The sequence below is a fragment of the Lepus europaeus genome, chromosome 14 (assembly GCF_033115175.1).
Source record: "Lepus europaeus isolate LE1 chromosome 14, mLepTim1.pri, whole genome shotgun sequence".
Taxonomy (NCBI): Eukaryota; Metazoa; Chordata; class Mammalia; order Lagomorpha; family Leporidae; genus Lepus; species Lepus europaeus.
In genome coordinates, this window is record NC_084840.1 from 60,408,491 (window position 1) to 60,696,848 (window position 288,358).

Sequence of the window (288,358 nt, forward strand, 5' to 3'; positions counted from 1 at the left end):
AGACCTGGTTAATGCCACTCTTAGGATCATTGGTTACTATCTTCACCCTGTCTTTTATGAACTTGTCTTAATATGATCAGAGTCGGCGAACTTGGAAGGCTTCCATAGCCTTGGCAACTCATGACGAGAGCCTAGGGTGGTTACTGGTGCCATAAACTAGAGTATCAATTTGTTGGGTCAACAACAGGAGTCACTGTGAACTTGCTCCTCATGTGGGATCTCTGTCCTTAATGTGCTGTACATTTTGATTTAATGCTATAACTAGTACTCAAACAGTATGTTTCACTTTGTGTTTCTATGTGGGTGCAAACTGTTGAAATCTTTACTTAATTTATACTAAATTGATCTTCTGTATATAAAGAGAATTGACAATGAATCTTGATGTGAATGGAAGGGGAGAGGGTGCGGGAGAGGGGAGAGTTGCGGGAGGGAGGGAAGTTATGGGAGGGGGAAGCCATTGTAATCCATAAGCTGTACTTTGGAAATTTATGTTCATTAAATAAAAGTTAAAAAAAAAAAAGAACAAAAAATTTAGAGTCTCATCCTTTGAGAGTTCCATGGATCCGATGGAAGCCCCAAAGTTGGAAGACTCAGTAGAAATGTCAGAGAGTCAAACTGTTTTAGCCAAAAATTAGTACATTTAACCTTAGCATTTTAACCAAGGCTGTGGGCCAGATCTGACAAGTTAGGTAATCACTCAAACATTAAAAACAGACAAATAACGTAAACAACTTCACATTGCAGTTTTCCCAATCAAGACTCTCCACTGGCAATAGAAAAATGCAAAACCTTCAAGACACATGAAAGCTCTCATCAGATAAGTTAGCTACAATAGCACAGAAAAGAGCAGATCATCAGCGTATGAGCCCATGGCTTAGGTTTCCATTAACTGCAAGAGAAAAGCCCATCCATCAGGTTGGAAAGGGTTAATGGATTAAGGTTCTTGCACCCTTTGGTAAGACTAGCAGTAGTCAAAGGCATTTCCCCTGCCCCCCTCCTAGTGAGGAGCGGTATTGAATTGGAAATGGAGAGAAAAAAAAGCAGCCCTGGGGAGATGTTTCCCAAGAGATATCTGGCTATGCCTGCGTGGGTGCGGCAGGCCACACTGACTGGAATAGAGTGCAGAGAAAGACCTTGGTCCCCCATTCACAGGGAAGACTGCACATGCCAGGAACCTAGCAGGACTGGCCGTGGGGTTGGGTATCGGCAGGATCGATTATCCTCGCCATCACTGCTTCTGGCTTCCTCAATTTTCTCATGTAGGACGTCAAGAGCTCCTTTTAGCAAGGTTTCGTCTCTTTGTTGGGTCAAAATATCCTTTACTAACGACCATAAGGAGAAAGTTAACAAGGGTAGTGAATCAGGTCCATGTTTTTGTAAGTAAGAATTAAGTTCGTTGTCAAGTTCCTCCCAATGTGCCTCATCTACAAGGCCTTCTTCAATAAATCAAGGACATGCAATTTCTATGGTTTCTATAAATTGCTCTATTGCTTTCTTTTTTAACCCTATTCCTTGCATCTGTAATAATGCCTTAACTGCCTTTACTATTGATGGTTTTCCTAATGCTTGTCCCATATTGCCTGCTCAAAAAAAACTCTACAATTTTGGTGTCGGGTACTCACCACAAATTATACATATCTATAGTCACGACTCCATGAATCTCAGGTTCCTCACTGCTTCTCTAATTCTCAGGTCCCTGTTCCCGTGCCACTTGTGCCAGCCTGCAGCACAAAGAACCGGGTTTCCTGAAACAGAGAGTGGGAATGGGGACTAGGACACAAAGGATGGAGCCAAGACAAATCCTGATCAAGGCTTGTTTATTCTAAGTTTCCAGCAGCATTTATACATAACTGGATGAGGTAGAAGTGCAAAAGATAACATAGGTAAAGGACTCATTGGGGTCACAGAGAGTTCTCGACAGGGTGTCTCTACTTAATAGGTCATAAAAGGCTTCTAACTACCAGATCATAAATTAGTAGTTACAAGGATATAATAAAACACCTAAAGGATAAATGCAGGTTTCAAGTGTGATTGATCATCTATATCTGTTTCTTGTAAGAAGCATTAACAGTGAGATAAGGTTCTTCCTGCTTTCTCTTGGAGCCCCGTTAATCTTTTGCCCCCACTGTGATGTCTCCCTCCATATGTTCAAACATAAACAAAAGGCGATCGTTTTCCAGCTGCCTACAAAGGCTCACTCCTATTCAGATTCTAAGATTTCAAGCTTTTCTTCCACATCATCAAATTGGGATTAACTTTAACTTTCCCTTTTGCTGTTCAATTTAAAATTCTCTAAATCAGAGCAGCAGATCTCTTTCCCTCCATAGGAATAGTGTTTTCAAAGGCCAGCTCTTAAAATAGCTACCTACACATCTCCTGGGAGATTCTTTAAATTGCTACTTCCAAAGCTTTGCTCTTGAATGATCCAGGAAGCCTGAGACAGAACTCAGGCAATCTATATAATAAAGACTCCACTGATGATACTGACTTTTAGAATGACTGCTCTAAATTCAAATCAAATCTTCTCTAATATAACCTCCTGGCTATTTGCTCATTTGTCTGGTTTTCCTTTCTAGACCTGATCATAAGAACAGTGCAAATGTCTAGATAGTGTGGTTTGTGCCCACACAGCCTGTCTGCATTTCAGCCCCTGACATCCTTCCTTTAGTCCTGGCCTCCATCATTTGCAGCATAGCAACAGCACACCCCATTCTATGTCTCTTTGTCTAGGCAGTAGCATAAGGTTGCAAAGATATTTAAGGATCTCTGGAATGATTCTGTTCAATAAGTAGAATGAACAGATATACTCTAAGCCCCCAGTGGAGAGATCAGTTTATATGTATTTTTTCAGATATAACAGAGGATCTCCCCAGGCAGGGAAGCAGCCTATGCATCAGTGCTACTGTGCTTTTGTTCTTTAGACATCTTTTCATATCAACATTCTCTCATCTCTTGGCACTCAAAAATGAAGGGAACCCCCCAAATGCCTCAATCTGGGCAATGAAACACGCTTATCTTTCTCCCCACCTGCTGCTCAGCAGCTGTGTATTACAAGTCTGTAAACTGACCCCACAGAAGAACTGAACAGAACCATCTGTTTAACATTTCACAAAGCTTTCCTGCACAGGGACATGGAGGGTAGTATTTCACAATAAGTTCCCTCGTTCAGAGTGACAACAGGAGTGCCAGGGTGAAGAGCTGGGCCAGCCCTGAGGAATAGGGACATTCTCTAATTGACATAGGCTGCTCTGATTTTCACTACATTTTATTCATTTCTAACTTCAGTTCCTCTCTACCCATTGCTTTGCCTCTTGCGATCTTGCTGCTTCTTCTAGTCCAATAAGCTATACTAATGCTTTGTAAAACTAGACACAGCATCTCAGGAAATAGCTGGAGGTGATGTCATTTGAAAAGGAACTCTTCTAAATCTACATTTAGATGTAGCCTCATACATGTGAGACTTGCCCTGCTCAGCCAGTTACCCAGACTTCAGGACCCATGAGGAACTGAGAAACTTGTAGGGGAGACAAGAGCAGTTTCATCATGGAGGAGGAGGCACAGTGAAGACAGATGTTATTTCCAAGGGAACTATATCCTATATTGGAGAGGAGAGTGAAGCCTGGATGCAAAAGAAATTTGAGGCATATTCTAGATAAATAAGATACAGTTGTTCCGGGACACATTATAGCATAAAAGTAGTCACCAGGCCAGGAGTGTCTAAACTCCTAAACAAAATTGAGTTGTAAAGCCCAGTTCAGTCGTCCCCAAAGACCACCAAGGAGCCGATACTGCTATAAAGCACACGAGAGTTTTATTACAGGTTTGGCCTGGTCTCTCAATCAACACCGACACAGCGGGTCTGAATTCAGAGCCCCAACTCTTCTGTTAACAGGGTTTTTATAGGGTTTTCAGAGACATTCTATACATCATGGTACCATTTAGCAAATCATCTCATCCTGCGGGAAATTCAAAGGACATCTCCTAGAATTGATTAGTGCATCCAGTGGCGGGAACGGACCTACTAAATGTGGTTGGATAGCTTTGGGGTTGATGCCTTTTGAATTGATTGGCAGAAGCATAGGGTCCAAACTGCTGGGGTGTACATGCCAAACTGTAGGGTCTCAGGTAGCTATCAATCACCTTATCTGCCCTGAGAAGACACCAGGGACTCTAGGTAGTTCTCTGTTATCTGTTAATAGGCTGTTGCTAGGAGAGTTTATTGCAAGATGAGCTCATTTATTTACTTCTGGCTTAGGGTTCAGGGCCTGGTCAGGCCCAAGTTACAAGATGGAGGCCTAATTTAAAATAGTTACACCTTGATTCAGGCTCAGGTCTCACAAAGTGTCTCTAACAGGCAAGGCCGTTGAGTTTAGGGCTGAGGAAACAGTCATAAGATATGACCCTTCACATAAAGGGGAAAAGGTAGTATAACAAGATAAAATACAGAGTTGTATAGTGGAAATAAATGCCACATGACACATATGGATGTAAACACCATGGGAGTTCATAGAGCAAAAGTTTACCAAGACCTAGAAAAGTAAAAGATGGGACTGAAGCAAGCAGAAAATGTTCACTTATATCCACTAAGTCAGTATTCTTAAGTATAAATATCATGTGAGCTACATACATTATTTGAAATGTTCTAGTAGCCACATTTAAAAAGTAAAACTATGATAAAATTAATTTTAGTAACATATTTTACTTCATCCAACTATTACAGACTGAATCTTTAAGTCTCCTGCAGATGCATATGTTGAAAGCAGGACCCTCAATGTGACAGTATGTGTAGTAGGGTGTTTATGAGGTGATGAGGCCACGAAGGAGAAGTTCTTGTGAATGGGATGAGTGCCCTTATAAGATGCCAGAGAGGTAGTTCACTCTCTGCCAGGTGAAGACACAAGAAGTTGGCAGACTGCAGTGTAGCAGGTAGCCCTCATCAGAACCCAACTATACTGCTACCCTGATCTCAAACTTCCAGCATCCAGAACAATGAAAACTGAATTTCTACTGTTTATGGTACTTAGTTACAGCATCCTGAACTAATACACTAATATTTTCAAAATACTATATTACCATTTCAATCTGCATTCAATATAAAATATTTTATATTTTTTCTCATAGTAAGTCTCTGAAACTTACTATTTTACTTTTACTTCTTAATGTAGATTCAATACACATCAAATGCTCAAGAGACATGTGACTAGCAGTTACCATGTTGGATAGTGCAGCACCCAAAACTGTAATTGGTTAGGAAGAGATGTTATAAGGATACCTTTTAAGCATTATTATAGTTAAAAATGAGAAAGAATCCAATATCCACCCAAAGGAAGAAATGGGTAAATAAACCGTAACCTATAGTGATGGTCATGCCTATGGTGACCTCTTGGAAGAATATATGGACTGGAAAGAGGAAATGCATAGTTGTAAATTTTCTGTAGTATTTTATTTCTTTAAAGATAGATTAAAACATTTGTTGGAATATTTGTTCATTTTGGGTGGTTGATACATGGGCACTTTTGTAATTATCCTTTGTACTTTTCTGTATTTAAAAACTTCTAAATAATTTACAAAACTTAAAAAAAGTCGTTGAGAATATAGAGGTAGTGAGTAATTTAAGACTGGCTTTTTAAAGAAAGACTAGAAAGAGGCAGTCACAGTCAAGGGATAATTGGGGATGGTGGCTAGTCTGTCAACTGATAGGACTGACCCAGGAAGAGATAAGACCGTGAATGAGGGATGATTGCTAAAGAAGCTTAATTCTTGCACATCAGTATGATAGCGTGAGTTAGATTTTGCAATTTCACAATGGATGAGTGTGGATGAAACAAAGGGCTTTACAGAATGAGGAAGCAATGCTTTGGAAGTGGCAGTGATACTCAAGGTGTCACCTTCTCTAGTACCTCATCCTGGGGGTTATGGGGTGCTAGGATAAAGTTGGAAAGGTGGGAAATCAGGATCCTTGGTGGAAGCCAGGATAAATTTTACGTAAGAGGGTAGGAGAAATGTTCAGAGATCTTAAAGACAGAGGGCAGGCTCCAGAGGGCACACAGTGGGAGCTCAGGATTGGACCAGATTAAGAAATATATTGGTCTGTAAACAGATGTGTCTAATCATGGCAACTGGAGAGGCTCCGCTTCTGCAAGGACTGACCTCAGCCTCTGAGGGAGGATGGGATAGCTTCTGATCATCTGTGGGGGAGCAAACAGTGTTTCCAGCATCTGGATCCTGAATGATTTGCATTCTAATGTTGCCATGAAGACAGCCCATTTAACATAGCAATCAAGGACACTGAGTTGAAGTTTCATATTCTCCATTTTTGTGTGTGCCCAGACCATAGCAGAGAGCTGGATCAGAAGTGGAGCAGCCAGGACTCGAACCAGTGCCTACATGGGATGCTAACACTGCAAGTGGCTGCTTTACCTGTTATGCCACAGCGCCGGCCCCTAGAATTTTAGAGTACATTTGTTTTTCAACAACAAAAAGTCCCATAAATGAAAATCTGTGATTAAAGTGGATTGATGTCGTTGAAAAGAAAAGGGAGTTGATTTAAGCTCAAACCTGAAACAAAACAAACTCTTTATTCTCATATGTAAGTCAAGAACTTCCTTATGTTTAATTATTAGTTCTTGCTGTTACCCTATGACTTTTTACATTTGTTGCTGAATATATATTTAAATAGATGCTGAGCAACTGTTTAGTATTAATAAAAGCCATTGTTGACTGGCAAGGGGTGGTGGAGGAAGGGGGTATTTACACAGAACACCAAAGACAACCATTCCTATCAACAGTGACCCTTTGAAGAGGGACTTATGGGTGTAGAATACTTGAGGCACAAGTGGGGAACATAAAAAGAAGCAGATTCCTTACGAATATGGACATTTTAATGTAGTATACAAACCTTGGCACTACTGACATTTGGAGCTGGATAATTCTGTGGCAAGGGGTTATCTTGTGTATTACAGGATTCTGAACAGCACTCCTTCCCTTTACCGACTGTAGTACACTCGCCTTGATATGATTACCTAATTCTTGGAATTTTGTTCAAGTTGCCATAAATCTCCAGCAGTCTGGGAAAGCAGGAGAAGATGGCCCAAGTCCTTGGGCACGTGCACCTGCATGGGAGACCCAGAGGAAGCTTCTGGTTCCTGCCTTCTGATCGGTGTAGCTCTGGCTGTTGCAGCCATTTGGGGATGAACCATTGGATGGAAAATTTCTCTTTCTCTCTACCTCTCTTTCTTTCAAATAAAAATAAATAAATCTTTAAAAAAATTTCTAGAAGCCACCACTTTTAAAATAGTGATTTATATATATTTGATTATTTGCAACAAATCACTATTTTGAAATGGTGGCAAAGTAGACAGTAAAAGGTCAATTCTTATTGATGGAACTGAATACTAACTAGGAGTTCAGGCAAATCACTTAATTTCAGGTCTTATACATAGAGTTAAGTACAAACACTTGCCCTTTCTTACCTGGAATAGTTGTCCTGAGGATCACATTAAGAAAATGCAGTTTTCAGGAGAAAAATCATTCCGACAAATGCCACAGCACAATCGCTGCCATAATAGCCATGTTACAGTCACATTCTTTCAGTTGAATCACTCACCTTCTGTATTGTTCATGCCTTACAGAAAGCTGAAGGTTCTGTGCCCCTGCTTTCAAAATGTGAATACATTTGGTTGTTGGTAAAATGGAACTATACTGGACACAACTGTCTCCTTTAAATGAAGATAAAAATGATGGAGTGAAAACTTAGGAAGTAGCTACTTCAATGCCGATAGGAGCATGACTTCCACCTGACCCAACAAGAAGGTAAATAAAACATCCTAATCAGAATTTCTTGGTCTTAACACTGATTTATTCTCATTTTGATTTCTTTACATTTCTTATTCTGTTGCACTTCAATGACTTGTGCTTCTGGACCTAATCTTTTGTACCTTCTCTTGAACCCTTCCCCAGGCAACAGGGAAAGCGACTGATGATCAGAAACTTAATTAACTGAATGTTGCAGAAATAGATTTCAAAGAAGCCCAGTTTTTAATCTTTCAGCCACTTCTTTTCAACTGTGTAATAAAATATTTTGGCAGCCCGCGCCATGGCTTACTTGCCTAATCCTCTGCCTGCGGCGCCAGCACCCGGGGTTCTAGTCCCGGTTGCTCCTCTTCCAGTCCAGCTCTCTACTGTGACCCAGGAGAGCAGTGGAGGATGGCCCAAGTGCTTGGGTCCCTGCACCCCGCATGGGAGACCGGGAGGAAGCACCCGGCTCCTGGCTTTGGATCGGCGCAGCGCCGGCCATGGCGGCCATTTGGGGGGTGAACCAATGGAAGGAAGACCTTTCTGTCTGTCTCTCACTGTCTATAACTCTCTCTCTGTCTCTCTCACTAACTCTGCCTGGCAAAAAATTAAAAAAAAAAAAAAAAAAGATTTTGGCATCCTTTACAAGGAAAGCCATGCAATAATAAGAGATTGCTCTTCTTTCTTTTGCAGGGACAGGGTACTGGTAGTTACTGAAATGTCTTAAACACTAAAGGTAAAAGGAACCTTAGCATAAACTGAATGTTCCTCAGATAGTGAGGATTTGCCCTTTTCTTTAAATTTCTAGCCCCTAGCATAGTCCCAATTCATAACCCACAGTTGTTATTTGACATTTATTGACTTAAATCACCCTGACTTGGATCTCAAGCTGACTGGATGAAAGGGTCTGTGTGCATCTTCATAATCTGAGATCTATCCTTACCACAAGTTTCCCTGCACATCACCCTCAGGCCACAACTTACCCCTTTTTCAAGTCCAATCTTCATCTTCCCTGGGTTCCAACACTCCTGAATGCAGTATATGTTCTGGGATTGAGGGCCATACTTTAGATGTCATGTCTTCCTGCTGATGGCCTGGAATGTATCATTTCTCTATTATTATCCATAATGCCTGACAACTGAGAAAAGAAACAAAGTCCATTTCACCAATAATTTCTTCCCATTCAGACCTGTAAAACTTTCTGCCACATATGTTTGGAAATAGTTTTTTTGATTAATATTTAGAAATGTTTTCTATTTAATTTAAAAGAGAATTTCATAAGTATTCAAAAAATCAGTAATTTTCTCACCAATTTAGTAAAAACACTTCACCATTCACCAGTTAATCTTTTTTTATTGCACACATCAACATTTTACAGAAAAAAAGATAGAGCCCCTTAATGTTACATGCAATTACTTGTTTTGTGATTCAACAGGGAGACCTAAGTTTTCACACAAATATAATCAGTAAACATAATTTATGTTCTGATGAACATTTTGAGTCTTGTTTAAACATTTCTTTACATACATTACATATTACTAATTTTAAAGGCTATGTAACAGTTTATGATGCCAACTAATACATCAAAATTATTTATCCATTTTTCAGTTGATGGATTTAAAAGAAAAAAATGCTTGTATGGAAAGCTAAAGCATTTATGTACATTTTTCTTTTAAATATTCTTCTAGGCATATGTTACTCAAAGTGAATCAGTATGTCAGATGGTGGATCAGGAGCTGGAATTTGGCCTTGTGGTTAAGATGTCCATATTCCTTATCACAGTGCCTGGGTTCTATCCCAAGTCTGGTTCCCTACTCCAGTTTCCTACTAAATGAACCTTGGGAGAATCACTGAGAGGCAGCAGTGATGGCTCAAGTAGTTGGATTCCTGCCACCCAGACAGAAGACTTGATTGAGTTTCCAGCTCCTATCATCCACCTTAGCCAGTTATAGGCATCTGGTGTGTGAGTGGGGGTGGGGTGTTTGAACCAGCAGATGGGAGCTCTATCTGCCTCTCATGTTGGAAAAAAAAAAAGTTACAGAGCTCTTGTTATAGGCTTCTAAATATTTATTTAAGTAATTCTTTATAAGGGCACATGCAAAATTTGTTTTTGACTAATCTAATGGCATGAATTAATTGATCTACCTTGTCAATAACTGTTTTTATTGCCATGAGATTCCTTTGTGCCAGTACTGTGATGAAAACTGTTGTCTTTTTATTTTTACCTAACATTTTAATTCATCTGGAATAAACTTCATTATCATACATGAAGTGGATCATTTAATAGCTTTCCCCATAATGACATTCAGCTAATCTTTTCACCAACAATTTTAAGTATTTCTTTCTAATTGGCTTATTAGTCTTAAACTTTCTACTCAGTACTACAGGATACTTAGCAAGGTTGCTTAATACCATGTTTATGCTCCCATTTTGCCCAGTTTTTTTTTTTTTTTAAACTTTGCTCACTCTTCTAAGATCATTTGCCACAAATCCATCAAATTACATAGAGCATCTAATTGGAATATTAAATGGAATTGCTAAGTCCACATATTAACACATGCTGGCACTCCTTTGGATGTCATTTCATTTACATTATCTAACTTAATCCTCACAATTTTGTGCAGTATTATTTCCATTTTATAGATGATAAAATGGAACTAAGAGTGACTCTCCCAAGATCAGATTACTGGTAGCAATGCAGCAAGACTCCCCATTTATCATTTTTCTTTACACCAGGATGTCTCTTATGGAAGTATGATCACATTTTAAATTTAGTTTCTTCAACTGGCTTCTATTTAAATATCTTACCTAATTTATCCCAACATAGCAGTACCATTTTCTTTAAAAGGCTCACATATTTTAATACCCGAGCACTTTTTAAATTGCCATCACTACTGGAATCTAGAAACAATATTAATTTAAAAATTGTATCTCCTGCAACTTCTTGAATTGGTCTTTTATTATTAGTATATTTACAAGATACTATAGGTTTAGCTAATTATAAAGCCATGTTAATAGAAAATAATATTTATGCTTTATCTTTGTTTTATATATTTTATTGCAGTGACAGGCTTAATAAATAATAATAATAATAATAATAATATATAAATGAAAATGGTGCCACCATTAATTTCTATTTGAGAAATGTTTCTTATATATATTTTCCCAATAGATATAATGATAGTTAAGTAATTGTCACATTGTGAGAAACCTAAAAAATCAATGATAGTGAAAAACTTTTCAGTAGGTCTGGATTATTTTCATCTCCATTGTAATATCTTAAATCTCTTTAATTTAATTACTATTTTGTAAGTCATTTCAGGCATCTCACTTGTTTTGATAGGTTTAAACTTTAGGATCCACCCAATCATACCTCTTTACTATATTCAAGGAAACCAGTATTGATACCAATCAATGACTTTTCTACTTAACAATAAGCTGTCCACTATTTAAGTCTGTCTTATTTCCCTCATATTAGAAAAGAAACAAAAGACTATTTAGAGTATATTTTGGCCAATTAGTAGTTGTTTGATATAACACAATCTTCAGACCAACAGATATGTCCTGAAGAGCATTATTCTGTTAAAACTTAGCCAAATTCTGCTTCTATGAGATTCGTAGCTTTAACATATATTTACTTTTAATTAATCTTCATCTTCATATTTCTCTGATTCAATAGTCAACTGCAAGACTGACGTCTGTCCACTTTTCCCCCCAGCAATAGTAGATTCTGGTTTTCATGGGCACCTTTTCCTTCTAATACAGTATGTATACTATTGTAACCATGAACAATAGAAAAAAGGGCTTTGTAATCCTTATGGGCTCCAGTGATGGCTCTTGTACACAGTGCACTGAGAAAATTATAAATAACTGTTTCCATCATCTCTTTTTTAAAGTGTATGGCGTAATACCTGCTTCACACTGTTACTGAGAAGCTGTAGTGAGAAAGCACGATAGTAAATGCCTGGCACACAGTGAATGCTCTGTTCGAGAAAGGGCTTGCCTCCTATAGGACCACCATTCTGTGCCTGAAGAACAGATACGAGACTAAATGAGGAACCTCTCCTGATAGCTCCACTGAAGTAGAGTCAGTTTTGTGCCTTCTGGTGGTTCTGCGAAGTTTTTGTTCTCCGGAACACAGCCAAGAGGCAGACGTGATTACGAAGACTGTTATCTATTTGTGGGGTGGGATAAAAGCAAAGAGCATGATAAATCCTCCTGACTTATTCCTATTAATTGCAGTCAACGCTGCTAACTAAGGTGGTAGAACCAACAAGTCAGAGTTAGACAGTGACAGAGAGACAGAGAGAAAGGTCTTCCTTCCGTTGGTTCACCCCTCCAAGTGGCCACTACAGTCGGCGCGTTGCAGCGATCCAAAGCCAGGACTCAGGTGCCAGGTGCTTCCTCCTGGTCTCCCATGCGGGTGCAGGGTCCAAGCACTTGGACCATCCTCCACTGCCCTCCTGGGCCACAGCAGAGAGCTGGACTGGAAGAGGAGCAACTGGGACTAGAACCCGGGGTGCCGGCACTGCAGGCGGAGGATTAGCCTAGTGAGCCAAGGCGCCGGCCCCTTACAGAGGGTTTTTAAAACCGGCCGTAATCTCAAATTTTAAAGTGACTCATCCTGTTTCTCCATAGGACTTCCTTTTCAGGAATTTCAAACAGCCATTCTGAACCATCTTTTCCTGAGGTGATTTATTTTTCCTTTGGGCCTGAGTTATTCGTTGGAAGTCCTTTTCTGTCATGTGCTAGAGCAGGAGTCTGCAGGAATTTTCTGAGCTCTTCAGTTAAGTGAACTCAGATTATTTTCATAAAGTAGAAAGCAATGCTATATGGCTTCACTGCCCCATCAGTTATAAGGGTCAAGTAGGTGAAATAAATGGCAAAATGTAAAATTCTTCACAAAGAATAAAGAATCACGCACAGCTAATCTTTTAACAAATATAAACAAATGTCTTTTATCATATTGGCACTTGTATTGATATTCCTACTACAAACTCTGCGTTTTTATATTATATACAAAGACCCACATAATTTTCTATTTGTGTATTTCACTGTTCAAACAGATGTGATAGCAACACAACAGCTGCCAAAGTAACTAAAATATTCCTAAGATCCTATTTATTGTCCTGTAGAAAATGACAGTCTGAAGACCGATAGTATATACAATATTATCTTTAAGTAAAGTTGCTAACGTGGAACTCAATACATACAATATTAAAACAAAGGTATCCCTGTTTAAAGATTCTGATCACAGAGCAGATTCTGAAACAAAGACTCCAACAACTGACAAGTCAATTAGTGACAGGTTAATAAAAACCACCTGAACCTGAATACCCTAAGCAGAGTCAAAGACAAGATCTGCAGAGCATTCACCATATAACCACTTCCAATTATTCATATGGAAACATGGCCTTTAGATGAGAACATTCTGATGCCAAGATGAAGAGGATCTCCACTTCTTTTTTCTTCTAATTTTGAAGCTGCTTCCCTGGACTTTCTAAGTTTTTGCTGTCCTCAGAGGATTCTTGTTTGGCCATTGTTGTATCACTGGTTCCAGAAGCCTCCAGTAGCCTGTCATCACCATCATAGATAATGTCTTCTGGATTTGGAGGTGGAGGGCAGAATTCTTCACCTGGAAAGATCTCCTGAAAAAGTGTTTCGGCTTGCTTGACTGCATGCTCATTTCCCAGGCCACAGTCAGGCCCAGAGCAGACAAAAACATTGGAAGGTAAGCCATTATAGGAGCTTCTGCTGATTCCTGAGGAATCTCTCATGTTAAAATAAAGAGCCCACAAGAGTCTTGGTTTTGTGGACCTTTCCTTTTCCATTTCTGTTTCAGCATAAGGAGTGAATAATTTCTGCGTCACCGGTTCTAGGTCTTCTCGTGCCGTTTTTGAAGATGAACACGTTAGATGTACCAGATACGTGTCTTTCATGCATGTCATAGTTGAAGAACATAATTCTGTGACCCGAACAGAACAAGATTGTGCTTCTACTGGAGGCACTATCAAAATGGAAATCTGATCTGAATTTGTCTTTAGTAGAGACTGATCTGTGATGAGCACTGCCCTTGAGATCTGCTTATACTGCACAGTTGAGCATGTTTCCTCAGAAAGGTAACTATCCTCCATGATAAAATACTTAGCATTTATTCTTTGACCAAAGTGATCTATAATGGCTTTACATCTTCCAGATTCTTTGTCAACTACAAGACATTGTACTTTGTAATGAAGACAATAGATTCCACCAAAAACTGCACACATTCTGCAGAAACACTGGGGGATTTCCCTTGGCCATACACAGGACATAAAAAGGGAGTGTTGCCAAACCGTCCAAGACACTGAAGAAAATTTTTTGTTGCTTTAAGACCATCTAATGTAGTGCATGAGGTTTCTGATGTCATTGCAATTGAATGTAGCACAAAATGTTGGAGGTTGGGGGTTAGTTTTTTAGTTTTCAAGTACTCTGAAAATGAACATTGTTTGAAATCTTGGTATTCATCAGGATGCTGCTCATAGTCTAGACAGAATGTAAGAAATATCATTAGCATCCTCTTTTCAACCATGGTGAGTTCTTTGCTATTAAAGACATCTGCTCTAGAACAAGGAACCTGTTCCACCTTCCCTTCCCGAAATGCAAGGATCCTGGTGACATTTTTAAATTCTGCATAACGACTAACATTTGATTTGATTAAAAGATTAAGGATCCTTGAGAATACAGCAACTTTGACACCAAATCAATATTAAATCTCCTCTCTTCTTTAATTATTTGAGATTAAGTAATCTTATTTCTTTTTTGTTGGTCAGTATTGTCTTCTTTAGGGTTGTTTTCATCTTTATCTCCATCTGAAACTGTGTGTGCAGAAGTTTTGTCTCCACAATACTTTTCTTTCTCCAGTGATTCTTCTATATCAGTTACTTCAAGTGAAATCTGTTTCATTTTTTTGAGTGTGTTTAGCAGACGTTTTGTAGTGAGCAAAGTCTGATGAGTGCCTTTCTTTGGGGAAGGTTGTAGAAATCAGAGGTTCTGTGAGGGTACTAGATGTCGCTGAGGAAGGAATTTTTGGCACAGCACCAACACTGTCCTCCATATCTTGCCTGGTATAACAAAAAACTTCTGTATGTTGGATGCTTTTATCCTTCTTGCAAAGAGGGATGGCTTCTTCTGTTTCATGGATTGAGTCTTGCCATGTAGCAATACTTTCTTCCCCAATGCCACTGTTTTGCTGATACTCATTCAGCCAGGATAGTAATCCAGAAAAGCTGAAACTAGCCCAGTTTCCTCCATAATAACTTCTTGAATCAATATGCAGAACCCTCTGACCACTTCTTGCACATGCAGCTGCAAGGATAGATTCTGGCAAACCTGTCCCTATTACAACCACATCAAACTCTGTGGGGAGACTGTCCACCATCCTAGGAGGAAAACCGTCTGCTGACAACTGCCGATGGAGGAAATGCATGTGAATATGGGCTGAGGGGCTCAGCTGAGATGTGATCGTGCTGAAATGAAGTCTCTCCTTGTGATGTTCCAGCTCATCTCAGAAGCACTGAAGCTGCAGGTCCTAGCTGTTTAACGGTTACCCTTTTAAAGTATTTTTTTTATAAGTCAGCAGCATAAAAACATGATAAAGTACATTTATTCACATCTGAGAATACTAAAATGGATGTGTAGTTTTCATTTCTGCATTTCACCTTAGCAGTAAATGTCAAAATGCATCACATATGCATTTGTGACTGGAACTCTTCTCTGAAAGAAGAAAATTCAAGAAAAAAAAAGAGCATACAATTGAAAACAATCTAAAAGTAATTTCATGCAATAGCAACTATACCATTGGAGCCTGACTTCTTACTTGGATATAAACTTCTACTAAAGCAAGTAATTAAATTCTTTCTCATGTTTTTTAGTCCCTTGAAAATGAACAATGGAGGCCAGTGCCACGGCTCACTTGGCTAATCCTCTGCCTGTGGCATCGGCACCCCGAGTTCTAGTCCCAGTTGGGGCACTGGATTCTGTCCCGGTTGCTCCTCTTCCAGTCCAGCTCTCTGCTGTGGCCAGGGAAGGCAGTGGAGGATGGCCCAGGTGCTTGGGCCCTGCACCTGCATGGGAGACCAGGAGGAAGCACCTGGCTTTGAATCGGCGCAGCGCACCCACCACAGCAGCCATTTGGGGGGTGAACCAATGGAAAGGAAGACCTTTCTCTCTGTCTCTCACTGTCTAACTTTGGCTGTCAAAAAAAAAAAAAAAAAGAAAAGAAAAGAAAATGAACAATGGAGATATAACCCCCCAAATCAGGCAATATAATATAAAGAATGGTCATAATGTTTCACAATAAAGAATAATTAACATAATACAATTTCATAGCTTTTAGAAAATATTTGAATAAAACTATACACAGCTGTAAGCTCAGGCTAAAAGAAATGTGTGCATCCCCTGTATTTATGGGAACAAACAATATACTATGCACAACATCATGATTAGGAATATTTCTGTGACCAGGATAGTTTGTGAGTGATTCCTGAACAGCTAAATAGAAGACCTTTCCATACCCCAACTACCCTTAGGATCTCATGGTAGCAGTTAACAAGTCAGATTATTACAAAAAGGATTATTGATTCAGTTAAATGACTAGCATTTGAAAACATTTAGGTGTGTACAAGAACAGGCATACTGATGGGGAAAATATCTAAAAAATGTGAATCTCCACATGCATGTATGTTTTGTAAGTGTAAAGTATAAAGGAAAGTTGGTTACTGGCTTTGTATATCAAGCATCTTATTATAAGTAACACTTCTAACATTTGAACAGGGTAGCGTTTGCATTTTGCCAGACTGCCTCTGCAATCCCTAATCTCTGTATCCGAAGAAAAAGGTCTTAAGTATCTCCTGCCGAGATGACCCATGTTGTTTGCTATACTTACTTTTCAAAGGGTAGTGAACAAAGGCATAATGCTGGCTAAATGCCACATGCAGAAAAAAGGTGTATGTGATTCCAGGGAATAGCCAGGGGGAAAACAATGAAGAAACTGAAGGGCATAGCCACCTGGAAGTCTTTAACATAAAGCACTACGCACACCACATTGCTAACCTTTCTATCATTCATCAATGCACAGTATCAGTGAGGGTTCTCTGACCTGATTTTTGCTGTCACCAAATCTACTGAAATCTAGATCAATACAAGCTGCATCTTGCTGATGCTAAGATGACTAATTACTCTGAATACTGATAAAATAAGTCATTCTATGGGAACTTATATTAAATTGATTAGGTCACTAACCTCACTGGTCAGTTTAAATGAAATTGATAATCCTCATAGTCCGGTCTAGTCAAGGCCTCTGACTAAAAGATTATTTTCAGCATTCCCTGAGAAGCCATGATCTGAGCACAAAATGCCAGTTGCCTGGTCTACTCATGTAAATACGTTAGTGTGTCTGAATTACTTCTTTGGCCTTCCTCAGTAGGGTGTGAAGATGGAGATAGAACCTATGATGTTACCTGAAAAAGTGTGACCATCTTCTTGGCTTAGAAGGGGACAGAGCTGAGGGTGGGATAAAGCAGGGAAAATACAGATCACAACCACTAATATTAGGCACTTTCTAGCCTACGTATATCAAAAGTCTTATCAAAATACAAAGGAAGTGGGATGGCCTTAAAGAACAAGGAGCTCAAGTACCCCATAACAGAGAAAACCAATGCTGTAGAGATTAACTCAAGTCAATGATCTTCCTATTAAAGAGGGCAGCCTCTCCAAAAGCCTCTGCAGCATTTTTTTTATTTCTACCACACCTTCAGTACTCCATAGCTAGTTGCTTGGTTGGTTGGTTCTTGCTCAGAGATAACTGGGGAAGTGAAGCACCTTTCCTTTCTTCATCCTTAACCCTAATCTAGAAGCACAATCCTTGGAATTCACTCCAGGCAAAGAAATTTTTTATCTTTGCTAAGAACATGTTAAGCTCCACAAAAACCTCATTACTGACCTGTCTTAAATAAGACTCTGATCCTCTTAGCCAGGGTTTTTAACCTCTAATTTAAAAACAGAGGATAAAGTAGAAGCACTAGCTAAATGCCCCCAAGAAACAGAGCAACCTTTAGGTGAAATACCATGTGCTAGTTTCTAGCAGTCTTAGAAAATCATTTCTGATTGGGATGGGGCCCCAGCAAGGATGACAAGGGAGAAGAGACAGGAGGGTGGGGTCTGCAGAGGAAACGTGTGAAGAAGAGGGTGGGTGGCAATGCTTATTAAAAACTCAATACAGTCTTGCTTTCAAACTCTGAGGCACAGATACACAATTTCCCATCATAGAAAAGGTGCTTCACAGAAACAAGAACTTTCATGTCTATGAAAAAAACAACTGTTATCCTCCAAAAGGAGCATCCCCCATACTTTAGACACAGGCTTAAAACAGGTTCTTTAAAGCTTGGCCCTGCCTAAAAAGTTGCCTGGTATTTTTTAATGAAAATAAAAAGTGTAATCACACAGCCATCTACATTACTGCCTACATACAGTGACAGCTATCTCCCCAGGTTTCAAATCTTTGTACAAATGAAATACTCAGACTCATGCTCATTGGAGAGGAAAAGAAAATATTGGAATAAATGTAATCATAGTATCTATGAGATTTCCTTCAAAAAGCAAAAATTAAATCATTATGAATATTTGAGTCTTAAAGGCTTGGAGGCTGATGAGTAAGAAAACTATTTTTGATAATGCTATCAAGACTTTGTGCTCCAAAACCTGCCAAGACAAAAGTCCTAAATTACCAATGGATTTCACGATCAAAACCCCAAATACTAATACCGGATATTCTTTCAAATTTTTCTACAAATGAAACACCTGGAGCACATACACAAAAATAATTGCTTACAAAATCACATCTCTAGGCCGGCACTGCGGCTCACTTGGCTAATCCTCTGCCTGCGGGGCCGGCACCCCGGGTTCCAGTCCCAGTTGGGGCACCGGATTCTGTCCCGGTTGCTCCTCTTCCAGTCCAGCTCTCTGCTGTGGCCTGGGAAGGCAGTGGAGGATGGCCCAGGTGCTTGGGCCCTGCACCTGCATGGGAGACCAGGAGGAAGCACCTGGCTCCTGGCTTCGGATCGGCCGTAGCGGCCATTTGGGGGGTGAACCAACGAAAAAAGGAAGACTTTTCTGTCTGTCTCTCTCTCTCTCTCACTAACTTCTGTCTGTCTCTCTCTCTCTCTCACTAACTCTGCCTATCAAAAAAAAAAAAAAAATCACATCTTCAGTATTCTGCAGGGCTGGTCCTCCTTCAAAACGTCATATCTGAGAGAGATGCAAATCTTCCGTAATGACTAAATTGTAAAAATAAATCTTCGACGAACAATCAAGTTCTACTTTAATGAAATCTCTTGGCTGCACAGCTAAGTCTGTGTGCCCTGGAGCTGGGATTCTCTGAGCCATTCATTTGTAATCTCATCTTAGGTTTTGTGTCCCATAAGGAACAAGCAGTTAAGAGCAACTCAGAGGGCACATGTCCATTTGCATTCTGAATGAAAACCTCACTGCCTAGGAAGCATTCAAAGGTTTGCAACTGCTAATAAGCCAAAAGTAAACCATTCACACAGCGCTGCTACTTCAGTTGTCTGCCTCTCTCCGTGGGAAAACAAATAAAATTATGAATTAAAGCTCTTCTCGTCTCCTCTACAACTTTCCTGAGTTAATCACTTTTTCTTCACTCTCTCGACTCCGCAGGCCCTCGTTCTCTCCCCACAGTGTGCACCCTGCTGAATTCCATCAGGAGATGGAAACAGAAATAGCGGGCAGACGGGCTTGCCCGCGGCCGAAGGCTTACTTACCCATGGGCTGCAGCCGAAAGCGGGGCAGGGGTCCCGGTCAGCGTGGGGAGTGGGGGTGGGGGGGGGTGGGCCGGGCAGCCGAGGCCACAGGGAGCGAGCGGAGGGAAGAGCCCAGGAGAGGGGAGGCGAGCCGTGCAGCAGGGGCCGGGGCAGGGGCACTGAGGCCGGCGGAACCCGGCGGCGGGGCAAGGCGAGGAGCGGGAAGCAGCAACTCACCGCAGAGGCTGCTGCTCAACCCGTCCCACGCGCAGCCCACGGTGTCCCACACCCAGCCGTTCCTGAGGCAGGACACGAAGGTGAAGGTGACTCCGAAGACGGACCCCAGCAGGTCGCTGAGGCTGATGTTGACCAGGAAGAGATGCGTGGGCGTGCGGAGCCGCTGGAACCTGTAGTAGAGGACCAGCACCAGCAGGTTGCTGCCGACGCCCAGCAGCCCGATGGAGCCGAGCAGCAGCGCCAGGCGCTCGTAGGCGCTCGGACTGAAGAGCGGCGCGGGGCTCAGCGCACCGGCCGGCGCCGGCCCCTCAGCGCCCGCGGCCCCGCGGCCCCGCCGCCCGCCCAGTAGCCCTGTTCGCCGCTGCGGTTCCCCGAGTACATGGCCCGGCGCCGGCTCGCTCGGCAGGTGGCGCGCTCCGCACCGGGTGGGGCTTCGCCTGCCCGCTCGCTCCGGCCACCGCACTGGGAGCGGCGTCCGCCCCGCGCGCGCCGGCGCCGCCCTCCCCCCGCCCCTTCCGCTCAGCGCAGCCCGCAGCCACGCCCCCAGGCGCGCGCGCTCGCAGGCTGCCCGCTCTTATGAGAGAATGTGTCGCAGTGGCCAGGCGAAGGAAGCCTGGCACCTCTGAAAGTTTCAGGAGAAGCAAGGAACTGGCATTAGAGTGGCATGGAGGTTGAGCCCCTGACTGGACACCAAGACCGGCAGCTTTCTCCTTTCTGCCCCGGTCTGAGTGGCGGTAGATCTGCCCTGTTCTCATGGCCTGTGGAAGCCCTTCACCGGCAGTGACTACGTGGGCTGTGCATCAACCTAAGTCTAGCAGGTATGAAATCGGACAAGACCCCCTAAAATTTATACAAAAATGTGGGATGCCACATATGCGACCGGAATTTGGGGTGCCATACGATTTCACCACGTGCTTATTAATAGAGCCCCAATATTAACAAGCCTGAGAGGTTCTTGTTAGCCGTCACAAAACACACCGAACACCGGAGTAAGGGAAAGAGTTTATTGGAGAAAACCCAGCAGGCTGGAGGGAAGGGGCCAAGAGGGAAAAGGAGAGTAGGAGACTGTAAGAGAGACAGAGAGGAGAGAGAAGAGAGACGAGAGGAGGAGAGGAGCCAAGAGAGAGAGCCAAGAGAAAAAAGAGAAGCCAAGAGAGGAGAGCGAGCAGGAAAGAAGAATCAAGAGAGAAGAAAGAAGCCAAGAGAGCAGGAGAGAAGCCAAGAGGGAAGGACCAAGAGAGCACGTGTTCAGGAACAGGCCCTTTTAAAACCTTGCCCGAGGGCGGGCAGGGAAGCAGGAGCAGCGAATCCTATCAGGTTGGGGGTAGAGCTTGGCACAAGTAGTTTGGGCCATGTGGCTCCTGGCTTTCAGCAATGGCAGTGGGGGCTAGAGCTTGGGATGTAAATCAGGGTATAGATCATGCCATAGATAAAACTGCGCCAGTTTCCTAGCAGTTCTTGCCTAATATTTAGAGAATTCTAAATACTGGCACAGATAAACGAGGCAGCATGGAACATTTGAAGTCTTTATTTAGTGACAAAGATGCATAGGAGAGTGAGAGCTTTATTGAGAGAGGTAAATCTGGGTTCATACTGAGCACCAGGAACCAGCCACGTGGAGAAGCATCTAGGCCAGGAAGCCTGGAGGCGCGGGGCTACAGTAAGCCCCCTCCTGGCAAGAGGCCAGGGAAGAAGAGAAGGGCAGGACATACCATGTCCCAGGCTTTTAACCCACTTCCAAAGGGGAGTGGTTAATTAACTGATTGGCTGGTGGGTACCCCGGTGTGGCCAGGTAGAGGCATGAAATCACACAGGGGTGTGGTGAAGGTATCAGGTAGGGCATGAGGTCACACATGGGCATGGCGAAGGTGTGGTCTTCCAGGTCACAAACCTAATCGATTTTAACCTATATGCCTGCCTACTTCAGGTATAGGGCAGTAGGTGCTATATTTAGAACACACATTTTCTGCTAGGCTTTTGCCCCAGTAGTGATGAAAATATAGTACAAATCAAATATAGATTGTGAACGTGATCACATTCTGCAAGGGCTGCTTTTGTCTTTGTGACTGCACGGTCCATACCAAGGCCTCACAGGAGGATAGCAATCCTGAGTCACACTGCAGGCTGTCCTGGGCACCTGTGACTGGCACAGAGTGGAAGCTGAAGGAGTTGCTCTCCGTGAGGGTGTTTACACCTCACACCTCTGTTCAAAAGATCAATAAAGTGTGACTGGGGTTTTAATGAATCCCCTTCCCACATTCCCAGGGGATGGATGGGCTAGCCAGTCAATTCTTCATCCTTGCATTGGGCAACAGCTGAAGGGCGATGTGCTATGCCTGCAAAACTTTGATTTTCTTTTGACACTTCTAATCTGGACTTGCTATCTATGAGACTGTCTAGCCTGCCCATATATATATATATATATATATATATATATATATCTTTTAGATTTATGCAACCATTTCACAAGTTCTATATGTTTAAGGTCCACTGTATTTTCAGCATAGTGCCTAGACTATAGGAAATTCTCAATAAATATTTTCTGAAGGAATGAATAAAGGACTCACTATATTTCTTTCTAGAGTATTCATTTCATCTTTGGTGCTGAGTCCCTGCCCTCATAAAGCTTACATTCTGGTGGTGTTAGCTGGGCAGACAATAATCAAATGAGTACATACAAAGGGTATCAGATGCTGATAAGTTCCACAAAGAAACAGAAGGCAGTAAGGACTGTACTGTGTATTGCAGGCACAGCATACATGTACGGAGAGGACTGTATTTAGCACACCTTGGAGGAACAAGGAAGCCTGCGTGTTTGGGGCAGAATAGGAATTAGGAAGTGAGGTCAGATGTGCTTGAGTGGGGATTAGCCAACCATGCAGGGCCTAGCCCATTTTCATAAAAGGACTTTGGCTTGTCCTCTATCACAGTGAAGTCCAGGGCAGTGCCCATGCAAGGGCAATAACAGAACTGAAGGAAAAGGAGTAAGAGGCTCTTGGCAAATGTTAAGAATTTTGATACAGTTATTTTTACAATACTGTGTTAAAGATATTTATTAAATGCCATTTATTAAATGGGAAAAATAGGCAATGATACCACATACATGATTTCCTTTTTTAATAGTGAAGTATGTTTCACTTCAGTTTCATAATTTTACAAGGATAGGATAATGGCAAAATACAACAAGTAGAAAAGCCAGTGAAGTACTGGCATGAGGAACACCATGCAGACCAATGGAATAGAACAGACAGTCATTATATAAGCCCTCACATTTGGTTAATTGATTTTCAACAAGCATGCCAAGACCATTCAGTGCAGATAAGACAGGCTTCCACAAATGCTGGGAAACTGTATATCCACCTAACAAAGCATGAAGTTGGATCCTCAAAATAGATGACAGACCTAAGTGCAGGAACTAAATGTATAAGATCATAAATTATATGAGCACAGACAACAAGAGAAAATATATAGACCTGATCAAAATTAAAACCTGCTGTGCATCAAAGAACACTTTCAAAAAAGTGAAAAGATAACCCACAAAACAGGAGAAATATTTGCAAATCTTTTATCTTATAAAGGCCTAATATCCACAATATATATAAAAAAAAAAACTCCTACTAAACAACAACAAAAATCTCCATAACCTAATTCAAAAGTGGGCAAAAGATTTGAGCAGACAGTTCCCCAAAGATATGCAAATGGTCAGTAAGCACTTGAGGGACCATCATTGTGGTCCAGCAAGTTAAGACACCTCTTGTGAGGCTGGCATACCATGTCAGGGTGCCAGTTCCTGTCCCAGCTCCTCTACTTCTGATCTAGATTCCTGCTAATGTGCCTTGGAAGAGAGCAGATGGTGGCTCAATGCTTGGGACCCTGAAACTCATGTGAGACCTGGATGTGGTTCCTGGCTCCTACTTTAGCCTGGCCCCACCCTGGCTATTGCAGCCATTTGAGAAGTGAATCAGGAGATGGAAGATTTTTCTCCATCTTCCCCTCCCCCCCTGTTGTTCTTGCCATTCACAAAAATAAATCTTTTAAAAAAATAAGCACCTGAAAAAAAGTTCAACATCATCAGCCAGCAGGACAGTGAAAATCAAAACCAAAAGAAATACTGTTTCATACCTACTAGAATGGCCAGGAAAACAAATGGCACAGAAAATAAGTGTGGACAAAGAAATTTAAACACTGGGAAACTGCTGGTAGGAATGTAAAATGGTACAGCTACTGTGGAAAACAGTTTGACAGTTCTGGAAAATGTTAAATGTAATTACCATATGATCCAGCAATTTCATTCCCAACTACATACCCCAAAGAAGTAGACATAGGGACCTAGACTGTATACCAATGTTCATAGCAGCATTATTCACAATAACTGAAAGTTGGAGATAACTCAAATGTCCATCAACAAGTGAATGGTATATGCACATGATGAACTATTTTTAGCAACAGCAAGGAATTAAATTCTGGAACATGTTACAGCATGGATGAACTTTGAAAACATTAGCCTAAGTGAAATAAATGACACAAATACCAAATATTTATAATTCCACTTATAAGTGATATGTAGAGTAGCCAAATTTATAAAGATGGGAAGTAGGATGCCGGTTACCAGAGGCTGGAGGAAGAGGCAATGAGGAGTTAGTGTTTAATGAGTACAGAGTTTCTGCTAGGATGATGAAAAAGTCCTGGAAATGGATAGTAGTGATAGTTGCACAACATTGTGTGTGTCTTAATGCCTCTGAATTGTGCACTTAAAATTCATTCAAATGGTAAATTTTGTTACAGATGTGTTATCACAATTTAAAAAAACAAGAAAAGGAAGGAGTGGAGGAGAAAGCATGTGGAAATTGTGTTTGTGCCTCACACTCTCAGAGTAGAAGGAAACTAATGTAATCACTTATTGAGCAAGTTAGACTCAGTATAGTACAAGCAAAAAGTAAGTTTGCTTTCTCCCACTACTCATTTCAGATGTCTTTTTTTAATTTGTTTATTTTTTTGACAGGCAGAGCTAGACAATGAGAGACAGAGAGAAAGGTCTTCCTTTTTCCATTGGTTCACCCCCCAGATGGCCCCTATGGCCGGCCGATCCGAAGCCAGGAGCCAGGTGCTTCCTCCTGGTCGCCGATGCGGGTGCAGGGCCCAAGCACTTGGGCCATCCTCCACTGCCTTCCCAGGCCACAGCAGAGAGCTGGACTGGAAGAGGAGCAACCGGGACAAAATCCAGCGTCCCAACCAGGACTAGAAGCCAGGGTGCTGGTGCTGTAGGCAGAGGATTAGCCAAGTGAGCCATGGTGCTGGCCTCAGATGTCTTATTTCTATTTGTTCTTTCCTGTCCTTTGATTAAACTTTGACAAGTCCCAAAGCTTTTCTGATCACTATCAGTTAAGTTCAGAATGTTGTCATATGAAATATTAAAACCCATGTAAAACTCATTTGTTCACCCTCCAAAATCGGATCTGCTTCAGGCCTAGAGAATTTCTGTAGGATGCAAGTGAGGAAGACAAGTTACTTCTCCCATTTCCTTGATCCACTACTTGCAAATACTGCTATTGCTCCTCCAGATTTGAAGGAAAAATCCTTCCCTCATTGGTAAAATTGTCCTCTGATGTTTGTGCTTTCTGATTGTATTGAATTTTAAATGTTGCTTGTCTCTTTTATGGTGATTTGTGCATTCTTTAGAAAACCTGTGTTCCCTGAAACCTTTCTTGCAGGCCTCCCTAGATAGGGTTAATGACTTCATCAACTGGCTCTTTGGTGCTCCCTTTCAGACCCTGCTTAGGGCTGCTAACAACAGGGCCAACCTTCATCCATCCAAGTATTAACCAGGGCCGACCCTGCTTACAAGATCAGATGAGATCAGGGGCATTTAGGGTGGTATGGCCATAGACAGAGGATGTCTTCTCAGCAGGACCCTTCCCAAAATGATGTAGTATGTCTCTTCTACACAGTCCAGTATGTGATACACTAGAAATTCCTTGCTCCACCAAATTCAGCAAGTGGTTTTCTATAGACAGCTGGCCAGCCTCATTTTCTCCCCCTCAGTGTCCTTGGGTAGAAAAAGTGGAGAGAAGTCATGGTTCCTCCACTACTCTGATAACTCTAAGGAAGAACTGATCCAGGGTCTTCCCAAGTGCCTGATGAATTCCTTGCCTTCTCCTAAGCAGTTTGGAGGTGAGGATAGGCCAAACTATGCAGAGCAGGCTTCCAGTTCCTCCTGTGAGTGCTACCCAGCACTGCCCTTTAAGGTAGGGGAATTCTTCAAATCTTTTGTATTGTAAGGCCACTCCCAAAGCAGAAAGAGGGTCATTGTAATAACAAAACTCTTCAAAAAGTCCACAGAAAAATGCATATTCTGATGCATATTCTGGAAAAACTATGCAGAAATTTCATTTTTTTTGCAAATGAAGTTTATGGTTTAATTCAATTTTTTTCCATAAACTTTTTGAAGTATCCTCATATCCTTCTACATTGGAGCAGAAAATCATTATCATTTCTATGTTTCAAGAAAGTTCTTTGCAAAGCTTGAGGGAAGAAATAATGCAGGTGGGTATTATCTGACATTCTTGTTTGGAATAATTGGTAACCCCTAGCCTTCTGTGTCCTCCATGTGTCAGTGGAGAGGGAATATCAACCTTTACTCAATCAAATAATCTTCTTTCTAGGACTAGGAAGACATCCTTCCCTGGCCTCTCCACCCTTGGTCCCTGGTGACAAGCAGAAAAGCCTTTCCAGAAAATCCTTCCAAACATAGCTGCACCTTTTCTTGCCTTAGGAAATGTAATTCAGTGAATGTAATTGAACTGAAAAGAGAAAAGACAGTCTAACATGCCTTCATGTTCCGAATGGGGATCAGCTTCATGTGTAAACAGTGTACTTGTCCACATTTCCTCTCCCTGCCACTCTCCCTCAAATACATACATTTGTTTTGAAAGTGAAATCTCATTTGTACCTTGCCATTAAAAATACAGTTTAGGTGACCAAGGGGTTAAGAAAGAGTGGATATTCAGTTGCTTAAAGAAACTGGTTAGTGAATTTATGGCTAATTTAAATATATATATGTGTATATACATATATATATGTGTGTGTGTATATATATATATAATGGGGCCCACCTTGTGGTACAGCTGGTTAAACCACTGTTTGCTATACTGGCATCACATAACAGATGATCTCATGAGCCAGGCTCAAGTCTCAGATGATCCACTATCTGGTACAGCTCCTTGCTATTGTGCCTAGGGAAGCAGCAGAAGATGGCCAAGCATTTGGGTTACTGACATCCATGTGGAACACCAGGATGAAGTTCCTGGTTTTGTTGTACTTGAGCAAGTGCAAACAAAGGAACTCCACACATTGATAAAATTTGATGGTCCTTTATTGCCGGCGGTGGAGAGTGGGCTCATGCCCTAAAGAACTCTCAACCCTGAAGCCCAATGCAACAGGGTTTATAAAGGCAAAAACCACAAAATCGGGAGGGGAATTCATGGTTGCTAGGAACAGGGGTCAAGCTGACCTAAAACCTATGCGAACCTAGTATCATTATAATCTTGACAATACCAGTTACAATCTTAAAAATTCCAATTATAATCTTGACATTATCCAGATATTGGTTTTAATCATATGTAGGACATAGAATAATTACATTTTTATCATTAACCCAGGTGTAGCCTATCCACTTCCAAGCTTGAGTGATCATGCTAGGGGGTTTCTATGCTCTGCCAAGTGTGATGTAGTGGACTGCTATTGTTCAACTGTTTTAGATCATAGTTTCAGACCAGAGTCTCATGGTGTGTGTGTGGGGGGGGGCACCTTCCCAGAATGGAGTCTCAAGTACTCCAAAATGGAGTCCCTACTGTCAAGGTGTTACTTCAGTTTCAGTCTGGCCCAGCTCTTGCCATAGTAGCCATTTGTGTAGTGTGGTAGTGTGTTAGTCTCTCTCCCCCTCTCATGTCTCCCTCTGTCACTCTTTCAAATAAAAAAATCACATTTATATCTCATATAGATATATGTATAAATGTATATATCTATATCTATATCTGTCTATACCAACACGCACGATAGTGATAGTTTGGTACACTGGGGACAAACAGAACATATATATTTACTGAGGGGGGGAAATTTAAAAAAAATTTTTAATGAAGGATCAGGAGTTAGCATAGCTTATTGTCAGCCACAAAAGCTAATCAAATAGAACCCTTGTAACATCAAGACTAGAAGCAAAAGGACAATAAGATATCTTAAAGATATTGAAGGAAAACATTTTCCAAACTATGATTCTACACAATTAAATATTGAACAAATACAGAAAAAGATCAGGATATTTTCAGACCTGCAACCATCAAAAATTTTTTTCCCAGGCACTATTTCTGGATGTGAGCCACCAAAATTAGGGAATGGACCATGGAAAAGAAGGTCATAGCATATAGTCTTGAAGTGAAAGGAATTCCCAAAATGAAGGCAAAGGGAGATGGTTTCAGTCAAGACTGTATGAATATGACTCAAGACAGACATGTGGATCAATGTTGTTACCAAGATGCCTTCTGCTCACATATCTTTTTATCTTAAAGAATGCCTGAGTGAGGCTGGCCCAGATTTTTAGCAGGACTTTGTCATCCAAGGCCATATATTTTTGAAGCTCTCACCCATCTCTCTGTGCCCTGCCACATGCATCAGCTGAGAATATGCATTTTATTCCAGAGGAATTTTGTATTGACTTATCCTTAGAATTTGAGTTGGCCATGTTGGACTCAAAAACAGAAGATACATGGTAACATATTGGCCCAACAGGATTTCTACCTGGTGACTGATAGCTGACTTATATGATGAACTAGCTGAGGACCCAACCATGAGCCTTGTGTTATAGTCTAGCCTGCTGACATCCACATATGGGCTTGCATATTATTCATTGAACCTAAAGCCAAACTAGCTCAGAGAAACCATGCTACCTATTTCTTCCTAGAGTCTTCCTCTGACAGCCAGTGTGTTTCCTTGTCACCATTCACAACCATTTACATGTAACAAGTAATTAACAAAAATAAAATATTTGAGAAAAATGATGGAAAATATGAAAGAAAAAAATAATTCTTATGAGGTATATTAGAAACATAAGGACAAGTTTATTAAAATTTAAATAATGTGCATGGTTCTACTGAAACTGCAAAATTATCAAAGTATGTGACCTGAGTTTAAAAGGCAATTTTCTGAAATTAATATTTATTAAAGATTCACTTATTTTTATTTGAAGGGCAGAGTTACAAAGAGGCAGAGGCATGGAGAGAGAAAGAGGCAGAGAGAAGTCAGTCTTCCATCCACTAGTTCACTCCCCAGATGGCCACAATGGCCAGAGCTGGGCCAATCTAGAGCCAGGAGCCAGGAGTTCTTCCAGGTCTCCCATGTGGGTCCAGGGGACGAAAGACTTGGACCATCTTACCACTGCTTTCCCAGGCCAGAGCAGAGAGCCAGATCAGAAGTGGAGCAGCTGGGACTCAAAACGGTGTCCATATGGATGCCAGCATTGCAGGTGGTGGCTTTACCTGTTATACCTCAGTACCAGCCCCAAAATTAATATTTTTAAGATTTTGAGAACACAGGTAATTTCTTTTTGTTCTTTAAATTTGCAGCCATTGGGGGCAGTGTTGTGTATTAAACCACAGCTTGCGACACCAACATCCATTTCAAGAGCGTCAGTTCAAATTCCAGCTAATCTGCTTCCGACCCAGCCATCCTGCTAGTGTGCTTCAGAAGGCAGCAGGAGATGGCCCAATTGCCTGGGCCCATGGCATCCATTTGGGATCCCAGGATGGAGTTCCTTGACTCCTGGCTTCAGCCTATGCAGACCTGACTTTTGTGGCCATTTGAGGAGTGAACCAGGAAATAGAGGATCTCTCTCTTTCAAGTAAATAAATCTTTAAAAATTTTTGTGCATGTATAAGTTTTGCAATTGAGAAAATATAAGTACAGATGCATCCTATAGCTTTATAGATGGCCATAGGAGCTTCGAATTACTCCAGAATGCATTTTTAAGATGTTTCCAAAAGCTGTTATGATAACATGTGCTTATACCTACCCCCCATTCTCTTTTTCTCTCTTTAAATGCTTATTTATTTATGTCTACTTGAAAGGCAGGACAACAGAGAGAGAGAAAGGGATGGAGAGAGACCTGGTTCACTCCCCAAATGCCCTCAACAAGCAGGGCTGGGTCAAGCCAAAGCCAGGAGCCAGGAACTCTATCTGGGTCTCCATGTGGGTGGCAGGGACCCAAGCACTTGAGACATTGCCTGTGACATCCCAGGATGCGTTTTCAGGAAGTTGAATTGGAAGCAGCAAAGCCAGGACTCTAACTGGCACTCCAAAATGGGATATAGGCATCCTAAGCGGAGGCTTAACTAGTGCAACTCAATGCCTACCTCCTCTTACCCTTTCTTTACCTCACCATTCCACCAATAGCTTTCCTCAAGGTATCTATTATCATTCCAATCATTAATTTTCAAGTCCTCACTTATGTAGACTATCAGCAGCAGTATTTGGCATAGTTGACTGCTCCTTCTGCTACTTTAATGCTAATCTGTAAACTTTTCAGAAGGTAGCTCCAAAATACAATATCTCGTTAATACCAATTTTATAATATGAATGCTTGTATCCCACTGCAGATTCATATTTTGAAACCTAATTCCCAAGATGATGGTATTAAGTGATGGAACCTTTGGAAAGTAATTAGGTCATGAGGGTTCCACCTCATGAATGGGATTAGTGTCCTTACAGTAGAAGCTTAGAAGCTTGAGGGATACTCTTTTTAAAGATTTATTTATTTATTTGAAAGGCAGAGTTACAGAGAGGCAGAGGCAGAGGCAGAGGCAGAGAGAGAGAGAGAGAGAGAGAGAGAGGTCTTCCAGGTATCTGCTGGTTCATTCCCCAGATGGCCACAATGGCCAGAGTTGTGCTGATCCAAATCCAGGAGCCATGAGCTTTTTGTGAGTCTCCCACCCCAGTGCAGGGACCCAAGCACTTGGACCACCTTCTACTGCTTTTCCAGGTCATAGCAGAGAGCTGGATTGGAAGTGGAGTAGCCAGGATATGAACTTATACCCATGTGGGATGCCAGCACTGCAGGTGGAGGCTTTACCTGATACACCACAGTGCCGGTCTCTGGGGAATACTCTTTACCCCTTTCCCCATGTGAGGACACTTGAAGACATCATCTATGAGGAATGAGCCCTCACCAGATGCTGAATCTGCTACAGCCTCTATGTTGGACTTCTTATCCTCCAGAAATAGAGAAGGTATTTTGTTCACTGCTTTATCCTTAGTGCCTAAAACAACTCCTAGTATGAATTTGGTGTTCAATAAATATTTGTAGAATGGGTGAGTGAACAAAAGAATGCATGCATTAGAATTGGGAATGGTGGTCTTTCAGATGTCCACATCGCTTTGGGTTTCTGCCCAGGTGTTTTCCTATTGATGTGAAGGAATTCACCTTTCCTGGGCCCCCCACAACATACACAGTTTTATATTCTTTCTTCAGAATGTTTGCAACCTTTGGATATATTAGTTGCTTTTTCATTTGTTTGTCTTCTCCATTAAGATTATAAGTTCAGATATCAATGCACAGTACTTTCTAATGATTCAAAGGAAAAAGAGAAGGAAAAAATGGGGTTAGGAGATTTTCTGTCTATAAAATGTTAAATGGGGAGTTGCTTTCTAACTCCATAGCTTGCCAGAGGTAGGTGCAAAGGAGACTGGGACGGGAGGTGCCCACTTGCCATCTATTTCACCTCTCCATGCCAGGCCTTACAGGATGTTTTAAAAGACGGACTACCATGGAGTAGAATTTTTATCTGGGCTGGCATTGTGGCACAATGGGTTAAGCCACTACTTGTGATACCAGCAACCCATATGAGTAGCTGGTTTGGATCCTGGCTGTTCCACTTCCAAACCAATTCTCTGCTAGTGTGCCAGGCAAGGCAGTGGTAGATGGCCCTATGTGGTAGTAGGCCACCACATAGGAGGCCTAGATGGAATGCCTGGCTCCTGGCTTTGACCTGGTCCATCCCCCATCATTGTGGTCATTTGGGGAATGAACCAGCACAAGGAAGATCTCTCTCACTCCTTCTCTCTAATTCTGCCTTTCAAAAAAACCCCTTTTTTATTTAAAAAACAAACAAACCCGTTTTCCAACTAACCTAAACCACAAGAAGTTAACTTAATGCTAATAAAGCCCATCAGAAGTTGAAGATTGGAAAATCTGAGTCAACAGCAATTGGACTAAATGGGACCAGAGATTGCAATTAGAGAGATACAGAAAGACTTCTTGTTCAGCCAACACCTTCAATTACAAAACTTTCCCTTCAATCAGGAACTACTCCTTCTTTATCCTTTGCTCCATTATTTTAACTGAAGGACAATGCATAAAGAGCATTTGTATTCTCTATGACCTTAAAAAATGTCTTCATTTATGCTTGAAATGACAGGTGCTGAAAAACATGTTTTTTTAAAAAAGATTTATTTCTTTGAAAGTCAGAGTTACACACACGGGGGGGGGGGTCTTCCATCTGATGGTTCACTCGCCAGGTCTTGAACTGTCGCCCATGTGGGATACCAGCGCTTCAGGCCAGGGCGTTAACCCACTGCGCCACAGCGCCAGCCCCAGACATGTTCATTTTTGGAAGTTAGTTTGCACATCCAGTACAGCTATAAGAATGGGTGTGAGCTCTACTCTGTAGAATCTTGAGGGGCAAAAACGCTTGAGGTGAGAAAAGATATGGGAGGGAGAAAGTAGTGCTCAATTTCCCATCTTGGTCTTTATTCACCCCTCACCCTTGTTAAGAAATGCACACACAAAACAATCTGTGGGGAAACCTCAGTTTCCTTGTGAACAAAAGTCAGCTGTACAGAGCCATTATGATGCAACGAGGAACACTAGGATTCTTCCTGCCGTGTTTGCCTTTATGACATGTGTTAGAACCAAGTCCCTTTTAACATTCTGGTGGCCAAAACTAAGACAGCCTGGAGGCAATGTAACAACTGGAAGTTTTTCCATGTTGGCAAATTTGCAGTGCTTTGTGCAGAAATAAGATTCTCTTTATCTCAATGGATATAAGGGAAGAAAAGTATTACAGTGCTACACCTCATAGTAGCAATTTCAAAACAGCCTTGAATGAATTTGAAAAATTGATTGAGCAGACAGCAATCCAGAAAAGAGAAGAAAGAGCAGGCTTATTTATTCAAAAAGAAGGTAAGTTTAGTGAAGTCCAGCTGGGTTTGAAGATTAGAACTAGGGAGCATTTTAAATCATTTTAAATTTTAATTTTTTTTAAAAAGCAATATAGCTTAGCAGCAAAGAAGCTGCATAGCGGGTCTTTAGAACTCAATTTCTGTCTCTTAAATAGTCAAATAGACTGAAGAAGCTTTATTCACTTCTCTAAACTACACTTGCCTCCATTGTACAATTGGAGGATTGCATTAAATGACATCTCAGAGTTCTGTGAACTCTACCATTTGGTTCCAGTTAATTTGGCCTCTCAATGGAGTATAGTTGGCATTGGCAAGCCACGTGTACCATCTGCCACTTCTTTACCTAAGGGCATCATGAGATTGTACAGTCTTTCCTAAGTAGCACAAAGTGACCTGCTTCACCATGACTCCACTGTCTGGGCCACTCCTCATGTCTCTAAGCAGGAATGACTGGAATGTGCCAAGGTAAGGGGAATGGTGTGGATGGTGGTCTACCAAGAATAAGAGCAACAGAGAATCTGATGTAGAGCTTAAAGTGTGGCACCATGGCCAGCATTCAAGGGGAGTTTTGCAGTGAGTGGCTTTTGAGAATAACAGGTGAACAGCAGAGTAAAAGACTAACAGAAGTCTTTCTGCTTCAATAAAAGGAGAATTGCCCATCTAACTGCTAACGGGATGCTATGGCCAGTTTATTGAAGTGCCTGGTATTATTTTAATAGTCTTTAATAATTTCTAAGGCATTTTTGTAAATATAAGTCAATTTACATGATAGTTTGAATAGACAAAAATTTGTATTGCTATTGTGTCCATTTTACTTGTGAAAAGATAGGACGGGGCAGGCGCTGTGGCACAGTAGGTTAATCCTCCACCTGCGACACTGGCATCCCATATGGACACCAGTTCTAGTCCAGGCTGCTCCTCCTCCGATCAGCTCTCTGCTGTGGCCTGGGAAAGCAATAGAAGATGGCCCAAGTGCTTGGGCCCCTGCACCTATGAGGGAGACCTGGAAGAAATTCCTAGCTCCTGGCTTCGGATAGGCTAAACTCCGGCCATTGTGGCCATTTCGGGAGTGAACCAGTGGATGGAAGGCCTTTCTCTCTGTCCCTTCCTCTCACTGCCTGTAAATCTACCTCTCAAATAAATAAAATAAAATCATTTAAAAAAGGAAAGAAAAGATAGGAGATACAGTCATCTGCTTGAGTCACTCAGTTTTGAAGTGTTAGAGCTAAGACTTAGACCTTTGAGATGTACGCTCTTAGGTGAGTTTCAGCTTGGCTGGGCTACTCAACAAAAATTTCACTGTCAACTTGTTTTTACCTCTCTCAGCTAATCTTTCTACTTCACAAGAGAAAGCAAGACCAAGACACGGAATTTTCTCAAACTGTCCTTCCTCCACCTCTAATTCTCCATCATCAAGAACACCTGTCTTTGTTTTCTTCTCTCACCCTTCCAATGCTACACTATCACTTTGCTGCAATCTCCTTTTATGCTGCCTTTGTCTCCTTAATCTAAAAATACACTCAAGTGTTCTTGACTTTCTTTTCCATTCAAGTCATGACCGTGTCTCTGCTTTTGCACTGAATTTCTCCACATAGCATCACCACCTAATTGTCAATGTACTTTAGTCTGGTTTCCCTAATCTTTTTTGCTGAGAATGCTTTTACCCAGGTATTTGATAACTTAATATGGTTGCCAAATTCAATGAATTGTTTTCACTTTTCCATCTTACTTTGGCCATTGTTACTGCATTAGCACTGTAAGCTGCTTCTCATTTAAAAACAAAAACAAAAAACACCTCTTCTTCCTGCATCTGCTCTCGTATTTTTCCCTGTTCTTATTCTTTCTTTATTTGTCACTTTTTCTCTTTGAGCTTTGTCCCTTGTGTCCTTTCTCAGTTTATGAACACCATCTACCTTGTTTCCAACACCAGTTATGTTATGTTATTGTGTCTCCCTCTGTTATACTACAACCTTTTCACATAGTACTCTTCTGGCCAAGAGTTTTTTCTTTCTCTATACTTCTGTTGAAAGACTTCATTTGCTATATTCCTGGCATACTAGCTCACCTCTAAAACTCATATATGCTAACTTGGTACTCAAGCCATTCAAAATCATCTTAGCCTGAATCTTCTGTCATAATCTGCACTTTTCAGTATTATCAAACTGATTTTACATACATCATTCCCCTAACATGGAGTTCATTTCTTCCAGTGTGTGTATACTCCTGTAAATATCTGTTCTCTTGCTCATCATACAATACTCAAACCAAATGTAAACTCTTTGTAAAATCTTCCCAATTCCCCTTAAGCAAACTCATACTCAGCACTGCCCATGTACTTTATTACCATCTTAAGGAGTTACTTGCTGCATTTCACCTGCTGAAATTGACATATAATTGGACATGATCATTCCTGCCCCTTCTCCCAGACCATTCATCTGTGAATGCTTGAAACATTAGGACTTTGCAATTCTATGTCCCACCATGTCTCACTATTTACACTCCATCTCTAGGATTCTTACATCACTTACCATCCAACTGGGGACATTTTCATGTATCACTTATCACTCAAAAGAGGTTGTTCATTTGGGAAATGGGCATAAATGAGACTTTCTGATTGCAGCCCAGCATATATGATTGCCCTAGGTATCACCCTTACCCAAACCTCTAATGTAATAGCTCCTCTCAGCAGCAGTGTGCTTTAGCAAAAAACAAACAAAAACAAACAAACAAAAAAACAAAAAACAAAGTCAGATTGTGTCATTTCCTTTCACAAAAGCTTCCAGTGAAAGCTTTCCATCACCTTTATAGTAAAATCTCAACTTCTGACTCCATTTCAGCACTCCTTCATCTCTGGTCTCACCTTACAGCAATTTCCCCAGTCTCTGCTATATTCACCCCCAGTCTCTGCTATATTCCATCCTCACTGAGCTTCCCAGAACACGTTCACCTCTTTCCAGAGGTCTGTGTTTGCCAGCCTCTGCCCAAATGCTCTGATGAGATTTCTACATGGCTCCTTTTTGCTATTATATGTCAGTTTAATTTTTATACCCACCTCCTTAGAGATGTCTTCCCAGAAGCCCACCGCCATCCACCTCCACTCTCATAGCTCTTCATTGGTTTCCTTCCTTGCAGTTATCTCATTCTATAATGACATGTATTTTTACTTTGTTGCTGACATATGACATACATACAGAAAAGCTGTAAAGTGACCTAATATTAAGTATGTAGCTTCATAAATTTGAATATTGGTGAGCACAGTTGTAGCCATGAATGAAATAGGGAACATTTTTAGGATCCCAGAAAGTTGCCACACGTTCTTTTGCCCAATATTCCTTTTTTGCTTTATACTTAGATAACCAGTGATTTAATGTCAGTGTTTATTAATCCACTTTAAATGTCACAATCTGTAAGTAATTTGTTTGCTCTCTTGTTAATTTTCTGATTTTTCCCACTAGAATATAAACTTTCTGAGGGCAACTATCTTACTTATCTAGTTTTCCAAGTCCAAGGTCTAGCTCGGTTCTGACACATAGCACATGCTCAGTAAATTTTTGTTAAAGAGTCTAATCTTATCTATACAATTTGAGTGATCCCTTTTTATTCTTTTTTTAAAAAGATTTATTTATTTATTTGAAAGTCAGAGTTACACAGAGATAGAAGGAGAGGCAGAGAGAGAGGTCTTCAATCCATTGGTTCACTCCCCAAATGCCGCAATGGCCGGAGCTGTGCCGATCCGAAGCCAGGAGCCAGCGACTTCTTCCAGGTCTCCCATGCAGGTACAGGGGCCCAAGGACTTGGGCCATCTTCCACTGCTTTCCCAGGCCATAGCAGAGAGCTTGATTGGAAGTGGAGCAGATGGGGCTCGAACTGGTGCCCACATGCGATGCCGGCACTGCAGGTGGTGGCTTTACCCGCTACTCCACAGTGCTGTGCCCCACCCCTTTTATTCTCAGTTTCAATAATTTTTCTTCAGGGAATGATCAAACTCAGTAAAATAAAAATTCAAGGATTGAATACTCATGTTTAGTAGTGTCAAAAAATCAATAAGAACCAATCATGAAATTTTCTTTGCACACTTTTATCTTCTACTTAAGATGTATTCTAGCAAGCTCTTGTGAGACTTTTACAATAGGAAAGAAGTAAATTAACTCTCTTTGCATTCTTGAACAAAACTACTAAATGCACTAAAACAAAAGCTTTAGAAAAAGCATGAAACACCAAAATAAAAGATTTTCCCCTGATTTAGTAATATTTTAGCCAAAAGTCTAGTTTTATTTCCAAAGACAGGATCTTTGAAATTCAGAGAAATCTTGTTGCAAAAAATAAAGAAATAGAATGATATGAAATTGAAAAAACAGCTGAGGTACAGGCATTGTGGTGTAGCAGGATAAGTTTGTGATGTCAGCATCCCATGTGGATGCTGGTTCATATCCCAGCAGTTCCACTTCAGATCCAGCTTCTTGATAATGCACCTGGGAAAACAGCAGAAAATAGCTCAAGTGCTTGGGCCTCTGCCACCATTGTGGGAGATCTGGATGGTGTCTCCTGGTTTCAGTCTGGTCCAGCCCTGGTGCTGTGGCCATTTGGGGAGTGAACCAGCAGATGGAAATTCTCGCTTTGTCTCTCCTTCTTTCTCTTGTAACTCTGCCTTTCAAATAAATAAATTAAACTTAATAAAAAGCAGCTGAAATACTAAATATAGTCCTTGGAATTTGATGAGCATGTTCTTGTGCTTTTTCCAATGCAGCTATAATTGATTATGACAAGTTTTATGCATCAGTCCAGGAACTCTTTGGTCCAGAAGTGAAGAATCAAGATGTGAAGTGCTTTTACAGGAAACTCTGCAAAAACCCTGATGCACCTATAGACTGGTGTGAGGTAGTCATTTTCATGTTTATAAAAAATCCAAGTATTATTTTTCTTTGTTCCGCATAAATTATCAAATCATATCATTTCCAGAAGGTTTAAATCCACAATTTGTGACGTGACACATTGTAATGCTACACCTTAAGATGTGGTCACTGTCCAGGTTGCTGTTTAACTGCACTATTATTAAGCAACTTTTACACACTTCTAGTTAAGCTGCCTACTGGCCTGAAGCACTGCATCCCCTATGGGTGCCGGATCTAGTCCTGGCTGCTCCTCTTCCAATCTCGCTCTCTGCTATGGTCTGGGAAAGCACTAGAAGATGGTCCAAGTCCTTGAGCCCCTGCACCTGCATGGGAGACCTGGAAGAAGCTCCTGGCTCCTGGTTTTGGATCGGCGCAGCTCTGGCCATTGCGGCCAACTGGGGAGTGATCCAACGGATGGAAGACCTCTGTCTCTCTCTCTTTCTCTTTCTGTGTAACTCTGACTCTCAAGTAAAAAAAAAAAATCTTAAAAAAAAAAAAAAACCACAACAGATAACATGTAGCCATAAGATGAATTCAAAGTGGCAATTTCAGGAGGTAGGAACATTTGGAGAAGGCAGCCTGTGGAAAGTAAGAAAAGGCCTCAGGATTACTATTTTGAGTTTGGAAGCTTTATTGTATTTTTGTTTTTGAGATGGGAGAGATGTGAACATGTCTGAACCCTGAAAGGAAAAGGCAGTAAAATGGGAAAGAGAAAGGAGGCAAACTCTGGAGCAGAGTCAGTTGAGAGTGGCCAAATTCTGTGTCCAGGTTCTTATCTGGGGCCCTGCCTTGTGCAGGCTGATTTGATTTTCAAATACGTGCCGGTTCCTGAACTGATCTGTCAGCTTGAGAAAGCACATCAACCTGGTACATCGATTCTTCTATTTGAAAGAAAAGTCAGCGACCACTCACATCGAATGTTCCATCAGTATTCATTTTGTTGGATATATTAAACTGCCTCCTTTTAGTATGAGGAATATCCTATATTTATGAAGCAAAGTGTAGGTAGTTAATCCAAATTTGACTTTAAATTTAGTCTATATAAACTCTTATTTTACAGCCCATTTCAACATAAAATGTCATGTTAATGTGTGTTGTTTGGGATTTCAGATCTTTGGATATTTCTCCAATGAAAAAGATGCTCTTTCTTCAAAGATGGATGAAGAAAATTTTATTTTCCTGGTATCCAGAAAACAACGAATTAAAATTGCAGGTGACAAATTTCCCTTCCAAATTAGTGTGTGCTACTGTATTTTTGTCTCAAAAATAAATATTGTGAACATAGTGTTTCCATAGAATCACTTTTCATTTTATTTACTTGCTCAATACTTTACAGTATGAGGAGTAAAGTGACAGTTCTAGCTGAAGTATCAGAAGAAACTGCACCTGCTGTTGAAGCTGAAATATTATCATTTCTCTGAAGGATACTAACTAGGAGGTATGAGGAGACAAATTCATATTTTCCTGAAAGGCTCAGAACTCAAACTTCTAGGCGGCAGTATTTTAATTATCCTCCAATATAAAATAAAAGCATGTTTAAATGTCTTAAAGTATTCTTAATTTAAGTTTTCACTAGTTAGGCCTCCTCCTAATGTGCTCATCTGCCTTTGATTATATTAGTGTAAAGGTTTGCCTTACATCCCTAAAGCTGTGAGTCTGGGCCAGTCATGGAAGTGTGTTCTCTCCTGTTAGGAAGGCTCCAGTTCACAGTCATTTACTGTCAAAGTGGAGCTTAGGATCTTGGAACTCACATAACTCTCTGCTGTTGACACTTTAGATTTCCTTCCTTTTCTCTTTCATGCAGGGTGGGAGAAGTTTGGGAAGAAAATAGGCAAACTCTTGAATCCTTTCCAATCTTGCAGCATTTAAGTCCTTTATGAACTAAGTCCAGTTTTATCCTGCCCTTTCTTTGGCCCAATCATAGGCATCATCAGTGCCCAGTTTTTGGTTATGAGAACTATGACCCAAAAACAAACACAGCTGGTTGTACTGATGTCACCACTGCTGAGCTGAGGAAGGACTAGTGAGTGAGAGAGAGATGCTGCCAACATCCTAAATTAGAACCTTGGGAGTGTTTTTCTAGATGGTAGTTAGGTTTTATCATTCATTTAGCACGTAACAAATATTTGTTATGGTCTACAATGTGGGGCAGGGAACAGACATAAATTCCTCACTTCATGGAGTTCACATTCCTTTTTAAAATTTTATCTTTCTATCTATCTATCTATCTATCTATCTATCTATCTATCTATGAGAGAGAAATACATTCCTATCCCTTTGTCTACTCCCTAAATGACTGTAATGGTTGGTGTTGGACCTGGGTCAAAGCCAGGAGACAGGAGACAGAAATGCAATCCAGATCTCCCACAGGGATAGCAGGAACCCAGTGACTTGAGCCATGACCACTGCCTTCCAGCATCTGCATTAGCAGGAAACTGGAGTCAGGAGCCAGAGCTAGAATGCAAACTCAGGTACATCTTAACTGCTAGGCCAAACACCTACTCCCAAGAGTTAAATTGTGTGGTAATCTAACTATTCTTTATTCTTTTCTGAATTCTTTAAAGTATTTTCAAATAAAAAGATAAAATAGAAACATAATGAAAGAGTTTGTGTTCTAACGAGGAGAGACAGAGACAACAAAAACAAAACAAAACAAAAATCAGACAAAATATGCAGGATACCAGATGGTCATAAATGCTGTAGGAAATAAAAATAAAGTAAGCAGGTTGTGGAGAAAAATAAAGCAGGCATGTGGGAAGGAGCAGTTGATTTGGGGGATGGGAACGTGGTGTCATGTACAGTGGCCGGGGAAGATGCCACTGAGAAAGCGATGCAAGCCCTGGAAGATGTGGAAGAGCACACCACAAGGAGGAGCAGAACAAATGGGGGCTGAACCTAGAAGGTGAGGCTGGCGAGGCAGCAGTGGGCAGGAGGACGTTGCCTAGGACCCTGTGAATGAGACAGAAAGCCACAAAAGGGCTATGGGTAGAGGAGAGGCATGATAGGAGTTACACATTAAATGTGATTCTGCTTTGAAAAGTCTATTCTGAGGAAGAAGCAGAAGCAGAGAGAATGATGGCAACTTGGAATACGACCATGTGTCTCAACCATTTCTTCATTCTGACCAGTGAGGAGCCTTCTTAGACCATTTTTACCTATTCATTTTCCTCTCCTCTACTCCACCCTGCTCCAGGACATTGTAATATGGCAGACATTAATTATTAAGTGTATCTGATGACGTTCTATATATCCACCTGGGATTTGTGCAAGAAAAGAGTAAGAATTACTCATGCTCCTAATCCCCAAAACAAATCTGTACCCTTTGGATGGCAATATCTTCTCTGTTGAGATGCCTGAGGGTGGAAACACTAGAATAAGAGATTTGTTCACTTGATTTCCCTAAGAGTTTACAGCTATAAAAATCAAGTCACCCCAGAAGTCCAATAAATATATATGGCTCAGGACTGGCGCTGTGGTGTAGCAGGTAAGGCCGCTGCCTGCAGTACTGGCATCCCATATGGGTGCTGGTTCGAGACCTGGCTGCTCCACTTCTGATCCAGCTCTCTGCTATGGCCTGGGAAAGCAGTAGAAAATGGCCCACGTCCTTGGGCTCCTGCACCCGCATGGGAGACCTGGAAGAAGCTCCTGGCTTTGGAGCAGTGCAGCCCTGGCCGTTGCGGCCAATTGGAGAGTGAACCAGTGGATAGACGACTTCTCTCTCTCTGCCTCTCTTTCTCTTTCTGTGTAACTCTGACTTTCAAATAAATAAATAAATCTTAAAAAAATGTATATATATGGCTTTATCCTTCAGTACATCTGCATAGAAACATGCAAGTATCTAGTGTTTCAAAAGGCACAAAGTTCAAACAAAGCCTTTTAAAAAAATTTTTTTTTTATTTGAAAGGTAGAGTTCCACAGAGAGATGGGGTGACATCTTCTACCTGCTGGTTCACACCCCAGACCATCGTAATGGCTGGGTCTGGCCAGCCCGAAGCCAGGAGCCAGGAGCCAGGAGCCAGGAATTTCTTCTGGGTCTCAGACATGTGGGTGCATGGGCCCAAGCACTTGGGCCATCCTCTGCTGCTTTCCCAGGCACATTAGCAGGGAGCAGAATTGGAAGTGGAGTAGCTGGGGCTCAAACCAGTGCCCGTATGGGATGCTGGCCTCACAGGTGCCACAATGTTGTGCCCCCAAACACAGCCTTAATAATAGTATTGAAGTGTTTTCATTGTTTTATACTGGAAAGCCTGAGAGAATATTGGATTTTTATTCTGTGTAAGCCATAATGGTGCCAGTTTGAAGAAAGGATTCTTAAGACATGCTAAAATTTTTACTGTGATGTAAATTAAAATACATTATCTCAAAAACTAAAAAAAGGTAGAAAAAAAGATAAAAGTAGGAGGGTGAGAGGGAGGGAGGAAGGGAGTATCATTATGTTCTTAGACTTGTATCTATAAATCATATTGAATCTGTTAAAATGAGTTAAAATTAATAAAAAATAAACAACTAAAAATGGTAAAAAGAGACACATTCCAAACCATATTTAGAAAATCCATTCTCTGTGAAATGCGCACATGTGCATGTGTGGGGAAGGTATGAATATCTTAGATTTTCTCTGGGAATTCATGCATTGGAAAGCTCTATACTCATATTCAGGTTAGTATCTCTGGGGATCATTAAAAAGCAAGAGTTACTGGTTTAGTCTTCAATTTTTAAGTAACTTGGAAGCTTTTAGCAAAAAGTTGTTTTTCTTTTTAAGCAACTTAACCATTGAGTTTTAGGGTCTTCACTGCTGGAAGTTAAAATGAATATTGTTATTGACAGGTAGTAGAAGACGGGACGAGATCAAGTGCATTGTCAAGATTCCTCAACTGGATTTACTAGTGACAGCTTCTCAGAAAGGATTAATCACTGTCTTTAATAGCCAGGTAATTTGAAATCTTGGATCCCACCCTCCTTCCCTCCACACATCCCTTGGTACCCTCCTACCTTCCTTTTCCCCCCTCTCCCTCTTTTGTCTAAGTATTATGCGTATGTATCAGGTATAGCAGAGACCACAAACCACATTTCAGAGTTATTTCCCAAAATAAAACCAGTTACTTAGTACAGAGGAGACTGCTGAGCAGATTTGTGATTGCACTTCCCATTTTTCCTCAGGATGTCATATTGAACCTTGTGGCTTCAGTACAGTGAAAGAGTGATCCTGGACAATTTCTCAGATTAAAATAAAAAACACTCGAGAACCTTGGATTTGGAGTAAAAATATGGTTCAAATTCTAGCCTCTGTATTTGACTAGCTATGATGTTAAGTATGGAACTTAGTGAGCTATTTAAATCTTTTTATAACTCTTTTTTGCACTGTAGAATTAAAATAATAGGACCAGTCCCTTCTCCCTCAGTGAATGGTACTGAAGGTCAAACGAGACAATATAAGTAGAGATAAACAATAAATCCCTATATGAACATAAGGCATCGCTATTATCAATGTCACTTTTTATAAATTTATAAATTTTTATTTTCATTTCCATTTAAAATATAAGTGATTTTAAGAGAATATATAATGATATACAATATATAATATTTCACTGTTTACAAATAAATCTTTAAAAAACTATTACAAAAAGACAAAAGATGGATGTTTGATGATGAACATAGAAACATGTAATTATTAGCTTATTTCCAACGAGAGGCAAGGATAACAGAAGTAAAATATATTCCCAATAATCATCATATGATTAAAATTTCCAGGAATTTTCAGCCCTTCAGTAATGTCCAGCACAGAGACAAGTTGGAGTCACAGCCAACCAGGTTCTGTCAAGGAGAGGCCTGGCTTTGACCAGACATGGTCCAGTGAAGGATCTGAAGGGTGGGTGTGGAGCCTGGGTCCATCCTAGCACTAATACCTACAGCTATGCATAGTACCTAATATCCCCATGCCCTGGATCCTCATCCACAACCATAGACCTTCTCTCCCAAGGGAGTCATACCATTTAAATGAGTTAATAAACATGAAGTATTCAGCATTACTGTAAGCACTCAGTAAATGGAGGCAATTAATATTAATGACATCATGTGAAGACCATCTCAGTCTCTTTTTCTTTCAGTATGTTTGTCTTCTACTCATTTTTTACTTTTATTTTCATAAAAACAGAAATAAGATGGTATCTACTCATTTTTACTTTTGTTTTCATAAAAACAGAAATAAGATGGTATCTAAATGCAAAAAGGAATGTCCAGTCAAATGTAAACAATGATCTGCCTAATAAAATTGTTCAGAATTATGTGACCTAATGAGGTAGCATTGTATTTCTAGAGATGCTTCGTACACACACACACACACACATATGCACTTACATGTACATACATGTATACTCACAAATGCAGACACACATATGTTTCTTATAATTGAAAATGAAATATTACTAAAGATTTAAGATTTGACACATATGTAATAAATAGTATTTTGAATATTAAATGCCTTATAAATGATATACTGTAAGAAAAAAGTAATTTGGAAGTACAGGTCACAGGAATAATTTATTCTAAAGTATTCATTAATAACTCAAAATATATTATTATTTTAATCCATAATTTAGACTCTGTCTGATGAAGAATAAATAAATACAGTTGGGGATTTTCCTGGTAATATAGATGCTAAGTGTCATAATAAAAATTTTTAAAAATAAAAGCTAGATTTTCAAAATTCAGAAGACATCTATACGAATTATGAAACTTATAAAGACGGTAAGAGTAACTTAATAGGTGACTTCCACAAAACAAAAGGTGGATGTAGACAGATAGAAAAGGAAACCATCTGTTTTGCTGCTCACCAATTTCCTTACAGAACTTTCTTTTCCCACCTAGAAAAAAGGCCCTGGTTGGAAGACACTTTCTGAACTCTTCCAATGAAAAGACCATCTGCAGGAGGTCACGACTAAGAGTTTTAGTGATCTCCTTGATCCACTTTTTCTTATTTCACATAATCCATTCCTTCTGGGAAGTCATTTCCTATATATTCCCCAAGACTACCTGAGACCAAAAGAAACCAGGTCATGGAGCTATGTCAACTACTTGCCTTTATCTTGGGGGCAATTAGTATGCCTTTAGGGTATGAGAGGCTGCTCAAATATGCACCAGTTCTCTGCAGGAGCCAAACCTCTGATTCTCAACAAGTACAATACTCAGGGCATGATGCACTCAGCACATACTTGTTGAACAGAAGATGAGGCCCATTGGTTAGAATGTTCTGTGTCTTTCAACAACTTGGAAAGATAACTATTTCTACTTCACTGTATATTCCTATTGACTTATTTAGCATTCTTTTTTTTTTTAAATGGAAGTCCTTCCTTCCTTCCTTCCTTCCTTCCTTCCTTCCTTCCTTCCTTTCTTTCTTTTTCACAGATAGAGTTAGACAGTGAGAGAGACAGAGAGAAAGGTCTTCCTTTCATTGGTTCACCCCCCAAGTGGCCGCTACAGCCGGAGCTATGCCAATCCGAAGCCAGGAGCCAGGTGCTTCCTCCTGGTCTCCCACGAGGGTGCAGGCACCCAAGCACTTGGACCATCCTCCGCTGCCCTCCTGGGCGTCAGCAGATAGCTGGACCAGAAGAGGAGCAGCTGTGACTAGAACCTGGTGCCCATACGGGATGCCGGTGCTGCAGGTGGAGGATTAGCCAAGTGAGCCATGATGCCGGCCCCTATTTAGCATTCTTTTAACCTCTCCTGTCACTGCTGTTCTTATTATTTTGCATTCCAATTTTCTATATAAAATATTGCTCTGAATAATAAAAAATATGAGGTAGCTTGCAGATAGAAGAAACATAACACATATTCAAATGTAGACTCTTCAGAGTAGAGACACCAGGTTTAAACAGGAGCCCTTACAGGTAAGTTTAAATGCCTTGCCCTAAGTAAACCATGCATATTATTCCACAGATAGAGATGTTTCAGAGGAAGGATAAACAGGGTAGAGATTCATGAAGCTGGAATAACATGTAGTATTAAACTGAGGACATACTGTTTTATTTTAGAGTCAGCATTCTCATCTTTAATTGTAGTGCCAACTAAGTTTCATTTTTCTCTTCTGCTCTCCATAGATGAAAGTTCAGACCAGCATCAATGTTACAGTAAGTACATTTGCTACTTTAGGGCCATGGTAATGGTTCTACTGTAATTAATAATAATGGTTCTACTGTAATTATAACAATCTCAACATAACTGCTTGCATATGGCTTTGAGTAAAAGATATTTTGTGGAATGTAAATTCATTTTTATGTACTAGGATCAAAGGTAAGTCTTGAGCAACAGCGAAGAGCCAGGTCTTGCTTTCTGGAGTTAAATAGACTGCAGAGGATTGATTGGAAATGGATTACTTCTGGGAAGCTTCAGTTTAAAAGCTTCTAAGTTTTCCTAAGCACCCACTACTGAGGACACAACCCAGGTGTGAGAACAAGGAGGTACCTATGAAAACAACCGGAAAGCATTTTATTTTAAACTTGAAATTGAGTACAAATTTGCACTTCAGTCAGTGCATACCACTGTCACTCATAGGAATAGTAATCTTGGGACAGATGTTGTAAAGTCACAATGACTTGCTTGTAGAACCCCAACACAGGTTTATGAGAGATGCGAAAATGCCTGAACTTCTCACCTTCCTTGCATGAGTACACCAAACTACAAAGCAGTGCTAAGGAGTCTGGATTCGCTTAAAATGTCTGAGCCTCTATTTCTTAAGCTGAAAAAAAATCTGTTAGATCCTAACAGATGTTACAGAAGTGTCAAGGGCCCGAGACACATGTAGCAGTGTCTGGCACACTGGATATTAAAAAAATGGGAAGTATCATTTTTCTTCCACAGTGTGTTGTTGATATTATAGATCCCAGCTATGCTGGCTTGGTAACATAGGACACAAAACAAACTCATTGGTCTCAACTTGTCACTGACCAAATAATCAGTAAAATCTTCCAGCTATAAAATTTTACTATGGGGACAGGGCCAGACAACCTGCTTTACTGAGTACCCTAAATCTAGTCTCCTTGTGCCCATGTGAAGAAACAGGAGTCACTGTGCACTTACTCCTCATGTAGGATCTCTGTCCTAAATGTGCTGTACATTGTGAGTTAATGCTATAACTAGACTCCAACAGTATTTTTCACTTTGTGTTTCTGTGTGGGTGCAAACTGTTGAAATCTTTACTTAATATATACTAAATTGATCTTCTGTATATAAAGAGAATTGAAAATGAATCTTGATGTGAATGGAAGGGGAGAGGGAACAGGAGAGGGGAGAGTTGTGGGTGGGAGGGAGGTTATGGGGGGAAAAAGCCGTTGTAATCCATAAGCTGTACTTTGGAAATTTATATTCATTAAATAAAAGTAAAAAAAAAAAAAAAGGTGAATGGTGTTGAAAGATGGCTGATCTGCCAGCTGCCGTGTGCCTCCAGAGACTGCCTCTGGCATTAGCTGATCATGCTGCAGCTGATGGCACTGAGAAATCAGGGTCACAGTGAAAGGGGGAAAGATGGGAGCCTCTCCTCAAGATACTCAAAGGATGCTGTGCAAGGTTCTTCCCTAAATAAAGTCACAAAATGGGCTCATCATGTAACTATGTAACTAAGCTAGTCTTTAGTAACCACTACTATGTCAAAAGAGGAAACACATTGTATCCCCCAATTCTGTGTGTTCCTATTAGGGTACCTCCTGGATTACAGGATGTGATTACCTCTTACAGCTGAAACGAATTGTTGCCACTACAGAAAGGAGCATCATTATCTGGGATTATAAAGCTCAAGAGAACAGCCAGGTACTGTGCTAAGAGACATACGCAAAGAAATGGGGTAGCCTGAGTGGTTGGCCTGGATATGATCAAACCCAATATTAATATCCTGTAGTTAAAAGGGGTGTTTTTTTCTATTTAATGTATGTGTATTTAATTCTGGGTTTTCTGTTTTATTTTGGTTTTGAGAGGGAGAGGCTAATTCCTTTCTTTTTTAGTACCCTTCTCTGAATCCAAGTAATATTTTTCTGGTTATGCTTATGTTATCAAGTTCAAAGCTTCTTTCTTTAGGTAAGAAAATGGCTAAAATAAAATGTTTAACTCTGACCAAAAAAAAAAAAAAGTCTAATGAGGCAGCCCATCCATGACTGACATGTTGCCATGCCAGGAATAATCTTTGGCACATAGCAGATGCTCAATAAATATTTTTTGATGGATTGAACTAATTTATACAGACCGAATTCCAGAAGAGCAATAGCTGTAGAGCTTAATGAACCATTCAGTAGTAATAATTGGCTTGAGAAATGTTTGCTGAGTATTTCTAGATAACTTCAATGTTAGAATATTTTTACTCCTGTTAAGTCTCTGTAAAATAATTGAGACTGATACTTGAGTCTCTTGATTGCCACCTAGTTTTATGTCAATGATATGATAACACCTGGATCTTTTTAGGCTTCTTGTGAATATTTTCTGACAAATTCAATAGACAGCAATATATCAGAAAATCATTAACTATTGAGCCAGAGGTAGGTCCTCTACCCACTTTTCCATAAAGCACCCAAAAGCATTATGTTGGGCACACAGTGTTTCCTAACCTTTATTCGGTAAATTTTGTCTTTTTAAAGTTCCTTTATCCAGCCATCCCATGCCTGGGAATTTACCCAAGTTCGGAAATGAAATCAGCAAATAAAAGAGTTATCTGCATCCCCATGTTTATTGCGGCTCAATTCACAATAGCTAAGACATGGAATCAACCTAAATGCCCATCAACTGAAGTCTGTATAAATTATGGGATATGTACTCTATGAAGTACTACACAGTGGTAAAAAAATGAAATCCAGTCATTTGCAACAAAATGGATGAATCTGGAAACATCATACTTAGTGAAATAAGCCAGTCCCAAAGGGGCAAATACCATATATTCTCCCTGACCTGTGATAACTAATAGAGCGCCTAAAAAGAAATCTGTAGAAATGAGATTGACACTTTGAGAAGCAATGACTTGAATATCCCTTGTCTTGACTGTCAGGGACAGTTTTGTTGTTGTTTTTTCTTAATGGAGAATGGGACTGGGAATGGTAGAGGGAGGAGGAGGTAGGGGTGGAGTAGGGGTGGGAAGGCAGATATGATGGGAAGAATCACTATATTCCTAAAGTTGTACTTATGAAATTTGTACTCATTAAATAAACAGTTTCTTTGGGAAAAATTTTAAAAAATAAAGTTACTTTATCACTTTGGAAAGATCTAAAATGAGAAATATGAGAAAGTAAAAATTTTATCAAATAATAGGGGTGATAAACATTAAATAGAATAACGGGGCTGGTGCAGTTGCTCACTTGGTTAATCCTCTGCCTGCGGTGCTGGCATTCCATATGGGCCCCAGGTTCTAGTCCCGATTGCTCCTCTTCTAGTCCAGCTCTCTACTGTGTCCCGGGAGGGCAGTGGAGGATGGCCCAAGTGTCTCACACTGTCTGCAACTCTACCTGTCAAATAAAATAAATAATAAATAAATAAACATTAAATAGAGTAAGACAATAGCTCATTTGAAGTGTTCTTCTGTTTCTAGGAAAACTACTTTGTTATTGAGCCCATGGACCCCCGCCTCCTGTGTGTGTGTGTGGTGCCTATGCCTGAACAGCTCTACAGAGATGACATCCTCTTTGGGGATGACAGTGGTTTTGTGAGCAGATTCACCATAAATAGTGTTGACTTTCGACTAAAGCAGACAAAATCCAAAAGGAACTGTCAAAATCAGGTCTTAGATTCAAAGAACTTTAAAAGGTAAAGATATTATATGAGTGGTCCTGTTGTTTTAATAATTACAGTCATTGCTCATATGTAGAGAGGTCCCAGATTTTATGGTAGAGGTCTCAGATACGAAACTGAATGAGGCTTCTTGCCTCAATGAACTTCTATAGGGCAGGCAGACAGAAAAATTAGCAACTGAAATTCCTTTTTAAAATATATTTGGCAACTTCAACCTGCAAGTCCTTGAATGAGTTGAAGAGTTAAATGAAAAAGTTTAAATCATGAAAATGCTATAATATTTATATATATATGATTACTTACTACCATATGAATGTGGAAGATGATTCTAACTATAAAAACAATGGATACAGAATACAAAGAAAACGTTTGAGAGATCTGTCTATATTCAAAATAAAACCATCTGGACAGCTAACATTTGAAAAGTAAATATCAAATGAATAAATATTTGTGACAAATATGATAGACAATGAATTGATGCTCTTTAAAAGGTCTTGGAATTCAATTTAAAAAATTAGGCCCCAAGAGAAAACTGAACAAAGGCCATGGACAGATAATTCACACACATGCACACATAAGTACAAATGATCAATAAGCATTTTAAAGGGATTACCAGACAAAAATGCTAACAGTTATCACCACGTGATGAGATTTTGGGTTATTATTGGCTTTCTTGTAATTGAAATGTCTTCTAAGTTTTTAGAGTGAGGTGTATATTACTTTTAAAAGCAGAAAAATATAATTTGTATTATATGTATCTTCCTCATTAGTCAAATTACAACTTAAAATCAGATACAATGTTTCACTTATAATATTAGTGTGGGAGGCCAAGACTGAGTTTCCAGCTCCTGGCCTCTGAATGGCCCAGGCCAGCCTAGCCCTGACTGTTGCAACATTTATGAATCATGGAACTCTATCTCTGTATCTCTGCCCCTCAAATAAGTAAATAAGAACTCAGTAAAACTATAACTACATAGAATTAAGATTACCTCCATTACTTGAACACTGAGATTGACACAGTGGTTGACTGGGTACATTTTCTATCCTCCACATAAGAGCAGTACTTAGTCCAAACAAAGTACTTGTCGCTAGACCTGAGGGAGGATTTTTCCTATATATGATATGCTCCTCTATCTATCAGGAAGCATCTCATTCTAATTATGCTAGGCTATTAGAATAAATGCTGACACACGAATCTTCTTTTGACTGAGATATATGCCACCTGTCAGAAAATTCCATGGATTTTTTTCAGTCCATGTTCCCATTAGATAGATATGTGAGACATGATATTTGGGTATCTCAGGAATTTGAGGAATCTTAGTGCAGTTAAAATGAATGCTAATTCACATTGGTTCTTGTAAGAGATTAGTTACATGTAGATGATTTAATCATGTGGTTCATGATCAGGGAGATGATACAATGCTCTCAAGACTGAGGTGTTAAATAGGCTGAATATAGAGCTATTATCTTACCAAGAGATTCTTGTTCAACAAAAAGAAAGTATTAAGGCCAAAGGATTAATTAAATTCTGGAGTCATCATAAAGGTTTGTTTGCAGTTGATATTCACAGATATGTGGAGTGGGTGGAGTTGGGATTCAAACACTGAAACATGTTCCATTGGGATTATCAGATTTTTTTCAGTAAAGTAAGCACAATAGTGCTAATAACAGACTGAGATTTCTCTACATTATTCCTTTTGTTCTGAATTTATACCTCAGTATTTTACAATAATCTTATAAGGTCATCTTTTCATCTTAAATAGGCTAGATTTGGAAATCTAGTTACCTATTTCAAAGTGGCATTATGCATAGGATTGTTATACATGACGCAATTAGCAGAGCATACAGTTGAAACTCAGTTAAAGTGTTTTCAAATGCTCAGTTAACGTGTTTTCAAATGCTCAGCACAGCATAATGTGTCTGTGTGTGTCTGAAAGTAACCTTTCCTCTCTTTAAATCCCCAGTGTTAAAAGGAAGCTGCATAATGACTGGGTTATGAAAATTAGATATATTCCAGCCCTAAATTGCTTTGGATCCTGCTCCTTAGACAGTGTCCATTCATTTGTTTTGGGATCATTGAGGAGACTTGAGGATAATTTGTAAGTACAACAGTTCATATATGTGAACATTCTGTGACTTTCATAATTTATACAATGATAGTCCCATGGCTGCCTTGGAATTTTAAAACTGGTTTTCATGGAAATCAGATGCTAACATTTTCATTTGTTTAACAAAGTTCATTGGATTTTTCAGAAGAGAATTGAAGTCACTCAGCAGATCTGGATAGGATGTGTCCTAACAGGAATTTTGCTCATTGGTTGTTTATTGTTTGAACTCACTGGAATAATAAATACAGATGTATCTATAACTACAGTTTCTAAGTATCGCTCTGATGATAAACTTCATTCTTTTAAAATCATTCTTTTGGCTAGCCAGTCTCCTGTGAATGTGATCTATAGCACAATCATTATATTTCCTATGTGATATAGAGGATGGTGTTCTTACAGAGAGATGATTTTAAGGAATGTTCCATCTTTCAATTTGGCTAAATATTTATTCAAAGCTAGAAAACAGCTACTGCATTTTAATTTTGCTTAATAAATTTACTAGATACATGATAAACTTTATTTTTTATTTTTTAAGTTTTTATTTAATGAATGCATTTTTTCATAGATACAACTTGAGGAATATAGTGGTTCTTTCCCCCATACCCACCCCCCCATCATCGATAAACTTTAAAAACACTGTGCTAAGTGGCAGAAACTTGAAAAAAATATTGCATATTGTATGAATTCATTTATATAAAATGCCCAAAAAGGCCAATTTCTAAAGATGGATAGCAGATCAGTGGTTGTTCAGGGCTGGTGGTGGGAGCAGAGATCTCAAATGGACACAAGGGAATTTTTGGGAGTGATGAGACTTATTGTTCTAAGACATATTGCGGTGATTGCTATTCAACTCTATAAATTTACTAAGAACCATTGAATTGTACACTTAGAATGAGTGAATACTGTGGTATGTAAATTATACCTCAATAAACATGTCTTAGAAAAATAGATAAATTAGCAGGATACAAATGCCTTAAGGGCTGATTCTGAGGTCAGAATGCTGTTTAGGACATCTGCTATTCTATGAGTCTGCTGTGTATCCTGCTTCCCATGTTGGATTGTTCTCTCCTTTTTAATTCTATCAGTTAGTATTAGCAGACACTAGTCTTGTTTATGTGATCCCTTTGACTCTTAATCCTATCATTATGATCAATTATGAACTGAAACTGATCACTTTGACTAGTGAGATGGCATTGGTACATGCCACCTTGATGACATGAGAGTATTTCAGGTATGGAAAGCCAAGACACTGTGGCAAAAAAAATGACCTAAAGAAAGATCTCTGTGAGATCCCAGTGGAAAGAACAGGCCATCAAAGAAGGAGGTGCCTTTCTCTGAAGGGAGGAGAGAACTTCCACTTTGTCTATGACCTTGTCTAAATAAGATCAGAGTTGGTGAACTCAAAAGGCTTCCATAGCCTTGGCAACTCATGAGAAGAGCTTCGGGTGATTACTGACACCATAAATAAGAGTGTCAATTGTTAAATCAACAATGGGAGTCACTGTGCACTTACTCCCCATGTAGGATCTCTGTCCTTAATGTGTTGTACTATGTGAATTAATGGTATAACTAGTACTCAAACAGTACTTTACACTTTGTGTTTCTGTGTGGGTGCACACTGTTGAAATCTTTACTTAATATATACTAAATTGATCTTCTGTATATAAAGAGAATTGAAAATAAATCTTGATGTGAATGGGATGGAAGAGGGAACGGGAGATGGAATGGTTGTGGGTGGGAGGGAGGTTATGGGGGGAAAAAGCCACTGTAATCCAAAAGCTGTACTTTGGAAATTTATATTTACTAAATAAAAGTTAATAAAAAAAGAAAAATAGACTACTGGATTCCAGTATGGCACCTAGGACCTTGGAAGTTGTCACTCCATCATAACAATCAGAAAACTGAAAGGCAATATCTCTTCACAAATTGGTCAGAAAAGTGAGGTCACAGGGAAACTTTGATGCCCCGCACTGGGGAGACAGACACGGAATAGGAGGATCACAATTTACCAGAGCAGAAATCCACAAGCAGATTACCTCCGAGTAACAAGTACCGGGGAGGGAAAACCTAAACTGCAACTCACAACTTTATGGGGACTCAACATGGACACCTTTGATAGTAACAACTTCAGGGATCCCAGCCACAGTAAACCATCACACTTTAATAAGTTTTACTACCAGAAGCTCAACTAGGTTCTCACGGTGAACACTGGGGAAAGCCCCAGTGCTTTTAGTAGGGGGAGGGGAAAAGGAGCTATTTTTTTTTAAAAACATACCAAACATTGTTTTGACTGCTGTATTCTATAGAGTACATGTCCCATAATTTATCCAGTCTACTGTTGATGGGCATTTGGGTTGGTTCCAGGTCTTAGCTATTGTGAATTGAGCTGCAATAAACATTAATGTGCAGACGGCTTTTTTGTTTGCCAATTTAATTTCCTTTGGGTAAATTCCAAGGAGTGGGATGGCTGGGTTGTATGGTAGGGTTATACAGCAGTCAAAAACAGTGAAATCCGGTCATTTGCAACAAGATGGAGGAATCTGGAAAACATCATGCTGAGTGAATTAAGCCAGTCCCAAAGAGACAAATATCATTTGTTTTCCCTGATCAACGACAACTAACTGAGCACCAAAGGGGAAACCCGTTGAAGTGAAATGGACACTATGAGAAATAGTGACTTGGTCAGCTCTTGTCCTGACTGTTGATGTACAATGTAATACTTTATCCATTTTAGTATTTTTTTTGTTCTAGTACTAGTGGTTGAACTCTGTAATTAACACACAATTATTCTTAGGTGTTTAAATTTTAACTGAAAAGTGATCCCTGTTAAATTTCAGAGTGGGAAAAAGAGAGGGAGGAGATGTACAATTTGGGACATGCTCAATTGGACTTGCCCTAAATGGTGGAGTTAGAAACGTGCCAGGGGATTCCAATATAATCCCATCAAGGTAGCATGTACCAATGCCATCTCACTAGTCCAAGTGATCATCTTCAGTTCACAATTGATCACACTGATAGGTCTTAAGAGTCAAAGGGATCACACAAACAAAACTAGTGTCTGCTAATACTGATAGAATCAAAAAGGGAGAGAATGATCCAACATGGGAAGCAGGATACACAGCAGACTCATAGAATAGCAAATGTCCTAAATAGCACTCTGGCCTCAGAATCAGCCCTTAAGGCATTCGGATCTGGCTGAAGAGCCCATGAGAGTATTTTAGACATGGAAAGCCAAGACACTCTGGGAAAAACAAACAAACAAACAAACAAACACACACCTAAATGAAAGATCTCTGTGAGTGAGATCCCAGTGGAAAGAACAGGTCATCAAAGAAGAGGTACCTTTCTCTGAAGGGAGGAGAGAACTTCCACTTTGACTATGACCCTGTTGGAATAAGATCGAAGTCGGCAAACTCAAAAGGCTTCCACAGCCCTGGCAACTCATGACTAGAGCCTAGGGAGATTATTGATGCCATAAACAAGAGTGTCAAATTGTTAAATCAATAACAGGAGTCACTGTGTACTTACTCCTCATGTGGGATCTGTCCTTAATGTGTTGTCCAATGTGAAGTAATGCTATAACTAGTACTGAAACAGTATTTTTACACTTTGTGTTTCTGTGTGGGTGCAAACTGATGAAATCCTTACTTAGTATATACTGAATCGATCTTCCGTATATAAAGATAATTGAAAATAAAAAAAAACCTGGTTTTAAATTGGAAATTGCATAGAAAATTAATCACTTTTTATAATATATCATGTAGGATCTCTGTCCTTAATGTGCTGTACATTGTGATTTAATGCTATAACTAGTACTCCAACAGTATTTTTTCACTTTGTGTTGCTATGTGGGGGCAAACTGGTGAAATCTTTACTTAATATATACTAAACTGATCTTCTGTGTATAAAGAGAATTGAAAATGAATTGATGTGAATGGAAGGGGAGAGGGAGTGGGAAAGGGGAGGGTTGCAGGTGGGAGGGAAGTTATGGGGGGGGGGAGAAGTCATTGTAATCCATAAGCTGTACTTTGGAAATTTATATTCATTAAATAAAAGTTAAAAAAAAGATAAAAAAAACATACCAAACAAAGCATTCTGTTGTAATCAAGGTGTACCCACAAGATAAACCATTTCACCAGAGCCTAAGCTACTGAGGTTTTACTAGATAATAACTGACCCGGGAGAAGGGAACTACATAATCTCAACCCACTCTATCCACCTGGTTCCAACTAAAGGCAAAACTAGGATGTGCTCCTGAGGTTCCCAGTGCAGATGCACAGGCTGACTAAAAGACTGAAATCTGATGACAACAGGAATGGCATAGTAGCACCTTCTTCACACCTCACCACCACATTATGAAAGGCCTATTTATAGCAGTTCCTTTTATCCATGTTTGAGTATCAAGCAAAAAATTAAAAGGCATCCTAAAAGGGAGAAGAGATGGACAAGCACCAGCATCAGTTGCAGATATGAGAGGACTGTTAAATATTTATGTGTAAGTAAAATAAGGGACAGAAATAACATAAGGGGTAGAGGAAAGAACTAGGATTATTAAATGATCATAAGGTACTTGTGTTACTAGTAAAGTTGAATAATATTATTTCAAAGTGAACTTAGGAGCAGATGTTTAGTTTAGTCATTAAAAGACTCTGCTCTGAACATTCATATCCCATCACAATGTTCCTGAGTTTCCGTCCTAGCTAAATTTCCCCTGATTCCATCTTCTTGCCAATTCACACTCTGGGAGACAGCAGGTGATCCCACTTGAGTACTTGGGTCCCTGACACTCATATGGGAAACACAGATTGAGTTCCTGGCTCCTGGCTTTGGCATGACCCAGCACCAACTGTTGTGGGAATGAACCAGCATATGGGATATCCCTGCCAGGACAGATCTCTCTCTCAATAAATAAATAAAAATTTTTCACCATATGGGTGCCAGTTCTAGTCCCAATTGCTCCTCTTCCAGTCCAGCTCTCTGCTATGGCCCAGGAGTGCAGTGAAGGATGGCCCAAGTCCTTGGGCCCTGCACCCGCATGGGAGACCAGGAGAAGCACCTGGCTCCTGGCTGCGGATCAGCGAGATGCGCCAGCCGCAGTGGCCATTGGAGGGTGAACCAACGGCAAAAAGGAAGACCTTTTGCTCTCTCTCTCTCTCTCTTGCTATCCACTCTGCCTGTCCAAAAAAAAAAAAAAAAAAAAAGAGAGAGAGAGAGAGAGAGAGAGAGAGAGAAATTTACCATGGCAAACCTGGGTGTGTCACCTTAGGCATGCCCTTAACCTTGGAGAAGTGAACAGAGCTCTCTGAACATGAATTTGAGATATTAAAGATAAATCAAAATGAAATGAAGAGATCAATAGAGCAAATAAAAATGCAATGGAGAGCCTTAAAAATGGAACCAGTGGGGGCTGGCGCTGTGGTGCAGTGGTTTAATGCCCTGGCCTGAAGTACCGGCACCCCACATGGGCACCAGTTCTAGTCCTGGCTGCTCCTCTTCCTATCCAGCTCTCTGCTACTGCCTGGGAAAGCAGTAGAAGATAGCCCATGTCCTTGGGCTCCTGCACCCATGTGGGAGACCCGGAAGAGCTCCTGGATCCTGGCTTCGGATCAGTGCATCTCTGGCCGTTGCGGCCAATTGGGAGTGAACCAGTGGATGGAAGACCTCTCTCTCTCTCTCTCTCCCCACCCCCACTGTGCAACTCTGACTTTCCAATAAATAAATAAATCTTTTTTAAAAGAAGAGTGCAATTGGTGGATCATATTGTAAGGTTATGTTTAGCTTTAAAAGAAACTGCCAGACTCCTTTAAAGAGGCTGTATCATATTGCATTCCCACCAACAAGGAATGAGAGTTCTTGTTCTCAGAATTTGGTGGTGGTAGGATTTTGAACTGTGACCACTCTCATAGTGATATCTCATTGTTCTAGTTTGTAATTCCCTAACATTTATGACATGGGTAATATTTTCACAGGCTGGTATATATCTTCTACTTTGTTGTGGTGTTTTCAGATATTCTATGTTTCTGTCATCCATTTGTTTTGTTTTAAGAGTTCTTTGTATATTTTGGATGACAATCCTTTGCAAATATATCTTTCAGAAGTACTTTCTCTCAGCCTGTGGTTCAAGTCCAGCTTATCAATTATTTCTTTCATGGGTTTTGTCTTTGGTGTTTTATCTAAAATAGTTGCCATATCCTAGGTTACCTAGATTTTCTCCAATTATTTATCTTCTAGGAGTTTTATATTTTTTCATTTTTTATTTAGGTCTATCCTTTTTAGAGTTTATTTTTGTGAAAAGTATGAGGTCTCTGTGTAGATTCTTCCTCTTTTTTTTTTTTTTGGTATGTGGATGCACAGTTGTTTCAGTATCATTTATTGAAAAGAACTGCTTTGTTCTATTGTATTGTTTTTGCTCCTTTGTCAAAATTGGTTGACTATATTTACATAGGTCTATTTCTGAATTCTATTCTGTTCCATTGATCTCTCTCACCATGCTTTTGCCAACACCATATTGTATTGAGTGTCGTAACTTTCGTGTAAGTTTTGAAGTCAGGTAATGTCCTCTGATTTTGTTCTTCCCTTCAATGTTGTCATTTATTCTAGGCCTTTTGCCTCTTTACATAAATTTTAGAATCAATATCTTGAGATCTGCAAATTAGCTTACTGATATTTTGATTCTGATAGCATTAAATCTATAGGACAGGGTGAAAATTGACATGTTGACATGTTGTATTCTTATCAATAAACAAGGAATATATCTCCATTTATTTGGTTCTTGATTTCTTTCATAAGAGTGTTATAGCTTTCCTTTATAGATATTACTTACATTATTAGATTGATACTGATATATTTTATTATTTTCTGTGCTAATTTAGATCATATTATATTTTTAATTTCAAATTCCACTTGTTTATTGCTGTAATATAGGAAAGCAATTGACTTTTATATACTTGATTTTCCTTGTATTGTGCAAACTTGCTATAATTACTTACTAGTTCTCAGTGGTTTTTTAAATCAATTTTTGGACTTTCTACATAGAAAACTGTATCATCTGTAAACAAAGACAGTTTTATTTCTTCCTTTCAAATAAGTAACCATTTTATTTCATTTTTGTCCTTTTGCAATAAGTAGGAGGTACACATGATGCTGAAAAGAAGTGGTGAGTGGGACATCCTTGACTTATTCTTTGAACTTAGTGAGAAATCCTCTAGTTTCTCACTATTGAGTAAGTTGTTAGCTCTGTTTTATAGATGTCATTTATAAAATTAAGACTTTGTTATTCCTACTTTGCTAAATGATTCTGTTGGATTTTTTCAAATACTTTTTCTGCATCTATTGATAAGATCATGTGATTTTTCTTCTTTAGCATGTTGACATGATGGATTACATTAACTGATTTTTTTTAAAGTAAATTTTTTAACTTTGAAAATCTAGAATAAATCCCACTGGATTATTGAATAAATCTGCTTAGGCTTATGTAACAAATATTATGGATAAGGTGACTTCAGCAACAAACTTATTTCTCACAGTTTTTGGAGAAAAATCATGGAGCCAACATACCAACATTTTCAAGTCTTAGGGGTGGCCTTCTTTCCAGGCTGTAGGTGGCTGTGTTCTCCCTTTATAGTCTCCTGACAGAAAGAGGACTAGAGGGTTATGTACTTTATTTTATAAGCTTACTGTGATAGGTTTTCATTACTTTAGGTAAAATATCTGAAAGGAGCTTCTTGGGAAAGAGTATATTTATTCTGGCTTACATTTTAAAGGTTCACTGTTCAAAATTGGGCAGCTCTATTAGTCTGGAATCTGGTGGATATGCACAATGGTGAGCCTGACGGCAGAGGAGGAAACTAAGCCAAATGTGGCTTCAATAAACAACATTCTCTTAAGAACTATCTTATGAGAGCAAGCCCCCAGTGATCCAAATACTTCCCAGTGGCTCCATCTTTCAGACACTTGAACTAGATAAAGTGTCTATCCTAACACATCAACAACTAATATAAGACTTTGAGATTTAAACTTCTGCATAAGTTTCAGGAGCCAAGTCCTGTTCATGACACTAATACATGGGAGCTGTATCCTTATGACCTAAATTAGACTCCAAAGGCATCACCTCTTAATATCATCATACTACGTAGAATTTCAACACTGAATTTGTGGTGGACACAAACAATCTATTAAAGCCATTGAATATAATTCTTTCTATACCTTGTTGGATTGTACTTGGTTTTTTGCTGAAGATTTTCCCATGTATGTTTATGAAATACTTGTCTGTAGTTTTCTTGTACTATCTTTGTCTTATTTTGTATTAGGGTAACATTGGCCTTATAGAATGAATTAGGAAATATTCCTTCTTATTCAATCCTCTAAAAGAGATTATAGAGGATAGGTATAATTTATCTCTTAAGTGTTTTGTGGGGGTGGCGCAGTAGGTTAATCTTCTGCATGAAGTGCTGGAATTGCATATGGGCACCGATTCTAGTCCCGGCAGCTCTTCTTCCCATCCAGCTCTCTGCTGTGGCCTGGGAGAGTAGTAGAAGATGGCCCAAGTCCTTGGGCCCCTGCACCCACATGGGAGACCAGGAGGAAGCACCTGGATCCTGGCTCCGGATGGGCGCAGTTCTGGCCATGGCAGCCATTTGGGGGAGTGAACCAACAGAGGGAAAATCTTTCTCTTTGTCTCTCCCCCTAACTTTCTGTAACTCTACCTGTCAAATAAATAAATAAAATCTTTTTAAAAAAAGTGTTTTGTAGAATTCACCAGTGACCCCCACCTGGGCCTGGCATTTTCTGTCATTAATTATTGATTTAATAGCTTTAGTAGATGTAGGCTTTTTCAATTTATTTCTTCTTGAAGGAGTTTTGACAGATTGTCTGTGTATACAAATGCTGTTGATTTTTGTGTATTGATTTTATATCCTGCTACTTTACCAAACTCTTCTGTGAGTTCCAATAGTCTCTTAGTAGAGTTCTTTGGATCCCCTAAATAAAGAATCACATCGTCTGCAAATAGCGATAGTTTGATTTCCTCATTCCCAATTTGAATCGTTTTGATTTCTTTTATTGCCTAATAACTCTGGCTAAAACTTCCAGTACTATATTGAATAACAATGATGAGAGTGGGCATCTCTGTATGGTACCAGATCTCAGTGGAAATGCTTCCAACTTTCCTCATTCAATAGGATGCTAGCTGTGGGTTTGTCATAAATTGCCTTGATTGTGTTGAGGAATGTTCTTTCTATACTCAATTTTCTTAGAGTTTTCATCATGAAAGAGTGTTGTATTTTATCAAATGCTTTCTCTGCATCTATTGAGATAATTATTGAGATAATCATATGGTTTTTCTTCTGCTGTTTGTTAATGTGATGTATCACATTGATTGATTTGTGAATGTTGAACCATCCCTGCATACCAGGGTTAAATCTCACTTGGTCTGGGTGGATGATCTTTCTGATGTGTTGTTGGAATCTATTGGCCAGAATTTTATTGAGGATTTTTGCGTCTAATGTTCATCAGGGAAATTGGTCTGTAATTCTCTTTCTCTGCTGCATCTTTTTCAGGTTTAATTTTTTATTTTATTTTTTTAAATTTTAAAATTATTTTTAAATTTTTTTGTTTTTATTTATTTATTTATTTTATTTTTTAATTAAACTTTTATTTAATGAATATAAATTTCCAAAGTACAGCTTATGGGTTACAATGGCTTCCCCCTCCCAAAACTTCCCTCCCACCAACTACCCTCCCCTTTCCCGCTCCCTCTCCCCTTCCAATCACATCATGATTCATTTTCAATTCTCTTTATATACAAAAGATCAGTTTAGTATATATTAGGTAACGATTTCAACAGTTTGCCCCCATATAGCAACACAAAGTGAAAGAAAAATACTGTTGGAGTACTAGTTATAGCATTAAATAAGAGTGTACAGCACATTAAAGACAGAGATCCTACATAATATTTTTTTTAAAAATTAATTAATTTTCTATGCCATTTCCAATTTAACATCAGGCTTTTTTTTTCATTTCCAGTTATCTTTATATACAGATCGATTCAGTATATAATTAGTAAAGATCTCATCAGTTTGTACCCACGCAGAAACACAAAGTGTAAAAATACTGTTTCAGTACTAGTTATAGCATCACTGCACATTAGACAACACATTAAGGACAGTTCCCACATGGGATGTAAGTACACAGTGACTTCTGTTGCTGACTTAACAATTTGACACTCCTGTTCATGGCGTCAGTAATCTCCCTAGGCTCTAGTCATGAATTGCCAGGGCTATGGAAGCCTTTAGAGTAAGCTGACTTTGATCTTATTCCGATAGGGTCATAGTCAAAGTGGAAGTTCTCTCCTCCCTTCAGAGAAAGGTACCTCCTTCTTTGATGGCCCCATTCTTTCCACTGGGATCTCACTCACAGAGATCTTTCATTTAGGTCTTCTTTTTTTTTTCTTTTCAGTGGTATCTTGGCTTTCCATGCCTAAAATACTCTCATGGGCTCTTCAGCCAGATCCGACTGCCTTAAGGGCTGATTCTGAGGCCAGAGTGTTGTTTAGGACGTCTGCCATTCTATGAGTCTGCTGTGTATCCCACTTCCCATGTTGGATCTTTCTCTCCCTTTTTGATTCTATCAGTTAGTATTAGCAGACACTTGTCTTGTTTGTGTGATCCCTTTGATTCTTAGACTTATCCGAGCCATCGAATGTGAACTGAAGATGATCACTTGGACTAGTGAGATGGCATTGTTACATGCCACCTTGATGGGATTGTATTGGAATCCCCTGGTACATTTCTAACTCCATCATTTGGAGCAAGTCTGATTGTGCATGTCCCAAATTGTACATCTCCTCCCTCTCTTTTTCCCACTCTGAGATTTAACAGGGATCACCTTTCAGTTAAAATTTAAACACCTAAGAATAATTGTGTGTTAATTACAGAGTTCAACCACTAGTACTAGAACAACAACAACAACAACAAATACTAAAAAGGATAAAGTATTACATTGTACATCTAGAGTCAGGACAAGAGCTGATCAGGTCATTGTTTCTTATAGTGTCCATTTCACTTCAACAGGTTTCCCCTTTGGTGCTCAGTTGTCGCCGATCAGGGAAAACAAATGATATTTGTCTCTTTGGGACTGGCTTAATTCACTCAGCATGATGTTTTCCAGATTCCTCCATCTTGTTGCAAATGACTGGGTTTCCTTGTTCCTTACTGCTGTATAGTATTCTATGGAGTACATGTCCCATAATTTCTTTATCCAGTCTACTGTTGATGGGCATTTGGGTTGGTTCCAGGTCTTAGCTATTGTGAATTGAGCTGCAATAAACATTAAGGTGCAGATGGCTTTTTTATTTGCCAACTTAATTTCCTTTGGGTAAATTCCAAGGAGTGGGATGGCTGGGTTGTATGGTAGGGTTATGTTCAGGTTTCTGAGGAATCTCCAGACTGACTTCCATAGTGGCTTAACCAGTTTGTATTCCCACCAACAGTGGGTTAGTGTCCCTTTTCCCCCACATCCTCTCCAGCATCTATTGTTGGTAGATTTCTGAATGTGAGCCATTCTCACCAGGGTGAGGTGAAACCTCATTGTGGTTTTGATTTGCATTTCTCTGATTGCTAGTGATCTTGAACATTTTTTTCATGTGTCTGTTGGCCATTTGGATTTCCTCTTTTGAAAAATGTCTATTGAGGTCCTTGGCCCATCTCTTAAGTGGGTTGTTTGTTCTGTTGTTGTGGAGTTTCTTGATTTCTTTGTAGATTCTGGTTATCAACCCTTTATCTGTAGTATAGTTTGCAAATATTTTTTCCCATTCTGTCGGTTGCCTCTTCACTTTCCTGACTGTTTCTTTTGAAGTACAGAAACTTCTCAATTTGATGCAATCCCAAATGTTAATTTTGGTTTTGACTGCCTGTGCTCCTGGGGTCTTTTCCAAGAAGTCTTTGCCTGTACCTATATCTTGCAGGGTTTCTCCAATGCTCTCTAATAATTTGATGGTTTCGGGTCGTAGATTTAAGTCTTTAATCCACGTTGAGTGAATTTTTGTGTAAGGTGAAAGGTATGGGTCTTGCTTCGAGCTTCTGCACGTAGAAATCCAATTTTCCCAGCACCATTTATTGAATAGACTGTCCTTATTCCAGGGATTAGTTTTGGATCTTTGATCAAATATAAGTTGGCTGTAGATGTTTGGATTGATTTCTGGTGTTTCTATTCTGTTCCATTGGTCTATCCATCTGTTTCTGTACCAGTACCATGCTGTTTTGATACCAACTGCCCTGTAGTATGTCCTGAAATCTGGTATTGTGATGCCTCCGGCTTTGTTTTTGTTGTACAAGATTGCTTTGGCTATTCGAGGTCTTCTGTGTCTCCATATGAATTTCAGCATCATTTTTTCCAGATCTGAGAAGAAGGTCTTTGGTATCTTGATTGGTATTGCATTGAATGTATAAATTGCTTTTGGGAGAATAGACATTTTGATGATATTGATTCTTCCAGTCCATGAGCATGGAAGATTTCTCCATTTTTTGGTATCCTCTTCTATTTCTTTCTTTAAGGTTTTGTAGTTTTCATCGTAGAGATCTTTAACGTCCTTGGTTAAGTTTATTCCAAGGTATTTGATTGTTTTTGTAGCTATTGTGAATGGGATTGATTTTAGAAGTTCTTCCTCAGCCGTGGCATTGCCTGTGTATACAAAGGCTGTTGATTTTTGTGGATTGATTTTATATCCTGCTACTTTGCCAAACTCTTCGATGAGTTTCAGTAGTCTCTTAGTAGAGTTCTTTGGGTCCCCTAAATAAAGAATCATATCATCTGCAAAGAGGGATAGTTTGAGTTCTTCCTTCCCAATTTGTATCCCTTTAATTTCTTTTTCTTGCCTAATAGCTCTGTTAAAACTTCCAGAACTATATTGAATAGCAGTGGTGAGAGTGGGCATCCCTGTCTGGTACCAGATCTCAGCGGAAATGCTTCCAACTTTTCCCCATTCAATAGGATGTTGACTGTGGGCTTTTCATATATTGCTTTGATTGTATTGAGGAATGTTCCTTCCATACCCAGTTTTCTTAGAGTTTTCATCATGAAAGGGTGTTGTATTTTATCAAATGCTTTCTCTGCATCTATTGAGAGAATCATATGGTTTTTCTTCTGCAGTCTGTTAATGTAGTGTATTACGTTGATTGTTTTGCAAACGTTGAACCATCCCTGCATACCAGGGATAAATCCCACTTGGTCTGGGTGGATGATCTTTCTGATGTGTTGTTGGAATCTATTGGCCAGAATTTTATTGAGTATTTTTGTATCTATGTTCATCAGGGATATTGGTCTGTTATTCTCTTTCAATGCTGCATCTTTTTCCGGCTTAGGAATTAAGGTGATGGTGGCTTCATAGAAAGAATTTGGGAGGATTCCCTCTTTTTCGATTGTTCTGAATAGTTTGAGAAGAATTGGAGTTAGTTCTTCTCTAAATGTCTGGTAGAACTCAGCAGTGAATCCATCTGGTCCTGGGCTTTTCTTTGTTGGGAGGGCCTTTATTACTGTTTCAATTTCTGTGTCAGTTATGGGTCTGTTTAGGTTTTCTATGTCTTCCTGGCTCAATTTAGGGAGGTTGTATGTGTCCAAGAATCTATCCATTTCTGATAGATTTCCCTGTTTGCTGGCATACAAGTCCTTGTAGTAATTTCTGATGATTCTTTTTATTTCTGTGGTGTCTGTTGTTACGTTTCCCATTTCATCTCTGATCCTATTGATTTGGGTCTTTTCTCTTCTTTTTTTAGTTAGTTGGGCCAATGGGGTGTCAATTTTGTTTATTTTTTCAAAAAACCAGCTCCTCGTTTGGCTGATTTTTTGTAATTTTTTTTTGACTCAATCCTGTTGATTTCTTCTTTGATTTTAATTATTTCTCTTCTCCTACTGGGTTTGGGTTTGGTTTGCTGCAGATTTTCTAGATCCTTGAGATGACTTGAAAGCTCATCTATTTGGTGCCTCTCCAATTTCTTGATGTAGGCACCTATTGATATAAACTTTCCTCTTAACACTGCTTTTGTTGTATCCCATAGGTTTTGGTATGTTGTGCTGTTATCCTCATTTACTTCCAGAAAATTTTTGATTTCTCTTTTAATTTCTTCTATGACCCATTGTTCATTCAGGAGCATGTTGTTCAATCTCCATGTGTTTGCACGTGCTCTGGGGATTCCTGAGTTGCTAATTTCCAAATTCATTCCTTTGTGGTCTGAGAAGCTGCATGGTATGATTCTAATTCTTTTGAATTTGCTGAGACTTGCTTTATGGCCTAGTATGTGGTCAATCCTAGAGAAGGTTCCATGTACTGCTGAGAAGAATGTAAAGTCCTTAGATGTAGGATAAAATGTTCTGTAGATATCTGTTAGATCCATTTGGGCTATAGTGTCATTTAAATCTGCTGTCTCCTTGTTGATCTTCTGTCCTGTTGATCTGTCTATCTCTGAGAGTGGAGTATTGAAGTCCCCCAGTACTATTGTATTGGGGTCTAAGTCTCCCTTTAAGTCCCTTAACAAGTCTTTTAAATAAGCTGGTGCCCTGTAATTAGGTGCATATACATTGATAATCGTTATATCTTCCTGTTGAATGGATCCCTTAATCATTAAATAGTGCCCCTCTTTGTCTCTCCTGACAGTTTTTGTGGTAAAGTTTATGTTGTCCGATATTAAGATGGCTACGCCCGCTCTTTTTTCATTTCTGTTGGCATGGTATATCTTTTTCCAGCCTTTCACTTTCAGCCTGTATGGATCATTGTTGGAAAGATGAGTTTCTTGTAAGCAGCAAAAAGATGGGTTTTGTTCCTTAACCCAATCAGCCAGTCGGTGTCTTTTAACTGGACAGTTCAAGCCATTAACATTCAATGTGACTATTGAGAAGGAGTAACTTTGCCCTGCCATTTGCCAAAGATATTTTCTAATATCTGGTTTGAGATTCCTGTGATCTTTTGCTCTGAGGTTTCCTTCCTTTACCTTCTTTCATATTGGTTACCGTGTTTCTGTGTTTCTGTATGTAACACATCTTTAAGCATCTTTTGCAGGGCTGGACGAGTGGCGACAAATTCTTTCAATTTCTGTTTCATATGAAAGGTCTTTATTTCACCTTCATTCACAAGTGAGAGCTTTGCAGGATATAATATTCTGGGCTGGCAGTTTTTCTCTCTTAGTACCTGGGCTATATCTTGCCATTCTCTCCTAGCTTGTAGGGTTTCTGATGAGAAGTCAGCTGTAAGTCTAATTGGAGATCCTCTGAGAGTAATCTGGCGTTTCTCTCTTGCACATTTTAGGATCTTTTCTTTGTGTTTCACTGTGGTGAGTTTGATTACGACGTGTCGTGGTGAGGATCTCTTTTGATCATGTTTATTAGGGGTTCTATGAGCTTCCTGTACTAGGATGTCTCTGTCCTTCTCCAAACCTGGGAAATTTTCTGCTAGTATGTCACTAAAAATGCCTTCCAATCCTTTCTCCCTCTCCATGCCTTCAGGAACTCCTAGAACCCGAATGTTGGGTTTTTTAATAGTATCCTGTAGATTCCTGACAGTATTTTTTAGATTTCTGATTTCTTCTTCTTTTCTTTGATTTGATTGTTTCCTTTCCTGTTCTCTGTCTTCTAAGTCTGATATTCTCTCTTCTGCTTCGCCCATTCTGTTTTTAAGGCTCTCTAATGTGTTTGTCATTTGATCTATTGAATTCTTCATTTCATTATGATTTCTCGTCACTATCAGAGTTTCTTGTTCCACTAGTTGTTTCATTTCATTTTGATTCCTCCTTAATATTTCATTTTCACGGGAGAGATTTTCTATCTTGTCCATTAAGGATTTCTGTAGTTCAAGAATTTGTTTTTGAGAACTTCTTAATGTTCTTATCAATTTTTTGAGATCCGCTTCTTGCATTTCCTCTATCTCTTCATCTTCATAATCTTGCATTGGGGTGTCTTGTTCATTTGGGGGCGTCATAGTGTCTTCCTTGCTCTTGTTACCTCGGCTTCTATGTTTGTTGTTTGGCATGTTGGAGATAATTTATGGTTTTTTCGTTTGTTTGTTTTTTTTGATGTGGTGTTTTTTTTCTCGTTATACTATGCCTCTAAGTGGGCTGTCTGCTTTGTTGGATCCTTCGAGGCTGTGATGGGTGTGGCCAGAGAGCTATGCTTGTTTCTTCAGGTTTAAGGCTGTGCAAAGAGCGACTCTCCCAGATTGTTCACTCCCTTGCTCCTTGCTGGATCGCTCTCTCTCTCTCTCTCTTTTTTTTTTTGACTCAGTTCGGAGTGGAATTGAGGTTAGTTGTAATCTGGCCTCTGTGAGTATTCGTTTGATCTACCCCTGGAACCACACAAAGAGTTTATGCAGCCCTCAATGTGTTCTCGAGTTTCTCCAAAGTTACTGAGTTTGGCTGCGCTTTACATATGTAAAATGGCGGTGCTCATTGTTTTGCTTGGTGAGTGAAGGGAGAGGCCTCTGTTCCCCCCCCAATGTCTCTGGTTTCTGAGGTCTTTGTCTTACCTCCCGTTGGTTCCCGCGCTGGCAAGATTCTGTGGCTCGTCTCCCACGGCTTGGCTCGTCTCCCGTGGTTGAGTTTCCACGCGGTGGGCTCCCTGTAGGTCCTCTGTGTCACATCCACTAGATCCGGAAGTGTTTCCTCTGCAGTTTTTTTCTTGAGTCTTTTCCTGAGGCTACAGTAATTCCACTTTGATGAAACTTTATTTTCCCAAACTAAGGCGCACGTCCTCACTATCCGCCATCTTGGCTCCTATTTTTTTTTTTTTTTTTTGACAGGCAGAGTGGACAGTGAGAGAGAGAGAGACAGAGAGAAAGGTCTTCCCTTGCCGTTGTTTCACCCTCCAATGGCTGCTGTGGTTGGCACGCTGTGACCAGCCACTGAGCTGATCCGATGACAGGAACCAGGTGCTTATCCTGGTCTCCCATGGGGTGCAGGGCCATCCTTCACTGCACTCCTGGGCCACAGCAGAGAGCTGGCCTGGAAGAGGGGCAACCGGGACAGAATCCGGTGCCCCGACCGGGACTAGAACCCGGTGTACTGGTGCTGCAAGGCGGAGGATTAGCCTAGTGAGCTGCGGCGCCGGCCATCTTTTTCAGGTTTAAGAATTAAGGTGATGCTTGCTTCGTAAAAAGATTTGGAAGGGTTCCTTCTCTTTCAGTTGTTTTGAGTAACTTGAGAAGAATTGGAGTTAGTTCTTCTTTAAATGTCTGGTAGAATTCAGCAGTGAATCCATCCAGTCCTGGGCTTTTCTTTGTTGGGAGAGCCTTTATTACTGATTCAATTTCTGTCTTGGTTTGGGTCTGTTTATGTTTTCTATGTCTTCTTGGTTCAATTTAGGTAGATTGTATGTGTCCAAGAATCTATCCATTTCTGATATATTTCCCAGTTTGTTAGCTTACAACTCTTTGTAGTAATTTCTGATGACTCTTTTTATTCTGTGGTGCCTGTTGTTAGATTTCCTTTTTCATCACTAATTTTATTGATTTGGGTCTTTGTCTTCTTTTTTTGGTTAGTTGGGCCAATGGTGTTTCAATTTTTATTTATTTTTTCAAAAAATCAGCTCTTTTACTGATCTTTTGTATCTTTTTTGTTTAAATTTTGTTGACTTTTTTTCTAATTTTAATTACTTCTTTTCTCCTACTAATTTGGACTAGATTTGCTGTAGTTTTCTAGATCATTGAGATGTATTGATAGCTCATTTATTTGGTGCCTTTCCAATTTCTTGATGTAGGCACCTATTGCTATAAACTTTCTTTCTTTCTTTCTTCCTTTCTTTCTTTCTTTCTTTCTTTCTTTCTTTCTTTCTTTCTTTCTTTCTTTCTTTCTTTTGACAGGCAGAGTGGACAGTGAGAGAGAGAGACAGAGAGAAAGGTCTTCCTTTACCATTGGTTCACCCTCCAATGGCTGCTACAGCCAGTGCAGCGCACTGATCCGAAGCCAGGAGCCAGGTGCTTCTCCTGGTCTCCCATGGGGTGCAGAGCCTAAGCACTTGGGCCATCCTCCACTGCACTCCCTGGCCACAGCAGAGAGCTGGACTAGAAGAGGAGCAACCGGGACAGAATCCGGTGCCTTGACTGGCATTAGAACCCGATGTGCCAGCGCCACAAGGTGGAGGATTAGCCTATTGAGCCGTGGCGCCGGCTAGCTATAAACTTCCCTCTTCTCACCGCTTTTGCTGTATTCCATAAGTTTTGATATGTTGTATTGTCATCTTAATTTGTTTCCAGAATTTTTTTGATTTCTCTTTTGATTTCCTCTACAACACACTGTTCATTTGGGGGCATGTTGTTCAGTCTCCATGTGCTTGCATATGCTCTAGGGATTCCTGAGTTGCTAATTTCCAGCTTCATTCTGTGGTCTGAGAAAATGTATGGTGTGTTTTTTGATTTTTTTTTTGAATTTTTTGAGACTTGTTTTATGGCTCACTATTTGATCAATCCTGGAGAAGGTTCCATGTACTGCTAAGAATGTGTATTCTTCAACTGTAGGATGAAAAGTTCTGTTGATATCTGTTAGGTTCATTTGGTCTATAGTGTCGATAAAATCTTCTGTTTCCTTGTTGATTTTCTGTCTGGTTGATATGTCCATTGCTGAAAGTGGAGTATTGAAGTCCTACAGTACTATTGTATTGGAGTCTAAGTCTCCCTTTAAATCCTTTAACCTTTCTTTTAAATATCCAGGTGCCCTGTAATTAGGTGCATATGAGTTTATAACAGTCACATCTTCCTGTTGAATTGATCCCTTAATCATTATATAGTGCACTTCTTTGTCCATTTTAACAGTTTTTGTGCTAATGTTTATTTTGTCTGACACTAAGATGGCTACGCCAGCTCTTTTTTGGTTTCTGTTGGCATGGAATATCTTTTTCTAACCTTTCATTTGAAGTCTGCATGCATCTTTGTTGGAAAGATGTGTTTCTTGTAAGCAGCAAATAGATGGGTTTTGTTTTTAATCCATTCAGCTAGTCTGTGTCTTTTAACTGGAGAGTTGAGGTCATTTGCATTCAATGTGACTATTGATAAGTAATGACTTTGCCCTGCCATTTTTCCAAAGATATTCCTAATTTATACTTTGAGCTTCTTTGATCTTTTACTGAGAGAATTTCTTCCTTAACCTTCTTTCATATTGATGATCGTGTTTCTCTGTTTCTGTGCTTAACACCTCTTTAAGCATCTTTTGCAGGGCTGGATGAGTGGTGACAAATTCTTTCAATGTCTGTTATGAAAGGTCTTTACTTCACCTTCATTTTCAAATGAGAGCTTTGCAGGGTATAATATTTTGGGATGACATTTTTTTTCTCTTAGTACCTGGGCTATATCTCGCCATTCCCTTCTAGCTTGTAGGGTTTCTGATGAGAAGTCTGCTGTGAGTCTAATTGGAGATCCTCTGAGAGTAATCTGACGTTCCTCTCTTGCATATTTTAGAATCTTTTCTTTGTGTTTCACTGTGGTGAGTTTGATTACAATGTGTCCTGGTGAAGAACTTTTCTGGTCATGTCTATTGGGAGTTCTGTGTGCTTCCTCTACTTGGAAGTCTCTTTCCTTCTTCATACCCAGGAAGTTTTCTTCTAGTATTTCACTAAAAAGGCCTAATAATTCTTTCTCTCTCTCTCCATGCCTTGAGGAACTCCTAGAACCTGAATGTTGTTTTTTTTTATAGTATCCTGTAGATTCCCAACAGTGATTTTTAGATTTAAAATTTCCTCTTCTTGTCTTTGGTTTGATGGTATACTTTCCTATGCTCTGTTTTCTAAGTCCAATATTCTCTCTTCTACCTCACTGATTCCATTCTTTAAAAAGATTTATTTTATTTATTTGAAAGACAGAGTTATATAGAGAGGTAGGAATAGAGAGAGGTCTTCTATCTGCTGGTTCACTCCCTAGATGGCCACAATTAAATTGTGGTAATTCAGATAATAAGCTTTTCCTCTAAAGGAAAAAAAATGAACTTTCAAGTCATAAAGACATAGAAGAAACTTAAATGTATATTACTAAGTCAAAGAAGGCAATCTGAAAAGTATATATATTATATGATTCTACTACATGACATTCTGTAAAGGCAAAACTATGGAGACAATAAAAATAAGAATCAGTCATCTCTAGCACTGGTGTGTGGTAGAAATGAGAAGGAAGAACAGAGCATAGATGTTTTTGGGCAGTGAAATTATTCAGCAATGATACTATAATGGTGTATATGTCATTGTACATTTGAAAACTCACTGAATACAGAACACCAAGAGTGTACTCAATATAACTATGGAGTTTGGATGACAGTAATTTTCCAATATAAGCTCATAAGTCATAATGATTGTAGCACTATAGTGCACAATTTTGATTATGGGTGAAACTGTATCTGTGGGAACAAGGAAGAATATATGGAAAATCTCTGTACCTTCCATTAAATTCTGCTACAAACCTAAAACCATATATATATATATATATATATATATATATATATATATATAAAATGTGCTGAGCTACAAAGAATTTAACTTGTAGTTACAATAAGAGGTAACGGGAGTCATACTGTTCAAACTTTGTTGTTTTTTAAATTTATTTTTATTTATTTGAAAAGGGAGTGAGATCAACAGAGTGCCAGTCCTATCTTCCATCTGCTGGTTCACTCCCTAAATGCCCATAACAACCACAGCTAGTCTAGGCTAAAGCTGGAGCAAGGAATTCTATCTTGGTCTCCCAAGTGGGAGGCAGGGACCCAAGTTCTTAGGCCATCATCTGCTACTTCTAGAAAGATGGATGGGAAGCAATCCTAGGCACCTCAGTATAGCATGTAGATGCCCCAAGCAGTGATTTAACCCATTATGTCACAATGCCCAACCCAATCTTTGATTCAAGAATGAGCCTTACCCTATCTAAACTACTTTTGGATAAAACATACAACTGCAAAGTCTTTCTGTGGTGATGTAGTGCCATTCTTAAAACTTATTTTTTAAATACTAAGAAATATTTCTGAATTTCAGTTTTTCTATATAAAAATGAATAAACTGAAATGAGATTAAATCTTAGCTAGTAAAAATTGAGTATGCAAAATCTTCAGCAAGGTCAAAAGTGCCTGCCTGCTCACTCCCTGAAAGCATCCAATCTTTTTTTTTTTTTAGTTCCAATAGTCTCTTTTTAATATTTTTAAATTTATATTAGTGAACAAATTTCATGTATTTCATATTACAAATTTAAGAGCACAGTGATACTTCCCACCCCTCCATCCTTCCCTCCCATACTCCCACCCTCTACCCTCCTTCCTTTCTTATTCATTCTTTTAATTTTTATGACATGCTTTCTTTTTTCCTTGTTTTCTTTTTTAGAAAACTTTTATTTAATAAATATAAATTTCAAAAGTACAACTTTTGGATTATACTAGTTCTTCCCCCCATAACCACCCTCCCACCCACAGATCATACCATCTCCTACTCCCTCTCCCATCCCATTGTTCAACAATGACATACTTTCAGTTTATTTTATAATCATAAGAGTAACCCTCCACTAAGTAAAGAATGCAACAAATAATAATAAGAAACAAACACTGTTCCTCACCAGTGGAGACAAGGGATGTAAATAATAATCAATTCTCAAAATGTCGATTTTTCCCCTATACATTGAATCATGTTATCTACAAACTGGTAATTTGACTTCTTCTTTTCCAATTTGTATTCCTTTGATTTCTTTTTCTCACCTAATGATTCTGGCTAAAACAACTCAGAGCATATTGAATACAAGTGGTGAGAGTGGGAGTCCTTGTTTGGTTCCAGATTTTAGTGGAAACACTTTTTCCCCGATTCAATGCAATGCTGACTGTGGGTTTGTCATATATTGCCTTGATTGTGTTTACATATGTTTCTTGTAAACCTAATTTTTAAAGGTCCTTATCATTAAAGGATGCTGTGTCTTATAAATTGCTTTCTCTGCATCTATTGAGATAACCATATGGTTTTTATTCTTCACTTTGTTGATGTGATATATCACATTTATTGATTTATATCCCTGGGATAAATCCCACTTGTTCATGGTGGATGATATTTTTGATGTGTTGTTGGACTTGATTTACTTGTATTTTGTTAAAGTTTTTACATCTCTGTTCATTAGAGATTTTTTTCTTCAAAGAAATAATTTAATGAGTACAAATTTAATCAGTACAACTTTAAGAATGTAGTAATTCTTCCCATCATACCTGCCCTCCCATCCCCACTCCCACTCTACCTCCTCATCCCTCTACCATTCCCAGTCCCATTCTCTGTTAAAAAACTGTTCCTCAACAGTCAAGATAAGGGTTGTTCAAGTCATTGCTTCTCAAAGTGTCAATTTCACTTTTACAGATTTCCTTTTAGGTGCTCATAGATAAAGGATAATATATGATATTTGTTCCTTTGGGACTGGTTTATTTCACTAAGTTTGATGTTTTCCAGATTCACACATTTTGTTGCAAATGGCTGGATTTCATTTTTATTTTGCTGCTGTGTAGTTTTCCACATACATATCCCATAATGCCTTTATCCAGTCTTCAGTTGATGGGCATTTAGGCTGATTCCCTGTATTAGTTATTGTGAATTGAACTGCAATAAACATGGGGGTGTAGATAACTCCTTTATTTGCTGATTTCATTTCCGTTGGGTAAACTCCCAGGAGTGTGATGGCTGGATCATATATTCAGATTTCTGAGGTATCTCCAAACTGATTTCCATAGTGGCTTTACCTGTTGATTTGGGTACCTTTTTCCCCACATTCTTGCCAGAATTTGCTGTTTGTTGATTTCTGTATGAAAGCCATTCAGCTGGGGTGAGGTGAAACCTCATTGTGGTTTTGATTTGCATTTCCCTGATGGCTAGCGATCCTGAACATATTTTCATGTGTCTGTTGATCTTTTGGAATTTCTCTTTTGAAAAGTATCTGTTTAAGTCCTTAGCCCATTTCTTAACTGAGTTGTTTGTTTTGTTGTTGTGGAGTTCCTTGGTCTCTTTATATATTTGGGTTATTAATCCTTTATCTGTTGCATAGTTTGCAAATAATTTCTCCCATTCTGTCGGTTGTCTCTTCACTTTCCATTTTCTTTTGCAGTACAGAAGTTTTTCAACTTGATGTAATCCCTTCTGTTGATTTTGGCTTTTATTGCCTGTGACTCTGGGGTCTTTCCCAAGAACTCTTTGCCTGTGCCAAAGTCTGGCAGGGTTTCCCCAGTGTTCCCAGGTAATTTGATGGTATCAGGTCATAAATTTAGATCTTTAATCCATTTTGAATAGATTTTTGTGGAAGGTGTAAGGCAGAGGTCCTGCTTCAGTTTTTTGGTCTTTGCTCCAAAGATTGATTTTAGTTGCCATGTCAAAGATAAGCTGGTTGTAGATGCATGGATTGATTTCTAGAGTTTCTGTTCCACTGCTATCCATCTGTTTTTAGCCAGTACCAGGCTGTTTTGATTGTAACTGCCCCATAGTATGTCTTGAAATCTGGTATTGTGATGCCTCCAGCTTTTTTTTTTTTTTTTTGTATAAGATTGCTTTAGCCATTTAAGGCCTCCTGTATTACGATATGAATTTCAGCATCATTTTTTCTAGACCTGAGAAGAATGTTTTTGATATTTTGATTGGTATCACACTGAATCTGTAGATTGCCTTTGGGAGAATGGACATTTTGATGATATTGATTCCTCCAATCCATGAACATGGAAAAATTTTCCATTTTTTTGTATCTTCTATTTCTTTCTTTAGTTTTATAATTCTCATTGTAGAGATCTGTGACATCCTTGGTTAAGTTTATTTCAAGGTATTTGATTTTTTTGTAGCTATTGTGAATGAGATCAATCTTAGAAGTTCTTTTTCAGCCATGGCATTGTCTGTGTATACAAAGACTGTTGATTTTTGTGTATTCATTTTACATCCTGCTACTTTACCAAACTCTTCTATGAGTTCCAATAATCTCTTGTTGTGGAGTCTTTAGGACCCCCTTTTTATAGAATCATGTAATCTGTAAATAGTGATAGTTTGATTTCCTCATTCCCAATTTGAATCCTTTTGATTTCTTTTTATTGCCTAACGGCTCTGGTTAAAACTTCCAGGAATATATTGAATAACAATGGTGAGAGTGGACATCCCTGTCTGGTACCAGATCTCAGTGGGAATGCTTCCAACTTTTCCCAATTCAATAGGACACTGGCCATGGGTTTGTCATAAATTGCCTTGATTGTGTTGAGGAATGTTCCTTCTATACCCAGTTTGCTTAGAGTTTCCATCATGAAAGAGTGTTGTATTTTATCAAATGCTTTCTCTGCGTCTATTAAGATAATCGTATGGTTTTTCTTCTGCTGTTTGTTAATGTGATGTATCACACTGATTGATTTGTGAATGTTGGATCACCCTTGCATACCATGGATAAATGCTACTTGGTCTGGGTGAATGATCTTTCTGATGTGTTGTTTGATTCAATTGGCCAGAATTTTGTTGAGGATTTTTGTGTCTACATTCATCAGGGAAATTGATCTGCAGTTCTCTTTTCTCTGTTGCATTTTTTTCAGGTTTTCAGGTAATGCTGGTTTCATAGAAAGAATTTGAGATCATTTCCTTTCTTTCAATTGTTTTGAGTAACTTGAGAAGAAATGGAGTTAGTTCTTTAAATATCTGGTAGAGGCCGGCACCGCAGCTCACTAGGCTAATCCTCTGCCTGCAGTGCTGGTGCCCTGGATTCTGGTCCCGGTTGGGGTGCCTGATTCTGTCCTGGTTGCTCCTCTTCCAGTCCAGCTCTCTGGTGTGGCCCGGGAAGGTGGTGGAGGATGACCTAGGTCCTTGTGCCCTGTGCCTGCATGTGAGACCGGGAGGAGGTACCTGACTCCTGGCTTTGGATCAGCACAGCATGCTGGCTGTAGCGGCCATTTGAGGGGTGAACCAATGGAAGGAAGACATTTCTCTCTGTCTCTCTCTCACTAACTCTGCCTGTCAAAAAAACATATCTGGTAGAATTCATCAGTGAAGCCATCAATGGTCCTGGGCTTTTCTTTGCTGGGAGGGTGTTTATTACTAATTCAATTTCCATCTTGTTAGTGGGTCTGTTTATGTTTTCTATGTCTTCATGGCTCAATTTAGGTAGGTTGTATGTGTCCAGGAATCTCCACTTCTTCTAGGTGTCCCAGTTTGTTGGCATACAGCTCTTTGTAGTAATTTCTGCTGATTCTTTTTATTTCTGTGGTGTCTGTTGTTACATTTCCTTTTTCATCTCTAATTTTATTGATTTGGGTCTTCTGTCTTCTTCTTTTTTTGGTTAGTTAGGCCAATGCTGTGTCACTTTTTAAAAATTTTTCAAAAAACCAACTCTTTATTTTGCTATCTTTTGTATTTTTTTGGTTGTAATTTGTTGACTTTTTCTCTAATTTTAATTATTTCTTTTCTTCTACTAGTTTTGGGTTTGTTTTGCTGTTGTTTCTCTAGATCCTTGAGATACACTGATAGCTCATTTATTTGACATCTTTCCAATTTCTTGATGTAGGTACCCATTGCTACAAACTTTCCTGTTAACACTGCTTTTGCTGTATTCCAAAAGTTTGATATATTGTACTGTCATCTTAATTTGTTTCCAAAATGTTTTATTTCTCTTTTGATTTCTTTTATGACCTACTGTTCATTCAGGAGCATTATGTTCAGTCTCTATATGTTTGCATATGTTCTAGAGATTCCTGAATTGCTGATTTATAGCTTCTTTACGTTGCAGTCCGAGAAGATACATGGTATGGTTTCAATTTTTTTGAATTTGCTGAAACTTGTTTTATGGCCTAGCATGTGGTCAATCCTAGAGAAAGTTCCATGCACTGCTGAGAAGAATATGTATTCTGCAACTGTAGGATGGAAAGTTCTGTAGATATCTGTTAGGTCCATTTGGTCCATAGTGTTGATTAACTCTGCCGTTTCCTTGTTGATTTTCTGTCTGGTTGATCTGTCCATTGCTGAAAGTGGGGTATTGAAACCCCCATTACTATCATATTGGATTCTATGTCTACCTTTAGATCCCTTAACATTTCTTTAAAATAGCAAGGTGCCCTGAAATTAGGTGATATATGTTTATAATAGTCACGTCTTCCTGTTGAATTGATCCTTTAATTATTACATAGTGTCCTTCTTTGTCTCTTTTTATAGTTTTGGTGTTAAAGTCTATTTTGTCTGATATAAGCATGGCTACACCAACTCTTTCTTGGTTTCTGTTAGCTTAAAGTATCTTTTTCCATTCTTTCACTTTCAGTGTGCATGCAGCTTTGTTGGTGATATGTATTTCTTGTAGGCAGCACATAGATTTTTTTTAACTTTTATTTAATGAATATAAATTTCCAATATACAGCTTATGGATTACAATAGCTTTCCCCTCCCATAACTTCCTTCCCACCCGCAACCCTCCCCTCTCCTGCTCCCTCTCCCCTTCCATTCACATCAAGATTCATTGTCAATTCTCTTTATATACAGAAGATCAGTTTAGCATATATTAAGTAAAGATTTCAACAGTTTGCCCCCACATAGAAACACAAAGTGAAACATACTGTTGGAGTACTAGTTATAGCATTAAATCAAAATGTACAACACATTACGGACAGAGATCCCACATGAGGAGCAAGTGCACAGTGACTCCTGTTGTTGACCCAACAAATTGACACTCTAGTTTAAGGCGCCAGTAACCACACTAGGCTGTCGTCGTGAGTTGCCAAGGCTATGGAAGCCTTCCAAGTTTGCCGACTCTGATCATATTAAGACAAGGTCATAAAAGACAGGGTGAGGATAGTAACCAATGATCCTAAGAGTGGCATTAACCAGGTCTGAACAATTATACAGCATTAAGTGGGGAAGAGGACCATCAGTACACACAGGTTGGGAGTAGAGCCATTGGTGGTAGAGTAGAGGTTATGATTACAAAGGAATGAGGCCCAAGTGCGCTAGACAGGGTCTAGAACAAAGGACAGAGTCATTATTAGAGGAGCTAAGAAAGGTGCTGTCTAAGCTACAGTTAAGTGTTCTGATTGAGAGGCAAATAGAACCTGACAGAAGGGGCCTGGTAATAATCTGTTGGGCTTTAGGCCTTGCAAGTTAAGAGGCCCAGACCTATCTATCTCTTCACATGGGGTATATCCTAAGGGAGGTGTGAACCTCCTAGGGGAAGGCACTCTGTTGACTTCTATTACTTGGCTGTCCTGGGAGGAGAGCTGGCCAGGTAAAGGCAGGTGGAGTCTTTAACAAGAAATTTACAGTTCTGCCTTCAATGTTGCTCACCCTACTTGGCCGTCCCCTCAGCTGCAGTGGTCACTTTGGAAGTTGGGCTGAGTGAAGGGCTTTTCAGCTTAGAGCCAATAAGATCTGTGGCTCTGACCTGGGCATCCTTCGACTCCAGGGCAGGTCCATTTCCAGTGACCCAACTCTTGGCAGAGCTGCCAGGGCTCTTCACAAGCTGACTTCTGCTGAAGCCCAGGCTTACCATTTTGAAAGCCACTGCAGTGGACTGGCCTGTTGGGTCGCCTTAAGGGCAGATTACTGTACACATCAGCCATTAATAGGCCTGCCACCCATTGCTTCTGATGCCTAGCTTTCTTTTCCTCCTGGTTTGTGTTAAAGCAGACCAGAGGATGCAAGTCAAGGGATTGCCCGTGTCCCATCTCTAATCTTCGGTGGCCTGAACTACAAGTCTATAGTCATAGGCATGTTCTGTAGTAGTTTTTCTAAGGTAGACAATGCCATGAGGAAAATTATATTCTCACTTTAAAACTTTCTTTCCCTTTGGTCTGAAAGGGAGGTTTTTTCTACTTACTGTTTACTTCGCTGATGGCGAAGTAAATCTAGCTATGAGATTATTATTTAAGCTCTTATTTTGGCTATGCTATTACAGAAAAATGTTAGCCATCTCTTTTATAAGGTCTAAAGATTAAATTGTGCATCCTACAGATTCCTTCATAATAGAATTAGTTTCCTACCTTGAAGAGAATAGAGAAATGAAAGAACAAGTTGGGCTTAGAATAGAGAAATGAGGGAGCAAGTCCTAGATCGCTTGCTGACAATCGCAATATTACATGAATACTTAGCAAACCGTTTCAACCATTAGATAACAACTTAAGAAAACCTTTACCAGAAGGTCCAATGCCTTCAATAAATTTTAAGAATCATGTATTTGGAAACACCTCTTAAATATCTAACATGGTGTAGTTTGTTTAACCAGTAAACTTAAGCACAACCATATAAAAAGTTTTTAGTTTCTTTCTACCAACAAGTATAACATATATGGTACAGAGATTCAGGTGACACGAATTAAAATGTATATTTGATTAATTTTAGCAGCTTAAATTTTTGGACAATCTTATCTATAAGATGATTAAAATAAAATTCTCAATAAAATTTTCCCATGTGGACATACAATATGTACACACATATAACATAATAGACCAATATAGCAATTTTAATAATAGCTTTTAAAATCTTTAACTCTTTTTGTAGATTGCCAATTGATTTGAATTGCTTTTTGTTTTTAGTAACCTCAGTTAACCATACTTTCTCTCAGTTGGTACTGTTAATACATTATTGGCTTCATCTGTTTACAGAGCCATCCCAAAGTACTGAATACAATAGAAGTGGCTGGAAAAAGTCCATAGGAACCTATAGGAGGACAGCTAAACACAGAACCAACAACGCTTTAGTTTTATGAGCAGCAAATCATATATAACTGTGGATGACAAAAGACTTTAAGTCGCCATGTTTAAAATTATAAACTCATCAACCAACAAGAGGCACTTGCTTACTTCACAGTATTTTTGAAAGCACCTGTAGGATTTTACAAGTATTTAACCCTTTAGGCCTGTGGGGCTTTCTCATTAAGATAACTATCATGTCTAGTAACACAAGATCATTAGATTTTTAATTCTCAAACATTTGTATTAATAGCATTTTCCATTATAGAAACTTAAAATTGAGTACCACATCACATCCTGACAGTACTTCTAATATAATCCAAATAGCCTGATTAGTTGGTGTCTCTATAAGATGAGAGACCTAGGTCCTTCGATTTTTTCAGTTGGGCCCAAACTGGAAAAACCAAAGTCCAAGATTTACTGGAAATTTGAGAGTCCAGATTGTTTGAAACTTTGATTTTTTTTTTTTATTTTTTTTTATTTTTGACAGGCAGAGTGGACAGTGAGAGAGAGAGAGACAGAGAGAAAGGTCTTCCTTTTGCCGTTGGTTCACCCTCCAATGGCCGCCGCGGTAGCGCGCTGCGGCCGGTGCACCGCGCTGTTCCGATGGCAGGAGCCAGGTGCTTATCCTGGTCTCCCATGGGGTGCAGAGCCCAAACACTTGGGCTATCCTCCACTGCACTCCCTGGCCACAGCAGAGAGCTGGCCTGGAAGAGGGGCAACCGGGACAGGATCGGTGCCCCGACCGGGACTAGGACCCGGTGTGCCGGCGCCGCAAGGCGGAGGATTAGCCTGTTGAGCCACGGCGCCGGCCGAAACTTTGATTTTTTGAATGCCTGTCAAAAATGCCAAGAAGGCTCAAAATCCAAAATATCTGGTTGAAATAAGATTCCTTAAAATCATGACATAACATAGACCAAATTTGATCGTTGTTACAAGGTGATTATTCAAATCTTTGAAAATAAGCACATATTTAAATAACCCATAGCTCTTAATAAAAATTCAGTTGTTTTTGAACAATTAGAATTTAACAGACATCAAGAGAACGTAATAGATTATTTTAACACATTGCTTTTACAGAGCATCAGAGTTTAATTCTATGTCAAAGAGAAATTGAGCTTCCTGTGATCTTTTGCTGTGAGGTTTCCTTCCTTTACCTTCTTTCATGTTGATGACCGTGTTTCTGTGTTTCTGTGTGTAAGACATCTTTAAGCATCTTTTGCAGGGCAGGACGAGTGGCAACAAATTCTTTCAATTTCTGTTTGCTGTGAAAGGTCTTTATTTCACCTTTATTCACAAATGAGAGCTTTGCAGGATATAATATTCTGGGCTGGCAGTTTTTCCCTCTTAGTACCTGGGCTATGTCTTGCCATTCCCTTCTAGCTTGTAGGGTTTCTGATGAGAAGTCTGCTGTGAGTCTAATTGGAGATCCTCTGAGAGTAATCTGACGTTTCTCTCTTGCACATTTTAGGATCTTTTCTTTATGTTTCACTGTGGTGAGTTTGATTATGACGTGTCGTGGTGAGGATTTCTTTTGGTCATGTTTACTAGGGGTTCTATGAGTTTCCTGTACTAGGATGTCTCTGTCCTTCCCCGGACCCAGGAAGTTCTTTGCAAGTATCTCACTAAAAAGGCCTTCTAATCCTTTGTCTCTCTCCATGCCTTCAGGAACTCCTAGAACCCGAATGTTGGGTTTTTTAATAGTATCCTGTAGATTCCTGACAATATTTTTTAGATTTCTAATTGCCTCTTCTTTTCTTTGGTTTGACTCTATACTTTCCTGTGCTTTGTCTTCTAAATCCGATATTCTCTCTTCTGCTTCACCCATTCTGTTTTTAAGGCTCTCTAATGTGTTTGTCATTTGATCTATTAAATTCTTCATTTCATTATGATTTCTCGTCACTATCACAGTTTCATGTTCTACTAGTTGTTTCATTTCATTTTGATTCCTCCTTAATATTTCATTTTCACGAGAGAGATTTTCTATCTTGTCCATTAAGGATTTCTGTAGTTCAAGAATTTGTTTTTGAGAACTTCTTAATGTTCTTATCAATTTTTTGAGATCCGCTTCTTGCATTTCTTCTATCTCATCATTTTCATAATCTTGAATTGGGGTGTCTTTTTCATTTGGGGGCGTCATAGTGTCTTCCTTGTTCTTGTTACCTCGGTTTTTGCATTTGTTGTTTGGCATATTGGAGATATTCTTCGGTTTCTTCACTGTGGTGTTTTTTCTTTTTATACTATGACACTAGATTAAGTGGACTGTCTGCTTTTGATGGAGCCTTAGAGGCTTGAGATGGGTGTGGCCTGAGAGCTCTGTTTGGTTCCTCAGGGTTGAGGGTGTGGCAAAGGTGACACTCCCAGGTTAGGCGTGGTAAATCTCTCTCTCTTTTTTTTTTTTTTTGATTCAAAAGGTAAGTAATTCTGCACAGCTGACCAGAATTGGAGGTAGTTAGCAGGCGAATGATATACCCACAGGAGCCAGAGATTGGAAGCCCTTTCCCAAGGACCACACAGGGAATCTCTGCTGCCCTCAGTGTGGGCTTCAATTCTCCTGCAGTCTCCCACTGGGTTGCCAAGGTTACCGAATTGTATCGTCTCTGGAGTGTACTCACTTGAATTCCGTGAGTTCTCTCCCCAACTGTCTCTTTTTTCACAGTCTCAGTTTCTTAGCACCACACATTCATTAGATCCTAATCTCCTGTTATTTCACACACACACACCCCAGAGCCAGGTTTTTGTGCTAGGCTCAGGGCCGGTGCAGACCTGAGGTCGCCCTGCTTATGATGTATGTCCAAATTGGCGCCTGCTCTTTGTCTTGCTCACCTTTGAGTGGTGAGTGGAGAGAGAGAAACTCGTGTCCATATCGTTCACTTTTTTTTTCTCTCTCTCTCTCTTCTAGTTAGCCTGGTGAACTTTTCCCCATGGGGTTTCAAGCCTGGTCCCCTCTAGTCTCCTCTTTCCGCTTGCCCGCCGGTGTCTCGGGATATTGAGGTTCGGCTCACCTCGCATTCCAGCACTGGTGTGTTGAGTCTGCCGCTGGTGTCCCGAACTTGGGCTCCCACACTCTCCACGCAGGTCCACTGTGAATCACTAGTTCTGGAAGAGTTTCCTCTGCTGTTTCTTCCCCTACTCTTCCTTGAACCTGCAGTATCTCCACTTTTATTAAACCGTCTCTCCCCGGACTATCAGTGTGCTCCCTTCCTATTCCGCCATCTTGCCACCCTCTCGGTTTTTGTTTTTTATTCATTCAACCAGTCTGTGTCTTTTAACTGGTGAGTAAAGGCCATTTACATTCAAAGTGACTATTGATAAATAACGACTTTTCCCTGCCATTTTTCCATGATATTCTTATTTTTTACTTTGCATTTCCTTTGTACTTTTCCTGAGAGTTTTCCTTCCTTTACCCTCTTCCATAGCGATGACCATGTTTCTGTGTTTCTGTGTGCATCACATCTTAGCATCTTCTGCAGGGCTGGATGGGTGCTGACAAATTCTTTCAGTTTCTGTTTCATGGAAGGTCTTTATTTTACCTTTGTTTATAAAGGAGAGCTTTGTAGGATATAGTATTCTGGGTTGACAGTTTTTTTTTTCTCTTAAGACTTAGACTCCATCTTGCCATTCTGCCCTAGCCTGTAGGATTTCTGATGAGCAGTCTGCTGTGAGTCTAACTGGATATCCTTCAAAAGTAATCCAGTGTTTCTTTTGTGTTTATTTTAGAATCTTTTCCTTTATGTTTTACTGTAGAGAGTTTGATTTCAATGTATCTTTTCTGGTCATGTCTATTAGGAGTTCTATATGTTTCCTGTACTTGGAGGCCCCTTTCTTTCTCCAAATAGGGGAAATTTTCTGTTATTATTTCACCAAAAAGTCCTTCTAATCCTTTCTCTCTTTCCACGCCTTCAGGATCTCATAGAACCTGTATGTTGGGTCATTTAATATTATCCTGTAGATTCCCAACAGTGTTTTAAAGTTTTCTAATGTATTCTCCTTGTGTTTTATCTGACTGTATAATTTCCTGTGCTTTTTTTAAGCTGGATATTTTTTCTTCTGTTTCACCAATTCCATTGTTAGGGCTCTTCACTATATGTTTATTTGTTCTACTGAATTCTTCATTTCCAGTATTTCATTTTGATTTCCCTTTAAGATCTCAATTTTGTGGGAGAAATTTTCTTTCATGTCATTATGGATTTCATTAGTTCATGCATTTGCTTCTGATTGCTTCTAAGCAGAAGCATGAAGCAAGACCCTTACCTTTCACCTTACACAAAAATCCACTCAGCATGGATTAAAGACCTAAATCTACAAGCTGGCACTATGGAATTATTAGAGAACATTGGAGAAACCCTGCAAGATATAGGCACAGGCAAAGCCTTCCTGGAAAAGACCCCAGAAGCACAGGCAGTCAAAGCCAAAATTAACATTTGGGATTGCATCAAATCCAGAAGTTTATGTACTGCAAAAGAAACAGTCAGGAAAGTGAAGAGGCAACCGACAGATGGGAAAAAATATTTGCAAACTATGCAACAGATAAAGGGTTAATAACCAGAATCTACAAAGAGATCAAGAAACTCCACAACATCAAAACAAACAACCCACTTAAGAGATGGGCCAAGGATCTCAATAGACATTTTTCGAAAGAGGAAATCCAAATGGCCAACAGACACATGAAGAAATGTTCAGGATCACTAGCCATCAGGGAAATGCAAATGTAAACCACAATGAGGTTTTGCTTCACCCCGGTGAGAATGGCTCACATTCAGAAATCTACCAACAACAGATGCTGGAGAGGATGTGATGAAAAAGGAATACTAACATACTGTTGGTGGGAATGCAAACTGGTTAAGCCACTATGGAAGTCTGTCTGGAGATTCCTCAGAAACCTGAATATAACCCTACCATACAACCCAGCCATCCCACTCCTTGAAATTTACCCATAGGAAATTAAATTGGCAAACAGAAAAGCTGTCTGCACCTTAATGTTTATTGCAGCTCAATTCACAATAGCTAAGACCTGGAACCAACCCAAATGCCCATCAACAGTAGACTGAATAAAGAAATTATGGGACATGTACTCTATAGAATACTATACAGCAGTAAAAAACAATGAAATCTGGTCATTTGCAACAAGATGGAGGAACCTGGAAAACATCATGCTGAGTGAAGTAAGCCAGTTCCACAGGGACAAATATCATATGCTCACCCTGATTGGTGACAACTAACTGAGCATTAAAAAGGAAACCTGAATAAGTCAAATGGACACTATGAGAAACAATGACTTGATCAGCCCTTATCATCATTGTTGATATACAATTTAATATTATATCCCTTTTAGTATTTTTGTTTGTTCTACTTAATACCATTGGTTGAGCTATGTAATTAACACACAATTATTCTTAGCTGTTTAAAGTTAACAGAAAAATGATCTCTGTTAAATATAAGAGTGGGAATAAGAGAGGGAGGGGATGTACAATTTGGGACATGCTCAAGCTGACTTGCCACAATTGGTGGAGTTAGAAATGTGGCAGGGGATTCCAATACTGTCCCATCAAGGTTGTATGTACCAATGCCACCTCACTAGTCCAAGTGATCAATTTTAGGTCACAATAGACCATAATGATAGGTCTAAGAGTCAAAGGGATCACATAAACAAGACTAGTGTCTAAGTAATCCTATGATCAATTTTTTGAATTCCACTTCTGGCATTGCTTCAATCTCATCATCTTCACAATCTAGTATTGAGGTATTATGTTCTTTTGGTGGTGTCATTTTGTCTTCCTTCATCTTGTTTCTTGGATTGGTGAGTTTATTATTCAGCATTCATTAGGATGTTCATTGGTTTCTTTTTGATTTTTTGCTATGGCAGTTTTTATCTTTGGACTATGTCTAATTGGATTAGTAGAGTGTCTGCTTTCAGGGAATATCTAGAGGCATGTGGTGGGTGAGAGACATGTCTGAGGCTACACACTCAGGTTTGGTGTAGTTAATCTTCTTTTTTATCAGAGGGGTGGTTTCCTCTTGTCTGTTGGCATAGGCTCAGCTGAGCTCCTCTCCTCAAAGGAGACCAGTGCCTGGGCACTAGCCCCAGTGAGTATATTATTCATCCACTCTGCCACAAGGACCACACAAAGGATCTGTGCCCGTCTTTAGTATGAGCTCAGATTCCCCAGCAGTGTCTATCACTCGGTAACCAGAGAGCCCTGATCATGTAGAGCCTCCCCCAGTGAATTCCCAATGTCACAGCCACACCCTGAGCCCTCCCACACAGCCTCAGTGTTTTCAAAGTCCCAGCACACAATCCTCCCACAGTCATGAGCATCCAGCCACCTGTCTATTCTCCCCACTAGACTCAGGAGTCTCCACAGGTGCTGGCGCAGCTGTTACGTACGTCCAAAATGGTGCTTGCTCTCTTTCAGCTTGTTACAGGATGCCTTTGCAGGATGATTAGGGAGAGAGAAAACATTCCCCCATTTGTTTTTTCTCCACTAGTTTGGCAGGTACACTATCCCCCATGGGGCTCCAAGCTGGATTCTTTCAAGGCTGTTCCTGCAGTTTTTTTTGCTAGTGGCTTGAGCTGCTGCAGTCTGGTTTCACCTTGCTCTTCAGTGCAGGTTTGGAGGCTCTTGGCTTGTGGGATCCTAACTTGTCCACATCTTTGCCCTCTACATAGGTCCACTGCGTTCCTCCAATTTATGTAAAATTTCCTCTGCTGTTTTCTCTCTAACTCTTCCCTGATATTGCACTCTTTCCACTTTTTAAAAAACTATATTCTCCTACATTCAAGTAGCAAGCTCCCTCCCTACTCAGCCATCTTAATCTACTCCAAGCTTCCAATCTTATCATGAGAATAGCAAGCTCCTTATGAGCTCCCAGTTTACTGTAAAGCAAATTAGGTATCCCACCCTTCTGATGGCTGTTTTATCATCAACAAGCCAGACAGGATAAAAGACTGCAAATCAGGTTTTTCCATGATTTTCTCCCCTGCCTTGTAACTGATTGTCAAGTTCTTTTCTTCCCCAAAATTGTGCTGCAGTACCACCTGCCCCTTCAAGTTTTGCCTCTCTTGGATTCCCCCTCTATGCCACTCTGGCTGGAGGTCTCTGACTCTAATAAATCTTGCTTTTAAACCATTAAAAAAAACTCTTAGCTAGATATCTCTGCTTACTTCCCCCTTTATATTTAGAGTATTACTAAAAGTAGTACTAAGAAAACTGAAAAGTAGTCCATTTGTCTACCTTACAAAGCACAATAACTTCTAGGTCCTCTTATGCTATTTATTAACATTTGCATAATATTGGGAAATGAAAACTAAATAGCCTCTGCATACATAAAGCCAGAATTTCTTTAAATTCTAATATAAGCAATGGAATAACAGAATTAGAAATTGTAATAGAACAGAATATCAAATCTCTAAAACAATGGCCTACATTTTCTTAAAAACTATAGACTTCAAGCAGGGAGCATGAAATCTAGGCTAATGCTGAAGACACGTGTTGACTCCTGTTGTCTTACCTGGGTTTGATACCTGGCTCTGGCTCCTGACTCCAGCTCCATGTTAATGCAGACCCTGTGAGGCAGTGGTGATGGCTCAAGTGTTGGGTTCCTGCCACCCATGTGTGAGACATAGAATGAGTTTCTGGCTCCTAACTCAATTCAAGCCCAGCCCTTGCTGGCATTTGAGGAATGAACAAGCAAATAAAACTCTCTCTCTCTCTCTCTCTCTCTCTCTCTAATAAATAACATTTTTAAACAAAATTAAAATCAAAGCTTCTAGGCTTACAAAAAAGTGCAGACTTCATGAAAGATATTTTCTTTTTTTTTTTTTTTTTTGACAGGCAGAGTGGATAGTGAGAGAGAGAGACAGAGGGAAAGGTCTTCCTTTTGCCATTGGTTCGCCCTCCAATGGCCGCTGCGGCTGGCGCATCTCACTGATCCGAAGCCAGGAGCCAGGTGTTTATCCTGGTCTCCCATGGGGTGCAGGGCCCAAGGACTTGGGCCATCCTCCACTGCACTCCCGGGCCATAGCAGAGAGCTGGCCTGGAAGAGGGGCAACTGGGATAGAATCCGGCGCCCCAACCGGGACTAGAACCCGGTGTGCCGGCGCCGCAAGGCGGAGGATTAGCCTGTTAAGCCACGGCGCCGGCCATGAAAGATATTTTCAACTCATTTAGAAAAAACTGTATCAGTGTATAATATATTACACAGAGAGATGACTTGAAAGCTTTTCACAGTACATTAAAAACAATTTCAATTCTTTACAGTGGATAAGATTCCACAGATGTCATTTATATGTCACAATTAATTGCAGTTTCATTTAGATTTTGCAACGTAATTAACTGCTAATGATTATATACCAGCATTTTAAAGACATGCACTTTTAAAACATTTAATTCAGAAGTAGATGTGGGGCTGGTGCTGTGGTGCAGCTGGTTAAAGCCCTGGCCTGCAGCTCTGGCATCCCATATGGGTGCTGGTTTGAATCCTGGCTGCTCCACTTCTGATCCAGCTTTCTGCTATAGCCTGGGAAAGTAGTAGAAGATGGCTCAAGTCCTTGGGTCCCTGCACCCACGTAGTAGACCCAGAAGAAGCTTCTGGCTCCTGGCTTCGGATCAGTCTAACTCTGGCCATTGTGGTCATTTGGGGAGTGAACCAGCAGATCGAAGACTTTCTCTCTCTGGCTCTACCTCTTTCTGTAACTCTGTCTTTCAAATAAATAAAATGATTTTTAAAAAAATAATATGTAACCATATATCAGTTTTATATTGATTTTGTTCTGGGCTAGTAATTCATGTTATATTCATAATGATAAGCATTGTGAAAACACCTATAAATATAATATGCCCTAGCGATCCTGTAGAAGGCCTGTATTCTGTGTCAACATTCAGATAAATAGCTTTCATTTCAGAGTAAATATTTTCAGTACACAAAACTATAATGTGGCAATCCAAAACCTACACTGGTCATGTAATTTAACCTTTAATCCAGAAATGTATCACTTATCCATTGAGTACTTAGTAAATCACTGTGGGCAATACAAATGTATTTAAATCATGACCACTGTCAAAGAACAGGTCATTAAAGAAGGAGGTACCTTTCTCTGAAGGGAGGAGAGAACTTCCACTTTGATTATGACCTTGTTCAAATATGATCAGAGTCGGCAAATTCAAAAGGCTTTCATAGCCTTGGCAACTCATGACAAGAGCCTAGGGTGATTACTGACGCCATAAACAAGAGTGCCAATTTGTTAAGTCAACAACAGGAGTCACTGTGCACTTACTCCTCATGTAGGATCTCTGTCCTTAATGTGTTGTACATTGTGATTTAATGCTATAACTAGTACTCAAACAGTATTTTTCACTTTGTGTTTCTGTGTGGGTGGAAACTGTTGAAATCTTTACTTAATATATATTAAACTGATCTTCTGTATATAAAGAGAATTGAAAATGAATCCTGATGTTAATGGAAGGGGAGAGAGAGTGGGGGGTGGGAGGGAAGTTATGGGGTGGGGGGAGCCATTTTAATCCATAAGCTGTACTTTGGAAATTATATTCATTAAATAAAAGTTAAAAAAATCATAACCACTGTCTTTAAATATTTAAAATTTAAGTGGGAAAATAAGAAATACAGACATAAAATCAGTGGTATTCTGGAGTTAGCTCATGTCAGCATATAAAAGCTGACTTAGTAAGATTTCAGGAATTTGGCAAGCCTGTTGTTAAACATGGTTATGGTTAAAAATTAAGTCATATAAACTTACAATTATAGCAAAAACAAAAGCAATAAATATTCAAAGCTTATCACTTCCTATTTATTTTATTAAAATTTACTATCATATATGTTCTTTTTAAAAAAGATTTATTTATTTACTTGAAAGTCAGAGTTACAGAGAGAGAGAAAGAGAGGCAGAGAGAGAGAGAGAGAGAGAGAAAGAGAGAGGTCTTCCACGCACTGGTTCACTCCCCAGTTGGCCGCAACAGCCAGAGCAGCACCGATCTAAAGCCAGGAGCCAGGAGCTTCCTCCCTCGTGGTTGCAGGGACCCAAGCACTTGTCTCATCTTCTACTGCTTTCCCAGGCCATAGCAGAGAGCTGGATCAGAAGTGGAGCAACCGGGTGTTGAACCGGCGCCCATGAGATGTCAGCACTGCAGGCAGTGGCTTTTACCCCCTACACCACAGCGCCAGCCCCATCATCTATGTTCTTGAGGTTTTTACATCTTCAAGAACATAGAAATACTATATAGTGGCATGCAATTACAAATCTCTCCTCAACTCCATGTTCAGAGATGTCATAGCCATGGTATGAATCTTTATTCCATGGAAAGAAAACCTTACAAAACAATGGCCCATCACCCTCCCTGGCCATCCAGCTGAATATTGGACTTTTCCTGGCACACCACTGGCAAGGGTGATAATTAAGAGTGCAAAGCAGAATGTGTTAAAGGCCACTTAAATATTTTAGTATTATAGACATGAGAGTTTTTAGAAAAGGGTGTGATAAATAATGGTCCTCAGAAATAAGAACAGGAAGTTTTACAAAGGGGACTAAAAAATAAACTTGGCAGTGATTTCATGACCAAGAAAAGCTACAGACAGAACAATAAACACACTAAGTCTACCTGTTAAGTGGCTTATTTCTTCCTTGTTAAAGATTAACTTTACATTGGTATATTCAGTTGTGTAATTTTTTTTTTTTTTTAGTTTTTTTTGACAGGCAGAGTGGACAGTGAGAGAGAGAGAGACAGAGAGAAAGGTCTTCCTTTTTGCCGTTGGTTCACCCTCCAATGACCGCCGTGGCTGGTGCGCTGTGGCCAGCGCACCGCGCTGATCTGATGGCAGGAGCCAGGTGTTTATCCTGGTCTCCCATGGGGTGCAGGGCCCAAGGACTTGGGCCATCCTCCACTGCCTTCCTGGCCACAGCAGAGAGCTGGCCTGGAAGAGGGTCAACCGGGACAGAATCCGGTGCCCCGACCGGGACTAGAACCCGGTGTGCCAGCGCCGCAAGGCGGAGGATTAGCCTATTGAGCCACGGCGCCGGCCGTGTATTTTCTTTTTTTAAAATTAATATAAAGAGAACAGATTTCATGCATTTCATAGGTACAGTTCCAAAAGATAACCACACTTCCCTCCCTCCCTCCCCCTGCACGCTCCCTCCCTCCCTCTCGTCAGTTTTTGCAGACATTTTAAATCATATATTCACAGGCTTAAGTCACCACTAACCATAATATTCAACAAGTAAAATGTAGGAAGACCATAGTTCCACAGGAGTATAAAGCAAGGGCTAAAAGCGACAATGCAACATAAAATAGGAATCAAATTTGATATTAACAGGCCCTAAATTACAATTTTTTCCTTCAGAAACTTTGGTATTGTTTCTGACCTCTGTGCCTTATCTTGTTAGCTCTTGAATGCTCTAACTTCTATGATACCTACTCAATGACCTTTAACAATTTTCTGTCTCCAACACAACACTTCTGTAGTCTTGCCCATGCATACACCTTTGCTTAATCCCTTTAACTGCCTAAACTTAGCTTCCTATAACACTAAACTCTTGCTGCTTTCTGGGTGAGTTCTAGGACTTTGTACACATTTAGGGCCTGGAACAGTCCTCCCTCTTTCCCCTCCCCACACTCTTACTTTAAGGACAACATAGCTGATACCTACTCCAGGGAATTTTCTTTTTATTTATTTATTTATTGGTTGATTGATTGATTTTTAAAGATTTATTTATTTATTTGAAAGTCAGAGTTGCACAGAGAGAGGAGGGGCAGAGAGAGAGAGTGAGAGAGAAAGAGGGCGGGGGAATCTTCCCTCCGATGGTTCACTCCCCAGATGGCCGCAACGGCCGGAGCTGCGCCAATCTGAAGCAGCTTTAACAGATCTCATATTCCAGCGAGACGAATAATCAAATAATACATGATATAAATGACATAGGGCTGAGGGATAGAGAGTGATGAGAGGCAATATTTTTGAGAGGCTTGGTCAGCAGACAATTCTTTGAGGAGGTAACATTTGAGCAGAGATATAAATAAGGTGAAGATCAAATTATGCAAAGATCTAGAAGTTGTTCAAGCAGCAGGTATAGGCTCCTGGTTAGGGGGGCTGTTTACATGATACTCTTTCCTAGGATAGAATTTAATTGCAGGGACAGAATTGTGTGGGAGCAAATGAATTCTAAAGTCATTTCTACCACTAGTGTATCAGACACGTGGTCTTGGGCATGAAACAAGTTATTTGAACCTCAATAACATTATTTGTGAATGAAAACAGTACTACCTTTCTTACCTCGTGGGAAATTTGTACCTCCAATTAGCTAAGATGGGTGAAAGGGCTTTGAAAATTCTAAAAGGTAACAATTCAAAGTGTCATTATTTACTTACAGTTGTTTCAGTTGTTTTCTGGAGGGCAAATTTTTGAAGAGGGCTTTGACATTCACCTGCTGTCAAAATCCATCATAATATTCCTTTGGGAACAAGTTGTGAATGTGCCAATATTCCTTTTTCCAAGCTTAAGGATCTGATTGGCAATCAAGTTGTGAATGTTTGTGTTAGGCTTGAAACAAGGAATATTAATCTTTTTAAAATCTCACTCAGATGGGATGCCTCTTTTTGTCAGAGAAAATCTGCTTTTCAAATATAATAACTCTAGACAAATTGCAAACATTTTTTTAGATGGAGAAACTCAAGAGCAGAGTTGAGTAGTCACAGTCTCCGCCACTTATTTTATTCCTTCTGTTCTTGTACTCCATTACACACACACACACACACACATACATACACACAGACACAGTGGCAATCAATATGTTGGGTTTGATACAGTTTTTATATATTTCCTTCAAAATTTAGGTTTGAATGTATTTTCAGTTTATGTTATGATACTGTAGAGTTTTGCATTTCTGTTCTCCATAGTGTTCCCATAGATTTAGTACTTATAGCTGTTAACATTTAGTTTATCTAGATTCTAGAATGTTTAATTTTCTAGATGGTCTAATTTTCCACCTAACACTTATGCTATGGTCTTTGCTCTAAAAAGCATCTATTTGGTAACAGTCAGGTGTATGTCTTTGAGCCCAATCTGGGGCTTCTTAGTATTTGTTCCATCTTTTGGAGCTTAGTTGATGAGAGGGAGTTACAAACCTGTGATAAAAATACTCAGACAAGGCCGGCGCCGTGGCTTAACAGGCTAATCCTCCGCCTTGCGGCGCCGGCACACCGGGTTCTAGTCCCGGTTGGGGCGCCGGATTCTATCCCGGTTGCCCCTCTTCCAGGCCAGCTCTCTGCTATGGCCCAGGAAGGCAGTGGAGGATGGTCCAAGTCCTTGGGCCCTGCACCTGCATGGGAGACCAGGATAAGTGCCTGGCTCCTGGCTTTGGATCAGCGCGATGCGCTGGCCACAGTGGCCATTGGAGGGTGAACCAATGGCAAAAGGAAGACCTTTCTCTCTCTCTCTCTCTCTCTCTCTCTCTCTCACTATCCACTCTGCCTGTAAAAAAAAATACTCAGACAATCTCAGCAAGCAATGATCTTGTTCTGTTCAGTCAGATTCCAGCTGAGCATTAAAACTACTTCCTCACTTGGGCCACTCTCCTTCTAAATGTGGAAGCTAAAGAGGTTTCTCAAGTGATTTTGTATAGTCCTGTTTTCAGAACGCCACTGCCACTGCAGAGTCATCTCATGAAAGGAAGGCTGGGGCCACTTCATTCCCAGATTCAACATATTCCTGTTTCCTCAATTCCTATAATGAGTTTTATGTTGAGCCAGATGAAACTGCATTTATACAAATGCATAATTGGCCAGCTGTTAAAGTGGGAGCCAGCACAAGCTTCCAAAACAGCAGAAAAAAATCCTCTCAAAAAATTTCCATTTCAGAAGTGTTATAATTTTGTATCGAAATTTCATAAATGGAGTTTTGTACCATAAAGAAAATGAACACCTGCAATTAATTATACCATGTAGAGCATACTGGCATGTTGCAAGACACAAGTTGAACCTTTAACCCTCTGAGTGCTTGACAGCTTCCAAGAGATAAGCAACTAACTACTTGGCATTGCTTTTCATTAGTTACCCAGCTTGGCGGCAGATTATTATACTGAAAGAGTACAGTGCCCATGTGCTTCTGTGTAGTCATACAGGTTTCTGTCCTAGCACTCACTAGCTCTGTAATTATTGAATAGGAACACTAGCTCTCTTAGTCTGTTTCCCCATTTTTTATAATGGGAAAAATATATCTACCACATAGCCTTAGAAAAATTACTTAAGTTAATTCATGAAATGTTCCTAACTTAATGCTTGGCAGACAGTTCATGGTCAATAAATGTTAGTTCTGTTTTTTTTTTTTGTTCCCCCAAGAAATAAATGGAAGAGCATATAAAAAAGATAGAAAAGAAATTTGAATGCTGAGAAGAGGTGGGACTTTTATAAACTTACACTGCTCTAAGCTCGTTGTTCCTCTTTTTTTTTTTTTCTTCTAGGTTTATTTGTGTATTTAAAAGGCAGAGCAACAGAGACAGATAGACACACACACACATACAGAGATCTTCCATGGGCTGATTCACTTCTCAAATGGCTGCAAGATTCAGGTCTGAAGACAAGAGCCCAGAACTCCATCCAGGTCTCCCATGTGGTTGGCAGGGGCCCAAGTACTTGGGCCATCTTCTGCTGCCTTCCTTGGATCACATTAGCAGGAAACTAGATCTGAAGCACAGCAGCTGGGACTAGAATGGGCACTCCAATACGGGCTGCTGGTGGTGTCAGCAGCAACCCAATCTGCCGTACTATATTGCCTATTCCTGCATGTTGAGCAGGGATTGGCAACCCATGGTCCACGGGCTAAATGCAAAGACCACAAGGCTTTATAATGTCAGCAAACGAAGAATGATTTTTACATTTTAATAGTTGAAAAAAATTTGATATGTCATGAACCATGAAAATGACATTAACCTAAAATTTCATTGTTCATAAATACAGTTGCATGGGAACACAGCCACTTACTCATTTGTGTCATCAATGATTATTTCTGTGTTCTAGTTGACAGAGTAGACACTTCTCAACTTAGGATGTAGTTTCATCCCGATAAACATATTTTAAAGGGCCAGTGTTTTAGTGTAATATGTGGAGTTGCCACCTGCAATGCTGCCATCCAATATGTGTACCAGTTCGTGTCCCAGCTGCTCTACTTTCAGTCTAGCTCCTTATTAGTGATCTGAGAGAAACAGCATGTAAAACCAGCTGTTTGGGTCTCTGCCACCCAAATGGGAGACCTGGATAAATATCCTGGCTACGAGTTTCCACATGGCTCAGCCCTGGCCATTGTGGTCATCTGGGTAGTGAACCAGTGAATGAAAAGCTCTCTCTGTGTATGTGTGTGTGTGTCTTTCCCCCTCCCTATGTAACTCTGACTTTCAAAATAAATGAATAAACCTTTTTTAAAAACCCACTTTAAATTGAAAATGCCATAAGTAGAAAATATACTATATAACATCATAGCTTAGCCCATCCCACCTTATACATGCTCAGAACACTTACATTAGCCTATATTTGGACAAAATCATTTAACACAAAGTGTACTTTATAATCAAGTATTAAATATCTCAAGTACACATAAAGATGGGTATTTTGTAGAAAGGATAGGATACCAAAACACAAAATCAAAAAACTGTTGGCACCACAACACACTGTAGAGTTATCATTTGTTTCCCCTTCTTGTGACTGTGTGGCCAACTAGGAATTACAGCTGCTTCCACTGACCAGCATTTCAGGAGATGTCCTAACACATATCACTAGCTTAGAAAAGATCAAAGGTTCGGATTTGAAGTGCAGTTTCCACTAAATGTATGCATATTGCTTCACATGACAAAAACATCCTAAGATAAGCCATCATAAATTGGGAACTATCTGTAGTTGGCAAAAAATCTAAAATATTCATTATGTCCTTTTATTGAAAAAGTTTACCAACCCCTGATCTGGAATTTTTTATTGTATGCTCTCTTGCTCCTGGGAATGGGCACAATATGGATGAACGAGAGGCAATAATCCAGAGTGGGAGCCACTTTTACAAAATGCGTTCACCTAAGGCCCTCCCAAATTTTTTACTTCTAACATTATAGAGGAGAAAACATAATTGCCTTTAATCTCTTATCTCCTGCCCTTACTCTTCTCCAACTAATTCCACCATCTTTGGGAGAAAAGATAGGATGCTGCTTGCTCCATGCCCCTACTTCTTTAGCAAGCATACAACTGGCCTGGAATACCTCCCTGTTTAAGCTGAGACATTAGAAGTTTATTGCAGTAATTCTGGTGAGAGGATGGAGGGCTGAACCAAGATATTTTAGTAGAGATGGGATGAAGTGGCCAGATTTCAGGTATATTTTAGAGGAAAAATTAATGGGACATGATAGCCATTTCATGTGGGTGGTGAGGGAGGGAGAAGAGTCTAACTGGGTTCTTGGCATCATGTGCTACCAAATGGACTTGTTTAGCTGCCCTATATCCTTTCTGGATTAAGAACTGATACAGCTTTGCCCATCCTTTGTATCAGTAAAACCACAAACCCAAAGTGGAGGATTAAGGTTTCATTTTACACCGCAACATATATAAAATACTATGCAAATGTCACCACATTAGAGCAAGCAGATTCTGTGGGGCAGGGAGGACTTAATCATGACTTAATTATTTTATGTGTGCAAATAGATTTATAACTGATTTAGAAATGAACTTACTGAATATAATCTATTTATAGAATAGGGTTTCAAAGAAAAATATCTACTTCTCACACCTAATTTGTGTTTTCCAGGCCTGTCAGAGAGTTTGCCATGCCAAGAGGAGCCAACACATTTTGCTACTGTTCCAAAGCAAATGTGATTGTTACTGGAGGTAAGGACAGATCAGGATACAGAGAGATTCTTTTCATTCAGAGAGTACTTTCCTTGATTTTTTTCTGGGAATAACACTTTAGGAAATTAAAAAGCCTTTTTTGGCTTCTGGATTTGATGGTACAGTTATAAAAGCCCAAGAATATGTGAAACAAATTGCTCTGTATTTTACTATAATTTGTTTTTATTGTTTTGTGTTTTGGCCGTAGAGCTTTAATCCATCTAGAACATATTTTATGTGTGAAAGTGTGAGTTCCTGGCCAGCGCCATGGCTCAATAGGCTAATCCTCTGCCTGTGGCACCAGAACTCTGGGTTCTAGTCCCGGTCGGGGCACCGGATTCTGTCCCGGTTGCCCCTCTTCCAGTCCAGCTCTCTGCTGTGGCCCGGGAGTGCAGTGGAGGATGGCCCAAGTCCTTGGGCCCTACACCTGCATTGGAGACCGGGAGAAGCACCTGGCTCCTGGCTTTGGATCAGTGCAGTGCGCCGGAAATAATGCGTTGGCCGTGGTGCCCACTTGGGGAGTGAACCAACGGAAAAAGGAAGACCTTTCTCTCTGTCTCTCTCTCTCTCACTGTCCACCCTGCCTGTCCAAAAAAAGAAAGAAAGTGTGAGTTCATGAGCTCTAAGGGAACTCTAGAGTCCCCAGCAATAGAGGTTCAGTTGTGCAAATATGTGCATTTTTCTAGAGGGAAAATCAAAAATTTTGTCAAATACACAAGAAGGTCAAGAGCTACTCATCTAGAAGCAACAAAGAAGGCCAAGGCAGGAACCTCACAGAACACTGACATTTAAGAGATAAGTAAGGTAGAAGACAGGCAGCAAGGTCATCTACTGAGAGTAAAGGAAAAAATAACACTGCTAGAAATTTCAGCAGAAAGGTAGCACTGAGGTATTGCTTGATGCTCAGACTCCTCATTTACCATACTGGAGTTTTAATATATTTTGATGGCTTTGAGTCTGGGCTCTGGAGTCAGACTGTTTAGGTACAAATCCTGTCTCCATCACTTGCTAGCTATATGGCGAACAGGTTATTTATTCCTCTAAGCTTGAATCTCATCCACAAGTGAAGTTGAATGTAGTTTCTGCTCATAAGGTTATTGTAATAGCTAAGCAAATTCAAATAAAATACTTAGCATCTTACACATAGTAAGCACACAGTACAAGTTTGCTAAGAATATCATAAACAATAAGAAAAAACCCATATACTTTGTATGTTGGCATTTAAGGTTCATTGAGATAATGTATACCTGGTATATTTCTAACAGATATTAATTGAATTTATATAAACACATAGGCAAAATCATTTTTTTCAGACTATGGAAGATCGGTTAGAATAGGATGAAATCTGAGGTTCCAATCAGGAGGCTGTTACTAATGCCTTCAGTAAGGAGAGTATTTGAATTGTTCCCGTGCTATGGGGAAAGAAAAGAAAAAAATCATTCTCAAAGACATGGGAAATGAATTATGCAAAAGGTCTGGAAACAGAGTGATTCTGAAGATTACTAAAGTAAATCAACCACTCCAAGTCTGCACGGTGAGAGAGAGGGAAGAAGAGCAATTGTATTGATGGTTATGCAGAAATTAGGAAGATGTACTCACATGGAGAAAAGGAGCAAATGAAAGCCCACTTTTGGACTTCAACGTGAAGTGTTGATTACAAACCCAGGAAGAATTTCCTTTTGCTGAAAAAAAAAAAAGCCCATTAGAAAAGTGGGACATTAGGGTTCCCAGGCTGCCCACAGGGAGGAGAGAATGAGCTCCCAGGCCAGATCACCATACAGGAGACAGGAGGTATGTAGGCTCACAGGATGTATGTGAGCAAAACAGAAACACAGATACAAGGAAGTTGTGTTGGAGACTTGAGCTTTGGAAGAGAACAAGAAGACTTTTTTTAAAAAGAAAAAAATTCTATCATCAACAAGAAAAAAATCATTAAATATACCATTTGGCCAAAGAGTTAGAGAAATAATGCAAAAGAAGAGCCAAAATGTTAAATGAGTAAGTGTTATTGTTTTTTTTTTTTTTTTCATCTAAGACTTCTTTAAATGTCTTACCTCCAAACATACCTAGCAGACAATGTTTGGCTTCTTACCTCAAGTATCTTGCTTTACCTCTGAAATATCCATATTACAAAGTATGAGGGCAGCCAAACTTTGACTTCCTGGCTGGGTCATTTCCCCTAAGGGAATAAATAAGTTTTTCTCCATATATTATGCATCCAAAATCTTATATATATAACAAATTATATATTTAACTCTATACTCAGTTTTGGGCCTCCTACAATATCTATTTGAAATTAGCTTACAGTTCAAACATAATTACAAAATAATATAGCAATCCAGAAGGTAGAGAAGCTGAGTTTCATCATCACCTGTCCATTAACCAACTGTTCAAATTTCAACAATCACTTGATCTTTCCCTGTTGCTCATTTTCCTCATCTAGCAAAATTAGGAAGTTGGACTTTGGCCTACCTGTTCATATGCAGACTTTAAACTAAATAAACTAAATACCTCCCTGGGAAAATTCAGAATACAGTTTGTCAATGAGATACTATTCAAATATAGTTAGAGCATTATGAATTCAGAAAAACAAAGCATCCATTGGCCACATACTTCTAAAATTCAACTAAGGACATCAAGAAAAGAAAGGAAGGGCTTGTGACTAAGAAGTCTGCAAAGTAGTCCATGAGAGTCATGGCTTGGACTGGGAGCAAGTTTCCTGAACCTTGTTACTGATTATTCTAAGAATCACTCATCTTTCTAAACTGTGCATGCCAAGAATAATTATCCGTTAAAGAGCTCCCTTACCTAGGTGTAAAACACACAAAGATAGATGCTAGGATTATGTTTTGAAAAAAAAAGTGGGATGCTTCTATTATGATTTTGTGATCCACTGCTGTCTGTTTCTGAGTTGATAACTATCTTAATTTGAAATTAAATGAAAATGGGAACATTTCCTGGCCTCAACCACAAGTCAGAGGAAGGTGGTGGGCACTCCAGGAGATGAGAAAAAGATTTCCTGGTGTGGTGATATTCATCCAACATGGTTGAGAATCAAGTGCAGTTGGTGCTATCCACACCACTGCATGCCCCTAGTTAAAAATACTAGCCTTCTATTTCACTTCAAGTCAAATCCTGCACACAAGACTCCCTGAGAAAGGAGAGCTTAAACATGTGGCCAAAGTGAGATTTAAGTTCTAAAATATGATGATTGTCACTTGATGCACACCAAACGACCATCTCCTCTGGACAGCTTGGTGTTCTCACACAAAAGAAAACAAAATGTAAGTATTGACAGTTTTCATCTACTTTGCAATCTCAGTATTTTAGTTATTTCTGGAATAAAAAATGTGTTTGATAAAGTTCTGGGACTTAAACTACTTCAGTGTTTGTGGATTAAGGCATTTGACTCCTATTAACCTTAGTGTTCATTTCATTATAAAATTCTGATCTAGAGTTTGAAAACTAATTAATTATATGAGTTTTCTTTTTTTTTTTTTAATTTATTAAACTTTTATTTAATGAATATAAATTTCCAGAGTACAGCTTATGGGTTACAATGGCTTCCCCCCTCCCATAACTTCCCTCCCACCCGCAACCGTCCCCTTTCCTGCTCCCTCTCCCCTTCCATTCACATCAAGATTCATTTTCAATTCTCTTTATATACAGAAGATCAGTTTAGTATATATTAGGTAAAATTTCAACAGTTTGCCCCCATATAGCAACACAAAGTGAAAAAAATACTGTTGGAGTACTAGTTATAGCATTAAATAACAGTGTACAGCACATTAAAGACAGAGATCCTACATAATATTTTTTTAAAAATTAATTAATTTTCTATGCCATTTCCAATTTAACACCAGGTTGTTTTTTTTTTCATTTCCAATTATCTTTATATACAGAAGATCGAATCTATATATTAGTAAAGATTTCATCAGTTTGTACCCACACAGAAACACAAAATGTAAAAATACTGTTTCAGTACTAGTTATAGCATCACTTCACATTAGACAACACATTAAGGACAGATCCCACAAGGGATGTAAGTACACAGTGACTCCTGTTGTTGACTTAACAATTTGACACTCTTGTTTATGCCATCAGTAATCTCCCTAGGCTCTAGTCATGAGTTGCCAAGGCTATGGAAGCCTTTAGAATTCGCTGACTTTGATCTTATTCCGATAGGGTCATAGCCAAAGTGGAAGCTCTCTCCTCCCTTCAGAGAAAGGTACCTCCTTCTTTGATGGCCCCGTTCTTTCCACTGGGATCTCACTCACAGAGATCTTTCATTTAGGTCTTCTTTTTTTTTTTTTTTTCTTTTCCATGGTATCTTGGCTTTCCATGCCTACAATACTCTCCTGGGCTCTTCAGCCAGATCGGAATGCCTTAAGGGCTGATTCTGAGGCCAGAGTGTTGTTTAGGACATCTGCCAACATGCTTCCCATGTTGGATCCTTCTCTCCCTTTTTGATTCTATCAAGTTTGTATTAGCAGACACTTGTCTTGTTTGTTAAATTATGTATTCTTAATGAGTAGAGTGTGTCAAATAGAAGTTTAAGTCTCATACACATACAAGCCACATTTGTGTTGAGGGGAGGTGGGCAGAGATAGGATTTCCATATAAAGTATTTTTGGGAAATTGGTTAAAGTTAAGGATTTTCTTAATTAGGATTTGTAAGAATTTTAAGACCACATGATTTGATAATCTCTAAGGCAGATATAATATAAAGCTTTTCTCACCCTTCTTTGCTCTTCAAACACTTTTTCCGTTAAAGTATTTAATTAATCTATCATTATAGAGAGTAGAAATTATTGGAAAACATTCATAGATTTGGGAATTGGAAACGGTATTCAAAAACAAATGTCAATCATCAACTTCCACCTCATATCACAATTTTCCTATTGTTATTAGTCAGTCAAAAGTTTCTATTCAATGCTGTTTCACACAATGTAATAAAATCCTCAACCATCACTAATTCTGGAATTAGGATGGAGTATCATGGTAATAAGAATAAGCGTATCTTCTCTTAGACTGAACATCAAATCAAAACCAAATCTAAAATACTCAATATATTCACCATTTAAATGCATAAGCAGGCAATTTATATAAATATTAGAATGCTATACCTCATCAAATTCTTCAGTCATTTTTCTGATGATTTCTGCATTCTGCATATTTCGAAACATCTCTATTCTCACAGTACCTCGACATCCTGAACACTGGATAAAAAAGTTGATTAAATCCAGAAGTGCGATGTCCCTGTCTTGTTTATATGATTCAATCCAGTCATCCACCACGGACTGCATTGCACTTTTCCCCAGTTTGACCACCTCAAACAATGTGACAGGTTCCCCTTCACCATTCTGTTGAGGATGCCCATTAGCTCTTCCTCGGCCTGTTCCTCTAACTCCAGCTTCAATTCTGCTCTTCTCTCCTGGAGATTTTCGAGGTTTCTTATTTGTAGATGGAGGCCGGCCAGGACGACCCCTTTTTCTTTTTCCTTTGACCTCTGTTTCTTCAAGTTCGCTGCCAGCATCAGAATGGGCAGTAGTTTCATTAGTTGAATCCTGTAACACTGGCAACTCTGAGGTAATCATTGCTGGAAAGTTTGTCCCACAATGCAGGAAAATACTCAAGCGCTGCAGAATGCAAAATTTTTAACAACCACAAGGCAATCCAAAAAAGCTAGGAATAGAGGCCAGCACTGTAACACAGCAGTTAAAGCTGCCACTGGTGATGCCAAAAATCCCATACAGGTGCCGGTTCATGTCCCAGCTGCTCCACCTCCTACCCAGCTCCCTGCTAATGGCCTGAGAAAAGCAGCAGAAGATGGTTCAAGTGCTTGGGCCATGCAACTCACTTGAGAGACTGGGATGAAGTTATTGGCTCCTGGCTTTAGTCTGGCCAAACCCTGACTGGCTGATGAGGCCACCTGGGGAATGAACCAGGAGATCAAATTTCTCTTTAAAATAGATAAATAAATCTTACCAAAAAAAAAGCTAGGAATAAAAGGGAGCTTCCTTAACAAGATAAAAAAAAATTAAGGAAAAGTCCACGGTTCACATCATATCAATGGTGAATGACTAAAAGCTTTCTCTATTAAGAACAAGACAAGGGGGAACCATGCTGCTGTGGTGTAAAGGGTTAAAGCCCTGGCCTACAGTGCTGGCATCTCATTATGAGTGCCTTGAGTCCTGGATGTTTCACTTCCAATCCAGCTCCCTGCTAATGCAGGGAAAACAGCAGTCCTTGGGCCCCCACACCTGTGGTGGATGGAATGAGGTGAAAAAGTCAATTATATGAGTTTTCTAGCTCTTTCACAAAGGTAAGAAAACACTGAGCAACATAACTGACAAGCAGCTCATACTTATCACCATGCATACTTTATTGAATTTTCACAGTTATGGAGCCTCTATTCGTAGAAAATGCAAATCCCTATAACTGACAACACATTTTCTCAGGAGAATGCTCTTGTTGATTAGTCAGTCAGCCAAGCACACTGCTAAATGTGCAGTATGTACCAGCTGATGACTCAAAGACACCACGAAAGCAGCTTTCTGAGGTATAGTTGAATGTGTTACAGGTACTGAGACGTTTGATGGTCTTGACAAGACAGAAGCTCTTGCAAGAAAAAAAAATAAAAGCAAAACAAAACACCAAGACAAAGTATTTACAAAAAAACAACTGCTAATTTCCTGAACGTTATTTTGGTGACCATCAAGGATTTATTACCCAAAGTGTCTCCACTAGCCATTTTAAGAATTAAGCTCCTAGTATGGAAAGCCAGTGTATAAAAACAATTAATTGCCATCAAAGATGTCTTAGGAGCTTTGCAAATGCTTTTTCATCAACATTTTTTTACACCACTGCTGTGGACTAGGCACCATAAATATTACAAGTATCAAGTCGTATCCTTTTTCTTCAACGGATTCACTCAGGAGTAGGTGCTAAGCCTAGCAGTTAAGGTGCTGGTTAAGATGCCTGTAACCCACACCAGACTGCCTGAATTCAATTCCCACCTCTGGCTACTATTTCCAGCTTCCTGCCAATGCAGTCTCTGGAAAGTTAGCAAGTGATGGCTCCAGTAGTTGGGTTCCTGACGCCCACATATAGGTTTCCAGATCCTGGCTCTAGTCAGCATTGTGGGCCTTTGGGGAATGAACCAGCAGATGGGAGCTCTCTGTGTCTGTTTCTTTCTGCCTCTTAAATAAAAACAAGAATAATTCAAAGTTTCATAGTACAAATAAGACAAGTCTATAGAAAACCATACTATAACATAGAACATGAGTCAACAGATGATGATAATGATAACAATAATAATATAGAAAAAATACTCTGGTCACTTAAAGCTTAGTTTCAGGTCCCTTTCTGCTCATTCTGGATCCAAAAAGCCATGACACGGACTACATAAGGACTTCCTTACTATTGATGAAAGCAAGCAGATATGGGGAATTCTGGCAGTACATGTAGGGAACCTCTGGGAGACCAGGTTTCTTTCACAATGTATGTTGGACAAAACTCTTAATTGAAGAGACTTGGACATTTCTTAGGTGGCATTCTTCTATTTTGTTTGTCATCACATGATATATAAGTTACAGACTTTCTCTGTGGACCAGTTAATCTTATCTTCCAGGAGTGATAATGCCCATTTCAAGGGTTCCCCAAACCAACATTTTCTAGGACTACCTATGGGTCTGAGGTTCGGGTTCTGAACTTACCTAAGTATTATGATACTTCTTGGCCATTTCCAGTGAAAAGAACATGCAGACAAGTTAATGTATTATTGGAATTATTCAGTTTGAAACATGTAACTGAAAACCTGAAGGTTTTCTCTTACATATAAATATTCCACTTTGCCCTGTAATCTCACTATGGTAATTTCTCCTTCCAGAGCACACAGTCATAAAACTTCAGGGCTGAAAGAACTCTTAAAGATCACAGTTTTACAGACAAAGAAACTGAGTCCCCAGAAAAGAAAGCAATGTTCCATAAGTGGTGCAACTGGTTAGATGCGGAGCTGTGGCTGAGTCAGTTCTTGTTCCCATCCCTGTGTTCTTCCTTGACCACAGCAATTTGGTTCACTAGAGGCTGGCTCCCTCTTGCTTTTCTCTGTGAACTGAGCCAGCTCATCTCATCAAGAGTGATGCACTTGGATCTTATCTCACCAGCTGAGATAAGAGCTTGTTAAATGAAAGAACAGCTATCTTTAATGTGTGACTTTATCTAAATCCTGGCTTGTCAAAAAGAAAAAAGAAAATCAAATGGAAAATAACAAAGAAACAGTGAATTAACTCCTTATGAAAAATCACTTTTTAAAACTTTTTATTTCAGAATTATTATTATTAATTTACAAAGCAAAAATTGTGAAGTTGTACAAAAATTCCCAATACCCCTTTCCTAGCTTTCCCTTTTATTAGCATCTCATATGACTCTATTTGTCACAATTAATGAGACACATCACGCTTCCCCAATTTTCTTTTAAACCAAAAGTCCTCTATTCTGCTTTCTTCTCCCAGTATCTAGTAATCTCCTTTCTGTGTTCAGATTGGTGGTTTAGGTTTCATTTGTGTTGAAGCTCTCCCATATGAGGGAGAATATGTTGTATTTGTCTTTCTGTGTCTGGCTTATTTCCCATAACATGACGTCCTCCAGCTCCATCAATTTGAAGCAAAGGACAGTATTTCATTCTTTTTCATGGCTGAAACTATTCCATTGTGTGCATATACTATATTTCTTTTGTTTACTTATCTGATGATGAACACCTTGGTGATTCCAAATCTTATCTATTGTGAACAATGTTGCAATGAACAAGTTTATCTCTTTGATACAATGATTTCATATATTTTGGATATATACCCAGTAATGGGATTGCTGGGTTACATGGCAGGCAATTTCTAGATTTTAAATAAATCTCCATACTGTTTTTCATAGTGGCTGTATAATTTATACTCCCACCAACAATATATGAGTTACCCATTTCTCCACATCATCGCCAGATATTTTTATTTTCTGTCTTTTTGATAATAGCCATTCTAACAGAAGCAAGGTAAGATAGTTCATTGTGGTTTTGATTTGTATTTCCATGATGGCTAGTGATATTAAGCATTTTTTTCATATATTTGTTGACCATTTCTATCTCACCTTTTAAAAATGTCTACTCAGGTCCTTTGCCCAATTCTTAACTGGAGGTTGTTTTTGTTGCTGTTGAGTTTTTTGAGTTCCTGATATATTCTGGATATTAATCCCTTTGTTAGATAAGAAGCTTGCAAACACTTTCTCCTCTCGTGTCTCTTTACTCTAATAATCATTTCCTCTGCTGTGCAGAAGCTTCTGAGTTTGATATAACATCATTTGTCTGGTTTTGCTTTTGTTTCCTGTGCTGTGGGGTCTTATTCAAAAAATCATTGACTAAACCAATGTCTTGAAATGTTACCCCTGTTTTCTTCTAAAAATTTCATAGTTTCAAGTCTTACATTTAGGTGTTCGATCCATCTTGAGTTGATTTTTGTATATGATGCAAGATAGGGATGTAATTTCATTATTTTTCTTCTATATATGTGTGTCTGGTTTTGCCAGTAACATTTATTGAAAAGAATACCCTATCTCCAAAGTATGTTCTTGATACCTTTGTCAAAAATTAGTTGGCTTAAGTATGTGGATTAATTTCAGGGCTCTCTATTCCATTCCATTGACCTATGTGTTTGTTTTTATTTTAATGCCATGCTGTTTTATTTTTTAAAAAGATATCCCTTACTTGAAAGAGGCCTGGAAAATGTAAGAAGAGAGGATATGGATTTTCTGAACAGCTAACTAACCTTTGTCATAAAACTAGACGTGTGTGTATACACATATGATACATTTTTGATTAAATATTTATTATCACCAGAGTTCTGATACATTATCAGTATAGAATTTGGTCCATCAATGTACAGAAAAAGATAAAATTAACAGATACATACAGGAGAAAACACTCAACAGAATTAGCTATCATAAACTTAAGTTTTTAAAAATATATCATTTCAGGCCTATTAAAAATAATAAACATTTTCAATGATAAAACTATGTTCTGGCCATAATTTGATGACATTAGTATAGTCACATTTAACTGATGGCCTTGGAAGTTGTTACAGTTATTTGGGAAAGCAATCTAGTAGTAGGTTTATTTATTTTTATTTATTTATTTTTTATTTTTGACAGGCAGAGTGGACAGTGAGAAAGAGAGAGACAGAGAGAAAGGTCTTCCTTTTGCCGTTGGTTCACCCTCCAATGACCGCCGTGGGTGCACCGCGCTGATCCGAAGACAGGAGCCAGGTGCTTCTCCTGGTCTCCCATGCGGGTGCAGGGCCCAAGCACTTGGGCCATCCTTCACTGCCCTCCCCGGGCCATAGCAGAGAGCTGGACTGGAAGAGGGGCAACCGGGACAGAATCTGGCGCCCCGACCGGGACTGGAACCCGGTGTGCCGGCGCCGCAAGGCAGAGGATTAGCCTGTTGAGCCATGGTGCCGGCCTAGTAATAGGTTTTAAAGTCACAAAAATGTTGCCAGCCCTAATATAGCAGCCACTCCTGGAAATATATCCTCAGCAGTAATCCAAAAAGGAGAAAAAAACCACATAAATAAAGTAATGATTCACTTCAATGTTATTGAATAAAGTAAAAACCAGAATCAGTGGAATAATCTTAAGAAGCTATGAAACAGCAAATAAAAGTATATTTATGAGGGTATAAGTCCAAGATCTTCATAAACATAAAAAGAAGCAGGTATAAAAATATATCTATAAAGTATCGAATTTGTGTATTTTAACAGGTTAACAATAATTTTTATAAGGAGTGGAGCTATTATGAGGGAAAAAAGCCACTTTTCACAAAACTTATCCCTCTCCTGTCTTTCCAAATTTTAACAATTAAAGAATAGTATCTTTGTTATTATAATGACTACATGTAAGTTATCTACACTTATGGACTTGTGCTAGAAGAGATGGAAAAAATAAAAACATTTGATTAGTTATAATGGTGGAGACATCTGCAGCTTCCCTCTTCCTTTGATTTCTTTCATTATTATAATGTTTGTGTAATTTAAGAATGTGAAAATGAAAGAACAGCTGCCTTAAATACTTTTGGGAAGTAAATAAAGTATCAATAATACATTAATGCATGAACGAGTAGGAAAGTATTGAATCAAGAAAAGTACTCATAAAATATTCATAAGACTTCACATTTATGTGTATAAAAATGATTATCACAAAACAGCATTGACAGGAGCAGTAAATCCACAACAAACTAGTCTCTTAGCAAGTCAGTCACAAACTGTCTGGGATTTGATAGTAAGAGCAAGAGAAGGATATGATTGAGAGGGGGACTTTTAAAACTTGATCACTTGAGAAAATCAATAATCTTTCCCTATTCTCTTCTTCAGGAGAAGATAAGGTACTCCGTCTGTGGCACCCCAACATCAGCACCAAACCTGTGGGGAAACTTGTGGGACACATGTTCAGTATCACTGAGATTGTAACCAATGAGAAGGATCAACACGTCATCAGCCTTTCCTCTGCAAAGGTAGCGTCTGTAGGTAGCCATGGACAGGTTTTGACTGAAATGACTTACAGTCACTGAGAAAAACATTGTCTCTCTGGAGAAGGAGATATGAGCCATTGTTCTGTTTCTACAGATTAGTGCATAAGGATTTCTGCGACTGTTGCACTTTACTTAATGGTGTTTTCAATGTTGCAGGCAATGTGCTACCACAAAAAAATGAACTATTAGCGTCACAAAATGATTGAATTATGATATTTGAAAATAGTGTGACTGCTTGAAAAATTCAATAAAATCATGTTAAACATTTAGAGCAAATAAGTTCAAAAAGATAGTTGGTTATAAAAGCAATTTATAAAAAACAAATGAATTTCTAGTTTTTTCTATTTTTATTAGAAAAATGGTTAAAGGGATAGCATTTACAAGAACACAAATATGAAATACCTAGCAATAATCTTAAGAAACGATAGGTACCATTTATGTAAAAGTAAGTATGAGGTTTCACTGAAGCACTTTCCTTTTAGAGCATGAATAAAGAAATATGCTACATTCCTACATGGAGATCCTAGACCTTAGAGGATATTCTCCATTAAATTTATGTATACTTTCAAGGTTGGTCAGGATTATTTAATAATCAATTTGCCAAGTTTAAAGTTAATGTAGAAATATTGATATAAAAGAATATCTTAGAAACTTTGGAAGGTTTGGTATGGTACTTTCTCTGTCATATATTAAAACATAGTATAAAACTACGATAAAGAAAACAGAGTGTTAGTCATTGTAGCAATAGCCACATCTATGAAACAGAAGAGAAAATGCAGGATTAGTAAATATTCATTTGGTAATTTTGTATAAAATATACTTAAAAATTTTCTGTATATGGGTGAAATGGTCATTTTTCCATTCAAACATTATTTATAGCTTTTGTCTATATTCCCACTAAACTAGACTCTTTGTGATTTGCTTTACACCTGTTATCATTTAAGTTTCTTATTCAGTGAAGTATTAAGTTTTTTACTGTAATTTTAATTGAAAATCTGTTATTTCAAAAACATAAAAAGCAGAAGGAAGGAGAGTGGGAGGGAGAAAGTAGGAAGGAAGAAGTAAATATTATGTTCTTAGAATTGTATCTGCAATCACAATGAAATCTGTCAAAAATTAAATCAAAAAATTAAAAAAGAAATACAAGGGTACTTCAATAACTTCATGGAAAAATATAATTAAGATATTTTTATTTTGATGCAAAAAGTTTTTAAACCCATGCATAGTGTATGAACTTTTTGAAGCACTCTTTTATGCATAGTTTTCAAAAATTTTTGCATTGAAAGATACATCTTTTAATTCCAAAAAAATTAAAAAGTAGCCTTACAAGTCTATAAGCAAAGGATTGTTTGTCTAATAAACGCTGGGAAAAGTGATTAAACATATAGAAAAATTATGTAATCTGATCATTACATCATAATATGTAGCAAAATTCCTGGTGGATTAAAAATTTTAAATACAAAACCAGAGAATTTCCAGAATTTATGATGGTGGATTTTCATATAACTTTTATATAACTAGCATTCATATAACTGGTAATTCCTAAGCATAGCACCTGTAGCTAAAGGAAAAATAAATATAACTTCTTAACACTCAAACTTTCCATAAATTATAATATATATGACGTATCTTATGTTTACTAAGTGTCAGATAATGTACTACTAAGTATTTTATATATACACCTCACTTGATTCTAATAACTGTCCTATAAAGTAATTATATCAAGATTACACTTGTTAAGGAAAATCACATCTAAGTAACTTGTACAGGGCCACACAGCTACCTAGTTGCTAAGTGTAGCCTATCCTATTTCTGATTCTACCACAGACTGCCTCCCGAATACTCATAAACAAATCTAAAGACAGAGTCAGAGTAGTCAAAAATTCAATAAAGATGACAGAAATGGGAATTATATCCTTAAACAAACAAATAACACCCACAATCAAGAGAAATAATAAGAAGAATGGGGAGAGGTAAATGTATAAGAACACAGTTTTTTTTTTTTTTTTTTTTTTATTTGAGAGGTAGAGACAGAGACAGAGAATGTATACTTTTACAACAGAGGAACTTCTTAATTTTAAAAATAGGAATGAAAAGACAGTGAAAGTTTTGAGATATTAAAACATTCTGAATTTAGTCTCCTCTTGAAAATTTAAAGAAAAATAAGGTATCTTTCCAGCAAAAGTGGAGATCATTTATCCTAAGTAAAGAAACAGAGATAACCTTTCCTATTTCTTTTAAATGTATTGAACATAGAAAGTTGATTTTCATTCACACATCCTAGCAGCTCTATTTGGCAAATTACTTGTTATCTTTCACTTGATTTCTTCATCTGTAAAACATAGAAGTGCTTAGCCCAGAGGGTGTTATAATGATGAAACATTCACAGCAAACATTTATTTCTTCAGTGTCTGTATGCCAGGGCTATTTTGGGTTTTACAGAGAAAGCATCCAACAAGGACAAGAGTCCTGAGGGAGCTTAGTTCCTAGAAGAGAGTCACAAAGTAACAAATGTATATAAGAGAGAGGTATGTTAAGAATTATACAAAATGGCTGGTGCCGTGGCTCGCTTAGCTAATTCTCTGCCTGCGGCACCAGCACACCAGGTTCTAGTCCCAGTTGGGGCGCCAGATTCTGTCCTGGTTGCTCCTCCTCCAGTCCAGCTCTCTGCTGTGGCCCGGGAGTGCACTGGAGGATGGCCCAAGTGTTTGCGTCCCTGCACCCACATGGGAAACCGGGAGGAAGCACCCGGCTCCTGGCTTTGGTTCGGCGAAGCACGCCAGCCATGGCAGCCATTAGGGGAATGAACCAATGGAAGGAAGACCTTTTTGTCTCTCTCTCACTGTCTAACTCTGCCTGTCAAAAAATAAAAATAAATAAATTTTAAAAAATTATACAAAATGGAAAACACAGCTCTGTGATGTAATTGAACATCATTTTCGAAGAGGGGATTACAAGCTGAAGAAAATGAAGAGCTGGTTTTTTGAATAAATAAACAAAATTGATAGACCATTGGCCCAACTAACTGAAAAAAAAAAAAAAGAAGATACAAATAAATAAAATCAGAGCTGAGGCTGGCGCTGCGGCTCACTAGGCTAATCCTCCGCCAGCGGCGCCAGCATACCAGGTTCTCGTCCTGGTCGGGGTGCTGGAATATGTCCCGGTTGCTCCTCTTCCAGCCCAGCTCTCTGCTGTAGCCCAGGAAGGCAGTGGACAATGGCCCAAGTGCTTGGGCCCTACACCCGCATGGGAGATCAGGAGGAAGCACCCAGCTCCTGGCTTCGGATCGGCGCAGCGTGCCGGCTATAGCAGTCATTGGGGGATGAACGAATGGAAGGAAGACCTTTCTCTCTGTCTCTCTCTCTCATTGTCTATATATATATGTATATATATATATTTTTTTTTTTGACAGGCAGAGTGGACAGTGAGAGAGAGACAGACAGAGAGAAAGGTCTTCCTTTGCCGTTGGTTCACCCTTCAATGGCCGGCGCACCACGCTGATCTGAAGCCAGAAGCCAGGTGCTTCTCCTGGTCTCCCATGGGGTGCAGGGCCCAAGCACTTGGGCCATCTTCCACTGCACTCCCTGGCCACAGCAGAGAGCTAGACTGGAAGAGGGGCAACCGGGACAGAACCTGGCACCCCGACCGGGACTAGAACCTGGTGTGCCGGCACTGCAGGTGGAGGATTAGCCTATTGAGCCACAGTGCTGGCCTCTCTCACTGTCTAACTCTGCCTGTCAAAAAAAAAAAAAAAAAAAAAAGAGAAAAAAGAAAGAAAGAAAGAAAAAGAATCATCAGCAATTACTACAAAGAACTGTATGCCAACAAATTGGGATAGCTAAAAGAAATGGATAGATTCTTAGACACCTGCAATCTACAAAAATTGAGTCATGAAGACATAGAAACAGACCAATAACCACTATGGAAATTGAATCAGTAATAATGACCCTCCTAGTCTGGGCCTCTTAACTTACAAGGCCTAAAGCCCAACAGATTATTATCAAGCCCCTTCTGTCAGGTTCTATTTGCCTCTAAATCAGAAAAATTACTTGTAGCTTAGCACCTTTCTTAGCTCCTCTAATAATGACTCTGTCCTTTGTTCTAGACCCTATCTAGTGCACTTGGGCCTCATTCCTTCGTAATCATAACCTCTACTCTACCACCAATGGCTCTACTCCCAACCTGTGTGTACTGATGGTGCTCTTCCCCACTTAATGCTGTGTAACTGTTCAGACCTGGTTAATGCCACTCTTAGGATCATTGGTTACTATCCTCACTCTGTCTTTTATGACCTTGTCTAAATATGATCAGAGTCGGCAAACTTGGAAGGCTTCCATAGCCTTGGCAACTCATGACGAGAGCCTAGGGTGGTTACTGGCGCCATAAACTAGAGTGTCAATTTGTTGGGTCAACGACAAGAGCCACTGTGCACTTGCTCCTCATGTGGGATCTCTGTCCGTAATGTGCTGTACATTTTGATTTAATGCTATAACTAGTACTCAAACAGTATGTTTCACTTTGTGTTTCTATGTGGGGGCAAACTGTTGAAATCTTTACTTAATATATACTAAATTGATCTTCTGTATATAAAGAGAATTGAAAATGAATCTTGATGTGAATGGAAGGGGAGAGGGAACAGGAGAGGGGAAGGTTGCGTGTGGGAGGGAAGTTATGGGAGGGGGAAGCCATTGTAATCCATAAGCTGTACATTGGAAATTTATATTCATTAAATAAAAGTTAAAAAATTAAAAAAAAGAAAGTCAGAGCAAAGAATTATCACCTTCAAAAAAAAAAAAATGACCCTCTCAACAAAGAAAAGCCCATGCCCAGGCAGCTTCACTCCTGAATTCTAGCAGACTTTGAAAGAGGAACTAATTCCATTTCCTCTCAAGCTAATCAAAACAACTGAAAGGGAGGGAATCCTTCTATGAAGGCTGCATCACCTTAGTTCCTAAGCCAGAAAAAGACAACAACAGAGAAAGAGAACTATAGACCACCATCCCTCAGGAACATAGATGTAAAAATCGTCATCAAAATATTAGCTAATCGAATCCAATGACACATTAGAAAGATCATTCACTCGGACCAACTGAGATTTATCTTTGGTATGCAGGGATGTTTCAATATTTGCAAATCTATCAATGTGATACATCATATTCAGAAACTTAAGAACAAAAACCCTATGGTTATCTCAATAGATGCTGAGCAAGCATTTGATAAAACACAACATTCTTTCATAATGAAAACCTTAAGAAAATTGGGTATAGAAGGAACATTGCTCAACACAATCAGGACAGTTTATGATAAACCCATGACCGCAATCTACTGAATGAGGAAAAGTTGGAAGCCATTCCCCTGAAGATTCAGAACTAGACAAGGATGCCCACTCTCACCATTGCTATTCAATATAGTCCTGGAAGTTTTAGCCAGAGCCATTAGGCAAGAAAAAAAATCAAAGGGATACAGATTGGAAAGGAAGATATCAAACTACCCTTATTTGCAGATGACATTATTCTATGTATAGAAGATCCAAAAAACTCCACTGAGAGACTATTGGAACTCATAAAAGAGTTTGTTAAAGTGGCAGGATATAAAATTAACACGGAATAATCAATAGCCTTCATATACACAGACAATGTCATGGCTGAGAAAGAACTTTGCAGATCAGTCCCATTCACAATAGCTCCAAAAAAATTAAATACTGTGGAATAAATTTAACCAAGGATGTCAAAGATTTCTACAATGAAAATTATAAAACTCTGAAGAAACAAATAGAGGAAGACATTAAAAAATGGAAAAATCTTCCATGTTCATGGATTGAAAGAATCAAAATGTCCATATTACCAAAAGCAATTTATAATTTAATGAGATTCCCTTCAAAATACCATGACATTCTTTGTAGATCTAGAAAAAGTGATAATAAAATTCATATGGAAACACAAGAGACCCTGAATAGCTAAGTTAATCTTATACAACCAAAACAAAGCCAGAGGCATCACAATACAATATTTCAAGACATACTGCAGGGCAATTAAAAGCAAAACAGCCTGGTACTGGCACAAAAGCTTAAGCATGAATGACAAGAGCTAACCTCATGAAGATTTGTAAAAGAGCAATTTAGGTAAAAAGAACAGATAGACTGGCACATATTTATTTCTGCTAAAATTATAATTTATTGTTTTTAATTTTTAAAAAAAGATAGGTCTTTCACATGTAGCCTTCCTTCAAAGTGCTTCATACAAATTTCATCACACCAAGCTTAGTAAAGCACTGTGCTGAATTGGGTGCAAAGCTACATGCCCTCTTGTATACTCTTAAAACAGAGATTTTCATCCTTCCTTCTAGTTTTGAAGTGCTTCTACCAGGACATTATTTTCTCCATCAGCGTCAAAAATTGTATTTCCCCTTCAATTGCAAAAAATTGTATGTCTAGTCACAGAACTCAAATGTTGAATGGCTAAGCCACATTTACTGTTCTTGAAGAAGAGTCGACAAATGTTGAAAAATGCAGAAACCAATATATACTTACTTTTATTTCATTAGCAAAACCAATTGAACAATGGTTGGCAACCTTCTCAAGCACAGCTTTAATACCAAAAGCATTTTCTTCCTTTTTTTTAAAGAACATGAGAAATATATTAGTTTTCATGATTTATAACAGATTGCAAATGGGCGTAAAAGTTGCTATTTTTCTAAAATTTTCACTTTGGAAGTGGTATGTAGGAACCCGAGAAAAGGCAAAGCATGAAGACTGTGGGTGTGCTTTAGAGCAGGAAGATATGTCTTAAAATCAGGTGCCAAGTTCATAAGCTCAGAGGAAGCCTGTTGGGTTGCTAACCTAGCCCACAGGTGGACTGAGCTTCAACTATCTATGACCAAAACTAAAGTATTCTCATAGGTGAAGATTATGCTACTATCCCATCTTTAGTAAGCATGGCTAAGAGAATGACTTCTAGAATCAGGCAAACCTAAATTTCAGCCTTGCTCTGACAGTTCCTAGTTGTGTGCTTGCATGAATGATTGCAAATCAATGAGAATAACAAAGCATCTTCCTTACAGAGCTGATGAGAGGCTTAAATGAGATCATGTAAGTCAAGCATGCAACACTGTACCTCATAGGTAGTCAGCCTTTAATAATTGCTAGGAATTATCAGAAAGACATGTGCTCTCCTCTCTCCAGGAGTAATAATAGGATCTGTGTTTATTTATCCCTACTCATCTTGAACCCCCTTTTTGAACAAATAGAGATTATCAGTGCGGTTCATGGCATAGAATAGGGTGAGTCTTTCTTTAAAAATGCTGCAGATGCTACACAGTCATCATAGTCATTTCTCGCTGCCCACTCATCAAGTCTACTTGATGGTTAGATGAGTCATCTCTGCTTTCCTTGAGCCCCTGATACCACTCTCACTCTGAAAGCTACTTCATCTTTTGCTTAACCAACCATTTTGAGCTCACTTTATCGCTTTCCTCTTTTCTACCTCAAAATGTTTATTTTACCTATACTCTCTTCTATTCCTCCTGTCTCCAAATAAGCTCTTTTATTCCTGCCTAAATCAAATTCCTCTTCTTTATTGTAAGCTAAACACTGTCCTACCAAGAACCTTGTTTTACCAAACATGCTTCTCTTCTTCTTATGCTGTTTCTCTATCTTCAAGGTTCCTCCTCTTCCTCAGTTACAAGTCAGTTATTATTATATTTAAATTTTTTTGAATATCTAAAACTGAGCTTATTTTGCACTTCCAGTCTCTTTTTCATAACTCTGATTTTCCCCTAGCTATTACGAGTGTCCTTATTTCCCAATGAACACTGATCCATCTTCAAAGCTACTTTGGACCCTTCTGCCTCCCCAAGTCCTATCACTGCTTAGTCTCAGAGCCTCTGAAACGTATCTCATATTGATAACTTCATTCTTCTTCCCAGAGCCTTGAATTTAGTTCAGACCCTACAAGTGCTCTCAGTTGAAGGTGGCATATTAGGAAGTACTAATAATTGTACTACTATCTTATGTCTCTTCCCTCCCAAGCTGCCTGGTCCCATGACTCCTCCCCTAACCCACTTATAACCTTGCCAGTGCCTTCTTAAATGTCTTAAAACATACCTCATGCCTCACAAATAAAGTTCTAATTCTATTGTTAAGGTTCTCTATGGTCTGGAACCGGAATGTCTTTTCAGCTTCATTTCTCCTTGTTTAATTCACCTTCAGACCTTCTAAGCTTCTTCAAACACTTTACCTCTTCCACAGGTGCTTTGCTATCTTTGAAACAACTCCTCTGTTCCCAGCTACTCTACTCATCCTCAAAATCTAAGAGAAATATGGGGCTCTTTCCCCTTTGGTGAATGAAAAATGTGTAAATCTGAAATAGATCCAGGATACAGATAGGAAAGACCTTTTAAAATATCTGCTACGGTTTGGATGTGATTTGTCCACTAAAATTCAGGTGCTGGAAGCCTCATCCTCAAAATGGTGATGCTGAGAGGTGCTGGAACTATTAAGAGGTGGGACCTAATGTGGGATAGGTCAGCCACTGAAAAAATTGCTCTCTGAAGGCAATAATGTAGCTCTGTGAGACCATAGCTAGTCTCCCTGGGAGTAACCCTAGCAACTGAATCTCTTTGACTCTGTGTCTCACTCTATGATCTCTCTCTGCCTTGCCCATAACTTCCACGATGATGCCATCTTCCATGTTATGATGTATCCAGAAGGGCCTCAACAGAGCCAAGAGGCACTGGTGCCATACTCTTGAATCTTCAACTATGATCTAAGTAAACACATTTCTTTATAAAGTATCTAGACCTAAGAATTCTGCTATAGCAATTGCAAATGGACTAATACAATACGTTATCTTTAAGTTGTAAAAATCTGACATCTTTCCTTACTATAGTTCCTTATATGGCTTACATGGAATTATTATAGGTGATATAAATTCAAGTTGCTTTTTTTAAACTACTTTTTGAATAACTGAAAGTATCCATAATTGAGAGTTTGGTTTCACTATCTTCAGCATTTTCACACCTTCTATCCTTGTTCTCCTTCTTGGGACATTCATTAGCTTTTGTGTAAGGTGTAATTTGTAACATTAAGAGTAAGAACTACTTATACCAAAACTTAAATCTAAGAGACTACTGGAGAATCTTCTGGAGAAGACAAAGATTTGTTAGAAAACTTCAATTAATAAATTCTGATACTCATCTGGCAAGAAAAAAAATACAAACCAAGAAAAGGACATATGGTTTGAGATTCAGTATTCAGCTTGCTATGCTTTTTTGCTGTGTGTAGGCCTAGGTGCTTTTCTTTGAGTTTGTCACTTCAGGAAAGCTCATCAAAAACCATAAAAGGAAGTCTTTGCTGATGGCTGTGAGCCCTGGAAGCAAACATACCTACAAGGAGAGGGGTAATTAATCCCTACACAAAACGTCCTTTTGTGTATGACTGCCATTCTCTATTTATATAACCTGGAAATCTTTTCTGTTATTGCATCTTTGCTTACAAGGAGCCATGCTGTTTCAGATTGTTCCCCTCCAGGACACTTGTGGTTCAAACAGTATTTCAGAGAGGCTTAAAATACTATTCTATTCTCTAGAGTTTCTCCTCACCCTTCTAGTTTTCATGCCCTTGAGACCCCTTCTATACATAGTTCCACACACATCCATTATAGCTTATCTAAAGTAACTTTCTCTGGGTATTCTGTTGATGTTAACATTCATTCCTCATAAAACAAGAAAGATTAGGGTTGTTCCTTGGTTGGTAAACAAGTTGTGTCTCATGGCTTTCTTTTTGGTAATCCTCACTTCCTCCTGTGTTAATGTGTGTCAAGTCATTAGAAAGAATGAGGTATATCTAAGTAGATAAATATGCCCTGATATAGATGTGAAATCTTTTATAAGAGGAAAAAATGGAATTAAAAGATAAGCTTATTTTGGTGCCAAAAATTGAAATCCTTGCAAGGTTGTTTCACAATACAGAATTTCCATGAACTTTTGAAAATCCCCTTTATGTGGTTTCATTTAATGTGAACTGTAGAGATAAGTAGTGGTATTATTCCCTCACCCATACAAAGTAAGTCTCATAGAAGTTAAGTGATTTGCCAAGGTCACATAACTATTTGTGGTGCTACAGGATACAACTGAAGTAATCTGTCTCGAAAGGCAGTATCTTCAAACAATTGTTACCTTAACAAGTGCAATTAAGGAACCCAGAGAAAATAACAGGTAGGGAGGAGAACTGTTTAAATTCATTCACTCAATACATTTAATAATTTGGTAATGAAAACGTTTATTTTAAAAATATATTCTGGCTGTCACCATTTCATTTTGTATTTGCCAATTATCACAGAAAAGAAGTGAGATAAAATTAACAGGTTTAGTTTCACACACATTGCTAACCATTTTTTTACTTAAGCTATGTGTAAGAATTTAATAAATGCATATATTTTAAGATTTATTTATTTATTTGAAAGTCAGATTTACATGGAGAGAGAAGGAAAGGCAGAGAGAGAGAGAGGTCTTCCATCTGCTGGTTGACTCCCCAATTGGCCGCAATGGCTGGAGCTGCACTGTTCCAAAGCCGGAAGCCAGGAGCTTCCTCCAGGTCTTCCCACGCAGGTGCAGGGGCCCAAGGACTTGGGCCATCTTCCACTGCTTTTCCCAGGCCAAAGCAGAGAGCTGGATCAGAAGTGGAGCAGCCGGGCCTTGAATTGGTGCCCATATGAGGTGGCAGCTTTACCCACTATGCCACAGCTCAGGCCCCAGTAAATATTTTTTATTTGAATTCCCTACACAAATAATATTGAGTGCCTTCCATTTGCACTGCACTGTCATACAAACCCCAATCTTCAAATACATCATTTATCTCTATTACTAGGATAACTCCTAAAACAGTTTCATAATCTCAAACATTTTTAGACTCTTCCTATGTAAAATCATTTAATCCATTGAGTGACCCTGATTTGATTCATCTGGGGAATAAAATCTTATTAACCTTTTGTAGCCATATCATAAAATTAGGAAGGCAAGCTAAATCCCAGTTTCCCTTGACAAGTAAAAAATAGTAAATTCCCCCATGTCCCTCATTTTATCAAAATGATGCTGTGATTCTAAAGATTTCATCTACAGATAAAATCTGAAGATGCAATATTAATCATGGCATGATATACACTTTTCCATTGCTATGAAGTATAACTATGTGTCCTCTACTGATTCTTTTGCCCAGACCTGATCCATTCAAATATAGTAATAATGCTTCTAATATTTTGGCATCTCTGGCATCTAACCCAGAATCCTATGATTATCTGATGTACAATAAATTGTGAATTATATGTGTCTTTTTAGCATTGTACCTTTTTATAACTAGATGTACCATTTTTTATATTTATACCTGAGACCAACTCCTAAAAGATTTCATAAATTCTATAGTAGGAACTCTATGATAATTAGACATCAAGGGAAAAATGGATTCTTTATTAGTGCACTTAAGATAATAGCGATTGACATGAATTTCACAAGAAGAAAATTCAGGAAACACAGTTGGATCAAAATAATCCTTACTTCTGGCACACATACACATATCTATTTTTCAAATTTCCGTTTCACCATTATTTATTAATTATTCCTCATAAAAGGCTGCAAACAGTCTTTCACTTGTCCTTGCCTTTGATATTTTGTGACTAGTGACTTTAGTTTCCATTTTACCCTCAAAGCTTAATCAGACTTAATAATGAACATTTTTCTCAATGTTAAAAAAGGCCTTTCATATAACTCTTGCATTCCCAATTAATTTAAAAATCATCATTTTAATTCTTGTTATTACTAGAAGCTGAGTTTTTTTTGTAATTTCAGTTTACATGCACATGTGTAATAAATAATTCAGAACTTATAAATATTCCAGTTTGCCACTCTAGAGATTCTTTAGTGCAAGCTTCTGAAGAAACTCTTCTGATTTTCTCTCTATAGCAACTCCATCTCCTTCTGAAATGTCCTGTTCTTGCTTTCTTCTTAAAGTCCTTCAGGGCTGACCTGGCTCCACTTCTTTGCTATCAGCTTTGAAGTACTAAAACCTACCACAAGAATACCATTGACTTCTGGGGGAATAACTGAAAGTAGAGGACTAGCACTGGGGGAGCCTAATTGTTATTACTACTCCTGTCACCAAAAATTAACTGACACAGGATGACCACCTAGGAATGACGTACAGAGATTATGTTTTCTGAAACAGTTTCCTTGACTACAAAACAGTGTTGGTGCAGGTGTTCAACCTCTCAGTTAAGACACTGGTTAGGATACCTATATCCTATATCAGAGTATCTGGGTTTGATTCCCAGGTCTAGCCCCCAATTCCATCTTCCTGCTAACGCAGACCCTGGGAGCAGTAGTTGGGCACTTGCTACCCAAGTGAGGGACCTGGATTGCCTTCTTGTCTCCTGGCTGCAGACAAGGTCCTGCCCCAGATATTGTGGCTATCTGGGAAGTTATTGAACAGATTGGAGCGCTCTCTCTCTGTGTTTCTGCTTCCTAAAGTAAAAAAAAAAAAAATGTATTAGGTATTTATCCAGTATAAAGCCACTGTAACCTGCTGTATGACCAAGACAGAGAAACTAAGGAAACAGATCAAAAACCCACTAACCCCAACCATATTACACCTGATCTTAGCCAAAAGGCCAAGAAGTGATAACCCCAACCATATTAAACAGAATACATAGACATTGAAGAAATAGAATCAAATCAGATGTTTCTCCTCTTTCAAGGAAGTTATAGTCTAATAGAAAAGGTCCCTGGGTAATTGCTAAATGCTATTAATATAGATAGGTATTGGGGCCAGCACTGTGGCTCAGTGGGTTAATGCCTGGCCTGAAGCACCAGCATCCCATATGGGTGCCAGTTCTAGTTCCGGCTGCTCCACTTCCAATCCAGCTCTCTGCTATGTCCTGGGAATGCAGTGGAAGATGGCCCAAGTCCTTGGGTCCCTGCATTCACGTGGGAGACCCGGAGGAGGCTCCTGGCTTCTGGCTTCTGGCTTCAGATCTTCAGATCGGCGCAGCTCCGGCCGTTGCGGCCATCTGGGGAGTGAATCATCAGATGGAAGACTTTCTCTCCCTCTCCCTCTCCCTCTCCCTCTTCCTCTCCCTCTCCCTCTCCCTCTCTGCCTCTCCTCTCTCTGTGTAACTCTTTCAAATAAATAAATACATCTTAGGAAGACCATTTAAATTGGAGAAAGTAAAAAACAGAAATTGTTCAATGGACACAAATTTTTATTGAGTTATTGTTAATTTTTAAGATGCACCTGTTTTTATCCTGAGTATATGTAAGTGTCTCTAACAGTTTTATTTTATGTGTTTTCTTCTAAATTTAAAATATAAATATTATAGTGAATATATCCTCCTGTAATTTTCTTTTATTTTCCTCAACCCTGTATTTTGAGACTTATCCATGATATCATATAGCTCTGGTTCATTTATTTTAACGTTTTGTGATATTCTGTTTGATTAATGCATACCATTTTATTTATCCAACTTGGCCAATGAATTTTAAAAAATATTTATTTATTTATTTATTTACTTGAGAGGTAGAGTTACAGACAGAGAGAGGGACAGAGAGAAAGGTCTCCATCCACTGGTTCACTCCCAAAATGACTACAACAAAGCCAGAAGCAGGAGCTTCTTTCAGGTCTCCCACATGGGTGCAGGGGCCCAAACATTTTGGTCATATTTTGCTGCTTTCTTAGGTTATAAGCAGAGAGCTGGATCAGAAGAGGTGCAGCCAGGACATGAACTGGCGGCCATATTGATGCCATCACTGCAGGCAGAGGCTTAGCCTGTTTCACCACAGTGCTGGCCCCACCGATGAATGCTTGAGATTTTATTTTTTCTACTCTCTGTGCTTTTTAAAAAAAATTTTATTTATTTATTTTTGACAGATAGAGATAGTGAAAGAGAGAGAGACAGAGAGAAAGGTCTTCCTTCCTTTGGTTCACCCCCGAAATGGCCGCTACACCTGTTGATGCACCAATCTGAAGCCAGGAGCCAGGTGCTTCTTCCTGGTCTCCCACGTGGGTACAGGTGCCTAAGCACTTGGGCCATCCTCCACTGCCTTCCTGGGCAACAGCAGAGAGCTGGACTGGAAGAGGAGCAACTGGGACTAGAACTCGGTGCCCATATGGAATGCCAGTGCTGCAGGCAGAGGATTAGCCAAGTGAGCCACAGCGCTGGCCCCTCTGTGTCTTTGTGATTGTTGCTTTTGTTGAATAGAGGTTTTCAATTTTAATTTAAAATTTTCAGTCTTTTATTGTTCATGATTTTTGTGCTTATTTAAGAAATTCTTCCCAATTCTTAAGTTCTTAAATTCACAAAGATACCTTTTTCTACATTTTTCTAAAAATTGAAGACTCCTTTTAATATATAGGTCTGTATGTGTGTGTATGTGTGTGTCTGTCCCTCTGGGTCTCTCTGTGTTTTCTCTATATGCTCACTCCTCCCAGTCTACATTATCCTCCACCTGTCCACTTGTACCTCAGTCAAGGAACCAATCTAGGCTTTGAGCCAGAAGTTACCTTGTTTTAATTCTTGGTTAGTAGGCAGTATCCTCCTCTTTTCTGAGATTTCACATTTTCTAAAAGGTTCCACCTTTAGGTAAGAATGAAGCCTCCCTATTGTGAGCCAGAACTGTTGCTGTGTCTGCCATGGATCAGCAGGTGTACAGTGCTTCTGATTGGAAGTTGCAGGAGCTATTCTGCCACCTTTGTGTACTCCAGATGTAGTGCCATCTCTGTGGCTTCAGCCCACTCATTGCTCTGTGCTTCTCTAATATCTGGGTCTGGAGAGAAATATATCTTGCTTTGGGCCTTTCTGCTTCTTTTTCATATTTTTGTTGTGTGTGGATAAGAAATTGCATATAAAGGCTTGGACTGCTTAAACTATTCTCACCTGAGCCCTTCTTCTTTTTATGGTAGATTGAAGAAGAGAATGGGAATTAGCTAGATAGAGTGGAAGTGGAGACAAACTGAATATGAGCAGCCCAAGAATTTGTGTGAGTGCACAAAGATGATAATAAAAAAGAGGATTTGGGGGGATTTGAAGCACTTCATTATGACAGTAACCAAAAGGGTATATGCAGACAGACGCAGCAGAAAAACCTAGGGAATAGGTTAGCATCACAAGGAAGAAATTTTTTTACTATTTTCTTAAAGATCTGTTTATTTACTTGAAAAACAGATTTACAGAGAGAGAGGGAGAAACAGAGAGAAGAACATACTGAGAAAAAGAGATCTTCCATCTGCTAGTTTACTCCCCAAATATCTGCAATAGCCAGAGCTGTGTCAGGTCAATGCCAGCATCCAGGAACTCCATCTTGGTCTCTCAAATGAATGACAGAGGCCAAAGTATGTGATCAGTTATCTGCTGCTTTCCCAAGCACTTTAGCAGGGAGCTGGAGCATAAGCCAAGCAGCCGGGACTCAAACTGACACTCCCATATGGGATGCTGGCCTTGCAAGTGGCCGCTTGACCTGCTGTGCCATAATGCCAGCCCCATTAGGAGGTCTTCAAGCCTCCCAAAGGGCAGCTATTGCCGCTTCTGAAAGACACACACAAATGACTAAAATAACTGAATGCTGAAGAAGAGAAATAAGAAAAACAGAAGATAGAACTACCCTATTCTCACAGATTTCAAGATATATTCACATCAATATGATGAGATGGAGGGAGCCTGTGTCATTATGTCCATTCTAATATCAAGAAAATGGAAACTCAAGCAGTTTAAGTGATAGACTACAATACACCTAGAAATCCCAGTTCTTCTACCAACTACAGTTCCAAATGTATACAAGTGAAGCAAAAGGACTGTGGACCACGAACATTTCTCAGCCCTAGCAATAAAATCAAATCCAATTTGAATACAGATGCTCCTTCTGCACTCCTTGACTCCATTTTTGTGTCTCTTGCCCTAGGAACCTGAATTCATTAATTTTACTTGTTTATTCTGTAATAAAAAACTGAAAAGATTCAGTGTTCCTTTTTGCTCTCTCTCTCTCTCTCTCTCAAAATTGACATGTTTACTAGAAAAAAAGAAGTAAATTCTAATTGCACAAGTTCTGAGTACAGTTGGCTTATAGACAGTGTGCTTCTGAACAAAGGCCCCTTTCCAGTTTCCCCTAAATCACTTAGACATCTTTGTGCTCTTATATAAGGACCAACTTGCCTTAGCAGAACTAAAGATTTGAACTCAGTTAACACAATTAACTCAATTCCAAGTGCCTCAAATTAAAAGTCAGTATCTCCATTTAAGAGGTGTTTTCAAATACATGATTCTTAAAATTTATAGAAGGCATTGGACCTTCTGGTAAATGTTTTCTTAAGTTGTTATCTAATGGTTGAAACGGTTTGCTAAGTATTCATGTGATATTGCCATTGTCAGCAAGCGATCTAGGACTTGCTCCCTCATTTCTCTATTCTAAGCCCAACTTGTTCTTTCATTTCTCTATTCTCTTCAAGGTAGGAAACTAATTCTATTATGAAGGAATCTGTAGGATGCACAATTTAATCTTTAGACCTTATAAAAGAGATGGCTAACATTTTTCTGTAATACCATAGCCAAAATAAGAACTTAATTAATAATCTCATAGCTAGATTCACTTCGCCATCAACGAAGTATACAGTAAGTAGAAAAAACCTCCCTTTCAGACCAAAGGGAAAGAAAGTTTTAAAGTGAGAATATAATTTTCCTCATGGGCATTGTCTACCATAGAAAAACTACTACAGAACATGCCTGTGACTATAGACTTGTAGTTCAGGCCACCGAAGATCAGAGATGGGACATGGGCACTCCCTTGACTTGCATCCTCTGGTCTGCCTTAACACAAACCAGGAGGAAAAGAAAGCTAGGCATCAGAAGCAATGGGTGGCAGGCCTATTAATGGCTGATCTGTACAGTGATCTTCCCTCAAGGAGACCCAACAGGCCAGTCCACTGCAGTGGCTTTCAATGTGGTAAGCCTGGGCTTCAGCAGAAGTCAGCTTGTGAAGAGCCCTGGCAGCTCTGCTAATCCACACTATGGCCCAAATGGACCTAATTGATATCTACAAAACATTTAATTCTATTGCTGCAGAATACACATTCTTTTCATCAGTGCGTGGAAATTTCTCTAGGGTAGAGCATATGCTAGGCCATAATGCAAGTATCAACAAATTCAAAAAAACTGAAATCACTCTATGTATCTTTTCTGACCAAAATGGAATGAAGCTAGAAATTAAGAACTTGAAACCCTGGAGAACATGAAAACATATGGAGATTGAACAACAAGCTCCAGAATGAACAGCAGGTTGTAGAATAAATCAGAAGAGAAATTGAAAAATTCTTAGAAATGAATGAAGATGACAACATAACACATCAAAACTTATGGGTTACATCAAAAGCAGTGTTAAAAGGAAAATTTACAGCAATCAGTGATCACATCAAGAAACTGAAAAGACATCACATAAGTCATTTAACAATGTATCTCAAGGAGCAAGAAAAACAAGAACAAGCCAAAATCAAAATTGGTAGGAGGAAAGAAATAAGTAAAATTAGAGAAGGAATAAACAAATCAAAATAAATAAAATCAGAGATGAAAAAGTAGATGTTACAATGGTTACCACAGACATAAAAAGAATCATCAGGAATGACTACAAACAGCTACATGCCAACAAACTAGAAAATCCAGAAGAAATGTATAGATTTTTGGACACACACAATCTACCAAAACTGAGTAATGAAGACATAGAAAACCTAAATAGACCAATAACCAAGATGGCAATTCAATAATTAATAAAGACTCTCCAAAAAAAGAAAAGCCCAGGACCAGATGGATTCACTGCTGAATTCTACCAGACTTTTAAAGAAGAACTAATTCTTTTCAAATTATTCAAAAAAAAAAAAAAACTGAAAGTGAAGGAATCCTCCCTAACTCTTTCTACAAGACCAGCATCTCCTTAATTTAAAAAGCAGAAAAGGACACAACAAAGAAAGAGAACTATAGACCAATCCCTGATGAACATAGATGCAGAAATCCTCGACAAAATACTAGCTAATTGAATCCAAGAATATGTCAGAAAGATCATTCACAAGAGCAAGTAAAATTTATTCTTGGTATGCAGGGATGGTTCAACATATGCAAATCAATAAATGTGATACATCATGTTAACAAATTGAAGAGTAAAAACCCTATGTTTATCACAATAGGTACAGAGAAAGCATTTGATAAAATACATTATTATTTCATGACAAAAACCTTAAGCAAACTGGGTATAAAAGGAACGTTCCTCATCATAATCAAGGCAATATATGACAAAGCCCCAGCCAGCATCATAATAAACAGGGAAAAGTTGAAAGCATTTTTATTAAGATCATGAACCAGACAAGGATGTCCACTTTCACCATTCCTATTCAATATAGGTCTGGAAGTTTTAGCTAGAGCCATTAGGCGAGAAAAAGAAATCAAAGAGATACAAATTGGAAAGGAGGAAGTCAAATTATCTCTGTTTGCAGATGACATTTTCCTATATAAAAGGAGATCAACAGACTCTACTATGAGAGTACTGGAACTCATAAGAGAGTTTCCTAAGTTACAGGACATAAAATCAACACACAAAAATCAATAGCCTTTGTATATTCAACAATGCTGTGGCTGAGAAAAAACTGGTAAGTAAGTACCATTCACAATGGCTACAAAAATGTAAATGCCTTGGAATAAATTTAACTAATGATGTGAAAATCCTCTACAAAAAAATTTAAAAACATTAAAGAAAGTAATAGAAGAAGACACAAAAATGGAAAAATCTTACATGTTAGTGGATTGGAATAATTAATATAATCAAAATGTCCATACTACCCAAAACAATTTATGGTTTCAATGTGATCTCAATCAAAATGAAATGACATTGTTTGTAGATCTAGAAAAAAATGATACTAAAATTCATATGGAAACACAAGAGACCCCAAATAGCTAAAGCAATCTTATACAACCAAAGCAAAGCTGGAGGCACCACAATACATGATTTCAAGACATACTACAGGGCAGTTATAATCAATGTAGCTGGGTATTGGCAAAAAGCAGACATGTAGGCCAATGGATCAGAACAGAAACCCCATAAATTAATCCATGCAGTTAAAACCAACTAATCTGATAAGCAAGCTAAAATTAATCCCTGGAGAAAGGACAGCCTCTTCAACAAATGAACATAGATGCAGCTCAAGAGACTCAAAAACAACAAAACAAATAATCCAGATAAGAAATGGGCAAAGTACATGAACAGGCATTTTTCCAAAAAATAAATTACAAATGGTCAATAGACACATAAAAAAAAAAAAAAAAGCTCAGGATCACTATCACTCAGGGAAATGCACAATGTGGTTTTATCTCAACCCCATTGAATTGGCTATCATCCAAAATAAAAAAATAAATAAGTTCTGGGGCTGGTGCTAAGGTGCAGAAGGCAAAGCCTCTACCTGCAGCAATGGCATCCCATATTTGTGCCAGTTCATGTCCTGGCTTCTCTTTTTCAATCCAACTCTCTGCTCTGGCTTAGAAAAGCAGTAGAAGATGGCCCAAGTCCTTGGGCCCCTGCACCCATGTTGGAGACTCAGAGGAAGCTCCTGACTCCTGGCTTCAGATTGGCTCAGCTCTGGCCGTTATGGCCATTTGGAGAGTAACTGGCGGATGGAAGACCTTTCTATCTGTCTCTCCCTCTCCCTGTCTGTAACTCTACCCCTCGAATAAACAAATAAAATCTTTTTAAAATTGAAAAAAAAATGCTGGCAAGCATGTGGAGGGAAAGATATATTAATCCACTATTGGTGGGAATATAAACTAGTACAACCATTATGAAAAATAGTATACAGATTGCTCAGAAATCTGAAAATAGATCTACCATATGACCCAGCCACACTACTCTTGGGAATTCACCCAAATGAGATGAAGTCAGTATATGAAAGAATTATTTGTACCACCATGTTTATTGCAGCTCAATTCACAATAGCTAAGATATGGAATCAATACAGATGTCCATCAATTGATGACTGGAGAAAGAAAATGTAGTATATATACACTATGGAATACTACTCATTCATGAAAAGAATAAAATCCTGTCTTTTGCAACAAAATTTATGCAACTGGAAACCATTATGCTTAGTGAAATAAGTCAGTCCCAAAAAAGACAAATATCATGTTTTCTCTGATATGTAGTAGTTAATATAGATACAAAAAATGTATAGGAATGAAACAGACATCTTGTGATTTGATTGTTGTAAAATTTTTAGTCCTTGTTTACACTTCTATGTAACTGTGGTCTTTACACTTCTTACTTGTTATACCTTATGATTAGTACTGCATTAAGTCTGTGATTATAGGGTGGCCTGAAATTATATATTTGCAAAAATTAAATAAGAAAAAGAAAGGAAGGAGGGGAATTGAGGGAAGGAGAGGTTGAGGGAGGGACTTATGGTTATCTTGTTATAATTGTACCTGTGAAATAATTAAATCTGTTCTCTTTATATTAATAAAATTTTTTTAAGAAACCAAAACTTATTATCAGATGATTATATGTATTTCTATAAAATAACCACCCATTTCCTCAATCAATATTTGATTGAGTAGGTTAATAATAACTATTATAATATGAAAATATTATTTACAGTTAAAGCATTAAGAAATGTAATCCTTGGTCACACTTATCTGAAATTTAATTGCATCATAGCTTGCTAAAAATAATTTAAAAGACTAAGATCAGTTCTTGTGGGTGACAAAGTGTAAATTTGACCTAGTTTGGCTGAATTTGTACTTCATTGTTCTTTCTATTCTAAATTCATAAATTCAAGTTCTATTTGAATAATTACATAATTCTCTTTCTTCCCTCAAAGGAGAGCTCTAATAATCCAATTTCTCATACTCTTCCTACATCTACATTGTCCTCTAAAATTGATTTTTATAATTTGTACATTCCAGGCAAGAGGAAAGGAAAGGACACCTTACTAAGATACTCCTTTACTCATAAGTCATGAAAGGGAAATTTGAAAATATCCATCTGAAATATAAATATTCTATCTATTCATCCATAGCAGAAAGAGAAATGTGACTTGAACAAGCAATAAACACAATGCCCTGTGCCAGAAAATCCAGTTCCTAAAGAGATCTATCTATCTATCTATCTATCTATCTATCTATATATTTTGACAGGCAGAGTGGACAGTGAGACAGAGAGACAGAGAGAAAGGTCTTCCTTTGTTGTTGGTTCACCCTCCAATGGCTGCCGCAGCCCGTGTGCTGTGGCCGGTGCTCTGCGCTGATCCAAAGCCAGGAGCCAGGTGCTTCTCCTGGTCTCCCATGTGGGTGCAGGGCCCCAGCACTTGGGCCATCCTCCACTGCACTCCTGGGCCATAGCAGAAAGCTGGCCTGGAAGAGGGGCAACCGGGACAGAATCCGGCGCCCCAACCGGGACTAGAACCCGGTGTGCCGGCGCCGCAGGTGGAGGATTAGCCTATTGAGCCTCGGCGCTGGCCAAGATATATATTTATGTAAAGCTTGAATCACTATTGCTAATTTCCTCTGATACAAACCAATATTCAAATTGGAGCATGGCAAATGTGTGTTCATGATATGAATTATACTTTTTGGCAAATTTATAAAAGCATATTAAAGACTCTAAAAATGTTTTACCTAAATGTCTTGGAAGGGTAAAGAATAAACAATACTGAACTATGTTTTTCCACTCCAAGGTTTTCAAGGTGTGGGATATACAGACTCTCTCACTACTACAAGTCTTCCATGATACCCAGGGAGGACCAGGAGACATGCAGATTTATTCTATGATATTTGATGCCAATCATGGCATGCTCATAACAGGTAAGTATAACCAAATAATGGCAAATGAAACTTATATCTTGATTTTAACCTCCTTTAAACTAGCATTTGAGCACTAACTAGGAAAAAAACTAGAAAGAGAAATTATAAACCATAACTAACCAAAGTAGATTTTTATTTCAATTCTGTTCTTCCTCATCTTTCTATGGCCAGGTAGAGGACATGTATAACTGCATATATCTAAAAATACCAAGTCAGTGCTGTAAGTTCTTGAACCTAGGAAGGCATGGCCTGAAATTAAGCAGAAAAAAGATGATGTAATCTGTTGCTAAATATAGTGCATATTTAAGCTAAATAATGTTTTGAGATCCTTATTTCTATTTCCAGACATTACACAAAAACAGAACACACAGTTAATTGATTTTCTCAGCTAAATCAGACTTTCATTCGATAATATTGTATTACAAAACCAAGCCAAACAACCTTAGAATAGTGCAACCCAAGATACTTGCTCTCCATCTAATGGTTACACTAACTACATTTATCACCATGGTGACTTGGAAATTAATCTTATTTATTATTGATGTTGCAAGCACTAGCTTGTAAACATTCTCATTCATTATACTTATTAAGATCATGTTCACAGAGTGCTTTATCTTTTGTTGTTTGAAAAGGGCTCTCTAACAATAAATTTAAATCATGAAATGGGAGCTTACCTTCAGCAGAAATCTGATCATCATAATTCTTGCTGTGCACCAATGGAGAGGCATGAAGTAGGAACAATAAAGAAGGGGGAAAATGGATTATAAAAAATAGGAAATTGAGGGTCACTAAAATGAGGATGTCAATGAAGTCCCAAATAGCCTTGTATTTCAAAAGTATGAAGCACCAAATGAATGCTTTTCTCTGACCAAATGACAATTGTTTTATTAGTCAAAAATGGTTTAGAGTAAATGAACATACTTTCACCTCATTAAGTTTCCTAGGTAATGACGTTACTAAACTAACTGATACGCTGTTTCCAAACACAATTGCTTGAGAAAAAATGCTTTGGGATTCGAAATTTCAAGTGCTGAGTGTTTATGGGATTACTGCTTCTATTCCAGGGTCTAGTGTTTTGGACATGTACCCTTTGTCAAGGGTGATACAAGATACAGAACATATTCCTCACACACATGAACAAGAAATCAATGTCATGCTTTACAACAAATCTTTTCACCAAGTACTCAGCATTTGCTCTGAATCCATAATTAAGGTGGGTACTTATTGAATCTTCAGAAAGAAAAAAGCAGAGCAAATAGAATTTTCTCTTCTTCCAGGTAAATTATTGAGTGATGAGGTAAGTATAGTGGCACATATAAGATTATTTTTTAATTTTTATAGAAAGCTTTTATTTAATAAATATAAATTTCATATGTACAACTTTTGTATTATAACGGTTCTTCCCCCCATACCCACCCTCTCACCTCTAAAACATCCCACCTCCTACTCCCTCTCCCATCCCATTCTTCATCAAGATTCATTTTTAATTATCTTTATATACAGAAGATAAACTACATGCTAAGTAAATATTTCAACAGTTTTTACCCATACAGACACACAAAGTATAAAGTACTGTTTGAAGACTAGTTGTACCGTTAATTCTCATAGTACAATACATTAAGGACAGAGATCCTACATGGGGAGCAAGTGCACCGTGACTCCTGTTGTTTATTTAACAATTGACACTCATACTTATGACATTAGTAATCACCCGAGGCTCTTGTCATGAGCTTCCAAGTCATAGCTGACTGGTTGGACAGGGATTATACTATGATGCTGGAGACCGGTGACTCTGAGATCCGTACATACAATGGCTCACACTCTTTTTTCCTTTTAGCACCCTCTCTATACCTAGGGACACACATAGAATATAAGCATGGGCCCTAGAGCCATATTGATGCCATTTGAGTCCTCATTCTACCGTTCCCAGTCAGTGGTTCTTCACTGTCTGAACTCCAGACTGTTTCCTTAGATGCTTCCCCAACAATCCCCACTCCCTGCAATAGCAATAGCATCCTTCCAGTTCCCTGGAGAAAAACTACATCTTCTCATCTCCAGCGTTTTGCACATGCTGCCTTCACCCCTCCAAAACCTCAAGTCCAGCCATTCTGTGGCCAATCCAGCTCTATTACTCTCTGGTGGTCCAATTTACATCTAAACTTGGCAGATCTGTGACGACAGATTCTGATGGAAAGTCTGAAAATCTCAAGTCTCTTCTATGTTTCCAAAGAGAGAGACTGATGAATACTGAGATATTTTGGGATTTTCTAATTACATCCTAACTACACAGATGGCTTCCTGTAAAATCACAACACCATCCCCACCTCTCCCTCTGTCTGTCTGTCTGTCTCTCTCTCTTTCTTACTGTTTCTTTTGCTAGGCCAATGTTCACAGTCAAAATACTCTGTGGAAAAGTCAGTGAATTCTTTCCTCAGGGTTGTCTCACATTCCAAGATATTAACAATTAGCTGTCCCAAACCTCTTAGCAAATTTGGGATAGCATCAACAGGGAATAAATCTAGTTTGATTTCCTGTTTGTTGTACTTTTCAAAGTTACATTTCTATCTTGCTGTTAACATCGCTTCATCTTTACAGCTGATGACTCCAAAGACAGACAATGTCCAGAATACACTGAATCACTACCTGACTCACCCAACTATTGGCAACAGAGGAGGAGACCACAGTGACTGTTAGCACTGCATCTTTCAGAGTTTTTCTTGATCAAATCAACATTCAGGGTCAAGTTCTAGGAAAGGTGTCATGTGTTCAGCACCAGTTTTGAAGTTATTTTGAATATTGCAAATGTTAAGAATCTAAGGGCACGTGGATTACTTTTTAGTTGTCGGTGTTCTCTTTTTCAGGTATGGGAACTCGAGACTGGTTTCCAAATATACCAGATTTCAGATGCTCATGGCTACGGTGTTGAAGTGACATCAGGAGCTATTGATGAAAGTGGATTTTGTTTTGCCACAGGAGCATATAATGGTCAGAGTTAGATCCAGAATTTAGCCTATCTGCTGCAGCATCCTGTAAAGTTGTGCTAGTAACTCATTAGTTTCTTTGGGTTATAGGGAGAGTAGAATCAAGCTGGACTATGCAAGCATGCCAGTGAATAGTAACAGATTGACTTACCTAATGGGAATTAATATCTTGATATTGATGCTAAAAATAATCAGTGCCTTACAATGTGTTTATATAGTTGCTTAAATAGTTTGCAAAAGTCACATAAACCATCTCATTTAATCTTTGATAGGACTGAAACTATGTTGCTCTGGCTTAATCAATGGTATTTCAGGGTACCATTGGCTAGAGATACACATTTGATTTGGTAGTTACTAATTATATTTTCAATTACAGTAGATTTGGGGACAGGACATAATTAGCCAACTTTGTAATACAATACCTAGAATTCTATATTGGGCTTATGTGTCTAGCTCCTTGTGAGCATGTGCTATGTCAAAGGTGGGAGGATGTCAGACTCAGAATTTGTTATTTCATCTCATGTTCCTCATGATGTGGAGTATTGCATAGAACTTTCAGGAACTAGAGAGCCCCAGACTGCCCCATCTTTCATTTCAACTTGTTCTGAAGCCTGTGAAAGAACTGCTGTAGCTATACAATCTGACCAATTGAATACACTATGCAAAATATATTTTAAAACAATTTTTTTTATTTGACAGATAGAGTTAGACAGTGAGAGAGAAAGAGAGAAAGGTCTTCCTTCAGTTGGTTCACCCCCCAAATGGCCGCTATGGCTGGAGCTGCGCTGATCTGAAGCCAGGAGCCAGGCGCTTCTCCTGGTCTCCCATGCGGGTGCAGGGGCCCAAGTACTTGGGCCATCCTCCACTGGCTTTCCGGGCCACAGCAGAGAGCTGGACTGGAAGAGGAGCAACTGGGACTAGAATCCGGTGCCCATGTGGGATGCTGGCGCCACATGTGGAGGATTAACCAAATGAGCCACGGCTCTGGCCCCCAGAATATATTAACCTAGGGATAATTTTCTAAATAAGCAACTGCTCATAAGCCAACTGATAGAATGAATGAGCACACTGATGTGAAAGTCTGATTTAAAAATATGAATTAGAACAGGTCTTTTGCCTAGCAGTTAAGATATCTGTATCCCATGTTGGAGTGTTTGGGTTGATTCCCAGATCTGGCTCTTGATTCCAGCTTCTTGCTGGGAGGTAGCAGTGATGGCTCAAGTAGCTGAGTTCCTGTCACCTAATGGTAGTCCTGGATTGTGTTCCCAGCTTCTGTCTCTCCCCAGCTCAGTCCCAGCTGTTGGAATCATATGTAGAATGAACCAGCCCTTAATATCTCTCTCTTTCTCAATTTAATTAATATTTTTTAAAGAAACTGTTAGCAGAGGATAACACAACATGAAATAAATAATAAATGCTGAGCTAAAAGGTTATGAATGCGGCTGGCGCCGTGGCTTAACAGGCTAATCCTCTGCCTTATGGCGCCGGCACACCGGGTTCTAGTCCCGGTTGGGGCGCTGGATTCTGTCCCGGTTGCCCCTCTTCCAGGCCAGCTCTCTGCTATGGCCCGGGAGTGCAGTGGAGGATGGTCCAAGTGCTTGGGCCCTGCACCCCATGGGAGACCAGGAGAAGCACCTGGCTCCTGGCTTCGGTCAGTGCAATAAGCCGGCTGCAGCGGCCATTGGAGGGTGAACCAACGGCAAAGGAAGACCTTTCTCTCTGTCTCTCTCTCACTATCCACTCTGCCTGTCAAAAAAAAAAAAAAAAAAAGGTTATGAATGCAACTTCTCTTCATATGGAGCAATTCATAAGAAAGCACTCTTTTCCATAAGTACACTTTGCACTTACATGAAAATAAGTTACAACAGAAACCCTAAGCAACAATACACTATCATCATCAGGCATGAACATTAAGCAATTCAATATATGACTGGCAATAGTACTATTTTCATGCAAGGAAGTCATATTTTACTTTTTTAGTCCTATGACTTAGTATTCTTTCAGTGACAATTGGTCCTCTTTCAGAGGTACATTTGTTAAATTGACAAAGATCCTGGGTCCAGGCCATCTAGAAACTAGGATTCTGTTTCCCCCAGAGGAGCTCTACCTACAAGCCACCAGTGCTCTCACCCCCCACCTACAAATAGCTGAGCTGTACCTCTCCCTGCTCTCTGCCTCACTGATTGCTGAGGACCCAGTATGGCAGGAGCTCTGGGCCATGGCAGTGATTTGTCTAACCCAAGAGTGAATGAGGACATGGGACCTTCTTTTAATCATTTGCATGACTATTTTCTTAAAGACTATGAAGTGTTAAAGGGCAGGAACTATGACTACTCACTTTATATCCTGTGCTTTTACTACCATATTGCGTATATAGGGAATATTTAAGCGATGCTTAATTATGTTGTGAGGGAACATGATTCGGATTGTATACTGCTGATGGGGAAAACCTGGCACATGGGAGGAAAACAGCACAGTGAAAACACTGGATGTACAGCAGGATTAGAGCTAAGGGATAGCAAGTAGTGGGTAGGGAAAGGTGTGGAGGTTAAAGGGGAAAAGTGCTAAACCTGAGATGGCTACTATAAAAATCCCATGTGAAAGGATAATTTCTACACTGAGTAATGAACTCAAAATAGCTATTCAGCAATCATTCTGATTATCATTCCTTCTAGCTCTTTCATCCAGCCCCTCCCCCACCACATGAACAAAGGTAATGATAATGAAAAGCATGTCAGTGCATTTGGGCTTTTATAATAGAACATCTTCCCCCCCCCCCCCGGGTAAGTCATCTAATTTCTTTTTTTTTTAACTTTTATTTAATGAATATAAATTTCCAAATTACAGCTTATGGATTACAATGACTTCTCCCCCCACCCCCATAACTTCCCTCCCACCTGCAACCCTCCCCTTTCCCACTCCCTCTCCCCTTCCATTCACATCAATTCATTTTCAATTCTCTTTATATACAGAAGATCAGTTTAGCATATATTAAGTAAAGATTTCAACAGTTTGCACCCACATAGAACACAAAGTGAAAAATACTGTTGGAGTACTAGTTATAGCATTAAATCACAATGTACAGCACATTAAGGACAGAGATCCTACATGAGGAGTAAGTGCACAGTGACTCCTCTTGTTGACTTAACAAATTGACACTCTTGTATATAATAGAACATCATAAGACAATATGGTTTTTGGGCCACAGAGACATACTTCTCAAGGTTCTGGAGGCTGTTAAGTCCAACGGAAAGCACCTATAAATCTGGTATCTGTAGAGGACCTGCTTCTTGGTTTATAAATAGCACCTTTTCATTGTGTTCTCACGTGGCAGAAGGGGCAAGGGAGCTCTCTGGTACCATTTTAATAAAGGCACTAATCCCACTCATGAGGGATTAGTCATGAGTTAGTCACCTCCAAAGATTACATTGGAGATGAGATGTCAATAGAAAGTACAATTTCAAAGGTAAGAAAGAAACTACATTCATTTTTCATTCTTCTCTCATGTAACCAACAAAACAACTCCAAGCCTGATAGTTTCCTACCTGTTGCAATTTCCTCAAGCCTTCTATTACTCAATAAGAGCTAGGTCACCTTGAGAAATGTGACAGTATACTAGAATGATCTTTGACTGTTAATAAGAACTATATTGAACGAGCTGACATTCCCATATTGGTGGTGCTCAGTCAACTGGAAAGCGCTGGGGAATGGACAGAAGAGGAACATAAAGGGAAAGCTCAGACAGGAGAATCAGGGACTTAAAGAAACTTGTCACAGATTTCAAAACACTGCTGGCCCTGGTCATTTTTACCAAGGTTTACGGAAATATACTGCATGCACAGCAAGCCTGAGGAAACTCATGTGTCCGTCTTAGTAAGAAATATAGGATAAATTGTTGGTAGAAAGTTTCCAGTGGGACCAATTTTCTCTGAGCGAAAAGCCAAGCATTCTGTAAATCATTTTACCCACATAGCCTTTTCTCTGTGCACCAGGAACAGTGAAAATCTGGGACTTTGGCAGTGGGCAAGAGATGAAAGTGTTGCCTAAAGGGAAAGAATGCAAGGAGGAAGAGCACTGGGTGAAACATCTGATTTTCCTCAAAGCTCAAGAAAAACAGCAGAACTTGATCCTTGCCTTGGAGCGCAACGGAGCTATCAAAATCATGCAGGTAGGTTTACAGTCCTATTTTGTTATTTGTACTGTTGGTGCTCTTCTTGGGAAAGCCAAATGAGTCAGTGGATAATCCCCATTTAAGTCCTCTCTTGCCAGCCAGCTGAACACAGTATTTGTCTATCAACCTTCATGTGAGGTTTCTCATTAACTTTGTCCAGGTCCATGCAATGAACAGTTGCCCAGGCACAGCATCCTGTCCATCAAGCTTTAACGATTAGTCAGGACTCCAAAGTGGGTATCAGAAAGGTTCACTTACAAACACCTGCCACTTCTGACATTGCTTATCTGCTCATTTGGGAATAATTCGTGGCTCCCCGGAGTGGCTGCTTGTTAGTAGGCTCTGTCCCTTTTAAACCATAACGTGTTCTGAGATGGGCATGTCTCTTTTTCAGTTTGTCATCAGAATTGTTTTATTTATTGTAAGGTTAACGATGCAATCTGCTCAAGGCTATTTTGGGAGGAATGAGATAGGCTAATTTATTTTTCCAGTGGATTTCTGACTACCTAGGAATGTTAACGCCTTCTTCAAATTTAAAAAGACTAGATCATTTATCTGGCTGAGTGGATCTTATCCTGTCACCTCAAACTCAACGACTCATTGCCTTCATTATTCCCCATTCTGAAAGCTAAGATCTGAAAACAAATCTTGAATAGGACAGCAATCATGGCATACTAGCATTGAGTAAGATGACTGATGACCTTACAGATAGAATAAAGGAATGAAAAGCTTCCCTGGTCCAATACATTCTGCCTTTGATGTCTGAGCAATCCAAAACAACACTACAGAAAGGAATTTCCTAGTAAGACTCTGAAACACAACAATATGTTGATTTTGAGTTAGTACAACCAGATACCCTTCCTAACAGACAATGTCTGCTGTTACACACCCCTTTTAACTCTTAAAAATTCTCACTCTTTTTTAAAAAGCTATAAAAGCAGCATGTAATTGTCCTATGTCAAAATTGTTTTTCATTTTACTGTGGCATTTTTCTCTGATAATTCTGATTCCCTATTCAGAATCTGTAGATTGAGCTTGATAACAATCAACAACCTCTCCTATTCATAAACACAGGTTAATATATATCCATTTGCTCCAAGTCCAAATCTATCCAGTTGCACCAAAACAATTTATTGAGAAGTCTGTTCTTGTCACACAAGCTTGTTCTGGCACTTTCATCTATGGACTCGGTTTTGTACCATTAGTCTACTCACTTTTCCCTAAGCCCAGATTTCATTGCGTGCTGTGGCCTGAGATGAGGGTACCTTCCTCTAAAATGGATGTATTTGTTTCTGCCAGATGCCTCATGGAACTACATTTGCCTGTTGCATTTATTTGTGCACACTTTCATGACTAACACTGTATTTCAGTTACTAGGTACTCTGAAGAGGGAAGAAGAGGAATCATATTATTGAGGGATAGATAGAGCTTAAGATATGAGAAAGTTGGATGATAGGTATATTGATATGTTCTGTTTTTCTCTATCTTTTAAAAACAGCTCAAAATAAAATAATTTAACTGTGCATGTACTCACTGGATTTCTATTCAAGGGCAAGGAAGATGATATTTTCCTCACTGTGATATGGGAGCTGCCTGATGCCATGCCTTACTTCCAGAATGGGATTCACATGGTGCATCTGGAGATGTCTACTAGAGACAGGAACATGGCTATTCCTTTCCCAGATATCAAATTAATAGTTGAGAAAAAGTTTCCTCATCACACTACTGTAAGTTTCATTTCTTTATTTTAAATGTTCACTTTTTGTTATGGAAAATCAAAATTAATAAGTATGGAAAATAATGAATTTTTCTGTGTACTGTTTTTCAGACTCAGGACTACTCTGTGCAAGGTCAAACATTGTTTAATCCCATTTCCTCCCCATGACTAACATCAATGAATTTTGAAGTAAATCCTAGACATTATGTCATTTTATCTATAAATATTTCAGTATATCTCTCTAAATAATAATGAATCCCAGGGCTGATTTTGTGGTGTAGCAGGTTAAAGGTACTGCCTCTGATACCGGCATTCCATGTGGGTGCTGGTACGGTGTTCCAACTGCTGTACTTCCCATCCAGCTCCCTGCTAATGGCCTGGAAACAGCAGCAGAAGATAACCTAAGTGTCTGGTCCCCTGCCACTCTCATGGGAGACCCAGATGAAGCTCCTGGTTCCTAGCTTTGGCCTGGCCCAGTGTTGGCCATTGCAGCCATTTGGGAAGCGAATCAGCAGATGGAAAATCTGTCACTCTTTCAAATAAATAAATAAACCTGTTAAAATGAATATGAAAAATTATAATTTCATTATTTCTGAACTATTTCAAAAATAATTTACAAGTTTTAATATCATTATATATTCAGTCAGTGAGAGATCTTCCAAAAGTTCATGAATATTTATATTAAGAAAAATCTATGATTTCAAAACTTTTATGCAGCAAAATAAATTTATCTTTTAATTCCATTTTCCATTAACTTTTTGAAGTATCCTGAAGTATGGGCTCATTATGTCATTTTTATTTTAAAAATTTTTATTCATTGATTGATTTGAAAGGGAAAGAGCCAAAAATAGAGACACAGATCTCCATCTGCCTGCAAAATTGACTCCCGAAATGCCTGTAACAGCTAAGGCAGGGTTAGGCTGATTTTGGGAGCTGGAACTTTACGTCTCCCACATATGTGTCAGGAACCCAAGTAATTGTTCCATCCCCTGCTGCTCCCAAGGGACACATTAGTAGGAAGCTGGAAGTAGAGCTGGGATCAAAACTAGGCACTCTGGTATGGGATGCAGGTGTACCAAAATGTCTCAACTGCAGTGCCAAACACCTGCCTTCATGTTAGGTTATTGTACTATGCATTATATTCTAGTATCAGAAAGACAACAAAATCACTAAAAATATTAAAGCTGAAACAGCTGAATATTTTGCTTGCTCTGCAGTTCTCTTTCTCCTTAGCATATAGGAGTGTACTGTCAAACTACTGTGCTTTAAAATTACTTGAAATAGTTCTTTGTGCCATCAACTGTACACAGGTTAACTTGCTTAATTTATTTTTATTTGTTGCTTTTTAAATTTGAATTTTGTCATTACATTGTATATATATTTAATAGCTTTAAAATCAAATTTACAAAAGAAGCCCCACTCTGAGATATCAAATCAAGGAGTAGTTCAGCTTCTATTCGTGTCTTTCCCTCTTGTTCTCTTCCTAACCTAAGTAGTTAACCTTTCATTTTTAGGTTTTTGACTTGTCTCTAATGTTTTTTTAAAAATATAATCAAATGCTTTTCTATATTTGGTTGCTTCTCACCTTTCTTTAAGCTAATAATAGAAAACTATACAACACGTCTTCAAACATTATTGGAAAATGTATATTACATTCAAAATACTTTGTAACAAAATAAATTTTAACTCCAGTTTTTCATGAACTTTTAAAAGTATCCTTATGTCTATTATTCTATTCTTACTTGTTTTATTTAATAATATATTCTGGAGATCATTATAAAGCAATATTTAGAAATATTCATCCTTTAAGAAGATTGTGGTAAATATATATATAATGTAAATTTTGCCATCTTAAACATTTTTAGATGTATAATTGGTGGCATTAAGTATATTCACATAGGAGTGTCCATCCCCAGTAATATTTGAAACTCTATACCTGATATGCAATAATTTCCCAACTATTCTTCTCTTCTAGCCCCTGGAAACCACCATTCTATTTTCTGTATCTATGAATTAACCTACACTAGGTACCACATTTAAGCAAAAATATACAGGCTTGTTTCGCTTAACATAAAATCCTCAGAGTTTAACCATGTTGCAACATGTATCAGAATTTCCTTTCTTTTAAAGGCTGAATGCTACATATTCTATTCTATGTATATATCACACATTATTTTATTCATCCATTGATCAGTGCTTGGGTTGCTTTTTCACTTCTTGGTTACTGAGAATAATGCTTCTGTGGACATGGTTATAAACATTCATCTATTTTTTGAAAGCTCTATAACATTTCATCTGAATGGATGTACCATAGTTTATTCAACTAGTCCCCTGTGGGTAGACATTTGGGTTATTTCTTACTTTTTCCAATTAAACATAATGCTGCAACAAATATAGCATTATATATGTGTTTATGCATAGATTCATAGTCATATTTTTAAAAAATTGTTAACACTGTATCTTTGGGGCCAGCGCCGTGGCTTAACAGGCTAATCTTCCACCTTGTGGCGCCGGCACACTGGGTTCTAGTCCCGGTTGGGGCGCCGGATTCTATCCTGGTTGCCCCTCTTCCAGGCCAGCTCTCTGCTATGGCCCGGGAAGGTAGTGGAGGATGGCACAAGTCCTCACGCATGGGAGACCAGGAGAAACACCTGGCTCCTGGCTTCGGATCTGCGAGATGCGCCAGCCGCAGCAGCCATTGGAGGGTGAACCAACGGCAAAAAGGAAGACCTTTCTCTCTGTCTCTCTCTCTCTCACTATCCACTCTGCCTGTCAAAAAACAAACAAACAAACAAATAAACAAAAACAACACTGTATCTTTGGGATAGATTCCTAAAAGAGAAACTGAGAGTCAAAAAGTAAATGCTAATATAATCTTCCTAAATATTGCCAAATTCTCCAGTTGAACAATCCTGCACTTTCACTAACAACATGAGGATAAGTACTTCCTCACGGCCTTGCCAAAACTTTATATTGTCATGCTTTTAGATTTATGAGTACAAAATCATAATTTGGCAAATTTTAATTTGCAATTCTCTTGTAATGAGTTAGCAGAGCATTTTTTAATATGTGTATGGGACCTCTGTTCATATCTTTTTTCTCTTTTTTATCTAGGTGTTCTTTAAATTTTTTTTTAACTTTTATTTAATGAATATACATTTCGAAAGTACAGTTTATGGATTACAATGGCTTCTCCCCCCCATAACTTCCCTCCCACACGCAATCCTCCCCTTTCCCGCTCCCTCTCCCCTTCCATTCACATCAAGATTCATTTTCAATTCTCTTTATATACAGAAGATCAGTTTAGTATATATTAAGTAAAGATTTCAACAGTTTGCACCCACATAGCAACACAAAGTGAAAAATACTGTTTGAGTACTAGTTATAGCATTAAATCACAATGTACAGCACATTAAGGACAGAGATCCTACATGATATTTTTTAAAAATTGATTAATTTTCTTTTTCTTTTTTCTTTTTGACAGGCAGAGTGGACAGTGAGAGAGACAGAGAGAAAGGTCTTCCTTTTGCTGTTGGTTCACCCTCCAATGGCCACCGCGGTTGGCGCGCTGTGGCCAGCGCACCGCGTTGATCCAGTGGCAGGAGCCAGGTGCTTCTCCTGGTCTCCCATGGGGTGCAGGGCCCAAGAACTTGGGCCATCCTCCACTGCACTCCCTGGCCACAGCAGAGAGCTGGCCTGGAAAAGGGGCAACCAGGACAGAACCCGGTGCCCCGACCGGGACTAGAACCGGGTGTGCCGGCGCCGCAAGGTGGAGGATTAGCCTAGTGAGCTGCGGCGCCAGCCAAAAATTGATTAATTTTCTACGCAATTTCCAATTTAAATGTTTTAAAAGCTTTTTATACATCAGTTATCTTAGGAAATGTATACATATGTATACACAAATATATATGTATGGGTATATAATTAGGTAAATGTATTAGGTATATTGGCCTTTTGTGATTTAGGTTTCATTTCCAGTTATCTATCAGTGTTTTATTTTGAGTTAAAATTATTTCCGCCATGGCAATACTAACATCTGGGAGGCCAAGTGCAGATGAAGTTTCTGGTTAACAGGCACTATTATTTTGGAAATAATAATCACAAAAGTTCTCCAGGCTTCCCACAAGGAATCCATTGTCCCTCTAAAAATAGCCCATCTATCTTTGCAGATAAAATAACTCATCTCCCAAAAAATAGCTAAGTCTTCCAAATTCTCCTAGATTTTAACAAAAAGAGAAAGTTTGGAGTGTGTAAAAAGGTCACAAAATGGTTGTTCACTTTTTATGGTCATTATTATTTCACCATTTTTGCAACTTTCAATCTTAGATTTTTTTCAATGTTGGTTAACAAAATTTTAGCTTTCTTTTTTCATAGGTTTCGGTTTTTTTTGTTTCTTATCTTCACCAGTGACATCAACTGATCAGTTAAAGACATCTATTTTGTGGTTGATGTTTTAAAAATCTATAAAAAGAAAGTGTACAATCAGACTGACTTTCTTCAGGATAGTCTCAGAATTCCAAAATTATAAGTAGGCTGAAAAGAGCCAGCCTTATTTCTTCCAACAGAGAAAAAGGAAGCAATTTCTGACAAGTACTAAATAAGATAATTCTTCAGAAGTTACAGAGCCAGGGTCTTTGTCCTGGGATCCACGGGCTTCCTTCCATGGGTAGACTTCTGGGAAGTCTAAACCGACTCTGAATTTGTCTGTAAAACTTCTTTCCTGGGAAGTACAAAGTTCATGGCTTTTTGTATCCCAGAATTTCATTATACAAATTTTCAAACACAAAAAAGTTTGAAGAATTATACAGTGATTACCCATATATCCCTCCACTTAAATTTTATTAACATTTTGCAATATTTGCTTTATCACCATCATTTAATCCAACTTGTTTTTAAAATCTATTTCTAAGTAACTTGAGTAACTTGAAGGTATTAATACATATCACCCCTAATCACTTCACTCCGTGCATCATTAACTAGGGTTGACTCTTCATGGTTTTGTTTATAGTGAAACTGACATAAAATGAACAGAATCTAAGTGTACTATTCACTGAGGTTGAAGAGGAACAACCCAAACCCCATCAAGATAAAGAACATTACCATCACCCAGAAAGTTCCTCAAAGCCCCTGCCTAGTGTACCTGAGCCTCCCCAAAAAGGCAACTGCTGTTCTAATTTTTTCACCATAGATTTTTTTCTTACTACTCTAAATTGTCATATAAGTTGAATCACATGGTATAGACTTAAGGTTTTTCTTTCATGCAGCAAAATGGTTGTGGGATTTACCCACATCCCTGTAAATATTAGTATATCATTCCTTTTTATGCCTGTGCAGATATCACTTGTTTTGTGTAGGATAACTGCAAATATTTCTGTGCAGCCGGAGTAATACTTGGAGTGGTAGAAGATGAAAAGAAACAAATTGGTATGGACTTGATCATGCTCACAAAGGAGTTTTGGATTCCTATTAAAAAATGGAGATCCACTGAAGGGCTTTATTATTTTTTAAAATGTTTGTTTATTTGTGTGTGTGTGTGTGTGTGTGTGTGTGAGAGAGAGAGAGAGAGTAAGAGAGAGAGCTCCCAGCAGCTGGTCATTTCCCAAATGCCCACAACAGCTGGGTCTGAGGCTGGACCAGGCTAAAGCCAAGAGCTAGGAATTTGATCTGGATCTCCCCTATGGGTAGGAAGGACCCAACTACTAGAGTTATTACATGTTACCCACCAGGTGCATAAGGAAACAGAGCTACAATTTGAACCCAGGCACTCCAATAAGGAATGTGGGTGTCCAAAGTGGTATTTTAACAGCTGTGCCTGACACCTGCCCCTCACAGATTAACTTTAAATGGCATGCTCATATTTGCATTGTAAGTAGTTCACTTTTGATGCTGCCTGAATGACAGACTGGATGGACCAGTAAAAGGATGGAAAATTCAGGCAACAGGCTACTGTTTCCCTTGAAAAATATAGTCATGATAGTCGTGGTGGTGAGGAAGGAATATTCTCAGCAAACATTTATGTGGTAGAAGTGGCAGTAACTGATTGTAACTGATTATTGATGATGCCATGAAGTTACAAGAGGAATCAAGGACTGCTCCAGGAATATGCTTCCAAGAGATGATAGTTTAGACATATTTGCTTTGAGCTATCTGTAAAATTTCTAAGAATTAAATTTTCAAGCCTGAAACTTCTGAAGGGAGGAATGTTATTAGGCCATTAACATTGAGATCATTATTACTAAAACATAAGAGAATGAGGTTGCCCAGAAAAAGTTGGAAAAAATAATAAGGGGGATATCAAGCCTAATGGTATTAATATTTAAAAAGTTGGCAAAATAAGAAATTACCAAGCAGGAAACAACAAAGGAAGGGTAATAGAGATATAAGTAAAACCAGGAGAACCTGGTGTCAAGAATGTCAGAAGAGGAGGGAGATTCAGGAAGGCAAGGACCACTGAGAGCAGCAATGGGACTGACCTCTAATCTTACTTGCATAGATGTCCCTCTCCCATGTTCCCATCAAGTGTTTTACATGTACAAATTATACAGCAATTAACCATCTATATGAATCTTTAAATTATAAAATGTTTCTTGACTCACATATATCCTATTTGACTTTGTTTTCCAGGAATTTAAAATACTATACACCCAACCAATACCCTAGGCAAGACAATTGAAACGTTATCAAATAGAAACTGATAGTAGGAGTCCTTAATGATACATAGAAAAAGCTTCCAAAGAGTAGTATGCAGCAGAAACTTTAGTTGCTAAGGAAAGAAAAGGCAGGAAGTTGGAGTAGTTAACATAGAATATGCTTTCAGGGTAGGCATTTCACATAGTAGTCAAGATCCCAGGTGGGAGGCCTGCATCCCATATCACAATGTCTGGGTTCCAGTCCCAATTCCAGCTTCCTGCTGATATGGACCTTGGGAGTCAGAAGGTGATATCTCAAGAAACTGGTTCTTGCCACTGATGTGGAAGACCTGGATTGAATTCCCAGATCCTGACTATGGCCTAACTCAGCCCTAACTGAGAAGATTTTCTCTCTCTCTCTCAAAATAAATAATAAAACATATTTTAAGGAATATTATTTCAATTAGTTTGAATAAAAGGAAAACATATAAAGGTAATTAATGACTGGTAAAGAATAAATAAAGTTGGAGAGAAAGCAGAGATTATTTTCATTTTAATGCATTCTGAAAGTTAAAGTGTTTTAATGCCAAGGAAAAATAGATTTTACTCAATTTCCATGCTCTAGTGTTTAAAACATCATAATAATACATTTTCAACTTAATGAAAATTACAAAGTATGGACCCAGCACCTGTACTGTCATTAGATAATGTATTCATGACACTCATTGTCTACTCTCTTCTTTCTTCAGAACCCTGCCATCAGTACTGAAGTCAACTGTGTTAATTTGTTACAAGTAGAAGGATATAATTTGATAGCTGTTGGAACTGTAAATGGTGTGATCATCTTATGGAATTTTGTAACAGCTACTGTCAAAGAAGTGTAAGTCTTCCCTAAATAATATAAAATTTGCACGGCAGAAGACCCAAGTTAATGTATAATACTCCTAATAAAATAGAGAAAGAAATAAATGAAAGTGGTGACACCTCCTACTGGAGGCTTTCCTGGAGATTGGATTATGTTCATGAAGAGACTGTGTTCTAAGTGTCTAAATTCCAGAATGATATGAACAAGGAGTACCTTAAGTGCTGGTATTCCAAAGACCTTTATTCATTTCACATTAGTATATGCTTTTCATGTATAATCTTGTCCAAATTCATGAACTCAACAAACATTTAAAATACATAATAATTTCAAACACTAATCTCCACAGAGATTCAAACATGCATATCAATTGCCTACTGACAAATTTCCATCTGAATTTCCAGCAAGATCCTTAAAGCCCCATATCCCCAAGATGTCTTCCCAACCTACACCTCCCCTACATTTTTCCTCTTTCTTTTTTTTTTAAGATTTATTTATTTATTTATTTGAAAGAGTTACACAGAGAGAGAAGAGGCAGAGAGACAGAGGTCTTCCGTCCAATGGTTCACTCCCCAGATGACCGCTACAGCCAGAGCTGAGCCGATCCGAAGCCAGGAGCCAGGAGCTTCCTCCAGGTCTCCCATGCAGGTGCAGGAGCCCAAGGTCTTGGACCATCTTCCACTGCTTTCCCAGGCCACAGCAGAGAGCTGGATTGGAAGAGGAGCAGCCGGGACTAGAACTGGCACCCACATGGGATGCCGGCGTCTCAGGCCAGGGCGTTAACCCGCTGCACCACAGTGCCGGCCCCCATTTTTCCTCTTTCTATATTCCAGTGCAACCACTATCTTTCTAGCCACCGAAATCAAATGGTGAGAGACATCATCAGTGGCCTTTCCTTCTCATTCAGCATGCCTGGTGCATCCAGTTCAATAAATGATGCTAATAAGGGCCATTGTGGCAGATGCAATTCTATTTCTCAACCAATTAGATTTTCTCCACACCAAATCCTAAGTCTTTGCCCTTCCCCAGCCAGTCACTTCCAAATGCTCTTTCTACTGGTTGTAAAGGAATGAATGTAGTATTGTATTATTTGTATGAATGGACTGTAAATAATAAGCCCTCTCCCATTGTGTAACTGGGATGGGTGCAAGGGCCATAGGTGGACACAGTACATAAGGATGGTCTGTAAAACTTGCCTTCAAGGTAAAATATGGCCAAGGACCTTACCCATAAATGAAAATACAATCAAGTGTTAGCATTTAGGGAATGGGAAGAAGTATAAGGGAGGTGAGAAGAGGCAGCTGGAAATGACAAGGGAAAAGAAGAGGGAGGAACAGAAGAAAGCTCTGCCTCTCTATTACAGTACCCTATATATCAGTAGTCTGCTTGGACTCCAGGTGCCTTTCCCATCCATGTCTGAGTCACTACTTTCAGCCATCATTTGAGAGAAAATAATTCTTCCATGTTTGGACTCTGGATTTAGTTCCTTTGAGCCTTTAGCTGAAATAGCTCTTTGTGCAGACCCTCCTTCTGCACCTCCACCATATTATCCTGGGCTCTACTTCTAGAATTCCTGCCATCTTTCTGTTACTTCTCTTCAATTCTTGCCCACAGGCCTTTCTTGCAGACTCCACACCTGTCACTTGATACTGGTGTTTACTTGCACTGCACAGTTCCTCACCCACTTAGTAATACTGGCTTTACACTGTGACAGCTTCTTATATCTCATTACTAAGAAGGGAAAGAAGGTATACTAAAAAGACTATTATCAGTGTCATGGTCTAAAATGAGTATTGATCCTAATTGTGGATGCCAGGCGTTTTGCCAAGGGGTGCATGCAAATCCAACACTGAATCAGAGAAAAGTAAGTAACTATAATGTGTCATACAGAATATCCCTTTCACACAGTTAATTATATAGAAAAATTAATTTAGAATCACTGGAGTATTTCTGAAAAACATAGAATTTAGTACAAAACTGTCTAAGGTAATTTGGGACAAGCTTTAAAAGTTCTAATAGGAAAAAGGTTTTCATATCCATGATGAAGGTCATTCTTATGGCTACCTGAAACATTGCCCAAGATCCCATTACCAGTCAGGAACCCTCCTCTTCCTGATCTATATCCCTCCACTCCCGTGCATTTTTGGTCCCAAACTTATTATTTGCTTGACAATTAATAGCTCACTTCCCTCTTCAGGTCATCTGTATAACAGAAAATCCAGGAAGTTTGAGTGCAACATGTCATCAAGCCCATGGGCTGCTCCCTTTGAGCTTGGTGCATTCCAGGCTACTTTTTCACTCATGAGCTCAATTCAGCAGAAATAATTTCCATGAAAAGAGGGGTGTTTTGCTCTCAGGTCCATTTTCTACAAGGAATGGTAAATGTGGCTTTAAGAACCAAGCATGAAGTGCCAGTGTGAGTGGTTAGAGACTATTGCTTCTTCTCAAGAAACTGCCTAGGGAGGTTTATGGTTCCTTGCAATACGGGTCAATGGGAGACTTGCTCAGGCAGAGCACAGCTCTCACTGAATGCCCTATTCTTCTCTACTCCATCATAAGTTCCTTGAGGATAATAGCCATATTTTATTCAAAATTTTCACTCTGCTTATTCAAAGAGCAGAATTATATTCTCAAAAAAGTATGAAACATCCCAGGAATTTCTCCACAGGATTAAATAAACTCACTCTGTGAGCTATAGGTAGGAAGACTGGACCAGCTCACTGAATTAAAAGACTTTAAATCACTAAGTGACCACCTTAAGAGTAAGCAGAGGCTTACTAAAGAGGATATGTTCAAATTCTACACCTTTGGGTTTTCTTTGCATATTCAATAACAATTTAGAAGCCGATTAACTCTGCAGGGGATCCATGTTGTAAATAAAACATTACTTAATTTTTGAATGTTTATCATGTAAATGTGTACTTATTTCAAGGTACCGACCTGAAGATTGCTTCATTGTGGACAGTAACGTGGATCCCAAACACTTAAGAATAAATGATATACTGTTCCTCTTTCGTACACCTGAATGTGAAAGGTAATTCAAAACTGATCAAGTAATACTGTCTAGGACTGTGTGAGTGACAAAAGAGTTCTTTTCATGACTGCACTAATGAAGAAACTATTGGAGGAAGAAATAAGTTCAGTTGACTTCTCGGATTCAACTTTCTTCCCTGTTACTATTTGTACGTAGAAATGCTGGTCGTTGGGGACCTAATGGGCTGTGGGTTCCCTTTACCCTGGCAGCTTCATGGCTCATTTTACCACAGTGGCAGAAATGGAAAATGCTCTTATGACCACACTTTTGGTCAAAATGTAATGCCATGAGCACTGATGCCAGGAAAAGGAAGGACTTGTGGGGCAAATGTAGAAAGTCAGATGGGAGATTTCAAACACCAGCCACTATAACTGAGGAAGCCCCATCCATTCATTTAGAGAACAGAGGACTGACTGCCAGCTGTTACAGGCATTTGAGTGAATCAGTAGATGAGTACTTGCTTCTGTCTCATAAATAAACATCTCTAAATGCTTTTAAAACAATGAATTCTTAATAAAAAGCATTTTTTTTCTATTTATATTTGCTTGCGAACTCTGATTTATCAGGTAGTACACAGTGTTAAACACATCCTTGGAGAGAAATGCAAAGGGTCTGTACTAGTTTGGAATTGCCCATTGGTGAGCTGGAATAGAACACCTCCCCTACCTGTCAGCTGGAAATTTCATCAGAAGTATTCTGAGAACACTGGAGGACTCATTATATGTATACGTGTGCCATCATCCTAAGTCCCTTAGCCCATTAAAAGCAGGGCATGGCAGAGGCAGGATGAGGCCATAACTAAGTGCTACAGCAGCTTTTCAGCCTTGTCAGTCCCCATCTATATATCCCCACCTTTTGAGTGTCAGATTCCCCAGGACTAAATCTTGCCTTGGTAGTGGAGCAAGCCAGACTTTTCAGACCCAGGTAGCAGTAAACCTTAATTGCTGAGGTTCCTCAATACTACACCAATGAATGTTTGCTACACAAAATTTAAGATGTGATTTGTTTTATGAGTGGCTCAGAATCCACCCATGAAGAAGGCAGCAGTCGTCTGAATTTGAAGTAAAGAGCACCCTCTGAGTGCGACTGTATGTTAACTCTTCTCTGTGGATCTCCTCCTTCCCCTTGTAGATCAAGTCAAGATTCCATTGACTCCTCAAGCCAGTGTGACTCTAGCAAGGGTCCACAGAGTTGTAAGGTAAGAACAGAAACAGTGTCTTCCTGTCACAATGATTGCTCAAAAATAGTGACATTGTGGGGTTGTGAGTTAAGCCACAGCATGGGATGCCTATATCCCATAATGGAGTGCTTGGGATTAGTACTGCCTCTGCTTTTAATCCAGCTTCCTGCTAATACACATCATCAGGGACAGCAAGTAACCACTAAGTAATCCACTGCTTAGGTCCCTGACACCCATTTGGGAGACACAGATGGAGTTTCTGGCCCTTGACTTTGGCCTGGCTCAGCCCTGGCTGTTGCAGGCACAAGGAGAGTGAATCAACGGAAGGATGATCTCCCTCTCCCCCCCCCCCCCGTGTCACTCTGCCTTTCAAAAAATATAAATAAATACATCGACATTAAAAATTAGTGATATAGAGCATCTGAGCCCCTTGTTTGGTGGAAGGTAAGGGCAGAAAACTCATGTACCTAAGACCTTTTTGTTTTCTTTAAAAATTAGTGTCTAAATTGTTTTCTTCACTATTTTCAATTTTTCAAGGCTTTTACATCCATAAATCATGTATACATGATCACAAAGAGAATAAATTATTTCTGTTATTTTATATTCATCAAATAATTTTCAACTGTCGCCTTGGCTAAAAACTGAGTGTTATCGTTTTTCCCAGGGAGAAACGATAGCAGGCCATGTAGTTATAATCCATTAGGTAGTCGAGTGGTTTTCAGATTATCCTCTCAGTTCTAATTTTGTGTATTTTTACAGATTACATTTCTAGTTAAGATTTTGTATCAAGGAAAGTTTTCACAGCAAAATAATTTTAAACCACTAGCATGGTGGAAGAATAAAATTTTATGGATGTAAAAGCCAGGCAGATTTGTACATGAATTCAAGTCATCCATTTATTACCTGATTAGCTTCCAAGATATCACTAAATCTGTTTCATTCCTCATCATAAAAAGAAATAAAAAAGAAAAAGTTGCCTGTGTGTTAATAGAATTACAGATAATACACACCAAGAACTGGACATGAGTTAGGCATTTAATTATTCTAATTATGATGATACTTCTGAGTCACTAAGAAAGTATTATTATGGACTCCCTATTTATGAAACTGAAAATCCCTGCAATACATTTTTTTTCAAAGAGTTCATTGTAAAAAAATGTTAAAAATAATACAAATTCAACCATCATGAGAATCTAGTCATCCAGTATATCTCATTATAATGTCAGAAATATTTTTTTATCTCCTAATTCAGGGAAGCCGACAAAGTATACATGATGGTGATGTTAAAGGTCAGTGTGAAATCACCTCTCTACAATAAAACAACTCTTTTGCAATGGGGGTTTAGGTGATAGAATATTCTTTTTGTTAAAAACTTTTATTTAATGAATATACATTTCCAATGTACAGCTTATGGATTACAATGGCTTCCCCCCCATAACTTCCCTCCCACCCGCAATCCTCCCATTTCCCACTCCCTCTCCCATTGCATTCACATCAAGATTCATTTTCAATTCTCTTTATATACATAAGATCAGTTTAGTATATATTAAGTAAAGATTTCACCAGTTTGCCCCCACATAGCAACACCAAGTGAAAAATACTGTTGGAGTACTAGTTATAGCATTAAATCACAATGTACAGCACATTAAGGACAGAGATCCTACATGATATTTATTAAAAATTGATTAACTTTCTATGCAATGTCCAATTTAAAACCAAGTTTTTTTATTTTCAATTATCTTTATATACCGAAGATTGATTCAGTATATATTAAGTAAAGATTTCATCAGTTTGTACCCACACAGAAACACAAAGTGTAAAATACTGTTTCAGTACTAGTTACAGCATTACTTCACATTGGACAACACATTAAGGACAGATCCCACATGAGACATAAGTACATAGTGACTCCTGTTGCTGACTTAACAATTTGACACTCTTGTTTATGTCATCAGTAATCTCCCTAGGCTCTAGTCATGAGTTGCCAAGGCTATGGAAGCCTTTAGGGTTCACCGACTTCAATCTTATTCTGACAGGGTCATAGTCAAAGTGGAAGTTCTCTTCTCCCTTCAGAGAAAGGTACCTCCTTCTTTGATGACCTGTTCTTTCCACTGGGATCTCACTCACAGAGATCTTTCATTTTGGTCTTCTTTTTTTTCTTTTGCCAGAATGTCTTGGCTTTCCATGCCTAAAATACTCTCATGGGCTCTTCAGCCACATCCGACTGCCTTAAGGGCTGATTCTGAGGCCAGAGTGCTATTTAGGACATCTGCCATTCTATGAGTCTGCTGTGTATCCTGCTTCCCATGTTGGATTGTTCTCTCCCTTTTTGATTCTATCAGTTAGTATTAGCAGACACTAGTTTTGTTTGTGTGATCCCTTTGACTCTTAGACCTATCAGTGTGATCAATTGTGAACTGAAGATGATCACTTGGACTAGTGAGATGGCATTGGTACATGCCACCTTGATGGGATTGTATTGGAATCCCCTGGCACGTTTCTAATTCCATCATTTGGGGCAAGTCCAATTGAGCATGTCCCGAATTGTACATCTCCTCCCTCTCTTTTTCCCACTCTTATATTTAACAGGGATCACTTTTCGGTTAAAATTTAAACACCTAAGAAAAATTGTGTGTTAATTACAGAGTTCAAACAATAGTGCTAGAACAAAAAAAAATACTAAAATGGATAAAGTATTGCATTGTACATCAACAGTCAGGACAAGATCTGATCAAGTCACTGTTTCTCATAGTGTCCAATTCACTTCAACAGGTTTCCCCTTTGGTACTCAGTGATAGAATATTCTTAATGAATATGCTCATAACTATTTTTAAAACAAAATGTTGAGATGCTATAGATTCTATTGTCCAAAAGGTAGCATTTCCATTTTGATGATGCCTTTTTAAATACTAAGTCTGGGTGTTAAAAAATCCAAATATCACTGAGATTCTTAGTCTCCAGTCCATTTTCCTAAAACTTATACTGGTTTATAAGTCATTCTGGATATGAAAGACATACTGGATATATGTAGGCCTTAGTTATAATGTATAATAGGGCAGCTTTTATAATAGAATCAAAAATATGCCTTTTAGAAATTTCCAACGACCCAGAATTCCATTAGAAAAAAAATTTTGTTCTCTTTACCGTTTGAAGTTCTTTGGTGTTTAAAAAAAAATAAAGGAACAATGTGCTTGTGTTTTTGCTATTTTTTCCCCGCATAAAATTCAGAATTCTAAATATTGTAAAACTATGGGGCCGGCGCCGTGGCTCAACAGGCTAATCCTCTGCCTAGCGGCGCCAGCACATCAGGTTCTAGTCCCGGTCGGGGCGCCAGATTCTGTCCCTGTTGCCCCTCTTCCAGGCCAACTCTCTGTTATGGCCCAGGAGTGCAGTGGAGGATGGCCCAAGTGCTTGGGCCCTGCACCCCATGGGAGACCAGGAGAAGCACCTGGCTCCTGCCTTCAGATCAGCGTGGTGCACCGGCCACAGTGCGCTGGCTGCGGCAGCCATTGGAGGGTGAACCAATGGTAAAGGAAGACCTTTCTCTCTGTCTCTCTCTCTCACTGTCCACTCTACCTGTCAAAAAAAAAAAAAAAACCAACTATGGTACCTCATTAATTTTTCTGTTAGGTGAACATACAGATGTTACAGTGAGAGAGACACATGCAGTGGACAAAAAACATTTTGGAGCTGCCAACATAATAGAATCTCAGCCACCCATCCTTGCCACTGCTCATGAAGATGGACACCTCCGCTTGTGGACTATGGAGGTGACAGAGCCTGATATTTTCTGAAATAGGAAAGAATGAAAAAGATTAAAAAGAAAATTAGATGAATCTTATCCTTCTTCCAATGGCAATAATTCTAATATTTTTAATCTTCTAGCCAACTTGTTGGCCTCACAAACTGCATCATTAATAATGCTACTCAAACTTTCACTCAGCCAATTTCATAACTCAAGAGAAAAAAACTGACAAAAGTGCTAACTAAGCTATTTCAAATCTTTCTTTTGAGCTGTGAATATATGCCACTAAATACTTTATCAAATATTTAAATAATATTAAAGGACATTAATGATGTACTAAAGCAGAAAAACATAAAAATACTAAAGATTTGTCAGATCCATTATATTTTTAGTTCTCTAAATTATTGGAAGATGGTATTCGATTTTATTAAATGTACTTAAACACTTTACAATGAAAAATTGACTTTGGGAGGAGGCTGGGCACAGTTTGAATGAGGAATTCAGAAGATTATGAGAGGGAGGGAGGGAGGGAGGGAGGGAGAGAGAGAGGGAGGGAGGAAGGGAGAGAGGGAAATACTTTCAAGGAAAGTATCTTGAATAGGCTGGGGATGATGACAATAAAATCTTCAGAGAGACAATAAAGTCTCAGGAAATGAGGAGACGATTCAAAATATTTTTTTTTCTCAAACTTGATGTTATTACCTAAGCTAGATAATACATGTGAAACTCGTTCCTTGTGCTGAGTTACATGAAGTGCTGGGAAAAAAATATGAATTTGAATCTTTTGCAATCCCTTATCTTGCCCCAATATTCAAGATAGAAGCTTATGAAAAGGCAAATATTGTTGTTGAAAACAACTGAGATCTCTTTAACCTGAAAAGAATGTTTAAGAGAAGAATATGTATTTTGAAGAAATATATGTAGAGTCATGTGCGAAAAGCAATCTGAAGTACAATCTATAATAGAGTTCAGATGTTTATAATTAATAGTTATCTATACCTTTAGATTATTCAATCTCAGGAGTCAATCCCTATTGATAGCTGCAACTTATTTTTATTACAAAAAAGAGAATCATGTTTCAGAACTTGAGATAATTCTTGGGATACAATATTTATAGAGCAATTCAATTTCAATATTAAGGTTTTATAGATATATTATCATACAAAAAGCCTCATTTGCATTGTCCTCTATTTAGGGAAGGCTAATAAAAGATACGCTACCTTTCACAAAACATTCTGCCATTCCTCTGGCATCACTGTATACTGATTCATGCGCCAGGATGCTACTGACTGGAAATATGGGTAAGTTGTTACTCATATATTTAGCCACAGGCATTGTAACAACCTAAATGATATAAAAATGCTTATAAATACATAATCTTTATTGAGACAAGAGAAGATCTAAGATGTATGCTTAACCAGGAGAGAATGTCATGTGTAGCTTGCTGAATAAATAGAATACATGGATGTTGGGAGAACCGATTGGCATTCCTACCTCCTTATTTAGAGCAAGGCTTTCTGTCTCTTCTGTCTTGGCTACCCATCCTCATCCCTGACTTTACTGAGAAGAATACAGAGCTCTAATTTTGAACATTGAAAGTTAGTAATAATTACTAAAGGGATAGTAATAATTATTAAAGGGAATGGTGACATATATTAGAGAGGAATTTTTTTTTCTTCATGGAGGGGTGTATTTTGCTATAATTAATATAATTGATCTTAACTCATTTAATACTGTTTTTTGTTCTTCCTATTTTTTTCTTCTATATTGTGAATTAAAAAAAATTGTGTATATATACATGCAGGTGCACATACATGTGTAAGACAGTTTCTAATTTCGCCAGTGTTTAGGTTTTTTTAAAAATCTGAATGAAACAGCATCTTTTCAGTTAAGGCAGAAAGTGTAGCCCACTGTAATTTGCTCTCTTCTCCACATGTACTCCTTCACTTGTTTGCTGATATGATTTGTGAGCTGTACATCCAGAGTAGATCTGCTAGTATATTAATACTTCCATCACAACTTTTATGAACATTTTTCTCATTTCAAAATTTATTTTGTAAAAACCTCAACACCCTATATTGTACTACCAATTGTTTGAGTCTTTCATTCAGTACTATCATACATTTACAAGAGTTACAGAGAGGCACAACAGACAGAGATGGAGAGAGAGGTTTTCCTTTACTTTTAATCTATATGTGCCTGTATTTAAAGTGGACTTCTTTTTTTTTAATTAAACTATTATTTAATGAATATAAATTTCCAAAGTACAGCTTATGGGTTACAATGGCTTCGCCCCTCCCATAACTTCCCTCCCGCCCGCAACCCTCCCCTTTCCCGCTCCCTTTCCCCTTCCATTCACATAAAGATTCATTTTCAATTCTCTTTATATACAGAAGATCAGTTTAGTATATATTAGGTAAAGATTTCAACAGTTTGCCCATAAAGCAACATAAAGTGAAAAAACTACCATTGGAATACTAATTATAGCATTAAATAACAATGTACAGCACATTAAAGACAGAGATCCTACATAATATTTTTTAAAATTAATTAATTTTCTATGCCATTTCCAATTTAACACCAGGTTGTTTTTTTTCATTTCCAATTCTCTTTATATACAGAAGATCAATTCAGTATATAATTAGTAAAGACCTCATCAGTTTGTACCCACACAGAAACACAAAGTATAAAAATACTGTTTCCAATCGGGCAAGATGGCAGAATAGGCAGGGAGCACACTATTAGTCCGGGGGAGAGACAGTTTAATATAAGTGGAGATACTGCAGGGTCAAGGAAGAGTAGGGGATGAAACAGCAGAGGAAACTCTTCCGGAACTAGTGATTCACAGTGTACCTGTGTGGAGAGCGTGGGAGCCCAAGTTCGGGACACCAGCGGCAGACTCAACACACCAGCGCTGGAACGCGAGGTGAGCTGAACCTCAATAGCCCGAGACACCAGCGGGGAAGCGGAAAGAGGAGGCTAGAGGGAACGAGGCTTGAAACTCCGTGGGGAAAAATTCACCAGGCTAACTAGAAGAGATAGAGGAAAAAAAAAGTGACCGATACAGACACGAGTTTCTCAATCCGCTCACCTCTCAAAGGCGAGCGAGACAGAGCAGGCGCCATTTTGGACATACGTCATAAGCAGGGTGACCTCAGGTCTGCACCAGCCGTGAGCCTAGCAGAAAAACCTGACTCTGGGGGAAGGGGTGAAATAACAGGAGATTAGTAACTAACTTGGCAACCCAGTGGGAGACTGCAGGAGAATTGGAGCCCACACCGAGGGCAGCAGAGATTCCCTGTGTGGTCCTTGGGAAAGAGCTTCTAATCTGTGGCTCCTGTGGGTATATCATTTGCCTGCTAACTACCTCCAATTACGTTCAGCTGTGCGGAATTACTTCCCTTTTGATTGAAAAAAAGAAAGAGAGATTTACCACACCTAACCTGGGAGTGTCATCTTTGACACACCCTCAACCCTGAGGAACCAAACACAGCTCTCAGTCCACACTCATCTCAAGCCTCTAAGGCTCCACTGAAAGCAGACAGTCCACTTAATATAGAGCCATAGTGTAACAAGAAAAAACACCACAGTGAAGAAACCAAATATCTCCAACATGCCAAACAACAAACGCAAAAACCAAGCTAACAAGAACAAGGAAGACACTATGATGCCCCCAAATGAAAAAGACACCCCAATTAAAGATTATGAAGATGAGGAGATTGAAGAAATGCAAGAAGCAGATCTCAAAAAATTGATAAGAACATTAAGAAGTTCTCAAAAACAAATTCTTGAACTACAGAAATCCTTCATGGACAAGATAGAAAATCTCTCTCGTGAAAATGAAATATTAAGGAGGAATCAAAATGAAATGAAACAACTAGTAGAACAAGAAACTGTGATGGTGACGAGAAATCATAATGAAATGAAGAATTCAATGGATCAAATGACAAACACATTAGAGAGCCTTAAAAACAGAATGGGCGAAGCAGAAGAGAATATCAGACTTAGAAGACAGAGAACAGGAAAGGAAACAGGCAAACTAAAGAAAAGAAGAAGAAATCAGAAATCTAAAAATAGTGTCAGTAATCTACAGGATACTATTAAAAAACCCAACATTCGGGTTCTAGGAGTTCCTGAAGGCATGGAGAGGGAGAAAGGATTAGAAGGCATTTTCAGTGAGATACTAGCAGAAAATTTCCCAGGTTTGGAGAAGGACAGAGGCATCTTAGTGCAGGAAGCTTATAGAACCCCTAATAAACATGACCAAAAGAGATCCTCACCACGACATGTTGTAATCAAACTCACCACAGTGAAACATAAAGAAAAGATCCTAAAATGTGCAAGAGAGAAACATCAGATTACTCTTAGAGGATCTCCAATTAGACTCACAGCAGACTTCTCATCAGAAACCCTACAAGCTAGAAGGGAATGGCGAGACATAGCCCATGTACTAAGAGAGAAAAACTGCCAGCCCAGAATACTATATCCTGCAAAGCTCTCATTTGTGAATGAAGGTGAAATTAAGACTTTTCATAGCAAACAGAAACTGAAAGAATTTGTTGCCACTCATCCTGCCCTGCAAAAGATGCTTAAAGATGTGTTACACACAGAAACACAGAAACATGGTCATCAATATGAAAGAAGGTAAAGGAAGGAAACCTCACAGCAAAAGATCACAGGGAGCTCAATTTCTCTTTGACATAGAATTAAACTCTGATGCTCTGTTAAAGCAATGTGTTAAAGTAATCTATTGTGTTCTCTTGATGTCTGTTAAATTCTAATTGTTCAAAAACAGCTGAATTTTTATTAAGAGCTATGGGTTATTTAAATATGTGCTTATTTTCAAAGATTTAAATAATCACCTTGTAACAATGATCAAATTTGGTCTACTTATGTCATGATTTTAAGGAATCTTATTTCAACCAGATATTTTGGATTTTGAGCCTTCTTGGCATTCTTGACAGGCATTCAAAAAATCAAAGTTTCAAACAATCTGGTCTCTAAAATTTCCAGTAAATCCTGGACTTTGGTTTTTCCAGTTTGGGCCCAACTGAAAAAATCGAAGGACCTATGTCTCTCATCTTATAGAGACACCAACTAATCAGGCTATTTGGATTATATTAGAAGGACTGTCAAGATGTGATGTGGTACCAGACTTTAAGTTTCTATAATGGAAAATGCTATTAATACAAATGTTTGAGAATTAAAAAGTCTAATGATCTTGTATTCCTAGACATGATAGTTATCTTAATGAGAAAGCCCCAGAGGCCTAAAGGGTTAAATACTTGTAAAATCCTACAGGTGCTTTCAAAAATACTGTGAAGTAAGCAAGTGCCTCTTGTTGGTTGATGAGTTTATAATTCTAAACATGGCGACTTAAAGTCTTTTGTCATCCATAGTTATATATGATGTGCTGCTCATAAAACTAAAGCATTGTTGGTTCTGTGTTTAGCTGTCCTCCTATAGGTTCCTATGGACTTTTCCCAGCCACTTCTATTGTATTCAGTACTTTGGGATGGCTCTGTAAACAGATGAAGACAATAATGTATTAACAGTACCAACTGAGAGAAAGTATGGTTAACTGAGGTTACTAAAAACAAAAAGCAATTCAAATCATTGGCAATCTACAAAAAGAGTTAAAGATTTTAAAAGCTATTATTAAAATTGCTATATTTGTCTATTATGCTATGTTATATGTGTGCACATATTGTATGTCCACATGGGGAAATTTTATTAAGAGTTTTATTTTAAATGGCTTATAGATAAGATTGTCCATAAATTTAAGCTGCTAAAATTAATCAAAGATACATTTTAATTTGTGTGACCTGAATCTGTGTATCATATGTTTTAAACTTGTTGGTAGAAAGAAACTAAAAACATTTTAGATGGTTGTGCTTAAGTTTACTGGCTAAACAAACTACACCATGTTAGATATTTAAGAGGTGTTTTCAAATACATGATTCTTAAAATTTATAGAAGGCATTGGACCTTCTGGTAAATGTTTTCTTAAGTTGTTATCTAATGGTTGAAATGGTTTGCTAAGTATTCATGTAATATTGCTATTGTCAGCAAGCGATCTAGGACTTGCTCCCTCATTTCTCTATTCTAAGCCCAACTTGTTCTTTCATTTCTCTATTCTCTTCAAGGTAGGAAACTAATTCTATTATGAAGGAATCTGTAGGACGCACAATTTAATCTTTAGACCTTATAAAAGAGATGGCTAACATTTTTCTGTAATAGCATAGCCAAAATAAGAACTTAAATAATAATCTCATAGCTAGATTCACTTCGCCATCAGCGAAGTATACAGTAAGTAGAAAAAACCTCCCTTTCAGACCAAAGGGAAAGAAAGTTTTAAAGTGAGAATATAATTTTCCTCATGGGCATTGTCTACCTTAGAAAAACTACTACAGAACATGCCTGTGACTATAGACTTGTAGTTCAGGCCACCGAAGATTAGAGATGGGACACGGGCACTCCCTTGACTTGCATTCTCTGGTCTGCTTTAACACAAACCAGGAGGAAAAGAAAGCTCGGCATCAGAAGCAATGGGTGGCAGGCCTATTAATGGCTGATCTGTACAGTGATCTTCCCTCAAGGAGACCCAACAGGCCAGTCCACTGCAGTGGCTTTCAAAGTGGTAAGCCTGGGCTTCAGCAGAAGTCAGCTTGTGAAGAGCCCTGGCAGCTCTGCCAAGATTGGATCACTGGAAATGGACCTGCCCTGGAGTCGAAGGATGCCCAGGTCAGAGCCACAGATCTTATGGGCTCCAAGCTGAAAAGCCCTTCACTCAGCCCAACTTACAAAGTGACCACTGCAGCTGAGGGGATGGTCAAGTAGGGTCAGCAACATTGCAGGCAGAACTGTAAATTTCTTGTTAGAGATGCCCCTTGCCTTTACCTGGCCAGCTCTCCTCCCAGGCCAGCCAAGTAATGAAAGTCAACAGAGTGCCTTCCCCCAGGAGGTTCACACCTCCCTTAGGATATTCCCCATGTGAAGAGATAGATAGGTCTGGGCCTCTTAACTTACAAGTCCTAAAGCCCACCAGATTATTATCAAGCCCCTTCTATCAGGTTCTATTTGCCTCTCAATCAGAAAAATTACTTGTAGCTTAGACAGCACCTTTCTTAGCTCCTCTAATAATGACTCTGTCCTTTGTTCTAGACCCTGTCTAGTGCACTTGGGCCTCATTCCTTTGTAATCATAACCTCTACTCTACCTCCAATGGCTCTACTCCCAACCTGTGTGTACTGATGGTGCTCTTCCCCACTTAATGCTGTATAATTGTTCAAACCTGGTAAATGCCACTCTTAGGATCATTGGTTACTATCCTCACTCTGTCTTTTATGACCTTGTCTAAATATGATCAGAGTTGGTAAACTTGGAAGGCTTCCATAGCCTTGGCAACTCATGACGACAGCCTAGGATGGTTACTGGCGCCATAAACTAGAGTGTCAATTTGTTGGGTCAACAACAGGAGCCACTGTGCACTTGCTCCTCATGTGGGATCTCTGTCCTTAATGTGCTGTACATTGTGATTTAATGCTATAACTAGTACTCACACAGTATGTTTCACTTTGTGTTTCTATGTGGGTGCAAACTGTTGAAATCTTTATACTAAATTGATCTTCTGTATATAAAGAGAATTGAAAATGAATCTTGATGCAAATGGAAGGGGAGAGGGAGTGGGAGAGGGTAGGGTTGCGGGTGGGAGGGAAGTTATGGGAGGGGGAATCCATTGTAATCCATAAGCTGTACACTGGAAATTTATATTCATTAAATAAAAGTTAAAAAAAAAACAAAAATACTGTTTCAGTACTAGTTATGACATCACTTTACATTAGAGAACACATTAAGGACAGATCCCACATGGGGTGTAAGTACACAGTGACTCCTGTTGCTGACTTAACAATTTGACACTCCTGTTCATGGCATCAGTAATCTCCCTAGGCTCTAGTAATGAGTTGCCAGGGCTATGGAAGCCTTTAGAATTCGCTGACTTTGATCTTATTCCGATAGGGTCATAGTCAAAGTGGAAGTTCTCTCCTCCCTTCGGAGAAAGGCCTTCTTTGATGGCCCCGTTCTTTCCACTGGGATCTCACTCACAAAGATCATTCATTTAGGTCTTTTTTTTTTTTCCATGATATCTTGGCTTTCCATGCCTACTATACTCTCATGGGCTCGTCAGCCAGATCCGAATGACTTGAGGGCTGATTCTGAGGCCAGAGTGTTGTTTAGGATATCTGCCATTCTATGAGTCTGCTGTGTATCCCATTTCCCATGTTGGATCTTTCTCTCCCTTTTTGATTCTATCAGTTAGTATTAGCAGACACTTGTCTTGTTTGTGTGATCCCTTTGAGTCTTATACCTATCGGAGCCATCAGTTGTGAGCTGAAATTGATCACTTGGACTAGTGAGATGGCATTGGTACATGCCACCTTGAGTGGACTTCTTATAGATAACATACTTGGGTTATATTTTGAGATTTAGTCTGAGCATCTCTGTCTTTTCATTGGTACTATTTAGACCACTGGTATAGTTAGACTGGCATAGAAGGACTAACATCTACTGTCCTCTGAAGAAAAGTGTTTTTAATTCTTAGTAACAAATCCTTAGAAACCTGAGGTGCTGGACAATAGGCTTCCTTTTCCCCTGTGTTGGGGCTGTGATCTCCCTCCAGTAATCACTTGTCCCTGTCCTGGAGGCATAGGGTCCACAGTCCTCCCTTCAGTGAAACACAGACATGGCACCTCTTCTCCTTGGAGGAGTTCTTCAACAACAGTCGCTTCTCCAGCTGCTCCAAAAGCTTTCCCCTGCATGATCTCCTGAACAGCCCTGTAGGCCTCTTCTTTTTTCTTTGCAATAATTACCCCTTTCCCAACTGCTAGGCCACTGACCTTCACAACCAAAGCAGTGCAGTCTGCACTCATAATGAAGCTGCAGGCCTCTTCAGGCTTGGTGAAAGCTCTCCACCACGCAGTTGGGATTCCATGTCAATCCATAAACTCTTTAGCGAATCTTTTTCTGGACTCCAACTGATCTGTTTTGGTTGTGGGGCCAAAGAATTGCAGTCCTGCAGATGTCAGGTTCTCAACAATTCCAGGAGCCAGAGGTGCTTCAGGTCCAACAGCTACCAATTCAATGTTCTTATTTTGTAGAATTGAGCAAGGGCAGTGTGATCACTAAGATGGTAGTATTTGAAATCTTTTCAGAGCAGGCAGAGCATACATTTCCTGGGTCAACCAACACTTGTTTAACACGATGGGACTGTGTAAGTTTCCAGGCCAGTATATGTCCTTTTCTTCCATTGCCAATTATAAGTACTTGGGCTGTCATTGCTGTGTGCAAGGCAGAAATTCCAAAGGAAAATGAAACTGACACCAGGAGACCATGTCCCTTGCCCATGCCCATTTTCAAATAACACAATATCACTTCAGGAGTATTAAAAGTACTTTGTAATACCAAAGTATTCCTAAATAGTCTCTCCTAACTTTTATAATACTATCATTCATTTCAAGCATTAGAAAAATCAAATATATTGTTGCTATTATTATTTTGTATCAAATATTATCTGTAAATAATAAGAAAGATAATACGTGTCATTTTAACTTTACTTATTCTTTTTCTAATATTGTTTCCTTATGTAGATATGAATTTCTGATCTAACTCATTTTCCTTTTCTTTGAAGAAATTGTCTTAACATTTTTGCAGGACAGGTCTACTAGTGAGAAATTCCCTCACTTTTGTTTATCTGAGGAAGTATTCCTTCTTCACTGTTGAAGGGTACAGAATTCTAGGTTGGTGGTTTTTATTCTCACAACACATTAAATATTTCATACCACTCTTTTCTTGCTAACAGCGTTTCTGAGAAGTCATTTGATTAAATTCTCAACTTTCTTTCTGTCTGGTTTCTTTCAAGACTTTTTTCTTTATCCTTATTTGGGTACTATGGGTCTAGATGTAGTTATAGCATTTCTGTATCTTTTTAAAATGCACCTCATTTGGTTTGTAAGATGAATATCTCTGTAAAAGTTAGGATTCAATTTGCTAGTGCTATATTCAGTCCTATTATTATCCACCCTGATTTCCAGAAGAATTTTCATTCTGACTGGATAAGGCAAAATCATAATTAATTCACCCAGAAAAAAATTACTACCTATAAGAGTTTGTATGAAATTTCTTCTTACATTTTTTTCACAGATGCTATTTTATTTAGCAATATAAGCACCTCATTCAAAATTACTTAACATTAGGAGTAGTACCTATTTAGTCAACATGGCATTAAAGATTCTAATGTTTAATTTTTGTACAGAAGGACATATTATCATATTCAGCATTGGTTCTTTCCTGGAACCTCCTCATGATGAAAAGGTAAGAAATTTAATCTTCTACTTTAATGAATCAGCACATATTTATTGAGCATTTAATTTATGCTAGATACCAAGAAAATAGAAATTAAGACTCCCTGCTCTCAAGGCACATATATTCTTGAAATTTGAGCTAAATGACAAATAACAATGGTATACTGATAAAGAGAGAATAGATGAGGGAAAGGGATTGAGTAGGCTAGCCAGGAGTCTCTTTGCATCTTCTTCATGTTTTGACTTATCTGTGAGTATTCATTTAGCAACCTGTTTGTTTAAAGAGTTTGCCTGCGGCGCCGGCACCCCGGGTTCTAGTCCCGGTCGGGGCACCGGATTCTGTCCCGGTTGCTCCTCTTCTAGTCCAGCTCTCTGCTGTGGTCTGGGAATGAAGTGGAGGATGGCCCAAGTCCTTGGGCCCTGCACCCGCATGGGAGGCCAGGAGAAGCACCTGGCTCCTGGCTTCGGATCAGCGCGGTGCACCGGCTGTAGCGGCTGTTGGAGGGTGAACCAACGGTAAAGGAAGACCTTTCTCTCTGTCTCTCTCTCACTGTCCACTCTGCCTGTCCAAAAAAAAAAAAAAAAGGAGTTCATAGGCAATCCTTCTCCATCATAAGTTCATCTATCTTATACATCTACATCTTCATGTCATTTCATAACCTTTCCTTGCAAATCTAGTGAATTATAATTATTTTGAAGAAATTCTTTCTTTCTTTCTTTCTTCCTTTCTTTCTTTCTTTCTTTCTTTCTGACAGGCAGAGTGGACAGTGAGAGAGACAGAGAGAAAGATCTTCCTTTACTGTTGGTTCACCCCTCAATGGCCGCTGTGGCCAGCGCATCACGCTGAATCGAAGCCAGGAGCCAGGTGCTTCTCCTGGTCTCCCATGGGGTGCAGGTCCCAAGCACTTGGGCCATCCTCCACTGCACTCCCGGGCCATAGTAGAGAGCTGGACTGGAAGAGGGGCAACCGGGACAGAATCCAGCACCCTGACTGGGACTAGAACCCGGTGTGTTGGTGCTGCAGGCGGAGGATTAGCCTATTGAGCCGCAGTGCTGGCCAAGAAATTCTTCATATCTAGTCTAAATCTAATCTTCCTTATAATTCAGGTACTTTTAATTCTATTTTTAGTGTTAAAACAATGTAAATGTCACCATCCTTATTTTATAAACATTTAAATATGTACTTCTACTATGTATATGGATATCCAAATATATCTATATTTATTATAGATTTAAATCCAACACTGATTAAAGATTGTACTAAAAACACACTATTTGAGGGTGGGCTTATTTCCCTTTAAGTTAGTACTTCAAATCCAGAAGTTAAATATTAGCATAAACAGTAATGCTTCACTTTTGAATCATAAGGATTAGCATATGAACACACAGATTAAGATTTGATTCCTTAAGGTATGCAGAATGATTGTTATTTCAACACTATTTTATTTAACCAATATAGTTTTCCTTTCATTCCAAAGAATCCATGGTAGTTAGCAAAAAGTTCAGGTACTCAATTTTAAAAGTATTATGTCTCAAAGAGTGTAAAACAGAGAAGGGTTTGCCCAGGATCACACAGACCATTAATGACAAAGTCAGGGTCAAAGGTCAGGGTTCTTGTTCTATAACCTAATGTACTTTCTGTATGTAACTTACATTTATCACATGGAAAACAACAAGGTTCAAACAACTTGTGAAACACAAAGTTTCATTTACCAATAACTATAAATTTCTTATAATCAAGATATGAAGTAAGCTGAACAAAATAAAATTATCCATTTGAAGTACATACAAGTGAATGTTTATCTACTTGTTATCTCCTACTTTCACAATTGTCAATATTGTATTATTACTTTTAACAAAAAATATGTTTTTGCAAATTAACTACAAATTGGCAACTAAAGCATTTTGAAATTTAGAGAAAAGCTTCAAAATATACAGTTATAAAGAATATTGTTACTGTAATTTTTAAGCATTTTTACCAATTTAAAAGAAGATAAACTATTTTAATAACTTACTTAAAATTCTTCCCTACCAATCTCATATCAACCTTTTCTGTACTTGAAAATTGATTATGCAATTTGCTCATGGCTGCTAATTTATAAATACACAACAAAATCTGAGTATAAAATGTGGCTATATTACACAGATTAACATATGCCAATGCATTAAACCAGGCCCAGCTATAGATTAAAATTGCAGTGAAAAATCTAATATGTGCATGTTAAATTCAGAGGTTAATCTTGTTCCTCCCCCCACGTTATTGTTGAAAAGAAGTTTCATGGATTCTAAAACAATAGGAAAAACTCTCCATAGTAAGGTAAATGATACATATGATTATATATACACACATACACACAAAAGACAGTCCTACTTTCTAATTTCAGGTTATACATTGAAGGATCAGGAAATCAATTTAGTGAGTTGGAACCAATTTAATGAATTGAGTAAAAGTAGAAGAGATTTCAGTGTGATGTAATAGAATAGAACAGACAATACTGGCAGTCATTAGGAAAGTTAAATTGCCAGTTGAGAAACTTGTTTCAGATGATGTGCAGGTGTACATTTGTTTGTTTGTTTTAAATATTTACTTATTTATTTGAAAGGCAGAATTACAGAGGCAGAGGCAGAGAGAGAGGTATTCCATCCGCTGGTTCACTTCCCAGAGGGCCACAATGGCTGGAGCTGGGCCAATTCGAAGCTGGGAGCTTGGAGCTTCTTCCAGGTCTCCCATGTGGGTGCAGGGGCCCAAGGACATTAGCACATTATCAGGGAGCTGGATCAGAAGTGGAGCAGCTGGGACTTGAACTAGTGCCCATATGAGATGTTGGCGCTGCAGGCGGCGGCTTTACCTGACACGCCACAGTGCCAGCCCTGTATATTTGTTTTTACTGAATCACAAAACAAAATCTGTATTTTACTACAGGTATGGAACACGTTAGAGAAACATTTTCCTTAGAGAATCCCATCCTTAGGCAGAGAAAGAAACCTTGGAACACCAGATACTCTTGAATAGTCTTGGGAAAATAAGAAGTAGGAGAATGCGGAAGATTTTCTATTGCTCTCCAAGAAAAACCTTCTGACTAGAAGGCCAAGAAATTTAGGAGGAACTGTACCTAACCTTTGTTAAAGTTCAAATGCAGGAGACTTTTAGGAGAACTTCAAGCCTCTAGGGCTCCAGTCAAACAAATACTCCTAGGTAGATGACCCAGGGTGCAGTAAGATCTTAGTCTGAGTTCATCAGTGGTAAAAAAAAGAACATACTCGGGGCTGGCGCTGTGGCAGATCGGGTTAAAGCCCTGGCCTGAAGTGCCAGCATCCCATATGGGTCCCGGCTGCTCCTCTTCCCATCCAGCTCTCTGCTATTGCCTGGGGAAGCAATAGAAGATGGCCCAGGTCCTTGGCCCCTGCACCCATGTGGGAGACCTGGAAGAAGCTTCTGGCTCCTGGCTTCAGATCGGCGCAGCTCCAGCTATTGTGGCCCTCTGGGGGGAGTGAACCAGCAGATAGAAGACCTCTCTCTCTCTGTCTGTCTCTACCTCTCTCTATAACTCTGTCTTTCAAATAAATAACATAAATAAATTAAAAAAGAGAACATACTCTAAGGCCATGTGACTGTAGCAAAAACTCCTCAGATGACAACCCTACCTCACATAAAGGGCTCCAACCTTGACAATAAACTGAAAGGAACATGCTAATTCAGCCTCATGATGTTTCTGAAAGGCTATGAGTTCAACTCATCATTTTTGTCACTTCCTGATAGTATATACCTCCCACCCCACACCTTTCAAAAAATAATATGGCCAATGTTATCTCAAAATAAAATTTGAATACAGCAAGTCTTTTTGCCAGTCTTCATTTGAGTTTTACCTTCCAATTCTGCTTCCTCCCACTCCTGATTATATACATGCTCACTCTTCCCACAACCACCTGCTAAGGCATTGCTTTCATCTAGTCATCTACTAATCACCAACTAAATTAATTGCCAATCTTCACTCACATGCTAAATTACTAAGGCTACAAGATGCTTTCTCTCCAATGGTTATGTGTGGATTGATAAATCTCTAAAAATGGCACTTTGATACTCAACAAGAAAAGAAGAGCTAATTGGGTAAGGTTTTAGTCTAGCACAGATGTCACTCATAAGCATGGATCTCTCATGCCCAAGAGTAGATTGTGACCAGCATATACTTATTCCAACGGATATGCTTTAATTTTATTATCTAGAAATTCAAGCAGCTGCTTTGCTGGCGTGCCCATGCATTAGAAATTATTCAAGTAATCTACGTGGAAGACAAACAAGTAGTGCTTACAGCCTCCATCGATGGCTCAGTAAGGTAAGACAAGGTGGCTTCATACTGTGCATTCAGGGATTTAAGTATGAGAGGAAAAGGATTTCAAGCTAAAATTGAAGAACACAGTTCAAATGCAATCTTTGTAAGTGAATAAAGTAAAAAAATAGAATAATAAAAAGGTGACACAAAGGGCATAGGCAAGATGTTCACTGATTTGGAATTATTTCCCACATCCAAGAAAATGAGATGACATCTTCATTATTGTTTTTAGCCCTTGTCTATATTCCGGTGGAACAGTGGTCTTTCTACTTTTTACTTATTGGACATTACGGTTAGTGGTGTATTACGCCTATGATTATAAACTGAAGTGAAGTTATTGTAAAAATCAAAGGAGGAAAGAAAGGAAGGAAGAAGGGCAGATGGAGGGAAGGAAGGAGGGAGGGAGAGAAATATGGTTATTATCTTCTTAGAATTGTATCTATGAAATACATGAAATCTGTTCTCTTTATATTAATAAAATTATTTAAAAAGATATAACAAATGTATTTCCAATAAGATTTTTTTTTGTAGAGTTATTTCAAAGAATCAAGCAAGACAGGTGAGAGAGATATCCAAACCTAGAGAAAATCATAAAAAGAGGCTCAAGATTGAAACTCATAGAGAAGTTATAAACAAATGCTGAGAAAAATGAGTGAGCTAAGTAGTCCACTGAACAAAAGTCTACTTGTTTTTAATTACCCAGATAATGCTAAGTACATACGCTACAAATGCCAAGACATAGACGTATATATGAGGAGAAAGAAAAGACATTTCTGGAGACAAATTACTATCTTTTAAAATGTCTTAAAATCATGGTAATCAATTATTCTTTTAGAAGAATGAAGTTAAGAGAGATTGAGAGATGCAGAGTGGCTTCAAAGTATATTAGAGAATTTAAACAAATAAGAATGAAGAGGAAGGAATATTTTATGTTTCATAAAAGCCCTTGAACTAAAATTAAATAGACCTTAACTAAAACTATGTGGGCTTCAGGCCAAAGAGGCAGGGACAAGGCTATGCCATGTTTGGTAGTCATTGTTAGAAACTGGAAACTTTGCTATGAAAGAAATAGCCACTAAATCATTTTACACAGAGGAGTAACAGGAGCTGAATCATATATTTAAAAGATACTGTATAGGGATAGATTGTAGGGCAGCAAAACTGAGTACAAGATCAGTTATATATCTACAGTGAATACAGTAACTTGGATTAGGGAAGTGCCAACAGTGATGGAAATATATGATGTAGAACTGAGTGCTGTCTCAGAAGTAACATGAATTCATAAATCTTAATTGAAAGGGGTGGAAAGTTGGCCATTGCCATGGCTCAATAGGCTAATCCTCTGCCTACAGCGCTGACACACAGGGTTCTAGTCCCAGTCGGGGCGTCGAATTCTGTCCCAGTTACCCCTCGTCCAGGCCAGCTCTCTGCTGTGGCCCGGGAGTCCAGTGGAGGATGGCCCAAGTGCTTGGGCCACCCTGCACCCCATGGGAGACCAGGAGAAGCACCTGGCTCCTGGCTTCGGATCAGCGCGGTGCGCCTGCCACAGCGTGCCGGCTGCGGCGGCCATTGGAGGGTGAATCAACGGCAAAAGGAAGACTTTTCTCTCTGTCTCTCTCTCTCTCACTGTCCACTCTACCTGTCAAAAAGGGGGGGGGGGTGGAAAGTGAACGAAAATCGGAAGTATGTCATTGTAAAAATTAAAAGAAGAGTAAGAAAAAAAGGAGGGTGAGTGAGAGGGAGTAAGGGAGGCAAGGTAGGGTGGTAAATACTATCATGCTCTTAAAACTATTTATATGAAATAGATTAAATTTGTTCCCTTTATATGAGCAAAAGAAAAAAAGACCCTTGACCTTACACTTAAGTGAATGTTGTTGTTACTACTCAAGATAGGAGTCATTCAATGACAAAATACTTATGATTATGGAAAGATGAAAGAGAAGGTTTAGAAATGTTCAGTTCAAGGTGGATCTGTAGGGAAAAGATACTATTCTGGATGAAAAGAAATGATGTGTTGTTTTATTTGCAAAAGAAATTGAAAGTATGAATTTTCATTATTATGGCTGTTTTTAACAACTGTCCCTTGGCCTCTACTTCAGCTTATTTTCAGGTACCTGTCAGCAGAACTGTTAACTGGAGTTTGCAACAAACACGCCCATGTGTGTGCATGTGCACACACATACACACATACACATACTAGTTGTAAGCATTCCCTGTTTGTCTTACTCTGTTCAGGCTGCTTTAACAAAATGTTTTAGACTGGGTAATTTATAAACAACAGAAATGTGTTGCTCACAGTGCTGGAGACTGGGTGTCCAAAACCAAGGCCCCAGCAGATTCAGTGTCTGGCAAGGAATCTCTCAGCTTCTTCAGGGGCTCCATTTATCTGTGTCCTCCTGTGGTGGAAGAGGCAAACAGAACTCCCAAGCCTTTTATATAATGGCACTAATCACATTCATGGGGCTGGGGACTTCACAACCTAAATATTTGTCAAAGCTCCACCCCAACCCCATATGTGAGAGATGGAATTTCAACCTAAGAAATTCGAGGGCATATAAGCATTCAGCTCATAGCACTGCTCTAATCAGTTATCCTTGGCTTGGAGAAATCACTTTTATGATTCCTTCAAGTGGAAGTCTTCTTAAATACTCAGTTCAAAGAGCCTAACTATCAATTGTTATCTCAGAATGCAACTCTCTTCATGACTAAGCCTTATCTTTTGCTGATACTGGCCACCACTTTCTAAAGAGCTAGGCAATTTTAATTCTAAATCTTATTGGTCAAAAATATTGTGATTTTAATAGAAAATTTACGTAATTGATGCTAAACTCTGGGACACCGGACCATCAGTCTAAAGACCAAATTTCAGGGAGGCAAAGACAGGTTCAGGGTAGCCAAGGATCCATTTCCAAGGGACAGGAAATCAGGCTGAGGGGAAGGATTCATTTGTTGAGAGTGTTCCACATGGAGATGAAACAAGGAGACCAAAAGTTATTTCAGCTCTGGTTCAAAGCAGAATAAATTTAGATTTGTTCTGAGGTTAGTCTCTTGCCGTTCTGTTTGTGTTAAAGTGCTTGTCTTTTTCTCTTTGGTAAAGCCTTTAACAAAGTGTGACATTTTTTTAATGCAGGAGAATTAAATCATGAAAGAGATATAAGACATTTGTTAAGTCCTCAGGGTACTGTCAAGCATGAGGTGTCCTAACTGGATACCTCTGCTTCTGCTTCATCCTCAGCATCTTCTTTGAGGTGCTGCTTGAGCTTTGTGGAGTCCTCTCACAGCTCCTTTATTTTTTTTTTAAGTTTTATTTATTTATTTGAAAGTCAGAGTTACACAGAGAGAGAAGAGGCAGAAAGAGAGAGAGAGAGAGAGAGAGAGAGAGAGAGAGAGAGAGAGATCTTCCATCCTATGGTTCACTCCCCAATTGGCCGAAACAGCCTGAGAGTGGGGCAGCTGGGTCTCGAAACAGCGCCCATATGGGATGCTGGCACTTCAGGCCAGGGCGTTAACCTGCTGCACCACAACGTCAGCCCCTCTCATGGCTCCTTTAGCTTGTCTTCCTTGTTCTGAATCACTACTGCAGGGCACATGATGATTGTTTTCATCATTTACTACTCTAAGGTTGAAATCAAGAAGGAAAAGGAAGATCTTCCAAATAGTATGTTCTTTCCCTAAGACATAGGTCACTATGTTTTCCCTAAGACAGTTTCTGTTCCATAAGATATAGATACATGTGCTATTTACAGGAACCTCCTAGAGAACTGATGAATAATAGTGCATATGGAGTCACTATTTTGCCATCTTTCTGCAGGACATTAGTATGGTGTTTCCCTAAGAGTAGGAATTGTGAATGAAAGTCAAGAGGAATTTTATATTAATAAAAGCATCACTAGTTCTACAAATTCTGTTGATACTGATTTGAAATGTAGACAGCAGAGATAGAGTCCATTCTAAGGCTTAATAAAAAATAATAGACTGTCAGCCAGTATGAGTTCTGATTATCTTAAATAAAGTGTTATTTTTGGAAAAAAAATCTGTTCCTTGTCTTCCAGCTCTGATAATGGGTGTCATAAATGCAGATTCAAACTGACATTTCACTAAAAGATTGTGGATTGGAGTTCTGATCAAAATGTCTACACTATGATTAGCCCCACGGCATTTACTAGGAAGAGCCTTAGACTCAGGTCCAAAATCCTTGATGAACCAATGCAATGATCTAATGAACATAATAACTGCCACTGAAGTCCCCATTTACTCTCTCCTTCCTCCCCCCTTTACCTTTTCTCAGGCTTTGGCATGCCCTCAGTGGTCATTACTGTGGCTACTTTGGACAGCGAAGGAACTTTGAATTATCACCGACAAGTGATTTCATTTTGCCGTGTGATGTTAGCGAATATCCCATAGCAATGAAAGAAGAAAGCAATTTAAAAGAAAAGGAAAGATATGAATATCCTCTGGTATTTGACCGAACAAGGTAAGATCATTAGCTTTTCTTTAGATGACCAGAAAAGAATTAAATTGTGACATTGTTGTGGACACAGAAAATTTAAAGATTATAGGTCTAGAATTTTTCAGTAACATTTCAATCCAGTGAAAAGAAAAAAAGTGTAAATAAAAAGCTGTGAGTTGGTATAGTACTTTTGGAAATATTTAATTCTTCAAATAATAACAAAAGGCTAAATAAGATTTTACCAAAGAGGATCAAAGAGGCACTGCCTGAGCCAAGGTGCTAAATAATGAGATTATGATGTGGTCTTTTGGGGCATATGGGGACAATATAAAAGGAAATAAAGCTAGAAAAATCTATAGGGGTCACATCACAATGGGCTTTATAGTGGACCAAGTAAGAATTTTTAAACTTTATAGAATTCCCTGTAAGAGGATACACAAGAGGAAAAGCAGGTCTGGAGGAAATAATGAGCTTGACTTGAGGCAGGGTTAAGTCTGAAATATTATAGTCCAACTCAAGTGAAGGTGGATAATCCAGTCCTTGTCAATGGGGCCAACTCCGAGTAAGGAGGACAAAGTTTAAGGAAAAAGCAAAGACAAAGCTTAATTGACCAGCATATGAAAATGATACCAGACTTTGAGGGGGCACTCAATAAATACTGTCCTGGTTGGTGAGTATGCTCTGGGGCTTTTAAGTGATGCAAAAGTGAGGTTGCACTGCTGAGTCAGGTGCTGAAGCTAGGTGTGGGTCTGATAATGGGGTAACAGACTCAGCAAGGTTCCTTAAGAAACTTGGTTGATGGTTTGACTTCATCATGAGGTGGGAATAGCAGGATGTTCTGCATAACTAAATAGCTAAAAAATGTTATTTGGCTGAGATCTGATAGAGGCAAAGAATTCAGTTAAGAGACTAGTTTTTTATTATCAGCATGAGATTCACTCAGCCTACTGCCCATGGTTACTCATACCCCCTCAAACTCTAGTTACAATAAATTCAAACATCTAGTCATGCTGAAGAGGGCCAGCCAGATTACTTTGCAACTTCAGCTGACTTTCTAAAGACCAGTTTCTGAAATTCACAATCTGTTTGAACAAACTTTCTAGTTAGTTACAAGCTCAGTAGTCATCAGATATGAAAAGGAAAAGAAAAATGTATTTGGTTAGGTTACAAAAGGTCTCTCTCTCTCTCTCTTTTTTTTTTTTTTTTTGACAGGCATAGTGGACAGTGAGAGAGAGAGACAGAGAGAAAGGTCTTCCTTTGCCATTGGTTCATCCCTCAATGTCCACTGCGGCCAGCGCACCGCGCTGATCCGAAGCCAGGAGCCAGGTGCTTCTCCTGATTTCCCATGCAGGTACAGGGCCCAAGCACTTGGGCCATCCTCCACTGCCTTCCCGGGCCACAGCAGAGAGCTGGACTGGAAAAGGAGCAACCAGGACAGAATCCAGTGCCCCGACCGGGACTATAACCTGGGGTGCTGGCGCTGCAGGCGGAGGATTAGCCTATTGAGCCGCGGTGCCGGCCAGGTTACAAAGGGTCTTAATGAGCACCAAGACAGATCTGTCTGGAGTCACCAACACACCAGTACTTTCTTTCTTTTTTTAAATTTTTTAATTTTTTATTTCATAAATGTGAATTTACAAAGTGCAACTTTTGTATTGTTGTGGCTTCCCCCCCAACCTCCCTCCCTCCCGTGGCTCTCCCCTCTCCCTCTCCCATCCCGCCCTTTATCGAGTTTCATTTTCAATTACCTTCATATAATAAAGATCAACTTAGTATATACTAAGCAAGGATTTCAACAGGCTGCATTCACACAACTGCACAAGGTATAGGGTATTGTTCCACTAGTAGTGTTTTTAAGTTTCATAGTAAAACACATTAAGGACAGAGATCCTACATGGGAAGCATGTACGCAGTGACTCCCGTTGTTGATTTAACATTTAGCACTCTTATTTATGACATCAGCAATCACCCGAGACTATTGCTATGAGCTGTCTAGGCTATGGAAGTCCCTTGAGTTCACCGACTCTGAACTTGTTTAGTCAAGGCCGTGTCACAGTGGAGGTTCCTTCCTCCCTTCAGAGAAAGGGGCCTCTCTCCTTGATGGCCTATTCCTTCTGCTGGGGTCTTGTTCACCAGAATCTTTCATTTAGATTGTTTTTTGCCACCGTGTCATGGCTTTCCATGCCTGTGAGACTCTCATGGGCCTTTTAGCCAGATCCGAATGTCCCAAGGGTTGATTCTGAGGCAGGAGTGCTGTTTTGGGCATTTGCCATTCTATGAGTCTGCTGTGTGTCCTGCTTCCCCCGCAGGATCATTCTCTCCCTTTTAATTCTATCCTTCATTATTTGCTTACACACACCAGTACTTTCACTGTGGATAAGTCATTCAGGTATAGACTGAGAAAAACAGAAAAATAAGGAACAATTTAGGAAATAGCTTCTGAAGAGCGAGCCAAGGAAGAGATAGCAGTGAAATCACTGAAATGGAATAGCTAAGAAATTGAAAGGAAAACCACAAATCAAGTGGTGTACAGGGAGTCAAGGGAGGAAGGAGCTGTGAGTAAGGTGATCAATAATGTGTAATGGGACCAGCTTTTTGGCATAGCAGGTAAAGCTGCCACCTGCGACAAAGCATCCCACATGGGCACCAGTTTGTCCCAGCTGTTCCACTTCCAATCCAGCTCCATGCTAATAGCCTGGAAAAAGCAGAAGAAGATGGTCCAAGTGCTTGTGCTGCTGCAACCCACATGGGAGACCCAGAAGAAGCTCCGGGCTCCTGGGTTCAGCCATGGCTGTTGTGGCTCTCTGGAAGTGAACAAATGGATTGAAGACCTCTCTCTCTCTCTCTCTCTCTCTCTGCCCTTTCCAATAAATAGATCTTTAAAAAAAAAAAAAGAAAGAATGTAGCATCCATAGAATGTAGCAGTGAGGTCACAAAGGGCAAGAGAAAAGTAAGCACTAGATTTGCATTTTTGTTAGCTGAGAAGTCATCAATGGCCCTAGTGGTGTGATGGGTAAATATCATGTCACAAGGCTGAGAAATAAATGTAGATATGAGGTAAAGATTGTATAGACTATTTTTTAAAGAATGCAAATAGCCCTAGAGTTGAGAATTCGTTTCTAGAGGAGACTTGAGCATGCTTAAAGGCCCGGGGAGAGAGGATGCTTCTTCAATACAGAATAGAATGTTAGTCAGAAGTTGTTTTGTGCTTTTGCACATTTCAGTCCTGGTTTTGGCTGTGGTGGGATCTTTGTCATAATGGAAAAGATTGGTACTCATCGTAGCTTTCAATACCAACAAAGCTCAAGCTTGGATGATGGATGTCTTACATGTCCAGTGCTCAGGAGATCAGACCTGCCTAGACTGGTGACAGAACTGGGGGAGTCACAGAGGTTAAATCCCAAATGGGAAAAACCCAGAGGAGTTATCAAACATAAAGTCCTTTAGGACAATCATTAAACCACAGTTGTGGAGACACAATGACATTATCTAATGCAAAGGATGGTAGAACTATAAATAGGCATTGAAGCTCAGAATTAGAAACTACACTGAATTGAGATCAAAATAGGAGTGCTTTGAGAACACGCAAGAAGGGTTCCAGTGACGGTGAAAACTATTGGAGTGCTCAAGGCTTGCCTTTGCTGCCCAGAAATGATATAGTTTTAACTATAGGGAAAACTTTTCTGAGACACATAAAACTCAATCTTTGAATTCATATAAAAAGTTTCCCCATTCCTACTATACAGATTTTCTCTTCCAGTGACTATCAATGAATTTAACTATGTGTAATGTCCAGGTAAATCAGGAATCACTATGGTTACCCTAAAGGAAAATTTGGGAAGTCAAGTGGAGTAAGAATTAGGTGCAGGCATAGTACCATTGGGATGAGTGCTATGGGAGCCAGGGATTTGGGGAACCACAGGGAGAGGACACATTTGTTTAGCTGACAAAGAACAAAAGGTGGGTATATACTGAACATTTTTTCCTTGTATCTTATATGCAGATGGAGGAAAACGAGCTCAATGTCTTTACTATTCAAATGTACACCTCCCAAGCCCTTTGAAGTGGAACACGATTTTAAGTTTTTCAAGTCTCTTTCTTCTCCCAAGGTAGCTTTAAAAAGAAATTTGCTTCTGCTTTTCCATTCCTGAATTCAAATATGTTTAGTAAATGTAATATATTTGTTTTCTAGTTGTTTTCTAGTTCTGCTGCTACAAATTATCATAAATTTTATTGCTGAAGAAATGTAAATTACTTATGTTACAATTCTGTAAGAATCTGACATAGGTCTCAATGGCCTATAACTGAGGTGTCACTAGAACTGTGTTCCTTTCTGGAGGCCGAGGGGCAGAGTCCCCTATTTCTTAGTTTGTGGCCCCTTCCTGAATCTCCAAAGCTAGAAATATTACGTCTCTCAGACCATGTAGTCACATGTCCCTCTGACTTAGCAGGGAAGATTCTTTGCTTTTAAGGATTTGTGTGATTAGATTGGGTCCACATGAAAATCTAGGATAATCTCCCCACCTCAAGATTCTTAACATTGATCCCACCTTTGAAGAATCTTTAACCAAGCAGAGCAACATATTCACAGATGGGGGCAGTTAGTAGAGAGTAGGGCATGGACATCTTGGTGACCATTATCCACCATTCACGGACACAATTTTTTTTCATGCACAATTTGGAGAGCAAACATACGGATGTTCTTTCTATTTCTACTTTTAATACTTTTAGAGAATGAATATTGCATGAGTCTTTAGGATAAAGTCAGGTATTAATGAATGAAAATTGATTTCTTCAAGATCTCCTACAAAATAAACCAAACATACTTTCTGAAGTTATCCAGAGCAGGCATTTGGTACAGTGGTTAAAATGCTGCTTGGAATGCCCCCATTCCATATTGGAAATACCTGGGTTCAAGCTCCCCGCTGATTCTAGCTTCCTGTTATTGTGCAACCTGGGAAGCAACAAAAGTCGGCTCAAGTAATTAGATTCCTGCCAGCCTGTAGGAGACTCAGATTGGATTCCTAGCTTTTAGCTCTGGCCTGGGCCAACATCAAGTGTTGCAGTCTTTTGGGGACTGAAGCAAAAGACATAAGATGTCTCTTTCCCCCTCTCTGTCTGCTTTTCAAATAAAATGGGAATAAGTAAAATTTGAAGGAATAATAATAAAAAAACCAACCTCCACTACTTTCTATATTGTTGTTTCCCTGAGAGTTCCCCTCAGTCTTCTATCTTACAGTCTGGATCACCTGTAAAGTCCTTACAACATTCATAACCTCCCTCCATCTGTCCACCCTACCTTTGTAACACATATATCTAAGAAAAGGTTAGTATGCATATGATGTAAATAATCCCTAAAAGTAAATGAGAAAAAACATTGTGCTTAAAAATGGTTAAAAACTTGACTAGATACTTCATAAAAGAAAAAAATCATCAACAAACACATAAAAAGATGTTCAAGCTCATTAGTGGCATATATAAAAATATCATAGGATACTACTTTAGATCTACCAGACTGACAAATGTCAAAAAGTCAGGGAGAAACAAGGGTTACTGTGCATGTGGCACAGTTAAAACACTAATCTGCTGGTGGCCACAATACAAATTGCAGAACCACTTTGGAAAACAATGTGGCATTATCTAGTAAAGTTAGATATTGGCCTATCTACCTTGAACATGTGCTTAGGAAATAGGTATAAGGAAGCTCAGAGCAAGTCTGTTTGTAAAAGCAAACTGAAAGCAGTCAAATGTGCATCATCAGTGTGTTGGATAAGCAAATTATAGAATTATGTTATGTTATTACACTATAAAACAGTGAAAATAAATGAACGAGTAACAGTTACATGCACGAATGTCTGAAACATACAGCTAAATAAGAAAAGTTTTGCCTGAGTATATCTATAAATAATTTCATTTGTGTAAAAGCCCACAGTAGGCAAAACAGAACAAAACATTGATTTGGAAAAGCCATATAATACTTACCTGGCAGGGGAGATACCATGATCACGAAGGTGGTTTTCCCAGGGTGAGGCTTATCCATTGCACCCTGGATGTGCTGAACCTGTGATTTCCTCAAATGTGGGAAACTCGACTGCATAATTTGTGGTAGTGGGGGACTACATTAAAAATTTTTTTAAAAAGTCATATAAAATAAAAATATATAAATCAAAGCAAGAGATTGAAAGGCACAAAATCAGGATAGTCACTAGTAACCAAGGACAGATGAACACTGGTGAGATCAGGTAACTGCACACTTTCAAGTTGAAGTATTGCTGCAATTTGTAAAATAGGGCAGTGGGTCCATGACTTTTCATTATGTCATTATTATTTTACAGTGTTTATTTCATATTTAATAATTATTTAATACATTCAAATGAAATAATTTTTTAAGAACCTTACCTTTCTGTCCAAATGGAACTCGGTCAGCTTATCTTCCCTGAAGACAAGGTGACAAGCAAGGAAAGCCTGGGATATGGAGTCTGAAAGACTTAAGTTTAGTTTTAGATAATCTGAAAATCCTTCAAAGAGTTATTGTGAGGATAAATAAGAAAATTCTCGGGGCTAGTGCTGTGCACCACCTGCAGTGCCAGCCCATCTCATATGGGCGATGGTTCAAGTCCTGGCTGCTCCACTTCTGAACCAGCTCACTGCTATGGCCTGAGAAAGCAGTAGAAGATGGCCCAAGTGCTTGGAATCCTGCACCCACGTGCTAGGCTCCTGGCTTTGGATAGGCCCAGCTCTGCCACTGTGGCCATTTGGGGAGTGAATCAGCAAATGGAAGACCTCTCTCACTCTCTTTGTAACTCTGACTTTCAGATAAATAAATAAATCTTAACTCAAATATAACAGGTACATTTTAAATTATCACTAGATGTTAATTCCACTTTTCTCAAAAGCCCCAATCTCCCCATGCTCATTATGTGTTCACTTGTCATGTTCTACATTGAATTATAATTATTTGTATACTTACCTTACTTCCCAACCCTACTACAAAATCATAAGCTCATCATTGGCAAAGACACATGCATAGTATGTAATAGATACTCAAGTTTTTAAAATAGGATTGAGATAGTGCAACCTAGAAATAAAGACTGGGGCTGGTGCCATGGCTCACTAGGCTAATCCTCCGCCTTGCGGCGCCAGCACACCGGGGTCTAGTCCTGGTCGGGGCACCGATCCTGTCCTGGTTGCCCCTCTTCCAGGCCAGCTCTCTGCTGTGGCCCGGGAGTGCAGTGGAGGATGGCCCAAGTTCTTGGGCCCTGCACCCCATGGGAGACCAGGAGAAGCACCTGGCTCCTGCAATCGGATCAGCGCGGTGCGCCGGCCGCAGCGTGCCAGCCGCGGCGGCCATTGGAGGGTGAACCAACGGCAAAAGGAAGACCTTTCTCTCTGTCTCTCTCTCACTGTCCACTCTGCCTGTTAGAAATTAAAAAAAAAAGAAATAAAGACTGGAATTCACTTTTAGTACTCTGTTTAAAGATAAGGAATCATTTTTTAAGTAAGCTAAACATTAATAAAAAACTAGAAAAATCTTTAGAAAGGTTTATAGAGAGCTTGAATCAATTGAATACACCAAGTACCAAATATTTATTCAAGTTTTGCCTTCTTCTTAGCTAAAGTGTTTTTTAAAATAACAAAGGTTCAATGCTAAATTGCATAGAAATGCCTTTCACTTAGGAGTCCCTGATTTTTACCTGCAATCACTTTTCTTATTCTTTTTCATTCTCAATTATGTAATACTAATCTATCTACTTCTTTCCTGTTAACTTCTTTTTGATATCTTGTTGTTCATAATAATAATATAATGACAGTAAAATTTATATTTGCATAGCACCTTACTCTATGTTTGATCTCATTTGAGTCTCACAACTATTCAACAGGAAGGGCTTGCCCAAGATCCTGGAACTAGTGATGGTTAGGATTTGAACCCAAGTATTTTTCAACTAATTGAATGTACCCTGATTTCATTAAGCATTCATTCATTTGTTTTACAGACTCAAAGATATGCCTTGGAAAGTTCCTTGAGTGAAAACATTAAGGCAGGGATTGTATTCGGTTCTCTGCCTATATACAGGGTAAGTTGGAGGTTTCTAAGACTACAGCAGAATCTGACATCTCATTCCTGACCTCAGGTTACTAAGCATGACTGAAGAAAATCACATAACAAAGCCAGCCCTCAGCTTCCATAAATCTATTATGTCCAATCCAAGAGAAGGTTTGGATTCTGCGTGTCAAAGGTCTAGATCACTTGTCTTGGCCATCCCACACAGTAGCTACTTTGAATTTTACCCTGTTGGATCTTCATCACCTACAAGATAAAATCCAAATGATTGATTGCCATACAAACCTTCCATGATCTGGTTTCTGACAGAACTGTGTGCCCTCATTTCCCACAACATCACGCCCATGCTCTCCCTATATTATAGCCATATTAATTACTTGCCATGTCCAAACTTTCCTGGTTTCACCCTTACCTCTGTGATTGTGCCTGGGCTGCCTCTTTGCCTAGAGTTCATCTATTCATTTTCTCTATCTAAATCCCTACTTATTCTTCAAATTTGCACCACAGGTAGCTTCTGCAAAAGAACTGAGTATATAACCTAAAAAACAATATATCAAAGGCCAAAAATTTGAAGTTAATCTTAAATGCTACATATCTTTACCCAGATCATGTTCATTATTGTATCAAACTTAAGGTAATAGATGATAAGGGTGAATTATCAAGAATTAACAGTGGGCAACAGGGAGGAGTAGTGTATTCTGAAGCAGCTGTATTTCCCCCTCTCCATCCCTCACTCCCACATTCACATTGCATTAGTAATAAATAACTTTGTGTGTGTCTATTTATGGCTTCTAGGTTCCAAGTCCCCCTAGTCTAAGATTCCTTCCACTCATTGGTTCAGATGCACGAAGTGAATCTTTAGATGGCATTTCCAGAAGAAAGAAAGGAGCTCATGTTCAACATGAAAAAGTAAGTCAGCCCTAATTCCAAGACTAATTCTAATTCCACAATGTATCTCATTTCTGTTTGGTTTTCAATTCTTTCTCTGTTCTTAGAAATATTCTGGGGCTACAATTATTTCAGTTCATATTGTTTTTACAACTATTTCTCATGTATGTGTTTTTAGCCCATTGAGATGGAAATCATGAATTTGCTACATGGAAAAAGAAACATTAAACAGGATCTGTGAGCCTAAACTAATAAAGTCTTCCTACAGCTTTATGATAAAATTCACTGAATTGTTTTCAGAAGCTAGGTAATTTGGCACAACATAGCCAATGGATGTGTAATTATCCTTGCCTCTTTTATTTATTTTTAGAATTAGTATAAAGAGAGCAGATTTAATGTATTCCATAGGTGGAGTTCCAAGAAGACAACCGCAATTCCCTCCCTCCTATCTCTCCCTCATCCAATCCCCCAGGCTATATCACATCTCATGCTTTCACAAGTTTTTGCAAACACATAATTTTAACCCATTGTATATTCACAAGTTTAATTCTCCACTAACAATAATTGCCAACAAGTTAAAAGTAGGAAGACCACAGTTCCGAGGAATATAAAAAGGGCTAAAAACAATGATCATATTACAAGATGTCCATTTCATCCCTATACATTTTTTGTATTCTATATTAACTGTCACATAACAGATAAAATATATGATATTTGTCCTTTTGAAACATTCTTACTTCATGAAGTATAATGGTTTCCTGTTGCATACATTTTGTTGAAAAAAAAAGATTTCATTCTTTTTTTATGGTTGAATAGTACTCCACTGTGTATATATACACCACATTTTCTTTATCTCGTCATCGGTTGATGGACATCTGGATTTATTCCATATCTTAGCTATTGTGAACTGAGCTGCAATAAACATGGGTACACAGTTCATGGGCTGATTCCTTTTAGTTTGGGCAAATCCCCAGAAGAGAGATGGCTAGGTCATATGGTAGACTTATTTTCAGATTTATGAGCAATCTCCATACTGTCTTCCATAATGGTTATACTAGTTTACATTCCTACCAACCATGGATTAGGGGCTCAGGGAACCTTTTCCACACATCCTCACCAGCATTTATTGGTTTTTGATGTTGGGATGATAGCCATTCTAACTAGGGTGACGTAAGACCTCATTGCAGTTTTTATTTACATTTCACTGATGGTTAATGATCGTGAGCATTAGTCATTTGAATTTTGTCCTTTGAAAAATGCGTGTTCAAGTCCTTTGCCCATTTCTTAACTGGATTGTTTTGTTGTTAAGTTTCTTGAGTTCTTTATAGATCCTAGATATTAATATTTTATCAGTTGCATAGTTTGCAAATAATTTCTCCAATTCTGCCAGTTGCCTCTTCACTTTGTTGAACATTTCCTTTGTAGAGCAGAAGCTTAACTTAATGTAATCATCTGTCTACTTTTGTTTTTATTGCCTGTGCCCCTGGGATCTTTTCTAAGAACTCCTTGCCTATGCCAATGTCTTGCAGAGTTTCCCTGATGTAATCCCCTAATAATTTGGTGGTATTCAGTGGTAGATTTAGATCCTTGATCTATTTAGAGTTGATTTTTATAGAAGGTCTAAGTTAGGGGTGTTGTTTCATGTGGAGATCCAATTTTCCCAGCACCATTTGTTGAAGAGACCAGGGATTGATTTTAGCTTGTTTGTCAAAGATAAGTTGGTTGTAGATGTGTGGATTAATTTTTGGGATTTCTATTCTGTTGTATTGATCTACATGTGTTTTTTTGTGCCAGTACTGGTCTGTTTTGATTATAATTTTCTTGTAGTATGTCTTGAAATCTGGTTTTGTGATGCCTCTGGCTTTGTTTTTGTTGCATAAGATTGCTTTAGTTATTTGAGGTTTCTTGTATTTCCATATGAATTTTGGCATTGTTTTTTTCTAGATCTGAGAAGCATGTCAGATGATTAGGACTGCACAGAATCTGTAAATTATTTTGGGTAATATGGACATTTTGAAGATATTAATTCTTCCAATTCTGAACATGGAAGATTTTCCCATTTTTTTTAGTGTCTTCTATCTCTTTAATGCCTTGCAATTTTCATTGTAGAGATTTTTCACATCCTTAGTTAAATTTCTTCCAAAGTATTTAAAATTTCAGTAGCTATTGTGAATGCAGCAATTATCACTGATCTTACAAGTTCTTTCTCAGCCACAGCATTGTTGGTGTTTACAAAGGCTATGGATTTTTGAGTGTTGGTTTTATATCCTGAAACTTTACCAAACTTTCTTATGAGTTCAAATAGTCTCTTTGTGGAGTCTTTTGGTTCCTTAATACATAGGATCATGTCATCTAAAAACAGGGATAATTTGACTTCCTCCTTTCTAAATTATATCCCTTTGATTTCTTTCTTTCTTTTTTTTTTTTTGCCTAATGGCTCTGGCTAAAACCTCCAGAATAGCAATGGTGAAAGTAGGCATTCTTGTCTGGTTCTGGATCTTAGTGGAAATGCTTCCAACTTTTTTCTATTCAGTATGATGCTGCCTGTTGGTCTGTCATACATTACCTTGATTATGTTGAGGAATGTTCTTTCCACACCCAATTTACTTGAGGTTTTTTTTTTTTATCATGAAAGGATGTTGTATTTTATGAAATACCTTCTCTGCTTATATTGAGATAATCATATGTTTTTTATTCTTCAATGTGTTACTGTGATGTATCATTTTTATTTGTATATGTTGAACTTTTCCTGCATCCCAGGGATAAATCCCATTTGGTTCAGGTGAATGATCTTTCTAATGTGTTGTTATATTATATTAGCTAGTATTTTGTTGAGGATTTTTACATATATGTTCATCAGGGATATTGGTGTACAGTTTTATTTCTTTATTGTGTTTTTTTCTGGTTTATGAATTAAGGTAATGCTGGCCTCATAGAAGAAGCTTGGGAGGGAGTACCTCCCCTTCAATTGCTTTGAATAGCTTGAGAAGAATAATTATTCTCTAATGGTTTGGTAGAATTCAGCAGTGAAACCATCCAATCCTGGGAGGGTCTTTATTACTGATTCAATCTATGTCTTGCTTATTGGTCTATTTTTGTTTTCTATACCTTCATGACTTAATTTTGTTAGATTGTAAGTGTCCAGAAATTTATCCATTTTTTCTAGATTTTCTGACTTGTTGACATATAGCTGTTTGTTGTAATGATTCTTGTTATTTCTGTGATTTACATTGTAGCATTACCTTTTCATCTCTATTTATTATTACTTTGGGTCTTTTTTTTGGGTTAGCTAGGCCAATGGGTATCAATTTTGTTTATTTAAAAAAAAAACTGATCTTGGCTGGCACTGCAGCTCACTTGGCTAATCCTCCGCCTGTGGCACCGGCACCCCTGGTTCTAGTCCCGGTCGAGGTGCCGGATTCTGTCCCAGTTGCTCCTCTTCCAGTCCAGCTCTCTGCTGTAGCCCAGGAGTGCAGTGGAGGATGGCCCAAGTCCTTGCGCCTTGCACCTGCATGGGAGACCAGGAGGAAGCACCTGGCTCCTGGCTTCGGATTGGTGCAGTGCACTGGCCGCAGCGGCCACCGGGGGATGAACCAACAGAAAAGGAAGACCTCTTTCTCTGTCTCTCTCTCACTGTATGACTCTGCCTGTCAAAAACAAAAACAACAACAACAAAAAAACAAAAAACAAACAAACAAAAAAAAAAACCTGGTCTTTGTTGCACCAATCTTTTGTTTTAGTTGCACAACCTTTTTTGGTTTCAATTTTGTTTATTTCTTCCCTAATGTTAATTATTTATTTCCTCCTACTAATTTTGGGTTTGGTTTGTTCTTGTTTTTCCTTGAGTTATATTGTTGGATCACTTATTTGATGCCCTTTCACTTTTGTGATGTAGGCACTAATTGCTATAAACTTTCCTCCTAACAATGCTTTAGCTGTGTCTCAAAAGCTTTGATATATTGTTTTGTCATCTTCATTAATTTCTAACTATTTTTTGATTTCCCAGTTGACTTCTCCTATGACCCATTCAGTAGGATGTTCAGTCTCCACGTGTTTGCGTGTTTTCTAGAGTTTCTTAAGTTGCTAATATCCAGTTTCATTCCATTGTGGTCTAAAATGATGCATGGTATGATATCAATTTTTTTTAATTTGTTGTGACTTGCTTTATGGGCTAGTGAATGGTCTATCTAAAAAAAGTTCCATGCATTGATGAAAAGAATGTGTATTCTGCACATGTGAGAATTTAATGTTCTGTAGATGTCAGTTAGGTCAATTAGGTCCATAACATAGATTATTTCTGTTGTTTCTTTGTTGATTTTTTGTCTAGATCTGACCACTAATGAAAGTGAGGAGTTGAAGCCACCCATTATTATTGTATTGGAGTCTATTTCTCCCTTTATATCCATTAACATTTGTTTTACATAGTTAGGCACCCTGGCATTGGGTGTATATACATTTGCACATCTTCCTGTTGAATTGATCTCAATAATTATATAATGTCCTTCTTTGTCTTTTTAAACAATTTTGTATTAAAGTCTATTTTGTCTTATATTAGGATGGCTACTCCTGCTTTCATTTCTCATATGTGCGATCATCATTTTATTTTCTTATTTTTTTGTGAGTGAATGAATTCCATAACTAATATACATAATTAATTATTACTCAATTCTTACTTTGTTTTAAAGCAACCTTTTTTCTGAATGTGTACCTGAGTCCCATAATGGGATAACTGTGCAGTTAATTGGTTCAAAATCTTCTGCTTTTCCACTACAGCCTTTGGGATTCTCAACTCCTACTCTTAACACACATTTACCACTAAAGGCATAAAGAACTACTAAGGAAGGCTGGCGCTGCGGCTCAATAGGCTAATCCTCCACCTGCGGTGCCAGCACACTGGGTTCTAGTCCCGGTCGGGGCACCGATCCTGTCCCGGTTGCCCCTCTTCCGGGCCAGCTCTCTGCTGTGGCCAGGGAATGCAGTGGAGGATGGCCCAAGTCCTTGGGCCCTGCACCCCATGGGAGACCAGGATAAGCACCTGGCTCCTGCCATTGGATCAGCGCGGTGCGCCGGCTGCAGCGCGCCTACCGCGGCAGCCATTAGAGGGTGAACCAACGACAAAAGGAAGACCTTTCTCTCTGTCTCTCTCTCACTGTCCACTCTGCCTGTCAAAAAAAAAAAAAAAAGAAAAGAAAAAAAAAAGAAAAAAAGAACTACTAAGGAAATAACTATGCTTTTGAGTTTTTTCCTGGCAGTATTAAAATCACTATATATTAGTAGTAAAACTTGTCTTTAGAAAATTGTGTTTGTCACAGAATGTCAGTTACTAGCTAACATTCCATTATTTCACAGGCACCACGGAGGAGAAATCTGAAAAGAAATTTAGTTCCACAAATAGATCTGACTTCATACATCTTCCCAACAATGCCTAAGTAAGGAGGAACTCTGAAATAGCTTCTATACATAAAATGTGAAATTCTGGATAGTATTAAGCAAGTAGCAAGCAGCCAGTTTGCCAACTTCTTTATACATTGAAATCAACATAATGAGTAGGCAGTTTTTATTGTTTTCTGTAAAACAAATCAATAGTATAAGTAAATCTAAAATAATGCTACCAGTGATTAGCTTTTTACCTCCCCTCATTGCTTATCTTAATCCATAACCAGAATTACTGTCAGAAAATAAGATACAAATCACCTATGTGTCATGCTATGTGACATATGAAAAAAATTATTAAAAAGAAAAATGTGCTTAAGAAGCCTCTAGGTATTTGTCTTCTTCATTTAGGGGAAAGTCATCTGGGAGAAAATATTCAAAGTTTCTTAAAGTAAAAAAAAGTTTATATTTAATCCAGAAATGACACAAGAAAAACAGAATTTGAATGGTTATATGGGCTTTCTGGGCCTTTTTATAAATTAATTTTGGAATTTTGACCAAATAATTGCACAAATGGATACTCATGTAAGCAATAAAAGTATAAAAATTTGATAAGTATTAAATGAGATTTTAAATAAATCAAAGGCATGAAGAAATTACCAGCACTGAAGCCTGAAGACTGGCTGACCTGGACCTCATCAGCAAATGATCCTTACTTCTAAGTATAATTTTTAATCATACACATACAGAGTGCTTCAGAAAGTTCACAGATGGATTAAATTAAAAGATAAGCTTGTAGGTTTGTTTTGAGAGGGAAAGACAAAGCTCTCATCTGCTGGTTTACTCCTCACAAGCCTACAACAGCCATGGCTGGGCCAGGTTGTAGTCGAGAACCAGGAACTCAATCCAGGTGGGTGGCAGGGACCCATCTACCTGAGCCATCACAGCTGCCTCTCAAAGTATGAATGTTCAGGAAGTTAAAATTAGGTATGGAGCTGAGACTCAAATCCAGGTACTCCAGTATGAGACATAGGCATCTTAATCTGTGTCTTAGCCTCTAGGTCAGCTGGTTTATTTTGGTGCAACACATTTGAAATACATGCAAATTGTTTTTCTAATATGTATTTTCCATGAGTTTTTATATCTCCTGGTAATATGTAGAAAAAAAATGTCTTTTCCTTCTTGTATCAGACAATAGAGTCATTAACTTAACCATCTTTTTTAAAAGGCATGACTTACTGAAAATTATAGAATGTTTTATTATATGTATTTAGTTTGAAGTTGGACACTTCACAGAAAGGTTAGTTACTGATTTCTGTTTCAGGTAACAGTAGGATAGGTAATTTGAACCATCACTCCCACTGACCACAACTAACATCAGAAAACATCTCTTTGAAGGTATCTGAGAAAATAAGCTGAGTATGTGCATGGTGGATTCTGTGGGAGGACTCAGGATGGGATAGGTCAAGCCAACTATTAAAGCCAGCTTTATCCTGTGAGTAAGTGTTGGGTCCACAGGGGAAAGTTAAGAAACTAAGAAACTGAAGCAGTAATTAGGAATAACACATCTTCAAGAGATGAATCATTCTCACTTCAGGATGTGGAATCAAAGGACGACAACCTTAAAAACATGGATTAAACAAAAGTTGACAGGTCTTCACGAACTGTTTAAGAAGGTATAACAATGAAGAGATGACTGATACTGTTAAAATTTTCTGAGGCTCTTGAATTTTCTGGAAGAAGGTGAAAGTAACAATAATCACTCAATTCTAAGAACTCTTAATCTAAAATAATTTGATTATATGATTTGATAATCACTCTATTAAAAGTGTCATAATTATTTATAAAGAAATGAACTATTAAGCCATAGAAAGACATGAAGGAAAATTCAATGTACTTTACCAAGTGAAATATGCCATGATCCTATTTACATGACATTCTGCAAAATTCAAAAGTATGGAGTCAGTGAACAAAAATCAGAGGTTCCCAGCAGTAGGGAGGGCAGAAGAGATGAACTGCTGAAACACAGAGGATTTGGGTAGGGATGGGGGAGGCAGTAAAACTACTGTGCATGATACAACAATGGTGAATAAATGTTATACATGTTCAAACACTATAAGTGAACTCTAATGTAAACCATAGATTTTGAACTCCTTCTTAATTTTGTTGATTATAACAAATCTACCTTTCATGGGGGATACAGATATTAGAGCAGGTTATGCATTAAAACTGCTATAATGTCTATTTTTTAGAGTAACCAAAAATACACAGACATACACAAACACACATAAAGGAGTTAAATTTAAAGGAACTCGGGATTAATTTTTTTTTTGACAGGCAGAGTGGACAGTGAGAGAGAGAGACAGAGAGAAAGGTCTTCCTTTTGTCGTTGGTTCACCTTCCAATGGTCCCTGTGGCTGGCGTGCTGCGGCCGGCACACTGCGCTGATCCGAAGGCAGGAGCCAGATGCTTATCCTGGTCTCCCATGGGGTGCAGGGCCTAAGGACTTAGGTCATCCTCCACTGCCTTCCCAGGCCACTGCAGAGAGCTGGCCTGGAAGAGGGGCAACCGGGACAGAATCTGGCGCCCCGACCGGGACTAGAACCCAGTGTGTTGGCGCCGCAGGTGGAGGATTAGCCTATTGAGCTGTGGCGCCGGCTAGGGGATTAATTTTTATAGAAAGCTTTTATTTAATAAATATAAATTTCATAAGTACAACTTTTGGATTATAGCAGTTCTTCCCCCCATACCTGCCCTCCCAACCCCAAACCATCCCACATCCTACTCCCTCTCCCATCCCATTCTTCATTAAGATTTATTTTCAATTATCTTTATATACAGAAGATCAACTTTACACTAAGTAAAGATTTCAGCAGTTTGCACCTGGGGATTAAATTAAAAGGGGCCGAAAATGCTAAGTGTTGGCAAGAATGTCGAGCAACAGGAATTTGTATATATTTTTCATGGAAGCATAAATTGATTCAATCATTTTGGAAAACAAATTGGTATTCTCTACTCACATTGAACAAATGTGCATTTCATGACTTAGAAATTCCACTGCTAGGTCTGTATGTCTAACAGAAATGAGTGCACATGTCTACCAAAAGACAGGTAAAATACTGTTTTACATTATTAACAATATCCTGGAACTGGAAACAACCCAAATGTTTATCAGTGATGGAATGGACAAATAAACCTTGGTATATCCACAAAACAAATACTATAAACATGAATAACTCTTATGTACAAAACATGGATAGATCTCACATATATAATGTTGGGCAGAAGTCAAACACAAACTAAAGTGTTTAGAAGTAAATAATTATAGGAGATAATAAAGAATACACATTGCAGGGACTGGGACTGTGATGCAGTCGATTAAATTACCACTTGAGACACAGGCATTCCATACTGGAATGTGGTTTCAGTCCCAACTGCTCCACTTCCAATCTAGCAGACAGCTAATGTGCCTAGGAAGGCAGCAGAAGATTGCCCACATACTTGGATGCCTGCCTCCCATGTGGAAGACTAGATGGAGCTCCAGGCTCCTGGCTTCAGACTGGCCAAGAACTGGCTGTTATGGCTATTTGGGGAATTAACCAGCAAGTGAGAAGATTTCTATGTCTCCCTCTCTCTCTATTGCTCTTTCAAATAAATAAGTAAATATTTAAAATAAATTAATACCAGGAAATGGTTACAGTAAGATTTGAGATAGTGGTTTTTTTTCTTTTCAGCAAAGGTGTTTAATGACCTGATGATAGTTACAATGGTGTCAATGTACATGTAATGGCATCATAAATAAACCAAAATTGCTGCCATGGCCTGATATTTATAATTATTTGATGTTGTACCTTTAAAAAATAAACTAGTGTATTTTAATTTCTTTGTGTTTTGTATTTAAATAATGAGTTATAAGAAAAAGGTTCAGGTTGCTAATTACAAGTTCTACTCTAAAAATAACATATTATAGGTGTTATTCTAGTATTATTTTGAATATATGAGGCCAAATTAATTACAATAATCACTAACCAATTTTTTGTTTCCCTCCATTTTGCTAAAGATAAACTGGTCTCCAAGAATTTTGATCAAATGAATGTAAAAGATAAATTGTTATGACCTTGATGACACTTACTAAATTTTATTTTATCATCCCTTGTTACCTTGTTGCATTTTAAGATCAACATTTCTTAAAATTCCTGACTTCAATCAGTACCTGAGTATGAATCAAATAAAAATAGAAAAATTATTAAAACAAAAACCGAGATCATTACATACTAATCTGACTTCCACTAACTGACATACATGTACAAACTACATATGTTCAAAAAATCTTTCAAATGAATTTATTTTACTGAAGGGAAATATTTCTGATTTTTTATTTAAAAAACCAGGAAATTGAAACCAGATACATTACTACTTCAATAACAGAACCACCCAACATATTATTGAAACTCCTGGATACCCACTAGTAACCAACTGAGAAATACTATACTGCAAGATCTAGCCCTTATCTAAACATTAAATTTTATCTCCTTGTATAAGCTAAATTATAGGTAAACAGGAAGATACACCAGCCCCTAAACTTTCCCTTATTTTTCTTTTCTCATGTTCCTAGACACAAAATATTTTCAATTATTACCAGTACCAAACTTTGAGAATTTGGTAATTTCAAATGTTCCACACAAATCTTTCCCTCTGCTTGCACTCACCAGATATGCAAGCTTCAATTTCTTTGGCTTGCATATAGCACTGTGTTATTTTTGCTGAATCTTCCTGGTAGTGTTTGACACGTTTTATACTGAATTATAGTTATTTCAGGTATTTATATGCCCTTCCAGATTTTCAAGGTTTGGTAGAGTGTTACATCAGGGAAAGAAATTTGGAAATCATAAGCTTTAGTGTTAGGCACATCAGTGGCTATCAATGAGGCCAATCAGAGACACTGTATATGATGAAAAGAGCAGAGACAGACCCCAAGGAATACTTAGAGAGAAAGCTTGGAAGAATAAAAGAGGCAGAAGTAGAAACAAAATGTAATATTATAGAAGCAGAGATCCTCAAGAACAACTTTCAAAGAAAAAAATTATCAATAGTGTGAAACTTGGCAATGAAATCAAGTAAAATGAAAGGGAACTTTATTTTAGCTCATGATGTTTCCACTCTGCTCTCTCATGGCTCTGAGCATGTTGAGATATCTAATCTATATTTCCCTTTCAAAAAACAATATATTTTTGGCTGTGAAAGTAGGGTAGCCAGATATAGAATGGTAACTAAGTATTTTCAAGATGGGAGAGGCTTAAACATGTTTAAAGACTGAGAAGAGAATCAAGACAGTAAAGAAAGAGAACACGAAGATATAGCAGATACCTGTGATATCTGATGGAGTACGATTTGCTTTAGATAACAAACAGGGCTCAGCTTTCATTGTTGCAGCAAGTAATAAGGAAATGGGTTCAGCTAAAGATGAATCAGTAGTGTTTCTGAAGGCGGAAATTGAAAGAATTCAACTTTGCCTCAGTTTCTCCCATGAATAATAACAGTAACTAACATGTACTCAGTATTTATTCTTTGTCAGGCCCATGTTACTACTACGCATGGATTTTCCCACTGAATGTGAATGTGTATGACACAATGATGCTACTATTATAAACTCCATTTATGTATGACAACACAACAGCTTAGAAAGTACCAAATGTAACTGAACTAAGAGGATGATCCTAAGGGCCTGGGCTTTGGGTTGGGTAAAGGAAGTGAGTATCAGAGAGAAAGTGTTATTAACTGGCCTCAATATTCTGGCTGAAATCCTGAGATAAAGATATTGTAATAATGGCTAATACAGAGTTACTTGTTGGTGTCCTAACCCGGAGTGGTTTGGGAACTGCAAAAAACTCATGTAACATTTCATCCATTCTGGCATCAGAGCAATGCCTATAATCATAGGTTTGCTGTAAGCATTAAAGAAGTTCATAAAAGAAAATTGGTTAGTGCTCCATTCATAAGAATCACCAAGTATTAATATTCCCATCATTAGTCTTAATTTGTTGTGATTGGTATCATTATTATGGTCTCTTGCATTAACAGATAAAAAAATTTTTAAATTACATAGATTTTACTTGTCAACTGAGGCAATGGTTCTCAAATAGTATATACATTGAAATCCTTAGAAAATCTATTACAAAATAACATTGTGCAGAGGAGGGATATAAAGAATATTTTCCCCAAATATTTCCACATTCTAATCCTCAGAATCTGTAAATATGTTACCTTCCGTGGCAAAAGAGACCCTGTAGATGTGATTAAGTTAAATTATCCTATATTCTCTGCATGAACCACAAATCGCATGTAACCACAAACACTTTATAGGAGGGAAGCAAGAGTGTCAAAGTGAATAAAAAGATATTTCGCAACAGAAGCAGAGGTTGGAGCGATGTGCTTTGAAGATAGAAGAAGGAGCCACGAAGGAATGTTAGCTGCCTCTGAATCTGGAAAAGCAAGAAAACAAATTCTCCCTGGGGTTTCCAAAAGGAACACAGGCCTGTGCCACTTTGCCTTTAGCACTCTAAGACTCGTTTTAGACTTCTGACTGGGAGAGCACTACGATAATTGGTGTGTGTGTGTAAGACATTAAAATTGTGTTAATTTATGAAAGCAGCAGAATAATAACTAATGGGACAAGGTGAGAGGGTTACATTTGAATCCACAGGGAGATCATTTTAATCTCCCCCAGAGATCTCTGCTCTCTTGCACCAGGATTGAGAAAAGAGTGAAGGAGAAGGTAAAATATTTTGACACCAAAGAAACTGCACAGTATCACTGGGTAGCTCCATCTAATACAGAAATTCAAGGTTGCAATCTAAGACATATAACAGCTTGATACTGGGCAAAATAACAAAGAAATGCTAAACATAGAATATGCAGACTCTAGGTGCTTAAATAGAATAACCAAGAGTCTAACTAATTTCCCATGAAGCCAATCTCAACTATATGCCACTTGTTAGTATTTGACTCATATGCTACATGTTTTGCTAACTATGTTTTTAGACAAATAAATTACAAATTTTTGAGGTATATTTTATACTTTTCAAAATCCAGTTGAATTACAGAATGAAGTCTAATGGAGGATACAATCTTGGTCATAAAACTGGCTATTTTTATTCTGTAATATCCTGAAACTCCATCTGCTATTCCACCAAGTTTTAAGGCCAAATGCATTCACCCTTCTATATGTAACAAGGATATTTTTTGTTGTTGTTTATTTTTTGGTTCTCAAGGAACTTTTACTTGTAGGGGTAGAAGGAAAGAGTGGGGGGGAGAGAAGAAAAGAGAAGGAGGAGCCCCAAGCCCAATTCCCAATGTCCCTTTATACCCCAAGTCCCATGGAGCATCCGCTCCACAGCCAATAGTGGCTCTCTTCACGTGCAGTTCACGCTGGTATCGTCCAATCAGATGAAAGGGCACGTATAGCCTCAGGTCAAAAGTTCATCTGTTTCACCGGGTTCCTCCTAGTTGTTTATGCAGAGTCCATTCTGTTTCATCTGTTTCACCTGGCTGTTTTCATAGGACTTGTGGTCGACCGATTGCTGCAAGCTATGCAGATGAGGAGGTTCCTACAGGTGGCCAGCCTGCGGTTTCCCACAGTTCCCCCTTTTTTGTTATTTATGGCACGGAGTTGTGCCTGTCTTAGGTTCCCAGCGACGTGCCACCTGCTTACCCGTCATTGAAACATTGGGAAGCATGTCCCAAGTTCTGTCTTAGGTTGCTAGGGGCACTCACCAGTGATTACCTGTCTTTGGCTACCGCTCCATCATGCCAAGCCATATCTGTTGCTGAGGGTCAGAGCGATACATAGCAAGCATAGCCTGTTGGACCACTAGGTTAGTGTGTTGCTGACTCCTGACTACTGCCAGGATGACCCTGCTGATTAGGAGGAAGGCAATCAATAAGACTATCAATAGGCAAAGAAACAGTTTCTTCATCAATTGCAAGCTAGTTGCTTTCTGTAACAAGGATATTTTGTGCCGTATCTTAACACATTTTAGGATGACATAATTAGACTTACTGTAGTCTAGCAGATTTTACTCCCACCACACTGAGAACACATCATAATAATTACTAATGTGATAATAAATATCATAGGCGATTTTTTTCACGAGGCCAAAAATATCTAAAATATGTATGCCAAATCACATGCTCTAGCAGAAGCAAAGTATTATAAACAAGGTTTTATAAAACTTGGCCACCACATCTGCTAAACATTTCCCCCAAGCCATTTTCCTACTTCCTTTACATCTCTGCCCAAGCATCACCCTATATGAGAGTCCTGTTGTAACCAGCCTCATTTGAAACAGCACCGTCCCCACCTGCCTTCCCACCTCTACCCTCCAGCTTCCTATCTTCCTTACCTTTTTATATAGTATTTAGCATCAGTTGACAATATTAATTTGCTTATTTTTTATTATGTTATTCCTTCATGGAAGGAAGAACTCTGGTTAGATCACTTGCCATGCCCCTAAGGTCCAGAACAGCGCCTGGCACAGAGTAGGTATCTGTAAAAATTTGCTGAATGGCAGTTTTATGTACATGAAGTACTGGAGAAATTGTGGGGTTTGGCTTTAGGAGATCACTATTAAGAGTCCAGCCTGGGGCAACTCTCAAGCTATGTAACATCAGGTAAGTCAATCTTCCAAGATCCTTTATTTGCTAAACTAAAAAGTTAGTTGCAGTAGGGGGCTGGTGTTGTGCCACTGTGGGTAAAGCCACCACCTGCAATGCTGGTGTCTCATATGGGTGCCAGTTCATGTATTGGCTACCTGCTAATGGCCTGGGAAAAGCAGTGGAAGATGGCCTAAGTCCTTGGTCCCCTGCACCCACCTGGGAGACCCAGATGAAGCTCCTGGCTTCTGGCTTCAGCCTGGCAGATGGAGGATCTCTCTCTCTTTCTCTCTCTCTCTCTCTCTCTTCTCCCTCTCTCCCCTCTCTCTCTGCAACTCTGACTTTCAAGTAAATAAATAAATCTCTTAAAAAAAAGGAGTGTTATCTGTCTTATTTACCTATCAGTGTCTTTTTTATTTTTAAATTTATTTATTTGAAAGGCAGAGAAAGAAAGAGGCATAGGCACAGAGAGAGAGAGATCTTCCATAAGCTGGTTCACTCCCCAGATGGCTGCCACGGCCGGAGCTGAGCTGATCTGAAGCCAGGAGCCAGGACCTTACTTCCGGGCCTCCCACAAGGGTGCAGGGGCCCAAGCACTTGGGCCATCTTCCACTGCTTTCTCAGGCCATTACAGAGAATTGGATTGTAAGTGGAACAGCCAGGACTTGAACTGGCACCCATATGGGATGCTGGCAGTGCAGGCAGCAGCTTTACCCACTATGCCACAGCGCTGGCCCCAACCTATCAGGTCTTAAAAGCTACAGAGTGATGTGCTATTTTTATTCTGTATGGCATGATGTGGTTGCTAAGAGCCAGCCTGTCTCGTAACTTTTATCCTATAACTTTGACATTCCAAAAGAAAAAACATGAAAAATAAACCATTTGCCCCTCACTAGTTGGCCTATTTATACTGCACTGGTGGTGAGTACAGGCTTTGGAAACTGGAAAACAGACCATGCAAGTTGCTAATGTAGTCATTTAATTCAACAGCATAGCCACCACCAGTAGTAAAAAGGTTTCCAGAACTCCTGGCCTCTCCAGTTCTTCTAGTTTAGGACAAGCAGAGACTGCATATGCCTATCACTGCTCCCTCCAGAGTCACATTATCGGCAGCCAAAGTTGTCAGCAAATACTGGTAGAAGAGTTGTTAAATACAGGGCCTTTGGAGTTTGATGCCTGTGGCATCAAAGTGTGTCCTTATAAATGGAGAGTGTCCTTATAAATAATCTTGATGGCTTCTGCTTGCTTTCAGGAAAGTATAAATTATTCCAGTGTCAGAAATACTAAAAAAAGCTATCTTCTTACACAAGATGAATGAAGCTATCCCTTTTATTTCTTAAGTTCTTCTTCTGTGTAAATTCCTATTATAACTGGATTTCCTCATTTCATTCCTCAATATACGGGAAAGGCAATTCAGCATAAGTTTCACTCTCTAGTTGCAAATCATTGCATTTGACAGCTGTGTACTTGGACTCCCTTATTTTGGTAACCTATTGAATTGATTTTACTGAATTATACTTTGGCTTTGTTGGACCTAAATTGAAGGTCACAATAATGAACAGAATCCACTGTCATACTTATTTCAGGAATATAATAATGACAGTATCATCCCTCGGTCACTCATAGACTTTTTTTTTAAATTTTATTTTTTTATTTTTTATTTTTTTGACAGGCAGAATGGATAGTGAGAGCGAGAGAGACAGAGACAAAGGTCTTCCTTTTTGCCGTTGGTTCACCCTCCAATGGCCACTGCAGCCGGTGCATCTCGTTGATCCGAAGCCAGGAGCCAGGTGCTTCTCCTGGTCTCCCATGCGGGTGCAGGGCCCAAGGACTTGGGCCATCCTCCACTGCCTTCCCGGGCCATAGCAGAGAGCTGGCCTGGAAGAGGGGCAACCAGGATAGAATCCGGCGCCCCAACCAGGACTAGAACCCGGTGTGCCGGCGCCGCAAGGTGGAGGATTAGCCTGTTAAGCCACGGCGCCGGCCTAGACTTTTTTTTTAAAAGATTTATTTATTTTATTTGAAAGTCACAGTTACACACAGAGTGAAGGAGAGGCAGAGAGAGAGAGAGAGAGAGAGAGAGAGAGAGAGAGAGAGAGAGGTCTTCCATCCGATGGTTCACTCCTCAATTAGCTGCAATGGCAGGAGCTGCACTGATCTGAAGCCAGGAGCCAGGAGCTTCTTCCAGGTCTCTCACGTGGGTGCAGGGGCCCAAGGACTTGGGCTATCTTCTACTGTTTTCCCAGGCCATAGCAGAGAGCTGGATCAGAAGTGGAGCAGCCAGGTATTGAACTGGCACCCATAAGGGATGCTGGCACTTCAGGCCTGGGCATTAACCCACTGTGCCACAGCACCGGCCCCCTCGTAGACTTTTACAGAAACTCAAGAGAACTGTCTATCAGATCTCAGGATTAAGAAAGACTGCTTTGTCCAGAGAGCTAACTAGTTTTGATCTTACAGACAACATAATCCTTATAACTAGATGTTGTTTCCTCTTTTCTCTGATGGCTCAGTACAATTAGAGTCAAATTTATATCCTTTCCTTAGCAACTGTTAGGCAATGACCACATTTTATTGACTTGACTAATTTTATCCTTTGTATTATTTATATTTTTAAAATTAGTACAGTCCCTCTGTGAGATAAAGTATAGCATAGATGGATGGTCTCTCTCTCTCTCTCTCTCTCTCTCTCTCTCTCTCTTTCTATCTCTCTCTCTCACACACACACATTTTTAAAGTAGGCTGTTTCTTGGAGCAACTTTAGATTCACAACAAAATTGAGCATAGAAGATACAGAGAGTTACCATAAACCCCTTCAATGCATACACATTAGGGTGGTACATTGTTAGAAGTGGCTAAACAGGCTGGCACCCTGGCTCACTAGGTTAATCCTCCGCCTGTGGCGCTGGCACCCCGGGTTCTAGTCCCGGTTGGGGGGCTGGGTTCTGTCCCGGTTGCTCCTCTTCCAGTCCAGCTCTCTGCTGTGGCCCAGGAAGGCAGTGGAGGATGGCCCAACTGCTTGGGCCCTGCACCCGCATGGGAGACCAGGAGCAACACCTGGCTCCTGGCTTCAGATTGCCGCAGCACGCCGGTCATAGCAACCATTTGGGGGGTGAACCAACGGAAGGAAGACCTTTCTCTCTGTCTCTCTCTCTCACTAACTCTGCCTGTCAAAAAAAAAAAAAAAAAAAAAAAAAAGAACTGGCTAAACTACTTCATTGTCACCCAGATAATGGCTTCTGCTTTCTTTCAGGAGTATATAAATTATTCCAGTACCAGAAGTACTAAAACAATGCTATCATCTTGGGCAAGATAAAGGAAATTATTCCTTTAACTCCTTAAGTTCTTCTTCAACATAACTTATAAAAGTTATCATTTACATTTGGGTTCATACATTGTGATGTAGATTTTATTGATTTGGACAAATATGTAATGGCATGTATTCACCATTACAGTTTCATAGAATAGTTTCACTGCCCTAAATATTCTCTATAAAAGGGGGCTTCTTAAAAGTCCATGGAAAATGAAGTTAAAAGGTAAAAATTTAAAAATGTACACTTTATTTCTCAACATAAACTCCATCAAGGTTAAGACACTTATAAGCAATGATGCCAGCCATTTCATCCCTACCCTGGAAGTTTAACTAGGTCAATGAAATATATTTTCACATTATTAACTGAAGAAAAACTGGGTTCCCTTTAAACATTTTTTAAGCTTAGAAAAAAACGTCAAGGGGAGTCAAATCAGGAGTATAAGGTGAGTGTCTTAAGGACTGCCCATTAAAAATCTTGCAAAAAATTTTTTTTGATGATAGAAATGAGCAGGAGCATTGTTGTGGTATAGAAGTAATCTCTGGTGAAGTTTCTTACTCATTTTTCTGCTGTCACTTTGATTAACTTTCTCAAATAATCTTATAATAAATAGATGGTATCATTTTGTGGCCATTCAGAAAATCAATAAGTAAGATGCCTTGGACATCCGCTAAAAACTGTTGCTGTGATCTGTATTCGACTGGTCCATTTTTGCTTTGACTGGGCCACTTCTGCCTCTTGGAAGTCAGTGCTTTGATTGTGCTTTGTCTCCAGGATTGTACTGGTAAATCCATGTTTCATCTTTTATTATAATTAGTTGAAGAAATGTTTCAAGTTCTTGATCTCACTTATGTAAAATCTCCACTAAAATTTCTTATTTTCAATTAATCTTGGCACAACGATTTGGGTACCTATTGAGCAGACAGCTTGCTCAACTTCAGTTTTTCATTCATAATTGTATAAACTAAAACAACTGATATGTCCATGGTGTTGGCTACTGTTTCTGCTGTTAATTATCAGCCTTTTTCTAAAAATTTCATTTATTTGAGAGGTAGACTCACAGACAGAGAGGAAGAGAGACGGAGAGAGAGTCTTCCATCTAATGGTTCACTACCCAAATGGCCACAATGGCTGGAGCTGGGCCAATCTGAAGACAGGAGCCATGAGCTTCCTCTGAGTCTCCCACACAGGCGTGCAAGGGCCCAAACACTTGAGCCTTCATCCACTGCTTTCCCAGGCTGTAAGCAGAGAGCTGTATTTGAAGAGGAGCAGCCAGGACTTGAACTGGCACCCATATGGAATACCATTGCCACAGACAGAGGCTCAACCTGCTATGCCACAGTGATGGCCCTGAGCCTTCTTTAATTAGGGCACAAACAATTTTTTTTTTTTACAAATTGGTGTGGATGGCCTGCCACTCTGGGTTTCCTCTTCAGCATCATCTTGTTTCTTCTTCAAAGAAGTTGTCCAGTTATAAACTGCAGATTTCTTTGGGGACACTGCCCACATAAACTTTTGGTAAAGCATCAATTATTTTGCCATTTTTCTACACAAGCTTCACTTAAACTTAATGTTTGTTCTTGTTTTAAGTAGAATACATGTTGCTCTGATAGCTTTTTTCAAACAAATATCTTATCCTTCTTAGTGCTTCAAAGTAGATCCTGTTCAGATATGTTGTAACTACAATTTATGCCGGTGCAAATAAAATGAAATCATGTATAGTTTTCTTTTAAAATGCTAATTCTCCATGTACTCTTTTAGGATCCCTCATATAGAAACATATTTTGTATTTCAGACTTTAAGAAATAAAAAAGCACAAAATTTGATTTCAAATTTTCTTCCAAGTTCCTGGTTCTTTTTAATAAATGATTTGGTCTGTTTTCTATAGTTCTCTAATGTATAATAAGTCCCTTCTCTCAGAGTTGACACAGTTTTCATAAAGCACAACCCAAATAAAACAACGTATTCAAAAATACAATTCCAGTTGTATGTGTTTGCAAAAATGAGAAGAGTACACCCTCACAAAATGAGACTCACAAAACATCAAGTTTTAAACAATGAATTTTGACCTTCCAACATAATTAAGCATCCAACCCTCAACAATTCACATGCTAATCTCTCCTGTAAACACTTTCACAGACACATGCAGAAATAATCACAGGGAGTACTGGAAATTTATAAATACCATGCTGGGGGCCGGCGCTGTGGCTCATTTGGTCAATCCTCCGCCTGTGGCGCCGGCATCCCATAAGGGCACTCGGTTCTAGTCCCGGTTGCTCCTCTTCCAGTCCAGCTCTCTGCTGTGGCCTGGGAGGGCAGTGGAGGATGGCCCAAGTGCTTGGGCACCTGCACCTGTGTGGGAGACCAGGAAGAAGCACCTGGCTCCTGGCTTTGGATCAGCGCAGCGCCGGCCATAGCGGCCATTTGGGGGGTGAACCAATGGAAGGAAGAGCTTTCTATCTGTCTCTCTCTCTCACTGTCTAACTCTGCCTGTCAAATAAAAATAAATAAATAAATAAATAAATAAATAAATGCCATGCTGAAGTTATGCAACACCAGATGCTTGAAGCCTATTTAGATAAGTATTAAAGATATAGAATAAATAACACCAATACTAATGGCATCAACTTTAAAAATGCATAACTTAATCTAATTTTACATTTATTGAATCAGACGTATTATGATAGTCCTGATATTATGCTACTACTTATAAATCACTATTTTAAAAATTTATTATTTATTTATTTATTTGACAGTCAGAGAGGCAGAAGGAGACAGAGGCAAAGATAGACAGACAGAGCTCCCATTTGCTGGTTCACTACCCAAAAAGTTCTCAACAGCCAGAACTAGATTGGGTTTTGCCAGGAGCCAGAACTCAATCTGGTCTCCCAAGTTGGTGACATGGTTCCAGTTATTTGAGCCATCATTGCTGCCTCCAAGGTTATGTATTATTAAGAAACTAGACTTAGGAGCCAGAGCCAGTTTTTGAACCCAGTTACTCCACATGAGTCCTTTTTTCACTTTTTAAATTTTTTATAGAAAGTTTTTATTTAATAAATCTATATTTTATAAGTCCAACTTAGATTATAGCAGTTCTTCCCTCCATAGCCCCCTCCCACCCCCAAACCATCCCACCTCCTAATCCTTCTTCCATCCCATTCTTCATTAAGATTCATTTTTAATTATCTTTATATACAGAAGATCAACTTTACTTTACTAATCTTTACTAAGTAAAGATTTCAACCAGTTTGCACCCACACAGACACACAAAGTATAACAAATTGATTGAAGACAAGTTTTACTGTTAATTTTCATAGTACAACACATTAAGGACAGAGGTCCTATGTGGGGAGCAAGTACACTGTGACTCCTGTTGTTGATTTAACGACTGACATTCTTACTTAGAACGTCAATGAGCACCTGAGGGTCTTGTCGTGAATTGCCAAGGCTGTGGAAGCCTCTTGAGTCCACAAACTTCGACATTATTTAGACAAGGCCATAGTCAAAGTGGAGGTTCTCTCCTCCCTTCAGAGAAAGGTACCTCCTTCTTTGATGACCCCTTTTTTTCCACCGGGATCTCACTCAGAGATCTTTCACATAGCTCATTTTTTGCCACAATGTCTTGACTTTCCATGCCTGAAATGCTCTCATGGGCTTTTTAGCCAGATCTGAATGCCTGAAGGGCTGATTCTGATCCTGTTTAGGGCATTTGTCATTCTATGAGTCTGCTGTATGGCCTGCTTCCCACGTTGGATCATTCTCTTCTTTTTAATTCTATCTATTATTATTTGCAGACACTTGGTCTTATTTATGTGTCCCTTTGACACTTAATCCTATCTTTATGATCAGTTATGAACTTAAACTGATCGCTTTAACTAGTAAGATGGCATTGGTACCTGCCAACTTAATGGGATTTGGAGTCCCATGGCAAGTTTTTAGCTTTATCCTTAGGGGTAAGTCCAAGGGAACGTGTGCTGAACTGTACATCTCCTTCCTCTCTTATTCCCACTCTTATTTTTAACAGGGATCAATTTTCAATTGGATTCAAACACCTAAGAATAACTCTGTGTTAAGAGTTCAACCAATGGTATTAAGTTGAAAAAGAAAATACAGAAAAGAATAAAATAGTGAGTTGTTCCTCGACAGGACAAGGGTTGATCCAGTCATTGCTTCTCATAGTGTCAGTTTCACTTCTACAAGTTTCCTTTTAGGTGCTCAGTTAGTTGTCACATGAGTCTTAAGCATTATCTTAAGCACTAGGTTAAACATCTGCTATTCACTATTTCTATTCTCTTGTAGTTTCACTTCATTGATAGCTTATATCCTTGATTTAAAAAATATTTTTGGTGATTACACACTATTCCTAGTACATGCTAGACTTGGTAATATTTGCTATTAAATTTTAATTTCATGCTAACCATAATTCTATTTCAATATGCCACATGCTATTCTTATAAGCATTTATTAGCAAAACTGAACAATAAGTCATTCCAGCATGACAAGCAGATCTTCAGTCTTAGTTATTTATTGAATAGACATTTTCTGAGCCCCTATTTTAGGCCAGAAGCCATGCTAAAATGGAAGAAATTATTATAAGCATTGAAAATAAGCTTTTTCATGGCTAAATTTAAGTTGCTCTAAATTTTTTTTCATTCAAATCCAGGCCCTTAGTATAATGATTATTTAGCCATAACTATTTGATTTTGATTAGGATTATTTAACATGAAATTATACAGATAATTGACATTAAATGTTAAGTAATTTTGTAAAAACAGCTAAGGGCATTTATTTTTTTTTGGGTTTTTTTTTTTTTTGAGTCATCCTTTTGTGAGGCATCATTAAAAAAAAAAAAAAGGACTTTATCCTTAGGACACTAGGATATAGACTTTGAAGTTAAGGCCAAATCTCTAACCACAAGTGAAGCAAAGATTTATAATAATTTTGTTTTTATTTGGCAGAGCTGTCAGAAGATGATCTATTGAGTCAGTATTCCCTTTCATTTACAAAGAAGACCAAAAAATAGTTGTGAAGATAATAAGAACCAACAGAAAAAGGAAGACCTTTCTCTCTGTGTCTCTCTCTCACTGTCCACTCTGCCAAAAAAAAAAAAAAAAAAAAAAGAAAGAAATCTTCTGAAATATTCTTGCCTGACCTGGAAGATGGAAGTACTAGTGAAAAAAGCTTGAGTACCCCACCGAGGAGTTTTGCAACATAAGTTTGCAACATTTTTGCAGAGAAAAAATGTAGAAGGTAATGTTGTGGTTCCAGGAACCAGAAGCAGGTATAGTCTTCAGAATATTATTTGTTGTATTATATGCCGAATCGATACGTGTTTTGTTGTGAATCTGGCAGGGGTAGATGTAGGACCCGCTTCAATCTGATTATAATTTTATCAGGTATTGTCTTATTGTCACCTAAAAGCATTGTTGTTCCTTCAACTTCTGTTACTTTAGTATCTTTCCATGCAGATTCCAGAAGTTATATGTTGCACTACAGAAACTCCCATTATTTTGGCCATTCCCTCTCCACTTTCTTTATCCCTATTTTTTTTTTTTAGTTTGCTTTAGAAATTAACACAATTTTGTTTTCAGAAATATGTTAAAATGTAGATGACTCTAGAGTTGCAGTATTACTTAAAATGCTGATGTCATGCTAGATTACAAAATGATTATAAAAATGAGACAGTTTTCGTTCTAGAAAAGTTAGTGGCAGAGTTGGGAGAAAAGGTGTATAAGGAAAATCTCTCTATGAAGTGTGTAATACAGTGAAAGACACATGTGTAAGCTGTTTTGAAAGTATTAAAGGGAGCTCTTGCTGGATTAATGGTTGGAAACATTGAGAAGGAAGGGGTAAATGTTAGGTGTCACTACTGAGGTTTAAATGATTAGTGGGATGAGTCAGACAGACTGCAGCAGGTACTTTGTCAATAGCATCAAACATCTTGAGCAAAGGTGGGGAACAGCTTGGGACACCAGGTTCTGTTGGAAGGCTACTGTTGCCACTGCCAGAATGCAAGTTGGGGAAATGGTTGGTGATGGGGGAGCAGAAACAGTCAGGAGGCCTGATTATGGAAGACTTTATGCCAGACTAAGTCTCGTTCATGTGAAGGGTGATTTTATTCCTGTTCTAGAGAAACTACGGTGAGCACCCTGTCCTGTGAAGATAGATTTTAGAGGATCAAAAGAGGTGCTCAGAGATCAGTGAGGCTGTTGTCATAGTCCCTGTGAAATGATGGTGAGATTTTTCAATAGTGTGATTTGTATATTAAGAATTTAAATCCTGGAATCAGCTCACTCTGATTTAAGAAGTCTTGACTTAGCAAGTTACAGCTTGGTGTTTCACTTTTTTTCCTAAAAGATGGGGCTAACAATTGTAAGAACCTCAGTCCAGTATGAGATGCAAGCATCCGAAGTGATGTCTTGCTCTGCACCAAATGCCTGCCCCACCTGAGCCTCACTTTAACTGATTGTTTCAAACCTTTCTCCTCTGGGGTCTTCTCCAGTCACAGTACAATACAATACAATTAAATGATCATTTTGATTCTTCTGTTGCTAGTCACTCTGTAAAAGATGGGCAACAGAGTTTTAGTTGATGTATGTTGAAAAATTTTCAGAAACTTGACTTTTTGCATGTAAAGAAATTTTTGAGCTTGATTTCAGTTCTACAATTGGGTGTGAATCGTTTGGTGTTGAACTCTTCTTTGGAGTAGAAGAATAAGAATAGAATTCATGTGTCTTTACAGAACTTCCCTACTTGGTCATTGTAGAAGCTTAAGGACATCTCCATGTTAATTTTCAATGTTTTCTTCTTCATGAGAGATTATGAGATAATTACAGGATTGATGTTGTTTTAACTGTTTGAGGATAAAAGACATAGAGTTGGTTCTGGCTACTATATAGAAATTTCTAGACAGAGTGTGATGGATTAAAAGCAGCACTGAACAAGGTTTTAGTCACCATTTAAGTTCCTGAAGCCTCTTTCTTTATAAAATACAGATGATCACATAGATAATGCTGTTGGGAAGGTTAATAACAGCTTTGTGGATCAAGCACATAGCACAGTGCTTAGGGATTAATACATACACAAGTATTCATAACCATCTTTCTTTTTTTTCTTTTTTTTTTTTTTTTTACAGGCAGAGTGGACAGTGAGAGAGAGAGACAGAGAGAAAGGTCTTCCTTTTGCCGCCGTTGGTTCACCCTCCAATGGCCACCGCGGTAGGCGCGCTGCGGCCGGCGCACCGTGCTCATCCGATGGCAGGAGCCAGGTGCTTCTCCTGGTCTCCCATGGGGTGCAGGGCCCAAGCACTTGGGCCATCCTCCACTGCACTCCCTGGCCACAGCAGAGAGCTGGCCTGGAAGAGGGGCAACCGGGACAGGATCGGTGCCCCGACCGGGACTAGAACCCGGTGTGCCGGCGCCGCGAGGCGGAGGATTAGCCTGTTGAGCCGCGGCGCCGGCCTGTTTTGTTTTTTTTTTTTTAATATCATGCAACTAAACAGAGGTCTTAAGTATGCAAAAAGTCTTCTGGAACCTGTCTGCTTTTTGGACATCTTAATTATCTTTATTATGCACACACTTTTCCTAGAAACCTGCAAGTTAATTTTTTTAAAGATTTATTTATTTTCTTGAAAGGCAGAGTTACAGAGAGACAAAGGGAGAGACAAGAGAGATCTTCCATGTGCTGGTTCACTCCCCAAATGACTGCAGAGGCCGGAGCTGGGCCAGGCCAAAAACAGGAGCCAGGAGCTTCATTTGGATCTCCCATGTGTACTTGGGTATCCTTCGCTGTTTTCCTAGACCTTTAATAGGGAGCTGGATCGGAAGTGGAACAGCTAGGACTTGAACTAGTGCCTATATGGGATGTCAGCACTGCAGGCAGTGGCTTAACCTGCTACGCACAGGGCCAGCCCAGCATGTTAATTTTTGAGATGTAGAAATACATTATTAGAAAGGTGACACCATAGGCTAATTGAGAAGAAGCAACCATGAACCAGGAGGACTTGTGAGTTTTAATTTTATTCCCCTGCTGATTAATTCTGTAACTCTGGGCACTGTCACTATAACTTCTCTTTACCTGTGAGACAATATATGGAAAAATAAGTAGCATGGGCATTACTCTTTATCTAAAAATGAATTTATGATCAGATACAGGTACATAAGCCTAATAAGAACTTTCTTCCTGTCCTGTACCTACCTATATCACTTATCTAGGGACTTGATGAAAGGATTCAAAGAATTTTTTCTCTCTAGTAAATATTCTGTTTATCATCTTGGGTTTGGATTAATGTTTATTAAGAAGGTAAATTCTCTTTAAGTTTCATATTTACCAGATCACATACCTTGAGATTTTCCTTATAAACCTGAAACCTTCTTGAATAAATACTCTTCAGTAATGATACTAAAAAAAAAAATTGTGACGCTGCTATTCATTTTTACTGGAGTGTTTAGGTCGTCTTTTTAAACCTCTACATTGATTAAGTAATACTTGTTCAGGATATAGGAGACCAGTGGGTGGAGTGTGCTATTCCAAGTTCTCTGATGATTTGATGCTAGGAATAAAGCTAAGAGAAAAGATAAATGGCTAATTTCTCCCCTTTTGCTTCTTACAAAATAGGAAAATGTCCTTTCTGCTGCATGTTTCCCTATTTGTTCATATGTTTGGTTACCAGCCATGTGTTTGTTAGCCACTGTCCTAGCTACTGTAAAGGGTACAAAGTCATGGACTGTACCTGCCCTCAAAGAGCTTATCTTCTGTTTGGGGTTAAGGTTAGGGGAAAGAATACCAATATAATGATTGGGTATTGATAAAAATATGGAAGTTCTAAATATATGTGTGTGTGTGTAGATGACTGCTTTTAAAGGAAAATACCATCTAAAATTCATTATATACATTTAGAAAATGTATACAATTTAGAAAATGTATACATTTAGAAAATGTGGAATTTTGCTGTAATCGAAATTCAATTTTTGAATAAAATTCAAGATGTATATTGCCTTTATTTATGGAATTATGTATTTGTGAGTAGACTCTAAAATACTGTCCATCATTTCTATTGTTTTTTTCCATTAGGTTTTTTTGTAGTTCTCTGGATTCTGCTGATTGTGTGTCAGAGAAAGAGAAAACCAGGGTCTCAATGAGACTGCTGTCACAGAAAAGGAGAGCACTCCAAGTCAATCCGATTGTCCAAACCTAGAAGACAAAAAATTGGAAGCATGTAATTCAGATGATCAGATTCCAGAAGATGTAACTGTGTTTGTTGATGAAGAGCCTCAGACTTTGAAGACCAGCAAATTCACACGGACCATTTCACCATCCACTTTGGGGACGTTAAGAAGCTGTTTTAGTTGGTCTGGGAATCTTAAAGAGTTTTCAAGAAGTCTGAGCCCCTCTACAAGCACAGCACTGCAGCAGTTCCAAAGAAGGAGCAGTTCCCCGACCTCTGTGCCTGAAAATAGTAAGCCGTGTGATGCATCTCAGTTAAAGACTGATGAGTCAGCTGATGAATTCCATCCTTTCCATGAAGAAGGTTGTTCTTCACAGTCTCAGGAAGGTGTGGAATTATCATCACCACACAGTCTAAATACATCAAAACTGTCTCAGCCTTCCAGCAAAGATTCCGATTCAGAGGTAAGTCAAATCATGAAGATTTTCAAATTTGGACAAAGGAGAAAGACTGTTCATCAGATGATGGAGGAAATTTTGCTTAAATTTTGAAAATAAGTGACAATCTTAATTTTTCATTTAAATCCCATTGTGTAGAAAGTTCACATTTTATTCACTTGAAGGACTTGTCTCATATATCCAGCTTCTGTGTGTTTCATCTAAATCTGCTTCCTGGATCCCTATGTGGTCCCTTCCATTGACAGTTCTCTCTAATGTAGTGGCACAATTACAACTCAAGAAGAATGGTAATCTATGAAATGAAAATTTATCATAAAGATGCTTTTTAAGTCATTAATATACTCTAGAATTCAATTACAGAAGCAGTGCAGCTGCTTTAAATTTTTATAGCTACTCATTTATGGACCTATTGGCTAAGCTTGAGATAAGCAATAATATTATAGTAGGAGAGGCTTTTTTAAAAGACGTATTTATTTTTGAAGATTACTTATTTGAAAGTCAGAGTTACAGAGAGAGAAGAGACGGAGAGGCAAGAGAGAGAAAGAGAGAGTTGGGGTGGGGGGGTTCTTTCCACAGGTTCACTCCCCAGCTGGCTGCAGTGACTGGAGCTGCGCCGCTCTAGAGCCAGGAACTCCCTCCAGGTCTCCCATGTGGGTGCAGGGGCCCAAGGACTTGTGCCATCTTCTACTGCTTTCCCAGCCCAAAGCAGAGAGCAGCATTGGAAGTGGAACAGCCAGGAGTCGGACCGGCACCCATATGCCAAAGTATGCCAGAGTGCCAGCCCTAGTAGGAGAGTTGTTTTATTTCATTCAGCATTTTGACAGGCTCCTGAAATGGTTCGTAAAAATCTTCAGTTTTAAAAAATATTTTGTACAAGGTCAGTGCTGTGGCATAAAAGGTAAAGCTGCCGCCTGCAGTGCCGGCATCCCATATGGGCACCACTTCGAGACCTGGCTGCTTCGCTTCCAATCCAGCTCTATGCTATGGCCTGGGAAAACAGTAGAAGATGGCCCAAGTCCTTGGGCCCCTGCACCTGCATGGGAGACCTGGAGGAAGCTCCTGGCTCCTGGCTTCAGATCGGTGCAGCTCTGCCTGTTGCAGCAAATTGGGGAGTGAACCAGTGGATGGAAGACCTCTCTGTCTCTCTCTCTGTGTGTAACTCTGACTTTCAAGTAAAATAAATAAATCTTAAAAAAAAATATTTTGTAAAGTTACATCTCAAACTAAAACATCTTATGGTTTCTAAAGTAAAACTTTATCCTTTTCATATTAGATCCATTTTGTTTGATTTATTCTATTCTGGGTTTTTTTTATCTTTTTTTGTGAAAATTACATTTTATTTATACTGATTTTCTCCTTTTACTTATTTTACATTTTGTTGAATATAGGTTAGTTGTAATAAAAATTTAATAGTAACAAATTTTTTTTATTTGGGGGATCTAGGAATCTGATTGAAGTATTAAATCACTTAATAATCAAGATAATCAGAACTATAAGCTGCATTTATCTCATTTCTTGGCAAAAAGCACACTACTAAAGAATAAGGTAAAACATTTATTTTAAAATTAAATTTCAGAAACATTCCATGCTTATTACCAGAAAAAAAGTCTACTTTCATACTTTCTAATAACATGTTTATGCTTGATTATAGATGTTTAAATTGTAAACCTGTTTTTCTTTTGTAGCATATACATTAAAGGTCTTTTTCCACGAACTTGCATAATCATTACTTATAATGAATATTTAATATGCCATTGTTTGTGTTTATCTAACCCTTAATTTTTGTCATTTACTGTGAAAAATTTTTTGCTAGAGCAAACAGTGCCACATCAACATCTTATGTGTAAATGTTGAAGTACATGTACATGGTCAATCGGCATGTTTGAATTTTATGGAGTGAAATTATTGATCCCAGGGCATACAGTTTACAACTTTAAAATACGTTGCCAAAAGACTTTCTAAAAACTGTGCCTGTGATAAGATAGTTTTTAAGTCAATATATATAAATATTTCACTCTTTATATACCCTCTGTCAGATTAATTAATTTAAAATCTTGTTTTATGTACTTCACTCTTACTAAAAAACAACAACAAAACTCTTGCTAAGAAACAACAACAAAACTTCAGTGGCTCCATGCTGTGCATAGGGTGAAAACCAACACTTCAATGGAAACAACCTAAATGTCAATAGAAATTTAAGTAAATTATACCACATTTATACAGTGGAAAAACAGGTAGCCTATTCCAAATAAAATTAAATTCTATATGCAAAAAGGAAAATTCTCCAGATATAGTACTAAGTGGGTGAATGTATTACTGGTCAAAATAATTATGATACTTTCTAAAGAAGACATTTATAAATAGCATATTTTTACATAAAGAATACTTTGAAATTAACTAAAGGAAGAGTATTAAAACAGTTGTTTATTCATTAGGTTCCTGGGCTACATAAATCTAGTTCTGCAGACTCCCTTTCTACCAAGATCAAACCTCTGGTGCCTGCCAGAGCCAGTGGGCTGAGCAAGAAGTCCGCCAGCATCCAGAGGAGAAATCACCATAATGCTGAGAACACACCAGGATTGCAGATAAAAATCAGTGAGCTGTGGAAAAATTTTGGCTTTAAAAAGTGAGTTGTTCTGTAATTTATTCTAAAATAGGATAAGCTGCTTTCCATAATTTCCATCCCTTCCTCTCAACTCTTTTTAATTTAATATGAATCAATTTCTGTTTCTCTCACTGTGAAAAAATTATTTTCCCTGTTGCGTTTACCGGACTCTTTATATTTCATTTTAATTTCTACATATTCATTTTAATTTCTACACATCCTTTTACTGAAACAATGGCAAACAGAAACCTCAGTTTTCAATCTGACTTTGGAGTCCCTCTGATGTTAAACAAATTACTTATCCAAGCCCATGTATCTCAGCTTTCTTTGATTGTTATCGCACAATTGTAATAAGAGTAATGTTTGAGATGGGGATTTGGGGGTAATGTTAAACACACTTCCTAAATTCTCCCATCTAAAATAGGGTGAATCATTGAGTTTATGTGATAAATTTGCCAGATTTCTAATTTATATGGCAAGTGCAGTTTTGAAAGATTTGATTCTCCATGCAGCTATAATCTTTTAACCCCAGAACTTTCTGTGAGGCTGCATAATTTCCCACAGAATAGCATCAATTTATACTTGATTTTCTTGTTCTTTTTGTTAAATACACTAAGTCTAATCATCAAAAAGAGGAGGGGTGGTAGATTAAACCTTACATAATGGAAATATTGTCTCAAATGAGATAGTAGAAGTTGAAACACTGTAAATAAATAAGTGCTGGAGAATTGCTGCTTTCTTATTTATTTATTTTTATTTTGACAGGTAGAGTTATAGAAAGTGAGAGAGCGAGAGACAGAGAGAAAGGTCTTCCTTCTGTTGGTTCACTCCCCAAATGGCTGCTATGGCCGGCACTGCGTCGGCCCAAAGCCAGGAGCCAGATGCTTCTTCCCAGTTTCCCATGCGGATGCAGGAGCCCAAGCACTTGGGCCATCCTCCACTGCCCTCCTGGGCCACAGAGAATTGCTGCTTTTTTTGCATTGTGTAAAGTATAGGATTAAATCATTTACTTATTTGAAAGGCAGAGTGATGAAGACAGAGGAAGAGACAGAAATCTGTCATTCACTGGTTCACTCCCCCGTTGTCTACAAAAGGCAGGACTGGGCCAGGTGAAAGCAGGAGGCAGGAATTCCATCTAGATCTCCCTCATAGGTAGCAAGGACACAGGTACTTGGGCTACCATCCACTTCCTTCCTGGGCATATTGTCAGAATCTGGATCAGAAATGGAGTAGCCAGAACTCAAATTCTCATGTGGTATGTAGGTATACCAAGCAATAACCTAACCTGTAATACCCTGCTAGCACAATTTGAATATATTATTTACTTGTGCATGATTTTGTAGACTCATGCAGTAGTCATTTTGAAAATACAGTTCATTGAGTTACACATCTCTTTCAAATATTGACATATTTCATTATTCAGTAGAAGGAAAAAAAAATCACAGAGAAATCTTAAGAATTGGGAAGCTGGCCGGCGCCGTGGCTTAACAGGCTAATCCTCCGCCTTGCAGCGCTGGCACACCGGGTTCTAGTCCCGGTTGGGGTGCCGGATTCTATCCTGGTTGCCCTCTTCCAGGCCAGCTCTCTGCTATGGCCCGGGAAGGCAGTGGAGGATGGCCCAAGTGCTTGGGCCCTGCATCCGCATGGGAGACCAGGAGAAGCACCTGGCTCCTGGCTTTGGATCAGCACGATGAGCCACAGCGGCCATTGGAGGGTGAACCAACGGCAAAAAGGAAGACCTTTCTCTCTGTCTCTCTCTCTCATTATCCACTCTGCCTGTAAAAAAAAAAAAAAAAAAAAAAAAAAAAAAAAAAAATTGGGAAGCTGTCAAATGGCAGATACAGGTTTTCCAAAATTCTAATTTCCTAGCTTTCAAATATTATTATTTGCAAGAAGCACTGTTGGTTATTTTATTTGAGGTAATAGGCTCTCTTCATTTTACAGAAGCCAAGAACCTAAATTTGAATGATCATAGTGTCATATGTACTTTTAGTTGAGGTAACCATCATACTTTGGTATGCCACAAAAGTACATTATATGTACTCAATTGTATATACTTGATTTCCTATTTTGACACAGAATATTAAGAAATGTACAGGCCAGTGCCGTGGCTCAATAGGCTAATCCTCTGCCTTTGGCACCAGCACACCAGGTTCGTCGGGGCGCCGGATTCTGTCCTGGTTGCCCCTCTTCCAGGCCAGCTCTGTGCTATGGCCAGGGAGTGCAGTGGAGGATGGCCCAAGTGCTTGGGCCCTGCACCCCATGGGAGGCCAGGATAAGCACCTGGCTCCTGGCTTTGGATCAGCGCGGTGCGCCGGCCACAGCACGCTGGCCACAGTGGCCATTGGGGGTGAACCAACGGCAAAAGGAAGACCTTTCTCTCTGTCTCTCTCTCACTGTCCACTCTGCCTGTCAAAAAAAATAAATAAATGTACCAAAGGTTGAGATTTAATAAAATTAAGTTTTTACTGGTTTGTCAAGAATGTTCTTGAGACTGTCTTTTTTTTTTTTAAGATTTACTTTATTTATTTCAAAGAGTTATGAGGTGGGGGGGACTTCCATCTGCTGTTTGACTCCCCAGATGACTGCAAAGGCCAGAGCTAAGCTGATCCGAAGCAAGGAGCCAGAAGCTTCTACCAGGTCTCCCACATGGGTGCAGGGGCCCAAGTACGTAGGCTATCTTCTGCTGCTTTCCCAGGCACATTAGTAAGGAGCTGGATCGGAAGTGGAGCAACCAGGACTAGAACTGGTGCCCATATGGGATGCTGGCGCTGCAAACTTGAGGCTTTAATCCTCTGCACTGCAGCACCAGCCTCAAGACTCTTACAACTGTTTTTTTAGCTGCAAATGCAAAGAGGTGGAGAATACAAACACTATCAGTATTACTTAGACAGTTCTGTGTCACTATCTTCATTCATGCTCATTTACCAACAGTTATACCCTGTTCTGCTTTAGTATCATCAGAACAAATGTCAGTATGCTAGAAAAAAAGCAAATGAAGCCTAAATGTTACTATGAAAATAGTTACAACATTCCCCCTAAGAGAAATCTCCAGGGTTTCATGGAACATACTTTGAGAATTGTTGCTAGAGGGAAATTAAGAGTACAACAGTATTGTTAAATGCTTTTTAGAAAATAGGACTTACTGGTTTTTAATTTTTGTTGATAGGAGATTGAATTACTTGTGCTATCTTGATAATGTGATTAATTTTTATGGCTCTAAATCCCTCTTCCAGTAAAAAAAGAAAAAAAAAAGATATGGGGGTTACAAGATAGTTCTTAACCATCTGTTCATTCTTCACTTAGATTAGTTCTTAGCCAGATTTGAGAGTGGCACTAAAAAGAAAAGCATTTACAATCTCTTTACTGGAATCATTCTGCCTTAGCAAATATATCTAGTAATAGCCTGCCACCTACATTGAAAAGTAATTTTGAAAATAGGATGGAGATTAAGAAACAGAAGTCAAAAAGTATTCAAAAAAGAAGCTGAATGTGTTATGTAATGAACTAAGAGCAAATGTATAGTAAAGGTCTTATTTTCTTCATATCCCTTTCCTATGTCCAGATTATTTTTTTACTAATGATCAATACTTTAGAAACACCTAATTATTTTTATTACATTTTATCTTGCAGAGATTCGGAAAAGCTTCCTTCTTGTAAGAAGCCCCTGTCTCCAGTCAAAGATAACATCCAACTAACTCCAGAAATGTAAGAGGATATATTTAACAAGCCTGAATGTGCTCATGTTCAGAGAGCAATATTCTAACAATTGCAAACTGCTAGGAGGCTGTTGCTTGAAGTCCTTATTTGAGAATAAGGCAATTACCAGCTTGAAAAATTTGATCTTAAATCTATGCCATTTTAAGAATAGAATTTGTTTTGTATATTAACTATGTAATTCTTTTGGTCAGCTTTTTCTATTTTCACAAGAAGCTATATTGAAGAACAATTCTATCTTTGACAGGTTTTGGAAGTTTTAATTAATTAGGAAAATCCCCTGGAGTGTATACAATTCTGAAGATTTCTGTAATGTCTAGTACGAAGATGTTAAATATAAAGCTACAATTCTGTATTTTTTTCTTAGAGGAAATCTGTTTCTCCAGGGTTCCCTTTTTCCCACCTGCTTTTCCAATCAATCCTCAGGGTTGAATTAAAATAAAGCTACTGAGATGGCAGGTGTAGTTGAAAGGGTTAAAGATCAGTAAACAAATGGGACGATACTCTGGTATTCCTGATGAGTTTGATTGGATTGCAGATTGACAGTCCAGCACAACTATTTTCAGCTGCATGTGAGAGGAATTACTTCTTTATCATTAATATTCTTTGCTTATTATTTTTATTTTATTTGAAAGGCCAAGGGAGAGAGAGAGATCTCTTCTATCCACTGTTTTGCCCTCCAAGTTCCTGAAATAGCCAAGGCTGGGATAGGCCAAACCTGGGACCCTGGAACTCCATCCATCTGGTTGCCTATGCAGGTGGCAGGGACTCAACTACTTGAGCCATCATCTGTTGCCTACCAGAATATCCATTAGCAGGAAGCTGTATCAGAATTAGAGTGACCAGGACTTGAACTATGCACTCCATTATGAAGTGTGGCCATCCCAAGTCACAGCTCAACCCAGTGCTCCACAGTGCCTGCTCTGATCATTAATATTCTTAGCTTAAAATAACATCACTTTTTCTTAATATATACCTTTTTAAAAATGTGGGCTAAAAATTCCTTAACGTGTATGAGTATTTCAAAGTAGTGCACCAAATACTGTGGGATATACTAAAGCTGCAAGATCTGTTATGTGTGCACACTACAGGGAAATAGGCAGATGCCTGGGAGGAACCAACAACCCAAGTGAAGATCTGAAGGGATAGGAAGTAGAGGGATTATAAGAGTGCAAAAGGATACAGGAAAAGGACCTAAAGTATCCTCACTTTTAAATAAAACTTAGTGGAGGGCTCTTGGGTAAAGATATCAGAATGGAACAAAAAATAGCCAAAAATTCCAGCATGAAAATTTTAAAAGACCCAATCAGGAAAAATCTAATCCAAAGAACAAAAGCAGATTTGAATTTCCTGTGAATGTTTCTAATATAAAACAAATTATAACTGTGATTCAAACATCATCTATAAATAGTTATCTCCTCAATCGCTTAAAATGCCACTTAAACAACAAAATGAATAAAATAAATTCACAAGCATTGACATAATGGAAGAAGAGACATCAGACAAGGAAACCAGTGGATGGCTGATAAGTGATTTCACACAAAAGATAATTGGAATGATGGCATAAACCAACAAGAGGTAAAATTCTAGATAGGCTTAGTAGTTGAAGATACAGTTTTCTTCTGAAGCCAACAGTGCAGGAGTAGGCTAAAATTAGGATTGGTTTTGAAAACCTTTAAAACACAGGGCAAGGGGGAGATGGCTGCAGTGCCAGTTTTCAGTTTCCCAAGTCCCCACATAACAGCAATTGGATGGCAAAATCCAACGAACACCATCTATAACATCCAAATGCAGACAAGCTACCAACAGCTGGGACACCACAAGACACTGGCATCTATTCAGGTGAAGTAGACAGATGAAGGGCCATTTTTGGGTCTGAGGACAGAATGTTAGAATACCCCTTGATAATGCACAGCGGGCCACACTATGAACAACATTTGAATTTGGGAGAGGCATTGCTCTTCCAATGATGAGTGGGTGCAGACACTTGGAGTGAGGTCTGTAGGACTGAGGCAAGCTAGTCTCTCTGAACTATAAAGTAGTGAAACTGGTTCACAAGCTCCATTCCAGAATAAGCTCAGAAAATAAATTCTTGGGATGAAGCCAAATTAAGCAAGAGAAGTGCTGTGAAGATTAAAATAGAGGTGGAACAGGGAACAGTCAACAGATCTTAATAGACTATCTTGTTTTTGAACACACACAAAAGTAACAGAAGCTCCCAAGAATCATGCTCTCAAAAGTTTAGTAAAACTAATTTTAGTCAACAGGAACCACAGAAAACCTTAGCTAAATTGCCAAAGTTGTTTTAATGAAGAATCAAGCAGAAATAATACCTTTACAGGCAAGTTTACCAGAAAAGTAGGCCCACAAAGCAGACCAAAAGCAGTTCATTTGCAAATGATATAAATTACAAAGGAAATTAGAATTGGGAAAATGCTCAGGAAAGCATTTTATATGACATTTAATAAGTAAAGGCTAAACTAGAAGGGACACAAGCACTACAGAAGATGCCTTAAACTAGGTAAAACTCAGGAATGGAAAATATTTTTAAAACTAGAAAGTGACATTGAAGATAAGGAAAAGAGCATATGGAGTCGAAAATTCCAGAAAACTTCACTAATTATTTAAGGAAAACCTTTTGAAGTACAGTCTTGGGGATGGGTATTTGTGGTGTGATGGGTTAAGCTGCTCTATTTGAAATGCCCACATCCTATATCCAAAGACTTGAGATCAAGTCCCATCTCTGCTTCCAAACCAGTTGTAGATGGCAGCTGGGAGGCAGCAGATGATGACCTAAGCATTTGACTCCCTGCTACCTATGCAGGAGACCTGAAGTTCCTGGTCTGCCCTTGCCCTAGTAGTTGTAAGCATTTGGGGGAGCAAATAGATCTCTCCCTCTATTTGTCACTCTGCCTTTCAAATAAATAACCTTTAAAGAATAAACTGCATTCTTGTGGTTGATGTAGTGGTTAAGATACCACTTGGGAGGCTTGCATACCATGTTTGTGTGGGATCATGTTGGGCTCTGCTTCCAATTCTAGCTTCTTAATATGTACCCTGAGGCAGCAAGTAATGGTTCCACTACTTGGGTCCCTGCTACCCATGTAGGAGACCTGAATTAAGTACTGGACTTCCTGCCCTAGCCTGACCCAGTTCCAGGTGTTAATAGGCATTTAGCAAATGAAACATGTATCTCTGTCTCTGCCTTTCAAGTAAAAATTTAAATAAAACACACTTGTACATAAATAATACAAGGGAAAAAAATCCTTGGACTAGGCAGAAACAGTGATAGAGGAAAGAAAAATTACTTGGTGATGAGACCTTTTCACCATTTCATGCCTGAAGAAAATGGAGTAACATCTTCAAACTACTTGAGGGAAAATGAGACTTAAGATTTAACTCCAACAGAATTGACATTCAAGTATAAACATAGCAAGACAAGCTTATCTAACATAAAAAATTTGGAAAACAGTCTTTCCTTAATCTCTTCCTCAGGATTGTACCAGAAAATGAGTTCCAGATAGCCAAGAATAACTAGAGAAAGAGTGACATAGAGACTAATGGTAAGCTTTAAGGATGTTAATATCTACAATTAAAACTAAGTGACAGTTAAAATGAAAGAGAATATCATATGCAGAAACATTCCATTTCGCTGATGATAGTTGTTACTTGAGGACCATTGTGTCTATATATGGGGGATAGAAAGTATGGTATACGGGAGTACCTTGGAGATAATGGGGATTCATTTCTAGACTACTGCTATAGTGTGAATCACAGGAAATTTTGGCTTCCTAATTCATATTCAATAGACTATTTTGTAGTCTATTAAGTGGGCAATAGCATTATGTCTTAAATTGCACATACCTTAATTAAATATTGGTAAAGATGCTAATGCTCATTTGAGCCTTCAATAAATCATCTTTGTTCTGATGGAGAACATGGAGTAAGCATGGTATTTGCTGAAGGTTGGGGTAGCTGTGGCAATTTCATAAGACAGCATTGAAATTTGTGGCACCCATTGACTCTTCCTTTTCTGAAAGATTTCTCTGTGGCATTCGATGTTTGATAGCTTGTTACCCACAATAGAACTTTCAAATTGGAATCGATTCTTTGAAAGTCTGCCACTGCATTAGCAACAGTTTAGGTAATATTCTAAATCCTTCCACATCATTTCAGCCATGTTCACAGCGTCTTCACCAGGCGTGGATTCCAACTCAAAAGACAATTTTCTGTGCTAATCCATAAAAAGCAGTTCCTTGTTCCATAAAGTTTTACCCTAAGATTGAAGCAAGTCAGCCAAATCTAAAGAATCTACTTCTGATTCTAGTTTCCTGGCTATTTTCACTACTTCTGCAATTATTTTCCTCACTGTGGAATTTTGAACACCTCAAAGTCATCTGTGAGGATTGGAATCAATTTCTTCCAAACTCCTATTAATGTTGGTATTTTTACCTCCCATGAATCGTGAGTGCTCTTGACAGCATCTGGAATGATAATTTCTTTCCAGAAGGTTTTTAATTTATCCAGATCTATTGGAGAAATCATTATCTATGACTATGGCCTTATGTAATGTATTTCTCCTTGATCCATGCATGTAGAATGAAATAGTGTGTTAGTAGGCATGAAAATATTAATCTTATCAGAGCTCTTAGGTGGCCATGTTTAGTATCAATTAACAGTAATTTTTTTAAAAATGTATTTGAAAGAATTATAAAGATAATGAGAAACAGAGAGAGACAGATCTTTCATCCTCTAATTCACTTCCCAGATGGCTACAAGGGCTAGTGCTGAGCCAGGCTGAAGCCAGGAGCCAGGAGCTTCATTCAGGTCTCCCTTGTGGTTTTCAGGGGCCCAAGCACTTGGGCCATCTTCTGCTGCCTTTCCCAGGCCATGAACAGAGCTGGATGGAAAGTGGAGCAGCCAGGACTCAAACACACCCATATCAGATGTCGGCAACATAGTGGCAGCTTTACCCTCTATGACACAATACCAGCCCCAGTGAATAGTAATTTTTGAAAGGAATCTTGTGAGCAGTAGGTCTCAACAGTGGGCTTAAAATATCCAGTAAACAGTGATGGAAACAGATATGCTGTCATCCCATCTTTGCTCCATTTGTGGAGCACAGGCAGAATAAATTTAATGTAGTTCTTAATGGCTTTAAGATTTTCTGAATAGTAAATGAGCAGTGGCTTCAATTTCAAGTTGCTGGCTACATTAGCCCCTGAAGAGCATCATCCCGTGCTGTGAAGCTTTGAGTCAAATCATTGACTTAGCTCTAGCATAAAAGCCCTAGTTGGTATCCTTTAGGAGGTTGTTTTTGTCTGCACTGAAAATCTATTGTTTGATGTCAGCACCTTCATCAGTTATCTTAGCTACATCTTCCAGATAACTTACTGCCACTTCTCTATCAATACTTGCTGTTTCACTTTGCACTTTTGTGTTATGGAGACAGATTCTTTCCTTAAACCCTTTGAACCAATATGTGCTGACTTCAAAACCTACTTCTGCAGCTTCTTCTTTCTCAGCCTTCATGGAATTGAGAGTTAGGACCTTGCTTTGGATGAGGCTTTGGGTTAGGGAATGTTGTAGCTTATGCTGACCTATCCAGACCACTGAAACTCTCTGTATAAACAAAAGGCTTTCTTGGCACTCTTGTATTCACTAGAGTAGCACTTTTAATTTCCTTCATGAACTTTTCCTTTGCATTCTCACCTTGGCTCACTGGAACAAGAGATCTAGCTTTCAGCGTATCTCAGCTATTGCTGTATCTTCCTCATGAATCATTTCTAGTTTTTTACTTAAAGTGGGAGATGTATGACTCTTCCTTTTGCTTGAACACCTAGAGGCCACAGTAGGGTTATTATGTGGCCTAATTTTAATATTAATTTGTCTTGGTGAATAGGAAGGCTTGAGAAGAGGGAGAGAGGTGTGGAAAAGCTGGTCAGTGAAGCCATCTGAATACTCACCACATTTAAATTTGCCATAATTTGTGAGTGCAGTTTGTGGCACCCAAAAACAATTAACAATAGTAACACCAAGAATCACTGATCATCTAGGCAGGTGTTTGGCCTAGTGGTTTAAATGCCTTTGTCCCATATTAGAATGCCTGGGTTCAAGTTTCAGCTCTGACTCTTTAAAAAAATATATTAATTTATTTGAAAGGCAGAATAACAGAGAGGGAGAGACAGAAGGAGAGAGAAAGAGAGTGAGCCTCCATCCACTGGTTCACTCCCCACATGGCCACAAGAGCCAGCACTGGGCCAGAACAAAGCCAAGACATAAATAACTCCATCTGGGTCTCCCATGTGGATGACAGGGCCCAAGTACTTGGGGCATCCATCACTGCTTTCCTAGGGGCATTTGTAGGGAGCTGGATAGGAAGGCAGAGCAGCCAGAGCTCAAACCAGCACTCTAATAGTGGAATGTTGGTGCCACAAGCTGTGACTTAACCAGCTGGCCACCCAGTGATAGTCACCCAGCTCTGACTCTTGATTCCCGTTTCCCACTAATGCAGGTTTTGTAGGACAGCAGGTGATGGCTCAGTTGTTTGGGTCCCTGTCACCCAGGTCGCAGGCTTGGATTGAATTCTCAGCTCCCAGCTTCAGACCCAGGTCATTGTGGTCATTTGGGGAGTAAATCAGTGGATGGGAGATCTCTATCTTCTCCTCCCCTCAGTGTCTCTCTACCTCTAAAAAATTTTTAAAAAGGAGAAGAGGGAGGAGGTAAAGAGAAATGGAGGGAAGAATTAGATTGATCCCTTAAAAGCCCACAGTCAACAAACACTATGTGCTCGGCTCTCCTGAACCACTTGCCTGACCTGCCAGGTGTACTCTTTCCATTTAACCATGTAACTGCACTTTCCCCCAGTTTGAGTGACTGGGCCTTCTCTCTGTCTCTTCTGTTCTGATGGTTGTCTTATCTGCAATAAACCTTGCTACTTTGCTGCTAAAAAAAAAATTAAGAAGCTCACAGGTCATCATAACAGATATAAAAATGAAAAAGTAAAATATTAGAATTATTAAAATGTGACACAGAGCCATAAAGTGAACACATGTTGAGAAAATGATGTTGATTAACTTGCTCAATACAGGAGTGCCACAAACCTTTTCTTGGGAAAACATGCAGAATCTGCAAACTATGATCAAATGAAGTTCAATAAAATGAGATATGTTTATATTTTAATTCAGTTTGGAAACCTAGGGTTCTAAGCATGGGAAAAGGAAATGCAAATATAATACAGAACAAATAAAATTTTTAAAACATTGAGTTATGAATTTGAATTGGACATACTAGTACAGACTCATGAATATGTGTATAGCATAACACGTTACAGACATAATAAATATGCATTCATGAGTTTATGCCAGTAAGTCCAATTCAAATTCCCAACTACCAAGATTTCCAGAAGATGAGCTTGTGGTTTTAAAGTATCATTTTTCATTAAAAAACTTTTTCATTTCATTTTCAGGAAATGTAAAAGATAAGCCTGGGACATCTTGTCAAAACAGGTAGACATTATGAAAAGCTAATAGATAATTTCAGAAAGACTTAGAAGTGAAATTAAGGCCGGCGCCGCGGCTCACTAGGCTAATCCTCCGCCTTGTGGCACCGGCACACCGGGTTCTAGTCCCGGTCGGGGCACCGATCCTGTCCCAGTTGCCCCTCTTCCAGGCCAGCTCTCTGCTGTGGCCAGGGAGTGCAGTGGAGGATGGCCCAAGTGCTTGGGCCCTGCACCCCATGGGAGACCAGGAGAAGCACCTGGCTCCTGCCATTGGATCAGCGCAGTGCGCCGGCCGCAGCGCGCCAACCGCGGCAGCCATTGGAGGGTGAACCAATGGCAAAAGGAAGACCTTTCTCTCTGTCTCTCTCTCACTGTCCACTCTGCCTGTCAAAAAAAAAAAAAAAAAAAAAGAAGTGAAATTAAAGAGACCTCCACTGTTCAAACATTGAAAAATTTGATCTTCTACAAAGATCATTGCAATTTCCTGAGACTCATCATAAACATTTTAAAAATAATTGTTTATGAAGGATAATGGAATATTAATTCATTATCTTAAAAATGAAAGTAAGGGGAAAAACCGAGAATTTTTCTGTCTTTCCCCTTATGAACTATACCACTGGGTTACCTAACAGCAAATTAAGGGTAGAGGGATGTCTCTTTTAATATTTTAAAAATCAAAAAGAGATAAGGTAATATCACTATTTTGTACCCTCCTGTGGATCAGTGGATTTAGATTTTGGGCATTAACTGCTTTATCATTACAACAAAAAAGTGACAACCAGACATTTTATTCCACCTAATGAAAACTCTACATCACTAATGATTTTGTCAAAGGGATTAGAGATGAATCTGATGGACCCAACTGCCTGCTGAATTTCAGCAGTTACAGAGGAATATGTAGAACTGAAGCATGAGTGGGATACTACAGGTTAAATGTAGCAAAATCTAGACAAAGAAACTACATATTAAATGTCCTGTGATTTTCCAACTCATGAATTTTAAGTAAAGGGCTATGGAGCCAGCCGGCGCTGTGGCAGGTAAAGCTGCCACCTGCAATGCCGGCATCCCATATGGGCAGCGGTTCGAATCCTGGCTGCTCCACTTCCGATCCAGCTCTATGCTATGGCCTGGGAAAGTAGTAGAAGATGGCCCAAGTCCATGGGCCCCTGTACCCGTGTGGGAGACCCAGAAGAATCTCCTGGCTCCTGGCTTTGGGTCAGTGCCGCTCCGGCCATTGCAACCATCTGGGGAGTGAACCAGTGGATGGAAGACCTCTCTCTTTCTCTCTGCTTCTCCTTCTCTTTGTGTAACTCTGACTTTCAATCAATAAATAAATCTTAAAAAAAAAAAAAGGGAAAGGGCTAGGGAGGGAAGTTCTACATTACAAAATGTGCAAACCTAAACCAGATTATTTAACTATTTACTTTGATAATAAAATAATAAAGATATGCAAGGAAGTTATAACTATAAAAGTCGGAATAGTGGTTCACTTTGGGGCAGGGGTAGGGAAGGCATTGATATTTGTTAGGATAAGGCACAAGAAGAGGTTCTGAGGCTAGCTCTGGAGCTTGCTGGTTAAAAAAAAATCTGATTTTATGACCTGGGTGGTGTTTATGGAATGTTTGCCTTACAATAACATAATAGCTTTTAAGCTATTAGAGCCATATTATAAAACAAGATGTTAGCCTTATATGTCAAGCTGTGTAGCTGGTTTCTGGGATTTTTTGTATTTTCTATTTTACAATATATTTTAAAAATACTACTAATATTTCATCAAATTGAAGAGGTAATTGATTCCAAAATACATCGTTATTATATGTACCATTGGATGAAAAACAAATCCATTCTATTGACACACTATCAACTGTAACACACGTGCTATTTTCTAAAATGTTTTTACCTTCTAATAGGTGAAATGTGTTAATTACACACCACAGACCCTGTCCCTTGAGCACAAAATCAGGCAACTATCCTCATCCCCCAAAGACCTGAAGTTTACTCTCTGAACAGTCGACACCAGGAGCCTCTGTTCTTTAACATGACATGAAGCACAGCTGAGGGGAAGATAAAGCTCTGTACTGAAAAGAAAGGATAAAATGAAAGTACACTAAACAGTATTATTCCCATCCCATTCCGCCATTGAGCTCCCATTCCCTCCTTTCTGGGTTTACAATTGCACATATATTGAACTGTTCAACCTTGTCCCACAGCTCTTGGGTGCTGTAGGTTTACTTTATACTCTTCTCTGTTTTCCAGTTTGGGTCATTCCTGTTGATTCATTTTCAAATTTATTGATTCCTGGTCTCTGTTGAGTCTAGTGATGAGATTGTCAAAGGCCTTTTTTAAAAAATCTCCATTATGGTTTTCTTTTTCTACATTTCTATTCTACTATTTCTTATGCTTTTTATCTCTTTAGTTACATCTGTTCATTTTTTCATGCATATTGTTCACCTTTTATACTATATATTTAACATATTAACCACATTTGTTTAAAATTCCTTATCTGATATTTCCAAAATCTGAGTTACTTCTGAGTATGGTTCTGTATTTTGTGTCTTGACTGTTTTCTTTTTCCTTGTCATGTTTTTAACAGTTTTCGTATCACACAGTTTTTGTTCTACATGCGTTGATGTAGAACAGTGGTGACAAAAGAAAATAATGTTTTACAGGCTAGAAAAAGACATATTGAAATATCTGTGGCTGGCGCCGCGGCTCACTAGGCTAATCCTCCGCCTTGCAGCGCCGGCAAACTGGGTTCTAGTCCCGGTCGGGGCGCCGGATTCTGTCCCCGTTGCCCCTCTTCCAGTCCAGCTCTCTGCTATGGCCCGGGAGTGCAGTGGAGGATGGTCCAAGCGCTTGGGCCCTGCATCCCATGGGAGACCAGGAGAAGCACCTAGCTCCTGCCTTCGGATCGGTGCGGTGCGCCGGCCATTGGAGAGTGAACCAATGGCAAAGGAAGACCTTTCTCTCTGTCTCTCTCACTGTCCACTCTGCCTGTCAAAAAAAAAAAAAAAAAATCTGTAAGATCAGGAAAAAAAAAAGAAAATAACATTTATGCCTGGGAATGAGAATGCCTCTTCCACTGCTGGATAGTTTGTTGTTCCTGTGACCATCATAATTCTGCTGTTGCTACCCAGCCTCAGTCTTGGACAGCCCTGAATCCATGGGTCCATCTGAAGACATCCCTGAGTCCGTGGTGGAGCGTTCTCAGTGATTCTGCTTCCTGTGTGGTAGAAAACTTCTAATGCTGTGGGTCTGGAGCAGTTTCCTGCCCCTTACTCAGGACGGGTTCATTCATTTTCCGTTCTTGCCTCAGAAGTTCAAGCCTTTTGTTTGGTGTGCTTGCTCCTCATAATGAGATATTTCCGGCCTTCTGCCCTGCCCTCAGTCTTTCATTTGGACATCCTCTGAAGGGCTGTGGAAAAGTTGTTAACTGGAAGCTATCAATGAAATATCATAATATGGCTGGAAAATCAAAATTAGAATTTAATCATCAAAGTAAGCATTTAAACCCAGAAACAGTCTGAATTGGCTGATTTGTAAGCTTTTGTTTGGTGACCTGTTTTATACTTTTCTTACAGGATAGGTATGTGCATTGAATCAAGTTTAAATAAGACAGGTTTGTGTTGTGGTTATCAATCACATTCAATATCAAAGAAGAATACCTGGTAATAGTTACAGAATTGATTATGGATTAAGGGAGTACATGACGTTCCCACACTCCAATGTTATGTATTTGCAGGGAGAAGCAATCAATGGGATTATTTGGCATTTTTCCTATGATGACCCTAAGACATAAAGATTACTCCTTCTTAAGATCAGCAGATGCTTCCAGGGTCACAGTTTGCTGAAAAGTCATGCTGAACCTGCCTGCATGGTGTCTTCACAGCACAGAGAGAATCCTGGATGGCTTAGCTCTCTGCAGTCACCATTCTACTCTTTAGTCCACAGTGCAGATTGCCCTTGGGTCTGCAGTGCCAGGGGTTCTGTACCTTAATATAATCCAGATTTATCCTTTAGCAATTCATTAAAGACTTTAGCTGAGTTTTTCCTTCCTTGTATGGAAGCCCGTGCCATCTCCCTTCTATGCTCTGTCCCACGTTAGCCACTGGAACAGTGGCTCATCCTGTTATCTTTACAGCTCAAGCTATTTTTCGGTACAATTGTGACACTCTGATGATTTGAAGAAGAGTTATAATTATGTAGATTCTCAGGGTTTTTTTCTCATGACTAATGTGAGAGTGTATGTCTTTCCAGCTTTCTCCATCTTAAGCAGAAATGGAGCCCCAAATCTTTGTTTTTTGTCTGGTTACAGAGAATGTTTCTCTACCTTCTATTTATTCTCTGACCATCTCAGGCTATAGAAGCTTATGGATGGAGCCTTTTTATGACCAGAAAAATTAACTGGCTATAGCAGTATCATACTTGAAACACATAAATGAAGTCACTTGTGACCAGAGGCAAATCCGCATCACTCCCTATTCTACCCCAATACCTAATTTATTATATTAAGATATTGCATAATAACTGGGTAAAGGAAGGAAACCTCACAGCAAAAGATCACAGGAAGCTCAATTTCTCTTTGACATAGAATTAAAATCTGATTCTCTGTTAAAGCAATGTGTTAAAGTAATCTATTATGTTCTCTTGATGTCTGTTAAATTCTAATTGTTCAAAAACAGCTGAATTTTTATTAAGAGCTATGGGTTATTTAAATATGTGCTTATTTTCAAAGATTTGAATAATCACCTTGTAACAATGATCAAATTTGGTCTATGTTATGTCATGATTTTAAGGAATCTTATTTCAACCAGATATTTTGGATTTTGAGCCTTCTTGGCATTCTTGACAGGCATTCAAAAAATCAAAGTTTCAAACAATCTGGTCTCTAAAATTTCCAGTAAATCCTGGACTTTGGTTTTTCCAGTTTGGGCCCAACTGAAAAAATTGAAGGACCTATGTCTCTCATCTTATAGAGACACCAACTAATCAGGCTATTTGGATTATATTAGAAGGACTGTCAAGATGTGATGTGGTACCAGACTTTAAGTTTCTATAATGGAAAATGCTATTAATACAAATGTTTGAGAATTAAAAGTCTAATGATCTTGTGTTACTAGACATGATAGTTGTCTTAATGAGAAAGCCCCAGAGGCCTAAAGGGTTAAATACTTGTAAAATCCTACAGGTGCTTTCAAAAACACTGTGAAGTAAGCAAGTGCCTCTTGTTGGTTGATGAGTTTATAATTTTAAACATGGCGACTTAAAGTCTTTTGTCATCCACAGTTATATATGATGTGCTGCTCATAAAACTAAAGCGTTGTTGGTTCTGTGTTTAGCTGTCCTCCTATAGGTTCCTATGGACTTTTCCCAGCCACTTTTATTGTATTCAGTACTTTGGGATGGCTCTGTAAACAGATGAAGCCAATAATGTATTAACAGTACCAACTGAGAGAAAGTATGGTTAACTGAGGTTACTAAAAAGAAAAAGCAATTCAAATCAATTGGCAATCTACAAAAAGTTAAAGATTTTAAAAGCTATTATTAAAATTGCTATATTGGTCTATTATGCTATATTATATGTGTGTACATATTGTATGTCCACATGGGGAAATTTTATTAAGAGTTTTATTTTAAATGGCTTATAGATAAGATTGTCCATAAATTTAAGCTGCTAAAATCAATCAAAGATACATTTTAATTTGTGGGACCTGAATCTGTGTATCATGTTTTAGACTTGTTGGTAGAAAGAAACTAAAAACATTTTAGATGGTTGTGCTTAAGTTTACTGGCTAAACAAACTACACCATGTTAGATATTTAAGAGGTGTTTTCAAATACATGATTCTTAAAATTTATAGAAGGCATTGGACCTTCTGGTAAATGTTTTCTTAAGTTGTTATCTAATGGTTGAAACTGTTTGCTAAGTATTCATGTGATATTGCTATTGTCAGCAAGCGATCTAGGACTTGCTCCCTCATTTCTCTAGTCTAAGCCCAACTTGTTCTTTTATTTCTCTATTCTCTTCAAGGTAGGAAACTAATTCTATTATGAAGGAGTCTGTAGGATGCACAATTTAATCTTTAGACCTTATAAAAGAGATGACTAACATTTTTCTGCAATAGCATAGCCAAAATAAGAACTTAACTAATAATCTCATAGCTAGATTCACTTCGCCATCAGCCAAGTATACAGTAAGTAGAAAAAACCTCCCTTTCAGACCAAAGGGAAAGAAAGTTTTTAAGTGAGAATATAATTTTCCTCATGGGCATTGTCCACCTTAGAAAAACTACTACAGAACATGCCTGTGACTATAGACTTGTAGTTCAGGCCACCGAAGATTAGAGATGGGACTTGGGCCTCCCTTGACTTGCATCCTCTGGTCTGCTTTAACAAAAACCAGGAGGAAAAGAAAGCTCGGCATCAGAAGCAATGGGTGGCAGGCCTATTAATGGCTGATCTGTACAGCGATCTGCCCTCAAGGAGACCCAACAGGCCAGTCCACTGCAGTGGCTTTCAATGTGGTAAGCCTGGGCTTCAGCAGAAGTCAGCTTGTGAAGAGCCCTGGCAGCTCTGCCAAGAGTTGGATCACTGGAAATGGACCTGCCCTGGAGTCGAAGGATGCCCAGGTCAGAGCCACAGATCTTATTGGCTCTAAGCTGAAAAGCCCTTCACTCAGCCCAACTTCCAAAGTGACCACTGCAGCTGAGGGGATGGTCAAGTAGGGTCAGCAACATTGCAGGCAGAACTGTAAATTTCTTGTAAGAGATGCCACCTGCCTTTACCTGGCCAGCTCTCCTCCCAGGCCAGCCAAGTAATGAAAGTCAACAGAGTGCCTTCCCCTAGGAGGTTCACACCTCCCTTAGGATATACCCCATGTGAAGAGATAGATAGGTCTGGGCCTCTGAATTTACAAGGACTAAAGCCCACCAGATTATTATCAAGCCTCTTCTATCAGGTTCTATTTGCCTCTCAATCAGAAAACTTAATTGTAGCTTAGACAGCACCTTTCTTAGCTCCTCTAATAATGACTCTGTCCTTTGTACTAGGCCCTGTCTAGTGCACTTGGGCCTCATTCCTTTGTAATCATAACCTCTACTCTACCACCAATGGCTCTACTCCCAACCTGTGTGTACTGATGGTCCTCTTTCCCACTTAATGCTGTATAATTGTTCAAACCTGGTAAATGCCACTCTTAGGATCATTGGTTACTATCCTCACTCTGTCTTTTATGACCTTGTCTAAATATGATCAGAGTCGGCAAACTTGGAAGGCTTCCATAGCCTTGGCAACTCATGACGACAGCCTAGGATGGTTACTGGCGCCATAAACTAGAGTGTCAATTTGTTGGGTCAACAACAGGAGCCACTGTGCACTTGTTCCTCATGTGGGATCTCTGTCCTTAATGTGCTGTACATTGTGATTTAATGCTATAACTAGTACTCCAACAGTATGTTTCACTTTGTGTTTCTATGTGGGTGCAAACTGTTGAAATCTTTATACTAAATTGATCTTCTGTATATAAAGAGAATTGAAAATGAATTTTGATGCAAATGGAAGGGGAGAGGGAGCGGGAGAGGGGAGGGTTGCGTGTGGGAGGGAAGTTATGGGAGGGGGAATCCATTGTAATCCATAAGCTGTACACTGGAAATTTATATTCATTAAATAAAAGTTAAAAAAAAATTAAAAAAAAGATATTGCATAATAACTGGGTGAAACCTTGAAGGTACTGCTATTAAATATATCAATTAAATTTTACAATCCACTACATAATAAAACCATGCTGCATCTTTGTTTTTTAAACTCCCAGAAGATTCTGTTGACAAAGCCAGCATTCCACATTTTTATTATTCAATGACTTCCAGCTATCTGGTTCTGAATATTGAATATCATCCAAAGACTTTCTAAACACACTTCATGATTATCTAACATTAGTGAATTCATGGTTTATGGGAAGCAGAAAAAATAGTTGAAAGAATTCTTTTTTTAAACTTTTATTTAATAAATATAAATTTCCAAAGTACAGTTTATGGATTACAATGGCTTTTCCCCCCCATAACTTCCCTCCCACCCACAACCCTCCCATCTCCCACTCCCTCTCCCATTCCAATAGTTGAAAGAATATTAATTCCAGATAGGAATCATAAAATTTGGTCTGTGGTTAAGGCTTGCCTAAAATTCTAGATGACCTTGGCTAAGCTACTGAACCTTTGTTTTTTTCTTTTTCTTTTTCCTCAGAGAACAAACATGAAGAGGTTGACTACTAATTCTGAAATTGCCATTCCCAATTTCTATGAACCAAACACAGTCAACTCTTTGATTATGAATAACCATGTAAAGACTACTCCAAAAGCTCCACAAGAGGGCAGCTCCTCCACACTGTTTAATGTCTTCAGAGAAATTGTGAGCACCTGTGTTATGAAACCACCTTCATACACAATATTTCATTTTTATTTATTTTAATTATATAAATAAAACACAAATATATTCCAATTTTTTAAAATTCCAAAATCACAGATCAATTTCAAGTCTCTTGATTAATATCCCAATCCTAATCTCCTATCTATTATCAAGTTGGTTGGCATTTTACTTTTTTATGAAGTTTCATCCTTTGACTTTTTAAAAACATGACTTCTGGCTGGCGCCACGGCTCATTGGGCTAATCCTCCACCTGCGGGGCCAGCACTCCAGGTTCTAGTCCCGGTCAGGGCACCGGATTCTGTCCTGGTTGCCCCTCTTCCAGGCCAGCTCTCTGCTGTGGCCCGGGAGTGCAGTGGAGGATGGCCCAAGTTCTTGGGCCCTGCACCCGCATGGGAGACCAGGAGAAGCACCTGGCTCCTGGCTTCGGATCAGCGTGGTGCGCCGGCCGCAGCAGCCATTGGAGGGGTGAACCAATGGCAAAGGAAGACCTTTCTCTCTGTCTCTCTCTCACTGTCCACTCTGTCCAAAAAAAAGAAAAAGAAAAAGAAAAAGGAATGTATCAGCTGGATGAAGGTCACATAGCCAGTAGATGATAGGAGCTAGAGTTCAAATCTAAGGAATTTAACTCTAGAGCCTACATTCTATTTTTGTAGAATATTAAAATGTAAAATAGAGCCATAATTTCTAGGAAAACAACAATCATTGTGGTGGATAAAATTAGTTCTCATTAACATAGGTAGAGTCATATGATTCATGTTCACCAATGAAAGATAAGTAGATGCTCAGTAGGTATCACTCTAAGCACTTGAAGTTGGAGGCAGTTAAGAGAAGTGTTTCCATCTTCTCTCTCATATAAATTACCTGAATTTCTAAAAAAAAAGTACTCTGAGATGACAGAATTGCAAGTTTGCATGCTTTGTACCCTATTTTCCCCTAGAGTAAGGACAAACAGGAGAGCCTCCTGACATGCATTGATTTGTGTTATGGTTGATAATCAAGCTTTTTATGTTTGGCTATTGAATTTGGGGGTGCACATATTTCATACTGAAGCCTACTTACCCTATTCTAATAGTCCTTAAAGGCTATTCCTATAATTATAACTTTTCTGAAATAAAATTCACACAGCCATAGAAGGAAAATTTCATGAAGCTGATGTTAAAAAAGAGGAATTATTTCTTCTTGGACAATAAGAAAAATATTATGGGATTCCCTAGAGGTCAAGAGATCCGTTATAATGATTCTGGGTAGAGAAAGGAGCCAAAAGGTCAAGAACAGAAAGAAAAGAAATCCCAAGGCAATTCTGTCATTGTAGACACTTCCTGAACTTCAGCATCCAATCTACACAGACTAAGCCTGCTGTAGAGCTTCACAAAACAACTCAAGTCACTGCCCTGACTTGCTCCCCTGGGCCACGGCATAGCTCAGGGAAGACACTGTCCGTGGTGGAGTGGCCTAGGTTAAAGACCCTACTAAGTCTTCTGAGGCCAAGTTCCCTGCCTTGCCTATGGATTCTAGGACTGAGTGGGCTCAGCAACCATCGTCCCAGTTTCCCAGACAGGAGGAAAGACAAAATTAACAGCAAATGAACACTGGAGGAGCTTTCTAATGGATAAAAGCCAGGAACCCACTACTTTTCCTTTTGTCCCTCAACAAACCTAGAGATATTTGGTCACTTCCCTTTATCCCATCCCATTTGACTGAAGTTTTTTTCAGATATCAAAAGACTTAGTGTGGAATTTTCCCGTAGTCTCTAGAGCAACATCCTCTGGAGATCATGGTACCCAAGGAACAATGGTGAGGTGTTGATGGTTCTCTTTAATTTCAGGATAGGGAGGGTCTGAACCATAGGCAGGGGCCACTGTGCTCCTGCATCTGAGGTGAGGAAGGCATCGGTTTGTTATCCACCACATTTCACAATACTGTTTCCTCGGTGGGGAAGCTGAGTCATTAAAACTATAATGCATAGAAGCAGCGTGATAGGATGGAATATGCTGAGCTGTGAATTAAGAGAGCTGGGTCTGGTTAATCCGTAATTTGATCCTATACAGATCATTAATTTCTATGGACCTAAGTTTCCTCACCTATTAAATGCAAACTCTTAGTTATAATAATAACTGTCCTGCCTACATTCCTAAAACTACAATATTTTGACAAAATATGTTGGAAAACAGCAGAGTGAACTACTGTTTTGATACACACTTAAAATTTAAACCTCCTCTTTTTTTTTTTTAATCTAGGCAAACTGCTCTTACTTATTTCTTTTTTTTTAACTTTTATTTAATGAATATAAATTTCCAAAGTACAGCTTATGAATTACAACGGCTTCCCCCTCCCATAACTTCCCTCCCACCCGCAACCCTCCCCTCTCCCGCTCCCTCTCCCCTTCCATTTGCATCAAGATTCATTTTCAATTCTCTTTATATACAGAAGATCAATTTAGTATATATTAAGTAAAGATTTCAACAGTTTGCACCCACATAGAAACACAAAGTGAAAAAATAACGTTAGAGTACTAGTTATAGCATTAAATCAAAATGTACAGCACATTAAGGACAGAGATCCCACATGAGGAGCAAGTGCACAGTGGCTCCTGTTGTTGACCCAACAAATTGACACTCTAGTTTATGGCGCCAGTAACCACCCTAGGCTCTCATCATGAGTTGCCAAGGCTATGGAAGCCTACCAAGTTCACTGACACTGATCATATTTAGACAAGGTCATAAAAGACAGAGTGAGGATAGTAACCAATGATCCTAAGAGTGGCATTAACCAGCATTAAGTGGGGAAGAGGACCATCAGTACACACAGGTTGGGAGTAGAGCCATTAGTGGTAGAGTAGAGGTTATGATTACAAAGGAATGAGGCCCAAGTGCGCTAGACAGGGTCTAGAACAAAGGACATAGTCATTATTAGAAGAGCTAAGAAAGGTGCTGTCTAAGCTACAATTAAGTTTTCTGATTGAGAGGCAAATAGAACCTGACAGAAGAGGCTTGATAATAATCTGTTGGGCTTTAGGCCTTGTAAGTTAAGAGGCCCAGACCTATCTATCTCTTCATATTGGGTACATCCTAAGGGAGGTGTGAACCTCCTAGGGAAAGCACTCTGTTGACTTTCATTACTTAGCTGACCTGGGAGGAGAGCTGGCCAGGTAAAGGCAGGGGGCATCTCTAACAAGAAATTTACAGTTCTGCCTGCAATGTTGCTGACCCTACTTGGCCATCCCCTCAGCTGCAGTGGTCACTTTGGAAGTTGGGCTGAGTGAAAGGCTTTTCAGCTTAGAGCCAATAAGATCTGTGGCTCTCACCTGGGCATCCTTCGACTCCAGGGCAGGCCCAATTTCAGTGATCCAACTCTTGGCAGAGCTGCCAGGGCTCTTCACAAGCTGACTTCTGCTGAAGCCCAGGCTTACCACATTGAAAGCCACTGCAGTGGACTGGCCTGTTGGGTCTCCTTGAGGGCAGATCACTGTACAGATCAGCCATTAATAGGCCTGCCACCCATTGCTTCTGATGCCTAGCTTTCTTTTCCTCCTGGTTTGTGTTAAGGCAGACCAGAGGATGCAAGTCAAGGGAGTGCCCAAGTCCCATCTCTAATCTTCGGTGGCCTGAACTACATGTCTATAGTCATAGGCATGTTCTGTATTAGTTTTTCTAAGGTAGACAATGCCCATGAGGAAAATTATATTCTCACTTTAAAACTTTCTTTCCCTTTGGTCTGAAAGGGAGGTTTTTTCTAGCTATCAGATTATAATTTAAGCTCTTATTTTAGCTATGCTATTACAGAAAAATGTTAGCCATCTCTTTTATAAGGTCTAAAGATTAAATTGTGCATCCTACAGATTCCTTCATAATAGAATTAGTTTCCTACCTTGAAGAGAATAGAGAAATGAAAGAACAAGTTGGAATTAGAATAGAGAAATGAGGGAGCAAGTCCTAGATCACTTGCTGACAATAGCAATATCACATGAATACTTAGCAAACAGTTTCAACCATTAGATAACAACTTAAGAAAACATTTACCAGAAGGTCCAATGCCTTCTATAAATTTTAAGAATCATGTATTTGAAAACACCTCTTAAATATCTAACATGGTGTAGTTTGTTTAACCAGTAAACTTAAGCACAACCATCTAAAATGTTTTTAGTTTCTTTCTACCAACAAATATAAAACATATGATGCAGAGATTCAGGTCACACGAATTAAAATGTATCTTTGATTAATTTTAGCAGCTTAAATTTATGGACAATCTTATCCATAAGCCAATTAAAATAAAACTCTTAATAAAATGTTCCCATGTGGACATACAATATGTACACACATATAACATAACATAATAGACAAATAAGGCAATTTTAATAATAGCTTTTAAAATCTCTAACTCTTTTTGTAGATTGCCAATTGATTTGAATTGCTTTTGTTTTTAGTAACCTCAGTTAACCATACTTTCTCTCAGTTGGTACTGTTAATACATTATTGGCTTCATCTGTTTACAGATCCATCCCAAAGTACTGAATACAATAGAAGTGGCTGGAAAAAGTCCATAGGAACCTATAGGAGGACAGCAAAACACAGAACCAACAACGCTTTAGTTTTATGAGCAGCAAATCATATATAACTGTGGATGACAAAAGACTTTAAGTTGCCATGTTTAAAATTATAAACCAAAGTCCAGGATTTACTAGAAATTTTAGAGTCCAGATTGTTTGAAACTTTGATTTTTTGAATGCCTGTCAAAAATGCCAAGAAGGCTCAAAAACCAAAATATCTGGTTGAAATAAGATTCCTTAAAATCATGACATAACATACATCAAATTTGATCATTGTTACAAGGTGATTATTCAAATCTTTGAAAATAAGCACATATTTAAATAACCCATAGCTCTTAATAAAAATTCAGCTGTTTTTGAACAATTAGAATTTGACAGACATCAAGAGAACATAATAGATTAATTTAACACATTGCTTTAACAGAGCATCAGAGTTTAATTCTATGTCAAAGAGAAATTGAGCTTCCTGTGATCTTTTGCTGTGAGGTTTCCTTCCTTTATCTTCTTTCATATTGGTGACCATGTTTCTGTGTTTCTGTGTGTAACACATCTTTAAGCATCTTTTGCAGGGAAGGACAAGTGGCAACAAATTCTTTCAATTTCTGTTTGCTATGAAAAGTCTTTATTTCACCTTCATTCACAAATGAGAGCTTTGCAGGATATAATATTCTGGGCTGGCAGTTTTTCTCTCTTAGTACCTGGGCTATGTCTCGCCATTCCCTTCTAGCTTGTAGGGTTTCTGATGAGAAGTCTGCTGTGAGTCTAATTGGAGATCCTCTGAGAGTAATCTGATGTTTCTTTCTTGCATATTTTAGAATCTTTTCTTTATGTTTCACTGTGGTGAGTTTGATTACAACATGTCGTGGTGAGGATCTCTTTTGGTCATGTTTATTAGGGGTTCTATAAGCTTCCTGTACTAAGATGTCTCTGTCCTTCTCCAAACCTGGGAAATTTTCTGCTAGTATCTCACTGAAATGCCTTCTAATCCTTTCTCCCTCTCCATGCCTTCAGGAACTCCTAGAACCCGAATGTTGGGTTTTTTAATAGTATCCTGTAGATTCCCGACAATATTTTTTAGATTTCTAATTTCCTTCTTTTTTCTTTGGTTTGCCTGTTTCCTTTTCTGTTCTCTGTCTTCTAAGTCTGATATTCTCTTCTGCTTCGCCCATTCTGTTTTTAAGGCTCTCTAATGTGTTTGTCATTTGATCCATTGAATTCTTCATTTCATTATGATTTCTCGTCACCATCACAGTTTCTTGTTCTACTAGTTGTTTCATTTCATTTTGATTCCTCCTTTTTTTTTTTTTTTTTGACAGGCAGAGTGGATAGTGAGAGAGAGAGAGACAGAGAGAAAGGTCTTCCGTTTTGCTGTTAGTTCACCCTCCAATGGCCACCGCAGCCGGCGCATCTCGCTGATCCGAAGCCAGGAGCCAGGTGCTTCTCCTGGTCTCCCATGCGGGTGCAGGGCCCAAGGACTTGGGCCATCCTCCACTGCCTTCCTGGGCCATAGCAGAGAGCTGGCCTGGAAGAGGGGGAACCGGGATAGAATCCGGCGCCCCAACCGGGACTAGAACCCCGTGTGCCGGCGCCGCAAGGCTGAGGATTATCCTGTTAAGCCACGGCGCCGGTCTTGATTCCTCCTTAATATTTCATTTTCATGAGAGAGATTTTCTATCTTGTCCTTTAAGGATTTCTGTAGTTCAAGAATTTGTTTTTGAGAACTTCTTAATGTTCTTATCAATTTTTGAGATCCGCTTCTTGCATTTCTTCTATCTCATCATCTTCATAATCTTGAATTAGGGTGTCTTTTTCGTTTGGGGGTGTCATAGTGTCTTCCTTGTTCTTGTTACCTCTGTTTTTGCGTTTGTTGTTTGGCATGTTGGAGATATTTGGTTTCTTCACTGTGGTGTTTTTTTCTTGTTATACTATGGCTGTGTTAAGTGGACTGTCTGCTTTTGATGGAGCCTTAGAGGCTTGAGATGGGTGTGGCCTGAGAGCTCTGTTTGGTTCCTCAGGGTTGAGGGTGTGTCAAAGGTGACACTCCCAGGTTAGGCGTGATAAATCTCTCTTTCTCTCATTCTTTTTTTTTTTTTTATTCAAAAGGGAAGTAATTCCACACAGCTGAAGGTAATTGGAGGTAGTTAGCAGGCAAATGATATACCCACAGGAGCCAGAGATCGGAAGCTCTTTCCCAAGGACCACACAGGGAATCTCTGCTGCCCTCAGTGTGGGCTCCAATTCTCCTTCAGTCTCCCACTGGGTTGCCAAGTTAGATCCTAATCTCCTGTTATTTCACCCCTCCCCCCAGAGTCAGGTTTCTCTGCTAGGCTGAGGGTGGTCGCAGACCTGAGGTCGCCCTGCCTATGACGTATGTCCAAAATGGCGCCCGCTCCCCGTCCGGCTCGCCCTCGAGAGGTGAGCGGAGAGAAATTTGTGTCCGTATCGGTCACCTTTTTTTTTTTTTCCTCTCTCTCCTCTAGTCAGCCTGGTGAACCTCTCCCATGGAGTTTCAAGCCTCATTCCCTCCAGTCTCCTCCCTCCGCCTGCCTGCCGGTGTCTCGGGCTATTGAGGTTCGGCTCACCTCGCGTTCCAGCGCTGGTGTGTTGATCCTGCCACTGGTGTCCCAAACTTGGGCTCCCACGCTCTCCACGCAAGTCCACTGTGAATCACTAGTTCCGGAAGAGTTTCCTCCACTGTCTCCTCCCCCACTCCTCCCCGAACCTACAGCATTATTAAACCTTATTAAACTGTCTCTTCCCGGACCATCAGTGTGCTCCCCCCCATTCCGCCACCCTGCTGCTCTCCCTCTGCTCTTACTTACTTCTTACTATGAAACTAGAAGTGTGTTCCAGGGTAAGGAGACTCAATCTTCTATCTGCTTCATTACTGTTTTTTTTTTTTTTTTGACAGGCAGAGTGGATAGTGAGAGAGAGAGAGAGAAAGGTCTTCCTTTTTGCTGTTGGTTCACCCTCCAATGGCCACTGCGGCCGGCGCATCGTGCTGATCCGAAGCCAGGAGCCAGGTGCTTCTCCTGGTCTCCCATGTGAGTGCAGGGCCCAAGGACTTGGGCCATCCTCCACTGCCTTCCTGGGCCATAGCAGAGAGCTGGCCTGGAAGAGGGGCAACCAGGATAGAATCCAGCGCCCCAACCGGGACTAGAACCCCGTGTGCCAGTGCCGCAAGGCGGAGGATTAGCCTGTTAAGCCATGGCGCCGGCCTTCATTACTGTTAAAATGTCATTATTCTAGGCTAACTCGATGAGCTTCTTAGCTAAGGCCTGCAGAACTATGTTATAGTGAAGACTGATATACTATGGTATAAACCTTAATTTCATTTGCAAAGACAAATTCTGAACTGGTCATGAACAAAATGCCTTTCTCTGATGAACAAGCAGATAACTATTGCATTATTTATTTGAGAGGTAGAGTTACAGACAATGAGAGGGAGAGACAGAGAGAAAGGTCTTACTTCTGTTGGTTCACTCCCTAAATGGCTGCAATGACCAGAGATGTGCCAATCTGAAGTCAGGAGCCAGGTTCTTCTTCCCGGTCTCCCATGCAGGTGCAGAGGCCCAAGTGTTTGGGCCATCTTCTGCTTTCCCAGGCCATAGCAGAGAGCTGGACTGGAAGAGGAACAGCCGGGACTAGAACCGGCATCCGTATGGGATGCTGGCACCACAGGCGGAGGATTAACCTATTGCGTCATGACGCCGGCCCGACTATTGCATTTCTATCCTCAGCACTGTCCTCCTGCTGCCTTTAATGAGGGGGAGTGGGGAGAAGGGAGGGTTGAATGAGGCCTGGTGTCATTCAGCCCTACATAGGGCCTCCTCTAGGCTCCTGCAATCGACTTGGAAGAAGCTGGGGGAATGAGTTTGGGGTTTTCTTTTCCTTCTTTTAAAGACAGTCACAGACACTACTGTTGAGTGAATGCCGCCTCTACAGAAAAACCCAAGGCTCAGAGGAAAAGCGTAAAATTCTGGGGTAGCTCTCTGGGTAATTTGAGAAAGAGACAAGAGAGGCTACAGTCTTCTCTAACTGTCCACTTATTCTCTACAGCAACCAGACAAGAGGAAGTTGCTGGAATCCGGGCAAAGTTCCCAAACAAGATCACGGTAAGACTCACTGTCCTTCCCCAGAGGGGCCTGTAACTGTTCTTTGAAGAAACAAAGCCCAGCTAATGGCCTCCTCCTCTCTTTTCCAAGTCCCTAAGATACTGGAGGCTCTGAGTCACATTCTTAGGCACCTGCCTCAGGAGAGATCCATGCTGATACTCTTGGCAGGTGATAGTGGAGCGCTACCCCAGAGAGAAGCTCCTGCCCCTGCTGGACAAAACCAAGTTCCTGGTTCTTCAGGAGCTGACCATGACCCAGTTCCTCAGCATCATATGGTAGGTGGCCCAGTGTGCACATGTGTGTGTACCTGGGCCTTTTGGAAGGGTGGGCCCTGGCAGAGGGATAAGGGGGCGAATTTGTTTCACTTTTTCTGATTGTGCCTTTAAAAAGGATGATATGATGAATAATATTTTAAACAGGTGGTGATTATCTTACTAGCAACCCTAAAGAAAGTGAGAACTCCCAATGTTGATTCAATAGCAGTTTTTTATTTCAACATTTTACTGGTATTACACTTAAAAAAATTTATTCATTTTCAACTTATTTGAAAGGTAATGAAAGAGAGAGAGAGACAGAGACAGAGAGTTCTTTCACCTGCTCAGTCACTGTTCAAACGCCCATGACAGCTGAGATGCCAGGGACCCAAGTTCTTGATTCATCATCTGCTGCATCCCAGCGTGCACATTAGCAGGAAGCTGGAACCAGAAGCAGAGCCATAACCCACACCCAGATGCTCTGATATGGAACATAGGTGCTCCACGTGTGTCTTATCCCCTGGCCCAGTATCACATTTTAATTATCAAATTTCTCTAACAAGTTTCCAAAGTTAGCTTTGGAAACTAATCTATAGAACCCTCTGTTTTCAGGGATTTTTAAAGCCCAATGACAGCTTTTTGACCCTAAGTAGTTATTTCTCTCCCTGATGGCAGGAGGTGGGAGTGAACAGGAGGGATTTTTCAATAGGGAAATACTCAGTGCACCTGCTGGAATCACTGAGCAGAGGAACCCGGGCCTTCCCAATATTCAGTTTTCTCCCACTCTGGACAAGGAAAAGAAAGGCAAATTAAAGCAAATACTTCTGACTTTACAAATAAAGCTTAAGGCATTAGAGTTTTCACCTGCCATCTGGACTCAATATGAAGTGATATAAAACTAAACTAAATAGCTGAAGGGGCTCAGTAAAGGAACCTGGCTCGTGGGGCTCCCTGAGCTAGAAGCAGCCCCTCAAATGTTCTGGCTGATGCAGACAGCTTCTTCAGAGCATTTGTCGGGATTTTTAATGAGCTCTTTAAGAATGCCCTTCATTCTCCTCAGACCTGACAATGCTAGGTTAGTCCAGGAGAAACTTGGGGCAACTAATGACAATCCAAAGTCAGGTTTAGATCCCAATTCCTGTCAGACTCCAGGATTCTGAAAGAACTCAACTGGCTCCTCCGAAAGGTGAGTTTTGACACAGTTTGCCCCTTTTTCCTGTAGAGCTTTGTCTCCAAATTTCATGCACTCCCCATTCTCCAACCCCAGCAATAGTTATTTCTAATTAATTGATTTAGAAATTTATATATGAAGCACCCATTATGATCAGGCACTGTGCTGGGCTATGTGCATAAACATCTTCCAACTCACAGCATTTTTACTCTTGGACACTTGCCAGCCTTAATAACATGAGAGCCAGGTGGAAGAAGAAAGGAAGTGAAGGTACAGTTTCTGGACATGAGAGCCTATTGCAATGTTTCATGGTTGCCGCAGCCCATCTTCAATCCCCTGCTTTCCCAAGCAGAAACACCTTGGCTCCACAGGGAAACAGAGCAAGGATCAGGGCTGTCTTTGGATTATCCAGCTGAGAGTTAACCAGGCCCTGAAACTATTTCCTATTTGTATGCTTGGCCCCTCCAGCCCCTTATAATTGGCACTGTGAGTGCCCTGGGCATGCTCGTAAGGACACTGATAGTGTATGATTGGTTGTCCAGGTGGAGGGTGGTTAAAGAGAGGATTCGCCATCATAAATGGACTTAACTTGCCATGATACTAGAATGATTCAGAATCCTCACAAAGTCCAGCCAAATGTGGCTACTAATCTTTTTTTTTTAAAAAAGATTTATCTATTTTATTTATTTATCTATTTATTTATTATTTATTTTATTATCTATTTATTTTATTGAAAGTTATGGGAGAGGCAGAGGCAGAGAAAGACAGGTCTTCCATCTCCTGGTTCACTCCCCAAATGGCCGCAATGGCTGGAGCTGAACTGATCCAAAACCAAGAACCTGATGCTTCTTTCAGGTCTCCTACATGAGTGCAGGGGCCCAAGCACTTGGGCCATCTTCTATTACTTTCCCAGGCCATAGCAGAGAGCTGGATTGGAAGTAGAGTAGCCAGGATTAGAACCAGTGCCCATATGAGATGCGGGCACTGCAGGTAGCGGCTTTACTGGCTATGCCACAGCACCGGCCCCTACTCATCTTTCTTTAGCCCAAAGGGAGGGCTCTTAGATTTGACACAGCAATTCCTGCTCAAATGTCATGTTAAAGCTGCGCCAGAACACACCACCTTATGAGTTCCTTCTGCAGCACCTGAGAAATCCTTTGAATTCATAGCAAACAGAGGCATATTTGCTTAACGTGTTTGAGCTGTGAGTGTTTTTTCTAGTTAATGGTAGAAAGGCCTTGCACTCTGAGCCCAGGTGAGAATCCTGGACTCTTTTACATCTCCTGGAAAGTGTATGGAGTCTTTTTGCCGGTTTTTGATGTCTATCTTATAGCCTCAGATGTAGAGGGTTATTCAGGCACTTTAATGTGAGTTATTATTTAATTACGATAAAACTAGTAAAAAATTTACCACCTTAACTATTTTGAAACATGCAGCTCAGTGGCATGAAGTACTTTCTTTTTCTTTTCCTTTTTTTTTAAAGATTTATTCCAGTTATTTGAAAGGCAGTTACAGAGAGAGGGGAGGAGAAAGAGAGAGGGGCCTTCCATCTGTTCGTTCACTCCTCAAATGTTTGCAATAGTCTGAGCTGGGCCAATCTAGAGCCAGGAGCCAGGAGATTCTTCCAGGTCTCCCACGTGGTGTATGTGCCCAAGCACTTGGGTCATCCTCTATTATATTCTCAGGCACATTAACAGGTAGCAGGATCAGAAATGGAGCATCTTCAATGTGACTCAGCTGGTTCCCACAGGGGATACCAGCGCTGCAGGTGGCGGCTTAACCTGCCAAACCACAACACTGGCCCCAAGTACTTTCACATTACTATACAGCCATCACCACCATCCATCTCCAGGATGTTTTCATTTTTTCCAGCCAAAACTCTGTACCCAATCAACACTAACTCCTCATTACCCTCCCCCTAGCCCCTGGAAATCATTATCCTACTTTCTGTCTCTGATTTTGATTAAGTCCCTCATAAGAATGGAACTATACAGTATATGTCCTTTTGTGATTATCTTATTTCACTTAGCATAATGTCCTCAAGGTTCATACATATTGTGCATGTGTCAGAATTTCCTTCCTTTTAAAGGTTAAATAATATTCCACTGTTTGTATAAACTACATTTTATCTATTATTGATGGACGTTTGGATTGCTTCCACAAGATCCTTCAACTTCTGTGCCTTGATTTCTCTATCTGTAAATAAGGAATCAGTAGGATTAGGATTGAGGTTTTTTGTAAAAAGTTAAGTAGTATGGCCAGTGCTGTGGTGTAATGGGTTAAGGCTGCCATCGGCAGTGCCAACATCCCATACGAGTGCCAGTTTGAGATCCAGCTGCTCCACTTCCAATCCAGCTTTCTGCTATGGCCTGGGAAAGCAGTAGAAGATGGCCCAAGTCCTTGGGCCCCTGCACTGGCATGGGAGACCTGTAAGAAGCTCCTGGCTCCTGGCTTCGGATCAGCAAGGTCCAGCCATTGCGGCCATCTGGGGAGTGAACCAGTGGATGGAAGACCTCTCTTTCTCTCTCTGGCTCGCCTTCTCTCTGTGTGTAACTGTGACTTTCAAGTAAAATAAATAAATCTGTGTTACTGTTTCTGCAGTTACGTGTGTAGGCAGGACAAAAGACATGAATGAGACTTTGAAAGATGTCAGGCAGTGATGGGGTGACAGGAGAAGGATCTGTGCTTCTTGAGCTGCTTCACAGTTATGCAGATTCCTGGGTGGCTCCCAAGATCTACTGAATCAAAGCCTGGGGGTAGCACCCAAGAATCTCCATTTTCAAAAATCCTCCTCTGGGGAATTCTTATGCACTGGAGTCTGAGGTCCACAGCCTTAGAGTTTGGGAAGTTGGTTACTTCATGTGATGAGAGCTTTTGTCTCTACTGTTGCTCTCCATCTCAGGAGCCTCATGGTCCTGAGGGCCACTGAAGGCTGATATTTGCTGGAGAACACAAGAACTTGGTCAGCATGCACATGACCATGGCAGAGACCTGCAGGGGCTACAAGGAGAAGGATGGCTTCATCTACATGGCCTATGCCTCCCAAGAGATGTTTGGTTTCTTGGGGTCAGCAGCTCTCGGTGACTATATGGCCCTACAATCCTCACTGGCAGATGGGACTTCTCTGCCGTGAAAGTTTGTAAAGGATTTTAAAGTGTTCCAGGATAATAAGGATAGTGGGAGTTTCTGCCCTTCAAATATCTTTGAAGCTATTTGGGCCATTTCTTGCTTAGTTTTTTTATGCCCTTTCTTTGTAAGAAAAGTTTGCACTGCTCTTGGAAATGTTTCAAGCAGTAACTGCTCTTAGTAAGAAATGGTCGGCTTGTATGATGTGATGAGGTGTTGAGGTGTGTTGAGGTGGAGATGGATTGTAAGTGTCATCCGTGGTGGTGCCTGCAGGCCTTTGAGGAGTTTGCTTTTAAAACTGTGTGTAGGCAGGAGGCCTGCATGTGGTTCTCATCCTACAGTGATTGACAGGCTGCTGATATGGTGGCTCCAGGACTGCATTCCAAGGAAATGATTTCCTTAATGCTTGTTTATGTATTTGCATCCACTTGAAAGGCAGAGCAACAATTAGAGTGAGAGTGAAAGAAAAAGGGGGTGGCGTGGTGATTGAGACCTTCCACCTACTGGTTCATTTCCCATGTGCCTGCAACAGTCAGCACTGGGTTGGCCAAAGTTGGGAGTTCAGAACTCCATCAGAGTCTCCCACATGGGTGGCAGGGGCCCAAGCACTTGGGCCATCACTGGCTGTCTTTGAGGCACATTAACAGGAAGCTGGATCAGAAGCAGATAGCTAGGATCTGAACCAGTACTGTTAAGGGATGTGGATGTCTGAAGCCACAGTGTAACCCACTGTGCCACAATGATCCTCCCTTGTCCCCCCAGGGGAGCATTTTCTAGAGGAAGTGGTGTCTAAGGCAATATTTGCTAAGAATTAGCTTGACAAAGAGGACAAGCTTGACAAGAAAAATATTGTAGGCACAGCAATTGGGATGGGGTATTTGATGCACTAATATCACTTTGATGCGGTTGGAGCTTTGAGAAGGGAGTGGAACAAATAAAGAAGAGTGAGATAGGAAGCTAGAGTTGGGGCAAGGGCATTGAGGGCTAGTTAAGAAGAGAGAACCTCACCCTGAGAAGACTAGAAGGGATGGTAAATGCTTCTGAGGCCTGGAGTGCTTTGGTCTGGTTTCTTTTTTTTTTTTTTTTAACTTTTATTTAATGAATATAAATTTCCAAAGTATAGCCCATGGGTTACATGGCTTCCCCCCTCCCATAACTTCCCTCCTGCCCGCAATCCTCCCTCTTCCCGCTCCCTTTCCCCTTCCATTCATGTAAAGATTCATTTTCAATTCTCTTTGTATACAGAAGATCAGTTTAGTATATATTAGGTAAAGATTTCAACATTTTGCCCATATAGCAACACAAAGTGAAAAAACTACCATTGGATTACTAATTATAGCATTAAATAGCAATGTACAGCACATTAAAGACAGAGATCCTACATAATTTTTTTTTTCAAATTAATTAATTTTCTATGCCATTTCCATTTTAACACCAGGTTGTTTTTTTTTTTCATTTCCAATTCTCTTTATATACAGAAGATCAATTCAGTATATAATTAGTAAAGACCTCATCAGTTTGTGCCCACACAGAAACGCAAAGTATAAAAATACTGTTTCAGTACTAGTTATAGCATCACTTGGCTTTAGACGACACATTAGGGACAGATCCCACATGGGGTGTAAGTACACAGTGACTCCTGTTGCTGATTTAACAATTTGACACTCCTGTTCATGGCGTCAGTAATCTCCCTAGGCTCTAGTCATGAGTTGCCAGGGCTATGGAAGCCTTTAGAGTTCGCTGACTTCGATCTTATTCCGATAGGGTCATAGTCAAAGTGGAAGTTCTCTCCTCCCTTCGGAGAAGGGTACCTCCTTCTTTGATGGCCCCGTTCTTTCCACTGGGATCTCACTCACAGAGATCATTCATTTAGGTCTTTTTTTTTTTTCCATGATATTTTGGCTTTCCATGCCTGCTATACTCTCATGGGCTCTTCAGCCAGATCTGAATGCCTTGAGGGCTGATTCTGAGGCCGGAGTGTTGTTTAGGACATCTGCCATCCTATGAGTCTGCTGTGTATCCCACTTCCCATGTTGGATCTTTCTCTCCCTTTTTGATTCTATCAGTTAGTATTAGCAGATACTTGTCTTGTTTGTGTGATCTCTTTGACTCTTAGACCTATCAGAACTATCAATTGTGAGCTGAAATTGATCACTTGGACTAGTGCGATGGCATTGGTACATGCCATCTTGATGGGATTGTGTTGGAATCCCCTGGCACATTTCTAACTCCACCATTTGCGGCCAGTCCGATTGAGCATGTTCCAAATTGTTCGTCTCCTCCCTTGGTCTGGTTTCTTTTTAAGAAAGATCATGGTGCCTACAAGGAAAGCCATTGGAAGCTTTCTATTTCCTTGTAGAAAGGCCACTGGCTGCCAGTTACTAAAGATGTGTTTGAAAATATGAAAATAGGTCACCAAAGGCTTAAGGATGAGAATGGCAAAATTAGACTTGATCTTTAGAATCGGAGTACTAGAAGAGGCTTCAGGGGGCATAAACAGATGAGGAGCTGAGAAGCTGGGGGAGGTTTGAGTGGAGGTGAGAATCCAGCATCAGGAGCCTGTATCCCTCACAGACTTCAGTGATGGGCAGAGCTTCAGCCAGCCCCTGAAATTCGACAAGTTCATGGAGAGGGTGGATCATGGTACTACCAAGACACAGCAGTTTCCACTGTCCCTGAGAAAGGTGAAGTGCTGCTTGGCTACAGAATGGGGTCTTTTATGGCTCTCTCCTGATTGAGGAGGTTTGCTTCAAGGAAGCCTGAAGATCACCATGACATTGTTTATATCTTTCCAGTACACAAAGACCTGGATCTCCGTCTATGTGAGGAGCACACCGGTAGCCTTGTAGGGTAGCTGGCTCACCTGTCTGAACTACACAGGCTGTTTGCAGCTGAAGAGCAGGTGGGTGAGGATGGGAGGTAGATGCTCTGGATGGAGGTATGGGGTCCAGGGCTGAAAAAGGCAAGATTGGTTGAGGACATAGAGATGTAGAGAACCATGAGACAGAAAGTCATGAGATGGCGAGGAAACAGAAATGCTTGCAGGTATTACAAGCAGAGATATTGAGTGCAGGAAATCATGATCAGATGTTGAAATGTTGGAAGAGCAAAACAGACAGTGGACATAGGAGAATATTAAAAGGATACCTTGAGGCCGGTGCTGTGGCGCAGTAGGTTAACGCCCTGGCCTGCAGTGCCGGCATCCCATATGGGTGCCTGTTTGAGACCTGGCTGCTCCACTTCCAATCCAGCTCTCTGCTATGGCCTGGGAAAGCAGTAGAAGATGGCCCAAGTCCTTGGGCCCCTGCGCCCACGTGGGAGGCCCAGAAGAGGCTTCTGGCTCCTAGCTTCGGATCAGCACAGCTCCAACTGTTGTGGCCAATTGGGGAATGAACCATCGGATGGAAGACCTCTTTCTCTCTCTCTCTCTCTAACTCTGACTTTCAAATAAATAAATAAATCTTAAAAAAAAAAAAAAGGATACCCAGTGATCAGAAAGAGAAAAAGTGGAAATATAAGAGAGGACTGGGGTACTAAGCCAGCACTTGCCACTGCATTTGTGCTACAGGGAGGTATATGCAGCTAAAAGTGCTTCTCCCCTCCTGTCCCTCTTTACCTCCCTCCTTTGCCCCTCTGTGGCTGAAAGGGGACCAGGATACTGACACCAGGAGGCAAGGGAATTTAAGTGTACAGTATGTAGTATCCCAGTGCCTCAGTTCTTAGCCACACAAAGAAGAAAGGGCACAGGATGGGGTGGGGGGAAAGGTAAATGACCTGTATCTGTCCACTGTATGTTTTGCTGTCGTATAGTATTTAAGTAGTTTTAAGCCCCAGTAGACACTAACTTTACTGCCTGATGAAATTTGAGTTCATTCAGTTACCCATATGTGTTCGACTTGCTTTATTGATGCTGGTGATGGATTCTTTTATTCTTAATCTGAAAGTATCGTCATTTACCTTCATGTTTAAAGATATTTTTACTCAGTATATAATTTTGGGTTTGTAATTATTGCAATTATTCTTTTAGTGAATTTATGGGTCATTCCCCATTCTATCAGCCTGACCATGGATACTTCAAAGATAAAACTCTCTCCCCACACCTCTCCCTCCCTCTCCTTTTTCTTCTCTTTCTCTCCATACCCCCAACATTTAAAAAATATTGTTTGTCTTTGATCATTCGCAGTTTTATTATTTCTAGATATGATTTTGTTTATCATTCATTGTGCTTCTTGAATCTGTGGATTAATGTTGCTCATCCTTTCTGGACAACTCTAACATTATACTTTCAATTGTTGCCTCTGCCAGCATTCTCTCCTCTTCTGGGACATCTAACTCTGCCCTCCAGACTCTTACCTTTCTTCTCTATTCATTCATTCATTCTATCTCTAGTATATATTCGTATGATATCTTCTAATTTATTTTACAATTCTGTTATTTTCTGTGTTCAATTTTCTTTAAAATCCATTGCATTAAATTATTAATTTGGATTGTTTCATTTTTTTCATGGTTGGAAGTTTCATTTGATTCTTTTACTAATCTGTTGTTTCATTTGTCATAGTTTCCTGGTCCCTGAAGATATTTTTAAGCTTGTCATACTTTTTAGATATAACAATCATTAGCAATAATCAGTTTCTAATGATTCTATTTTTTAGTCTTTGGGTTCCAGTATATCCTGGTTTTTCTATTATATGTTATTCATGGCACCTTATTCCTTGTTGCATTAATATGTCTTTGATTTAAAGCTGACTCTTTTTTTTTTTTCATTTAGAAATTTGTCTGTGAGATTTTTCAGAGGCCTATGAAGAAGATGCTTCCAACCAGAGAGGTTTTGCTTTTGCAATTGCCAAGTACCTGGGCACTGAGAATTTGTAACCATCTAACTTTTTAACCATGTTTCTTATACCTGACATTGTGAATTTGGCCTGCAAGTGCTCACTGAAGTTAGCATTTTTTTCCCCAGTTCAGAGACAGAGTCTTTCCTCACTCAATATCAAACTTCATATTCAAGAAGGATCAGGAGAAGAGGTTCAGATATGCTTCTGGTTCAGCTTCCCTTCTGGGCCTCAGCTCAGTTACACAATTGCTTCTAGTCAGATCTGCAAATACTCTCAAGGACAAGAATGAACTGTGGTGTACCAGCTCCCTCTTATTTCTTCAAATGAGCTACCTTTTATTTTAATCTTTAAAAATACTTACTTGTTTTCATTTACTTGAAAGGCAGAGCAATGGTTGGGCAAAGAGAGTTCTTACATCTGCTAGTTCACTTCCCAAATACCTGTAACAGCCAGGGGGTGTGACAGGTCAAAGCAAGGAGCCCGGAAATCCAGGTTTTCCCATGCACTTGAGCCATTGTCTGCTGCCTCCCAGGATGTGTTAACAGGAAGTTGGATCAGAAGCAAACCAGCCAGGACTGGAACCAAACATTCCAATATGGGACATCAGCATCTTAAGTAGCAGCTTAACCTGCTGCACCACAGTGCCCTTCCCTATGCTATCTTTTTGATGTAAGTTTAAGTTTCTCATACTCTACCATTTTAAGTTGTCTTTAATAGGATTTTGGTCCAAATAACAGACTATATTACTTAAAAATGGAAGCTTCCCTAGTCATCTTTCTGCTTTTCCCTCCACATTTCTATCAAGTGTTAGCAAACTTGTATACCAATTGTAGGCCAAGAAACTGTGTTTCCTCAACTCTAACAAAGCGTGAGTCATTTCTAGCTGCTCCATGCAATCAGTGTGAAAGTCAAACAAGATTCCATAGATAAGAGTTCCTGTAAACTCGAGTGCCATTCACAGAGGACAAGTAGGAAGGATGTGAGTAGAAAGATCAGATTGTGTTTATGTTCCTTCCATTTCTAAAATTCCAAGAGTCTATTTCTGCATGGCTATTTTCCATCTCTTCCCATTGTAAATGCAAACTTTCACAGCCTCCCTGGCTCATCCATGATACTCAGCACTCTATTTTTTCCTATGGGAAGTCAACCTGTTCTTCAAGATTCATGCAAGCACAAGAGCAGTAATCTTCATGATGCTACAGAAATGCAGATATGTGAACCCCACCCAGACCAATGTAATCAGAATCTCTAGGGTGGGGCCTGTACAGTAGGATTAAAAAACAGTTTTTTTTTTTTTAAGTATTTTGTGATAAAGTGAGGCATAGCCATCTTTCCTTCTGAATCCTGCCTCTTCATGATTGTATCACTCATTGGGACAGAATCTGTAGTGCCTTGTATTTTCATTATGTCTTTAAATTTGTAAATATCCTGTGTTTCTAAACAGAATAGATATTCTGTTGTGGATAATATAGCTTCTCTTCTCATATCACATATAGAGCGTCTGTTGCTAATAATAAGGAGCCTAAAAATATTTTCATATGTGGTGGTTATTGTGTGAGCAGGAAAATGCTTGGTTTACCTAGAGGGGGTAATATACTAATGTCACACTAAAATCCTAATAATTTTTTAAAAGCTCCTCCAAAATAATGGAGAATTGGCTCAATAAGTTATATGTTAACCACATGATGAAATTACATTATTGCTGGGGCCGGCGCTGTGGCATAGTGGATAAACACCCTGGCCTGAAGCACCGGCATCCCATATGGGCGCTGCTTCGAGACCCAGCTGCTCCACTTCCAATCCAGCTCTCTGCTATGGCAGAGATAGTCCAAGTCCTTGGGCCCCTGCACTCATGTGGGAGACCCAGAAGAAGCTCCTGGCTCCTGACTTCGGATCGGTGCAGCTCCAGCCATTGCGGCCAGCTGGGGAGTGAGCCATCTTCCATCAGATGGAAGACCTCTCTCTCTCTCTCTCTCTCCCCATCTCTCCTCTCGTGTTTCTCAGACTTTCAAATAGATAAATCTTAAAAAAAAAGAAACTCATCAAACATAGGATTGTTTAAAAATAAATAATAAATAAATTACTTTATTGCCATTAAAAACAATACTGAAGCAGACTATTTAATGGCATAGTAAAATTACTTTGATCCCTTTAATAAAAAAAGGTAAGTTACAAACATTCTATGTACTATTCAAGTCATTCTACATTTGTCCAAACCAAACCAAAAGTGAATAACACTTAGTGTACAACAACAAGGGTGCACCCCAATGTAGAACATAGATTTTGAGTGACAATGAAGAGTCAATGTCAGTTTATTGATTGTAACAAATGTGCTCCTCTGGTAAGGGATGATGTACTAGGGGAGGCTGTCCATGTGTGGGGCAAAGGATAGTATGGGAAATCTCAGTCCATCCCACTCACTTTTTACTGTGAAACTGAAACCACTCTCAACAATAAAGTCCTGTAAAAAGTATGTAATTTTAAAAAAAGATTTATTATTTATTATTTATTATTTATTTGAAAGAACTAGAGAGAGAGAGAGAAATTTTTCATCTGCTGGCTTACTCCCCAGATGGCCTCAATGGCTGGGCTAACCTGAAGCCAGGAGCCTGGAATTCTATTTGGATTTCCCACATGGGTGGCAAGGGCTCAGCCCTCAAGCCATCTTCTGCTCCTTTCCCAGGTGAATTATCAGGGAGCTGGATTAGAAGTGGAGCAGCCAGGACTTGAACTGGTGCTCACATGGGATGTTGGCATCACAGGTCGTGGCTTAGCCCACTATACCACAACATTTGGCCCCAAATATGTTATTTTTAAAAATTCAGGGAAGTATTTATGGAGAAGTGATATTCCTGAATATTTCATATTTACAGACAAGAGCTGCCATTGTGGCACAGTGGGTTAAGCCATCTGCATCCCATGTAGAAGTGCCTGTCTAAGTCCCACTGCTCTGCTTCTGATCCACCTTCCTGTGAATGCTGGGAAGGCAGTGAGAGATGGTCTAAGCACTTGGACCCAAGCCACCCATATGGGAAACCCACATAGAGTTTCTGGCTCCTGGCTTCAGCTGGGCCCAGCCCTGGCTAGTGAAGCCATTTGAGGAGTAGACCAGTGAGCGGCAGAGTCCCTCTCCCTGAGTCTTTTTCCTCTTTATCTTTGTTGCTCTGCCTTTCAAATAAATAAATCTTAAAATGATAAAATACAAATGAAAGTAGCATTGTTTTCATGGGCAGGTGTGGTGTAGATTTGAGCAAGAATAAGTAAAGGTGCTTATCATAGCATAGTAAACACCCTAGATAATTCTAATGACAGTTTCCACCCTAGATAATTCTGATGACAGAAGATGATGTTTCCAGCACAGCCAGCAGAGATACTCTCTCTCTTGTTGTTGCTCTGCCCCAGGCAGCTTCTGTTTGCCTCTGTCTAAGGCAGGGAGAAATGGCCAGGGCTGTGGCCATGGCCTGAAGGCTTTGCACATAAATGGTGAGTGACTACTCAGTGAAGTCCTGGTTATAAGTATTTCGGCTTACTAAATTTCAACACCTAGAACTGCAATAAAAAAAAAAAAAAACCTAGCTCAGCTTTTTATATCCTTAGTTGGCTTTAATTTAGTTTTCAACATCTATGGAAAGAGATTGCTTTTTTTCTACTTGGAGAATAAGGTAATTTTACAAGGGAAAAAATTAGTATGTGTCATCTGGTTCCAAGATTGTTAAAGGGAAATAAGCCTGGAAGGGAATATACCAAAGTCTCACCAGCCATTGGGACTCTTGTATGGTTGGCTGGAGTGCTATTTGGTATTAACTCCACTGAAAACAATTTCATCATAAATATCAAAATTACAAATTTGCATACAATTTGATGTAGTAATTTCATTTCCCAGGGTATTTCTTTCTTTTTTTTTTTTTAATCTTGAACTTCTTTTTTTTTTTAACTTTTATTTAATGAATATAAATTTCCAGTGTACAGTTTATGGATTACAATGGCTTCCCCCTCCCATAACTTCCCTCCCACCCGCAACCCTCCCCTCTCCCACTCCCTCTCCCCTTCCATTTGCATCAAGATTCATTTTCAATTCTCTTTATATACAGAAGATCAATTTAGTATAAAGATTTCAGCAGTTTGCTCCCAGGGTATTTCTATGATATATTTACATACTTGTAAGATAAAGTGTGTGTGCAAGATTATTAATTCAATATAATGTGAAAAAACTTTGACAGTAAGTTAAAACATCCACCAGGAGGAATTTGTTAAACAAGTATGATATTTGACGAATTATCATGTAACTATTGGAAATGAAAAAAAAAAAAAACAACCTGGTGTTAAAATGGAAATGGCATAGAAAATTAATTAATTTGAAAAAAAAAATTATGTAGGATCTCTGTCTTTAATGTGCTGTACATTGCTATTTAATGCTACAATTAGTAATCCAATGGTAGTTTTTTCACTTGATGTTGCTATATGGGCAAAAAGTTGAAATCTTTACCTAATATATACTAAACTGATCTTCTGTATACAAAGAGAATTGAAAATGAATCTTTACATGAATGGAAGGGGAAAGGGAGCGGGAAAGGGGAGGGTAGCGGGCGGGAGGGAAGTTATGGGAGGGGGGAAGCCATTGTAACCCATAAGCTATACTTTGGAAATTTATATTCATTAAATAAAAGTTTAATTAAAAAAAAAAAAATAAGAAACCGAAGTTTTCTAACTTTTCTCCCCTTCACCTTTGTGTGCAACTCTCTGCTGATTCAGGGAATTCTGTTTCCTTGATTAAAAAGACCCATGGTCCTTCTGTGCCCTAAGTCTCTTTCCCCTCCATCCAGGGAACTCCAGGAGACTCTCAACCACAGACTGGGAGCCATGAAGATGACATTGCTGGTGCCACCTGGTTTTCCCTGATATCCTGGGAGGACCATACAGGAAATCACCCTATCACACTCAGGAATCCAGCTGAGTCAGTTTTTCATTTTCATAAGTGTATGTGTGCTATTGACTGGAAAATGTAGTGCGGCTATCTGAGAAAAGATGTGTGTGCAGGCACAGGCTGAGTGGGAAGGGGCACCAAGTGAGGGACTCTCATTGTTGGTTGAACCCAATTAGGTGCCAGGGACACACACATTTATAGAACTGTGTGTGATGGGCATAAGAACCTATACCTCGTATCTCCCCATCACTGCCCACAATCTAAGCTCCACATCACTGGTCCTCTGGGTCCTGTTTACCCTATAGAGTCTGAATTTTGTTCTACACCATTCTGAGGGAGGGCTTACAAAACTAGACAGGGTAGTCCAAATTTTGTTGGAAGAGTCACAAATGTACTGGCAGTGGGGGTGATATGGAATGTGAAAATCCAGTAGACAGTAAGTGGGGAGGGAGGGAGATGGGCGCCAGCATCATGGCCAGTCTGATCCTCTGCTGATGCTTGTGACTGACCTTGCAGGGGTGAACAACAGGCAAAGTGGGGGATGAAGGCCAGGAGGAAGTGGACTAACAATGGGGAAGGCAAGCTAGAAAATGTGCGAGCAGAAACAAAATGTGCTGTTACTGAGTACTTTCTTTTACACTTTTATTAAATTTCTGGTTTTTTATTTATTTTTTGACTTGAAAGAGAAAGACAGAGAAAGAAGGACAAAAACTGAGAGACTTTCCAACTTCTGCTTCTCTCCAAATTCTGGCAACAACCAGGACTGGGCCAGGCAGAAACCAGAAGTTTGAAACACAATCTGAGTCTCCCATGTGGGTGGCAGGGAATCAATGACTTGAACTAGCCCCACTGTCTCCCAAGGTACACATGAGTAGGAAGGTGGATCAGAGGCACAGGAGCTTAGATTCAAACCAAACATTCTGATATGGGATTCTGATGTCCCAATTCGTATTCTAACTACTGCACTGAATACCCACCCCTGTTATTGGATTATTTACTGACAATGTAACATTGTCATTCATTCACTGGCCAAGAGATATATTTCTAAGCACCTACTAGGGGCTACTCTAGCAAAAGATTCATCTCCAGTATCCATGCTAGTTATTTGCATCCAGGTGGCAGGGAGACACAGCATAAATGGAAAACTTCAATGGTGCTCTAGGTAGTAAGAGACAGAAGTCCTGATAGGGAACACTAGGGACTCAAAGGAGAGAATAACCAGGAGGCTGATGAGAAACGTGGGTGAGTTTTCATGCAGAACATGATGCTTCTGCAGGATGTTCCAAGCAGAGGCGGTAACTGCAGAGAATGAAGGGTCTGGAGGTGGATTCTTGGTAGAAGGCGTGACAGGGACAGGGGAGGAGCATAAAGTGCAGTGTGACCTGTAGGGGAAGAATTTGGCTGGAGTGGGATGCAGACTATGTCCAAGGGTAGAAAAGAGAGGGCAGAGAGAGAGAGCTAAGGATGGACAGCAGGAAAGGGCTTTCCATTTAGACTTAATCCTGGGTGTCAAGGAAGCTGCCACAAATCATGACTTTGCATTTTGTTGATTCTCATTTTTTGAAATGTCAGAAACACCCCGCCACATTCTGTTTATATTGAGATACACTATGCAAAACTATTGTGCCACATCCAGAGCAATAGCATTTTCTGTATAATTCGCAGATGAACCACAAATCAGTAATTTCTATAAATTTTCTACTTTGCAGAAGGAGATTTATGATTATAAATAGAATTAAGGCAATAGATTGTCACAGAAAAGCCTCTTCCTTGAATTAATAAAAAAAGAAATTGTAGTAGAGTCACTAGAGAGCATAGTTTGTGGAGCACAGAGGCCGGGAGAACAGACCAAGGAGAGGATTTCAGGGAGGTAAATGAGTGGTTGCTGTCAGAGCTGGCTGGAGTCTGGAGGGGGCAGGGCAATGCAACAGTGGCTCAGGAAGGCTCAGGAGAGGACAGTGCCACTGTCCTAACACTGGGGGTAAAGCTAAGAGGAGATCTGAAGAAGAATTTGGCAACTGGAAGATCAAAGGAGATTTTGTGAAAGAGCTATCACTAAGTAAAATGTTGGAGAAGGAGCTCACTGGCGGAGGGGACCCAGAGCTTAGGGAGGGAGTGGGGAGGAGGCGGAGCTAGGGAGGGTGATAGTGGGTTGTTTTAAAGGTCTTTTTGGAAGAGGATAGCTATAGGTGAGGTTTTGAGGACGTGAGGGACCTAAAGCTGAGAGGCCCACATTAGTACAGGAGGGAGAAGGTTAAGTGAACGCAGGGGGGTGCAGATGGCTGAACTAGGGGGTGTGGACCAGCAGTGTGAGAGGTGGGGTCTGATTAAGAGGAAAGGTGAAGGTTATTCTTCAACAGGAGGGAAGATGTCTCCTCCTTGGGATGTGAGAGGAGGTAGCAGAAGGTGCTGGTTTATAGGTGGGAGCAGGACCAGAAGGGGCTTGGCAATTTTTTCTTTTTAACCGTTAAGAATTATTTATTTATTTGAAAGGTGTTTGGGCTGCTAACCAGTGGATGGAAGACCTCTGTCTCTGTCTAACTCTGCCTTTCAAAATAAGTAAAATAAAAATCTTAAAAATGTTTAAATTATTTTCTCAAAAAAGTTCTTAAAAAATCATGGGGCATTCAGAGCTAATCACATTTTTGGCTTAAATTATTACTAATTTTAAATAAATATAATTTTAGAGTAACTATTTTGAAATCTTAGTTGTTTTATGTATCTTGTTGATCTTTCCAGTTTATGCAAATTGACCCCCTTCTGTTCTATAGCTGAGTGCTATGGCTTGGTCTGGATGAACCATAATTTACTTTGTCTACCTCTTGCTCATGAGCTTAGAAATGCTTAGTTTCTGCTATTGCAAATTGTGCTCCATGGGACAGGACCACAAGCATGTGCAAGGAGTAAACACTGATTAGGATTTGCTCATCCCTGGTGGAATGACCTTGAACATGTTCTTCTGTGTTAAGCTTTAGTTTTGTCATTTGTAAAATAAACATTAGCAATAGTATATTTATTTAGTAGTTGTGAGGATTGGATGATGATAAGGTATTAGACATGGGACAGATGTTTGGCATAACAATTAAGATGCCACCTGAGGGGGCAGTGCTGTGGCTTAGCGGGGCACGGGTTTGAGTCCCAGCTGCTCCACTTCCAATCCAGCTCTCTGCTATGGCCTTGGAAAACAGTAGAGGGTGGCCCAAGTGCTTGGGACCCTGTACCCACATGGGAGACCTGGAGAAAGCACCTGGCTCTTGGCTTCGGATCTGCCCAGCTTCAGTGGTTGTGGCCATTTGAGGAGTGAACCGGCAGATGGAAAAAAACTCTCTCTCTCTCCCCCTCTGCTTCTGCCTCTCTAACTCTGCCTTTCAAATAAATAAGCAGAAATATTTTTTTTTGACAGGCAGAGTGGACAGTGAGAGAGAGAGAGACAGAGAGAAAGGTCTTCCTTTTTGCCGTTGGTTCACCTTCCAATGGCCGCCGTGGCCGGCGCGCTGCAGCCGGCGCACCACGCTGATCCGAAGCCAGGAGCCAGGTGCTTCTCCTGGTCTCCCATGGGGTGCAGGGCCTAAGGACTTGGGCCATCCTCCACTGCACTCCTGGGCCACAGCAGAGAGCTGGCCTGGAAGAGGGGCAACCGGGACAGAATCCGGCGCCCCGACCAGGACTAGAACCTGGTGTGCTGGCGCCGCAGGCGGAGGATTAGCCTATTGAGCCACGGCGCCGGCAATAAATAAATCTTAAAAAAAAAAAAAAAAAGATGCCACTTGGGACTCCTGCATCCCACATCAGATGCTGGAGTTTGAGTCCCAGCTCTGCTCCTGGTTCCAGCTTCCTGCTAATGCAAAACTTGGGAGGTTCAAATACTTGGGTCCCTGCCACCCATGTGGGAGATCTGGACTGAGTTCCTGACTCCTGACTTTGGCCTAGCGTAGACCTATCTGTTGCTAGCATTTGGGGATTGATGCAGCAAATGGGATCCCTTTTCCTCTTCCTCTCCTTCATCCCTCTCCCCCTACTTCTCCTCCCTCCCCCTCCCTCTCTCTGCCTATGAAATAAAATACATTTTAAAATAAAAATGTGTTAGACATAGAACCTGGCATGTAGTAAATCCCAGCTCATAATAATAGTGTTTATAATGAATGCCAACTTTGTGTCTCTGTGTTTGGGTGTTTATATTGATACTGCCACGGGAGAAGTTTCTAGAAGTGGAAGTTCTGGGTAAAGAATATGCATATGTTAAAGAATGATGAATATCACTGCCTTTCTCCCTACAAAGTAGTTTGGCTTACACTCACATCAAAGTCTCCCACTTCACCATCTATGCTGGAAATAGAAATCTTTAAAAATACTTGCCAGTCTATGAGGTGGAAAATTGTCCAATACTGTTTTATTCTGCATGCGTTTTGTCTTCCAGCATCTTGTCAAATGTTTATTGGCAATTTGTACTTTCTGTTTAGTGAATTCTGCTTCTTTGGGGGTAGAAAAACATTCATCATTTTTGTATTGATTTGGAAGAGTGTTTGTTTATTAGAGAAAATTGTCTTTTATGAGCATTGTAAAAATTCGCCTTTTAAAAAATGTTTTTTATGGTTGGGCTTTTCTTACATAAGCTTTACAATTTTTATGAGATCAAGATTTCAGTCTTATCCTTTATGGCTTCTGGGATTCACATCCTGCTTAGAAAGCAGTTCTACTCCATGATTATAAAATGCTTCACTGATGCTTTGTGTTTTGTTGAATCTGTTATGATCTTGTTTATTTTACATTTAAATCTTGATATACTGGAATCTATTTTGGTATTATAAGGACTCAGCTTCTAAATACTTACAAAGCTACATTCCCAATGCCATGTATTGAAGCATTCATCTTATCCCCCTCACCACCATGTGAATGGGCTGTAATTGCCGTATTCAGCTGTCATAGATCTAGCGCAACGCTGCACTCTTCAAGGGTGAAGGCCAAGGTTTTGCCTCTCTTGACCCTGGGGGCACCTGGAAGCACACTGAGCACGTCACAGCTGCTCACAGGACAAGACGGTGAAGTGAAGTTTTTGAGTGGGAGCCACTGCGAGAGGATGTGGCTGGGCTCGGTGAGGGCTGGGTGTCTGTTTCCAGGCCTGCATCACGGAGGGACCAGCTGCTTGCTTCCTTGCATCTCTCACCCCCTCCCCTCCCCGCTTCACATTCCAAACTGTCCTAGCACGATGGAGAACCAAACACAGGGTTTCCTCACAGCTGGACTAGGGTCACTAGCTGCTCTCAGCCTCATTGAGTGTTTGGTTTACGTGATCCTATCATTGAGACCTTCTGGAGAAGTAAGGGGGCATCACAAACGTGAAGATTGGGGTCTTGTCTCCAAGAGTTGTAAAGAAAGGTGTCCAGAGCTTCAGGCTCATTTATTGATTCCATGTTGCCGAGGGGAGTTCCAGGTACACTGCCTGGTCCTTCTGAGTAATTTGTGTGCAACATTCGGATGACTAACATGGCTTTAGGCAATGGAAATTCTTCAGCTCCATGATAATCTGATGGGACTGTCACTTTTATGTAGTCCAATCATTGGCCAAAAATGCTACTATGTAGCACATGACTGTATCATTAAGAGAAGAAAATTGGCTCTTGAGGAAGAGTGACAGGGATGAATGAGGAAGTGCTGCAGAGGAAGGAAGCACTGGTCCATCTAAGGGAGGGTCCTCCAGGCACAGGTGACCATGACAGAGACGTGCGTAGATGGTCCCTCCAGGGCCCTTCAGCACCAAGGGCAGAGGAAATAAACAATCACTAATAAAGGAATGAAAGAGTCATTTCTTGCTTTCCTCTGTATGCTGGAGAGTTGTAGAGCAAAAATAAAAAAATAATAAAAAGCAAAAAAACAAAACCCTACATGTACAAGGGGTCTTCATAAAGTTCAAAGAAATGCATATTATTAAAAACTGTATATGAATTTCAAAATTTATTTCTTTAAAAAGGGATTTGTTTATTTGAAAGTCAGAACTACAAAGGAAAGACAAAGGCACAGAGAGAGAGAGAGCTTCCATCCACTGGTTCACTCCCCAAATAGCTGTGACAGCCAAGGTTGAGCCAGGCTGGAGCCAGGAGCTTCATCTAGGTCTCCCATGTGGATGCAGGGGTCCAAGCATTTGGGTCATCTTCTGCTGCTTTTGCAAGTATATTATGATGGAGCTGGGTCAGAAGTGGAGCAGCTGAGACATGAGCTGGTGCCCATATGGGATGCTAGCACTGCAAATATAGGATGTTCAGAGCTGCAGAACTGATGCCATTATGTGGTGCAGCATAGCTTTACCTGCTATGCCACAGTGCCAGTACCTTCAAATTTTCTTACACCAACTATATATATATCTCAATTTTCCATGCATTTTTTTGAAGTGTCCAGGTATGCCTAATGTATTCAGTACAGATAAAATTTCACAGGAGAATAGATTAATATTCCCATTTTTTAATAATAGAGTTCTTTTTGTGGGAACATATGGAAAAAGTCTGAAGACACACAGCCAAATATTATATGTGGTTGGAGAGCTGCACAGTGGTTCAAAAGGGGGAAAGAATGCAACAGGTCAGTGGTTGCTCCCACGGTTTCATAGAGCAAATGAAATATTCTGGATCTCCCTTAAAGTATAACTCAAAGGTGCTAATCACAGAATATATAGGCGATCTTCTGGCATGCAGTTTTGACATGGTCTATTGTAAGCTCTGAAAGCACAAATCCCTTAGAATGTAATGGAAAAAGAGATAAAATACTAAGTATAAAGCTCTTAGCAAGGTACTTGGAAAATTCTAGATCCTCCACAGTGTTCATTCCGGTTGAAATTAACGCTCCTCTCGGCTGGCGCCGCGGCTCACTAGGCTAATCCTCCGCCTTGCGGCACCGGCACACCGGGTTCTAGTCCCGGTCGGGGCACCGATCCTGTCCCGGTTGCCCCTCTTCCAGGCCAGCTCTCTGCTATGGCCCGGGAGTGCAGTGGAGGATGGCCCAAGTGCTTGGGCCCTGCACCCCATGGGAGACCAGGAGAAGCACCTGGCTCCTGCCATCGGATCAGCGTGGTGCGCCGTCTGCAGCGCGCCAGCCGCGGCGGCCATTGGAGGGTGAACCAATGGCAAAGGAAGACCTTTCTCTATGTCTCTCTCTCTCTCTCACTGTCCACTCTGCCTGTCAAAAAAAAAAAAAAAAAAAAAAGAAAAAAGAAAAAGAAATTAACCCTCCTCGTTTATATCAAAGATTTTTACCCTCTTGGAAAGTGCCAGTTTTATTTTCTCATTTTCTCCCCCTTTCTCATTTTCTGCTTTCTTTTGGATTAGTAGAACACCATTTAACTTCTTTTAATTTACTTACTGGCCTTTTAGCTAAAACTTATTTATTAATTATTTTTTAAAGACAGAGGTGCAGACAGAGTTCTCATCTGCTGTGTCACTCCCCATAGCACACAATGGCCAGGACTGAGACAGGCCAAAGCTCAGAGCTGAGAACTCAGTCTAGGTCCCCCAGGTGGGTGGCAGAGATCCAAATATTTGAGCATCACTGTTCCTCACAGGTATCAGCAGGCTGCTGGAATCAGAAGCTGGAGCCAGAATTGGATGCAGTCATACTGCAACATGAGACACGGGCATCCTACTTAGTGGCTTGACCACTAGGCTAAAACATCCACACCAGTTGTACTTCTTGGTGTTGTTATTTATTAATGGTTGTAACCTTTTACCGTCTACTTAAAGTTGACAGTATGCCACTTCACACAAAATGGAAGAACCCTGCAGCTGTATAGGGTAATTATTATTATTATTATTATTTTTTTTGGACAGGCAGAGTTAGACAGTGAGAGAGAGAGAGAGAGAGAGAGAGAAAGGTTTTCCTTTTTCCGTTGGTTCACCCTCCAAGTGGCCACTACAGCCAGCGTGTTGTGGCCGGCACGCTGCGCCGATCTGAAGCCAGGAGCCAGGTGCTTACTCCTAGTCTCCCATGTGGGTGCAGGGCCCAAGGACCTGGGCCATCCTCCACTGCACTCCCAGGCCACAGCAGAGAGCTGGACTGGAAGAGGGGCAGCTGGGACAGAATCCGGAGCCTCAACCGGGACTAGAACCCGGTGTGTCGGCCCCGCAGGCGGAGAATTAGCCTAGTGAGCCACAGCGATTGTTTACCTCTCTTTCCTTTATTCTATAGTTGTCATATGTACACATCTTCCCATATCATATATCCCATAATACAAAGTTAAAAGTCCACTTTAAATATTCATATGTATTTTAAAGAAATTAAGAAGAAAAAGTCTTTCATACATATCCACATACTATTTTTTTTTTAAAGATTTACTTATTTATTTCAAAGGCAGAGTTACAGAGAGGCAGAAGCAGAGAAAGAGGGAAAGAGAGAGAAAGAGAAAGAGATAGAGAGAGAGGGAGAGAGAGAGAGAGAGAGAGAGAGAGGTCTTCCATCTGTTTGATCACTCCCCAGATGGCCTCAAGGGCCAGAGCTGCGCTGATATGAAGCCAGGAGCCAGGAGCTTCTTCCAGGTCTTGCCTGCGGGTGCAAAGAGGTCCATGGACTTGGGCCATCTTCTACTGTTTTCCCAGGCCGTAGCAGAGAGCTGGCTTGGAAGTGGAGCAGCCTGGACTAAAACTGGCACCCATTATGGGATGCTGGCACTGCAGGCAGTGGCTTTACCCAATACACACATGCCGACCCCCACATACTATTTCTAATACTCTGACTGGGGAGTTGTAATGTACTTTGAGAAAAAGGAAATCATCATGGGAGCTGGAGAATAATGCAAAGCAGGACACAAGCATTGTAGATAAGTGCACTGGAAGGAGTCCCCAAAAGTTAATGGAATTGCCTGGTTGATTTGGGTCCTGACCTTAACTTTTTCTGGATTAGATTTTATTTCTCTGATCAATTCTTTCTAAAGTAATGTGAAATTTTCTTATTCCTCTTCTGTTTTTATGAGATCTAATAAAATCACTGTGTATTCTGTCCTTAAACATTACACAACTTGGTTCTACTTTATAATCCTATTTTAGAGGAAGAATGGGCTTTTTTGGGAGGGGAGGGGTATCTTTGTCTTATGAGTTGAAGCATTGCAATTGCTTCTCTAAAATATGCCTTGAGGGTTCCAGATGGCTGTGATACAACCCATCATTTTACCCTCTTATACAGAGATGGTTTGTTTGAGGGAGGCGTCAACCTGTTCTTCCCAGTCCCCATCTCCCCGTTGCCTCCCTTGTCAATCCCTGTAGGCATTTGGGTTTGTTGCTTTGTTTTTGCAAACTGGTCCAGGAGTGGGCCAGGCTTTAAGCCTAGTGACTGGGATGCTGGTTAAGATGTCGGTGTCTCACATCAGAGTACTTGAGTCTCATTCCTGGCTCCAGCTGCTGACTCCAGTTTCCTACTAACGCAGATGCTGGGAGGCAGCAATGGTGGCCCAATTCTCTGAGTCCCCCATCCATGTGAGGAGACCTGGGTTGAGTTCCTGGCTCCTGGATTCAGCTTGGCCCAGTCTCATTTGATGCAGGCATTTGGGGAGTGAACTAGCTGATGAGAGCTCTGTCTGCTCCTTAAATAAATAAATACCCATAATTTTTTTTAAAAAGAAAGAAAATCCAGGATGTTGGAGCACCAGAAAGGAGGAGGAAAGGGAGGGGAGAAGCAAGCAGGGGAGAGGTCAGTATTGTTGGGATTTTTTTCTAACCACAATGAGAAGTACTAAAGAAGTATACCGAGTGGGGGGAGATGGTGCAGCTGGCACCTTCAGGGCATTGCTGTGGCTGTGGAGATGGGAGTAAGCAGGAGAGAAAGTAGGAAGTCCAGGTTAGGAAGGTTTGCATAAGTAGGTGCCAGTGAGATGGAGGGGAGTGGGAAAATTCAGAGTCCAGCCTGGAGGCAAAGCTGTTGGGGCTTTGAGGAACGGGGTGAGGGGCTGGAGAGAGAGACCTGCAGGACAAAGCTGTGTCAGGCCTGACCTGCTGCTTTGATGGACACTGCTGCCACTTACTAAGCTGGAAAGGCTTACCAAGACAGGTGGTGGGAAGACCTAATTTTAGAGGGGAAACCAATAGTTTCTTATTGGATTTTGAGGTTCATAATTGTGTAGCATCCATGTGAGACTGCCAAGCAAGCACCTGGTTTTAAGATTTTGAGGCTGGCACTGTGGCACAGCAGGTTAATGCCCTGGCCTGAAGTGCCAGCATCCCATATGGGCGCTGGTTCAAGTCCCGGCTGCTCCACTTCTAACCCAGCTCTCTGCTATGGTCTGGGAAAGCAGTACAAGATGGCCCAAGCCCTAGCTCCTGGCTTTGGATTGGCTCAGCTCCAACCGTTGTGGCCAGTTGGGGAGTGAACCATCGGATAGAAGACCTCTCTCTCTCCCTCTCTCATTCTCCCTCTCCTCTTTCTGTGTAACTCTGACTTTCAAATAAATAAATAAAATATTTTTAAAAAAAGAAGAAGAATTTTTAAAAAAAGAATTGGGGAGTGAACCATCGGATAAACCTTTCTCTCTCCCTCTCTCCCTCTCCTCTTTCTGTGTAACTCTTTCAAATAAATAAATAAAATATTTTTTAAAAAAGAAGAAGAAGCAGCTTCACCACTGGAACTGGAGGTTGAGCTTGTCAAAGTGGTTAGAAAGCAACAAGTTACTTTAAAAAAAAAAAAGATGCTGAGGCTGGTGGGGAACTTTGCCTTCCATTAGTCTTGGGAGGAGTCTTTACCTCTGCAAGCTGGGCCCTCACCTCACCTCCAGCATCACCTGACCACCTGATGTATGCACTGCAGTAGATTAAAGTCAATCCCAGGGCCTTGTGCACATGAGGCTGCGCCTGTGCAAACCATCACATACCATTCTCCTGTGCACTATGTTACCTGTTCATTGTAGCTCATAATTCTCTCTCATCCAGGTTGGAGCTTGGTCTGAATTGTGTTGGGAGTGTAGACATAGACTGAGAGTGGTGGCCTACTAATAGCATACGAATCCAACAATAAGGAGGTGAGTATGTTGATCAGCTTTTCTTTAACAAAATTCCTGAGGCTGCCAGCTTGAAAGAGAAAGGGGTTATTCAGGCCACAGTTTTGGAGATTTAAGTCTGAAATCAGGTGACCCTATTGGTTTGGCCTCTGATGAAGGCAGCAGATGGCAATGGCATAGGGTATGTAGAGGAAGGATCATGTTGTGAGTCAGGGAACACACTCGGGCTTTCTAACAACTCTTGTGAGAACTACCTTCCAAGGGGAGTGCATGTCCCCAGTGACCTAAGGATCTCTTCGTGGGCCACACCTCCTAAAGGGTCCACCTCTTCCCAATAACACCACCATGGGGATCAACACTTCAACACATGGATCCTTGGAGGATATTTAGCATCCAAAGTTACATCCCAATGATAGCAGTAAGGCAAGAAGAAATGGGAGGGACAAAACTGACAGGGATCCACTGAGACATATAATATAATTTTCTCAGTAATTCTTTACATTCAAGTATAATACAGTTAGAGGTTGGCTTCTGTCCTCTGCCATGGATGTAGGCATCCTGACACTTTCATACCTGAGCAAGATGAGGTCCATCCTGATCTAGAGGACGCCACTCTAGGCCTCCTCCAGCAGCACACCTCCCCACAGGGTGGGGTCTACAGGGCCAAGAGGACATGTCTGCCTAGCACTTGTGCCTTATTTGAGTAATTCCAAAGTACCAGGACCCCAGAATTAGTCTCAAAATAGGCACATGACACTTCCAGAGCCTCCATGGGCCCAATCCTTGTCCAAACAAGGAATTTCATGCTGTGGGTTAGAGTTGGGAGGAAGAATGACGCGGCAAGGAGGGAGAGCAGATCTGTGAGCAGGGGTATGCTCTCCCCACACCACTCCCCACAATTCCCCAATGCAGAACACTGAGGACTCAATACTTTTGAATTTAAACCTGTACTTCCAAGTTTGTTTTTTTTTTATTTGACAGGTAGAGTTAGACAGTGAGAGAGAGAGAGAGAGGCAGAGAGAAAGGTCTTCCCTCTGTTAGTTCACTCCCCTGCTGGCCTGAAGCCAGGAGCCAGGTGCCTCCTCCTGGTCTCCCATGCGGGTGCAGGGGCCCAGGTACTTGGGCCATCCTCCACTGCCCTCCTGGGCCACAGCAGAGAACTGGATTGGAAGTGGAGCAGCTGGGACTAGAACCTGGCACCCATATGGGATGCCGGCAACGCAGGCAGAGGATTAAGCAAGTGAGCCACGACGCCGGCCCCCGTACTTCCAAGTTTTTACGAAGGTGTATTATTCAATGCAGAAGGATAGAATATATTTAAGTTTTTGGTTTCATTTAAACTATCACTGCTTTAAATATGTGATAGGTAGAGCTTCATTTTTATAGTTAACCTGTATATTATGTCAGGACTAAAGTTCTTTAAATCCTTTTCCTGGTCAGTCTGCAGGCACAGGGGTGGGGAAGCTTTTCTCTGTCAAGGGCCATTTGGGTCATACAAAATACAAGGGCCATCATTTGTGGGTCATACAAAATTATCATTAGAAATTTAATAAGTTAGACTTTTTGAATTTCAAGCCCCAATTGTGGTTGCCTTGGGAGGACCAGACCAAATGATTTAACTGACCTTGTACATCCTCAAGGTTGGATGTTCCCTACTAGGCACACATCAAGGGAAGTTATGGCAGAGTAGGACAGGGTCAGGCAGCCAATTTGGGGAAGGATGAACTTCAGAGTCCTCAAACTTTTCCAAGTTCTCTCTCAGGTCACTGTAGCTATCCAGTAGTACAGGGAATTGGAACATTCTCCTTGAATAAGCTATCACCACCAGGTGGTGCCAAACCAGCTAGGAATAGGGCAGTGATGGATTATTGGCCAATAAATACTCAAAGGCTCAAACAACTTGAAACCTCATAGTAAGTATATTTGAGTCCTCTGAGAAGTTATTATGAGACAGGAGGCCAGGCATAAATGTTGGGGAATAGTAGCTAAGAAAATTAAATGCATCTCTTTGATGTGAATGCTAACCCAAGGGATCCTGAATCAGTCACTCCATGGGAAAGAACTTTGAGAGGAGCAAAGCACTAAAAAGGAAAGCCCAAGTCCTCCACACCTGTGGGCTGCCATGGCAGCTGGAAGATGGAATGAGGTCATCCCAGAGGGGCCAGTGGCCCAGGTGAACCTTGGAAGCAAAGTCTGGGAGTGAGGACTCAAGTCAGCAGGGGGGAGATGGAAACCAGAGCAGGAAAAGGAAGGCGTTTCTGGTAACAGAACAAAATTAGTCATAGTGGTGAAGCTGTAGTCACATTTTGAACAGATCTTTTGGCTGAACAAGAAGGGAAAGACACTAAATTTATTTTATTCTTGCATATGTCTTTCATCAGAGGATATTAATCACTTTGCTCACACCAAACACCTTGTTCAGAGACCAGTTGCTTCCATTTTATGAGTCAGTGACTCATGCTGAGGGGGAACATAGGATGCATGCATAAGGTCATGTATGGGAACTGGCCCTATAGTAAATATTGCACACTCATTGGAGCCCCCAAGATCAAACCTCCTATTTTACCTAACTTGCATCTAACCTCACAAATAAAAACATACGATTAAAGGAAAGTTACCTTTCAGAAATCAGTCTGATTGTGCAAAACCGAAATATTAAAACTGAGAGGGATGGTACAGACAGGACTTAAATAAAAGAGAGAGACAAGGGTAGGAACAAGTGGAGACAGGAAGGTCATGTCTACTCAGCAGCTGAAATCTTGTGGTCTCCTAGAAAACCCACAGATAAGGGAACTTACCTTTTCTGATGATTCTGTACATCTGCTCATGGGCAAACTTTGCTGAGAATAGGAATAACCCCTGGTAGCTGAGCACTGACCTCTCACACAGCCAGGCTTGGTGTCCTCGTCTTGAACATCGGCAAGTTCATGGAACATTGACATCAGGCAAGAAAGCCAGTACCGCTCTGCAGTCATGTTTTGGTGCAGACAAAAACAAGACCAGGTTACACAAGTGGTTGAGCTTCTCCTTAAGCTGGTGAATCACTGACTGCTACTTCTTGACCAGTCCTAGTTTTAGCCATAATCTTTTCTTTCTGCCTTCTGGTAAGAATGAAAATAGTCACGGGATCACTCCCACTTCCTGGCACCATCCAATTTTGAGCAACATCCTGCTGCCTCTAACCCTTCCCAAACCACCCAACACAAGCCACACTACTAGAATAATTCCCTTCTTAGCCCTGTTACTGGGGTGTCCCCTGGTTCGCCACTGTGCATTCTCCCTTTTGGCAAGGGGTTAATATACCCAATTTTGTTTAACTACAGTTGTGTCCCTGGAGGGCTGTGAGAAGCCAGTTAATTTATATAGAGCAGACAGGGAATGTTCACTAGTCTACAGATTCTACATGTGCTTTTTCAGAAAGATCTTATTTCTTTATTTTGAAAGTCAGAGTTAGAGAAAGAGAGAGAGCAAGCTTCCATCCATTGGTTCACTCTCCAGATGGCTGCAAGGGCCAGTGCTGGGTTGGGCCAAAAACTGGATCCAGGAGCTCCTTCTGGGTCCCGCATGTGTGTGGCAGGGGCCCAAACACTTGGGCCATCTTCCACTGCTTTTCTCAGGCCATTAGCAGGGAGCTGGATTGGAAGTGGAGCAGCCAGGGCACAAACTGATACTCATATAGGATGCCAGCATTGTAGGTGGTGCCTCTACTTGCTAAGCCACGACGCTAGTCCCCAGATGTGCTTTTAGAAACCCTGCCTTGCTTTGGTTCATGGACTGAAGTTACTTTGTCTGCTTATGAGTCAAACTATTTTTGTCAAAATGGTGAATCTTCCTTTACTTGGCACAATGCTTTATGCTTTAAGGCCAATTTTGTCAATTTTGTTTATGAATATAACTGTACAAATTTGGAAGAAATCATTATTTGGATGGTGTGTATTTTTCTACTTTTATACTCTCAGTCCATAGATCTTTTATTATTGGATAAGATAAAAAATTTAATAAACTATCCTTAACTTCCAGTCTACTCACATTTAGTGTAAATGCTTAATTTTTTTATTTTCAATTTTTAAGCAGATTTACAGAGAAAAAGCGAGAAGGAGAAGGAGAGGAAGAGCGAGAGGGAGAGGGAGAGGGAGAGATACTTTCCAACTGCTGGCAAACTCCCCAAATGCCTGCCATGGCCAAGTGTGGGTCAGGCCAAAGCCAGGAGCCTGAAGCTTCATCTGGGTCCTCCACATGAGTGGCAGGGACCCAAGTACAACTTGGGCCACCTTCCGCTGCTTTCCCAGATGTATTAGCAGGGAGCTGGATCAAAGTGGAGCAGTCATGACTTGAACTGGTGCCAAATGGGATGGCAGCGTTGCAGGTGGCAGCTTAACCCATTATGCCACAGTGCCAGCCTCAGTGCAAATGCTTTTATAATAAGCGTTTATAATTAAAAGATTAATTTTACATGTGTGTATGTTGTCCATCTTTCTTTTCCCCACTGTCCTAGGTTAGGAATTTTGTGTTTAATTATTTCTCTCCTCTGGGTGGTGACCCTAGGAAATTACAACTTACCTTCTTAACTCTTTAAAATCTGGATTAATTTATTTACCCTGACCCTGGGTTATAGAGGAAATTTAGATCATTTAACTCAATTTGCCACTTCTGTTATTTCTTAATTTCATGTCTTTTAGTTGTATCCTGGTTTATTTATTTTATTTTTATTAAATTATTATTTATTTTATTAATCATTGTATCTATTTCTTTTCCTGTTTGAGGGAGTCAGTGTCTGGATTTCCCTACATATATATTATTTCCTTTAAAACTACCTTCAACCAGGCTGGCGCCGTGGCTCAATAGGCTAATCCTCCGCCTTGTGGCGCCGGCACACCGGGTTCTAGTCCCGGTCGGGGCACCGGATTCTGTCCCAGTTGCCCCTCTTCCAGGCCAGCTCTCTGCTATGGCCTGGGAGTGCAGTGGAGGATGGCCCAAGTCCTTTGGCCCTGCACCCGCATGAGAGACCAGGAGAAGCACCTGGCTCCTGGCTTCGAATTGGCGTGGTGCGTCAGCTGCAGCGGCCATTGGAGGGTGAACCAACAGTAAAGGAAGACCTTTCTCTGTCTCTCTCTCTGTCCACTCTGCCTGTCAAAAAAAAAAAAAAAAAAAAAACGACCTTCAACCAAGAGTCTACACATGATGAACTCTTTCAGTTTTTATTTGTTCTGAAAATGTCTTTATTTTGCTCTCATTTATGACACATCATTCAGTCTAGGGTTTTAGGTGGGAAGCTTTTTTTTTCCTGTGTCTATAAATCGTTTTATTCCATTTTATCTTAACGCAATGGAGGAGCCAGCTGTCAGTCTAATTGTAGCTCTTTTTTTTAAAAAAAGATTTATTTTATTTATTTGAAGGACAGAGTTACAGAGAGATATAGACAGAGAGAGAGGTCTTCCATCCGCTGGTTCACTCCCCAGATGGCTGCAATGGCTGGAGCTGAGCTGATCCAAAGCCAGGAGCCAGGAGCTTCTTCCAGGTCTCCCACGTGGGTGCAGGGGCTCAAGGACTTGGGCCATCTCCTACTGCTTTCCTAGGCCATAGCAGAGAGCTGGATCTGAAGTGGAGCAGCCAAGACTTGAACTGGTGCCCATAGGGGGTACTGGCAATGCAGGCAGCAGCTTTACCCACTACGCCACAGCGCTGGCAGGCCCCAATATTTAATTTTAAGGTATTTCCATTAAGTTATATTTTTTGCAGCTTTACTATGATCTAAGTGGGATACACAGCAGACTCATAGAATGGCAGATGTCCTAAACAGCACTCTGGCCTCAGAATCAGCCTTAAGCTCTTCATGGCTGAAGAGCCCATGAGAGTATTTTAGGCATGGAAAGCCAAGACACTTTGGCAAAAAACAAAACAAAACAAAACAAAACCCTAAATGAAAGATCTCTGCAAGTGAGAGCCCAGTGGAAAGAACGGGGCCATCAAAGAAGGAGGTACCTTTCTCTGAAGGGAGGAAAGAACTTCCACTTTGACTATGACCCTGTGGGAATAAGATCGAAGTAGGCGAACTCAAAAGGCTTCCATAGCCTTGGCAACTCATAACTAGAGCCTAGGGAGATTACTGACGCCATAAACAAGAGTGTCAAACAAGAGAGTCAGCAACAGGAGTCACTGTGTACTTACTCCTCATGTGGGATCTGTCCTTAATATGTTGTCCAATGTGAAGTAATGCTATAATTAGTACTGAAACAGTATTTTACACTTTGTGTTTCTGTGTGGGTGCAAATCTTTACTTAGTATATACTAAATCTATCTTCTGTATATAAAGATAATTGAAAATGAATCTTGATGTGAATGGAATGGGAGAGGGAGTGGGAGATGGGAGGGGTGCGAGTGGGAGGGAAGTTATGGGGGGAAGCCATTGTAATCCATAAACTGTACTTTGGAAATTTATATTTACTAAATAAAAGTTAAAAAAAAAGAACTAAGAGTTTATTATACTTTTTGAATCTGTGAATTAGAGTCTTTTATTCACTACCATTAGTTTTTCTTTTTTTTTTTTTTTAAGGTTTTATTATTTATTTGAGAGGTAGAGTTACAGACAGTGAGAGGGAGAGGTAGAGTTACAGACAGTGAGAGGGAGAGACAGAGAGAAAGGTCTTCTGTCTGTTGGTTCACTCCCCAAATGGCCGCAACCATCGCAGCTGCGCCAGTCTGAAGCCAGGAGCCAGGTGCTTCTTTCTGGTCTCCCAAAAGGTGCAGGGCCCAAGGACTTGAGCCATCTTCCACTGCTTTCTCAGGCCATAGCAGAGAGCTGGATTGGAAGAGGAGCAGCTAAGACTAGAACCGGCGCCCATATGGGATGCCAGCACCGCAGGTGGAGGATTAATGCACTGTGCCATGGCGCCAGCCCCTACCATTATTTTTTCATGTATTGCCACTAATTCTCTTCTTTCCAGTTAGGACTTTGATTAAATGTGTGTTATATCATCTTATTCTATTGTTCGAAAGTAAGAGAGAGATCTTCCATCCACTAGTTCACTCCCCGAAATGGCCACAATGGCTGAGCAGGTCCGGTCTGAAGCCAGGAGCCAGGAGCTTCTTCCATTTCTCCCACAGGGGTACAGGGACCCAAGCACTTGAGACATCTTCCACTGCTTTCCCAGGAAAACTAGCAAGGAGCTGGATCGCAAGTGGAACAGCCAGGACTCAAACCGGTGCCCGTGTGAGTTGCTGGCATCAGAGGTGGTGGCTTTACCGAGCTCCAGCCCCAGCAAAGTTTTTTTTTTGTTTGTATTTTTGTGATTGGTATATTAATCTTGTTAATTATAAAGTGGAATATTTAGTCTCTGAGCTGACGGTAAATGCAAACCTCTAAATTATTTTATCTTGACTCAGTAACTTATCTTTTCTGCATGTGCCCATTACATTGCTGTGTGGTAAAGGATGTTAGGTGTGTCATGAGAGCAGAGATGAGAAATCTGGAAGTCCAGAAAGGCATCCTGGAGGAAATGACCTCTAAGCCAGCCTGAAATGATGAACAGGAATTAGCCGGTAAAGAGGGTAGGGGAAGAGTTTGCCATCTAGAGGGACTAGTATATTTTGGAAGAACTGAAATGCAGTTAGTAAGCAGGAACTTAGGAGCCCAGGGGTGAGGACAGCAGAAAATGGAGAAAGAAGGTGGAGAGGTAGGCAGGGGCTATGGTGTCAAGTAGAGGTGATGGGCTTTATTTTAAGGTAAGATAATGGCACTAAATATTTTAAGGAGGGGCGAACAGCAATCAGATTTTAGTTTTAGAAAGACTGTCCTTAAGGTGTGCCTAGCAAATGGTAAAGGAGGAGGGCGGGATGGTCAGATTTTCCTTCTAGAAAGGATCACTGGTCCCTCCGGCAAGAAGAGATCAGCAGATAAGCTAGGAGGGTACACTTGTGGGTTTATAAGTAGGAGAGTGACAAGTAGAGATGTGCACTTTAGAAAGAATCACTCTTCAAGAAAGAGCTCAGGAAGCAACTCGGAGCCAGAAGAAACCTAGACCCAAGGTTAAAGTCAAGACCTCTGCCATGTCTCCTATCTTCATCTGCCAGCGCTGCAGCCAGCCGCTGAAACTGAGAGAGCCCCTGGAGACGCTGGCCTCAACACAGGGGGAGCAAGGAGAGAGCCAGGAGGCCGGCACCTCCTCCGAAAAGATGAGAGGGAGTGAAAAACTACAGGTGGGTGCCTCCAGAGGAGCCCTTCCCCAAGACAGCAACACCTTGGAGGACAGCGGCTGCTTCACCTTGCTTGGGGACGTTTGCTCCGTGGGAACCTTGAGTAGCCTCCAAGAGGCCACCGCGCAGATTTTTGACATCCTCTCCGGGCAGAAAGATGTGGAGCATCCACTGTGTGAGGAGTGTACCGACAACCTCCTGGAGCAGCTGGACTCCCAGCTCACCCTCGTCGAACTTGACACTCAAAACTACAAACGCTGCCTGGAGTCCGGGGAGCTGCAGGTGGAGCCTGAGACCGAGTCGCTGCAGGCGGAGCTGCGGGCCCTGGAACTGGAGGAGGCCCGGCTGGCCCGAGAGCTGGAGGACTTGGACAAGGGCTGTGCAAGGGTAGCAGCGGCTCTCCAGGAGGCCGAGGCGGAGACACAGGAGCTGGAGCAGCGGGAGAGGCAGTCCCACAGGGAGTACAGTGCGCTGAAGTGGCAGCAGCTGGAGCTGTGTGACCAGCTGGGGAGCGTGGAGAATCAGCTGCGGTACGCCCAGGCGCAGCTGCACTGGCTGAATAAAACCAGCGTCTTCCAAGTCACGTTTGAAATCCGGGAGGAGGGCTCCGTGGGCATCATCAACAACCTCCGCTTGGGCTGCCTCCCCAGCAGCCCTGTGGACTGGAACGAGATCAACGCTGCCTGGGGACAGGTGGCCTTGTTGCTGCTCGCCCTGTCCAACACAATTGGCCTGGAGTTCCAGAGGTACCAGCTCATCCCTTGCGCAGACCACTCCTATCTGAAGCCTTTGACAGGTAATTCGACTCTGCTGCCCTTGTTCTCTGATGGGAGCCAGAATGTTTTCCTGAGCAACAAGTTCGACCGCGCCATGATTGCCTTCCTGGACTGCTTGCAGCAGTTCAAGGAAAAGGCGGAGAAAGGGAAGCAGGGCCTCCGGCTGCCCTACAGGATCCGAGTAGAGGGAGGCCTGCTGGAGGACTCCGCAGGCCGTGGGGAATGCTGTGCCCTCAGGAGCCATCTGAACACCAGGGAGCAGTGGACACGGGCGCTCAAATTCATGCTTGTCAACTTGAGTAGCCTTGCTTGGGCCTCCTTAAGATATCGTAAAAGTTAAGCCTTTTTCCTAAAATATTGTGAAAATATTCAATTGTAAAGCTAAGGAATACAATGTGTTTCTAATTCAAAAGCTCAATGAGCACACCAGGTATTAATTTAAGAACAAGGTCAGATACTAGGGGCTGGTGTTGTGGCACAGCAGGCTCAGTATCCCATATAGAAGTGCTTGTTTGAGTCCCGGCTGCTTGGCTCCACATCCAGCTCCATGCTGCTGTGCCTGGGAAAGCGGCGGAAGATAGACCAAATACATGGGCCTCTGATAGCCATGTGGGAGACCAGGAAGAAAATCTTGCCCAGAGCAAGCCAAGTCATTTCAGTTATCTCTAATGCATCTTTGGCTTCTTTGTACCACCACCCAGATTAACATTCAAAATCACAAAAAAATGGATTACAAGAAAACAGGATTACTCCTACATAAAAGGGATAATGGGAGGCAGTTGATAAGAAGCTCAGAGGCCACTGATGTAGGCAGTGGGACTCTTGAGGAGCTGGCATGGTGGGGTGGGGTGAGAATGTTTAAGTCTTTAAGTTGTAAGTGTTGTAAATCCCTCCTTCATCCTTGAGAAAAATTCAATAAATTTCTACACATTCCTTCATGACTTAATGTGAAAAGCTGTTTTATTACTTGGAGTTAACTTTTTAAAAAAATATTTGAAAGTCAGATTTACAGAGAGAAGGAGAGAGAGAAAGGAGAGAAATCTTCCATCCACTGGTTCACTCCCCAAATGGCCCCAACCACCAGGACTGGGCCAGGCCAAAGCCAGGAACCAGGAACTTCAAACAGGTCTTCCATGCAGGTACAGGGGCCCCAAGCACTAGGGTCATCCTCTGCTGACTTCTTAGGCACACTAGCAGGGAGCTGAATTGGAAGTGGAGCAGCTGGGACTTGAGTTGGCGATCCTATGGCATGCTGGCACCACAGTTGGCAGCTTAAGTGGCTATGCCAGGTGCCGGTCCTTAGGGAGCCAACTTTGAGGGGAGGGGGTGGGGTGGCCAAACACATTAGTGTTAGCTGACAGCTCAATTAAGGGGCCATGAGGTAAGCCCTTGCAGAAAACAAAAAAAGGAATAAACCAGAGAAATTTCTAAACATGTAAATTGCATTGCAGCATTTTATTGTGTCTCAAATGCTCTCAGAATAAAATTCCAAATACTTACCACGGTTTTCAGTCCTTGGGAGAATTTTCTCTGCCTGCCTCTAGGCTCACACACATCTCCTGGCTTCTTCCTGCTCCCCTGTGTGCCAATCCAGCCTTCCCTGCCCTTTGCCCATGCTCTTCTGGGTATGTCAGTGTCTTCTAACCAAACTATTAATGTATACAGTATTGACTTAGCTTTGTAGTCCAGACAGTATGTAGAAGAACCCCAACACACTAAACACTATAAATAGAAGTCATCGTGGGGAAATGAGAATAGGGAAGAGAAGAATTTGTCATTGACTTGGAGGAAATAGAAAACTCCAATAGGATATGGCTAAATGTATTAAGGCCTGTACCTATGATGGAATACTGTAGATTACAGAACAATAATGACATAATGCTCAGCAAAAATGCTTATCAAATATTACATAAAATATTGTGTTATAAAATATGTAACCTGGAATCTCAGAATAGCTGGTATTGTGGTGTAGCTGGTTAAGCTACCACTTGCAATGCAAGGTTCCCATATTAAGCACGAGTTTGTGCCCTGGCTGCCCCATTTTTGATCCAGCTGCCTGCTAATGTGCCTGGGAAAGCACTGGATGATGGCTCAAGTACTTGGGCTGCTGCCATATGGGAGACCCAGACAGAGTTCTAGACTCCTGGCTTTGGCCTGGCCATTGTGGTCATGTGCGGAGTGAGCCAGTGGATGGATCTCCTTTCTCTGTCACTCTGCCTTTCAAATAAACAAAATAAAACCTTTAAAAACTACTTAGAACATATTTCCAACAATATATATTCCTTAAATATATGAAAGTATTACCACAAAAAATTTATATTTAAAAATAAAGCTTTCTACCTAAGATTAGGAAATAGATCAGATCCTGGCTATTAGTACTTCTATTTAATGTGCACTGTTGGGGTTGGCACCTGCAGTGGTGCCATCCCATTTGGGCGCTGGTTCAAGTCCCGGCAGCTCCACTTCCTATTCAGCTCTCTGCTATGGCCTGGGAAAGCAGTGGTAGATGGTCCAAGTCCTTGGGCCCCTGCACTCATGTGGTAAGACCCAGAGGAAAATCCTGGCTCCTGACTTTGGATCAGCACAGCTCAGGCCATTGCAACCAATTGAGGAGTGAACCAGTGGGTGGAGGACCTCTCTCTCTCTGCATCTCCTTTTCTCTCTGTGTAACTCTGATTTTCAAATAAATAAATAAATCTTTAAAAAATGCAGTGTTGGTCTTAGCTAAGGCACTAATTAAAAGGTAAAATGCATAAAGATTTGAGGGGCAATAATAGTATTTTTTTTTAAAGATTTATTTGAGAGGTAGTGTTACAAAGGGGGGAGGAGGGGATGAATCTTCTAACCCCTGGTTCACTCCCTAAATAGCCACAATGGCCAGAGTTGGGCCAGACTAAAGCCAGGAGTCAGGAGCTTCTTCTGGGTCTCTCATGTGGGTGCAGAGGCCCAAGCATCTGGGCCATCTTCCACTGCTTTCCTAGGTGCATTAGCAGGGAGCTGCATCAGAAGTGGAGTAGCTGGGACTTAAACCAGCACCCAGATGGGATGCTGGCACCACAGGTGCTAACTTTACCCACCACACCACAGTGCTAGTTTCCCAGAAAATTGGTATTTGTTTATGACACAATCATATGTTCCCCCCCCAAATCAGCAGATAAATGATATAATTCATAAGTGAATTAGTAAATTCACTAGTGGCAGATAATACAAAACATCAAGTATGTTCATTGTAGCAGCAATTAGAAAAATAAATTTACTAGAAAAGGTAATTTACTCAAAAATAAATTTAAAATAGTTTAAATCATTAAATAATCAAAAATAATCTGGCAAGCCCTTTGCACAGAAAATTTAGTGACACAACATCCTTTGCACAGAAAATTGTTATTAGTTGCTTCTAGATCAAAGGTTGGCAATTTTTTTCTGTAAAAAACCAAATAGCAAATATTTTAGGAGTTTTCATTCATGTGGCCTGTCTTGCTACTGCTCAATGTATTTTGATATAAAAAAAGTTAGAAAATATATAAATTAATGGGTGTGGCTGTGTTCTGTACCTACCAGAACAGGCAGCAGACTGGATTTAACCCAGAAGCCGCAGTTTGCTGACCCCTGCTCTAGAAAGTAACTCTTTGAGTGATGAACTATGTCTATCTTCTTTGCAGTTATATCCCAAATACCCTGCACAAAGCCTGCTGCATAGTAGACAATCAAGGAATAATTGAATGGATAAGTTACAAAATTATACTGAGTTGTGGGATTATGGAAAATTTATTCTTTGTGGGTTTTTAAATATTCTCTAGAATTCATATATTTGTCTTATACTAAAAACAATTAGGGGGGCAGCATTGTGGTGCAGTAGGTTAATCCTCCACCTGCAGTGCTGGCATCCCATATGGGCACCAGTTCTAGTCCTGGCTGTGCCTCTTCCAATCCAGCTCTCTGTTATGGCCTGGGAAAGCAGTGGAAGATGGCCCAAGCACGTGGGCCCCTGCACCCGTGTGGGAAACCCAGAGGAAACTCCTGGCTCCTGCTTTGGATTGGCACAACTCCAGCCATTGCAGCCACTTGGGGAGTGAACCAGCAGATAGAAGATATTTCTCTCTGTCTCTGCCTCTCACTGTTTATAACTCTACCTCTCAAATACATAAATAATAATAAAAAGATTAAGAGGTATGACTAAATGCCAGGTTAGCCTGTTGCATCATTATGTTTCATTTTGAGATGATCACCAGGCCTTACCCCGGTCACAGGACTTCTCATATAGACACACATTTTGAAACAAAATCATTTAAAAGCCAGAAACTTTTTGGTCAGGAGATTTCAGGCATCTGGACTGAAGGATAAATCCACTGTAGAAAAAAAAAAACACAATTCTAGCTTTTGCTACTCAGAGTGAGGTCTGGAATGGCTACCCCAGCACCAACTAGGATAGGAAACATAACTTTTCAGGCTCACCCAGACTTAGTGAATCAGAATATTCATTTTTAACAGGGAGCATTTGCCATAAAGAGACAGAGCAGGGACAGCCAGGAGCTCAGAAGAACTGGAATTCAACTGGGTTGCTGCTGAGAGAGATAAGGAGAGATACAGGGATGAGCGCCATCTTGGAGATGCATCAATGCCATGTCAAGGACTTTTAATATGTAATCAGTGGGGAGCCACTAAGACCATAGCCCTACCACCTTGGCTAAAACCAGACAAGTCTGCAGAAGTCATAGACTTGCATTTTAAGAAAGATCACAACTACAGAGTTGAAATATTGAGATGAGGAGTCTTCAAAAGCACCAGTCCCAGAGGAACCAGCAAGGGAATGGCAGGTAATGGTTGTAGCATTAGGCAAGTAATGTGAGAAAGGGGAGAGAGAAGAGTCAAGAGAAGAGAGTCAAGAAAATGAAGATATTTTTGTTCCCTTTAATAAGGGATTTTCAGAGTGGTGATGGCAAGATCTAGTTGGCAGAAGGCAGGGAAGTTAAAAGGAGGCTAGGTAGAAGCAATGAACACAAAAAAGTCTTTGGAGACCTTTGACACTTAAAAGGAGGACCAAGGGAGGCATAGGACTGTTGAAGCTGCAACAGATTTGAAAATTTTTTTAAGCTAAGAGGAAGGGTGTATAGGAGAAGATTAAACATACACAGAGAGAAAGACAAGGAGAGAAAGAGAGAGAATGAGCTCTCACCTGCTACTTTACTCTCCAAATGCTCACAATGGCCAAGAGTAGACCCTGTGAAGCCAGGAGCCAGGAACTCCCATGCAGTGGCGGAAATTCAATTACTTGAGGCATCTCTGCTTCCTTCATGATCTGCATTGCAAGAAGCTGGAGTCAGGAGCCAAAGTTGGGCACTGAACCCAGGCACTCTGATACGGGTAATGGGCATCTTAACCCCTAGGCTGAATATAGAGACACAGTGAGAGAGGTCTTCCACCCTCTGGTTCACTTCCCAAATGGCCGCAACAGCTAGGGCTGGGCCCATCTGAAGCAGGGAGACAGGAGCTTCTTCTGGGTCTCCTATGTGGGTACAGGGGCCCAAGGACCCTGGGCCATCTTCTGCTTTCCCGGGCCATAGCAGAGTGCTGGATCAGAAGAGGAGCAGCCTAGACCTGACCTGGACCCATATGGGATGCCAGCATCTCAGGCAGAGGATTAACCTTCTGAGCCACAGTGCCAACCCCGAGAGGTTTATTCTTGAAGAGGAGAAAATACAGTTCTTTGAGACTAGGGAGAAGGTGCAAGGAGATGCAGATTGCTGGCAAGAGTTCAGGAATATTGGTGAGGAATTGATGGAGGGAATGCACACTTGGTGTGGGAGAAATTGGGATGGAAAGGAGAAAATTGGGATGGAAAGCTTTAATACAAGCTTCAAAGCCTTCATGGAACGAAGTGGAATAAAGGCCATGGTCTTCAGATTGAAAGAACTTGGGAAGTTTATCATGAACAACCTTATGGGGACTATAGAGGAGGGGTTACTTAGAGACTCAAGACAAGAAGGAAAATTCTGAGGAAAGGAAGATGAAGAGTGAGGTTGTGTCAGGCGAGAGGAGAACTCTCAGAAGAGGTTTTCACTTGGCCCATGGACAAGGATGTTGGCAGTGGGACGCATATCAGGGCTGCATGTTTCTACTGTGTGACCATGGGAGGTTGAGGCTTCCAATGGTGTTAGGAGTGTCAGAGGTTTGCTAACTTCATTGCTATACTGGAAAGCTGCTGAGAGGTAGGTCTGCGACCCCTGAAGACCACTGGTACCTACCAGATGGCAAGGAGAATCATATGGTTTCTGGACACCTGTCAACATGTTGGTTAATTGTCTGTTAAGTTCTATGGTTTTGTGGGGGAAAACTAATGAAGTCCTAGTCTGCTTGAGAGCAAAATCCCTTAAGCAGACCTCGCTGTAGGCACTGGGAGAAGACCATTGACTCCCAGGTGTTCTCCTCCTGATGGAATCACAGTGGATTGTAGTGGCCATTAACTATCCATGGTCACACAGGAGGAGCTTGAACTAGCTTCCAGACTATGGCCCTTGAGCACACCTGCCTCTACAGGGAGTTGTTCCGCAGCTGAAAGCCAATGGTGTGTCTAGTGTACGGATTCAAGTGGTAGAAGGAAAACAACCCTTGCGTAGAGTTCTCTGCAGTCTGGATGACTTGGCTGTGCACTCATATGTCATAGCCCTGGTGACAAACCTGACCTGTGAAGAAAGTTGGTAGAGTCCATGCCTCATCTAGAGGGAGGGCTGGGATTTGGATGCTTGTGTCAAGATCTTCCAGCATCTCAGCGGATCCTGGACATCTTGATTTGTAGAAGACATCACTTAGTTTCTAAGTAGCAATGTCTAATCAAGAGATGTAAAAGCACTGAGTCAAATAAAATAGTTTGGGGGCTATATTTGGCCCAAGAGGTGTTAATACCAACATATACATTAGGCTAAATACCCATCCCCATAAATACTCTTGAAACCAACAATCTTAATAAATATATTCTAGATAAAAACATAGTATAATGAAATATTAAACCTTGCCTAGTAGTTTTATCAGTAGTGGTAATACTAGTTTATAATTTAAATTATTTTAAAATTTGCATTTAGGATAAAGCCATCAACATTTAAGTTAGAAATATTGGTGTGAATTCTTGTGCATAGTATGTTTGTTTTCTTAGCCCTGTTTACTGAAAGTATTAGAAGTAATGAGAATCTGGTAGCCATAAATAACCCCAATAACCAGATCTTGAATTATACCATTTTCTACTAAATGGAAGTTTCTTAGAGAATTGGTTAATTTCAGATTGGGGAGGGGAGTAGTGTAGATGTGAGTTAGTACCATGTTGTACCATAAATTTAAAAAGCTGTTAAAGACTATTATGTGTGTGTGTGTGTGTGAGGGGGGCTGGTATTGTGGCATTTGGGGAGTGAACCAGATCTTTCTCTGGTTGGAAGATGAAAGATCTTTCTCTGTCTCTCCCTCTTTCTCTCTTACTCTCTGTTACTGCCTTCCAAATAAATAAAATCTTAAAAAAAATAAATAAAAGACTAGGGGCTGGTGGTGTGGCATAGCAAGTTAAGCTGCTGCCTGCAGTGCCAGTATCCCATATGGGTGCCAGTTTAAGTCCCAGCTGCTCCACATTTTTTTAAAGATTTATTTTATTATTTGAAAGGCAGTGTTACAGATAGAGGTAGATCCAGAGATAGAGATCTTCCATTCCACTGGTTCACTCCCCCAAATGACTGCAATGGTCAGAGCTGAGCTGGTCTGAAGCCAAGAACCAGGAGCTTCTTCCGGGTCTACCATGTGGACGCGGGGGCACAAGGACTAGGGCCATCTTCTACTGCTTTTCCAGGCCATAGCAGAGAGCTGGATTGAAAGTGGAGCAGCTGGGACTCAAAGCAGCGCAACCATATGGGATGCTGGTGCCACAGGCTGGGGCTTAAACCCACTGCACCACAGTGCCAGCCCTATATCAGCACTGCTCCAGCCATTGAGGCCATTTGGGGAGCGAACCGGTGGATGGAAGACTATTCTCCCTCTCTGCCTCTACCTTTCTGTAACTCTGACTTTAAAATAAATAAATAAATATTTAATAAAAAAAGGACTAATGGGAGATTTCAGGAGAACACAGTAGCCAACTTGAAGGGGCTCCCACTGACCAAATTTGGAACAATTTGACCAATATGATATGACCAATATGACAATATGAGAAACAAGTGTTTGTAAAATATTGCAAAATGAAAAATCCCAGAATCCTTAGTGATATTAGAAATGCAAGAGGAAGAACATGTATTTGTCATGATTTGAGGTGATTAATATGGTCAATTCTTACTTTAAAATTCAGCATTGAAAGGGAAAATGATGAAAAAGCATGTCTTTTCTAGGAGAACGTGCAAGCTGATCCCCAAATAAGGGAAAATTCTTGTTTATAGAAAAATGGAATCTAAAAAATACAAAGGGAGCAATAAAGGTAGAAAATATCTGTTTTGGAACCTCTAATGAAATAAGTGACCCAGATGAAGAATAGCAGTCCGCTGAGAGAGGATCTAGGGAAGAGGATGCTTGCATTGTACACTTCCATAATGTCCCACATTATGGAATGGCTGGTTTCACTAACATTCCTTTACAGTGGGAAAATTTGCTGTCAACACTTCAACCAGGCTGTCAAAATTAACACCACTAATAGGCAGGAGACCTAACATTATGCACCTCCTAAGAGGATGCGTTAACCTCATATCACCCATGAACTATTCTTGCCAAAAAGAAAAATTAATTTAAATATTACCAAGCCCTTAGACCTATTTTCCAGTTTACTGTAATAAGTTAAATGTCATCGCAGGGAAATAATCCAATTAATCAAAAAGATGAGATTTTCTATAAATGGACTAATCTAGTTTTCAATAAGTCATGTTTAAAATTTATTTATTTTTAAAGGTTTATTTATTTGAAAGGCAGAGTTATAGAGAGAGACAGAGGGAGAGACAGAGAGAGAGGTCTTCCATCCACTGGTTCACTCCTCACATGGCCTCAATGGCTGGAGCTGGGCCGATCTGAAGCCAGGAGCCAGGATCTTCTTCCAGGTCTCCCATGCAGGTGCAGAGGCCCAAGCATTTGGGCCATCTTCCACTTCTCTACCAGGCCATAGCAGTGGGATGGATTGGAAGTGGAGCAGCCAAATCTTGAACCAGTACCCCCATATGGGATGCTGGCACCACAGGCGGCAGCTTTACCCACTACGCCAAAGCCATTTTTGAAAGTAGGAGGAGAAGGCCTCTACTGTGGTGTAGTGTGTTAAGCTGTCATCTGCAGCGCTGGCATCTCATATAGGTGCTGGTTCAAGTCCTGGCTGCTCCACTTCTAATCCAGCTCCCTGCTTATGGAGCAAGACAAAGCAAGTTATTCTATAATCCTAAGAACATGCAAAAAACCTTGTCCAGGCCACAAAAATGGCTAAACATCCATCTTTCCTGCATTGTTTCTTCTGCTTCCAGAAAAACATTAAAATAATCATGGAATTGCTCTTGGTTTTTGACAGTCCACAATCTATAACCAAACCACTGCTATCTTGAACCACTCATGAGAGCCAAATTCCTATGAGCCCCAATTCAAGCTGGAAACAGTTCAATCGAATATGTCCTGTTCCCATACCTTGATAAGTATACCTACATAATTACCTGGAAGACCAGTTGCAAAGTGAGATTTCTGGGATTCCTTGAAGTTACTGTTTAGGATATACTGTGTGGGTTTGTAGCCCATAAACAATCTCTCCTTCTTTCCACCCCACCTTCATTCCATAAGACAGCCCCTCTGGGCCGGCACCGTGGCTCAACAGGCTAATCCTCCACCTAGCAGCGCTGGCACACCGGGTTCTAGTCCCGGTCGGGGCACCGATTCTATCCCGGTTGCCCCTCTTCCAGGCCAGCTCTCTGCTGTGGCCAGGGAGTGCAGTGGAGGATGGCCCAAGTGCTTGGGCCCTGCACCCCATGGGAGACCAGGAGAAGCACCTGGCTCCTGCCTTTGGATCAGCAGGGTGCGCCGGCCGCAGTGCGCTAGCCGCAGTGGCCATTGGAGGGTGAACCAACGGCAAAAGGAAGACCTTTCTCTCTGTCTCTCTCTCTCTCACTGTCCACTCTGCCTGTCAAAAATAAAAAAAAATAAATAAAAAATAGACAGCCCCTCTGACTTCCATGTGGACATGTTAGCCCTGCAATCAGCTGCCCTGGTAGGCCAGAGGTGCACACATCAGTAGTGTAGGCCACCCTTGGGAAAATAGGCAGCAAAAGAGATCGATGTAGTTTCTAACATGGGCACTGGTCCACTTGCACAAAAAAGTGCAAAACCTGGGTGTCTGGAGCATGCTGTAGATGGGAAGTCCTCTTGTTGGATCTGTTTTTTTTTTTTTGTTTGTTTGTTTTTAGTGTCTGAAAGGCAGAGAGACAGGGAATGAGAGCTCCCATCCCTTGGTTTGTTTCTCAAAGGCGTGTAATAGCTAGAATTGGGCCAAGATGAAACTAAGGTCAGGGGAACTCAATTCAGGTCTCCCATGTGGGTGGTAGGGGCCCAATTACTTGAGCCATCATCTGCTGCTCCCTAGAGTTCACATTAGTAGGAAGATGGAATTAGGTGCAGAGTTGAGACTCAAACCCAGGCACTCTGATGCAAGTGGCTTTACTACTAGGCCAAACAAATGCCTGCCACCACATTTTTAAAAAAATAAATATTTACTAATTTATTATGTGAAAAAAATCTCAATGCTTTCAACTTGAATTTTTTTTTTATTTTTTTTTATTTTTTTTATTTTTTATTTTTTTTTGACAGGCAGAGTGGACAGGGAGAGAGAGAGAGACAGAGAGAAAGGTCTTCCTTTTGCCGTTGGTTCACTCTCTAATGGCCGCCGCGGTAGCGCGCTGCGGCCGGCGCACCACGCTGTTCCGATGGCAGGAGCCAGGGGCTTCTCCTGGTCTCCCATGGGGTGCAGAGCCCAAGGACTTGGGCCATCCTCCACTGCACTCCCTGGCCACAGCAGAGAGCTGGCCTGGAAGAGGGGCAACCGGGACAGGATCGGTGCCCCAACCGGGACTTGAATTTTTGTCATTACCTTTGAACAGTTTTGGAGTTTACTGACCGTTAAATTTCCTCTTTGCTGGACAAAGGCTACTTATTTTACTTTTTTGTTTAAGATTTATTTTATTTATTTGAAAGACAGAGTTACAGAGAGAGGTAGAGACAGAGAGAGAGGTCTTCCACCTGCTGATTCACTCCCCAGATGTCCACAATGGCCGTAGCTGTGCCGATCCGAAGCCAGGAGTTTCTTCCAGGTCTTCCATATGGGTGCGAGGACACAAGGATTTGGCCATCTTCTACTACTATCCCAGGCCATTGCAGAGAGCTGGATCAGAAGAGGAGCAGCCGGGACTAGAACCGGTACCCATGCGGAATGCTGATACTTCAGGCCAGGGATTTAACCCACTATACCACAGTTTTGGACCCTACTTTTTTTTTTTTTTTTAATAAAGAGGAAGGAAGAGAGAGAGAACCCACTTTTTTTTTTTTTTTAAGATTCGTTTTATTTATTTGAAAGATAGTTACAGACACACACACACACACACACACAGGTCTTTCACTTTGTGGTTTACTCCCCAAATGGCCTCAAAAGCCGGAGCTGAGCCAATCCAAATCCATGAGTTTCTGGGTCTCCCATGCGGGTGCAGGGACCCAAGGACTTGGGTCATCCTCCACTGCTTTTCCAGGTACATTAGCAGGGAGCTAGATTGGGAGTGGAGCAGCTGGGACTTGAACTGGTGATCATAGGAGATGCTGGAGCTGTAGGCCTGAGCTTTAATCTGCTGTGTCACAGCACTGGCCCCCCACCGCCATCTTCTGGTTAACTTCCCAAATATCTGCAATAGCCACACGTGGACTGGGCCCAAACTGAGAGCTGGGAACTCAATCCAGGTCTTCCACGTGGGTGGCAGGGACCAAAATAATTGAGCCATCACCTACTTCTCCCTTGGTCTGTTTTGGTGGGAAGCTAGAACTGAGAGTTTGAGTTGGGAATCTAACCTAAGCACTCCAAAATGAGACATGAACATGCCAACTGGCATCCCAACCACTGCACCAAATGCCTACCCTAATAAAAGCCATTTAATCTTTTTTCTATGAAATTATAAGAGCTTTTTGTATATTAAGGAAATCAATGGTTTGTCATATGAATTACAAAGCTCACCCCTCTCCAGATTTCTCTTTGATATTTATATTAGAAATTTTTATTTGGACAAAATTGTATTCTTTTTCTTTATGGCTTTTGGGATTTGAGTCATGATGAAAAACATGGCCTTCACACCAAGATATAAAATTACACAGCTGTGTTTTGCTTTCCTCTATTGCCACTATGGTTTCATTGTTCTACATTTAAATATCTATCTGGAATCTTTTATTTTATTTTTTTAAATTTATTTTTTAAGGAATACAAATTTCATAAGTGCAACTTCAGGAATATAGTTATTCTTCCCACCATACCTATCTTCCCACCCACATTGCCCTCCTCTCCCTCTTCCCTTGCCAGTCCCATTCTCCATTAAGACAGAATCTGTTTTCATGCAAAATTATATTTAGGGTTCATGTTTTCCTTTTATTCTGAATGACAAGCTCATTGACTCCACTGCACTTGCTGACTCATCTATCCTTTCGCATGGAAGGCCTGAATCGCATGTGGAGGAAACACCTCTTATCTCCTGAACACTACCCTCAATCCCTCAAGAAGAGACCCCGTGGCACCCGGCAGATTCTAGGTGCTCAACAAATACTTAGCAGACTGGGGTGCATAAATCTGAGAGCTGGATGTATCATCTTCAGAGAGTGATTGAAGATTAAATTAAATAATTGTGGTTCTTTGAAAAATAATCACAAATTAAGATAATACTAGCATGTTTTTGTTTTTTTAAAATTGTCCAATACTATACTGAGACAATGGCATTAATATCTGAGATATCTGCAAACACTGGCACACAAATCAAACAACAGACTTGGTATCCGCAGTTGACCTCAGATTCTTTTGTTTGTTTTTTAACTCTCAGGGTCAAGGTATTCTGGGGAAG

General features: G+C 39.8%; 4 protein-coding genes, 1 non-coding gene and 2 pseudogenes across 5 annotated transcripts; 4 read left to right on the forward strand and 3 right to left on the reverse strand.

The window, feature by feature from the left end:
• Positions 1-12,627: 12,627 nt before the first annotated feature.
• LOC133773802 (rab proteins geranylgeranyltransferase component A 2-like) lies at positions 12,628-15,259 on the reverse strand. Its single transcript, XM_062211386.1, is given in 4 exon segments — positions 12,628-14,083; positions 14,086-14,496; positions 14,499-14,731; positions 14,733-15,259. Coding segments are annotated over 4 exon segments (1,989 nt in total). The 3' UTR covers positions 12,628-13,265.
• A 198-nt stretch (positions 15,260-15,457) lies between these two features.
• Positions 15,458-20,207, reverse strand: LOC133773803 (opsin-3-like; annotated as a pseudogene).
• Positions 20,208-32,909: 12,702 nt separating this feature from the next.
• On the forward strand, positions 32,910-188,612 carry LOC133773805 (WD repeat-containing protein 64-like). Its single transcript, XM_062211387.1, has 28 exons — positions 32,910-33,054; positions 37,801-37,931; positions 39,056-39,158; positions 42,770-42,873; positions 46,039-46,068; positions 47,633-47,743; positions 49,503-49,717; positions 51,667-51,801; positions 97,251-97,330; positions 108,745-108,884; positions 130,642-130,768; positions 131,833-131,981; positions 133,630-133,753; positions 137,742-137,917; positions 139,471-139,647; positions 147,016-147,146; positions 150,061-150,162; positions 151,294-151,360; positions 152,595-152,631; positions 154,973-155,112; positions 156,283-156,388; positions 165,400-165,458; positions 169,673-169,782; positions 174,068-174,253; positions 178,233-178,338; positions 182,224-182,304; positions 183,087-183,200; positions 188,529-188,612. The coding sequence occupies exons 1-28, from the start codon at positions 32,910-32,912 to the stop codon at positions 188,610-188,612; spliced, it is 3,270 nt and encodes a 1,089-aa protein (XP_062067371.1).
• Positions 163,627-164,423, reverse strand: LOC133773824 (trifunctional purine biosynthetic protein adenosine-3-like; annotated as a pseudogene).
• On the forward strand, positions 180,204-180,364 carry LOC133774063 (U1 spliceosomal RNA). The gene has a single exon (XR_009868040.1). It is a non-coding gene; the product is annotated as a U1 spliceosomal RNA (small nuclear RNA).
• Positions 188,613-239,291: 50,679 nt separating the features above from the next.
• LOC133773448 (microtubule-associated proteins 1A/1B light chain 3C-like) lies at positions 239,292-245,601 on the forward strand. Its single transcript, XM_062210791.1, is given in 5 exon segments — positions 239,292-239,343; positions 240,988-241,043; positions 241,212-241,318; positions 245,371-245,417; positions 245,420-245,601. Coding segments are annotated over 5 exon segments (444 nt in total).
• A 28,764-nt stretch (positions 245,602-274,365) lies between these two features.
• On the forward strand, positions 274,366-275,628 carry BECN2 (beclin 2). Its single transcript, XM_062210792.1, has one exon. It carries the CDS (start codon positions 274,366-274,368, stop codon positions 275,626-275,628), a length of 1,263 nt encoding a protein of 420 aa, XP_062066776.1.
• The last annotated feature ends 12,730 nt before the right edge of the window (positions 275,629-288,358 follow it).

Bases quoted from the DNA above. Each gene is read 5' to 3' on its own strand.
- LOC133773805 (XM_062211387.1), top strand. From the start codon at position 32,910: ATGGATATAAGGGAAGAAAAGTATTACAGTGCTACACCTCATAGTAGC. The intron at 47,744-49,502 runs GTACTGTGCTAA...TTCTGTTTCTAG, and splicing joins AAGCTCAAGAGAACAGCCAG to GAAAACTACTTTGTTATTGA. The intron at 131,982-133,629 runs GTGGGTACTTAT...TCTCTTTTTCAG, and splicing joins GCTCTGAATCCATAATTAAG to GTATGGGAACTCGAGACTGG.
- BECN2 (XM_062210792.1), top strand. From the start codon at position 274,366: ATGTCTCCTATCTTCATCTGCCAGCGCTGCAGCCAGCCGCTGAAACTG.